A 288358-nucleotide genomic window follows, 5' to 3' on the forward strand; every position below is an offset into this window, starting at 1 on the left:
TGTAGCTCGGAAGTGCCGTCCACACGGAAAGAGACACTTGCTCCCGTGTCTCAGTGGGGTTCAGTAACGCTAGCTGATCCCCTGCTGTGTGGATGGCAGTCTCTCCTGCTGTCTCTGCATTCCAAAGACAGTAGGCCTCTGCCTACACCCTCCTATTTCCTGGGCTTCAACACAGCCAGTTGTAGCTCGGAAGTGCCGTCCACACGGAAAGAGACACTTGCTCCCGTGTCTCAGTGGGGTTCAGTAACGTCAGCTGATCCCCTGCTGTGTGGATGGCAGTCTCTCCTGCTGTCTCCGCATTCCAAAGACAGTAGGCCTCTGCCTACACCCTCCTATTTCCTGGGCTTCAACACAGCCAGTTGTAGCTCGGAAGTGCCGTCCACACGGAAAGAGATACTTGCTCCCGTGTCTCAGTGGGGTTCAGTAACGTCAGCTGTTCCCCTGCTGTGTGGATGGCAGTCTCTCCTGCTGTCTCCGCATTCCAAAGACAGTAGGCCTCTGCCTACACCCTCCTATTTCCTGGGCTTCAACACAGCCAGTTGTAGCTCGGAAGTGCCGTCCACACGGAAAGAGATACTTGCTCCCGTGTCTCAGTGGGGTTCAGTAACGTCAGCTGATCCCCTGCTGTGTGGATGGCAGTCTCTCCTGCTGTCTCCTCATTCCAAAGACAGTAGGCCTCTGCCTACACCCTCCTATTTCCTGGGCTTCAACACAGCCAGTTGTAGCTCGGAAGTGCCGTCCACACGGAAAGAGATACTTGCTTCCGTGTCTCAGTGGGGTTCAGTAACGTCAGCTGATCCCCTGCTGTGTGGATGGCAGTCTCTCCTGCTGTCTCCATATTCCAAAGACAGTAGGCCTCTGCCTACACCCTCCTATTTCCTGGGCTTCAACACAGCCAGTTGTAGCTCGGAAGTGCCGTCCACACGGAAAGAGATACTTGCTCCCGTGTCGCAGTGGGGTTCAGTAACGTCAGCTGATCCCCTGCTGTGTGGATGGCAGTCTCTCCTGCTGTCTCCACATTCCAAAGACAGTAGGCCTCTGCCTACACCCTCCTATTTCCTGGGCTTCAACACAGCCAGTTGTAGCTCGGAAGTGCCGTCCACACGGAAAGAGATACTTGCTCCCGTGTCTCAGTGGGGTTCAGTAACGTCAGCTGATCCCCTGCTGTGTAGATGGTAGTCTCTCCTGCTGTCTCCACATTCCAAAGACAGTAGGCCTCTGCCTACACCCTCCTATTTCCTGGGCTTCAACACAGCCAGTTGTAGCTCGGAAGTGCCGTCCACACGGAAAGAGATACTTGCTCCCGTGTCTCAGTGGGGTTCAGTAACGTCAGCTGATCCCCTGCTGTGTGGATGGCAGTCTCTCCTGCTGTCACCACATTCCAAATACAGTAGGCCTCTGCCTACACCCTCCTATTTCCTGGGCTTCAACACAGCCAGTTGTAGCTCGGAAGTGCCGTCCACACGGAAAGAGACACTTGCTCCGGTGTCTCAGTGGGGTTCAGTAACGTCAGCTGATCCCCTGCTGTGTGGATGGCAAAGTCTCCTGCTGCCTACACAGTCGTACCACTACTGATTTTTAACCGTGCTCCAATTAGGCCTGTGGCTCCACTGTCTCTCGTATTTCCCCTGTCCTCCAACCCTGCCAGTTACAGCTCCGAAGTGGCGTCTGCACAATCCACACTTGTTCCTGTGTTACAGGTGTTCAGTCCGGTCAGTTAATCCCCTGATGTGTGTCCGGCAATGTCGCCTGCTCTGTCCACATTCCCATTATGGGAATGTGGACAGAGCAGGCGACATTGCCGGACACACATCAGGGGATTAACTGACCGGACTGAACACCTGTTACACAGGAAGAAGTGTGGATTGTGCAGATGCCACTTCGGAGCTGTAACTGGCGGGGTTGGAGGACAGGGGAAATACGAGTATCACTGATATTTGTATTTCCCCTGTCCTCCAACCCCGCCAGTTACAGCTCCGAAGTGGCGTCTGCACAATCCACACTTGTTCCTGTGTTACAGGTGTTCAGTCCGGTCAGTTAATCCCCTGATGTGTGTCCCTAGTTATGGGAATGTGGACAGAGCAGGCGACATTGCCGGACACACATCAGGGGATTAACTGACCGGACTGAACACCTGGAACACAGGAACAAGTGTGGATTGTGCAGACGCCACTTCGGAGCTGTAACTGGCGGGGTTGGAGGACAGGGGAAATACGAAAATCAGTGAAGCCACAGGCCTAAGTGGAGCTTGGTTAAAATTAGTAGAAGTCTACAACCGATCTTAAAATTTCTTCAATGCAGCCTCAGCCTGCTCCGTGCTTGTCCCTGGGCTTCAACACAGCCAGTTGTTGCTCGGAAGTGCCGTCTTCACAGAGTAAAACACTAGCTCCTGTGTTTGTGGGGTTCAGTAACATCAGCTGTTCCCCTGCTGTTTTGATGGCAATCTGTCCTGCTGCCACCCAATTGACAGCACATCAGGCCTCAGCCTGCTAAGTGCTTGTCCCTGGGCTCCAACATCGCCAGTTGCTGCTCATAACTGACTTTGGCACGGGTACTCCCTCCTGCCCAGCTTGGTTCCAGCCCTGCCTGCTGTTTCCGGGAAGTGTCAATGTCAGTTTGCCACCCCAAGTTGCCATGTCGTGTTGCGGTTGGGTTAGCCGAGGCTAGGGTGCCAGCAGTTTAGGTGCTTCCTATGTGGACTGCGGGTTCTGGTAAGAAAGGCTTGTTCCGTAGTGCCAGTAGGACAAGCACCCCCTGTAGGACTGTGTGATTCGGTAACTGCGGCCAGCTTGCGGCATGCCAACATTGCTTTTCAGGGGTAACTTCTGCTACCCCTCCGGGTTCCAGCACCGTCAGCTGGTTCTCGTCAGAGCCTTTGGCCTAGGTGCCTCCATCTCGGTATCCGAGTTCCGGCAACGTCTGCTGGTCCTTGGTAGTGCTTTGTAGCACAGGTACCTCCTGCTTAGTAACCGGGTTCCAGCACCGTCAGCTGGTCCTCGGTTGTGCCATTGGCTCTTATTCCTTCTGCTGCCCCTCCGGGTGCCAGCACTGTCAGCTGGTCCTCGCTATTTCCATTTGCTCTTGCAGCTTCTGCTACCCCTCCGGGTTCCAGCACCGTCAGCTGGTTCTCGTCAGAGCCTTTGGCCTAGGTGCCTCCATCTCGGTATCCGAGTTCCGGCAATGTCTGCTGGTCCTTGGTAGTGCTTTGTAGCACAGGTACCTCCTGCTTAGTAACCGGGTTCCAGCACCGTCAGCTGGTCCTCGGTAGTGCCATTGGCTCTTGTTCCTTCTGCTGCCCCTCCGGGTGCCAGTACCGTCAGCTGGTTCAAGAGGACAAAGAACAGGAAGACAACCCCCAAGATGCAGAACAACAAGAGAGAGAAGACAAAGAAGCATAAAAAAACAAAGCAGAAGAACATTAAGCATAAGACTAATACTCTGAGCAAATGATATTATCTTATTTATAAGCAGAAGAAGACTAAGCAGTGTATGGGGGTGAGTCCGTTCCTCCTCGTGGTGCCCCTGGAAAAGGCCTGCTGCTGCAGGCCAAACTGAACGCGGACAAATCCTGTTGTAAATCTTTTGTGACAGGCAGAACGGAAGGTGTAAACTTCTAACTTTTCTAGATAACAACTACAGGAATGCCTGACACAAACAAGAATATGATGAAGAAGAATAGGAAGAAGATGAAGAAGTTGAATATGTAGAATAATAATTGTTGAATAAGAAGAATATGAAGAATGTAAGAAAAGGAAGAAGAAGAATGTAAAAAAAGGAAGTAGAAGAATTTAAAAAAAGGAAGAAGAAGAATGTAAAAAAAGGAATAAGAAGAAGAATGTGAAAAAAGGAAGTAGAAGAATGTAAAAAAAGGAAGAAGAAGAATGTAAAAAAAGGAATAAGAAGAAGAAGAAGAAGGTAAAAAAAGGAAGAAGAATAAGAAAGAAGAAGAAAGAAGAAAGAAGAAGAAGACATACATGTCTGGCAAAATATAAATGAGGCTAACATAGTCAATATCTTTGTAACTCCTAACGTCTTTAAAAAAAAAGTTTAATTCCTGCTATTCCATTTGATTGGGCTAAACCTCTATGGCTTTAATGTCTCCTCCACCTCCCACAATACATTCTACATTATTCTTAGTTGTTTTTCTTCATGTAGAATTAACCTACAAGGAAAGAAAGGGTTTTTTTTAATTCCGATATTTTGGCCCCATTGACTTGCATTGGTTCCCGGTATCGGAATCGGCGATACCGATACTTTTTTTTAAGATCGGCCGATCCATTCCGATCCGATATTTTCAAGTATCGGCTGGTATCGCTCAACTCTACTCACCACACATCTTGATTAGTTCCTTGGGTGGTCTAGTTTCCAAAATGGGGTCACTTGTGGGGGTTTCCTCTGTTTAGGCGCATCAGGGGCTTTGCAAACGTAACATGACGCCCGCAGACCATTCCATCAAGTCGGCATTTCAAAACATCACTACTTCCCTTCCAAGCCCCGACGTGTGCCCAAACAGTGGTTCCCCCCCACCTATGGGGTACCATCGTACTCAGGACAAACTGGACAACAACTTTTGGGGTCCAGTTTATCCTGTTACCCTTGTGGAAATAAAAAATTGTGGGCTAAAAATAATTTTTTGAGGAAAAAAATGATTTTTTATTTTCATGGCTCTGCGTTATAAACTGCTGTGAAGCACTTGGGGGTTCAAAATGCTCACCACACATCTAGATAAGTTCCTTGGGGGGTCTAGTTTCCAGAATGGGGTCACTTGTGGGGGGTTTCTATTGTTTAGGTACATCAGGGGCTCTGCAAATGTAACTTGACGCCCGCAGACCATTCCATCAAGTCAGCATTTCAAAACATCACTACTTCCCTTCCAAGCCCCGACGTGTGCCAAAACAGTGGTTCCCCCCCACATATCGGGTACCAGCATACTCAGGACAAACTGGACAACAACTTTTGGGGTCCAATTTCTCCTGTTACCATTGTGAAAATAAAAATTAGTTGGCTAAAAAAATCATTTTTTGAGGAAAAAAAATATTTTTATTTTCACGACTCTGCGTTGTAAACTTCTGTGAAGCACCTGGAGGTTCAAAGTGCTCACTATGCATCTAGATAAGTTCCTTAGGGGGTCTAGTTTCCAAAATGGGGTCATTTGTGGGGGAACTCCAAAGCTTAGGCACACAGGGGCTCTCCAAACACGACATGGTGTCCGCTAACGATTGGAGCTAATTTTCCATTCAAAAAGTCAAATGGCGCTCCTTCCCTTCTGAGCCCTGCTGTGCACCCAAACAGTGGTTCCCCCCACATATGGGGTACCAGTGTACTACAGAGAAACTGGACAACAACTTTTGTTGTCCAATTTATCCTGTTTCCCTTGGGGAAAAAAAAATTAGCTTGCTAAAATATAATTTTTGAGGAAAAAAAATGATTTTTTTATTTTCTCTGCTTTGTGTTATAATCTTCTGTGAAGCACTTGGGGGTTCAAAGTGCTCACCACACATCTAGATAAGTTCCTTCGGGGGTCTAGTTTTCAAAATGGGGTCACTTGTGGGGGAGCTCCAATGTTTAGGCACACAGGGACTCTCCAAACGCGACATGGCAAACGATAAATATTCCAGCAAATTTTCCATACAAAAAGTCAAATGGTGCTCCTTTCATTCTGAGCCCTGCCGTGCGCCCAAACAGTGGTTTATGACCACATATGAGGTATCGGTGTACTCAGGAGAAATTGCCCAACAAATTTTAAGTTCCATTTTACCCTGTGGCCCACGTGAAAATGAAAAAAACTGAGGCTAAAAGAAAATTTTTGTCAAAAAAAAGTCCTTTTTTTTATTACGGATCAATTTGTGAAGCACCTGGGGGTTCAAAGTGTTCACTATGCATCTAGATAAGTTCCTTTGAGGGTCTAGTTTCCCAAATGGGGTGACTTGTGGGGGAGCTCCAATGTTTAGGCACACAGGGACTCTCCTAACGCGACATGGCAACCGCTAAATATTCCAGCATATTTTCCGTTCAAAAATTCAAATGGTGCTCCTTCCATTCTGAGCTCTGCCATGCGCCCAAACAGTGGTTTATGACCACATATGAGGTATAGGTGTATTCAGGAGAAATTGCCCAACAAATTTTAGGATCCATTTTATCCTGTTACCCATGTGAAAATGAAAAAATTGATGCTAAAAGAAAATTATTGTTGGAAAAATTAAAATGTCCATTTTTTCCTTCCATGTTGCTTTAGTTCCTGTGAAACACCTGAAGGGTTAATAATCTTCTTGAATGTAGTTTTGAGTAGCTTGAGGGGTGCAGTTTTTAGAATGGTGTCACTTTTGGGTATTTTCTGCCATATAGACCCCTCAAGTGACTTCAAATGTGAGGTGGTCCCTAAAAAATGGTTTTGTAAATTTTGTTGTAAAAATGAGAAATCGCTGGTCAACTTTTAGCCCTTATAACGTCCTAACAAAAAAAATTTTGTTTCCAAAATTGTGCTGATGTAAAGTAGACATGTGGTAAATGTTATTTATTAACTATTTTGTATCACCTAACTCTCTGGTTTAACAGAATAAAAATTCAAAATTTGGAAATTGCGAAATTTTCAAGATTTTCGCCAAATTTCCTTTTTTTTCACAAATAAACACAAAAAATATTGACCTATTTTACCACTAACATGAAGTCCAATATGTCACGAAAAAACAATCTCAGAATCGCTAGGATGCGTTGAAGCGTTCTAGAGTTATTATCTCATAAAGGGACACTGGTCAGAAATGCAAAAAATGGCCAGGTCATTAAGGTCAAAATAGGCTGGGTCATGAAGGGGTTAAAGGGAACCTGTCACCATAAAAAATGCTATTACCAACAGATTAACCCCATATCAGCAGGGTTGTAGCATTTTTTTCTGGTGACAGGTTCCCTTTAGGTATTACTGTGAAGTACAGTATTCAGATGTACGGGACATCATGTTCTCCAGACTCCATTTTTGTGCTTGCGACGCCATTTTGTTGTTTACGGGTTAAATTTTGTAACTTAACTAGATGAAAGTTCACGGTTGTTATGAAACCAGACTATCCCATTCCAAACAAGATATAAGATATGAGACCCTGATGAATGTGCTATTGTTCTATTCTCTACGTCACGTAACTAGGGACATGAATGTAGTTTCCAATTTTCTTGCAATACTATTGGTTTATAAAGTGAATGTGTCACGACGATGTTATTGGTAGCTATGTACATTGCATAATTAAGCAAAATACTATAAAAAGAGGTGACAAATTAAATGGGCTTAGTGATCTGTCTTGATGCTCCCATACAGAGACACATCTCCGTGTGGTCATTCCCCGTTGCTAGCAACATCCTGTGAATTAATTTGGAAATCACTTGGTCAACCGTGAAGGGTTATTTTAGCCCTCCCTCAAAAGTTACCTCAACAGTTGACGCCCAATGTGAGACCCCCGAATAGGGACCCCTCTGCCCCCAGAGGACAACAAAACAAAGGACCCTCGGACCGGACACAGGTGCTGGAAAATTGGGACTGATCATCCCCCACGACAACCACGGTAATTTGGCAGTTATACTGTTCAGACTGACCGTTGGTGTGGTTTTCCTGTGCTTGTTGCTGCAAAGAGGATCTGAGGTTTGTCCTTGATGGTGGGGTGATTCTTGGGTGGAATCATATAGAGCTGCAGTCCCATTGGGGGACCAGTGCTCGAACCGTACCTCATAAGGGACGGACACCCCGGATTGACCAGTGATTGTGACTCTCTTTATAGTCAAAATATCCTGAAATCCTGATCACTGTTAGAGTCAGGCGTGGTGAGATGATCGAAGATTGGGTAGGATACGTAACTCAGGTATATATAGATATATATATAAATATATATATAACCAGAGGTGTCCAGAGGGATAGTCTGAGATGCTCTCCTCCTTTCACTGAGTACCGCGTTGAATTTTGGGCATCCCAGAGGGGGATAGACCCAGTTAGTGGAACAGACTGAAACGGCTGCTCCGGTACTGTGCACAAGTGAAGTAAGGATATTTAGCTCTAAAGGTGAGAATCCGTGGAAGAAAAAGAAGAATTTCGTGGCTTGGCACATTAATTGTGTGACGAAGGTGTTAGGAAGAACAGAGGAAGTGAATTCTGATTGTTTTTGTTATTGCTGTGTTGAAGAAGGAAAAATTGTCTATTATTATGGCAAGGACTGGATGTTTTGTGGTTCAAGAAAGTGACTGTGGTGTGAGAAAGTCATTGATTAAGAAGGAACTGAGATTGAGACTAATGTGTCAGGCAGACAAACAGTTAAAAGTGATGATTTAAAACAAGAGGTCTCCCTGCTAGATGATAAGGTCCCTCCCCAGGAAATCAAGCCTCTCTTCCAGACTGTAAGCTCTGCACCCCTTAACCCCAGGGCACCAATATATCCTGGACTACCAAAACTCAGTGCGCCCCCACCCTATGATCCTGCCTGGTCGATTTGTGCCGTATGCAGAGTTACTAATCCTCAGTGGAGACAGGTCTGTTAAATTTGTGGAGCAAGGAGACCTGGAGTCGCAGCCCCCCACCTTTCCTTTGTTAAACGCTAACAGTACCTATTATCAGCCACCGCCGCCAGCCTACAATGCCAAATATTGCTAGTGGTTATGAGTATCTACCCCCTCCTACTTAAGTCACCCGATCAAGAGAGAAAAAAAAAAGTTTCCAGAAGAAATTAACTCGCTCTGTATCAGCAGCAGTAGCGTAGCTAGCAGCGGGGCAGAGGGGGCGGTCGCCCCGGGCCCCTTAGAAGGGGCCCACCCACACCCAGAGCTTCTGCCACTGTTAACCATGTCAGCGTGTTCAGCTCACTGATGTAGTTAAGCTTCTCTGTATAGTGCAGGGACACTATACCTTTAAGCTTTCTCCAGCAAACTGTAGACATGCCCACACTGCTCTCTGTGTGCCTGCAGGGGAGACATCACCAGCAGCCTTCAGAACAAGACAAGATGCTGTGAGAGTGTAAGAACTGTGCAGTGATGAGGGGCAGGACGCTGCTCCACTCCTAACAAGTCCTGAATGGTTTATTGTTTGTGTTTGTGGTCGTGTATCTGCGGCACAGTTGATTTGTGGCGGCTACTTGAACTTTTATACAGCTCAGAAGATGTCTTTGTCAGTGCAAATCAGCTGCCATAAATCTCCTTGTGCCTCAGAGCCACTGACATGAGTGGTCAGTATCATGCTCTGCCCTAATAGAAGTCACCTCGGCTACAGGACAGCACAGAGAAGAATATGGGACTCTTTATATACATATATATATATATATACACATATATATACATATATATAATATATACACAGGTAAATGTAAAAATCTATAGTAGCAAAAAAATGAAGGCAGAGCATCATGAACAAAATTAAAAAATAGTGTTTTAATAGCTCATCGGGGCTCAGCAATGTTTCGGTTCTACTGAGAACCTTTTTCCAGGAGAACCAAAACTCATTTTTTTTCTTCAATTTTTTTTCATTTTTTTAATTTTTTTTTTCTAAATGGTGATCCAACTTCATTTTTTTGCTGTTATATTGAAGATCGGTAAATGCCTGGAATGTTTGGCAGCTGTATATTTCAAATATCTCTCTACATATACAGTATATATACAGTACACACACACACACCCTGTGACTTGGTCCTGTAGCCGGGGTGAGGGTCCTATCATCTCATATTGTAAATCCAGGGTGGCCAGCATGAAAACCCAATTACGGTATACAACTTTATATTAAAAAAAATAATCCCCACAACGTTGAGGATGAATATATATGATAAAGAGCCAAATAGAAGAAAATATAAACAGCCAGCAGGTGCATATAGCTGATCACCCCTGGATGTATACTCTGGACAAGACCCCCCCAAAGGCAGGAAAGGGAATAACAGAAAAGACGTACCAGGGGTGCATTTTCTTCTTTACATGAGTAATATTTTACCTCCCTCTTCTAACTCCCTCTTTCTTTCTGTCCAGAAAGAGTATTTCTTTTAGGGTCACCTGGACACATTCAGGGAGCTGTACCCATATTCCGGCCTCTATACACACCCAGTATCTGTTTCTATTTTCTTCTATTTAGCTCATTGTAATATATATCAGAGCTGTGCAGGTTGTAGCCACAGAAAGGGACCGACAGAGACCAGAATCAAAGGCGTGGGAGCTACAGTGGGAGCCATTATACAGTGTTAGAGCTAATTCGTGGGTCATTGTACAATGGATGAGCTAATGCGAGAGCCAATATACAGCGTGAGAGCTAATGCAGGGGTCATTATAGAGTACTAGATGGTGGCCCGATTCTATTGCATCGGGTATTCTAGAATATATATGCAGTTTATTTTTGAAGATTTAATAATAATGCAATAATGCACCCCCCAATCCTGGTATGCATCGTTCTCTCACCCCCAATCCTGATATGTATGGTTCTCTCACCCCCAATCCTGATATGCATGCTACCCCTCAACCCCCCAATCCTGGAATGCATGGTCCTCTCACCCCCCAATCCTGGTATGCATGGTCCTCTCACCCCCCCCCCAATCCTGGTATGCATGGTCCCCTGACCCCCCAATTCTGGAATGCATGGTCCTCTCACCTCTCTTTCCTGGTATGCATGATCCTCTTACCCCCCTTTCGGGGTATGCATGGTCCTCTCACACCCCAATCCTGGTATGTATGCTCACCATCACCCCTCTTTCCTGGTATGTATGCAAGGGCCATTATACAGTATAGGAACTAATGCAGGGGTCATTATACAGTAAGGGAGCTAATGCAGGGGTCATTATACAGTGTTAGAGCTAATTTGGGGGCCATTACACAGCCGATGAGCTAATGTAGGGGTCATTATACAGTACAGTTTAAAGGCTACTGTGTGGACCATCATACAGTATGGGGGCCTATATACAGTGTGGGAGTTACTGTGGGGTCTGTAATAAACTGGGAGTTATATACAGTATGTGAGCTATTGTGAGGGCACAAAAGAGACATTCTGCTATGGTGGCATTATTATGTGAGGCAGTTAGAGGAGCTCTGCTTTAGTACCACACAGCAGGTACAATAGTAGAGACACATACAGCAGCAGGGGCTCAGTTTTGGGGTATCAGGTGCAGTAATAGGGACACATACAGCAGCAGGGGCTCAGTATTGGGGTATCAGGTGCAGTAATAGGGACACATACAGCAGCAGGGGCTCAGTATTGGGGTATCAGGTGCAGTAATAGGGACAAATGCGCAGCAGCGGCTCAGCATTGGAGTATCAGGTGCAGTAATAGGGACACATGCGGCAGCAGCGGCTCAGTATTGGGGTATCAGGTGCAGTAATAGGGACAAATGCGCAGCAGCGGCTCAGTATTGGAGTATCAGGTGCAGTAATAGGGACACATACAGCAGCAGGGGCTCAGCATTGGGGTATCAGGTACAGTAATAGGGACACATACGGCAGCAGGGGCTCAGTATTGGGGTATCAGGTGCCGTAATAGGGACACATACAGCAGCAGGGGCTCAGCATTGGGGTATCAGGTACAGTAATAGGGACACATACGGCAGCAGGGGCTCAGTATTGGGGTATCAGGTGCAGTAATAGGGACACATACGGCAGCAGCGGCTCAGTATTGGAGTATCAGGTGCAGTAATAGGGGCACATACGGCAGCAGGGGCTCAGCATTGGGGTATCAGGTACAGTAATAGGGACACATACGGCAGCAGGGGCTCAGCATTGGGGTATCAGGTACAGTAATAGGGACACATACGGCAGCAGGGGCTCAGCATTGGGGTATCAGGTACAGTAATAGGGACACATACGGCAGCAGGGGCTCAGTATTGGGGTATCAGGTGCAGTAATAGGGACACATACGGCAGCAGGGGCTCAGCATTGGGGTATCAGGTGCAGTAATAGGGACACATACGGCAGCAGGGGCTCAGTATTGGGGTATCAGGTGCAGTAATAGGGACAAATGCGCAGCAGCGGCTCAGTATTGGAGTATCAGGTGCAGTAATAGGGACACATACGGCAGCAGGGGCTCAGTATTGGGGTATCAGGTGCCGTAATAGGGACACATACAGCAGCAGGGGCTCAGCATTGGGGTATCAGGTACAGTAATAGGGACACATACGGCAGCAGGGGCTCAGTATTGGGGTATCAGGTGCAGTAATAGGGACACATACGGCAGCAGCGGCTCAGCATTGGAGTATCAGGTGCAGTAATAGGGGCACATACGGCAGCAGGGGCTCAGCATTGGGGTATCAGGTACAGTAATAGGGACACATACGGCAGCAGGGGCTCAGCATTGGGGTATCAGGTACAGTAATAGGGACACATACGGCAGCAGGGGCTCAGTATTGGGGTATCAGGTGCAGTAATAGGGGCACATACGGCAGCAGGGGATCAGCATTGGGGTATCAGGTACAGTAATAGGGACACATACAGCAGCAGAGGCTCAGTATTGGGTGAGAAGTTTGTGCGCGTTGGAGATAGATGGGTTCTGGGCTGTAAATGCGAGAAGTCAGATGTGTCTTTGTTGTAATCTCTGCAGATGAGTCCTGGCTGGAGAAGTCGTCATGTTGGTCTGAGTAAGGTGCAAAAGTGAACGATTATCAGAAAGAACGACTCCTGTAAGTTATCATCTGTAACTGTATAGTAAACTCTTGTATATTCTGCAGGACTGGCATCTACCACTATGAGGTCACCATATGGCGGTAATATCAGTATTGCTTTTTGTATAGAGATTTGTTTCAGTTACAGCGCGGTCATCTGCTGAGCTTCCCCTATACTCATGACTAGAGTGTGCCAACCTGAGTTGTAATCAGGGTTACCGGTTAGGCCTCTTTCACACATCCGTTTTTTGTTGTCAGTTAAAATCCGCCAAAATGGCGGAAAGCGGATCCGTTAGGAACCGCAGTCCGGGAAGGAGAGAGAGAGAGAGTGAGAGAGAGAGAGAATTTTTTTTCCACCGCCAGAAAGGATTTCAGGGTTAAATTCCTGGCTGACTTCCTTTCTCCGGGCATGCGCACTGTAAAATGCAGATCCTCCAGCAAAAAAAACGTTGCAGGGTCCGTCCAGGCATCCCGGCGGGCGGAGACATTTTGGCGGATCCGCAAAAAAACGGATCCAACGGATGGCCATCCGTCAAGATCCGCCGGTAATGCAACTCAATGGAGGAAAAAAAGGATCCGGCAAAAAAATGGCGGATCCGTTTTTTTCAAAAACTGGCGGATTTTGACTGATGGTCAAAAACGGAAGTGTGAAAGAGGCCTTAGGGGCCCACTCAGATTTTTCGCCCCCCCTAAGCTGAACCCCTAGCTACGCCTCTGATCAGCAGGGAAAGAAAAAAAAAAAAAGAAAACTAGCAGCTGCAGCTGCTCCAGTTCTCCCTCCAATCTCAGCCCCCCCACATCCCCCACTGCCCCCACTGCAAGCACACAGCTGGTTCCTTATCAGTGGCACACAGCAAATTCAGCTCCCTACTCCAATATCTCTCCCAATCCTATGACTGGGAACCCTGCTCCCCAGCCCCTCCGTGTTAATTTTTGTCTGCAATGCTGGCGCTTTGGCTGACTCGGTCACTTTCAGAGAGATTGTCATACCCCCGCTGTTTTAATCAGAGTAGATGGCAGACCCAATTAACATACTCTTACAAAACCCATCCCTGTTGGACCTTTCCCCGAGGTTACTGCTCAGTTCGTAATCTCTCCCACATGTCCAGTAAATTTACTAGGGGCAGATTTATTATCACAGTTCTGCTCCAGAATACAATTCCAAGATGATGGTCAGATGGTTTTTATGTTATAAAATCCCTATGTAGATGAAGACAGTGAGGAAATCTGTATTTTGCATGCCCTTCCCACAGTTATGATGGCCCTGATTGGCCCAGATCCACCCCCAATATTGCCTGAGGATCAACGACTCACCCCATATCTCTCAGAGATACCATTTAAACTCTGGTCAAAAGGGCCAAATGATATAGGGAAAATGCCTGTAAAACCAGTAAAAGTGTTTCTCAAACCTGGTGCCCCTTTTCCCAAAGTCCATCAATACCCTTTGAAATATGATCAGGAGCGGGGCCTCCAGGGACAAATACAAACGTTACTTGATAACGATGCTCTGGTACCCTGTGTTTCTCCATGTAATACGCCCTTGTTTCCCGTTAAGAAAAAGACCCCACCTGGCCAACCCCCTGTGTACTGGCTGGAACAAGATCTATGGGCAGTGAATGCAGCTACTATTCTGGAAACTCCAGTGGTGCCTTATCCACATACTCTTTTGTCCCAAATACCCCAGGATGCTGCTTGGTTTACAGTTATCGACTTTGCCAATGCCTTCTTTAGCATTCCGTTACACCCAGATTGCCAGTTTCTGTTTGCATTCACTTATCAGGGAAGACAGTTAACATGGACGGTTATGCCACAAGGGGCCCAAAACAGTCCCAACCAGTTTGCAAAAAACATGAGTGAGTGTCTTTTGCCTTGGCAGTTAAATCACCCCCAGGTCTCACTGTTTCAGTATGTGGATGATTTTTTTTTTGTTGTGTGCACAGACGGAGCAGGAAGCCATTGCTGCCACTCAGCCTCCTCAAGCATCTGGCAGCACTGAACTGTCGGGTTTCGGCCTCAAAACTTCTGTTCTGCCTTGGTCAAGTGATATTCTTGGGTCACTGTCTCCTTCAGGGTGTCAGACACCTCGCAGAAGAAAGAAAAATAGCTGTCAGCTCCCTTCCTTTCCCAAAAGATGAAGCTGAACTCCAACGTTTTCTTGGACTATGTATTTATTGTTGTCAGTGGATACCGGATGCATCACGCATAATGCAACCCCTTTACAATGCCTTAAAAGACGGTATAATGAATTATAAGGAAAGATGGCAGTGATGAGGATTCCCTCCCACATGATTGTTCCTAACTTCTGACTGAAGAAACACCTACTCCACCAAATGTCAGTGAGAATCCACTTACATATCCTGATCTGGTGTTATAGACGGATGGTTCAAGATATGCTGACGAGTTTGGTAGATTCCACACGGGATGTGCTGTTACCACAGAGGACACTGTAGTGCACGCAGCTGCGCTCCCGCCCTCACAGTCAGCACAAGACGCAGAACTCCAGGCTCTGTCTACTGCATGTACTTTGGCCAAGAACAGACGGGCTAATATATACACGGGCTCCCGGTATGCATTTGGTATTGCTCACGATTTTGGGGCTCTATGGGCCAATCGAGGGTTTATTACTACTGCCGGAACCCCAGTGAAAAATGCTGAAGCTGTTAAAACCCTCATGGACTCGATCAAATTACCTACTCAGGTGGCCATTATCAAAGTTAAGGCGCACGGTCCTAGGAGCAGTCCACAGACTGTTGGCAACGCATTTGCGGATATGCAAGCAAAAGCAGCTGCTCTTTTACCCGTTGATCCAACCATACCAACTATGGTGACCACACGATCTCAGCGTAAACAGTTACAAGAAGCACTGACCCTACAAGAACCTGATGATCTACAACAGACTGAAGTTTTCTGTTGGACCCCGCGAGACCGCTTAATGACGATGCAGAGAATGTCTCCAAAGGAAGAGGTGAAGCAATGGAAGACTGATGGGGCACGTATGGATAATGGTCTCTGGAAAAAGGACCAACTCGTGTGTCTCCCTAAGCGGATGTACCCTGCTATTGCCACATGGGCACATGGACCTACACATCGAGGAAAGAATCAGGCCCTCGCCCTGGTGCAAAAATTCTACTGGGCCCCGGGAATTTCCACAGTTTTGACAGCGCTCAACCGTGCCTGTAATATCTATCAGACTACAATCCCGGTCAACTTCAACGTGTACCTCCGAAGCATCTTGCTAAGCCCGACTATCCTTTCCAAAGGCTCCAGGTGGACCATATCACGTTACCTAAGTCGGGAAGGTATGAATACTGTGTGGTTGTTGTTGACATGTTCTCCAGTTGGCCGGAAGCATTCCCTGTTAACAACATGACTGAAAAAACCACAGCGAAGAAACTGCTGATGGAAGTCATATGCAGATATGGGGTTCCAGAAGTTGTTGAAAGTGACCAAGGCCCGGCCTTTTCTTCTCATGTGTACCAAGAAGTTCTGACAATGCTTGGATCCACCGTAGCCCTCCATACTCCGTACCACCCACAATCCAGTGGGGAAGTTGAGAGGCTGAACGGCACACTGAAGGGACAATTGACCAAAATGATGCAGGAGACTATGGCTCCATGGCCAGAGCTCCTACCCATTGTACTATACCACATTCGTACTACCCCTATTGCAAAACATGGCCAGTCCCCATATGAGATATTGTTTGGGGCTAGGCCACCAGTTGCAAATTTCCAGCCTCAGCAGTTATCAGAAGAAACTGACCGTGCTGTTCAATATGTTATTCAGCTTAATAAAACTCTTGCTAACACCCATGCTCTAGTTTCTTCTTCTCTTCCAGATTCAGCAGAAACCGACACCTGTCATAACCTGAAGCCTGGTGATTTGGTAGTCGTGAAAAGGCATGTCAGGAAGCATGGACTAGAACCCTTGTATGACGGTCCCTATCAAGTCCTCCTCATCACCCAACAAGCCAATAGCAAATAAAGGGGGCATAATGTTTTGGTTTTTCGTATTTCCATATTATTATTTTTGGTAAAAGTTAAAGTTAGAAGATATTCAAAGGCTCAGAGATCAATAGGATAGAGACAATGATCGTAATAAGGACAGTTGGTGGTCAAACACCTTCTCCTTTCTCAATCCAGTCAATTGGTTTAAGGGAATTGGGGGCTGGATAGCTGGGATCTTACAAAGCTTGTTACACATTGCTGCCTGTATCCTTGTTGCATATGTGATACTAAAACTTCTTCTTTGGTGTATTTCTGTATGTATTAGGAAATTCTGCACTAGGACAGCCAATGATGATACCAAAGACGTCGCCGCCCCTGCTCTTCTCTGCACCGATCTCAAAAGGTTACTTGATGAAGATGTTGAAGCCAAGCGCATGGCTACCTTTAAAAGATCTCCATCACCGTCATCAAAAATTATTATTCGTAAATTGCAGCATACAGGGGGATGGGTGCGCCGCAACAGACATGACTGATAACACGGCATCAGCCATGTGAAGACCAGTACCCCTCGAGCTTATGGCTTGGGATAGCACCTCTGATACTGCATATTAGTTAACAAAATTTATCTAGGGGGGATTGTGAAGTACAGTATTTCAGATGTGCGGGACATCTTGTTCTCCAGACTCCATTTTTGTGCTTGTGACGCCATTTTGTTGTTTACAAGTTAAATTTTGTAACTTAACTAGGATGAAAGTTCACGGTTGTTATGAAACCAGACTGTCCCAGTCCGAACAAGATATAAGATAAGAGACCCTGATGAATGTGCTATTGTTCTATTCTCTACGTCACCTAACTAGGGACATGAATGTAGTTTCCAATTTTCTTGCAATACTATTGGTTTATAAAGTGAATGTGTCACGACGATGTTATCGGTAGCTATGTACTTTGTATAATTAAGCAAAATACTATAAAAAGAGGTGACAAAATAAAGGGGCTTAGTGATCTGTCTTGATCCTCCCATACAGAGACACATCTTCGTGTGGTCATTCCCCATTGCTAGCAACATCCTGTGAATTAATTTGGAAGTCACTTGGTCAACCGTGAAGGGTTAATTTAGCCCTCCCTCAAAAGCTACCTCAACATTACTACCATTCTATGGTCAAATACTACTGCCATATAGTAGCCAAATGACACTGATATACACTGAAATACAGCACTCAAATACTGTTAAATAATAATAATGCTATACAGTGCTTTAATACTACTGATATGCAGTGATAATATTACTGCATAAAGTGACAAAATAATATTAATTCTGTATGCTAACCAAATAATACTAACATAAATAATACTGTCATACAGTGCTTAAAGAGATTGTCCAAATTGATAAGTCTGCAGTCATTTTGTGTGAACATACGATAGGTAGGATAAGGTAGTGAAAAAGAAAAAAGGACATAATTTAAAAAAATGAGATGGTAACACATACAAACAGAAAAGAAAAATACACTGTGCAGAGGTTATATTAAGAATCACTCCATTTATAGGGGTTTATACATATAGAGCCTGTAAACTAGCAAGTACCTAATATTGATGATAGAAATGTATGCTGCAGTCCTAATCACACTAACAATGCAATATACATCGTAATAAACATTCGAGACAGGTGTGTGTTGCAGACCAGATGGCTTGGATAGTAGAAATAAGGCTGTAATAGCATGATTCCAAACCATCTGTTAGCAGACAGACCGGGGCAGTCGGTTCTTAGTCTTTCACGATCCTCCATGTTACTATTTAGGGCACAATATGATTAGGTAGTGACTGTAGTTAGATAGTGATGTTAAAATAAGGTAAGTGTCAATGTTTGGGACTAGCCCATAGCGGGGGGAGGCTTAGTGTTAGAGCAAGTGACTGCTTCCTGTAGATAGTTAGATAGGGACAAGTAGCAGTAGGAAGTGTCTTTGAGCAGTGCTGCCATTGGGTGAACTACTAAGAAGGAGACTATAGAACAAGGGAGTAGCGTGACCTTGTTCTGACCTAGGAAGAGACAGAGTGGCCTTCCATAGCAAAGGGGTCCTTGACTAGGACAATGTGTCACGAGAAATCCTGAGCTTGCTAAATACCAAAGGTATCGGACAATTTGTGGGTCTAGTTGGGGTCTCGAGTGTTAGTTCCAGTAGTAGAAAAAATAGTATGCGGAACCACTGAGGTAGAGAGACTGATCAGGACTGTGGTGACAAGCTAAACTGTGCCAAAGTGGGGCGAAACAGTGTGCTTCACCAGCCCTGGAGTAGACTACAGAGGAAGGAAACCATGTGTGTCAGGAAGCTTTACACTGTGAAGGACACGTCCATAAGACTTTGTATCCAGTACCCCTAGTACATAACCCAAACCAAGTTACTGTTCAGAACGGGAGTCTTCTTTATTGAACTCTGAAACTTATGGTCCTGGCCAGCCAACACCACCGGCTGCAGGCGGCCTACATGGTCGCAAGGCCTTCATAGCATCAACACCAACACCCAGCCAGGACAAACTCTTTCATGTAGAGTGCCGGGGCGTCACAGGAGAAGATGAGATCCTCGTCCGCAGCTACTGCCACGCGTCGCAATACGTAGCACATGAGTCACCATGTCCCCCGCAAACAAATCACTGAGACACGTCCGCATTTGACCCAGAGACCTGGATAAAAATCATAATCTTACGGAGGCCGTCAGTGTACAGTCCGTGCACACTCTGTGATTGACATCGCAAAAGATACGGGAACATTTCTAATTTATTTATCCAAATGTGAAAATCACTAATGAAACACTGATGGTAAAAACTGATTCATGGACCAAACACTGATGGAACTCGGACCCAAAACATTGATGATACTCGGATGGTAAAAACTGATTCATGGACTAAACACAGGTGGAACTCGGACCCAAAACATTGATGATACTCGGATCTTTTTTTTTTTTTTGCGTATGTGAAAAATCATCAACCTCTTAGTGAGGCCTCCTATTGCTCTGATTTCTGATTTGAAGAAATACTGATTGACTGCAGCGGTCACGTAGCCGCCAGGAGACGCAGCACTGGAACGGTGAGGTATTAAAAGTGTTTTTTTCTTTTATAATAGGCACAGAAGTGATCGAGAAGGATTTCTATCAGATCCCAACTTTACCTGTTTGCAGGAGGGGGAAATTAGATGTTTCTCAGCTGCAGTTAAGGGTCCTCAGGGGGTCACAGCCCTGCGTCAGTATTCACTCTGAACTATGAGAACTCTACAGATTTTACATTTATGTCTATAACACAGATCGTCATAAAAATGAACTTTGGTAAAGTCGGACACACTGTAAAGTTTTACATTTTTGCCTCACTGCATTCTGTCAGCTGCATTTTTAGTATCTGAGTATTTGTTTGTGGCTTTGATTCTTACAGAAAAAGTTGTCGATTTAAAAAAAGTATATTTTGTGGTGCAAATGAGTTAGATTTTTTTAAATTATTGTGCCATTATTGTCTTATCTTTTATATCTTCTGCCATTTCATGCAGGGAGCATTACGAGTACATCTATACCTAGTATGTGTGATTTTCTTACTGCTCGCTATAAAGACACTAGATGGCGGCACAACTACTTACATGTCCGTAATTCTGTGCCAGCGTTCAAAATCCAAGCATGGGGCAATGCTATGTTGTAATCACAAACACTGTCCAAACTCATGAACAGATAAGTGTACCCACCACACCCAGCCTGTTTTTTTGGATGGCATCACGAGCCCTAATGTCTTAACCCTTTATACTCTGCCTGTTGCTGTGATTCACTATTAACCCACAATTCAGTCCCAAACGGAGGGGAGTACGGTAATGGGAGAGGGCATCGTAGAAATAGGAGTCCTTCCTGGTGGGTACCCAGAGAGGGCTCTAAAATAAAAATAAGGTGCCTCCTTTCAACAACACGATGTTCATGGTCGTTGCAGGCAGTGCATAAAACTTTAAAGTTTCTCAACTTGACTTAGTAGTCACTTTTGTTCCTGCTCCCTGCTGCTGAATCTCCACCTGCCTAGCCTGATTGATAGCTCTTCAGTGTCCCTCCTGCCTGCTGAATCTCTACCTACCAACCCAGATTGACAGTTCTGAATCCTCAGTGTACCTCCACGCTGTTGCTGAATCTCCACCTGCCTAGCCTGACTGATTACTCCTCAGTGTCCTTCCTCCCTGCTGAATCTCTACCTGTCAAGCCAGATTGACAGTTCTGAATCCTCAGTGTACCTCCTCCCTGTTACTGAATCTCCACCTGCCTAGCCTGATTGATAGCTCTTCAGTGTCCCTCCTCCCTGCTGAATCTCTACCTGTCAAGCCAGATTGACAGTTCTGAATCCTCAGTGTACCTCCTCCCTGTTGCTTAATCTCCACCTGCTTAGCCTGATTTACAATTCCTCAGTATCCCTCCTTCCTCTTCAATCTGTACCTGACTAGCCAGAATGGCAGTTTCTCATTGTATCTCCTCATTGCTGTAAAATCTTCACCAACCCATCCTCATTGACAGTTCTTCAGTATACCTCCTCCCTTGCTGCTGAATCTCCACCAGCCCAGTCTGATTGACAGCTTCTCAGAATCCCTCCTCCCCTGCTGCTGTTGGTGAGATTTCACACTGCTCAGTAGAAGCTGCAGCTATCAGTCAGGCCACAAGATATTTTCAGTATTTTCAGTCAGCAGGCATCTCTCCCAAACAGACCTTTTTTTTGACAACTTTACCTAAATTAGACTCGCCCCAACAGTTGCAACTTTGCAATCCTTTGTCCCTCTCACTCCAGATTCTCCTTGCAGTGGGCCTCACTTACTCTCTATTTTTTTTTGCAGGTCTCTGGCTCTTGACCCCCGTAGCGTCTTCCTTTTCATTCTTGGGCTACAGCTCTCCTTGTACGGAGTTTCACTCATGAGCTTCTTCAAGAGTTTCACCAGTATCTCCTGATGACTATACCTCCCTGTGTCCTCAGGAGTTGTCTTCTCCTCAATCACCCACATGATTCTGTATGTCTGCCCGGACACACAAAATCAGTCCTCTATTCTCCACTGGCTATGGATGGCTATGAGGGCAGGACTCTACTAGACCCTGAATGGAGGGTCTCATCCAGAATCTGTCCCTGGATTTATGCTATGTTATCTGAGAGACCCTTCTCTGGGTCCATGCTTGGTTTGGAGATCTTTTTTGCCAAGGTGCTGTGTGTTGTAATCTAGACGTGTCCTCATTGGGAACAGGTTTTACTGGCGATGATAAACAAGGCGTGGATGGCCATCACTCTCATCATGCCCTGTACTAATTTATGGTATTATATGCACTGTGATGGCAGATTAATTGTAATATCGTAATTATAAGCAGCAGGAGATGATTTTAGTCATTTATTGAGCTTTGCATCTTGAACGGTTGCTGTGGCACAACATAACTGAGACGAACACTTACGCGGGCACTGCGCACAGAGCTGGAGGTATTTTTTTTACTATTCTTTGTTGTACATATTTATTATATTTAGAGACTACTTTGACGAAAGAAAAGGACCTGGGCAACAAGAAAAGTAAGGACCCCTTCCTGCATAGTCCACATAATACTGAGATATAATGCCAAGGCAATACTATCGATACCCAATATACTGCAAAAATAGTATGCATCACATGAATATATCTGCTGGAAAGGGGTTGTCCACCATTAGATCACCAGTAACAGATTCTTGGAGGGTTGGATATCCAGCACCCACACAAATCCTTAAGTCATACGTTCATATCTTTGGTGGGATTGGCCATCAGTGATGTATGGGAATCCAAATTTTGGCCAACATCTGCAACAATGCAAACAAGGATCAAGCACACTGGATTCCAATATATTCTGATCCTTTGCTTTTCCAGAAGAAACATGCTGCCAGAGATGTCTGGTATTTGTGGTGATTATGGGTCTTCTGGAGATTTAACTACATGTGGTGTAATCAGCAGAGGATATTCTTCAACAACTGCCCCGTGAGCACATCCTTATTGGGCAGTTTGTATTTTTGATGATTCATTTTATTACTGGAAAACCACAGTGCTGTCAAACAATCCAAAAGATTAATAAACTTTAGGATTTTGTCTTTCTCAAAAGATTAATAAACTTTAGGATTTTGTCTTTCTCAAAAGATTAATAAACTTTAGGATTTTGTCTTTCTTATGAGACTATTTCTGTATGCAGAATTATTAGTTTGAGTGTGAGTTTTGGGTGACACTATTGAGGGAACATTTTCTGGCTAATTCTTTTGCAGGGTGCTGTATGGCTGGCATGATTGAGAGAGTAATGTATGGATTCTGCTTCGAATGGGGTATAAGTGTCTGACACTACTGGGGAGCATTGGTGACTGTCTGCCACTAATAGGGGGCACTGCATGGCTGACACTAGAAAGGGGACATTTTTCGCCTCATTCTGTTGCACTGTATGGTTGGCATCACTGAAGGGGCACTGTGTGGCTAAGACTTTTAAGAGGACGGCATTGGATGGCTTCTGGAGAGCATTGTGTGGTCACCTGCACCACTACCTCCCTGCATGTCTGGGGAAGCAGCTGACTCCCATTCTCCTTATGAATTGTGATTTATTATTATTATTATACATTTTTATAGCGCCATTTATTCCATGGCGCTTTACATGTGACAGGGTCAAATATAGACAAATAGAATAAACATGAGCAATACAAGACACACACAAGTACATAAGGAGAGGGGACCCTGCCCGCGAGGGCTCTCAGTCTACAGGGATGGGTGAGGATATACTAGGTGAGGGTAGAGCTGGTCGACCGGCGGTTCAGCAGACTGAGGATCACTGCAGGTTATAGGCTTGTCGGAAGAGGTGGGTCTTCAGGTTCCTTTTGAAGGTTTCCTTGGTAGGTGAAAGCCTGATGTATGGCTGACATATCTCATAAATGAATAATAAACGATTGCTGCTTTCAATTTTATTGTCGGGAGCAGTAAATTCTAACAATGTGGCCAACACATTAATAAAGACATCTCACTTTCATTAAGTTTTGTTTGGCAAATGTACAAACCATTATAATACATTTGGCCTGACAAGTCTTCTATAAGGTCTAAAAACAGCAGACAGAAGGCATTATTAAATCCCCGGACGCTGTGCATGTGCCCAGCGTCGGACTGGAACACCTTGGGCCCACCAGAGAAAATCATTCTTGGGGCCCACTATGTAGCTGCATAGAGTTAAATACCAGACCACCAATTGTGCGGTAAAACACACTAATATCCGGGTATAATATAAGGTTGTACATGTCTTAATTATGTAGCAGGAGTTGGGGTAGCCCCCTCATAGAATATAAAGCAGCCCCCTCACATAGTATAATGCAGCCATCTCATAGAATATAATACTGCCCCCCTCATAGGGTATAATGATAGGGTATAATGCACCCCCTCATAGGGTATAATGCACCCCCTCATAGGGTATAATACTGCCCCCCTCATAGGGTATAATGATAGGGTATAATGCTGCCCCCTCATAGGGTATAATGCACCCCCTCATAGGGTATAATACTGCCCCCCTCATAGGGTATAATACTGCCTCCTCATAGGGTATAATACTGCCCCCCTCATAGGGAATAATGCACCCCCTCATAGGGTATAATGCTGCCCCCTCATAGGGAATAATGCATAGAGATAGATAGAGATATATAGATAGATAGCTATAGAGAGAGATATAGAGATAGATATAGAGAGAAATAGATATAGATATAGAGATAGATAGAGATAGATATATAGATATAGATATAAAGATAGATATAGAGATAGAGCGATAGATAGCGAGAGAAATAGATATAGAGATAGATAACGGATAGATAAATAGATAGATAGGTATAGAGATAGATATAGATATTAGATAGAGATATATATAGATAAAGATAGATAGATATAGATGGTAGCTAGATAGATAATAAATATAGAGATAATAGATATAGAGATAGATAGAGTAAGATAGATAGATAGATAGATATAGAGATAGATGTAGAGATAGAAAGATAGATATAAAGATAGAGCGATAGATAGAGATAGATAGATATAGAAATAGATAGATATAGATAATAGATAGAGATAGAAAGATAGATAGATATAGATAATAGATAGAGATAGAAAGATAGATAGATATAAGAGAGATAGAGAGAGATATATAGAGATAGATAGATAGATAGATAGAGACAGATAGAGAGAGCGAGAGAGATATAAAAAACAAAACAAAACACAATACTCACCTCTCCTCCTCGCTCCCACGCTGATCCCGGCTTCAGTGTCAGGAGCTGCCCCCTCTGCCAGACACACAGCGGGTGCGCGATGTAGTGACGTCATCGCGCACTGGCTATGAGCCAGGAGCAGAGAGGATTGAGGGCGGCGCCGGCCCTGATGCAGAGCGGCTTACTGGGCTGGGGGCGGGGCCTCTGGGGGTGGAGACCTGCTTCGCAGTGAATATTCATTTCTCTTTAGCAGCGGGGACAGGGGCTCCTGCCTCCTGACACCCGCTGCTGCTCCGCTGGCAGGGGCCCCCATAGCAGCTGCATGGTGTGCGACACACCACTGGCTGGGGGCCCCTGGAGCAGCGGGGGCCCTAGGCAACTGCTGGCCCTGTATGCCAGCAGGTGCCAGAGCCCACCAGATGCCAGGGCCCACCGGAGAATCCACCGGTTCTCCGGTGGGCCAGTCCAACGCTGCATGTGCCTCTGCCATTGCGGATTGTCTGTGATTCACTATGTACGCTGTTTCTATTTCAAGTGAGCAAATGACAATGTCTCTCCGTGTGTTATTAGTCCTCGCATTCGCCATCATCTACTTGGCCGCATTGTGTAAGTGTAAAACATTTATTGCTCCAGTCGTATACGTAAAAGGTCACTGACGTCTTGATAAACTTTGCATAAATCAATTGTGCAATCTTATTAAAAAAAAAAAAAATCGGCTTCTTTCTACACTTATGAGCAACTTCTCCCTTTATCTCCTGAAGTCATCATTCACTCTGAAGTACTGCTCGGTCTTTATCAAACCAGGATGGACTGACAACACATTTAGGGGATTAGATTAAAGCTGTCTAGGAAGGAGGAGCACAGATGCACACACATATTCTGCTGATTCTAGTGTTTTATCTCAGCTGGATTCACAGCTACACTGCTCAGTCCTGCTGCATGATATCCCCCATTCTACCTTTGCTTCTGAATCTGTACTACATAGAAACATGGGAGAAGGACTCTCATGTCTGTATGTGTTGTGCATGGAAGACATCATAGCAGCTAGACCCTCCACCCAACAGCTCAAAGAGAACTGATAGTGAGAAATACAGGCTCTAAGTCATATAATGGCCAGAAATTGTGTGCATTACATGGGGAAGAGTAAGAATGACCTGGGGAAATCACAGGCATTCTTACTTATCTCAGTAAGTTACTAGAACATGCATCTTGTCAACAGCCATAGGGCTCAAAGGGACATCTGAGATGATATCCTCCCTCTCTTTCTCATTTGGGTCTTCATTATCTCTGGAGGGGTTTATTCGTTATCTTCCTATGTGACCCTTCCCCTATTATCTATTAAAATATATAGATTTATATGCAAAATTAAGTCATTGCTACCTTGTAATATTTCTCTGTTCTCATTTTCAAGCTGATGCCAATTGCAACGTGGAACCCGTGGATAGGAAAGACTGCGGGTATATCGGCGTAACGAGCCTGGAGTGTCTTCGGAGAGGATGCTGCTTTGACTCAAGCAAGAGGAGTTTTCTGGTGTTATCATCCCTTGTAGATGACAACAACTTCTGACCCATAGACCAATGTAAGGGGCGTACTGGGATCTAGCTTATGCCTTGCATTTCCTTGCATCCTTACTTAATACAATGGGTACGTTTTACCTTTTATGTCATGTGATATTGTTTTATTACGCATTAACATGTCAAACAGTGTGCTCATGTCTATGTACTGTGTAAGTTCTACATGTCTTTATGGGTTAGGAATAGAGAAAGGGAGATATAGTGATAGAGTAAGATTCAGCATTAGTGATAAGCGAGTACACAGTATTCTGGCGTGTTCGGAGATCTAGTTTGTGTCGACGCAGCTGCGTTATTTGTGGCTGCTAGACAGGCTGAAGACATGTGGGGATTCCCTAACAAACAGACATTCCTCACATGTGTTCAGGCTGTCTAGCAGCCGCAAATCATGCAGCTGCGTCGACACAAAACTAAAACTCCGAGCACGCCAAACTACTCGGAGGACACCCGAGCATACTCGGGAAAACTCGAGCAACGAGTATACTCGCTCATCACTATTTAGCATTAATAAGGGGTTATTTAGGACTTAGGACAGCAGGGGACACTGTAGAGTTAGAGATTAGATCCAGATAGGACAAGAACTGGGTTTCAGCCAGAATAGTGCTAGTTGAGAAAGGTGGTGGAGCCAGTGTTGTGACAGGAAGAGATTGTCCTGACGTAGTTAGTTGTAGAGTGGAGACAGAACAGACAGGTTGTGCTAGAAACAAGTCTGTGAGGAAAAGCTCATAAGTCCAGGTGAGACACGAGGAGGAGAGGATGAAAGCGGCATGAGAGAGAGCGGCTAGGCTTATTAATAAATCCCTGAACGTCCAAGACCTATGGTCTGAGAAGGATTGGTAGTGGCATTCTTTAGTTTCGCCCAGGATGGGGAAAGCAGACGGGGAGCATCAGGAAGAAGCTAGCATGGCTACTCTAGGAGCTGAGGTAAAGGTACGAGAATGAGAAATGACAGGAAGGACCAGGGACAGATCAGGGAAAGGAATGTCCTTGAAGTATGAAGATAATGGTGCCGTGTCTGCGATAAAACTGGACGAGCTCTGGAAAGTTGTTTTATTAAAAATGAACTTGGACCCAGACCTTCATTGTGTGGCGCTGAAGGACTCTGGAATTTGAAGAGGACTTGAATTCACAAGTGAGTCACTGGCAATGCACACACATTACCCAGACTGGACATGATGTTTATGTAGTGGAGTGCCAGGGTGTGAGAACACAGAAGCCCCTTGCCATGACTAGCACCCTGGCCCCCGTTACACCAACATCAACGGCAGAATCAATGACAACAACAAAATTTGCAACCCATGATCCAAAACCAACAACAGAATCAAGGACAGCAACAAAAACTGTAACCAATGGAACAAAAGCAACAACGACAGAATCAACGACAAAAGAATCTATGACGCATACATCAGCAAAAACGGAAAATAGTAAATGCTATCATTGGTTTAAAAAAAACAAGAGATTTAAAGAAATACTCCTGAAAAATCCACAAATTTCAGCTTTTGTCTGGAGTCTTGGTGTCATGAAACCCTCAAAGTTTAACGCACCCTGTTGCTATCAATTTTAAGATACCTTTCAATATCTAGAATATAGAAGCTAACAACTTCATCAAGAAAAACTCCCTGAGAGGAGTGAGTACAGGAAAGAGCTCCCTCTACTGGTTAGTCTTCTTCTTGGCACAAAGCCGGCAGTGGACAGGTAGATGAGATCAGTAGATGTGGCACATTTCAAGTGAGCAACAGGTAGAATATGGAGGTACAATTAAATAATGAAAGTACATAGCCAACTGATAAAATATGATGTAACAGGAGTCATTCTTTATAGGAGGAAAGGGTTCTTTATAGTAAGAGCAGTAAAGCTTTATACTGCTCTCCCTACGAGACTGTAATGGCAGACACAATGTGATATATACATATTATTTCACCTTTTTTAGTGAAATAATGATATCTCCCACTGCTATCATTCAGAGGAACATTGGACCCCTCAAATGTTTTCATCGTCATCGTAGATTTTTCGACCACAAAGCCCCCAATGAGCATAAGTCAAGAGATCACCGTGTCGGACGGCTGTGGACCTCTCCAGAGCTGGAGTCACCCCGGTTATATCTGTCTAATGTCTATAATGTCTGTAGTGCTATTGTCTGGATAACATTGTGACTTGGAAGCCTCGCTCCTTACTCCTTCTTATTTAAGTCTTGGGGCCTGAATACCGTCTGGATGTTATTATCTATGCCTCCGAGTGTTCTATATAGAAGGTGGTAATAATAATCATAATAATAATGTTATGTCTATGTCCAATTATAATAAAAATATAATAAATATATGAGTGACGAATGTTCCTGTGACCAAGTGATGGTGTTTCCCCCTAGTGGTGGCAATAAGAATTTCAACCTTGATCAGATTTAGAGGCGCTCAGAGGGGGCAGTTTGCCAATACTGGGAACCTCTCCTCCCTAAGTCGCATTTTACAGTCTCTTTGCTTCTCTGCACATTCAACTTTGACATGGTCTGTGGTCACAAATCAGCTGAGAGGAGGTCAGGAAAAAAAAAGAAAAAAAGTTACAAACTCCCTATCATGGTGGGCCGACTGATGGATTCTCAGTTAACTCATTATGAGACTTGCATTTATCACTGACAATACTTTGTGTCCCGCTGTCCTAGGCAGTAAGCCTAAATACACCCCCATTATGAGACCACTTGCAACCAGTTGGTCAGTGTTAAAGGGGTTGTCCGGGCTTTTCACATAATCTCAGTACATATCTGGGCTGCAGAATTATGACAATAAGTAATTTACTTTCTGTCACTAGTTTGCACGGTTTTCTAGATATTCTGAACAGAACGTCCAAGAGGGGGTGTGTTATTGCATTGAAATGAGAATTAGTCGTAACCTCCTACTCTACTCCAAACATGCCCTCTATAGCAACAACCCCACCCACCATAGCTACAGGCCCTCCCCGTCCACATGAAGCAGCCCTCATCACACAGTAACGAATTCTTCCCCTCCAGCAGCCTCAGTGCCGAGAGCAGAGAGCTGCTCCTCCCCCAGACACACACTGAACAGTGATCTATGGAAAGTGAAACTAGTGAGGAGGGAAAATCATCCTGTATTCTGGGCCACTCCATGATTACAATACAAAACTCATTAGAGACACAGTGCTCACACATACACTGCACCAAATCTGCTGCTGTGTGAAGACATCAGTGACACAGAGCTGTCTCATTCACACAGCAGAGGCTTTGTCACACAACAGATTACATCAGTGACTGCCATCCCCTGTGCAGATTAGAAGCTGCAGACCCCCATCACTGGCCATCACACAGTCTGTTCTCACTGCTGCCAGCAGCCTGGGACAGTGAGGGAAGGAATTACTGATAATGAGTTTTGTATTGTAATCATGGAGTGGCCCAGAATACAGGACGATTTTCCCTCCTCACTAGTTTCATTTTCCATAGATAACTGTTCAGTGTGTGTCTGGGGGAGGAGCAGCTGGGTGGTTCTGCTCTCTGCACTGAGGCTGCTGGAGGGGAAGAATTCACTACTGTGTGATGAGGTCTGCTTCATGTGGACGGGGAGGGCCTGTAGCTATGGAGGGAGGGGTTGTTGCTATAGAGGGCATGTTTGGAGTAGAGTAGGAGGTTACGACTAGTTCTCATTTCAATGCCATAACACACCCCCCTTGGATGTTCTGTTCAGAATATCTAGAAAACCGTGCAAACTAGTGATAGAAAGTAAATTACTTATTGTCATAATTCTGCAGCCCAGATATGTACTGAGATTATGTGAAAAGCCCGGACAACCCCTTTAATATAATAATGTAAAATATCAACTATATTAGAATTGATCGTCAATTGTTATCAGTTCTTTGGAAAACGCAGGAAACTTTTCTCATCAGTGGCAGAAATTCTTGAGACGTACTGTAAATTTGCACTGGATTTCATACCGGCAAATCCAGGTACTTGACCATGTTCATTACATACAGTAACATAACCAAGGCTAGAGAATATATTTAGGCTACGTTCACACGTAGCGGAACTCTCTCAGAAATTACCGCGAGAATTCCAAAATCCATTCCGCGGGAAAATCGCATTTTAAATTCCCGCGATTTTCCCGCGGAAAAATTAGCATTTTGCAAGCGTTATTAGCTTGCAGAATTGCTAGCGTTTTCCAAGCGATCTGTAGCATCGCTTGGAGAACTGATTGACAGGTTGGTCACATTCGTCAAACATAGTGTTTGACGTGTGTGACCAACTTTTTACTATTGAGGCTGCCCATGCAGCATCAATAGTAAAAGATAGGATGTAAAAAATAATTAAAAAAATATATATTGTTATTCTTACCTTCCGGCGTCCCGCGCAGCCTTCCCGCCTCTCTCCACGCTCCCGGTCCCAATAATCCTTTGCGAGAATTACCGCGATGACGTCCGTTCTTGCGGGATCGCGATGTCTCACGGTCACTCGCGATGACGTCGCGCGAATGACCGCGAGACGTCATGATCCCGGACCGTCTCCTCTCCTCTCCTCCGGACCGTGGGTACCATCCGCAAATGTTCTGCTTACTTTTCTCATGGTGTGCACAGCCACAAGCGGAAAGTAAGCAGAACAATGCATTCCTATGGGTGCGGGATCGCCGCGATTCCGCTAAATTAATGAGCATGCTGCGTTTTTTACCGCAAAGCGATTCCGCCATGGTAAAAACCACAGCATTAGCACAGCATTGCGGAATCCCATAGAAATGCATGGGATGCTTATTTTTCGCATTTTCGCGGCAAAATCGCGCAGTTAAAACCACCGCGAAAACGCGAAAAACCCGCCACGTGTGAACATAGCCTTAGTAATTGATCCAACCTTATTGTATATGTAATGCTAGTGGACTTGGACAACGGGCCTAGGAGGGGCTTAGCTAAGTGACTAATCAGGTATCCGCTAGAGCCGCTAAGGCAGTACCCAGGGTCTGCAGCAACTGACTGGAAGGTCAGAGGCACGGTATGAGGTACAGTAGGGCAAAACAGAGGTGTTGACACGAGGTTTTCATGACAGAGAGGAGCCAAGAGAACATGCCATCTGATTTCTCCTACTTTGAATAGAAGCACTTTTCCTTCATATTAAACAATGCAGGTTTCTTCTAGCAGTGCAGGCGTTAATCTGCTTAGTTGAGAGATCCTGCATTAAGGCTCTCAGCTGCTTATTGCTAGCAGGCATTGCCAGAGTTAGCTTCATGCTGCATGGTTCAGGAGTTGGTGGTGTGTTGTTTGAGGAGGCGTTTGGTGGATTTGTCTGAGACTATTTTAGGTTTTGGGTGTGTGCTAATCCTTTCCTCCTACTTTAGTTTCTCCCCATTCTCCACTCTCCGGTGTTTCCACTGTTGTTTGTGTGAGTATATTTGTATGATTTGTATTTATCCCTGTACGTATTCCCTTTTTAGTCTGGTTGGTGTACTGCCATACTCTACTACTCCCAGCTTCCTGGAGGAAGGAGGGAAGAGACTGAGGGCAGATTCAGGAGTTCAGCGATGTAAGTGGCCCCGGCGTCTTCACCATTAGAAGTAATCCAGGGAACAATGATAGCTACTGCACCCTTAGCATTAGGGACAGAGAAGGGACCCCTCTCCCCAGGATACCGAACAACAGAGTCATGAATAGTGTAGTCGGCAAGTCCGAGGGGGCAGGCAGGAAAGAATCAGTAAATAGAGTTGATGCCAGCAGTGAAGAGATCAGGCAGGACAAATAAACTAGTCTGTTTGGTATCAGGAAGTGGAATACTGAGTAAAGACTCTGCCGAAAACCCCAAAAAGGCCATTTGCATCACCTGCCAGGCCAGCATCAGCAGGGGTAGCAAAACTACCAGCCTGACCACCATCAGCATGATCAGGCACATGGCAACAAAGCATCCAACTTTGTGGGCCGAACCCCTGGGTCCAGGAACAGTGTCTACAGGTGACACCACTGCTTCTTCTGCTGTTCTGTATGCAAGCCAATCCCCTGTACATGGTGCATGCGAAGATGCCTCCTCCCTGCACCTGTCGTTGCACACACTCAACTAGCACCATCAGTAAGCACGTCCATGTTCTTTTCCCAGCACAGCATTCAGTTGTCCATAACCCAGTCCTTGGAACGCAAGTGCAAATACGCAGCCAACACCCCACTAAATTCACACATTTTGCGACTGCTTGCACTCGAAATGCTGCCTACTAGGTTCGTGGAGACAGAAGTTTTCCGCAATCTGATGGCGGCGGCTGTCCCTCGGAACTCGGTCCCCATCCACCACTAATTCTCCCTGTGTGCCGTCCCAGCATTACAGAAGCACGTGTCCCACAACATTAACCGTGCCCTCAACAATGCAGTTACTGAGAAAGTCCACCTTACCATGGACACATGGACAAGTGCTTGTGGGCAGGGACGGTACATCTCGCTGATGGCATACTGGGTTAACATAATGGAAGCCGGGACCCAGTCAGACCTTGGGTTGGAACACGTCCTCTCGATGCCGAGGATTGCGGGTTGTAGGTCAATCAGGGTTGCCCTCACAGTCTACAGCTTCTGCACCTCATCCTCCTTCTCTTCAGCCTCATCTCTAAAATGACCACATCAGTCACAAGCTGGAAACGCTGCAGTACTGCCTCAGCCAAGCAGCAACAGGCTGTACTGAAGCTAATATGCTTAGGTGACAAACTGCACAATGCTGAAGAGTTGAGGACAGCTGTGAAAGAGCAGGCAGATCTGTGGCTGACACCGCTGAACCTACAGCCAGGCATAGTCGTGTATGACAATGACCAGAACCTGGTGGTGGCTCTTAGGTGAGTCGAGCTCACACACGTACCATGCCAGGCCCATGTGCTTAACCTTGTGGTTCAGTGGTTTCTCAAAACCAACTGGAGCTGCCGGATCTGCTTGTCAAAATATGGCGCCTGTGTGCCCATTTTAGAAAGTCAGCGTCAGCTTCCGCCGCCCTTGCCGTGCTTCTGCAACGTTTTCATCTTTCGGCTCACCGACTGGTGCGTGATGTCCCCACACATTGGAACTCTACACTGCAGATGTTGGGAATGATTTGTGAACAGAAGAGGGCAGTTGTTGACTACCAGCATCAATAAGGGCGTCGGTATTCAGTTCAGACTCCACACATAAGACCTCAGGAGTGGACATGGATGTCAGACATATGTACCATCCTACAAAACTTTGAGGACCTCACCAAGATGCTGAGCGGAGATGACGCATAATTAGCGTCACCATCCCATTTCTCTGTGTTTTGAAATGCTCTCTGCTCACAAGAGGATGCATTGCAGGTGGAGCATGATGAGATGGAGCAAGGAGCCACCATACAGGGTGATTACACACAGCCCAACCTCATCTCATCCCAACATGAGGAAGAGGAGGAGGCGCAAGAACAGGAGGTAGTTTCATGCACTATAGACGGTGCTACAAGCACAGCTGTCATACCGTCTGTTCAGCGTGGATGGCCTGAGGACAGGGAGGAGGAGAAGGAGAGCATGGTCAGTCGTCCTCTTGGTGAGGACACGGAAGTGTTGCCTGCTAGCAGTCTGGCACGCATGTCTGAGTTTATCCTACGCTGTCTTTCCCGTGACCCTCGCGTTCTCAAAATTTTGGATGACAGTCATTAATGGTTGGTGACACTTTTAGACTCATGCTACAAGGAGAACTTTCTATCTCTTATTCCTGAGGCGGACAGGTCCACTAAAATGGGGCAGTACCAGAAGGCCCTTGTCGCAAAATTATTAATAAAATTCCAATCTGAAAACGCTGGTAGCAGAGGTCACAGTTCGTTGTATAACCAAGGAGTACAGGCAAGAGACACAATTTCAATCCAGCAGAGGCAGGGGAACACTGTCAAAGGTCTGGCAGAGATTTCTCAGACCCTCCCATCGCACAGGCCCTAAGGCGTGGGGTACTCTCACAAGGAGTGCAAAGTTTTGGAAGATGCTTAGGGAGTACCTTGCTGACCGTACCAAAGTCCTCCATGATTCCTCTGCGCCTTATAATAATTGGGTATCCAAGCTGGACACTTGGCATGAACTGGCTGTCTACGCCTTGGAGGTCCTGGCCTGCCCTGCCGCTAGCATTTTGTCAGAGATGGTTTTTAGTGCCGCTGGTGGAATTTTAACTGGTAAGCGCATCCGCCTGTCAACTGAAAATGCTGACAGGCTGACTCTTATAAAAATGAACAAGGGCTGGATTGGGCCAGACTTCTCAACACCACCAAATGATAGCAGGATAGCATAAACTCAAATCCAATGTCTTTTTTTGGGAGGTCTATTCCCATGCACCTCTTCACACCCACACATGGGTATACGCTTCCTGATTCTGGCTATTTTCTGTTGTCCTCTGTCCTCCTCTTTCACCTCATTCTCATCCTCCACCACCATACCACCAGTGTGGCGTAAGACTCTGACAACATTGTTCACAGTAGTGAAATGCGCGAGTTTCCCATAGACTTACATTGGGCTCGTTGTTCGGGTTGAGCACCCGAGCATTCCAATATGCTCGACCCGAGCAACAAGCACCCGAGTGTTTTAGTGCTCGCCCATCACTAGTAATCTCCCCTCTGCAACCTGTGTAGATACAACACTTCAGATGTGCCTTCTTCCCACTTACAAGTCTGTGGCTCTAACAGGCAGCGTGCCACCTACTCACATGCCCTCTGCAACTGACCCTGAATGGAGGGAAATCATTAAATAACTTCTGTCCTTCCCAGTCTCACCCAGAATCTGTCACCAGATTTATGCTATGTTATCTGAGAGACCCTTCTCTGGGTCCATGCTTGGTTTGGAGATCTTTTTTGCCAAGCTGCTGTGTGTTGTAATCTAGACGTGTCCTCATTGGGAACAGGTTTTACTGGCGATGATAAACAAGGCGTGGATGGCCATCACTCTCATCATGCCCTGTACTAATTTATGGTATTATATGCACTGTGATGGCAGATTAATTGTAATATCGTAATTATAAGCAGCAGGAGATGATTTTAGTCATTTATTGAGCTTTGCATCTTGAACGGTTGCTGTGGCACAACATAACTGAGACGAACACTTACGCGGGCACTGCGCACAGAGCTGGAGGTATTTTTTTTACTATTCTTTGTTGTACATATTTATTATATTTAGAGACTACTTTGACGAAAGAAAAGGACCTGGGCAACAAGAAAAGTAAGGACCCCTTCCTGCATAGTCCACATAATACTGAGATATAATGCCAAGGCAATACTATCGATACCCAATATACTGCGAAAATAGTATGCATCACATGAATATATCTGCTGGAAAGGGGATGTCCACCATTAGATCACCAGTAACAGATTCTTGGAGGTCGGACATCCATCACCCACACAAATCCTTAAGTCATACGTTCATATCTTTGGTGGGATTGGCCATCAGTGATGTACGGGAACCCAAATTTTGGCCAACATCTGCAACAATGCAAACAAGGATCAAGCACAATGGATTCCAATATATTCTGATCCATTGCAATTCCATAAGAAGCATGCTGCCAGAGATGTCTGGTATATGTGGTGGTTTTGGTGTGAACAGGTTGCGGGATTCAGTAACGGATAGGAGACAGAGCAAGAATTAACGTAATTCTTTACTTGAACAGGGGTATACTTCATGCAGGGAGGAGATAAGGTAAACAGGAGGCAAAACAGTAGGTATGCGAGATGGGGTAAAGAATATAATGGGGATAGCACAGTTCTCAAGGGTTAACTTATCAGTCCAACGGCTTCCTAACTGGAGAGTCCACGGAGTGAATGGTGGCGCCAACATGGTCAGCGCATGTTGTATGCGATGTAGTCCTGAAGGCGTTCTTGAGCCGAATTCCGACGGCCGCGAATTGTCCTCGACGTCTTTAACGGGTTCCTTGGTCCAGGGTTTGCTGAGTGAGATAGGTTACAGTCCACAACATTAACAGAACCTAACATGGTCCGACAAATGTAGACCGGGGAGTACGAGCACAGTTCATGGTGTCACCCGGTCCTTCTCAGGCGATATGCATGCGTCACTCCCGGGCCCGGAGCGTCTGGCACCTTACGTTGCAGTAGCCAGCGGGCACATGGCACGATACTGGTCACAGTCTCTGTGAGTTGCCGCAGGGAAGCTGGAGCGCTATCCTGGTGCTCAATAGACGGAGCACTCACCTTCCCCTTCTGTGCGCTGCTTGTTCCTGCCAAGTCTGTCTGCTTCCACACGCACTGTGCCTTATTTAGCTTAGCCATGCCCCCTGCTGTACAGTGCAAAGGTCCGTCTGGGTTTCTAAGCTTTCCCCCGGACAATAGAGGAGACACAAACTCCTGCACTTATTAGAACTGCTTCACCATTCTATTGAACAGTGCAGGTTTCCTTGCTGTCATGGCAAGGGTTAATCAGTTCAGTTGATCCCCTGGAGCTCTCCATCCTAAATTGTTTCAACTTTTCAGTGTTGGTCACTCTCCTCTGGTATATATGCTGGACCCTGACACTTGGGAGTTGCCAGTGATAGTTCTACTTCCTGGTTTGGTGGTGAAGGAGAAAGTTACATTTTTCTAATTGGCGGTTGGAGAGTTTTTCTGGAGATTGCTAGTGTGGAGTTGGTTTGTGTGGTTTTCCTTATTCCTATACCATCTCTGTTTCCCACTCTGTTGTTTTGTGAAAGTATTTGTGTGGGAGGGGGCCAGATTGGGGGGTGGACCACTGCTCACCCTGTCCTGATGACACAGACACCAGGCGATGCAAGGATGAGGCGGAGACAGATTTCATTTCACTAGTAACAGTTCCAGATTTATTCGTCGTCCTCCTGACAACCACAACCACGCACCGCAGTCCCTCTTTACAGTTCTCTGCCTCCAGGCCCGGGTACCTACACCTTTGTTACTTCGAAGTAACGTCCCTTGCGGATCTTTCGCTGGGGCTGTCCTAGACCAATCTACTGCCAGCGCTTCACCTGCCCGAGGTCGTCGTCCAATCGGTACCCCCGGGGCCTCGTCTGTCCTGCGGTCGTCGGGTCAGGGTCACCTCCTGACTGTCTCTTTGCTGTGCGTCCCCTGGTCGAGCTCTTCTCTCTTCACCGTCTTCTAGCGAGCTCCTCCTGGGACTAGTCTGCCTGGAATCCCACCCTGTTCTATTTATCCCCTCTCTCACCGGGAATTCCCCTCCTTGATTCCTATCTCCCCGCCCCCCATGACTAAGCATTTCTCAAGCTGTAAGCTGCAGCTAAGCCCTAAGCTACTCCCCCCTGCCATCTTGTGGTCATTTCTCGGTACTGCACTCTCCTGTCTACCTTTCCTAGCTGTCACCCTTCTATCCTGTCAATCTCCATCTCTTGTGCACAAACCATCCCCTCCTTCAACCAGTCACGTCTGTCCGTCAAGTCACCTTCCCCACACTTGTATGATTGTAGTTTTCTTTTATCACTGTCTGTTAACCATGTCTTCCTGGTTAGCGCTTTCCTATACACTTCAGCCCATCACCTCCTTGGGTGGTTGAGGGATCAAATAAGGGTTAAGATAGGAGCATAGATAGGTACAAAAACCCAGCGTCTATACCTTCAGGAGTAATCCAGGGGACAGGGATAGAGTAGGGTGCCACTAGTTTGAGGGATCGGATAGGTGCCCACAGTCCCTTGACACTAAGTGTTACACACCAGTGCAGGTATATATCACCAGAATAACCATCTGTACATGAATTCATCAGCAGAACCACCAACAATATATGAATACATAACCTGAACTACCATCAGTACATAAATACATCACCAGAACCACGGTCAGTACAGTAATACATCACTAAAACCACCATCAGTAAATGAGTACATAACCAGAACCTCCATCAATATGTGAATACATCACCCGAACCACAAGTAGTACATTAATACATCACCAAAACTACCATCAGTATATTAATACATCACCAGAACCACCATCAGTACACTGTCTCCTCACACTTACCCACCGTCAGCTTCCCACATGCTGCTGACATCACCCTGACCCGGAAGTACTTACGTTAAGGGCTTCAATTGTACTCACCCCTGAAAGACGCAAGTATAATTGAAAGTTGGGAGCAAACATATTACACCTTCTCAGTAGTGATGTGTCGGTCGCGAACGATCCGACTCCCCGCGGTGAACGATGGGAGCCGGCACCCCAGTGAGAGCCGGCACCCCAGTGAGAGCCACTAAAATCCTTGAATGGCTCCCACTGGGCCTAAAATCCCGGTGTTCGGCAGACGTAACTCCGCCCACTGGAACAAAACGCAGCCCACTAAGCAATATAATTGGCTCCTAACGAGTGGGCGGGGATTATGGGGTAGGTGGGCGGAGTTTAGAACGCCATAACACATATACAATAGGGATCCATTTAGGATCCAAAAGGAGTCAAAAGAGAGTCGGGTCTTGTAGGTGAGCGGAGCCGTGAGAGCTGGATCACCAAAAAGAGCCGGACTGCCCATCACTACTTCTCAGAGCTGATCACACCCCCCCCTCATTATACAAATATACATCACCTGATCTGTTGTATCCAATCAGCATTCATGTTTATACAGCTCGCAGGCAGGAAATATCGATAAAATTATATGGTCAAAATACTAACTTAGGCTGGTTTCACATTAGCGCATTTTCAGCGCGCGCACGGCCGGGGGTAGCTCCGCCCCCGATCCGGCTCTCTGCCCGGCGTGCCCGCCCCTTCCTTGTAGCGCCGCCTCCTAGCGGACAGCGGCGCCTGCGATCGGCGCACCCTATCTTTAGCATAGGGTGCGCCGATCGTGCGCAGGCCGTGCGCTAGTTGCGCTTTGACCTGCGCTGCGCACTTTTGACGGTGCGCCGTGCGCTCCAAAATCAACCTTTTCGGATTTTGGCGCGCACGGCGCACCGTCAAAAGTGCGCAGCGCAGGTCAAAGCGCAACTAGCGCACGGCCTGCACACGATCGGCGCACCCTATGCTAAAGATAGGGTGCGCCGATCGCAGGCGCCGCTGTCCGCTAGGAGGCGGCGCTACAAGGAAGGGGCGGGCACGCCGGGCAGAGAGCCGGCTCGGGGGCGGAGCTACCCCCGGCCGTGCGCGCGCTGAAAATGCGCTAATGTGAAACCAGCCTTACCTAATAATTCTGCACACCGCTTGGGAACATTGGGTGACTGCCTGGCACTAATAGAGGGCACTGTATGGCTGACACTAGCAATGGGACTTTTTTTGGCTAATTCAATTGCACTGTATGGTTGGCATCACTGAAGGGGCACTGTGTGGCTAAGACTTCTAAGTGGGACGGCATTGGATGGCTGCTGGAGAGCATTGTGTGGCCACCTGCACTACTACCTCCCTGCACGTCTGGAGAAGCAGCTGACTCCCATTCTCCTTATAAATTGGGAGTCCCAGAAGTGGAAAATATCTGACATATCTCATAAACCAATAATAAACGATTGCTGCTTTCAATTTTATTATCGGCAGCAGTAAATCCTGACAATGTGGCCAACGCCTTAATAAAGACATCTCAGTTTCAAGGAAGGTACAGTATATTTTCACCTTGTTTGGCAAAGGTGCAAACCGTAATAAATACATTTTGTTCAATTATTCCTCTAAAAGGTCTAAAAACAGAATACAAAAGCCATTATTAAATCCCCGGACACTGTGTATGTGCCTCTGCCATTGCGGATTGTCTGTGATTCACTATGTACGCTGTTTCTATTTCAGGTGAGCAAATGACAATGTCTCTCCGTGTGTTATTAGTCCTCGCATTCACCATCATCTCCTTGGCCGCATTGTGTAAGTGTAAAACATTTATTGCTCCAGTCGTATACGTAAAAGGTCACTGACGTCTTGACAAACTTTGCATAAATCAATTGTGCAATCTTATTAAAAAAATCAACTTCTTTCTACGCTTATGAGCATCTTTTCCTCCCTTTATCTCCTGAAGTCATCATTCACTCTGAAATACTGCTCAGTCTTGATCAAAGCAAGATGGACTGACAACACATTGAGGGATCAGATTATAGCTGTCTAGGAAGGAGGAGCACAGATGCACGCACACGCATATTCTGCTGCTTCTAGTATTTTATCTCAGCCGGATTCACAGCTACAGTGCTCAGTCCTGCTGCATGATATCCCCCATTCTGCCTTTGCTTATGAATATGTACTACATAGAAACATGGGAGAAGGAATCCCAAAAGCAATTGTTACCATCCGCCTTTCGTGTCTCCCCTTTTCCTTATAGATTGTAAGCAGGGCCCTCATTCCTCTTGGTATCTGTTTTGATCTATGTGTTTATTGCTATGCGGTAATGTCTATTGTCTGTACAAGTCCCTTCTATAATGTAAGGTGCTGCGGAATATGTTGGCACTATAGAAATAAAATTATCAATTAATTATTATTATGTGCAGTGCATGGAAGACATCATAGCAGCTAGACCCTCCACCCAACAGCTCAAAGAGAACTGATGGTGAGAAATACAGGCTCTAAATCATATAATGGCCAGAAATTAGGGGCATTACATGGGGAAGAGTAAGAATGACCTGGGGAAATCACAGGCATTCTTACTTATCTCGGTAAGTTTCTAGAACATGCATATTGTCAACAGCCATAGGGCTCAAATGGACATCTGAGATGATATCCTCCCTCGCTTTCTCACTTGGGTCTTCATTTTCTCTGGGGGGTTTATTCATTATCTTCCTATGTGACCCTTCCCCTATTTACTAATAAAAATATATAGATTTAAATGCAAAATGAAGTCATTGCTACCTTGTAATATTTCTGTGTGCTCATTTTCAAGCTGATGCCCAATGCATGGTGGCACCCAACTATAGGACAGACTGCGGGTTTCGGGGCATAAGCAGACAGCAGTGTTTTCAGAGAAGATGCTGCTTTGACTCAAGCATCAGGGAAGTCATCTGGTGTTATCATTCCTTGAAGACGACAACAACTTCAACTCTAACATCAACAGAAGAACCAACGACAACAACAGAAATTGTACTGCATGATACAAACACAACATCAACAGCAGAATCACCGACAACAAAATTTGCAACCCATGATCCAAAAATAACAACAGCAAGAGAATCAACAACAATATTTGCGACACATGATCCAAAAGTAACAACAGCAAGAACAACGAAAACTGTAACCAATGGAACAAAAGCAACAACAACAGAATCAACGACAAAAGAATTTCTGACGCATACATCAGCAAAAAAGGAAAAAGGTAAATGCCATCATCGGTTTAAAAAAACAAGCGTTTTAAAGAGATGCTCCGGAAAAATCCCCAAATTCCAGCTTTTCTCTGGAGTCTTGGTGTCATAAAACCCTCAAAGTTTCATGCACCCTGTTGCTACCAATTTTAAGATACCTTCCAATATCTAGAATATAGCAGCTAACGCTGGCATCAAGAAAAACTCCGTGGACAGGCAGGATCAGTAGATGTGGCACATGGATGGCAGTAGACAGGCAGATGGGATCAGTAGATGTGGAGCATGGATGGCAGTAGACAGGCAGATGGGATCAGTAGATGTGGAGCATGGATGGCAGTAGACAGGCAGATGGGATCAGTAGATGTGGCACATGGCTGGCAGTGAACAGGCAAATGGGATCAGAAGATGTGGCACATGGCTGGCAGAGGACAGGGAGAACGGAACAGTAGATGTGGAACATGGCTGGCAGTGGACAGGCAGATGGGATCAGTAGATGTGGCACATGGATGGCAGTGGACAGGCAGAAGGGATCAGTAGATGTGGCACATGGCTGGCAGAGGACAGGCAGATAGGATCAGTAGATGTGCAGCAAGGATGGCAGTAGACAGGCAGATGGGATCAGTAGATGTGGAGCATGGATGGCAGTGGACAGGCAGATGGGATCAGTAGATGTGGCACATGGCTGGCAGTGGACAAGCAGATGGGATCAGTAGATGTGGCACATGGCTGGCAGTGGACAAGCAGATGGGATCAGTAGATGTGGTACATGGCTGGCAGTGGAAAGGCAGATGGGATCAGTAGATGTGGTGCATGGCTGGCAGTGGACAAGCAGATGGGATCAGTAGATGTGGTACATGGCTGGCAGTGGACAGGCAGATGGGATCAGTAGATGTGGCACATGGCTGGCAGTGGACAAGCAGATGGGATCAGTAGATGTGGTACATGGCTGGCAGTGGACAGGCAGATGGGATCAGTAGATGTGGCACATGGCTGGCAGTGGACAAGCAGATGGGATCAGTAGATGTGGCACATGGCTGGCAGTGGACAAGCAGATGGGATCAGTAGATGTGGTACATGGCTGGCAGTGGACAGGCAGATGGGATCAGTAGATGTGGCACATGGCTGGCAGTGGACAAGCAGATGGGATCAGTAGATGTGGCACATGGCTGGCAGTGGACAAGCAGATGGGATCAGTAGATGTGGTACATGGCTGGCAGTGGACAGGCAGATGGGATCAGTAGATGTGGCACATGGCTGGCAGTGGACAGGGAGAAGGGATTAGTAGATGTGGCGCATGGCTGACAGAGGACAGGTAGCTGGGATCAGTAGATGTGGCGCATGACTGGCAGTGGACAGGCAGATGGGATCAGTAGATGTGGCACATGGCTGGCAGAGGACAGGGAGAACGGATCAGTAGATGTGGAACATGGCAGGCAGTGGACAGGCAGATGGGATCAGTAGATGTGGCACATGGATGGCAGTAGACAGGCAGATGGGATCAGTAGATGTGGCACATGGCAGGCAGTGGACAGGTAAATGAGATCAGTAGATGTGGCACATGGATGGCAGTGGACAGACAGATGGGATCAGTAGATGTGGCACATGGCTGGCAGAGGACAGGCAGATGGGATCAGTAGATGTGGAGCAAGGATGGCAGTAGACAGGCAGATGGGATCAGTAGATGTGGAGCATGAATGGCAGTGGACAAGCAGATGGGATCAGTAGATGTGGCACATGGCTGGCAGTGGAAAGGCAGATGGGATCAGTAGATGTGGCGCATGGCTGGCAGTGGACAAGGAGAAAGGATCAGTAGATGTGGCGTATGGCTGACAGTGGACAGGTAGCTGGGATCAGTAGATGTGGCGAATGGCTGGCAGTGGACAGGGAGAAGGGATCAGTAGATGTGGAGCATGGCTGGCAGTGGACAGGCAGATGGGATCAGTAGATGTGACACATGGCTGGCAGTGAACAGGGAGAACGTATCAGTAGATATGGCACATGGCTGAAAGTGGACAGGCAGATGGGATCAGTAGATGTTGAGCATGGCTGGCAGTGGACAGGGAGAGGGGATCAGTAGATATGGCACATGGCTGAAAGTGGACAGGCAGATGGGATCAGTAGATGTTGAGCATGGCTGGTAGTAGACAGGCAGAAGGGATCAGTAGATGTGGAGCATGGATGGCAGTGGACAGGCAGATGAGATCAGTAGATGTGGCACATGGCTGGTAGTGGACAGGCAGATGGGATCAGTAGATGTGGCGCATGGCTGGCAGTGGACAAGGAGAAAGGATCAGTAGATGTGGCGTATGGCTGACAGTGGACAGGTAGCTGGGATCAGTAGATGTGGCGAATGGCTGGCAGTGGACAGGGAGAAGGGATCAGTAGATGTGGAGCATGGCTGGCAGTGGACAGGCAGATGGGATCAGTAGATGTGACACATGGCTGGCAGTGAACAGGGAGAACGTATCAGTAGATATGGCACATGGCTGAAAGTGGACAGGCAGATGGGATCAGTAGATGTTGAGCATGGCTGGCAGTGGACAGGGAGAGGGGATCAGTAGATATGGCACATGGCTGAAAGTGGACAGGCAGATGGGATCAGTAGATGTTGAGCATGGCTGGTAGTAGACAGGCAGAAGGGATCAGTAGATGTGGAGCATGGATGGCAGTGGACAGGCAGATGAGATCAGTAGATGTGGCACATGGCTGGCAGTGGACAGGCAGATGGGATAAGTAGATGTGGCACATGGCTGGCAGTGGACAGGCAGATGAGATCAGTAGATGTGGCACATGGCTGATAGTGGACAGGCAGATAAGATCAGTAGATGTGACACATGGCTGATAGTGGACAGGCGGATGGGATCAGTAGATGTGGACAATGGACATGGCTGATAGTGGACAGGCAGATGGGATCAGTAGATGTGGACATGGCTGATAATGGACAGGCAGATGGGATCAGTAGATGTGGACATGGCTGATAGTGGACCGGCGGATGGGATCAGTAGATGTGGACATGGCTGGCAGTGGACAGGCAGATGGGATAAGTAGATGTGGAGCATGGCTGGCAGTGGACAGGCAGATGGGATCAGCAGATGTGGCACATGGCTGGTAGAGGACAGGCAGATGGGATCAGTAGATGTGGCACATGGCTGACAGTGGACAGGCAGATGGGATCAGTAGATGTGGCACATGGCTGGCAGTGGACAGGCAGATGGGATCATCAGATTTGTCCACATTTCAAATGAGCAACAGGTCAAATGTGGAGGTACAATTATATAATGACAGTACATAGCCAATTGACGAAATATATTGTAAAAGAAGTTATTCTTTTTAGGAGGGAAGGGTTCAGTCCACTGCCAGCCATGTGCCACATCTACTCATCCCATCTGCCTGTCCGCTGCCAGTCCTGTGCCACATCTACTGATCCCATCTACCTGTCCACTGCCAGCCATGTGCCATATCTACTGATCCCATCTGCCTGTCCACTATCAGCCATGTGCCACATCTACTGATCCCATCTGCCTGTCCACAGCCAGCCATGTGCCATATCTACTGATCCCATCTGCCTGTCCACTGCCAGCCATGTGCCACATCTACTGATCCCATCTGCCTGTCCACTACCAGCCATGTGCCACATGTAGATGTGGCACATGGCTGGCAGTGGACAGGCAGATGGGATCAGCAGATTTGTCCACATTTCAAATGAGCAACAGGTCAAACATGGAGGTACAATTATATAATTACAGTACATAGCCAATTGACGAAATATATTGTAAAAGAAGTTATTCTTTTTAGGAGGGAAGGGTTCTTTATAGTAAGAGCAGTAAATCTTTAGACTGCTCTCCCTATGAGACAGTAATGGCAGATACAGTGAGATATATATACATATTATTTCACCTTTTTTAGGTGGGGGACAGGTTGTATTTTTGCAGCTATGACTATTACATATGTCACTGAGCTGAAATTGTTAGTTCATTATTTTCCTTCACTTAATGTCTTATCTGAGATCAGATTTTAGGTTACGTCTGACGATAGTATCTCCCACTGCTATCATTCATAGGAACGTCGAACCCCTCAAATGTTTTCATCGTAGATTTTTCGACCACAAAGCCCCCAATGAACATAAGTCAAGAGACCAACGTGTCGGACAGCTGTGGACCTCTCCGGAGCTGGAGTCACCCCGGTTATATCGGTCTAATGTCTATAATGTCTGTAGTGCTATTGTCTGGTTAATATTGTGACTTGGAAGCCTCGCTCCTTTATCTTTCTTATCTCTCGAGTGTTACATCATTCTATATAGAAGGTGGTAATAATAATAATGTTATGTCTATGTCCAATAATAATAAAAATATAATAAATATATGAGTAACGAATGTTCCTGTGACCAAGTGATGGTGTTTACCCCTCGTGGTGGCAATAAGAATTTCAGCCTTGATCAGATTTAGAGGTGCTCAGAGAGGGCAGTTTGCCAATGCTGGGAACCTCTCCTCCCTAAGGGTATGTGCACACACTGCGGTTTTTGCTGCGGTTCCGCTGCGGTTTTGGCCCTGCGGAACCGCAGCAGTTCCGCAGACATGGTACTTTACCATGTAACCCTATGGGTTTTCAAAACCGCAGTGCTCACGCTGCTGTGTTTTCCGCGTGGTTTTGCTGCGGGTTTTTTTCCGCAGCATGTCAATTATTTCTGCGGATTCTGCTGCGGTTTCACACCTTTAACATAGTAGAGGTGTGAAACCGCAGGGCAAAACCGCAGGAAAACCGCAGGTCACTTTACCTGCGGTTTTACCTGCGTTTCCGCGCGGAAAAAAACGCAGCGGAATCCGCAGCGTGTGCACATACCCTAAGTCGCATTTTACAGTCTCTTTGCTTCTCTGCACATTTAACTTTGATGTGGTCTTTGGTCATAAATCAGCTGAGAGGAAGTCAGGAAAAAAATGAAAAAAGTTACAAACTCCCCATCATGGTGGGGACTGATGGATTCTCTGTTAACTCATTATGAGACTTGCATTTATTACTGACAAAACTTTGTGTCCTGCTGCCCTAGGCAGTAAGCCTAAATACACCCCCATTATAAGACCATTTGCAACCAGTTGGTCAGTGTTATTATAATAATGTAAAATATCAACTCTATTAGAAATGATCATCAATTGTTATCAGTTCTTTGGAAAACGCAAGAAACTTTTCTCATCGGTGGCAGAAATTCTTGGGTTGTACTGTAAAATCGCATCGGATTTCATACCGGCAAATCCAGGTACTTGACCATGTTTATTACATACAGTAACATGACCAAGGCTAGAGGATAGAGTTAGTAGTTAATCAAACCTTATTGTATATGGAACGCTGGTGGACGTAAAGCATGGGCTGGGCTTACCCAGGAGGGATGTAGCTAAGTGACTAATCAGGTATCCGCTAGAGCCTCTGATGGTGAGGATAGACTTGGCCACCGGTAGTCACCAGGTACCACTCTAAGGCAATCCCCGGGTCTGCAGCAACTGACTGGAAGGTCAGAGGCATGGTATGAGGTACAGAAGGGCAAAACAGAGGTGTTGTGATGGGGTTTTTGTGACAGAGAGGACCCAGTAGACCACGCCGTCTGATTTCTCTTACTCTGAATAGAAGCACTTTTCCTTCATCTTAAACGATGCAGGTTTCTTCTAGCAGTGCAGGGGTTAATCTGCTTAGTTGAGAGATCCTGCATTAAGGCTCTCAGCTGTTTACTTTTAGCAGGCATTGCCAGAGTTAGCTTCATGCTGCATGGTTCAGGAGTTGGTGGTGTGTTATTTGAGTAGGCGTTTGGTGGATTTATCTGAAACTGTTGCTAGGTTTTGGGTGTGTGCTATTCCTCTCCTTCTACTTTGATTTTTCTCCATCCTCCACTCCCCAGTGTTTTCCTGTGTTGTTTGTGTGACTACAGTATATTTGTATGATTGGTATTTTCCTTTATTCCTGTATGTATTCCCTTGTTAGTCTGGTTGGTGTAGTGCCATACTCTACTACTCTCCACTTCCTGGAGGGAAGAGACTGAGGGCAGATTTAGGAGTTCAGCAAGGTACGTGGCCCCGGCGTCTTCACCATTAGAAGTAATCCAGATAACAGGGAAACCTACGGCGCCCATAGCATTAGGGATAGGGAACGAGCCCCTGACCCCGGGATGCCCAACAATAGAGTCGTGACTTGCGTAGCAAGGATGTCGGGGCAGGCAGCAAAGGATCAGCAAACGTAGCCGATGTCAGGAGTGGAAAGATCAGACAGGACGAATAAACTAGTCTGTTCGGTAACAGGAAGTGGAATACTGAGGAAAGCATGAACGCAACCCAACAGGGTAGGAATTGAAGAATGATGGCGAGTGGTAAGAGGAGCTGCCTGAAAAAGCCCTGCTAGCACGAGATAGGCCGGGGAGGGTAATCTCTGCAGGACCCAGCAGGGTTAAATTCCAGCAGAGACCGGGCACACCTCTAAAGCTAACTGAATGGCATACGCAGTAGTGCTGCAAAAAGCAGACCCATCATAGTGACTTGACACTGGGAGAAGTCGCACGGTAAGTAGAGGGGCGTTAAAAAGGCATGCGAGTTACCGCCATGACAGTATAATTATGTTTTACATCCTTGAAGCCTAACACAGATATGTCATATATGCAGTATGTGGATAGCACATGCTACGTTAATCTCTAGCCGGCAGACTGGCAGCAGCATTCTATGGAATGAGGAATTTTGCATTTGCGTTTTAGCTGGCCGACATTCATATCTGAACCTATTTTGCTAGTCATCAGCCAAAATCCGCCCGGTCACTCACATAAGTTCTCTTATTGCAAGATCACAATTCCTGGTCACAGTACAATACTGAAGTGGCAAGTGCCTAGTCTATCATGGCAGTCTGCCATTTTCTACTCTCAGTTTCTGCAAAATCTTGACTTTTCTGAGACTGCACTGTGATAGTGGTGCTGCATGTTTCCTCCATCCTTCTCTCTTTTTGCAGTCTGAGAAGAAACCCTTTTGTCTTCACCAGAAAATATGATGAATTTTATGGAGAGACCATCTCGGGGCAGAGGTGGGGGCTGAAAAAAAAAAAATCCAACAACAGCCTGGTGCCGCCACTGAATTCTGCCGCCCTAGGCAGTAGACTCCAGTGCCTAGTAGCAAATACTGTATGTTGCAAGGTACACAAAGCCTCGTTACTGACAAATCTTTTTTTTTCCAAACAATTGGATGTCTTGCAATATACCTTTCAGAAGATGTGAAATAGGATGCGAGGGGCAGGGCGGCAAGGCTACAAAAAAATATTCCTAAAGTTCTGGGTGGACATCAGTCGTTTGTAAGAGAAACTACCTACAAATGGAAAACATTAGGACTAAAAAAAGAGCCTTGTAACAGCAAAAACTCTACTGAAGATTCTACACAATGCAAAACCTGTGTTCATGTATTCACTATCTCAAAAATACTGAATAAGGATGGTGTTTATGGAAGACATATTTAAAGGGTTTGTCCAGGCTTGGGATAAAAGTCTGAAGGGATTTTGTGTGACTACAGACTTGTGAATCCTTACACCACGCACACTGCATGTTGTGCGGATTCTCCACCGCCGACGCTGAGAATGGACGTTCATGTAACTGCATCTATGTGATTTGCATACTTCTGGCCACATTCTGATTAGTTGTGTTCAGCCTCACTCAATTCACTTTCATTGAGCGTCTAGTTGGCACATGACCGCATACATGCAAATTGCATACTTGCATTCACGTGACCATCTCTTTCCGGCATCAACTTCTGAGATTCCTCACAATGCACACGCTGTAAGGAAAAAAAAAGTCAACAGTCATGTAGTGAGAGACTGCAAACTTTGGTTTCAAGCATGGGCAATCCCTTTAAGAGAGCCAAAAATACTGAGGTGTCTCATGTGGAACTAATTGTACCGCAATGCTTCAAAGGAAAGTGTGCTATGAACAGATGAGACCTCAACTCAATTGCAAAGAAGGAACATTATGATTTAACTAGATGGTGGCCAGATTCTAACGCATCGGGTATTTTAGAATGTGGCCAGCGGGGGTTATACTCACCTTCCGACAGCCCCCGATCTCCTCTCCACGCTCCCAGCATCTTCTGGTCCTAGTAATGCTTAGCGCGAAGGACCTGAGATGATGTCACTCTCGCGAGAGCGCGATATCATCAGTGGTCTTTCACGCAAAGCATTACTGGGACCTGAAGATGCCGGGCTCGTTGTGAGAGAAGGGAAAGAGTCCCGGGGCCGTCGGAAGGTGAGTATATCACTATTTTTTATTTTATTTCTATTTTTTACAGGTTTATGGTACTCAGGGCCTGGAGGAGAGTCTCCTGTCCTCTGGACCCTGGGTACCATCCACACATTGAGCGCTGCACCGGTCATCTCCCGGCTGCGTCGCCGCTGACCTCCGTGCGGCAGGAGATGATCTGCGGCAACCGTCAGGAGATCAGCGGCTAGCGCCGCAGATCTTCCAACGGTAGCGGTGGCGTGGTCGTTCGAATTCCACGCCAATTCGCGGCCGGAATGCGCCTGTCGCTGATTGGTCGCAGCCAGCCGGGCGCGGCCAATCAGCGACGCGGCATTTCCGCCACAGACAGACAGAATTAGACGATTATATAGTAGATGCTTTGCAGGGTTATACTCTGGTTGGCTGTAAGAATATTTTTTCATTTTGGGTTAAGGGGCCCACATTGCTTTAAGGATTGCAAGACCCTCTAAATTTTATAGGCTGTAGTGACCATTTGTGTTAAAATGGTTCTCAATCAGGGATTGAGGAAGGGTGCAGTCTCTCTCAGGCAAAACTAACAGGTCAAGAAAATTCTTATCCTCTCTTGCTGACAACTTTATCTTCCAAAAGGTAGGGGAGAAAACAAGGGGATCTGCTACCTTGGATCTAATCCTTATAAACAGGGAGGAAATGGTTGAGGAGGTAAAAGTGGCTGGGACCCTAGGAGGTAGCGACCATGCTATTATAGAATTTTGGATAACTAGAGGAGGAAGACCTGTGAAGACTCAGACGTCAAGGTTAGATTTCAGAAAGGCAGATTTTAAGGGATTCAGAAAGAGAATTGGAGGGATCCAATGGCTGGATATCCTTAAAGACAAAAATGTCCAGGAAGGATGGGAAATCTTGAAAAATGAAATTCTCAAAGCACAATTGTTAACAATTCCGAAAAGAGGGAATAATAGGAAGCATTTAAGGAAGCCAGGATGGATGAACACAGAACTTAAGCACATGCTAAAAAGGAAGAAAAAAATGTTTATAAAATGGAAAGCGGGAGGCATATCTAAAGAAGAATATAATGCTGTCTGCAGAACCTGCAGGGCACAAATCAGATTATCTAAAGCTGACAATGAATTGAGGCTTGCAAGAGATGTCAAAAGCAATAATAAAGGATTTTGGGGATATGTCAAAAGTAAAAGAAAAGTCAAAGATGCTATAGGATTTTTACAGGATGAAAATGATGAAATGGTAAGACAGGATGTTGAAAGGCCGAACTTTTAAATTCCTATTTTGCATCTGTTTTCTCTCAGAAAGGAAATGTAACATCAACTGTTCTTCACTGTCCTATTAAGGGAATAGAAGAATCCAGGATATCTATAAACAGAAAGATAGTGAGGAAACACTTAGCTAACCTAAATGAATTCAAGTCTCCAGGTCCAGATGAATTACACCCCAGAGTACTGAAGGAGATAGCAGAAGAAATTTTTGAACCCCTCTCCATAATCTTTGAAAATTCTTGGAGAACAGGAGAAGTCCCAGAAGACTGGAGAAGAGCAAATGTTGTTCCTATCTTCCAAAAGGGGAAGAAAGTGGACCCAGGCAACTATAGACCGGTGAGTCTGACTTCTATACCAGGAAAGATCTTTGAACAAATTATTAAACAACATGTATGTCAGTACCTGGATAAGAATGAAGTGATTAAACAGAGTCAGCATGGGTTTGTAACTAATAAGTCATGTCAGACTAACTTAATTTCCTTCTATGACGGAATCACTGATTGGGTGGATCAAGGAAATGCTGTAGATATAGTATATCTTGACTTCAGCAAAGCATTTGACAAAGTATCTCATACAATCCTTATTGAAAAAATGACTAACTATGGAATGGACAAGGCAACAATTAGGTGGATTCATAACTGGCTTAGTGATCAGACCCAAAAAGTGGTCGTAAATGGCTGCACATCCAGTTGGAAGAATGTCTCAAGTGGGGTACCACAGGGCTCTGTCCTGGGCCCTGTATTGTTCAACATCTTTATCAACGATTTAGATGAAGGAATTGAGGGTAAACTGATTAAATTTGCTGATGACACAAAGCTAGAAGGGATCGCTAATACTAGAGAAGAGAGAGAGGATTCAAAAAGATATAAATAAACTGGAGAAGTGGGCAGCAACTAACAGAATGGTTTTTAACAGGGAAAAATGCAAAGTACTACATCTGGGCAATAAAAATGAAAAAAGCATATACAGAATGGGAGGAATAGGCCTAAGCAACAGCACATGTGAAAAAGATTTGGGCATACTAATAGATCACAGACTGAATATGAGTCAACAGTGTGATGCAGCAGCAAAAAAGGCAAATGCAATTCTAGGATGTATTAACAGAAGCATACAGTCTAGATCACGTGAAGTCATTATTTCCCTCTACTCCTCTTTGGTCAGACCTCATCTGGAATATTGTGTCCAGTTTTGGACACCACAATTTAAAAAAGACATCAGCAAACTGGAGCAAGTTCAGAAAAGAGCAACCAGAATGGTGACCGGTCTGCAAACCCTGTCTTATGAGGAAAGGTTGCAGGATTTGGGATTGTTTAGTTTGCAAAAGAGAAGACTGAGAGGAGACTTAATAGCTGTCTACAAATATCTAAAGGGCTGTCACATTGTAGAAGGATCAACTTTATTCTCATTTGCGCAAGAAATGACTAGAAGCAATGGGATGAAACTGAATGAGAGGAGACACAGATTAGATATTAGAAAAAACTTTTTGACAGTTAGAGTGATCAATGAGTGGAACAGGCTGCCACGAGAGGTGGTGAGTTCTCCTTCAATGGAAGTCTTCAAACAGAGGCCGGACAGACATCTGTCTGGGATGATTTAGTGAATCCTGCATTGAGCAGGGGGTTGGACCAGATGGCCCAGGAGGTCCCTTCCAACTCTACTATTCTATGATTCTATGATTCTATGATATGCAGGTTTAGTTCAAAAACATTAATCACGGGGAGGCAGTACGCTTGAGAGTTACACAGTAGTACATAAGGCAAAAACTTAAGGGTTTCAACAGTCTCACAAGAGGCAACAAGATGATTCGACCAGACATTAACGAATTAAACTTGCAACAGTGCTTGCCTCTACCTTTCACTGGGTCATCTCTCTCTGGCAACGTTGAAGTGCAGCAGCTATTGTTTGTAAATTTGAATTCCTTTGTGGTCCACTTATCATAGTTACTTACTTCATTTTAAAAAGGCACCAGTTTACGGGCCTAAGAAATAAGTTTTTCTGCTCCCTACTACAGGTGGGTTGCTCTGATGCCTCAGTGTGAAGAGGCAAGCCACACCTGAACAGGCTATGACATTGATACCTGACCATGAGTAACTATGAGATGTAGGCCAGAAGAGTATGAAAGGTACAAGAAAAGCATTTGTCAAATGGGGGAAGAATAACAGCTCAGAAGAGAAAAGGAGATTTTTTTCTTATTTGTTGCTTTGTTTAAGACTATAACCACCAAGTTTGTTACATCTTGTAATAATGTGTAACTCCCAAGCTTGTAGCTTATTGCCTCTTGTAATACAGTGTAACCGCTGAGCTGATTGCCAAATGTAATAATGTGTAACCGCCTATCTCCTTACTTCTTGTAATGCTGTGTAAACACCAAGCTCATTACTTCTTGTAATACTGTGTAACCACCAAGCTTGTTTCCTCTTGGAATACTGTGTAAAAAAAACAAGCTCATTGACTCGTAACATTGTGCAACCACCAAGCTCATTTCCTCTTTGTGTGGAAAACTGTTATTGAACTGTCTCCTGCGTAGACTTGCATACTTTCAACCATCGTCAAGCGTGCAATTGCTCACCTTCCAACCCTCAATCATGTCTTATACTGTGCATCACTTATAAGTAGTGTTGAGCATTCCGATACCGCAAGTATCGGGTATCGGCCGATACTTGCTGTATCGGAATTCCGATACCGACTTCCGATATTTTTTCAATATCGGAATTCGGCATCGGAATCGGAAGTTCAGTTGATTGACAGCCTGACGTCATCATGATGCGCGGTGTGTGCGCATCATGATGCGCCGTCATTTCGGGCCTTCCGGGGGTCTCTGCCGGCCTGCCGGGGGGCTGTGCCGGCCTGCCGGGGGGCTGTGTGGACTGCCCGGGGTCTGTACCGGCCTGCCGGGGGGCTGTGCCGGCCTGCCGGTGGTCTGTGCACCCTGTGGGGGTCTGTACCGGCCTGCCGGGGGGCTGTGCCGGCCTGCCGGTGGTCTGTGCACCCTGTGGGGGTCTGTACCGGCCTGCCGGGGGGCTGTGCCGGCCTGCCGGTGGTCTGTGCACCCTGTGGGGGTCTGTACCGGCCTGCCGGGGGGCTGTGCCGGCCTGCCGGGGGGCTGTGCTGATGTCCGGGGGTCTGTGCAAGCATCGTCCGATGGGACTACAAGTCCCATCTAGCCATGCCTGCTACCATGACAGTGATTGACACATTAGCCAATGATGGGACAGTAGTAGTCCCATCATCCGGCTAATGTGTTAAATGTTAAAAAAAAAAATACTACATACATACTACATGCTACATACATACTACATATATACTACATACATGCTACATACATGCTACATACATGCTGCATGCTACATACATACTACATACATACTACATACATACTACATGCATGCTACATGCATGCTACATACATACATGCATGCTACATACATACTACATGCATGCTACATACATACTACATGCATGCTACATACATACTACATGCTACATACATACCACATACATACTACATACATACTACATACTACATATATACTACATGCATGCTACATACATACTACATGCTACATACATACCACATACATGCTACATACATACTACATATATACTACATACATACTACATACATACTACATGCATACTACATGCATACTACATACATACTACATGCATGCTACATACATACTACATGCATGCTACATACATACTACATGCATGCTACATACATACTACATGCTACATACATACTACATACATACTACATACTACATATATACTACATGCATGCTACATACATACTACATGCTACATACATACTACATGCTACATACATACCACATACATGCTACATACATACTACATATATACTACATACATACTACATACATACTACATGCATACTACATGCATGCTACATACATACTACATGCTACATACATACCACATACATACTACATACATACTACATACATACTACATGCTACATACATACTACATATATACTACATGCATGCTACATACATACTACATATATACTACATGCATGCTACATACATACTGCATGCTACATGCATGCTACATACATACTACATACATACTACATGCTACATACATACCACATATATACTACATACATACAATACATTCATACAATACATACATAGACATACAGTACATATAACATAGAGTAACATACTTACCAATACTTGTCACATTGTTCCCCGAAGCCATTGTCTTTTCCGGAATAAATATTAACATAACAAACCACAAAAATACTCACCCACGATCCGAAGCAGTCCACCAGTGTGTCCCACGACGATCTTGGGTAGAGAACTGCAGCATCAGATGATGCTGCCGTTCTCTACGGGCTGCAGGAATCCAATGACGGAAGGTAGGTATCCTTCCGCACTGTATTCCTCCGCCACTTAAAAAAAAAAAAGTCCCTAGTCTCACTTTATGCCATTGCTGTGTGGGAATTTCCCACACAGCAATGGCATAAAGTGAGACTAGGGACTTTTTTTTTTTTTAAGTGGCGGAGGAATACAGTGCGGAAGGATACCTACCTTCCGTCATTGGAGTCCTGCAGCCCGTAGAGAACGGCAGCATCAGCTGATGCTGCAGTTCTCTACCCAAGATCGTCGTGGGACACACTCGTGGACTGCTTCGGATCGTGGGTGAGTATTTTTGTGGTTTGTTATGTTAATATTTATTCCGGAAAAGACAATGGCTTCGGGGAACAATGTGACAAGTATTGGTAAGTATGTTACTCTATGTTATATGTACTGTATGTCTATGTATGTATTGTATGAATGTATTGTATGTATGTAGTATATATGTGGTATGTATGTAGCATGTAGTATGTATGTAGTATGTATGTAGCATGCATGTAGCATGCAGTATGTATGTAGCATGCATGTAGTATATATGTAGTATGTATGTAGCATGCATGTAGTATATATGTATGAATGTATGTAGCATGTAGTATGTATGTAGTATGTATGTGGTATGTATGTAGCATGTAGTATGTATGTAGTATGTATGTAGCATGCATGTAGTATGTATGTAGTATGTATGTAGTATATATGTAGTATGTATGTAGCATGTAGTATGTATGTAGCATGCATGTAGTATATATGTAGTATATATGTAGCATGTAGCATGTATGTAGTATGTATGTGGTATGTATGTAGCATGTAGTATGTATGTAGCATGCATGTAGTATATATGTAGTATGTATGTAGCATGTAGTATGTATGTAGTATGTATGTAGTATATATGTAGTATGTATGTAGCATGTAGTATGTATGTAGCATGCATGTAGTATATATGTAGTATATATGTAGCATGTAGCATGTATGTAGTATGTATGTGGTATGTATGTAGCATGTAGTATGTATGTAGCATGCATGTAGTATATACGTAGTATGTATGTAGCATGTAGTATGTATGTAGCATGCATGTAGTATATATGTAGTATGTATGTAGCATGTAGTATGTATGTAGCATGCATGTAGTATATATGTAGTATGTATGTAGCATGTAGTATGTATGTAGCATGCATGTAGTATATATGTAGTATATATGTAGCATGTAGCATGTATGTAGTATGTATGTGGTATGTATGTAGCATGTAGTATGTATGTAGCATGCATGTAGTATATACGTAGTATGTATGTAGCATGTAGTATGTATGTAGCATGCATGTAGTATATATGTAGTATGTATGTAGCATGTAGTATGTATGTAGCATGCATGTAGTATATATGTAGTATGTATGTAGCATGTAGTATGTATGTAGCATGCATGTAGTATATATGTAGTATGTAGCATGTAGTATGTATGTAGCATGCATGTAGTATATATGTAGTATGTAGCATGTAGTATGTTTGTAGCATGCATGTAGCATGTACTATGTATGTAGCATGCATGTAGTATATATGTGTTATGTATGTAGCATGTAGCATGCATGTAGCATGCATGTAGTATGTATGTAGTATGTATGTAGTATATATGTGGTATGTATGTAGCATGTAGTATGTATGTAGCATGTAGTATGTATGTAGCATGTAGTATGTATGTAGCATGTAGTATATATGTAGTATGTATGTAGTATATATGTAGTATGTATGTTGCATGTAGTATTTATGTAGTATGAATGTAGCATGTATGTAGCATGTATGTAGTATGTAGTATGAATGTAGCATGTATGTAGTATGCATGTTGTATGTATGTAGCATGTAATTTTTTTTTTATTTTTTTTTACATTCAACACATTAGCCGGATGATAGGACTATTACTGTCCCATCATTGGCTAATGTGTCAATCACTGTCATGGTAGCAGGCATCGCCCGATGGGACTTGTAGTCCCATCGGACGATGCCTGCACAGACCCCCGAAGCCTGCACAGACCACCGGCAGGCCGGCACAGCCCCCCGGAGCCTGCACAGACCACCGGCAGGCCGGCACAGCCCCCCGGCAGGCCGGCACAGCCCCCCGGAGCCTGCACAGCCCCCCGGCAGGCCGGCACAGCCCCCCGGCAGGCCGGCACAGACCACCGGAGCCTGCACAGACCCCCTGGCAGGCCGGCACAGCCCCCCGAAAGGCCCGTACAGACCCCAGAGAGGCTGTACAAGGGCAGGAAAGGGTTTTTCTTATTCCGATACCGGAAGTCCCATAGACTTGAATGGGACTTCCGGTATCGGAATCGGCGATACCGATACTTTTTTTAAAGATCGGCCGATACCATCCGATACGATACTTTGAAGTATCGGACGGTATCGCTCAACTCTACTTATAAGTCATAGCCACTTCCATGATATACCTAAGTGAGGGGTTATGTCACTCTGAGTGAGGAGGTAAGAAGAATTGGAATGTTTTAGAAGACCACACATAAAAGTGTCACAGGGTTACATGTAAAATGTTAGCGGGAAAATTGTGGGATGTTAGAAGATCATATTCAAGATGTTGGAATGTAAGAAGATCACAAGGATGTGTTGTAGAGACACTTAGAAGATGACATAATTCTCCTAATTTCTCTTCCATGCACTTTGCAGACAGATTACTGTATTTGCTATGAATGTTTATACATGTAATAGAAGAGAACAAGTGAGACAAATAGACAGTATAAATACCAATCATTTTGAACACACAGACAGACATCCAAGAAAAACATCAAGTATTAGAGACTGGCTCAAACTATAACAAGGAAGACTCAATGGGAGTGCAGAAATTTCCTGTAAAAGGGGTGAAAATGAGTATTCCACCTTATTATAAAAATGAAAGTGACCTCCTGGTCTGAAGGCCCAGCATTTCCTGTGCTGGAATGGTTCAGAGTTAGCACTGCTCCTTTTACCACTTTGTTGTCCATCTTGGATGCAGCAGGACAAGAACAAGAATCTCAGCAGAGGAAGCAGAGTGAGCTATATAGAGTTACCTAATAGGGTGATTATTTATGGCAAATGTATAGTCACTTTTCAGTTCCTGGGTGGAGGATCTCTTTAATGACTGTCAGCACCTGAACCGCACTGTTTTATTATGTAGTGACCAGGACTGAGATATCCTTTACTGATTACTATTGACCAGGTTGCAGTGGAAATACCACTTGATTAGCTAAAGTGCCTTAATTCTATGCAAATGTCACTATTATGCTGTAATATACAGCACTCTATGATATAATATGCTATATACCCTCTTTCAAAAGGAAGAACACTGACATTTAGTTTTGGAGGTTGCCATCCCATAAGTAGATGTCACTCATATAATGAGCCTCGCCACATGACATAGAAGAGCTTTCTCCAAAAGGAAAAGACCTCCATCATAAAGCTGCTGTTTATAAGTTCTTACAGACTAGGATGCTAGTTGGCTGGATGACAAACCTTTGGTGTAGGTACTGCGATGGGGGCACATCTCACCCCTTCATATGCATAGCTCTACCTTGCATATTGGAAGTTTGCAGCTGTCTATTCCTGTGAACTATTAAAAAAAAATGTGTCATGTTGGTGTTGATATATGAAGAATGTGTTAATTGTACAGATTGGCACCTTTGTAAAATTGCGTGAATTTGTAAAGGTACTTACGGTAATACAAATTGTTTTGATGTTTACTTAAGACATACAGTTAGTGAGAAGGAAATAAACTTTTGATTACTAAGGAGGGAAGGTAAAATACATACACATAGATTCAGAAAGTCTACTCTTGGAAACATTTTGTGTTGTGAACTCATTTTCTGGTCTGCCTCTGGTGTCTTGTGAGGGAGCTGGTTGTGCTGACAGAGGAGTTGTGAGTTCTCTTTCCGGGCTCCCTCTGGTGGTGGCAGGAGGTAATGAAGCTGATCTAATTAACAGAGACCAGCCACCTGATAATGAGGAAGAGGAGTGGACATCTAGATTCTCAGACTGGATTTAAGACAGCCGACTCCCTATTCCCATGCTGGTGATTTTTTCCTGCCTCCTGAGGTCTTAGTCTCCAGCTCAGTTCCTGCCTCCTCAAGCTAGGTTGTATTTGCTAATGTTCACATTTGATTTGGTTTGGTCTATTCAGTTTTTTTGTGTGGTAAGCCAGCCCCGGCTGGGGCTGTGCTGAATTTCCACTCTTATGTCACTGTATTTGCCAGTTTGCTTTTTGTCCCTTATTAGATTGGCCTCTTTTTGCTCTGTTCTCAGAATATGCCAGAGTGCTGATATAGTGGGAGAGGTCTAGTGACTTCAGGGTTTTTTTTGCTATCAGAAGTGTTGGACATTTTTGCAGGGTTTTTTGGCGTGATTGCAGACAGTATCTTTCCTTTCCTGTCCTTTCTAGTTAGTGTGGGCCCCATCATTTGCTCAGCCTATTTTCCTACCTGTGTTCGTGTTTTCATCTTGTCTCACCGTCAATACATGTGTGGGGGCTGTCTATTCCTTTGGGGTCTGCTCTGGGGCAGTTTTAGATTTCCCCTTTTCTTGCTTTAGGCTTATTTGGTCCTCCGGCTGTGACGAGGTGTCTAGAATCATCGTAGGTATGCTCCACGGCTGCTGTTAGTTGTGTGGTTAGGATCAGGGATCTGCAATCCTCGTAGTTACCAACCTCTCTGGTTTTCTGTGACTTAGCTTGGTCTTGTTTTCCTCCTTGATGATCCATTCATAACAGAATTACCAGCCATACCGCAGATTCTAGAGTACTCAAAAGCAGGAAAAAATTGTTTAAAAAAAAGTGTCAGAATTTTTTTTTTTATATGTATTTTTTCCTCTTTTTCTCTGGGGCCGTAGGAGGATTTTTTCTCCAATGGAGATTAAGCAATTGTCTGATCGTGTGGAGCAGCGTGCTGCTGAAGTGCGAGGAAATCACTCAGTCACATGCTGTTGAACCAAAGATCCCTACTCCTGATGTGTTTTCTGGGGATCGGTCTAAATTTTTGAATTTTAAGAATAATTGTAAATTATTTCTGGCCTTGAAGCCTAACTCATAGGGGAGCTCTGTGCAGCAGGTTAAAATTGTCATCTCCTTGCTGCACGGCGATCCCCAGGATTGGGCTTTTTCTCTGACACCTGAAAATCCTATTCTGACTTATGTGGATGCATTTTTTCAAGCCTTGGGGTTGTTGTATGATGAACCTAATGCTAATGATCAAGCTGAGAAAACCCTGTTGGCATTGAACCAGGGTCAGGATTCTGCAGAGGTATACTGTCAGAAATTCCGAAAGTGGGTGGTCCTTACTACATGGAATGATGGTGCCTTAGCAGCTCTCTTTCGGAAGGGTTTATCAGAAACTGTAAAAGATGTTATGGTGGGATTTCCTGTTCCCTCTGGTCTTGACGATTCTATGTCATTAGCCTTTCAAGTTGATCGGCGTTTACGTGAATGTAAAACTACACGAGAGGCGTTGCCACCTTTTGAACAAACGTCTGAACCTATGCAATGTGATAGAGTTTTGTCTAGGGCGCAGCATCAGGAGTTTAGAAGGCGTAATAAGCTGTGTTTTTTCTGTGGAGATGCCTCTCATACTATTTCTGTCTGCCCTAAGCGAGAGAAACGATTTGCACACACATTTGCTGTGGGCAGTGTACAACCTAACTTTCTTTTGGCAATTACTCTGATCTGCTCCTTATCCATATTTTCCGCTAACGCTTTTGTGGATTCAGGAGCAGCGTTGAATCTGATGGATTTGGATTTTGCTAAACGTTGTGGTTTTTCTATGCCACCTCTGAGGACGCCTATTCCTTTGAGGGGTATTGATGCTACTCCTTTGGCGGAGAATAAACCTCAGTTTTGGACCCAGGTGATAATGCGAGTTGCCCCAGTCCACCAAGAAAATTGTAAATTTTTGGTGCTGCACAATTTGCATGATACTATTGTTCTGGGTTTTCCCTGGTTGCAAACTCATAATCCAGTTTTGGATTGGAAATCTGTGTCTGTGGTGAGTTGGGGTTGTCAGTGTGTTCTCAGGGACACTCCTGTTTTCTCCACCTCTCCTCAGTCTCATGATATTCCTGATTATTTGGCCGATTTTTCTGATGTATTTAGTGAGAGTAAGTCTGCGTCTTTGCCTCCTCATAGGAGTTATGACTATGCAATTGAGTTGATGCCTGGGTGTAAATTTCCCAAGGGTCAGCTTTTCAACTTATCAGTACCCGAACATGATGCTATGCGATCCTATATTAAGGAGTCATTGGAGAAGGGTCATATTAGACCATCCTCTTCACCCTTAGGTGCTGGGGGTTTTTTTGTGGCCAAGAAAGATGGTTCATTTAGACCTTGTATTGACTATCGTTCTCTTAACAAGATGACGGTTAAATTTCAGTACCCGTTACTAGAGTTGAGCGACTTTTGGTTTTTTAGGGTCGAGTTTCGTTTCGTGAAACCCGACTTTTCCAAAAGTTGGGTCGAGCAAGATCGGCCGACTATAGGGAAAAGTCGGGGTCGTCCCGAAACACGAAACCCAATGTAAGTCAATGGGGAATAAAAGTCGGCAGTGAGAGGAGGACAGGAAACACACCTACAGTGCCCATTTGAATGCCAAAAGCATCAATTCTTCTTACTTAAGCTTGTCAACCTTAATTAACTTCATAATACAAGTTACGCACTGAAATTGGGGGTTATTTGGCTAAAGTTGTGGGGGGGTAGGGCTGGCTCCAGGTTTTCATGTGCCCTGGGCGAAAGAGCGCCCCTTTAACACATACCACAACTCATCATGCTCCGATACGGCAGAGAAATAGCGGTATAGTACAATGAAAAATACTTCACTTTTTACATCTCATGACAAGGCCCATCTGTTTTTCCATACAGAATCATTGGTCCCATATAGAGTTGAGCGAAACGGGTCGAAAAAATTCAAAAGTCGCCGACTTTTGGCAAAGTCGGGTTTCATGAAACGAAACCCGACCCTAGGATGAGGTCGGCCACGAGGTCGGCGACTTACGCGCCAAAGTCGCGTTTCAAAAGTTTGTTTTGCGCTCTTTTTCAGCCAATCAGGATCCACTGACACTGTGGGCAACGTGATGACCTAGGCACGGGTCACCACCATCTTTCAGAAGGGCATGCAAGTGATTGGCTTGCTTTGGTGGGCGTCACAGGGGGTATAAAAGGGTGTGCACGCCGACCGCCATCTTACTTCTGCCGATCTTAGTATAGGGAGAGGTTGCTGCTGATTCTGTAGGGAGAGCGTTAGGCAGGGAAGAAGACAAAAAAACTGCTTCTGCTGCTAGCGATTTGGCCTGCACAACACACAAGTCACTATGTGTGCAGTGCAAGGGGAGGCTATATAGTGGTGTATCAGTGGTGTTGGTTGTTGGGCTGCCTTTTAAGGCTTCCTGACACGCTGGCATTGCTGTTTACCCACTGCTCCGCAAACTGCTTTTTTAAAAGCAATCCAATCTCCCTTATCCTCTAGTCACTTTTGTCACAGCTGTGCCATCGAGCGTGTCACATAGCGCTCAGATATCAGTGGGCCTCACACAATCCACAAGTGTCCAGTGTCCAAAAGTGTGCGCAGAGATTCAAAATCTCCATTATCCTCTCGTCACTTTGTTCACAGGCAGCTGTGCCATCGAGCGTGTCACATAGCGCTCAGATATCAGTGGGCCTCACACAATCCACAAGTGTCCAGTGTCCAAAAGTGTGCGCAGAGATTCAAAATCTCCATTATCCTCTCGTCACTTTGGTCACAGGCAGCTGTGCCATCGAGCGTGTCACATAGCGCTCAGATATCAGTGGGCCTCACACAATCCACAAGTGTCCAGTGTCCAAAAGTGTGCGCAGAGATTCAAAATCTCCATTATCCTCTCGTCACTTTGGTCACAGGCAGCTGTGCCATCGAGCGTGTCACATAGCGCTCAGATATCAGTGGGGCTCACACAATCCACAAGTGTCCAGTGTCCAAAAGTTTGCGCAGAGATTCAAAATCTCCATTATCCTGTCATCACTTTGGTCACAGGCAGCTGTGCCATCGAGCGTGTCACATAGCGCTCAGATATCAGTGGGCCTCACACAATCCAAAAGTGTCCACTGTCCACAAGTGTGTGCAGAAATTCTAAATCTCCCCTGTCCTATAGACACCTTGTACCTTGTTTTACATTACTATATAGTTTGTTGGATTTTGTCTACATTTCTACCAAAAATGAGGAAGGCTGGTGGAAGAGGCCGTGGAATTGGGCGGGGGTTGGCAGCTGGTAATGATGGTGTTGGTGGTGGATCTGATGGTAGTGGCAAGAGCAAAATAGGACCGAATGCAGGAGGTGCTGACCCTGCGTCATCGTCTGTCTACATAAGGCCTCGAACGCTTAGTTTTCTAGGAGTTGGCAAACCGCTTTTAAAGGCAGAGCATCAGGAAAAAGTTTTGTCTTACATTGCTGACTCAGCCTCCAGCTCTATTGCCTCCTCTTCTTCAGTTGTAAAAAGTAAAAGCACTGAGTCGTCATTGGAGGCTCATGTTCATGAACCACACCTTTCCTTGTGTCCTTCACCCCAACCAAGATTGAAGGATGACGCAGGCCATACTACTGATTACTCCATGGAGCTGTTTTCACATACCATGCCTGGATTATCAAGTCAAATGGTGAATTACCCAGGCCAAGATGAATCTGACATGGAGTGCACTGATGCACAGCTGCTGATGGATGATTCTGCTGGTGCATTCACTCAGAGCACTACATTGTCCTCGCAGTGTACAGAGCCAGATTTTGACCCTGATGAGACTCAGGTGCCCCTTCCCACACACTATACCACCACACACGGTGACACAGAGAAAGGTGCACATGACATAGAAGAGGAGGTGATGGATGACCCAGTTGTTGACCCAGATTGGCATCCATTGGGGGAAGAGGGTGCTGCTTCCAATAGCTCAGATGAGGAGCATCCACAGCAGACATCGACATCGCAACAGCTGTTATCTGGCAGGCCCGGAGCACTCCAAAGACAGGTTCCAAACATCAAAAGAGTTGCTGGACAGCTTGTCCAGAGGGTCAAAAGATCACAGCGTGCTAGGCCGCAAAATGTCTGCCAAAGTAGGAAGAGTGCAGTGTGGCACTTTTTTGAACAAAATCCTCATGATCAGGCCAAGGTTATCTGTAAGAAGTGCGCAAAGACCTTTAGCCGAGGGAAAAATCTGAAAAATTTGAATACCAGTTGCATGCTTAGACATTTAACCAGCATGCACTTGCAAGCGTGGACACAACACCAAACCTCAAGTGCCACATGAGCAACTGATCACAACGAAGGTAGTCAGCAACGCTACATTGTTTCCCCCACTGTAAGCCCACCGGTTAGCACAGCAGCAAATGTTGAGGTGTCGTTGCAAGACCACAGCAGTCAGGGAATCCCACTGTTATATCAACGAAAGACTGATTCTAGGCCATCAGAAAGAACACCAACTACATCACCATCATCAACCCTCTCTCAGTCCGCCCTGTCCACCGCTACTTCCACCATATGCAGCTCTCAAGTCCAGCTCACCCTCCCAGACACTATGAGTAGGTCAAGAAAGTACTCAGTCTCTCATCCGCGTACACTGGGTTTGAACGCCCACATTGCCAAACTAATCTCGTTTGAGATGATGCCCTTTCGGTTGGTGGAAAGCACAGCTTTCCGCGAACTCATGGCCTATGCAGTACCACGCTATGACCTACCCAGTCGCCACTTCTTCTCTCGCAAAGCCATCCCAGCCCTCCACCATCATGTGAAAGACCGCATTGTCCATGCACTCAAGCAGTCAGTGAGCGGAAAGGTGCACCTCACAACTGATGCATGGTCCAGTCGGCATGGCCAGGGCCGTTACGTGTCCATCACTGCGCACTGGGTTAATGTAGTGGATGCAGGGTCCACAGGGGACAGCGGTGGTGGGACAGTGCTGCCTAGCCCACGGTATAGGAAACAGTTGGCTGTAGGCGTTCGACCCTCCTCCTCCTCCTCCAGAAGCGAAAGCTCGTCCACAGAGCGCAGTCGTACGAGCACTCCATCTGCAGCTGCCACTGTTGCACACGATGTGTCCCCCTATCGAGCAGCTAGTGGAAAGCGTCAGCAGGCTGTGTTGCAGATGATGTGTTTGGGCGACAGACACACCTCTGAGGTGCTGGCCGAGTACTTGAAGCGACAAACTGAGTCATGGCTGGGCAGTGTACATCTTGAGGCAGGCAAGGTAGTTAGTGATAACGGGCGTAATTTTGTGGCAGCCATAGCCCTTTCAAAACTCAGCCACATACCTTGCTTGGCTCACACCTTGAACCTGGTGGTGCAGTGCTTCCTCAAAAATTATCCGGAGTTAACAGCCCTGCTCCAGAAGGTGCGAAGACTGTGCGCGCACATCCGCCGGTCGCCTGTACACTCCGTTCGTATGCAGAAGCTGCAGCGATTGCTCCACCTTCCCAACCACCGCCTCATTATCGACATTGCAACAAGGTGGAACTCCACCCTGCACATGGTGGAGCGGCTGTGCGAGCAGAGGCAGGCCATAATGCATTTGTGGGAGGATACACGGCCAGGCACTTTGAGAGCAGACATGGAGTTGACAGGCGTGCAGTGGTCGAAGCTGAAAGACCTTTGTAAAGTCCTTCAGTGTTTTGAGGAATGCACACGGCTGGTAAGCGCAGACGACGCCATCCTAAGCATGAGCATCCCACTTATGCGTCTGCTCATGCAAACTTTGACGCACCTTAAGGAGCAGGCGTCTGCAGCCAATGTTGATGAGGAGGAAGAGGAGGAGGGAATCCTTGATGACATTCAGCCATTGTCTGCTCAGGGACCTCTCCTGGACGAGGTGGAGGAAGAAGAGGAGGAGGAGGAGGATGATGGGGATGATTACTTAGGGGAGGAGGATGCATCTCGTGGGGCAAGTGAAAATGTTGGCGTGGCAAGGTCTGGTACAGGGTTTGTGCATGACTGGAGGGATGTGGATTTGCCAGAAAGTGCTCCTCCAACCAGCACTCGCAGTGCATCATTGACACCGGGAACATTGGCCCACATGTCAGATTATGCCTTGCGGATCCTAAAAAGGGACCCCCGCATTGCCACAATGATGAACGATGACGACTACTGGTTGGCCAGCATCCTGGATCCACGCTATAAAGGCAAATTACAAAACATCATGCCACAGGAGAACCTTGACCTAATATTGGCTAATAAACAAGCAACTCTGGTAAATCGGTTGCTTGAGGCATTCCCAGCACACAGCAGCGGTGATGGTTCTCACACGAGCCGTACGGGCCGGGGGCAGCTTGGCAGAGGTGTTCGTGGTGCACACAGCAGAAGTGGCGTTGGAGACAGGGGTTTCATGACAATGTTGTGGACTGATTTTTCAAATACCGCTCACACAACTGGTAATACTGCATCGATGGAAAGTGACAGGAGACAGCAGTTGTCAACTATGGTTACAAACTACTTTTCCTCCCATATCGATGTTCTCCCACACAGGTCATTCCCCTTTGACTATTGGGCCGCTAAACTGGACACCTGGCCTGAATTGGCCCAATATGCCTTACAGGAGCTCGCTTGCCCAGCTGCAAGTGTGCTATCGGAAAGAGTCTTCAGTGCAGCTGGATCAATCCTGACAGAAAAAAGGACCCGTCTGTCAACCCAAAATGTGGATGATCTAACCTTCATTAAAATGAACCACGCATGGGTTTCCAAGGATTTTGTCCCACCTTCCCCTGATGACACATAGGGTGACAGAAAAATGGCTTGCTTTGGTCCACCTCTTCCTGGTACTTCACCTATTTCGCCTTTTGCATCAGCTGAATGTCCAACATCAACATATGCCACTTTCTAAAACTCCCTAACTGTGCTGCCTCCCCCCCCATGGCCGGGGTCACCACCTAGCGCACGACACCGTGCGAGTGCCGTTGCCCTGGACAGGTGGGTAGGCTGACTCTTGGGCATGGGCACTGGCACAGGGTCCCTCATAGTGCAATCAAGTGTCTCTGACGGTGGTGGTGCACACCCGCCGTCAGACACACCGCTGTACTATGAGTGGCCCAGTGCCAGTACCGACGCCCACGAGTGGGCCCCCCTTGCTTGGGCAGGGCCCCAGCATTTGCAATCTTTACCTCTCCCTGCTCCTCCGCTGTGTAATCTGGGCTGTCAAATCCATACTGTGCCTGACACCGTCTGAGCCTGCCTCCTGAGACATATATTTTGAATGTGTACGCTATCCATACATGTTATCCGGGGATACGGTACCCTTTCTAACCTTTGTGCAATCACGTGCAATCCATACTGGGCCTAACACCGTCTGAGCCTGCCTCCTGAGACATATATTTTGAATGTGTACGCTATCCATACATGTTATCCGGGGATACGGTACCCTTTCTAACCTTTGTGCAATCACGTGCAATCCATACTGTGCCTGACACCGTCTGAGCCTGCCTCCTGAGACATATATTTTGAATGTGTACGCTATCCATACATGTTATCCGGGGATACGGTACCCTTTCTAACCTTTGTGCAATCACGTGCAATCCATACTGGGCCTAACACCGTCTGAGCCTGCCTCCTGAGACATATATTTTGAATGTGTACGCTATCCATACATGTTATCTGGGGATACGGTACCCTTTCTAACCTTTGTGCAATCACGTGCAATCCATACTGGGCCTAACACTGTCTGAGCCTGCCTCCTGAGACATATATTTTGAATGTGTACGCTATCCATACATGTTATCCGGGGATACGGTACCCTTTTTAACCTTTGTGCAATCACGTGCAATCCATACTGGGCCTAACACCGTCTGAGCCTGCCTCCTGAGACATATATTTTGAATGTGTACGCTATCCATACATGTTATCCGGGGATACGGTACCCTTTCTAACCTTTGTGCAATCACGTGCAATCCATACTGGGCGTGAGAACGGCTGGCGAGCTGTTAAGCAAGCTACAGCACCTGTCCAGACAAGTACAGGGATTCCCTAGCGAGGAGACTTATTTGATTGTTTTCAATGTTGGGACAGCAATTTTTGGGGAGCACTATACTCTGGAGAATGATAGATGGGGCCCACCATACACTGGAACATTCCAAAGGTGGACATCAGACACTGGAGCAGCATTTACAGGGCCCATTATACACTAGAGCATTAGAAATGGGGCCCATTATGTTTGGAGCATTATTTGGGCCCATAAGACAGTGGAGCTTCATCCATGGGGACCAACATATACTGTAGCATTATGTGGAGCTCATCATATACTGTTTCAAACATTATATGGGACCAATGATTCTGTATGGAGAAATAGATGGGCCTCGTCATGAGATGTAAAAAGTGAGGTATTTTTCATTGTACTATACCGCTATTTATCTGCCGTATCGGAGCATGATGAGTTGTGGTATGTGTTAAAGGGGTGCTCTTTCGCCCAGGGCACATGAAAACCTGCAGCCAGCCCTCCCCCCCCACAACTTTAGCCAAATAACCCCCATTTTTCAGTGCGTAACTTATATTATGAAGTTAATTAAGGTTGACAAGCTTAAGTAAGAAGAATTGATGCTTTTGGCATTCAAATGGGCACTGTAGGTGTGTTTCCTGTCCTCCTCTCACTGCCGACTTTTATTCCCCATTGACTTACATTGGGTTTCGTGTTTCGGGACGACCCCGACTTTTCGCTATAATCGGACGATCTTGCTCGACCCGACTTTTGGAAAAGTCGGGTTTCACGAAACGAAACGCGACCCTAAAAAAACAAAAGTCGCTCAACTCTAGTCCCATATAATGTTTGAAACAGTATATGATGAGCTCCACATAATGCTACAGTATATGTTGGTCCCCATGGATGAAGCTCCACTCTCTTATGGGCCCAAATAATGCTCCAAACATAATGGGCCCCATTTCTAATGCTCTAGTGTATAATGGGCCCTTTAAATGCTGCTCCAGTGTCTGATGTCCACCTTTGGAATGTTCCAGTGTATGGTGGGCCCCATCTATCATTCTCCAGAGTATAGTGCTCCCCAAAAATTGCTGTCCCAACATTGAAAACAATGAAATAAGTCTCCTCGCTAGGGAATCCCTGTACTAGTCTGGACTCCTCGTCGTCCCCATCTTCCATCTCACTGCACAGTATTTCAACCTTGCAAGTGTTGTGATCCTGAGCAAGCAGGGGGGGCCCACTCGTTGGCGACGGCACTGGCACAGGGCCCCTGATAGTACGGTGGTGTGTCTGATGGCGGGTGGGCCGAACCTGCACTTTCATCTGCAGCTTCCTCTTTGTCACCGTGTAAGATGGAACTGTATATGGGAAGGGTAACCTGAGTTTCATCAGGGTCAGATTCAGGCAGTGTAGCGTGCGAGGGGAATATAGTGGTCTGGGTCAATGTACCAGCAGATTCATCGAGCAGTGGCTGGGCATCAGTGCACTTGTGTCGCCCCCAGGAGTACGGTCGCCACAGTGGCATTACCTTCCTCCTAGGGAGTGTGATGTCATGCTTGGGAGCAACGAAGGATCTCTCTAGCAGGTTAACTGATTGGGCGGCGTTATTCCCACGAGTCATGACCCTCCAAACAGCGTTCATGAAGGCAAAGTGTTTGTTTTGCGTGGGCAGTATGGTTGCAAAGCTGAACCTTAAAGGAATGTCCAGAAGGGCACCACCAGGAGTGGAGCCTACGGTTTAATTCGACTCCACCTGGGAAACCTCAACCATGCCAGCTACAGAAAAGATGCACACATTGCAAGCTTAATTCCGTTAACGAACGAGACTCCGTCATGCGCCGCGGTCCGAGTCCGGCTTACTAGAGGGACACGTGAGGCTCTGGCACATGAGATTGGCCAATAACTGGTGTGTCATGCCCTTACATGTCCGTGGCTGCATGTGCGCTATACTGAAAAGGCCAGCGTTTGTCGCTTACAGGTGCAGATAACCCGCTGAACAACGTTAGTGATGGGGATCTGTGATTACAATTATTACCCGCGACTGATGATTTCCCAGTATGTGCAGGTCAACTGCAGTTCCGGAATTAGGCCTAACCGTCATTCCTGAAAAAATGAAAAACTTACGTGTGCAAACCACAGGTGCTGTAGCTTGCTTAACAGCTCGCCAGCCGTTCTCAGGCCCAGTATGGATTACACGTGATTGCACAAAGGTGAGAAAGGGTACCGTATCCCCGGATAACATGTATGGATAGCGTACACATTCAAAATATATGTCTATACATCAGGAGGCAGGCTCAGACGGTGTCAGGCACAGTATGGATTTGACGGCCCAGACTACGCAGCGGAGGAGCAGGGAGAGGTAAAGATTGCAAATGCTGGGGCCCTGCCCAAGCAAGGGGGGCCCACTCGTGGGCATTGGTACTGGCACTGGGCCCCTCATAGTACGGCGGTGTGTCTGACGGCGGGTGTGCACCACCACCGTCAGAGACACTTGATTGCACTATGAGGGTCCCTGTGCCAGTGCCCATGCCCAAGAGTCAGCCTACCCACCTGTCCAGGGCAACGGCACTCGCACGGTGTCGTGCGCTAGGTGGTGACCCCGGCCATGGGGGGGGGAGGCAGCACAGTTAGGGAGTTTTAGAAAGTGGCATATGTTGATGTTGGACATTCAGCTGATGCAAAAGGCGAAATAGGTCAAGTCCCAGGAAGAGGTGGACCAAAGCAAGCCATTTTTCTGTCACCCTATGTGTCATCAGGGGAAGGTGGGACAACATCCTTGGAAACCCATGCGTGGTTCATTTTAATGAAGGTTAGATCATCCACATTTTGGGTTGACAGACGGGTCCTTTTTTCTGTCAGGATTGATCCAGCTGCACTGAAGACTCTTTCCGATAGCACACTTGCAGCTGGGCAAGCGAGCTCCTGTAAGGCATATTGGGCCAATTCAGGCCAGGTGTCCAGTTTAGCGGCCCAATAGTCAAAGGGGAATGACCTGTGTGGGAGAACATCGATATGGGAGGAAAAGTAGTTTGTAACCATAGTTGACAACTGCTGTCTCCTGTCACTTTCCATCGATGCAGTATTACCAGTTGTGTGAGCGGTATTTGAAAAATCAGTCCACAACATTGTCATGAAACCCCTGTCTCCAACGCCACTTCTGCTGTGTGCACCACGAACACCTCTGCCAAGCTGCCCCCGGCCCGTACGGCTCGTGTGAGAACCATCACCGCTGCTGTGTGCTGGGAATGCCTCAAGCAACCGATTTACCAGAGTTGCTTGTTTATTAGCCAATATTAGGTCAAGGTTCTCCTGTGGCATGATGTTTTGTAATTTGCCTTTATAGCGTGGATCCAGGATGCTGGCCAACCAGTAGTCGTCATCGTTCATCACTTTGGCAATGCGGGGGTCCCTTTTTAGGATCTGCAAGGCATAATCTGACATGTGGGCCAATGTTCCCGGTGTCAATGATGCACTGCGAGTGCTGGTTGGAGGAGCACTTTCTGGCAAATCCACATCCCTCCAGTCACGCACAAACCCTGTACCAGACCTTGCCACGCCAACATTTTCACTTGCCCCACGAGATGCATCCTCCTCCCCTAAGTAATCATCCCCATCATCCTCCTCCTCCTCCTCTTCTTCCTCCACCTCGTCCAGGAGAGGTCCCTGAGCAGACAATGGCTGAATGTCATCAAGGATTCCCTCCTCGTCAACATTGGCTGCAGACGCCTGCTCCTTAAGGTGCGTCAAAGTTTGTATGAGCAGACGCATAAGTGGGATGCTCATGCTTAGGATGGCGTCGTCTGCGCTTACCAGCCGTGTGCATTCCTCAAAACACTGAAGGACTTTACAGAGGTCTTTCAGCTTCGACCACTGCACACCTGTCAACTCCATGTCTGCTCTCAAAGTGCCTGGCCGTGTATCCTCCCACAAATGCATTATGGCCTGCCTCTGCTCGCACAGCCGCTCAACCATGTGCAGGGTGGAGTTCCACCTTGTTGCAATGTCGATAATGAGGCGGTGGTTGGGAAGGTGGAGCAATCGCTGCAGCTTCTGCATACGAATGGAGTGTACAAGCGACCGGCGGATGTGCGCGCACAGTCTTCGCACCTTCTGGAGCAGGGCTGTTAACTCCGGATAATTTTTGAGGAAGCACTGCACCACCAGGTTCAAGGTGTGAGCCAAGCAAGGTATGTGGCTGAGTTTTGAAAGGGCTATGGCTGCCACAAAATTACGGCCGTTATCACTAACTACCTTGCCTGCCTCAAGATGTACACTGCCCAGCCATGACTCAGTTTGTCGCTGAAAGTACTCGGCCAGCACCTCGGCGGTGTGTCTGTCGCCCAAACACATCATCTGCAACACAGCCTGCTGACGCTTTCCACTAGCTGCTCGATAGGAGGACACCTCGTGTGCAACAGTGGCAGCTGCAGATGGAGTGCTCGTACGACTGCGCTCTGTGGACGAGCTTTCGCTTCTGGAGGAGGAGGAGGGTCGAACGCCTACAGCCAACTGTTTCCTATACCGTGGGCAAGGCAGCACTGTCCCACCAACGCTGTTCCCTGTGGACCCTGCATCCACCACATTAACCCAGTGCGCAGTGATGGACACGTAACGGCCCTGGCCATGCCGACTGGACCATGTATCAGTTGTGAGGTGCACCTTTCCACTCACTGACTGCTTGAGTGCATGGACAATGCGGTCTTTCACATGATGGTGGAGGGCTGGGATGGCTTTGCGAGAGAAGAAGTGGCGACTGGGTAGGTCATAGCGTGGTACTGCATAGGCCATGAGTTTGCGGAAAGCTGCGCTTTCCACCAACCGATAGGGCATCATCTCAAACGAGATTAGTTTGGCAATGTGGGCGTTCAAACCCAGTGTACGCGGATGAGAGACTGAGTACTTTCTTGACCTACTCATAGTGTCTGGGAGGGTGAGCTGGACTTGAGAGCTGCATATGGTGGAAGTAGCGGTGGACAGGGCAGACTGAGAGAGGGTTGATGATGGTGATGGAGTTGGTGTTCTTTCTGATGGCCTAGATTCAGTATTTCGTTGATATAACAGTGGGATTCCCTGACTGCTGTGGCCTTGCAACGACACCTCAACATTTGCTGCTGTGCTGACCGGTGGGCTTACAGTGGGGGAAACAATGTAGCATTGCTGACTACCTTCTTTGTGATCAGTTGCACATGTGGTACTTGAGGTTTGGTGTTGTGTCCACGCTTGCAAGTGCATGGTGGTTAAATGTCTAAGCATGCAACTGGTATTCAAATTTTTCAGATTTTTCCCTCGGCTAAAGGTCTTTGCGCACTTCTTACAGATAACCTTGGCCTGATCATGAGGATTTTGTTCAAAAAAGTGCCACACTGCACTCTTCCTACTTTGGCAGACATTTTGCGGCCTAGCACGCTGTGATCTTTTGACCCTCTGGACAAGCTGTCCAGCAACTCTTTTGATTTTTGGAACCTGTCTTTGGAGTGCTCCGTGCCTGTCAGATAACAGCTGTTGCGATGTCGATGTCTGCTGTGGATGCTCCTCATCTGAGCTATTGGAAGCAGCACCCTCTTCCCCCAATGGATGCCAATCTGGGTCAACAACTGGGTCATCCATCACCTCCTCTTCAATGTCATGTGCACCTTCCTCTGTGTCACCGTGTATGGTGGTATAGTGTGCAGGAAGGGGCACCTGAGTCTCATCAGGGTCAGAATCTGGCTCTGTACACTGCGAGGACAATGTAGTGCTCTGAGTGAATGTACCAGCAGAATCATCTATCAGTGGCTGTGCATCAGTGCACTCCATGTCAGATTCATCTTGGCCTGGGTAATTCACCATTTCACTGGGTAATCCGGGCATGGTATGTGAAAACAGCTCCATGGAGTAATCAGTAGTATGGCCTGCGTCATCCTTCAATCTTGGTTGGGGTGAAGGACACAAGGAAAGGTGTGGTTCATGAACATGAGCCTCCAATGACGACTCAGTGCTTTTACTTTTTACAACTTCAGAAAAGGAGGCGATAGAGCTGGAGGCTGAGTCAGCAATGTAAGCCAAAACTTTTTCCTGCAGCTCTGGCTTTAAAAGCGGTTTGCCAACTCCTAGAAAAGTAAGCCTTCGAGGCCTTGTGGAGCCAGAAGATGACGCAGGCTCAACACCTCCTGCATTCGGTCCTATTTTGCTTTTGCCACTACCATCAGATCCACCACCAACACCATCATTACCAGCTGCCAACCCCCGCCCAATTCCACGGCCTCTTCCACCAGCCTGCCTCATTTTTGGTAAAAATGTAGACAAAATCCAACAAACTATATAGTAATGTAAAACAAGGTACAAGGTGTCTATAGGACAGGGGAGATTTTGAATTTCTGCACACACTTGTGGACACTGGACACTTATGGATTGTGTGAGGCCCACTGAATATCAGAGCGCTATGTCACAGGCTCGATGGCACAGGTGTGAAAAAAGTGACTACAGGATAAGGGAGATTTTGAATTTCTGCACACACTTGTGGACACTGGACACTTATGGATTGTGTGAGGCCCACTGAATATCACAGCGCTATGTCACAGGCTCGATGGCACAGGTGTGAAAAAAGTGACTACAGGATAAGGGAGATTTTGAATTTCTGCACACACTTGTGGACACTGGACACTTATGGATTGTGTGAGGCCCACTGAATATCACAGCGCTATGTCACAGGCTCGATGGCACAGGTGTGAAAAAAGTGACTACAGGATAAGGGAGATTTTGAATTTCTGCACACACTTGTGGACACTGGACACTTATGGATTGTGTGAGGCCCACTGAATATCAGAGCGCTATGTCACAGGCTCGATGGCACAGGTGTGAAAAAAGTGACTACAGGATAAGGGAGATTTTGAATTTCTGCACACACTTGTGGACACTGGACACTTATGGATTGTGTGAGGCCCACTGAATATCACAGCGCTATGTCACAGGCTCGATGGCACAGGAGTGAAAAAAGTGACTACAGGATCACGGAGATTTTGAATTTCTGCACAAACTAGTGGACACTGGACACTTTTGGATTGTGTGAGGCCAACTGAATATCACAGCACTATGTCAGAGGCAGAAATTGGCTAGTGTATCACAAACTACAAGGTGTATATAGAATTGGGCAGAATAGGAATCTCCCTAGAGTGTAGGTCTGTAAGAATGGAACAAGTCCTCCACTTATCCTTCCACAATGACACACAGATAGCTTCACTGTGGCCGCGATAACAGACGTTACACGGTACTGAGAGGAGCGTGCACGTACACGGCTGTCCGGTGTACGTAAAATTGTCAAGCTCCATGTTTTTTAAGTATACGGACTGACACACGCTGTCTCTCTATAGTTTTGAATGTGATCAAACAGCAAATATATTTAACTGTTTGAAAGCTAGACAAAACTTGAAGGTGCAGGTCTGTAAGAACGGAACATGTCCTTGACTTATTCTCACAGAGTGACACACAGATAGCTTCACTGTGGCTGTGATAACAGCCGTTACACGGTACTGTGTGAGGAGTGTGCACCGCTGTATGGTGTGAAAAAATGCACGCTCAGTACCTCAGCAGGACAAAAAAAAAAATTGGGATTGCTTTTAAAAAAGCAGTTTGCAGAGCAGTGGGTAAACAGCAATGCAGCCGTCAGGAAGCCTTAGAAGGCAGCCTAACAACCAACACCGCTGATCCACCAAAATATAGCCTCCCCTTGCACTGCACACACAGTGACTGGCGTGTTGTACAGGCAAAATCGCTAGCAGCAGAAGCAGTTTTTTTTTCTTCTTCCCTGCCTAACGCTCTCCCTACAGAATCAGCAGCAGCACCTCTCCCTATGTTAAGATCGGCAGAAGTAAGATGGCGGTCGGCGTGCACGCCCTTTTACACCCCCTGTGACGCCCACCAAAGCAAGCCAATCACTTGCATGCCCTTCTGAAAGATGGTGGTGACCCCTGCCTATGTCATCACGTTGCCCACAGTGTCCGTGGATCCTGATTGGCTGAAAAAGAGCGCAAAACAAACTTTTGAAACGCGACTTTGGCGGGTAAGTCGCCGACCTCGTGGCCGACCTCATCCTGGGGTCGGGTTTCGTTTCATGAAACCCGACTTTGCCAAAAGTCGGCGACTTTTGAAATTTTTCGACCCATTTCGCTCAATTCTACCCGTTACCCCTGATGTCTGATTTATTCTCCAGAATTAAAAGTGCCTGCTGGTTTACTAAGCTTGACCTCAGGGGGGCGTATAATCTTATTCGCATCAAGCACGGGGATGAATGGAAGACGGCATTTAATACTCCGGAGGGACATTTTGAGTACCTGGTGATGCCTTTTGGGTTCACTAATGCCCCTTCTGTCTTCCAATCCTTTATGAATGATATTTTCCGGGACTTTGTGGATAAGTTTTTGATCATCTATCTGGATGATATTTTGATATTTTCCAGTGATTTGAATTCTCATGTGGAACATGTCCGGACTGTGTTCCGGATTTTGAGGGAGAATTCCCTGTTTGTTAAGGGATCGAATTGCCTCTTTGGTGTACAGAGGATTTCATTTTTGGGATTTGTTTTGTCTCCATTGACTATTGAAATGGACCTGGCCAAGGTACAGGCCATTTATGATTGGGTTCAACCCACTTCTTTGAAGGCTCTCCAGAAGTTTTTGGGTTTTGCTAATTTCTATTGTAAATTTATAGGTAATTTTTCTGGTATTGTCAAACCACTGACTGATCTGACCAAGAAGGGCGCTGATGTGCTGAGTTGGTCTCCAGAGGCTGTCTTGGCATTTCAGGAGCTTAAGCGGAGATTCACTTCTGCTCCGGTTTTACGGCAACCTGATGTCTCACTTCCATTTCAGGTGGAGGTAGATGCTTCTGAGATTGGTGCAGGAGCTGTTTTATCCCAAAAAGATCCTGTGGCTTCTAAAATGAATCCCTGTGCCTTCTTTCTCGAAAGTTCTCCCCATCTGAACGCAACTATGACGTGGGGAATCGGGAATTGTTGGCCATGAAATGGGCATTTGAAGAGTGGAGACATTGGTTGGAGGGAGCTAGACATCAAGTTGTGGTGCTCACCGACCACAAGAATTTGATTTATCTGGAGTTGGCCAAACGCTTGAATCCTAGACAGGCTAGGTGGGCCTTGTTTTTCACGCGTTTTAATTTTGTGGTCTCTTTTCTTCCGGGCACTAAGAATGTAAAGGCAGACGCCCTTTCTAGGAGTTTCCTTGGGGATTCTCTTATTGTGACCAAGCCTACTACCATCCTAGGTGAGGGGGTAGTTCTTTCTGCCATTTTGCCCGATTTGAGACGCGCCCTGGAGGAATTTCAGCAGGATAAACCTGATTGTTGTCCTATGGGAAAATTGTATGTTCCTGACCAGTGGAGGATGAGAGTGATGACTGAAGTTCATTGCTCCGCATTGGCTGGTCATCCAGGTATTTTTGGTACCAGAGATTTGGTGAGTCGGTCTTTTTGGTGGCCTGCCTTATCTCGTGATGTCAGGAATTTTGTGCAGTCCTGTGGGACTTGTTCTCGGTCTAAACCCTGTTCTCGTTCTAGTGGGTTGTTGATGCCCCTGCCTGTGCCCAAGAGGCCATGGACCCATATCTCAATGGATTTTATATCTGATCTTCCTGTCTCTCAGAGAATGACTGTTATCTGGGTGATTTGTGATAGATTTTCTAAGATGGTCCATCTTGTACCACTCCCAAAGTTGCCATCTTCCTCAGAGTTGGTGCCCTTGTTTTTACAACAGGTGGTTCGGTTGCATGGGATTCCTGAGAACATTGTGCTGGACATAGGAGTCCAGTTTGTTTCCAGATTCTGGAAAGCCTTTTGTTCCAATCTGGGAATTCAGTTATCTTTCTCCTCTGCGTTTCATCCTCACACCAATGGGAAGACTATGAGAACAAACCAGACTTTGGAGTCCTATTTGAGATGTTTTATATCTGCTGATCAGGATGACTGGGTCTTATTTTTGCCCTTGGCCGAATTCGCGCTAAACAACAGAGCTAGTTCTGTCACTTTGATGTCGCCCGTTTTCTGTAACTTTGGGTTTCATCCTCGATTTTCTTCAAGGCAAGTGTAATTTTCAGCCTGCCCTGGTGTGGACACTGTGGTAGAGAGAATGCAGATTTGGGACCAAGTGGTGGATAAGTTGTCACTCTCTCAGGAAAAGGCCCAGCGGTTTTCCAACCGGCATAGGACCATTGGTCCCCGGTTTAAAGTGGGTGATATGGTTTGGTTGTCGTCCAAGAATATCTCTATGAATGTTGCGTCTCCAAAGTTCAAGCCAAGATTTATTGGACCTTATAAGATTTTGGAGATTCTTAATCCTGTTTCTTTTCGATTGGCTCTTCCAGTTACGTTTAAGATCCATAACGTATTTCACAAATCTCTGTTGAAGAGGTTTGTTGAGCCAGTAGTTCCTGTGGCGGTGCCTCCTGACCCTGTATTGGTTGAAGGCAATGTGGAATATGAGGTAGAGAAAATATTGGATTCTCGTTTGGCTAGACGGAGACTCCAGTATTTGGTCAAATGGAAGGGTTATGGCCAGGAGGATAATTCTTGGGTCTCTACCTCTGACATTCATGCCAATAGATTGGTTCGTGCTTTTCATCGGGCCCATCCTGATCGGCCTGGTGGTGTGGATGAGGGTTCGGTGACCCCTCCTCATGGGGGGGTACTGTTGAGAATTTATTTTCTGGTCTGCCTCTGGTTTCTGAGTTGTGAGCTCTCTTTCTGGGCTCCCTCTGGTGGTGGCAGGAGGTAATGAAACTGATCTAATTAACAGAGACCTGCCACCTGATAATGAGGAAGAGGAGTGGACATCTGGAGTCTCAGACTGGATTTAAGACAGCTGACTCCCTATTCCCATGCTGGTGATTTTTTCCTGCCTCCTCAGGTCTTAGTTTTCAGCTCAGTTCCTGCTTCCTCAAGCTAAGTTGTCTTTGCTAATGTTCACATTTGATTTGGTTTGGTCTATTCAGTTTTTTGTGTGGTCAGCCAGCCCCGGCTGGGGCTGTGCTGAATTTCCACTCTTATGTCACTGTATTTGCCAGTTTGCTTTTTGTCCCTTATTAGATTGGCCTCTTTTTGCTCTGTTCTCAGAATATGCCAGAGTGCTGATATAGTGGGAGAGGTCTAGTGACTTCAGGGTTTTTTTTGCTATCAGAAGTGTTGGACATTTTTGCAGGGTTTTTTGGCGTAATTGCAGACAGTATCTTTCCTTTCCTGTCCTTTCTAGTTAGTGTGGGCCCCATCGTTTGCTTAGCCTATTTTCCTACCTGTATTCGTGTTTTCATCTTGTCTCACCATCAATACATGTGTGGGGGCTGTCTATTCCTTTGGGGTCTGCTCTGGGGCAGTTTTAGATTTCCCCTTTTCTTGCTTTAGGCTTATTTAGTCCTCCGGCTGTGATGAGGCGTCTAGAATCATCATAGGTACGCTCCACGGCTGCTGTTAATTGTGTGGTTAGGATCAGGGATCTGCAATCTGCATAGTTACCAACCTCTCTGGTTTTCTGTGACTTAGCTTGGTCTTGTTTTCCTCCTCGGTGACCCATTCATAACAATTTTGTTTAGAAATATCACTAGAGATCATCCATTCAGGGTATTGTTGGCAGTTTCCTTGGTTAGATATAAAATGTTCTAAGCTTACAGACTTTAAAGGGAACCTGTCCCATGATTCACATGTTCCAAACCACAGGAAGGGTGAATCAGAGAAAAGCTCCCTCACTACAAACATCTATGTTTTGCTCTGAAATGCTTCGGATTTTCTTGGAAAAACATAGTTGAAAGCAGGCTTAGGTATGGGGCATATATATTGGACTTGTCATCTCATCTCCCACACTCTTTCAGATAATTTTTTCTCTGAAACATCACTGCTTTTCAGGGTAAAACCTAAATGTTTGTAATGCAGATCATCTGACAGAATCACAATGTGGTCAATTTAATAAAGTCATTGAATGTTCAACGTAAATATAATAAAGCTTGGACTGTAAGGGCCTCTTGTCAAAAAGTTACATATGGGTAAGGGAATGCATTAATGTCTCAAATGCCATCAGACCTGTCTTACAATATGGCTCCTATTGCAAATATTAAGAAGGATTTTGCAAAAAAACAAAATAAACTGTCCAAATTTAACCCTAAATAATAGGATCCGTAAGATGATACAAGATATTCCTAATATGTGACAAGCACCTAACTTATATAAAGGCCTAGCATATTAGAGAAATTAAAATGCCAAAAAATGTAGCCCCCTATATAGTAATTTTTAAGATATGTGTGGCCAGTGTCCGATCCAGCCTAAATTTTTGGGCAATCTATCAACTTCCAAAAAGCAAAAGAGTGGGCAACTAAGATCGACTGATTAGGATCATTATCCATTTGTAGAAGTCATCTTCTTTTCAACTTCAGCTTTTTCTCAGATTCTCAAGGATCACAGCCAGGGAGTTCGTAACTGCTAACTGCTGCCCTCTATCTTACGGACAATTACACGATTGACTGATGATTAAAGGAGGATGCCACAGGATGTTTCCACTAATAGGCCGATTACCAGAAAGCTAACAATGAGCATATGGTATATAAACCACCGATTCCAACACAAAGAATATGTGTATATACCCCCCGGTACCTTCATTACTAACTCCTCAATAACGGTTTACAGAGCAAAAGGAACAGAACTATTAAATTTTGTATATAATCCAGAACGATAGGCAGTGTTTATAAAAAAATATACAAACAATTTTTAAAAAGGGGATAAAACAATACAGTATATACTAATTGTATTGTATTTTATTACATAAAATAAAACAGTATTAACAAAAGAACTTACTAACAAACTTCAGTTTGGCGAAGGAGAGCACTTCGACTAGAGACGTTCAGTTAACGTGATTCATGCATACACTGATGTGTATCTCTCTACAGGGACACAGATCGTAAGGTGCCTTTCATCAGCACCTGAGTTACACCTACACACCCCCTGTGATAACCTCATGTGGGCCGGTTTGTGGGATGTCCTCAGTAGTGTTGAGCATTCCGATACCGCAAGTATCGGGTATCGGCCGATACTTGCTGTATCGGAATTCCGATACAGACTTCCGATATTTTTTCAATATCGGAAGTTCAAAGTTGATTGACAGCCTGACGTCATCATGATGCGCGGTGTGTGCGCATCATGATGCGCCGTCATTTCGGGCCTTCCGGGGGTCTCTGCCGGCCTGCCGGGGGGCTGTGTGGACTGCCCGGGGTCTGTACCGGCCTGCCGGGGGGCTGTGCCGGCCTGCCGGGGGGCTGTGTGGACTGCCCGGGGTCTGTACCGGCCTGCCGGGGGGCTGTGCCGGCCTGCCGGTGGTCTGTGCACCCTGTGGGGGTCTGTACCGGCCTGCCGGTGGTCTGTGCACCCTGTGGGGGTCTGTACCGGCCTGCCGGGGGGCTGTGCCGGCCTGCCGGTGGTCTGTGCACCCTGTGGGGGTCTGTACCGGCCTGCCGGGGGGCTGTGCCGGCCTGCCGGGGGGCTGTGCTGATGTCCGGGGGTCTGTGCAAGCATCGTCCGATGGGACTATAAGTCCCATCTGGCGATGCCTGCTACCATGACAGTGATTGACACATTAGCCAATGATGGGACAGTAGTAGTCCCATCATCCGGCTAATGTGTTAAATGTTAAAAAAAAAAAAAAAATACTACATACATACTACATACATACTACATGCATGCTACATACATACTACATGCTACATACATACTACATACATACCACATATATACTACATACATACTACATGCATGCTACATACATACTACATACATACTACATATATACTACATGCATGCTACATACATACTGCATGCTACATACATACTACATACATACCACATATATACTACATACATACTACATGCATGCTACATACATACTACATACATACTACATGCATGCTACATACATAACATATATACTACATGCATGCTACATACATACTACATGCTACATACTACATACATGCTACATACATACTACATACATACTACATGCATGCTACATACATACTACATGCTACATACATACTACATATATACTACATGCATGCTACATACATACTACATGCTACATATATACTACATGCTACATACATACTACATACATACTACATGCATGCTACATACATAACATATATACTACATGAATGCTACATACATGCTACATACTACATACATGCTACATACATACTACATACATACTACATGCATGCTACATACATACTACATGCTACATACATACTACATATATACTACATGCATGCTACATACATACTACATGCTACATATATACTACATGCTACATATATACTACATGCTACATACATACTACATACATACTACATGCATGCTACATACATAACATATATACTACATGCATGCTACATACATGCTACATACTACATACATGCTACATACATACTACATACATACTACATGCATGCTACATACATACTACATGCTACATACATACTACATATATACTACATGCATGCTACATACATACTACATGCTACATATATACTACATGCTACATACATACTACATGCATGCTACATACATACTACATACATACTACATGCATGCTACATACATACTACATGCTACATACATACCACATACATACTACATATATACTACATGCATGCTACATACATACTGCATGCTACATGCATGCTACATACATACTACATACATACAACATGCTACATACATACCACATATATACTACATACATACTACATACAATACATTCATACAATACATACATAGACATACAGTACATATAACATAGAGTAACATACTTACCAATACTTGTCACATTGTTCCCCGAAGCCATTGTCTTTTAAAGGAATAAATATTAACATAACAAACCACAAAAATACTCACCCACGATCCGAAGCAGTCCACGAGTGTGTCCCACGACGATCTTGGGTAGAGAACTGCAGCATCAGCTGATGCCGCCGTTCTCTACGGGCTGCAGGAATCCAATGACGGAAGGTAGGTATCCTTCCGCACTGTATTCCTCCGCCACTTAAAAAAAAAAAGTCCCTAGTCTCACTTTATGCCATTGCTGTGTGGGAATTTCCCACGCAGCAATGGCATAAAGTGAGACTAGGGACTTTTTTTTTTTTTAAGTGGCGGAGGAATACAGTGCGGAAGGATACCTACCTTCCGTCATTGGATTCCTGCAGCCCGTAGAGAACGGCGGCATCAGCTGATGCTGCAGTTCTCTACCCAAGATCGTCGTGGGACACACTCGTGGACTGCTTCGGATCGTGGGTGAGTATTTTTGTGGTTTGTTATGTTAATATTTATTCCTTTAAAAGACAATGGCTTCGGGGAACAATGTGACAAGTATTGGTAAGTATGTTACTCTATGTTATATGTACTGTATGTCTATGTATGTATTGTATGAATGTATTGTATGTAGTATGTATGTAGTATATATGTGGTATGTATGTAGCATGTAGTATGTATGTAGTATGTATGTAGCATGCATGTAGCATGCAGTATGTATGTAGCATGCATGTAGTATATATGTAGTATGTATGTGGTATGTATGTAGCATGTAGTATGTATGTAGCATGCATGTAGTATGTATGTAGTATGTATGTAGCATGCATGTAGTATGTATGTAGCATGTAGTATATATGTAGCATGTAGTATGTATGTAGCATGCATGTAGTATATATGTAGTATGTATGTAGCATGCATGTAGTATGTATGTAGTATGTATGTAGCATGCGTGTAGTATGTATGTAGCATGTAGTATATATGTAGCATGTAGTATGTATGTAGCATGCATGTAGTATATATGTAGTATGTATGTAGCATGTAGCATGCATGTAGTATGTATGTAGTATATATGTAGTATGTATGTAGTATGCATGTAGTATATATGTAGCATGCATGTAGTATATATGTAGCATATATGTAGTATGTATGTAGCATGTAGTATATATGTAGTATGCATGTTGCATACATGTAGTATATATGTAGTATGCATGTTGCATGCATGTAGTATATATGTAGTATGTATGTTGCATGTAGTATATATGTAGTATGAATGTAGCATGTATGTAGTATGAATGTAGCATGTATGTAGCATGTAATTTTTTTTTTTTTTTTTTTTTTTACATTCAACACATTAGCCGGATGATGGGACTACTACTGTCCCATCATTGGCTAATGTGTCAATCACTGTCATGGTAGCAGGCATCGCCCGATGGGACTTGCACAGACCCCCGAAGCCTGCACAGCCCCCCGGCAGGCCGGCACAGCCCCCCGGCAGGCCGGCACAGCCCACCGGAGCCTGCATAGACCACCGGCAGGCCGGCACAGCCCACCGGAGCCTGCACAGACCACCGGCAGGCCGGCACAGCCCCCCGGCAGGCCGGCACAGCCCACCGGAGCCTGCACAGCCCCCCCGGCAGGCCGGCACGGCCCCCCGGCAGGCCGGCACAGACCACCGGAGCCTGCACAGACCCCCTGGCAGGCCAGCACAGCCCCCCGAAAGGCCCGTACAGACCCCAGAGAGGCTGTACAAGGCAAAAACAGGGTTTTTCTTATTCTGATACCTGAAGTCCCATAGACTTGAATGGGACTTCCGGTATCGGAATCGGCGATACCGATACTTTTTTTTAAGATCGGCCGATCCATTCCGATCCGATACTTTGAAGTATCGGACGGTATCGCTCAACTCTAGTCCTCAGCCCTTCAGGATTTTATGAAATTCTCAATATTACCGATATTTTCTTTTCTTTTCAATGTTCTTTTTATTAAATTTTTAAAGCATAACATCAAATGTAATAGAACAGTATTACATTTTCTAGTTTCAGCGCTTAACATATATACATACATATAGTTGGCTAGTCAAAACCATTGTAGTGAACGTCATTTACTTATGACTGGCATTATGCAGCCAAATTGAAGAAAGTGTTTTGACAACTGAAGAATTCAAAATACCATAATGCATAGTATCGAACTAAGAGTCCCAGGTTCAATCCAACACTTGGCCTTTTCAATATAGCTATCTGGGACAACAGCGAACCAATTAAGAGATAGTTAGAGTAAGAGAAGAGAAATAGGACAGACAAAGAGTGAGAAGGGATGGAGGGGGGGAATGAGTCTTCACTGTGTGGCGTCCTGCATAGAATCCGAGTGGATGTTTGATCTGAAAAGAATCCAAGGTTTCCAGGAGTCCTGGAACAGCGTTAAAGAGAGATTCACGTGTGCCACCAACTCAACTATGTGATACAGTTGATCTATCTTATAGAGCAATTGCTGGCGTGTGGGGTTATTCTCAGTTTTCCAATACGTGGGTATTAAAAGTTTGGCTGCCGCTATTATGTTGAGGACTAATATGGATAATTTCTTGTTACCCGGCCACACCGGAAAATTCAATAGTGATGTTTCAGGCGCTAGGGTTACTGTCTTTCCAGTTACCTCTTGAATGACATTTTTAGTGAGTGCCCAGAAGCATTTTATAACTGGACAGGACCACCATAAATGGAGGTAGTCGCCATCTCCAGTACCACATCTCCAGCATTTCGTGTGGTGATTCACCCGCCTGGCCTGGTATTGTGTTTGCGAGATGCACCATCTGGACACTATCTTATAGGAGTTTTCTTGGGTTTTAATGCATTTAGTCGGACCGTGGGAATGTTTATATATATGAAGTACCTGTTCTTGCGAAAATGTGTAGCCTAGGTCATTTTCCCACTTTGCTATATAGGCACGCTTAAGGCAATGTTTCACAAGAAGTAGCTCATGGTATATAACGGATAGTATTTTTGTGGGTTTGTTTGATTTGGAGCATAGAGTCTCGAAGGATGTGGGTTTGCGCGTTAGGTCTGCGTAATAGTGTATTATTTCCAATGTCTTTTTTATTGTGGAATATTGTATAAAATTGATATTTGCTAGTCCGGGCAATTTGCACAGTTCTTGGAGTGGTGGGAGCATTCCGTCTGTTAGCAGCTGGTCTATTGTAATTTTCAGTCCCGGCAGAGCTTCTTCAGTCGATGTGACAAGGGAATGAGCTCAAATGTCTGATAGCGTTAATATTGGTGATGAGGGGGGCATCAGAATGTTGTATGCTTTTGCCCACACCTTTAGTAAAGAGCGTGTAAGTAAATTTGGAGAGGGAGGAAGGGGGGTCCCTCCAGAATAGGTCAATAAGAGCTGTCTGATGGGTTGGGGTGAGAGCTCCTTTTCTATTGCCACCCATTGCTTGTCTTGTGATCCTTGGATCAAGTGTACTGAACGTGTTAGCACCGAGGCATAATAGTACTTTCTTATGTCAGGGGCACCCATTCCCCCCCTTGCCCTAGTCAGGGTCAGCGTGTGAAAAGCTATTCGTGGTTTCATCTTGTTCCACATATATTTGAAAAAAAGGGAGTTAACTCTAGCCAAATAGGAATCTGGTACCTGGATAGGTAGCATTTGGAACATATAGGTGAATTTTGGTAATATCAGACTCTTTAGAAGATTTTTTCTCCCTGTCCATGATAGGAACGAATCTCTCCATGCTCCAATTGTAGTTACTGCGTGTTCTATCAATGGATCATAATTGTACTTTATCAATTCTTTTTCTGTTCTACCTATTTTAACTCCTAAATACCTGATATAATTTTTGGGCCAGGTGAACGGATATTCCTTTTTCAGTTTGCCAAGGGTGTGGGCTGGGACGTTTAGGTCTAATGCCTCCGATTTAGACACATTCACCTTAAAGTTTGAGACACTGCCGTATTCATCTAGTAGTCTTGAGGACTGGAAAGCTCCTATGTGGTTTCGTCATTATGATGAGTAAATCATCGGCGAAGGCCGCAGTCTTGTAATTTTGCTTCCCAATTTTTACCCTTTCTATTTCTGGACATTGCTGTATTGCATGTAGGAGAGGCTCCATCGTCAACACAAAAAGCAGTGGTGACACCGGGCATCCCTGGCGTGTGCCATTTCCTATGGTGAACGTGTCTGTGAGCGAGCCATTAATGTCAATGCGGGCCTTCGGGTTTTTGTATAATTTCATTATGGTTAGAACTAACTGGCGTGGGAATCCGAATCCCAATAACGTTTCCTCTAAATAAGTCCAGTCCACCCTGTCGAAGGCCTTTTCCGCATCTGTGCCTAGTAAGACCAGAGGGAGTTTACTCCTTTTCGCGTGTTGCATAAGATGTATAATCTTGTATGCATTATCTCTCCCTTCTCTCCCCCCCCACAAAACCTGTTTGATTTAAAGATATTACAGTCAGCAAGATCTTTGCTAGTCTGCATGCCAGCATTTTTGCAAATAGCTTCACGTCGACATTAAGTAGTGATATTGGTCTGTAGCTACTACATTGTTCCTGATCTTTGCCTTCTTTGTATATTAAGGATATTTTAGCTTCCAAAGCTCTGTCCATTATAGAATTACACATTCCCAACAGGTGTGAGCTGAGGATTAGGGAGAAGGTCTTATAGTAAGTTATTGGTAGGCCATCTGGTCTGGGTGTTTTCCCCTTTGGGCTCTTCGACAGGGCAGACCGGAGCTCGTCCATCCGAAACGGCTTAATTAGTTGAGTTTGCTGTGTTTCAGTTAATTGAGGTAATTTCAGTCGGGCTAGAAATCTCCCTATTGTCCTTTTTCTTTTTTGTTGTTCTACATTTGATTCTGTCGAGCGGATGTTATATAGTTGCTTGTAATATTCTAGGAACTCTGACTCTATTTGCGCGTAATTTTGCGTGCTTAGTCCTCCTGATTTTTTGATTGAATGTATATATGTGCGGTTTTGGCGCTTTCTTATGCGTGAGAGCATAAATTTACAAGCTTTGTCCCCATGTACAAACATTCTATTTCGCCATGAGGCGTACCATTTTGCTGATTTTTTGTTTAGAAAATCTTTGATTTGTTGTTTCTTTTTGGTTAGCTCATTTAACCATTTTGTGTCTGGTTGTTTCTTATGTAGGGTCTCTAATTCGAATATCTCTCCATATAATGTGTTTATTTCATGTTGCCGCTTTTTATTTAGGTACAAAGTGATTGAGATTAGTTCTCCTCTTATTACTGATTTATGCGCTTCCCACAAAATAGGGGCTGAAACCTCTTCTATGTCATTTTGTGTAAAATATTGTTCATGTGTTTTGGATATGCGGGTAAGAATTTCTGGGTCAGTCAGAATTGACTCATTTAGTCGCCATGTTCTTGTAAGGGAAAAAGGCTTGGGTAGTGTCATTTTAAGTTTAACTATAGAGTGGTCAGAGTGAATATTTGGGAGTATTTTTGAGGTCAGGGCGTTGGGGAGTAATCTTCTCGGGATTAGTATATAGTCCAGTCTATGATAGGTCTTGTGGGGGTGGGAGTAGTAAGTGAAGTCCTTGTCACCGGGTTGTAAATACCTCCAAATATCTATAATCTGCAGTGACCTAATTTTTGTTTTAATCCTAGTCAGATCTCTTAGAGATATTGAGCTTTTCTTTTTTGTAGAGTCTATTTGAGGATCTAGTGCTACATTTAGGTCTCCCCCTATGACCAGTGTACCTTCCCTATATTCTTCTATTTTCCCAAAGGTTGCTAGAAGCCACTTCAAATGTTTCTTATTCGGGGCATAAAGGCTATAGATTGTGTACATATTCCCCGCTAAAAGTCCCTTGACAAATACATATCTCCCGTTTGAATCTGTTTTTATATCATGTATTTGAAACGGAATTCCTTTCGCTATCGCTATTGAAGTACCTCTAGAGCCCGTTTGTGTTGTTGTGGCATGGTACCATGTGTTGTAATGCGACCTTTCAAAGTTAGGAAGTTTCTCTGAAATAAAGTGTGCTTCCTGGACCATCAAGATATCTATGTTTTGCCTTTTAAGCATGTCTAATGTATGTCGTCTAGTGATTGGTGAGTTTAGGCCATTTGCGTTGAGGGAGGCAAAAGTAAATACCTTATTATGTATAGCCATAGGGTTGAGAGGTTTGACGGGTGAATCTACTCTTAAACGGTAGTGGTTTTCGACGCAGGCGTTTCTTGGTGCTGGTTCTTGGGTGTAGGGTGGGGAGGAGAGAGAGATAGGGTGGGTAGGAAGAAAGAAGAAGACGAAATATGATGAGATTCATATAAAACACATCAAACAAAAGATTGCAGTTAACAGTTCTACTGAACTTGGTCATAGTTCTTGTAGGCTTTTGAGGGAAATTTTTTTCTAAGATTCAGAGCCCAATGGGGCAAACCTAGCTTAGGCCTCTTTCACACATCAGGTTTTCGCCGTCAGGCGCGATCCGGCGCTTTTGACAGAAACCGGATCCGGCGAAATGCAATGCCGGATCTGGTTCCCCCCCATTGACTTGCATTTGCGCCGGATCGCGCCGGATGGCCATGCGTTTCATCCGGTTTTCGCCGGATCCGGCAATGGGTCGCGATCCGGTGTCTGGAAAAAACGGCTACTGTAACGTTTTTTGTCTCCGGCGTAAAAGCCGGACACGCTGGATCCGGCGCGTCCGGCTTTTTCACACAATGAAAGCCTATGAGCGCCGCAATGCGCCGGATCCGGCGAAAGCCGGATCCGGTTTTTTTGGTCTGAGCATGCTCAGTAGCTCTGCCCACAAGACATATATAAAAGCATGACAGTGGGACCCACAGCCACACCCAACATGCCACCCAAGAAAGCAACCAAGTGCAGCAGGAGAAGGCAGGAGACCACTGCAGCACCATCTGCACCACCACCACCCCAAATGGAGCAGCAAATGGAACATGCTGAGGAGGGGAGGCCAGCAGCAGATGAGAGACGGTAATTATCAAATCCCCCATTCCTCCAAACTAGGGCTATTGAATATCAAGATATTCATTGGCCCTTTGTTTCTCTTTATTCAACAGCCGCCCAATAGATGCAGCAGCAGCAGCAATGGCAGCAGCTGGAACACCACCCACAGGCATGGAGTGTGTCCACCAGGAAGACAGCACATCATCTTCTGGGAGCCCTCCCTCGCATCGTCAGCGTTTGACGGTAAGTTTTTATTTCCAAAATCCATCATCTCTGTAATATATGTCTATTCATGGCCTTTTATTTCAAAACAGGATTCACAAGATGAAAAGGAGCTCCCAGAAGAAGAAGGAAGGGGTGGACAGACACCTGGAGTGGGCTCACAATTGGTAAGTTTTTTGCATCAAACGCAGAAACACAACATCACACTACACACAACACATAGAAAACAATGTTCTGCAGACCACACACAGCAAACAAATGCCTACATCCAAAGACATAACATTTTTTGTTTTCTTCTCTAGTCTTCCCAATCTGGTGCTCGGCCAAGAGGTCCTCGCAGTGCCTCCCAGGGTCGTCGGCGACAGCAACGCGGCGGTCACCAGCGTGTAAGTATAAATATTTTTGCTTTGTTTTTTTGCACTTTTTATTTCATTTCTTTTGTGGAGGCTAATTATGTTATTTTTGTCTTTTTCTTTAACAGCCTTCACAGCGTGCTCCCGACTCTGACGGTGAGGATGGAGGACTCGATGTGGACCACCTCATCGATCTCGTCAGAGAAAGGGAGCCGCTCTGGAATATGGCTGACCGCCGCCACGCTGTCCTTATCGTTACCCGACGACTCTGGGAGGAAATCTGTTCGCTCCTTGTGGGCCGCTGGGAGGACCTCGATGTTCGGGCCCAGATTAAAGAGCGTAAGTATATACAGTACCGGTTGCTTGATGTAAACCAGTGTTTCCCGAACTCCAGTCCTCGTGGTCCCCACGGATCATGTGTTCAGGATTTCTATTTACTATGGAAATCCTGAAAACATGACCCCTGGGGACCATGAGGACTGGAGTTTGGGAAACACTGATGTTGTATACTAACCACTTTGTCCTTTCTCGTTTCAGGGAACAGAATTGTGAATCGGTGGCGGTCTGTGAGGGATCGTTTCAAGAAGGAGTTCAATAAAGAGATGCGGGCCCCGAGTGGATCTGGAGGACGCAGGAGCAAGTACAAGTACGCAGAAGCCCTGTCGTTCCTCCGGGAAACAATGGTCACTAGAAGGTAAATATTACACACCACATGTGAAAAAAAATGTTAGATGTAAATTTTTTTTTTCAGCCAGGGCCATACCATGTCAGTATTTTAATTGTTTTTTTTTCTCTTTATTCCACAGCACGGTGAGCAGCACTCGGGAGCCTGCACGATTGGACCCTTCTGAGGCGATCCCTGAGGAGACCGGCACCGAGGGACACTTCGACCGCCCCGGTACATCTGCACCTTCCCAGCCTTCCCACACATTCGACCCATCTGTCCCATCCACCAGCACAGGAGCATCGTGGCCGCCTACATTACATGAAGCTGCTGGTGAGGAGATCGCTTTCCCTTTACCCCACCCTTCTGCCCCTGCCACCTCTAGTACACCTGCGGGTACTGGGCGGCAGCGGCAGAGGGGTCAGGAAAAGACTTATGCGCCAGAGTTCTTGCATCTGAATGCATCTTTCCAGAACTGTCTAAAAGTCTTGTCAGAGCAAATCTCCGCAGGCTATCAGCAGATCAACTCCAGCATTCTGGAGGTGAAGACACTTCTGCAAACCATGCATTCAGAAGCAAGATCTTCGCCAAACCACACCTTTTTCAGGTCTGTTGTGGAGCGCATGGAAACGCTCTCTCCTGCCCAGCAGATGCATGTAATGCATTCATGCCACGCTGCTCTCCAGCAAGTTACCTCCCAACCTCCTCCTCCCACCACAGTAGTTCCTCCACCTGCACCCCCTCCAGCCACTTTCCATCCTCCCCCTCCTATTACATCTACACCCCCTCCAGCCACTTTCCATCCTCCCCCTCCTATTACATCTACACCCCCTCCAGCCACTTTCCATCCTCCCCCTCCTATTACATACCATCCACCTCCCCAGCACCATCCACCTCCCCAGCACCAGCAACCTCCCCAGCACCAGCAACCTCCCCAGCACCAGCAACCTCCCCAGCACCAGCAACCTCCCCAGTACCAGCAACCTCCCCAGTACCAGCAACCTCCCCAGTACCAGCAACCTCCCCAGTACCAGCAACCTCCCCAGTACCAGCAACCTCCCCAGTACCAGACATCTCCCCACTTCCAGCAACCTGCCCCGTACCAGACATCTCCCCACTTCCAGCAACCTGCCCCGTACCAGACATCTCCCCACTTCCAGCAACCTGCCCCGTACCAGACATCTCCCCACTTCCAGCAACCTGCCCCGTACCAAACTCCTTCCCCATACAACTTGCCATCAACATCATCTGCTCCTACAGTCCCTGCCCAACCCTCCACTCCACCACCCACCACCTCTTCTGCTTCCCACATGTCCACCCATTCTGTAGTTTTTTCCACACCTTCACCTCTAACTGTTCCTTCCCCACCACGATCCCAGTCCTCTCTCCACACTCCCAGTGTCGAAGTGTCCCGCAGCCCCTCCAGCAGTATTTCCACCACACACTACACAGATTTATAATGTGTGTATTTAAATAAAAATGACCAGTTTTATGGTTTCAGTTTTATGGTTTCAAAGCTTTATTAAACAAGTTTATTAAAATTTTAAAAAAGTTTACTAAAAAAAACATTTTTCAATAAAAGTTAAATTATTTTACACTGGTTGTCTGTCATTTCTTTCTGCGGCGAAAAAGGTTAAATACAGGGTATTTAAAAGGTGAAATGGTATTCAAAACTAGGTATATAACTGTGGGTAAATTTTAGCTTTTTGCCACAGTTGTGTTCCTGGTTGTGTTTGAAGCAAAGTATTTCACCTAAAAAGTTGTGTTTATTGTTGGTGATTTCCTAACAATGTACACAACTTTTGTTAAAAGGTGAAATACTTTGCATAAAACACAACCAGGTACACACCTGTGGCCTAAAGCTAAAAATAGAGACCATGACAAGATAGCCAACTTTGGTTGGCAAAGGTATATACTGTTGGTACAGAAGGTACACAAGTTTGGTTAGGGCACAAATCTTTCACACTCTGTCATCCTGCCAGTGTACTCTGCCTTGAGGTGACATAAAGTATATTGCAAAATTGTCCCTCATTACTGAAACCGTCACAGAACTTCTAGTGGTAATGTCATGGTAATCTTGCAAGGTGGTTTCTTCAGAGGTGTCCTCAATGGAAATGGGTTCCTTGCAGATAACAAAATTGTGGAGTACCACGCAAGCTTTGATCACCTCGTCCACAGTTTCTGTCTTGAGGTTGATCGCAGTCAATAGGACCCGCCATTTGGCTGTCAGAATACCAAAGGTACATTCAACCATTCTTCTTGCTCTTGTGAGGCGGTAATTAAAAATGCGTTTTGGTCTTGTCAATCCTCTGCTAGAGTACGGTTTCAAAAGGTGTTCTGACAGCTGGAAGGCTTCATCCCCTACACAGACAAATGGCATAGGTGGACCAGATGTTTGCGGCAGCGGTCTAGGTGGTGGGAACTGGAAGGTGTTTCCATACAGTTTACGCCCCATGGCAGACAGTTTGAAAACTTGAGAGTCATTGGAGCGGCCATAGGCCCCAATATCAACCGCAATAAATTTGTATTCCGCGTCAGCGATGGCCATGAGGACAATTGAAAAATATTTCTTGTAATTGAAATATTCCGATCCCGATCCAGCTGGCTTTACAATGCGGATATGTTTCCCGTCCACAGCGCCCAAGCAGTTGGGAAACTGACATATCTGTTGAAACTTGTCAGCAATTTCAATCCACCTCTCTGTTGTGGGCTCTGGTAAAAACTCTTCAGCTAAGGAGTCCCACAGTGCACGGCATGTGTACTTCACAATTCCAGATATGGTGGAAATCCCGAGTCTGTATTGGAAATGCAGTGACGAAAGGGATTCTCCAGTTGCAAGAAATCTGTGGGGAATTAAAAAACAATAAATTAGTTTTAAATCACCATACCAAAACTGACCTATAACACTTGGAGATACAAACTACCACCAACAAGATTGCAGTGAAAGTGTCCTCTGATGCGAGCACATCCAATAAATGTGGCTTACCTTAAAGTCACCATCAGACGCTCTGCGGGTGAAACAGAGAAGCGGCAATAGGTGTCCGCTTTTCTTATGAGGTGTGCAATGCGCTCCACCAAGTAATCAAAATTCTCCATTTTCATCCTAACATATCCAAAAAATTTATCCGGGTTTCGTCGAAGGTCCATGCAGAGTGTAGAATAGACCCCACGCGTCATTCTCTTGGCTGTGATGGGGTGGATCCACAAACGTCGTCTACGATGCCTGATGCGCTGCTGTCTCGCTCTCTCCTTCTCCAGAACAATCACCCTCAAACGATTCGCCTCCGCTATAAAATCCGCCAAATTCTTCAAAATATTTCCAATGACAACATCCATCTTCCCCAGTAACTTGCTCTTCTCTCCAACCTGCACTTTCTCCTCTACAACCTGTCAAAGAAGGGCTGTAGGAACATGCTATATATAGTTTTCCAGTAGCCAATCCCGTTCGGAAGGCCACAAGGGTCAATTTTAAAAACCGGATCCGGCGTAATCCGTCGAAAAACGGATAGAAAAACGGATGAACCGGATGAGACGGATCCGGTTTTGTCTGTCAAGAAAAAGACGGATCCGGCAGAAAACCGGATCCGTCACATCCGGTTTTACGAAACATTTGCCGGATCCGGCGTTCCGGCACGACGCCGGATCGCGCCTGACGCCGAAAACCTGATGTGTGAAAGTAGCCTTAGCATAAAAGTGATGTTGTAACAGCCGCCACCGCCATCAAGCAAAGGCAACGGTCACAAGACCAGAAATACCCGTCATGGAATATTTTTATCAAAGGGGAAATCCACAACAAAACAGCTGGCAACGGGGGACCGATTATTCAAGTCGCCCCTTCATCCCCTTTTGAGATTGGGGACTTTGCAGTTTTCTTCTTTTGTTTCTGGAGTTTTGGAGTCCCCGCCAATTGCCATGGTGCTGGGTTTGGCAGGTGTCGGTAGTTTGAGGTGGAATGAAACGTCTCTAGGTCCGGATACTGCTCCAGGGAGATGTCCAGGGTCTTGCAGATTTCTTTAATGTCTGGGGATGGTCTGGCTTGGAATTTTTTGTCTCCTGCTGATATATAAATTCCAAATGGGAAAAGCCAGCGATAGTGGTAGCCTTTTTGAGTTAGGGCTTCTGTGAATGGTTTTAGGAATTTGCGTTTTTTAAGTGTTGTGGCTGACAAATCTTGAAAAAGTCTTATCTGCGAGCCTTCATATAAAATTTCCTGCGATTCGCGGGCTCTGCGAAGAATCAGGTCCTTCACACGATAGTCAAGGAAACGGCACAGCACATCTCTTGGAGGCTCTCCTTGTTTGGGTCTGGGACGCAAAGACCTGTGTACTCTTACAAGTTCAATATCTTTGGCGTCGTCTTCTAGAAGCCGATCAGAGAAGATCTCGATTGAAGCTTTGGTTAGCGCCTCCGCAGCCACGGATTCCGGGAGCCCCTTTATGCGAATGTTGTTCCTTCGCTCGTGGTTCTCGTGATCTTCTAGCGTAGTTTGGACCATATGAATCTGGCTTTCATGTTCACTAAGACAATCATACAGGACGTTGGTATGCTGTATCAGGGTAGTCTGATAGTTTTCAACCACTTCGAGCCTGTGGCCTTGTTGTGAAATGTCTTGCTTTATTTCCGCCAGTTCCCTTCCAATAGGTTCCAAAGCTTTTGAGAGGATCCTTTTAATAAATGTGCGGGTCACCAGGGAGTCTTTCATGGTTCCCCCTCTATCTGAGTCGCTCTCCAGATCTGTCTCTGAATCGTCTTCCATTTGAGAGTCTGTTTGCCATGAAGGTTTAATAGGGACTGGAAAAGAAGCCTGCTTCTTCAGAAATTTGTCTACGTCCGCTTGTGTTAGAGATTTTGTAGCTCTAGTAGTGTTTTTCAAAGGTTTTACTGTGGTTTTTCCCATAGTTATTTCCATTGAATTCTGGGAGTTACTTTATGCTGTTAATATGTTATTTTCCCTCCGCCAACAATCTTCAGGGTTAGAGAAGCATGTCAAGTGGTTTTTTTTTTTTATATATATATATATAGCTTTTTCAAATGGGTGTTAGGCACATAGTTTCCTCTAATGGTCACCAGGTGTTGCTCTCTTCTCTCCCTCTGAATTCAGCTTTTATCCGAGGAATAGAAAGTGCAATTCCCCTATATAACGCTGTTTTCTCTTGGTCCCTCTGAATGCTGCCAAAAAAGACCACAGTGGGTCTGGCGTCCTGCTCAAGTTCCACCTCCTGGCCCCAGTTTTGGTGTTAAGGATGTCAGTATTATAGTTGCCTCCAGCACCGACCTCCACCCGCAGAGCCGCACTCCACATAGAGAATAATGGAGCCTCCGGCACCGACCTCCACCCGCAGAGCCCCACTCCACATACATGGCTGCTCTCAGTGCTCTGTGCTGTGCGCACAGGACCTGTGATGAGGTCACAGGAGGGGAGGAGACAGGGGTCACATGATCGGGGGCCTTGACACCTTACCTCCTGTGATCTCATCACAAGCCTTTGCACGCTACTTGTAGATGCTGCTGGTAGCAGAGCACATAATGCCGCCCCCACGGTCACTCAGTTTTAGGTGGGGAGAAGATGGAGTGCCATTGCAGCAGCCAGCAGGAATGTGGTGGGGGCCCCCTTAGAAGCTCTTGTGGTGGGGGCCCCGGGGCTGAAGCCCCGCCTGCCCTGCCTATAATCCAGCCCTGCGCGGTGGCGGATTATAATGGGGCAATTTACTGGCCTGGGCTGTGGGCCCCTTAACCCCACTGGGCCCGGGGCAACTGCCCAAATTGACCTCATTATAATCCGCCACTGCTTGCATCTGATTCAGCAAAGTCAAGGGTCTCTCTTCCAAGCTGACAGCAGGGGAGAGGGGCAAAGGATCAGAATTCCCCCTCCAGCCAGAGGACTGACTTGCAGGGTCTAATATCTCAGGAGTCTCTCTCCGTGTGCAGCAGGTGGGAGGGGGATGAGGAGGGAGCCAGACACCAGAGATGGATCTCAGCAACTATTATCACTTCAGGCTCTTATGTGGCTAGACAGAGTGTGTAATGAGGTGGGGGAGGGAGTCACTGACAGGGGAATTTATCTAATAGCTCCTCCTCAACAGTGGTACCTTCACAGCAACCCTTGCAGCTTGTAATCCACCATTCCCCTCAGCCTCTCAAGATGGCGCCTGTCTCTTCCAGCCATGCTCCACTGCTTGTTTATGAAGCACCTGGGGGGTGATTAGAGCCAAGCCTCCCGCTTCAGTTACGACTCTCAGATGTGCCAGAGAGGTTTATCTCAGCTCTGGGAGCCAAACCGCAGCTGTAGTATCTCTCAAAATTCTGAATTTAGCAGGTAATGTGGAGGAGCTCCAAGCCCACACGTCCTGTCTCCTCAGCAGCTAGGCCACTCCCCAATATTAGCGATATTTTCAATCCTGATGATAGCCAAAGTTTGAGATCACCGTCATATTTTTATAGGGATTTTACCTATACCTAGAGTCAAAACATAACATAGCCGTTGCCAGCGATCTCGCCACTATTGGTTTGAGGCTAATAGGCAGGTGTCACAATCATGAAAAAGTATGCATCTTCTTCCCTGATTAGTCCTGAAATTGAAGATGTATGTCCCATCAAAATCGGATCTATACAAACTCCGATATTTCTATCTTGACCCAGGATCTGGGTGGGCTAGCAAAGTTGTTTTGATGAAAGGAACTTCCTTTGGAGGGAACCTACTGCCCCTCCTCTAATCAAACATCAAACCAACACCAGACTTCATGTCCCCTTCCAGACTTTATCTTGACCTCCACTGTTTCTGTTAGCTGCCATTTTTCAATTCAATTTTGAAGAAAGAGCAACTTGAAAACACTTTGCCATCTTCTTATAGCTATCTTTTGCTTTTGGGGCCTCCACCATGGTCATTATCAGAGTGCTAGGCAGCTGCTTAGAAGAACCCATGGCTGCTGTTTTTGGCACAAGGTTAGAAAAGGCTGGGTCTTTATAAAGCTGGGAAATTTTCATCACCTGGCTTTTTCTAGCGATGATAGTGAACAAGTCAAAACCCTAACAGGCTAATTAAGGTATGAAACCTTGGTCAAAGTTATCGGAGCACACAGATCTTGCTTAACTGTTCACAATAAGGGGAAGAAGGAGGGGAATTTCCAGCACGTCTATCCAGTTTAAATAAAATATCTTTTTATTGGAACATTTTAAAAACTAATTGTAAAGTTAGACTCTCTGCCTGACATGTTTCTGGCACACCTCGGTGCAATTAGTCATCCTATGACTAGTGGGGTCGCCCTGCAATTGGAGCTTTTTGCATCAGAGTCCGACCTCATTTGAATTGGTGATGTCAGTTCTTGACTACATCATATGATGGGGAATCATCACCATAAACCTCTTTCATCTCATCGAACGTCTCCTTTGGTGTGCGGCCTTTCAAGTAAAGGAACTTGACTGCTCTGTATTCCACTGGGTCCATTATCAAACCTCACACCACTACAGCACCAGTAAAATCAAGACCATTATCAATTCTGAAATGCAAACTGGCATGTAACCTATAGAGACTCATATCATTACACATGGGCAGAATCATCATCCTGTGATAAATAGAAGTGGGTCAGGGGAAATCTTTAATGAACGCCCCTCGTATCTATAAAATTATGAAAGTTCCTCTGGAGCGCCCCACCAGGGGCTAGCGGGGTACTCGGTACCGGGCCCGTTGATCTCAATGGGAGTTGTCATGGAAGCTGTGACCCGGTCCGTGGCCCTGGAGCTCCATGGCAAAAGGGGGATGAATGAACAATGAAACAAAGTTTATGAATAGTTCATGATGCCACCTGTGGTGTTCGGCAAGTGAGGTGTTAGGCCGATGCTGCATGCAGATCCTCTGGGACTGGTGGTGGGTTGCAGCCAAGATGGTGAAGCTCCCCACAGGTGGAGCTGTAGTCCCAGGGCAGTGTAGATGTAGCAATGGAGGAGAGGCACAGGCGGTGTAGAGGCTGGTGCCCAGATGTAGTAGTGCGGGGTGTAGTGGTGCGGGAATAAGTGGAGGACACCAGGGCATGTAGTTCCAAAGCTTTACTCACAGTCTGCAGTTCACACAGATGCCTGCCTCCGTGCTGTGTCCTCTGGGTCCTGGGCTCAGTCAACCCCCAGGCAAGATAGGATGCTCCCTTCCAACACTCCACCAACATGTACCTTTCTGAACGTCTCCTCTATAGCGCCTATAAGTGAAGTACTCCTAGTACTGAGTTACACTGGAGTGCCTCCTAACAGATGTTCCCAAGAACTCTACTTGTACGGCAGACAGCTGTAGCCTACTTCGGGAACTCCTTACTCCTGAGTTCCGGCTCACTATCCAAGTTGCTGTTGCATCCCAAGTCTTAGATGGGAGTAGTGCATTTACAGCCCACTACTCCACCGGTGTCTGCTGCAGAACCATTAGTGTCCATACAACCTCGGGGACCGGGCCCCAGCCTTGCGCTTAGAACTTCTAGGCAGGGTTCTTCCTCTAACCCACGTCCTCTGTGTTCCCTTTTACTCCTACGTTCCGTACTTGTCTTTCTTTCTTATGGAAGCTCAGGCTTCAGTTCAATGTCTTTCTCCTTCTTTCCTTTCCCGTGCCAGCAGACCCAGGCCACTGAGGCAGCTGCAGCACTCCTTCCTCCATCCCTCTCTTAGGGATCTTCTCTCCTCACTCCACTCTGAGTGACTCTCTCCGACTGACTGAACTAACTGAAATTCTAAACCTTCCCACTCTTTTATGTATTCTAAACTCCACCCACCTCCCAGCACATTTAGTGTTCCAAGCAGGGAGCCACCAAAGGTGCTCTGCTACTCTCTAAGCAAGTAGCCGCAATGTGACTTTGCTACATTACTTTGTAGTGAGGGGTGCAGGTGTTGGAGCATGGTTAGGAGTTCCCACCTTACCTGAATGGTGGGGCACCACACCTCAGGAGGAGGTGCAGTACCTCTGTGGCGACTGAAGCCTCAGGGGCACCACACCTCCAGTGAAGTTACCATCAGATGAATCCTTCATTGTCTGGTATTTTCAATACCCTCATTGAGGCCCTCAGGTGTTGAAGGGAACCTGTCACCAGGTTTGGCCGATACGAGTTACAGCCATCACCTTTCAGGGCTGATATACGTCATTCTATAATGCTGTGTATAATTCCCCGATCCATCCGGTAAGAGAAGAAAAATTACTTTTATTACACTCACCTGCGGGGCGGTCCGGACCAATGGGCGTCGAAGTTCTTGGTCCGGTGCCTCCTTTCTTCTTGCGATGCTGCCCTCCTGCTTGCTTCATGTGGATGATGCGTCCCTGCATCATCCACACAGTCTTCCCGGCATCGTGCTCCTGCACAGGCGCACTTCTCTGCCCTGTTGAGTGCAGAGCAAAGTACTACAGTGCGCAGGCGATGGGAAAGGTAAGAGAGGCCCGGTGCCTGTGCACTGCAGATAAGTACGCCTGCACTGGAGCGCAATGCCGTGTAGCCTGGGTGGATGATGCAGGGACGTGTCATCCACATGAAGCAAGCAGGAGATTGGCATCGCAAAAAGATGGGAGGCGCCTGACCAAGAAGAGCGACACCCATTGGACAGGACCGCCCCGCAGGTGAGTATAATAAGTTATTTTTCTTCTCTTACAGGTCGGATTGGGGGCAGATGTACAGCATTTTAGAATGCTGTAGATAAGCCCTGAAAGGTGGTGGCCGGGTGCGTAATTATAGCAGTCGCAGAGGCCCATCCGTCCACCAATAGTGATGGAGAAGGATGTCACCATACCATGTGACCCGCAGCAGGGAGGTGTCACCACAGGTCCTTGCTGAAGATAGATTGAATGAATGCAGGCACCAGGTCACGTCATCCAGAGAGGCGTGTCAACCAATCCTTCAACCTTGAGTTTGTGCAGCAAGCTGTTGCTGCGTCCTCCTTCTGCTGGCCAAGGGTAAGGCGAGGTCCCTCAAATTTGCACGTGTCCTGTGTGACTGCTGCGTCCACCTGCTGCTGGCGGTCCGACTCCCACAGATCTGCACCTGTCCTGTGAGACCTTTTATTAGGAGCTGCTCAGTGCCGGGTTGAGTAGTGGCAGAAGCTTCTACATCAGAGGTCTCTCTCTATATGGCTCTATAGTGCACAGTGAAGTGCACAGGTGTTACGATTCAGTAACCGAGGAGGATAGCCGGGGCATAGGCTAGGCCAGGGGTGGACCTACTGCCCGTGCAGCCAGTTCATTTAACGGGGGCCCCGGGGGAGAGGGGGCCCCTCAAGCCTCCAGCACCGCATGGCTAATTCATGGCGTCAATCGTCCCGATTCCCGCGGGACAGTCCTGTTTTTGATACCCCCCTCCTGCGTCCCGCCCAGGAAGCTATTTTTCCCGCATTGCACTGAGCCGCCACGCCACACAGCCAGCAATGGTGTGCCTGGGCTATTTGTTCTGTCACTATGTGCAGAGGACCTGTGAGAGGGGGGAAGTCAGGGGTCGTGTCTACCTCTGTGTCTCTCTGCATTCTGCAGGACTCTGCTGTGCTGCTTGAGGTTAAGTTTCTGTGTGGGGTCAGGAGGGTTTTACAATGTGGATGTAGCAGAGCCATGCATGTTTGAGGTGTACGGAGCGGAGCCGCGTGTGTACGAGGTGTACGGAGCAGAGCCGCGTGTGTATGAGTTGTACAGAGTGGAGCTGCGCGTGTACGAGGTGTACGGAGCAGAGCTGTGTGTGTACGCGGTGTACGGAGTGGAGCTGTGTGTGTACGAGGTGTACAGAGCCGTGTGTGTACGATGTGTACGGAGCAGAGCTGTGTGTGTGTATGAGGTGTACGGAGCGGAGCCGTGTGTGTATGAGGTGTACGGAGCAGAGCCGCGCGTGCACGAGGTGTACGGAGCAGAGCCGTCTGTACGAGGTGTATGGAGCGGAACCGCGGGTGTACGAGGTGTATGGAGTGGAGCCCCGTGTGTATGAGGTGTACAGAGCGGAGCTGTGCGTGTAAAAGGTGTACGGAGCCACGTGTGTATGAGGTGTACGGAGTGGAGCTGCGTGTGTACAAGGTGTACAGAGCGGAGCTGCATGTGTACGAGGTGTACAGAGCGAAGCAGCACATGTATGGGGTGTACTAAGCGGAGCCGCGTGTGTAAGAGGTGTACGGAGCGGAGCCGCGTGTGTACGAGGTGTACGGAGCAGAGTCAAGTGTGTACTTTGTGTACGGAGCGGAGCCGCGTGTGTATGGGGTATGCGGAGCCGTGTGTGTACGGAGTGGAGCCATATGTGTACTGGATGTACAGAGCGGAGCCAAGTGTGTATGAGGCATACAAAGTGGGCTTTTCCCACGGACACAGGAGTACACGGCAGAGCCCCGAGGAGCACTTTAAAACTCGCACATGACGTTCCACCGGAAGTGATGTGCCAGAAGCTGACCGGAAATGAGGTAATGTCATAAGGAGATTGTGACGGAACCAGGAATGCTTCAGATCGATCACCATGTCCTCCTCGGACAGCGCGGACAGCAGGATCGCTTTGGAATCAGGGATGCCGGCCATGTGAGCGGATCATGATATGTCCTGCATCGGGAGGCTCAGGTGGGCATTACAATGGGAGCCAGGCTGCTATAGTATCTTTATAGAATCTTTCTTTCTTTCTCTCTCTCTCTGTTTCTTTCTCATTCTCTCTTCTGTCTTTCCCTCTCTTTTTCTTTCTCTCTCTCTCTGTTCTTTCTTTCTCTATCTAATCTTTCTTTTTTTTCTCTCTCTCTGTTCTTTCTTTCTCTCTCTGGTCTCTTCCCCTCTTTCTTTCTTTCTTTCTTTCTTTCACTCTTTCCTCTATTTCTTTCTCTCTGTTCTTTCTTTCTTTCCTTCTTTCTTTCTCTCTATCTCTCTGTTCTTTCTTTCTTTCCCCTCTTTCATTTTTTTCTCTTTCTTTCTCTCTCTGTTCTTTCTTCCCCTCTTTCTTTATCTCTATCGCTCTGTTCTTTCTTTCCCCTCTTTCTTTCTTTTTCTCTCTGCTCTCTTTCTTTCTCTTTGTGGCGCCCCTGAGGCTCAGTCGCCACAGAGGTACTGCACCTTCTCCTAAGGTGTGGTGCCCCACCATCCAGGTAAGTTGGAGGCTCCTGACCATGCTCCAACACTTGCACCCCACACAATAGAGTAGTTCAGCAAAACCACATTGCGGCTCCTTGCTTAGAGAGAAGCAGAGCACCTTTGGTGGTTCCCTGCTTGGAACACTAGACGTGCTGGGAGGTGGGTGGAGTTTAGAATACATATAAAAGAGCGGGACGGTTCCAGGATTGAGGTTCAGTTGTGTTCAGAGGTTGAATAGGAGAGAGGAAGCCACTCGGAAGGAGTGGGGATCCCTGGAAGAGGGATGGAGGAAGGAGTGCTGCAGCTGCCTCAGTGATCTGAGCCAGCTGGCACGGGAAAGGAAAGAAGGAGAAGGACATTGAACCGAAGCCTGAGCTTCCATAGAAGGGAAAAGACAAGTACGGAACGTAGGAGTAAAAGGGAACACAGAGGACGTGGGTTAGAGGAAGAACCCTGCCTAGAAGTTCTAAGCGCAAGGCCGGGGCCCGGTCCCCGAGGTTGTATGGACACTAATGGTTCTGCAGCAGACGCCGGTGGAGTAGTGGGCTGTAAATGCACTACTCCCATCTACGACTTGAGGGCACAACAGCAACATGGATAGAGAGCCGGGACTCAGGAGTATAGAGTCCCCGAAGCAGGCTACAGCTGTCTGCCGTGCAAGTAGAGTTCTTGGGAACATCTGTCAGGAGGAACTCCAGTATAACACAGTACTAGGAGATCTTCACACTTAAAGACACTATAGAGGAGACGTTCAGGAAAGGCACATAAGTGGGCGGAGTGTGGAAGGGAGCATTCCATCTTGCCTGGAGGTTGACTGAGTCCCTGACCCAGAGGACACAGCACAGAAGCGGGCACTACAGACTGTGAGTAAAGCTTTGGAACTACATGCCCTGGTGTCCTCCATTCCTTCCTGCGTCCGTCCGCCTGGCACTGCTACATCCCTTGCGCCAAACACTACACCATCTAAGTGTCTCCACATCTACACTGCCCTGGGACAACAGCCCTGCCTGTGGAGGGCTATAACATCATTGCTGCACCACACCATCTGTCCCGGAGGATCTGTCTGCAGCGTCGGCTTAACACATCCCTTGCCGAACACCACAGGTGGCGTCACAAACTATTCATTTAACTACATTCCACCATTCAACATCTTTCTATTACTTGGGCGCCCAGGGCCAGGGTCCGGGTCACTGCCGCTGTGACTAGAGTTGAGCGATACCGTCCGATACTTCAAAATATCGGATCGGAATGGATCGGCCGATCTTTAAAAAAAGTATCGGTATCGCCGATGCCGATACCGGAAGTCCCATTCAAGTCTATGAGACTTCCGGTATCGGAATTGGAAAAACCCTTTCCTGCCCTTGTACAGCCTCTCGGGGGTCTGTACGGGCCTTCTGGGGGTCTCTTCCGGCCTGCCGGGGGGCTGTGCGGACTGCCCGGGGTCTGTACCGGCCTGCCGGGGGGCTGTGCCGGCCTGCCGGGGGGCTGCGCTGATGTCCGGGGTCTGTGCAGGCATCGTCCGATGGGACTACAAGTCCCATCGGGCGATGCCTGCTACCATGACAGTGATTGACACATTAGCCAATGATGGGACAGTAGTAGTCCCATCATCCGGCTAATGTGTTAAATGTAAAAAAAAAAAAAAAAATACTACATACATACATACTACATGCATGCTACATACATACTACATGCTACATACATGGTACATATATACTACATGCATGCTACATACATACTACATACATACTACATATATACTACATGCATGCTACATACATACTACATGCTACATATATACTACATGCATGCTACATACATACTACATACATACTACATGCATGCTACATACATACTACATGCTACATACATACTACATATATGCATCATACATACTACATGCTACATACATACTACATACATACTACATATATGCATCATACATACATGCTACATACATACTACATATATACTACATGCATGCTACATACATACTGCATGCCTGCTACATACATACTACATGCTACATACATACTACATGCTACATACATACTACATACATACTACATACATACTACATGCATGCTACATACATACTGCATGCATGCTACATACATACTACATACATACATGCTACATATATACTACATGCATGCTACATACATACTACATACATACTACATACATACTACATATATACTACATGCATGCTACATACATACTACATACATACTACATGCATGCTACATACATACTACATGCTACATATATACTACATACATACATACTACATGCATGCTACATACATACTACATGCTACATACATACTACATACATGCTACATACTACATACATGCTACATACATACTACATGCATGCTACATACAATACATTCATACAATACATACATAGACATACAGTACATATAACATAGAGTAACATACTTCCCAATACTTGTCACATTGTTCCCCGAAGCCATTGTCTTTTACGGAATAAATATTAACATAACAAACCACAAAAATACTCACCCATGATCCGAAGCAGTCCACGAGTGTGTCCCACGACGATCTTGGGTAGAGAACTGCAGCATCAGCTGATGCTGCCGCTCTCTACGGGCTGCAGGAATCCAATGACGGAAGGTAGGTATCCTTCCGCACTGTATTCCTCCGCCACTTAAAAAAAAAAAGTCCCTAGTCTCACTTTATGGTAAAAGCTGTGTGGGAAATTCCCACACAGCTTTTACCATAAAGTGAGATTAGGGACTTTTTTTTTTTTAAGTGGCGGAGGAATACAGTGCGGAAGGATACCTACCTTCCGTCATTGGATTCCTGCAGCCCGTAGAGAGCGGCAGCATCAGCTGATGCTGCAGTTCTCTACCCAAGATCGTCGTGGGACACACTCGTGGACTGCTTCGGATCATGGGTGAGTATTTTTGTGGTTTGTTATGTTAATATTTATTCCGTAAAAGACAATGGCTTCGGGGAACAATGTGACAAGTATTGGTAAGTATGTTACTCTATGTTATATGTACTGTATGTCTATGTATGTATTGTATGAATGTATTGTATGTAGCATGCATGTAGTATGTATGTAGTATGTATGTAGCATGTATGTAGCATGTATGTAGCATGTAGTATGTATGTAGCATGCATGTAGTATATATGTAGTATGTATGTAGTATGTATGTAGCATGTAGTATGTATGTAGCATGCATGTAGTATGTATGTAGTATGTATGTAGCATGTAGTATGTATGTAGCATGCATGTAGTATGTATGTAGCATGTAGTATGTATGTAGCATGCATGTAGTATGTATGTAGCATGCATGTAGTATATATGTAGTATGTATGTAGCATGTAGTATGTATGTAGCATGCATGTAGTATGTATGTAGTATGTATGTAGCATGTAGTATGCATGTAGCATGTAGTATGTATGTAGCATGCATGTAGTATATATGTGGTATGTATGTAGCATGTAGTATGTATGTGGCATGCATGTAGCATGTAGTATGTATGTAGCATGCATGTAGTATGTATGTAATATGTATGTAGCATGTAGTATGTATGTAGCATGCATGTAGTATGTATGTAGTATGTATGTAGCATGTAGTATGCATGTAGCATGTAGTATGTATGTAGCATGCATGTAGTATATATGTGGTATGTATGTAGCATGTAGTATGTATGTGGCATGCATGTAGCATGTAGTATGTATGTAGCATGCATGTAGTATGTATGTAGTATGTATGTAGCATGTAGTATGTATGTAGCATGCATGTAGCATGTAGTATGTATGTAGCATGCATGTAGTATATATGTAGTATGTATGTAGCATGTAGTATGTATGTAGCATGCATGTAGTATGTATGTAGCATGTAGTATGTATGTAGCATGCATGTAGTATATATGTAGTATGTATGTAGCATGTAGTATGTATGTAGCATGTAGTATGTATGTAGCATGTATGTAGCATGCATATAGTATGTATGTAGCATGCATGTAGTATGTATGTAGTATGTATGTAGCATGCATGTAGCATGTAGTATGTATGTAGCATGCATGTAGTATATATGTGGTATGTATGTAGCATGCATGTAGTATGTATGTAGCATGCATGTAGTATATATGTGGTATGTATGTAGCATGCATGTAGTATGTATGTAGCATGCATGTAGTATATATGTGGTATGTATGTAGCATGCATGTAGTATGTATGTAGTATTTTTTTTTTTTTTTAACATTTAACACATTAGCCGGATGATGGGACTACTACTGTCCCATCATTGGCTAATGTGTCAATCACTGTCATGGTAGCAGGCATCGCCCGATGGGACTTGTAGTCCCATCGGACGATGCCTGCACAGAGCCCCGGACATCAGCACAGCCCCCCGGCAGGCCAGTACAGACCCCCACAGGGTGCACAGCCCCCCGGCAGGCCGGCACAGCCCCCCGGTAGGCCGGTACAGACCCCCACAGGGTGCACAGACCACCGGCAGGCCGGTACAGACCCCGGGCAGTCCACACAGCCCCCCGGCAGGCCGGCACAGCCCCCCGGCAGGCCGCTACAGACCCCCCGGAAGGCCCGAAATGACGGCGCATCATGATGCGCACACACCGCGCATCATGATGACGTCATTTCAGCTGTCAATCAACTTTGAACTTCCGATTCCGATGCCCGATATTGAAAAAATATCGGATGTCGGTATCGGAATTCCGATACAGCAAGTATCGGCCGATACCCGATACTTGCGGTATCGGAATGCTCAACTCTAGCTGTGACACATCTCACTGATACCGAGCCGGTACCGAGTACCCCACAGCCCTGGGGGGGCGACCCAAATTGGCGTCACGAACAGGATGACGAGACCCGATGCCATCGGGTTCTGTGCGCCTGAGATTTGTTGGACTTAAACCTTTTGAGAATGTGCAGAAGACCCAATTTAATAGACTGTGAAATGAACATTAAAAATGGCCGTTGGCGTGGAGAAGAAGGGCTTGACGAGATGGGAGGTCCTAGGAAAAGACCACGCACAGTCTTGGACCTCCCCTGCCTGAATTACTATGTGACAGCAACATGGACCACCACCCGAGGGGTTCGTATACTGGCTTGGTATGGAGGCGCTGGAAGAAGACTCCGCCCCAAGAAGGAGGGGCAGAAGCCAATGGCGGGAAAGGGGCCGAGAGATGAGGGAGAAGAACGCCAGAACGCCATCTTGGAAGAAGAGGGAAGGAGGCCTGTGGAGCGCGGGGAAGCGGATCTCCCTGGCACCATGGCTGAAGGCTCCAACCCCGTAGCGGAGATGAATCGTCAGCAGCTGGAGGACAAAATGGCCCGGCTGACCCAATGTTTGCGGCTGAGGCAGGAGGCCTTTTGGAGGCTGAACTGGCAGCGCACCCAGGAGGGGCCTACATTTGCGGTGATCGCCGCCGCTGCACCGGAGCATCCCCAGGCAGATTCAGTGAAGCATGCTGCCGTCGCATCGCCGGCAGCATCCGAAGCCCCTTTGCTTCTGCCACATGAAGAATTATATGAGGCCCCGGGAGCTGAGGCAGAGGAAAAGAAGCTCCCGCCTGGACCTGACGCTGCCGCGCAGGTCCCACTGGAGGCCCCCGCGGACCCAGAGCCACCACCCGCTGCCACCGGCCTGTTTCCACCGGCACCGGAGCAGAGATCACACCGCCAGGAGGCCCCAGGTGAGTCCGATGCCCCTACACCTGGGAAGGCCCTGGGGTGTACCGCTATCAAAGCGGCTGGCCAGGTCGTACTAGATCTGGTCTGGGACCGGGATACCAGTCCCCGGGGGGGGACAACGGAACACCTGAAGGTGGCACCGCAGTACCAAACCAGCCTGGATTGGTCTCGGGAGGAGGAGGAGGATGATGAGAACTGGACTAGTTGTCAAGCTACCATCCGTCAACTGGCAGCTGAGCACCGGGAGAGGGAGCGGCGCCGGCAAGCGGTACTAGGCCCAGATTTGAACCAGAAGAAGCGGGTCCGAGCTGGTCATTATGGTCCCAGAGATGCAGCAGGTTGGGGCCACGTCCTGAATGTGAATTACGAGAGGGGGTTCGGCTTTATCCATGACCCTCTCCGACATCTCCGATCTGTTTTTCAACCGGAGAGACGTGGAACCTCACTTAAGGAAAGTACACCCTGCCAGGAACCTGAGCCTGGGAGACCATGTGAGTTTCACCAGACACGAAGGTCTGAGAGGCTCGTATGCCATGAACATTAGGCGAGTCCCGGAGGATCTCATCCAGACCTGCAGGCAGAAACCACCTACTGCCCCCATGTGCCAAGATGTGCCAAAGGTACAGAAAGCCACAGGTTTCACCCCACTGGAAGAAGAGTACCTGAAGACTGCCCGTACGTTCCTTACATCTGGTAGCAGTTCCCAGTCAGCGGCTTCCAGAACCCCAGGAGGGGACCAGCACTAGTAACCTACAATATAACTCTCATTACCCAGGAGGGTTTATTTGCACCGTAGTGCCTTTTGTTCTATTTTTGACCATCATGGTTTAGTTTTGTTTTTCCAGAGTTGCCCTGTTTTGTTGGCAGCCTTTACATTTGAACTGAGCGATCATGAACTTGGAGTGATCCAAAAACTTTTGTTTGTAAATAGTTGCACCTCTTTAGGTACCCTCTCTTGGTTTTACATAGGATACTTTGCAAAGATAATGTCTACCTCATTTGGAGCATGACTCCAATCAAAGGGCACTGCAAGAGATCCCGGCTGGGAGCGGTGTCCAGCACTTACAAGAATTACTGAAAAGTTTTAATATGAAGTATTTGATGATGTGTCTTATGAGAGTAAATGGCTTTTATATAGAATTAGGAATGTTTTGATACAGAGATGAGAGATTTGAATAAAGAATTGAAAATGTATATGATGAACCAGGCATCACGGTTGTCACTCAGAGTTGAAAGAAAGTAGAAAATGTGCACTAAAGAGAGAAAAGAAATGTGTTGATGAAGAATACTGAAGTGATAGTGAGTAGCAGACAATAGCACTTTGAATTAAGTATTGTATGGAAAAATTGCACTTTTGACTTAGGATTTTAGTTAGTTAATTAATAACTGTTTGTAACGTTCAAGAATGCGTGTCTCTCACATTGGGAAGTTTAGTATAAGAAATGTTTATTCAGCATTACAAAAATTTGTATGTTCCTGTGTTGTCAACTTTGTTTACCTTGCAGCCCACGGATGTGCTGTGTTTAACGGGGGGTATGTGGCGCCCCTGAGGCTCAGTCGCCACAGAACTGTACCTTCTCCTAAGGTGTGGTGCCCCACCATTCAGGTAAGTTGGAGGCTCCTGACCACGCTCCAACACTTGCACCCCACACAATAGAGTAGTTCAGCAAAACCACATTGCGGCTCCTTGCTTTGGTGGTTCCCTGCTTGGAACACTAGACGTGCTGGGAGGTGGGTGGAGTTTAGAATACATATAAAAGAGTGGGACGGTTCCAGGATTGAGGTTCAGTTGAGTTCAGAGGTTGAATAGGAGAGAGGAAGCCACTCGGAAGGAGTGGGGATCCCTGGAAGAGGGATGGAGGAAGGAGTGCTGCAGCTGCCTCAGTGATCTGAGCCAGCTGGCACGGGAAAGGAAAGAAGGAGAAGGACTTTGAACCGAAGCCTGAGCTTCCATAGAAGGGAAAAGACAAGTACGGAACGTAGGAGTAAAAGGGAACACAGAGGACGTGGGTTAGAGGAAGAACCCTGCCTAGAAATTCTAAGCGCAAGGCCGGGGCCCGGTCCCCGAGGTTGTATGGACACTAATGGTTCTGCAGCAGACACCGGTGGAGTAGTGGGCTGTAAATGCACTACTCCCATCTAAGACTTGAGGGCACAACAGCAACACGTATAGAGAGCCAGGACTCAGGAGTAGAGAGTCCCCGAAGCAGGCTACAGCTGTCTGCCGTGCAAGTAGAGTTCTTGGGAACATCTGTCAGGAGGAACTCCAGTGTAACACAGAACTAGGAGATCTTCACACTTAAAGGCGCTATAGAGGAGACGTTCAGGAAAGGCACGTAAGTTGGCGGAGTGTGGAAGGGAGCAATCCATCTTGCCTGGAGGTTGACTGAGTCCCTGACCCGGAGGATACAGCATAGAAGCGGGCACTGCAGACTGTGAGTAAAGCTTTGGCACTACATGCCCTGGTGTCCTCCATTCCTTCCTGCGTCCGTCTGGCTCTGCTACATCCCCTGCGCCAAACACTACACCATCTAAGTGTCTCCACATCTACACTGCCCTGGGACAACAGTAAAGTGCACAGGTCTCTCATGATATGGCTCTATAGTGCACAGTAAAGTGCTCAGGTCTCTCATGATATGGCTCTATAGTGCACAGTAATGTGCAGAGGTCTCTCATGATATGGCTCTATAGTGCACAGTGAAGTGCACAGGTCTCTCTCTATATGGCTTTATACGAGGTGTGTACGAGGTGTAGGGAGCAGAGCCGTGTGTGTACGGAGTGGAGCCACGTGTGTACGAGGTGCGCGAAGCCGCGTGTGTACGAGGTGTACGGAGAGGAGATGTGCGTGTATTTTGGCATGGGGGGGGCCTCATTATTTGAAAGTTCGCACCGGGGCCCATAACTTTGTAGTTACGCCACTAGCGGTGGCCATAACTCATATTGGCCAAAACTGCTGACAGGCTCCCTTTATAGTTGATTTGAGGGCCTCAATGAATGTAAAAGGGGAGGAAAAAAACACAGTGCAACAATAAAAATTGGCTGCAACAAAAGGGTTTACAGAGGGCCACTAGAGGGTGAGGAAAGAGGCATCATTTCACTTTTTTTTTTACTCTGGGAGGAAACTGGTGAATGATGCAAAATCAATGAAATATAAAGTTGATTCTTAGGAATTACAATGACCCAGAAAGTACACAGAAGACGAAGAGGAAGGTTACAAAGAAAAAATAAGTAGCTCCCTAAGCAAACACTTCTCTTCAAAAATACAAATATCTCCAAAGTATATAAATGTTGGTCGCTCTCGGATAGTAAGTCTCTATTATAAACTCCCTGTAAAGTGACTACAATGTCGCTGTGCGTGATCTCAGCCTTCACCCTCATCATTGTCTCCACGCAGATTCTGCATGCTGAAGCTGGTCCGGTCATTAGTAAGTATGATGTGGTTTGTAATTTCTAATTACTCTTTCTAACTGGTCTTCAGATGAATTTGGGAATTTAAGGTTCTAGACTAAGTACTTCCTAGTAATGCTCTAAATAGGCTGCCAATCAACCAATAAACCATGTGGAGAGTGGCCCACTCAGCTGCTTAACGAGGTAGTCACAGGAAGGCTTCTCGTTTAACTTTTCAACTAGTTTATGAAAAACAGGCTTCATAGACCAGTCCAAAAAAAAGAACTAGACATATTCAGCCTTCTTGAAATAAAAAAACAGCACTCACTATAGTCCTTATAACTGCGGGGTTCGCCCGCACAGGAAACAGGATTCAGCTCTGTTTACCAAGAGCCCAGCTCTGAAGGTCAGCTTCCCTCCACAGTACACAGAGCAACCATTAAGTCCAAAGGCTTTACTTTTACCTCCTGGTTTCTTCCCTAGGGTGGAGTTATGGTGAACAACTGTCCCTTCCAACTCTTCAACTGTTTATAATAGACCTAGCCCTGTCATGGCTGATTTAACCCCTCTCAGCACATAACATACTGGAGAAAAACTTCCAGGTTTATATCACTGAAGCTAATAACCTCAGTGAAACATTTCCCCTCGCCAAAAAGCAACTAGTCTCCTACGCATTCTTACCATTCTTTCCCCTCATCCATCACATTGATGCATGGTCTGACACTAACCTGAACTTTCGGCCCAGCAGGTAGTACTTCAAAGGGTCAAACGCCCATTTATGGCCAAGCATTCTTTTTCCACAATTTTTCTCAAGGGAGGAAAGTTTCCCCCTTATTTCTGAATCATCCTTATGTACCAAGAACTCCTTCATGAAGTCTGTTGTGACCAAAACGGATGTTTACACAGGGCTAAAGCTATTTCTACTTAGGAAGTCCACTTGGCCATCGATGTCTTTGTGCCTTTAACGAAATTTGGGATGAACTGCCGATGGTATCCCACAATTCCTAGAAACACCCTAACCTGTTTCTTGTAGACTGCTTGATGCCAATTTTGGGTTGCCTCCACCTTGTTCTCCTGTGGCTTAATTTCGCCCCTACCCACGATATAGCCTAGGTAGTTGGCCTCCTCCTTCGCCATGGTACACCTCTTTGGTTTATGGTAAACCCTGCCTTCCTCCTTGTATTCAGTACCACCTCGACCTTCTGCAGATGACTTTTCCAATACGGGCTGAAGATTACAATAAAATCATAGAATGTTAGAGTTGGAAGGGACGTCAAGGGTCATCGTGTCCAACCCCCTGCTCAATGCAGGATTTTCTAAACCATCTCAGACAAATGTCTGTCCAGCCTCTGCTTGAAGACTTCCATTGAAGGAGAACTCACCATCTCTTGTGGTAGCCTGTTCCACTCATTGATCACCCTAACTGTAAAAAAGTTTTTTTCTAATATCTAATCTGCATCTTCTCCCTTTCAGTTTCATTCCATTACTTCTCGTGTTTCCATGTGATCCCAATGATGATCCTTCTCCAATGTGACAGCCCTTTAGATATTTGTAGACAGCTGTTAAGTCTCCTCTTAGCCTTCTTTTTTGCAGGCTAAACATTCCCAAATCCTTTAACCGTTCCTCGTAGGACATACTTTGCAGTCCGCTCCCCATCCTGGTCGATCTTCTCGGAACTTGCTCCAGTTTTTCAATGTCTTTTTTAAAATGTGGTGCCCAGAACTGGACACAGTATTCCAGATGAGGCCTGACCAAGGAAGAGAAGAGGGGGATAATTACTTCACGTGATATAGAGTCTATACTTCTCTCAATACATCCTACAACTGTGCTTGCCTTTTTTTGCATCTGCATCACACTGTTGACTCATGTGCAGTCTGTGATCTATTAGTATACTCAAGTGTTTTTCACACGTGCTGTTGCTTAGTTCTATTCCATATGGATGTAATTTTCTTTTTTTATTGCCCAGATATAGAATCTTGCATTCATCCCTGTTAAATACCATTCTATTAGTCACTGCCCAATGTTCAAGCTTATCTAGATCCTTCAGAAACCTTTCTCTGTCTTGTCTAGTGTTAGCTATCGCTCCTAGCTTTGCGAAGTCTGTAAATTTGATTAGTTTACCTTCAGTTCCCTTATCTAGATCATTTATAAAAATGTTGATCAACACTAGGGCGAGGACAGAGCCGTGTGGTACCCCACATGAAACACTGTTCCAATTGGATGTGCAACTATTTATTACCGCTCTTTGAGTACGATCACTGAGCGAGTTATGATTCCACCTAACCGTAACCTTGTCATTCTCATACTTGATCATTTTTTCAATAAGGATAGTATGTGATACTTTATCAAATGCTTTGCTGAAGTTGAGATATATTATATCTACCGCATTTCCCTGATCCACCCAGTCAGTGATTCCATCGTAGAAGGAAATTAGATTAGTCTGGCATGACTTATTTACTACAAACCCATGTTGGCTCTGGTTGATTACTGTACTCTTATCCAAGTACTTACATACATGCTGTTTAACAATTTCTTCAAATACCTTTCCTGGGAAAGAAGTAAGGCTCACTGGCGTATAATTTCCAGGCTTTGTCTTCTTTCCTTTTTTGAAGATAGGGACAACATTTGCCCTTCTCCAATCTTCTGGGACTTCTCCTGTTTTCCAGGATTTTTCAAAGATTCTGGCTAGTGGTTCTGCAATTTCCTCTGCTAACTCTTTCAGTACCCTAGGATGTAACTCATCTGGACCAGGAAATGTAAATTCATTTAAATTAGCTAAGTGTTCCCTCACCATCTCTCTGTTTATGGATAGAGTGGATTCTTTTATTCCTTCGATGGCACCGTGAAGATCAGTTGATGTTGCATTTGCCTTCTTAGAGAACACAGATGCAAAATAGGAATTTAAAAGTTTTTTCCCTCTTCACCCTTTTCATCCTGTAAAAGTCATACAGCATTTTTGACTTTTCTTTGGCTTTTGACATACCCCCAAAATTCTTTTTTTGCTGCTGTTGGTCTCCCTTTCTAGCCTTACTTCATTACTGGCTTTAGCTCTTCTAACTCTTGACCTGCATTCCCTGCAAACAGCATTATATTCCTTTGATATGCCCCCTCTTTCCATTTGATATTCAGTTCTTTTTTCCTTTTTATCAAGTGACTAAGTTCTGTGTTCATCCACCTTGGTCTCTTAAAATGCTTCCAATTCTTCCTTCTTTTAGGGATTGTTACCGACTGTGCGGTGAGAATTTCATTTAGCAAAATCTCCCATCCTTCTTGAACATTTGTGTCCTTTAGAACATCCAGCCATTGGATCTTTCCTACCCTTTTTTTGAGTCCATTAAAATCTGCCTTTCTGAAGTCCAACCTTAAAGTCTGAGTCCCTGCTGGTCTTCCTCCTCTTGTAATGCAAAATTCGAGGATAGCATGATCGCTGCCTCCTAAATTCCCAACCACCTTTACTTTTCAATAATTTCCTCCCTGTTGGTAAGAATTAGGTCCAAAATTGCAGACCCTTTTGTTCTATGTATTACCTTTTGAAAGATAAAGTTGTCAGCAAGAGAGGATAAGAATTTTCTGTACCCAGTACTCTTGCCTATAAGAGATTCCCAACAAAAATCTGAATAGTTAAACAATAATAATAATAATCTTTATTTATAAAGCGCCAACATATTCTGCAGCGCTTTACAGTTTAACAGTTTCAAACACAACAATGTTAACAATAATACAATAATTAAAGCAAAATAAGCCTCCCCTGCTCGTGAGAGCTTACAATTTACAATGAGGTGGGGGAGATACAAAGTACAGGTGTGTATTTACAATGGTATATTTACAATGATGGTCCAGCCATCTTGAGGGAGTGAGGGATAGATGGAGATAGTGAATGGGCTACACGCACAGTTACACATTAAATGACTTTGATTAGTGAACTTGATAGGCTGCTCTGAACAAATGTGTTTTGAGGGAGCGCCTAAAACTGTGCAAGTTGTGGCTGGTCCTAATTTCTTGGGGTAGAGCATTCCAGTAGCGTTTCTGCTACCTGAACATCCTCAACATTGGCTCAAGGGCTTCCCTCATCTCTCTGTCATACTATGGCTTGAGCAGGTTGACATGGTACACCTGATACGGTTTTCTTCTCCCTGGCTGGTGGACCTTCAGTTAATTTTTCGACCACCTTAGTTTTTGACCACTTCGTATGGCCATTGCCACTTAGCCAGAAATGTACTTTCCATCATGGGAAACTCGATCTCCAGGGCTAAACTGCGTTAGCTTTTCCGACCGATTGTAGACCCTTGACTGAGCCTCTTGTGCCTGGAAGAGGTTCTGTCTCACAATCGGCATTACCTCTGCATATATGTCTTATGCTCGATGATGCTTTGGTGGGGTGTAACTTCAGGTTCCCAGGTCTCCTTTGAAACATCTAGGATACACCGAGGGTTCCGGCCACACAACAGTTCAAATGGAGAGAACCCCATAGAGGCCTATGGAACGTCCCTGATGGAAAACAGCAAATACGGGAGTATGTAGTCAAAGTGATAATGATGATGACAACTGTAAAGCGCTATGGAATTAATAGTGCTAATAAAGTCAAAATAAATAAATAAATCTTCATGTTCAAGATCTTTGCTTGCCGTTATAGAATGTAACAGTCTTGTCATTATTTATTTGTAAAATCTTGTGCTGACCTAATATGGAACATTTCTCATTTTTTTAAAGCTGGAGATCAGTGCTCTGTGCTGCCACAGGAGAGGAAAGACTGCGGGTTTAGCGGCATCACAGAGCAGGAATGCAACAGGAGAGGATGCTGCTTCAATTCTCGGATCCGTGGCGTCCCTTGGTGCTACAAGCCTGTGGTCTTAGAAACAGTCCCTGAGCCTCAGACCACGGTAACAGTCCCAGAAGTAGTCCCAGAGCCTCAGACCACGGTAACAGTCCCAGAAGTAGTCCCAGAGCCTCAGATCCCAGAAGTAGTCCCACACCCTCAGGTCCCAGAAGTAGTTCCACAGCCTCAGAACCCAGAAGTCATCCCTGTGCATCAGGTCCCAGAAGTAGTCCCACACCCTCAGGTCCCAGAAGTAGCTCCAGAGACTCATGTTCCAGATGTAGTCCCAGAGCCTCAGATCCCAGAGGTAGTCCCAGAGCTTCAGGTCTCAGAAGTAGTTCCACAATCTCAGATTCCAGAAGTCATCCCAGTGCATCAGGTCCCAGAAGCAGTCCCACACCCTCAGGTCCCAGAAGTAGCCCCAGAGCCTCATGTTCCAGATGTAGTCACAGAGCCTCAGATCCCAGAAGTAGTCTCAGAGACCCAGCTCCCAGAAGTAGTCCCAGAGCCCGAGCTCCCCGAAGTAGTTCCAAACCCTCAGGTCCCAGCAGTAGTCCCAGAGCCTCAGGTCCCAGAAGTAGTCCCAGAGCCTCAGGTCCCAGAAGTAGTCCAAGATCCTCAGATCCCAGAAGTTCTCCCTGAGCCTGAAGCCCCAGAGCCTTTGGGCACACAACAAGGGGATTCAATCATACAAAGCCAAACCAAGAAAACGATGAGACCGGTAAGCCGTTATGTTCTACAGACATTAATGAAAGGCACCTAACATTGATAAGGGGTAAAGAAAATTTTCTCAAGAAAGGGAGTAACAGTGGCATGCAAAAGTTTGGACACCAATAATCTCTAAAAGGTGTATAGCACCCAGTATGCTACCACATATTGGCAGAACAGGACAACAAATTTTAGCACCAGGGAGGGTGCTGGTGCTAAAATTTGTTGTCCTATTCTGCCAGTATGTATACACGTGGTCAAAATTGTTGGTACCCCTCGTTTAATGACAGAAAAACCCACAATAAACACAGAATAACTTGAATTTGACAAAAGTAATAATAAATTAAAAATCTATGAAAATGAACAAATGAAAGTCAGACATTGCTTGAATAAAAAACAGTAGAGTATACAAGACGACCCAGGAATCTCACAGAACTGGAGGAAATTTCCAAGGAAGAATGGATGAAAATCTCTCAACTTTTGCATTGGCCCATTTTCCTTTTTTCCTTTTTTTGAAAAAACAAAACAAAACATATATATATATATTGCCTAAAATACAAATTAAATGTGTCATTTTGAACTTTAGGCCTTATATAGATCATTTCATCTTCAACTTACTAAACTGTTCGCAATAACAGTAATTTTGACCAGGGGTGCCCAAACTTTTACATGCCACTGTGTATGTGGATAATTAATCAGTTGTATTGGTCATAATTGCTTCTCCGTAGTGTTAGTGAGATAGGATGGGAAATAGTAGGCTCTATGAAAAATTATGGTGACACCATATTGACTGTTACATCAGGATTTGGAGGTGATAGGGAATTTCCTTTTTTTTTTTAATTACTTCAACTTGTTTCTTATAGAATTTCTGAAATCGTCCAGTGATGAATGGTCAGAGGAATCAACAAAATCGGACAGCCACGAATGGTCAGAGGAATCAGCTAAATCGTCCAGTCATGAATGGTCAGAAGAATTGGATAAACCAGCCAGCCACAAATGGTCTGAGGAATCAGCTAAATCAGCCAGCCACGAATGGTCTGAGGAATCAGCTAAATCAGCCAGCCACGAATGGTCAGAGGAATTGGCTAAACCAGCCAGCCACGAATGGTCAGAGGAATTGGCTAAACCAGCCAGCCATGAATGGTCAGAGGAATCAGTTAAATCAGCCAGTCATGAATCATCAGAAGAACCATGATGACCAACCCTTCTAAGATTCATCTTACTTTTTGCCCTTCTATAATGATGTTTCAGTATCTTAGTAATAAAAAACATCTTCAGCTTCTTGAGCAGTTGGTGCTTAGTTTCGTGTTCTGTTATATAACAATAGTGTGCAAATTGAGGGCTGCTACTGCTCACCTAAATTGAGTAGCAAAACAGATGTGAGTCTGGGTAGCTCTAATTGAGTCTCATACACAAGAGCACTATCCATGCTCGGACTGGCCCATAGGGGAACAGGGGAATCTCCCGGTGGGCCCCTGTGCAGTCAGGGGCCCCAACCCCACTAAATGGGCAGTACTTGGCATAATTCACATGATTTACAATGTACAGAAAAAAGCAACATCTCATCGCTCATTAACCAAACTATCTAGTTTATTATTATATAGAGATATAGGTAAATCTGTGAACGAGGGTAGTGTAATATTTGCATGCAGGTGAAAAGTGAGCCCCCCAAAGTCAATGTTACTGGTGAGCCCTTCTCATCCCAGTCCGACACTGGCACTATCTCTAAAACTTTTCCACAAAAATCACACCTTACAGGCACTCACGCCACAAGACATCCACACCAATGTACCCTCTGTAAGGGTATGGACATGCTGACCATGTTTCCATGTTGAAGAAACAAGTTTTTTGTTGTGTAATATGTATAATGTCATGTGAATTGTGTAATGCGTTGAATATGTTAATGAGGATGATAATGTGCGTAATTGACCATATAGATAGTGAGAGGGGCTAATAAAGTGACTGCTGCCTGAAAGGAAGACAGATAGGGTCTAGAGTGCTTAATGAGAGGACTAAGAAAGTCCAAAGTGTACAGTGCCACATACGGGGGTGATCCTAAATGAGAGGAGACCGAAGAGGAGGGCTAGCGAGATCCTGACCATAGGTGACAGAGAGACAGAGTGGCCTACTGGAGATGGCTCCTAGGAGAAAACGCTTAGCCACGAGACCTGGGCCTCGTAATGCTGGAAATAATAAGCCAAAACAGGACTGAGGGACTAGGACTAGTGTAGGATCCCAAGCCGTAGTTCCAGGGCACCACTAGGGGAAGAAATTGGACGTGTAACCTCAGAAAAAGTAAAGTTGACTCAGGACTGTAATGTTAAAGCTGGGTTTTGGTGCAGTAGGTAAAAAAAGAGGACGTAGAGAGCCTGGGAGTAAACTACTAAGGAAGGATACTAAAACTAGAAAGAGACACACTGGACACGGAACGCCAAACAATGTATTGAGGTATATGGCAAAATTGGTGATGTGCAACAAAGTGCCCGTACCAACAATTGAAATACTAAAAATAAAACCAATTAAAAATATCATAAATATAAATACAACTAAATACAATATAATGAAAGGATCACGATAAACGCATACAAATTATGGTCATAAATACATAAGATGCACAATTGCTAGAATATGTGAATATAAAAAATACACCGCTCAAAAAAAATAAAGGGAACACTCAAATAACACGTCCTAGAACTGAATGAATGAAAAATTCTCATTGAATACTTTGTTCCATACAAAGTAGAATGTGCTGACAACAAAATCACACAAAAATCATCAATGGAAATCAAATTTATTAACCAATGGAGGCCTGGATTTGAAGTCACACGCAAAATTAAAGTGGAATGTAATGTCCTTAAAACAAGTCAAAATGATGCTAGGAATTGTGTGTGGCCTCCACGTGCCTGTATGACCTCCCTACTGTACAATGCCTGGGCACGCTCCTGATGAGGCGGCGGAAGGTCTCCTGAGGGATCAACTCCCAGACCTGGACTAAAGCAGCCGCCAACTCCTGGACAGTCGGTGGTGCAATGTGACGTTGGTGGATGGAGCGAGACATGATGTCCCAGATGTGATCAATCGGATTCAGGTCTGGGGAATGGGTGGGCCAGTCCATAGCTTCAATGCCTTCATCTTGCAGGAACTGCTGACACACTCCAGCCACATGAGGTCTGGCATTGTCCTGCATTAGGAGGAAACCAGGGCCAACCGCACCAGCATATGGTCTCACAAGGGGTCTGAGAATCTCATCTCGGTACCTAATGGCAGTCAGGCTACCTCTGGCAAGCACATGGAGGGCTGTGCGACCTTCCAAAGAAATGCCACCCCACACCAATACTGACCCACTGCCAAACCAGTCATGCTGAAGGATGTTGCAGGCAGCAGATCGCTCTCCACAGCATCTTGAGACTCTGTCACATCTGTCACATGTGCTCAGTGTGAACCTGCTTTCATCTGTGAAGAGCACAGGGCGCCATTGGCGAATTTGCCAATCCTGGTGTTCTGTGGCAAATGTCGTGTCCTGCACAGTGTTGGGCTGTGAGCATAACCCCATCTGTGGACGTCAGGCCCTCAGACTATCCTCATGGAGTCTGTTTCCAACCGTTTGTGCAGATACATGCACATTTGTGACCTGCTGGAGGTCATTTTGCAGGACTCTGGCAGTGCTCCTCCTGTTCCTCCTTACACAAAGGCGGAGGTAGCGGTCCTGCTGCTGGGTTGTTGCCTTCCTACGGCCCCCTCCTCATCTCCTGGTGTACTGGGCTGTTTCCTGGTAGCGCCTCCAGTCTCTGAACACTACGCTGACAGACACAGCAAACCTTCTGGCCACAGCTCGCATTGATGTGCCATCCTGGATGAACTTCACTACCTGAGCCACTTGTGTGGGTTGAAGAGTCCATCTCCTGCTACTACGAGTGTGAAAGCACAACCAACATTCAAAAGTGACCAAAACATCAGCCAGAAAGCATTGGTACTGAGATGTGGTCTGTGGTCCCCACCTGCAGAACCACTCCTTTATTGAGGGTGTCTTGATAATTGATTTTGGACCTGCCATCCCTTGTATATAACCCTTATCAAGCTACTGTTGTGTAAACGGTTTATTTTTGAATGGTGGTCTCCCTCATTGACTTATGAAACATCTGGTCCTGGCAAACCAGCAATATTGGTTTAATGTGACCTGCATGGACGTAGCGTCCTCACAGCAGAAGTCCACACCCCTAGCCAGGACCTACACTTTCATGTGATGTGGCAGGGCACTACAGACGAGTACCTCGCCAATGGCTAAATCTCCACGCCACATTACATCTCCACGCACAGACGGCCCGGTATCGGAAAAAGATGCAACTGTGGGGAGTGAACCTAGCGCCGCCCTCCAATGACGCTTCATTTCAGGGAAGTAAAGGATGCCGTGTCAGCGACCGAAGCTTCGGCCCCCTGATGACGATTTATTAGAGAATCATTCCCAAGTACATGCTCGGGAGACTCAAACAAATCGTCATAGCAAATAAGTAAAATAAAATCACAGGCTGGAAGTTAGAGTAGAAATGGAAGTGTAGGGAATTTGTAAATATAGTACATTAGAAAAGTGGTTAGATCGGTAATTAAAAAAGGTAGACATATATTATAAAATTCGCTATTAGTATCGGATCATCCCTTTAATAAAAAAATACTGTACAAAACTAATATTGCCAAGGATACTGCAATATCACAACCAAATTATATATATGCCGCAATAACTGCATATTACAAGAATATACCGTATAGCAGTGACTGAATAATACAGCTATACTGATCAATAAGAAAAACCATTATAGTGAGACCCATATTACCCCCATATACAGGTGCATCTCACAAAATTAGAATATCATTAAAAAGTGAATTTATTTCCATTCTTCAATACAAAAAGTTAAACACATATATTATTAGGAGTCATTACACACAGAGTAATCTATTTCATGTGTTTATTTCTGTTAATGTTGATAACTATGCCTTAGAGCCAATGAAAACCCAAAAGTCATTATCTCAGTAAGTTACAATGTTTAACAAAAAACACCTGCAAAGGCTTCCTAAGTGTTTAAATAGATCCCTTAGTCTGTTTCAGTAGCTCCACAATCATGGGGAAGACTGCTGAACTGTCAGATGTCCAGAAGGCAGTCACTGACACACTCCACAAGGAGGGGAAGCCACAAAAGATCACTGCTAAAGAAGTTAGCTGTCAACAGGTAACAAGGGTGGTAGTCGCGGGCGAGTCTACTACAGCAGAGTCAGTCCACAACAAGGTCCCTTGCACATAAAACACAGACAGGACAGATGCAGCCCCCCAGGTGAGTTACCTCTTCTGCTCCGTCACTGCAGTCCAGGCAATCAGGATCCTGGCACACAGTTATAATCCAACAGGGAAACTATTTATTTTGGAATAAACGAGGTAGAAAAAGGTCGAAAAAGGGGTTGCAGAAAATCTGGTAAAACCTCCTGCTCTTTCCTTATTACTCTTCAACACCATATCAGTGGCAGCAATAGCGGCAGTCCACAGTGACAGTTCCCAGTCCAGCTTCTGAGTGCTGATAGTCCTCAACGGGGCACCACACAATCCTGTGCCCACTTCACTGCCCGTAGGTCTGGGGCAGCATGCTCTGTCCTCTCCAGGGGTCCGGCCAGCTCCCAACAGGGGAGCACACCCTGCCATGGGAACACTTGCCTGGGCTCTGACTCTGTCCCAGATGGGGATTTACATATGCCCCAGATGGGGGCTCCTTCTGTCTAAAGTAGGGACAAACCTAGGCCCTAGACAGGGGTCCTTTCTGTCCCAGACGGGACACCATCCGGGTACCGCATAAAGTGCACGGGACCAACACTTAGGAGAGAGGGGAAGCAATGGGGTTCTCCGCCACCTCCTTACACTCCTCCCTCCTAAAAACATGGTCATCCTCGACCATCAGGGCCTAAAAAAACTCAACATAGCCCTTTATCAAGCATACAGTCCATAAGAGCATTAAAACCTATTGCATTCCAAAATACGAACGTAGTCTCTTAAAGTGGCTCGATGGCCCTTTAACACTGGTGCTCCTAAGCCACACCCGGCTTGCTCCTTGGGTCTACGGCGCTCAGCTTTCCCCCTCCCTCCTTTGAGTGGACCAGGGGCTTTTGACGATGGTGAGTTGCATATAACATGGGGCAAATCCAGGGGCAACAAAGTCTAGTTCTGCAGCCGCACACATTGCCCACCGCAATCAACCTTCATAGGGTTACAGCCCCGTGGTCCAGGAGGGAAGGTGCAACAAGCGCAACTGAAAACGGGGAGGAGGGGAAAGTCAACTTTGGTCTACTGTGACGGCATAGGCCACCACTGATGCCTCAGTCCTTTGGCACCATACAGGGCTCCCTCTCAGGAACGCGGAACAGTCCCTGGTACTTTTCCTCATGTGCAACCGGCACAACACAAAAATTTTCCTTTAGGAACAGTGCCACATCATTTGATGCCAGACATTTGAGCAGCATAATGGGCTTCATTCGGGCCCTGCACCACTATGTACATGTGGCCCAAAGATTCACTGGAAGAGGATTCCCCGCTGTTCCTTCTGCTTCTCACACTCTTCAGTGATGAGTCCAGGGTCTCCGGAGCTTCCGGCTTCTTTCATCCAGCAGCGGCCAGGTCTGCAAACTTGGAGCCTCCCACTCCCTTTAACCAACTGTAGCCACCAATTTCTTTGAGGGCGCCTCTTCCCTCTGGCTTACTGCACATAACACCACTAGAGTTGAGCGACTTTTGGCTTTTTAGGGTCGAGTTTCGTTTCGTGAAACCCGACTTTTCCAAAAGTCGGGTCGAGCAAGATCGGCCGATTATAGGGAAAAGTCGGGGTCATCCCGAAACACGAAACCCAATGTAAGTCAATGGGGAATAAAAGTCGGCAGTGAGAAGAGGACAGGAAACACAACTACAATGCCCATTTGAATGCCAAAAGCATCAATTCTTCTTACTTAAGCTTGTCAACCTTAATTAACTTCATAATACAAGTTACGCACTGAAAAATGGGGGTTATTTGGCTAAAGTTGTGGGGGGGTAGGGCTGGCTCCAGGTTTTCATGTGCCCTGGGCCAAAGAGCGCCCCTTTAACACATACCACAACTCATCATGCTCCGATACGGCAGAGAAATAGCGGTATAGTACAATGAAAAATACTTCACTTTTTACATCTCATGACGAGGCCCATCTATTTCTCCATACAGAATCATTGGTCCCATATAATGTTTGAAACAGTATATGATGAGCTCCACATAATGCTACAGTATATGTTGGCCCCATGGATGAAGCTCCACTGTCTTATGGGCCCAAATAATGCTCCAAACATAATGGGCCCCATTTCTAATGCTCTAGTGTATAATGGGCCATGTAAATGCTGCTCCAGTGTCTGATGTCCACCTTTGGAATGTTCCAGTGTATGGTGGGCCCCATCTATCATTCTCCAGAGTATAGTGCTCCCCCAAAATTGCTGTCCCAACATTGAAAACAATGAAATAAGTCTCCTCGCTAGGGAATCCCTGTACTAGTCTGGACTCCTCGTCGTCCCCATCTTCCATCTCACTGCACAGTATTTCAACCTTGCAAGTGCTGTGATCCTAAGCAAGCAGGGGGGGCCCACTCGTTGGCGACGGCACTGGCACAGGGCCCCTGATAATACGGTGGTGTGTCTGATGGCGGGTGGGCCGAACCTGCACTTTCATCTGCAGCTTCCTCTTTGTCACCGTGTAAGATGGAACTGTATATGGGAAGGGTAACCTGAGTTTCATCAGGGTCAGATTCAGGCCGTGTAGCGTGCGAGGGGAATGTAGTGGTCTGGGTCAATGTACCAGCAGATTCATCGAGCAGTGGCTGGGCATCAGTGCACTTGTGTCGCCCCCAGGAGTACGGTCGCCACAGTGGCATTACCTTCCTCCTAGGGAGTGTGATGTCATGCTTGGGAGCAACGAAGGATCTCTCTAGCAGGTTAACTGATTGGGCGGCGTTATTCCCACGAGTCATGACCCTCCAAACAGCGTTCATGAAGGCAAAGTGTTTGTTTTACGTGGGCAGTATGGTTGCAAAGCTGAACCTTAAAGGAATGTCCAGAAGGGCACCACCAGGAGTGAAGCCTACGGTAAAATTCGACTCCACCTGGGAAACCTCAACCATGCCAGCTACAGAAAAGATGCACACATTGCAAGCTTAATTCCGTTAACGAACGAGACTCCGTCATGCCCCGCGGTCCGAGTCCGGCTTACTAGAGGGACACGTGAGGCTCTGGCACATGAGATTGGCCAATAACTGGTGTGTCATGCCCTTACATGTCCGTGGCTGCATGTGCGCTACACTGAAAAGGCCAGCGTTTGTCGCTTACAGGTGCAGATAACCCGCTGAACAACGTTAGTGATGGGGATCACTGATTACAATTATTACCCGCGAACAATGATTTCCCAGTAAGTGCAGGTCAACCGCAGTTCCGGAATTAGGCCTAACCGTCATTCCTGAAAAAATGAAAAACTTACGAGTGCAAACCACAGGTGCTGTAGCTTGCTTAACAGCTCGCCAGCCGTTCTCAGGCCCAGTATGGGTTACACGTGATTGCACAAAGGTGAGAAAGGGTACCGTATCCCCGGATAACGTGTATGGATAGCATAGTGTACACATTCAAAATATATGTCTATACATCAGGAGGCAGGCTCAGACAGTGTTAGGCCCAGTATGGCTTGCACGTGATTGCACAAAGGTGAGAAAGGGTACCGTATCCCCGGATAACATGTATGGATAGTGTACACATTCAAAATATATGTCTATACATCAGGAGGCAGGCTCAGACGGTGTTAGGCCCAGTATGGCTTGCACGTGATTGCACAAAGGTGAGAAAGGGTACCGTATCCCTGGATAACATGTATGGATAGCGTACACATTCAAAATATATGTCTATACATCAGGAGGCAGGCTCAGACGGTGTCAGGCACAGTATGGCTTGCACGTGATTGCACAAAGGTGAGAAAGGGTACCGTATCCCCGGATAACATGTATGGACAGCGTACACATTCAAAATATATGTCTATACATCAGGAGGCAGGCTCAGACGGTGTCAGGCACAGTATGGATTTGACGGCCCAGATTACACAGCGGAGGAGCAGGGAGAGGTAAAGATTGCAAATGCTGGGGCCCTGCCCAAGCAAGGGGGGCCCATTCGTGGGTGTCGGTACTGGCACTGGGCCCCTCATAGTACGGCGGTGTGTCTGACGGCGGGTGTGCACCACCACCGTCAGAGACACTTGATTGCACTATGAGGGACCCTGTGCCAGTGCCCGCGCCCAAGAGTCGGCCTACCCACCTGTTCAGGGCAACAACACTCGCACGGTGTCGTGCGCTAGGTGGTGACCACGGCCATGGGGGGGGGGACGCAGCACAGTTAGGGAGTTTTTGAAAGTGGCATATGTTGATGTTGGACATTCAGCTGATGCAAAAGGCGAAATAGGTCAAGTCCCAGGAAGAGGTGGACCAAAGCAAGCCATTTTTATGTCACCCTATGTGTCATCAGGGGAAGGTGGGACAAAATCCTTGGAAACCAATGCATGGTTCATTTTAATGAAGGTTTGATCATCCACATTTTGGGTCGACAGACGGGTCCTTTTTTCTGTCAGGATTGATCCAGCTGCACTGAAGACTAGAGTTGAGCGAAACGGGTCAAAAAATTTCAAAAGTCGCTGACTTTTGGCAAAGTCGGGTTTCATGAAACGAAACCCAACCCTAGGATGAGGTCGGTCACGAGGTCGGCGACTTACCCGCCAAAGTCGCGTTTCAAAAGTTTGTTTTGCGCTCTTTTTCAGCCAATCAGGATCCACGGACACTGTGGGCAACGTGATGACATAGGCAGGGGTCACCACCATCTTTCAGAAGGGCATGCAAGTGATTGGCTTGCTTTGGTGGGCGTCACAGGGGGTATAAAAGGGCGTGCACGCCGTCCGCCATCTTACTTCTGCCGATCTCAGTATAGGGAGAGGTTGCTGCTGATTCTGTAGGGAGAGCGTTAGGCAGGGAAGAAGACAAAAAAACTGCTTCTGCTGCTAGCGATTTGGCCTGCACAACACACCAGTCACTGTGTGTGCAGTGCAAGGGGAGGCTATATAGTGGTGTATCAGTGGTGTTGGTTGTTGGGCTGCCTTCTAAGGCTTCCTGACAGGCTGGCATTGCTGTTTACCCACTGCTCCGCAAACTGCTTTTTTAAAAGCAATCCAATCTCCCTTATCCTCTAGTCACTTTGGTCACAGCTGTGCCATCGAGCCTGTCACATAGCGCTCAGATATTCATTGGGCCTCACACAATCCAAAAGTGTCCAGTGTCCAAAAGTGTGTGCAGAGATTCAAAATCTCTCTTATCCTCTAGTCACTTAGGTCACAGCTGTGCCATCGAGCCTGTCACATAGCGCTCAGATATCAGTGGGCCTCACACAATCCAAAAGTGTCCAGTGTCCAAAAGTGTGTGCAGAGATTCAAAATCTCACTTATCCTCAATCACTTAGGTCACAGCTGTGCCATCGAGCCTGTCACATAGCGCTCAGATATCAGTGGGCCTCACACAATCCAAAAGTGTCCAGTGTCCAAAAGTGTGTGCAGAGATTCAAAATCTCCCTTATCCTCTAGTCACTTAGGTCACAGCTGTGCCATCGAGCCTGTCACATAGTGCTCAGATATCAGTGGGCCTCACACAATCCAAAAGTGTCCAGTGTCCAAAAGTGTGTGCAGAGATTCAAAATCTCCCTTATCCTCTAGTCACTTTTGTCACAGCTGTGCCATCGAGCCTGTCACATAGCGCTCAGATATTCATTGGGCCACACACAATCCAAAAGTGTCCAGTGTCCAAAAGTGTGTGCAGAGATTTAAAATCTCCCTTAGCCTCTAGTCACTTTTGTCACAGCTGTGCCATCGAGCCTGTCACATAGCGCTCAGATATCAGTGGGCCTCACACAATCCAAAAGTGTCCAGTGTCCAAAAGTGTGTGCAGAGATTCAAAATCTCCCTTATCCTCTAGTCACTTTTGTCACAGCTGTGCCATCGAGCCTGTCACATAGCGCTCAGATATTCATTGGGCCTCACACAATCCAAAAGTGTCCAGTGTCCAAAAGTGTGTGCAGAGATTCAAAATCTCCCTTATCCTCTAGTCACTTAGGTCACAGCTGTGCCATCGAGCCTGTCACATAGCGCTCAGATATCAGTGGGCCTCACACAATCCAAAAGTGTCCAGTGTCCAAAAGTGTGTGCAGAGATTCAAAATCTCACTTATCCTCTAGTCACTTAGGTCACAGCTGTGCCATCGAGCCTGTCACATAGCGCTCAGATCTCAGTGGGCCTCACACAATCCAAAAGTGTCCAGTGTCCAAAAGTGTGTGCAGAGATTCAAAATCTCCCTTATCCTCTAGTCACTTTTGTCACAGCTGTGCCATCGAGCCTGTCACATAGCGCTCAGATATTCATTGGGCCTCACACAATCCAAAAGTGTCCAGTGTCCAAAAGTGTGTGCAGAGATTCAAAATCCCCCTTATCCTCTAGTCACTTTTGTCACAGCTGTGCCATCGAGCCTGTCACATAGCGCTCAGATATTCATTGGGCCTCACACAATCCAAAAGTGTCCAGTGTCCAAAAGTATGTGCAGAGATTCAAAATCTCCCTTATCCTCTAGTCACTTTTGTCACAGCTGTGCCATCGAGCCTGTCACATAGCGCTCAGATATTCATTGGGCCTCACACAATCCAAAAGTGTCCAGTGTCCAAAAGTGTGTGCAGAGATTCAAAATCTCCCTTATCCTCTAGTCACTTAGGTCACAGCTGTGCCATCGAGCCTGTCACATAGCGCTCAGATATCAGTGGGCCTCACACAATCCAAAAGTGTCCAGTGTCCACAAGTGTGTGCAGAAATTCAAAATCTCCCCTGTCCTATAGACACCTTGTACCTTGTTTTACATACTATATAGTTTGTTGGATTTTGTCTACATTTCTACCAAAAATGAGGAAGGCTGGTGGAAGAGGCCGTGGAATTGGGCGGGGGTTGGCAGCTGGTAATGATGGTGTTGGTGGTGGATCTGATGGTAGTGGCAAGAGCAAAATAGGACCGAATGCAGGAGGTGTTGAGCCTGCGTCATCGTCTGGCTACATAAGGCCTCGAACGCTTAGTTTTCTAGGAGTTGGCAAACCGCTTTTAAAGCCAGAGCATCAGGAAAAAGTTTTGTCTTACATTGCTGACTCAGCCTCCAGCTCTATCGCCTCCTCTTCTTCAGTTGTAAAAAGTAAAAGCACTGAGTCGTCATTGGAGGCTCATGTTCATGAACCACAGCTTTCCTTGTGTCCTTCACCCCAACCAAGATTGAAGGATGACGCAGGCCATACTACTGATTACTCCATGGAGCTGTTTTCACATACCATGCCTGGATTATCAAGTCAAATGGTGAATTACCCAGGCCAAGATGAATCTGACATGGAGTGCACTGATGCACAGCCACTGATGGATGATTCTGCTGGTACATTCACTCAGAGCACTACATTGTCCTCGCAGTGTACAGAGCCAGATTCTGACCCTGATGAGACTCAGGTGCCCCTTCCCGCACACTATACCACCATACACGGTGACACAGAGGAAGGTGCACATGACATAGAAGAGGAGGTGATGGATGACCCAGTTGTTGACCCAGATTGGCATCCATTGGGGGAAGAGGGTGCTGCTTCCAATAGCTCAGATGAGGAGCATCCACAGCAGACATCGACATCGCAACAGCTGTTATCTGGCAGGCCCGGAGCACTCCAAAGACAGGTTCCAAACATCAAAAGAGTTGCTGGACAGCTTGTCCAGAGGGTCAAAAGATCACAGCGTGCTAGGCCGCAAAATGTCTGCCAAAGTAGGAAGAGTGCAGTGTGGCACTTTTTTGAACAAAATCCTCATGATCAGGCCAAGGTTATCTGTAAGAAGTGCGCAAAGACCTTTAGCCGAGGGAAAAATCTGAAAAATTTGAATACCAGTTGCATGCTTAGACATTTAACCAGCATGCACTTGCAAGCGTGGACACAACACCAAACCTCAAGTGCCACATGTGCAACTGATCACAACGAAGGTAGTCAGCAACGCTACATTGTTTCCCCCACTGTAAGCCCACCGGTTAGCACAGCAGCAAATGTTGAGGTGTCGTTGCAAGGCCAAAGCAGTCAGGGAATCACACTGTTATATCAACGAAAGACTGATTCTAGGCCATCAGAAAGAACACCAACTCCATCACCATCATCAACCCTCTCTCAGTCCGCCCTGTCCACCGCTACTTCCACTATATGCAGCTCTCAAGTCCAGCTCACCCTCCCAGACACTATGAGTAGGTCAAGAAAGTACTCAGTCTCTCATCCGCGTACACTGGGTTTGAACGCCCACATTGCCAAACTAATCTCGTTTGAGATGATGCCCTTTCGGTTGGTGGAAAGCACAGCTTTCCGCGAACTCATGGCCTATGCAGTACCACGCTATGACCTACCCAGTCGCCACTTCTTCTCTCGCAAAGCCATCCCAGCCCTCCACCATCATGTGAAAGACCGCATTGTCCATGCACTCAAGCAGTCAGTGAGTGGAAAGGTGCACCTCACAACTGATGCATGGTCCAGTCGGCATGGCCAGGGCCGTTACGTGTCCATCACTGCGCACTGGGTTAATGTGGTGGATGCAGGGTCCACAGGGGACAGCGGTGGTGGGACAGTGCTGCCTAGCCCACGGTATAGGAAACAGTTGGCTGTAGGCGTTCCACCCTCCTCCTCCTCCACCTCCTCCAGAAGCGAAAGCTCGTCCACAGAGCGCAGTCGTACGAGCACTCCATCTGCAGCTGCCACTGTTGCACACGATGTGTCCCCCTATCGAGCAGCTAGTGGAAAGCGTCAGCAGGCTGTGTTGCAGATGATGTGTTTGGGCGACAGACATACCGCCGAGGTGCTGGCCGAGTACTTTCAGCGACAAACTGAGTCATGGCTGGGCAGTGTACATCTTGAGGCAGGCAAGGTAGTTAGTGATAACGGCCGTAATTTTGTGGCAGCCATAGCCCTTTCAAAACTCAGCCACATACCTTGCTTGGCTCACACCTTGAACCTGGTGGTGCAGTGCTTCCTCAAAAATTATCCGGAGTTAACAGCCCTGCTCCAGAAGGTGCGAAGACTGTGCGCGCACATCCGCCGGTCGCCTGTACACTCCGTTCGTATGCAGAAGCTGCAGCGATTGCTCCACCTTCCCAACCACCGCCTCATTATCGACATTGCAACAAGGTGGAACTCCACCCTGCACATGGTTGAGCGGCTGTGCGAGCAGAGGCAGGCCATAATGCATTTGTGGGAGGATACACGGCCAGGCACTTTGAGAGCAGAAATGGAGTTGACAGGTGTGCAGTGGTCGAAGCTGAAAGACCTCTGTAAAGTCCTTCAGTGTTTTGAGGAATGCACACGGCTGGTAAGCGCAGACGACGCCATCCTAAGCATGAGCATCCCACTTATGCGTCTGCTCATGCAAACTTTGACGCACCTTAAGGAGCAGGCGTCTGCAGCCAATGTTGATGAGGAGGAAGAGGAGGAGGGAATCCTTGATGACATTCAGCCATTGTCTGCTCAGGGACCTCTCCTGGACGAGGTGGAGAAAGAAGAGGAGGAGGAGGAGGATGATGATGGGGATGATTACTTAGGGGAGGAGGATGCATCTCATGGGGCAAGTGAAAATGTTGGCGTGGCAAGGTCTGGTACAGGGTTTGTGCGTGACTGGAGGGATGTGGATTTGCCAGAAAGTGCTCCTCCAACCAGCACTCGCAGTGCATCATTGACACCGGGAACATTGGCCCACATGTCAGATTATGCCTTGCAGATCCTAAAAAGGGACCCCCGCATTGCCAAAATGATGAACGATGACGACTACTGGTTGGCCAGCATCCTGGATCCACGCTATAAAGGCAAATTACAAAACATCATGCCACAGGAGAACCTTGACCTACTATTGGCTAATAAACAAGCAACTCTGGTAAATCGGTTGCTTGAGGCATTCCCAGCACACAGCAGCGGTGATGGTTCTCACACGAGCCGTACGGGCCGGGGGCAGCTTGGCAGAGGTGTTCGTGGTGCACACAGCAGAAGTGGCGTTGGAGACAGGGGTTTCATGACAATGTTGTGGACTGATTTTTCAAGTACCGCTCACACAACTGGTAATACTGCATCGATGGAAAGTGACAGGAGACAGCAGTTGTCAACTATGGTTACAAACTACTTTTCCTCCCATATCGATGTTCTCCCACACAGGTCATTCCCCTTTGACTATTGGGCCGCTAAACTGGACACCTGGCCTGAATTGGCACAATATGCCTTACAGGAGCTCGCTTGCCCAGCTGCAAGTGTGCTATCGGAAAGAGTCTTCAGTGCAGCTGGATCAATCCTGACAGAAAAAAGGACCCGTCTGTCAACCCAAAATGTGGATGAACTAACCTTCATTAAAATGAACCATGCATGGGTTTCCAAGGATTTTGTCCCACCTTCCCCTGATGACACATAGGGTGACAGAAAAATGGCTTGGTTTGGTCCACCTCTTCCTGGGACTTGACCTATTTCGCCTTTTGCATCAGCTGAATGTCCAACATCAACATATGCCACTTTCTAAAACTCCCTAACTGTGCTGCCTCCCCCCCCCCATGCCCGGGGTCACCACCTAGCGCACGACACCGTGCGAGTGCCGTTGCCCTGGACAGGTGGGTAGGCCAACTCTTGGGCGCGGGCACTGGCACAGGGTCCCTCATAGTGCAATCAAGTGTCTCTGACGGTGGTGGTGCACACCCGCCGTCATAAACAACGCCGTACTATGAGGGGCCCAGTGCCAGTACCGACGCCCACGAGTGGGCCCCCCTTGCTTGGGCAGTGCCCCAGCATTTGCAATCTTTACCTCTCCCTGCTCCTCCGCTGTGTAGTCTGGGCCGTCAAATCCATACTGTGCCTGACATCCTGAGCCTGCCTCCTGATGTATAGATATATATTTTGAATGTGTACACTATGCTATCCATACATGTTATCCGGGGATACGGTACCCTTTCTCACCTTTGTGCAATCACGTGCAATCCATACTGGGCCTAACACCGTCTGAGCCTGCCTCCTGATGTATAGACATATATTTTGAATGTGTACACTATGCTATCCATACATGTTATCCAGGGATACGGTACCCTTTCTCACCTTTGTGCAATCACGTGTAATCCATACTGGGCGTGAGAACGGCTGGCGAGCTGTTAAGCAAGCTACAGCACCTGTGGTTTGCACACGTAAGTTTTTCATTTTTTCAGGAATGACGGTTAGGCCTAATTCCAGAACTGCGGTTGACCTGCACTTACTGGGAAATCATCGTTCACGGGTAATAATTGTAATCAGTGATCCCCATCACTAACGTTGTTCAGCGGGTTATCTGCACCTGTAAGCGACAAACGCTGGCCTTTTCAGTGTAGCGCACATGCAGCCACAGACATGTAAGGGCATGACACACCAGTTATTGGCCAATCTCATGTGCCAGAGCCTCACGTGTCCCTCTAGTAAGCCGGACTCAGACCGCGGGGCATGACGGAGTCTCGTTCGTTAACGGAATTAAGCTTGCAATGTGTGCATCTTTTCTGTAGCTGGCATGGTTGAGGATTCCCAGGTGGAGTCGAATTAAACCATAGGCTCCACTCCTGGTGGTGCCCTTCTGGACATTCCTTTAAGGTTCAGCTTTGCAACCATACTGCCCACGTAAAACAAACACTTTGCCTTCATGAACGCTGTTTGGAGGGTCATGACTCGTGGGAATAACGCCGCCCAATCAGTTAACCTGCTAGAGAGATCCTTCGTTGCTCCCAAGCATGACATCACACTCCCTAGGAGGAAGGTAATGCCACTGTGGCGACCGTACTCCTGGGGGCGACACAAGTGCACTGATGCCCAGCCACTGCTCGATGAATCTGCTGGTACATTGACCCAGACCACTACATTCCCCTCGCACGCTACACGGCCTGAATCTGACCCTGATGAAACTCAGGTTACCCTTCCCATATACAGTTCCATCTTACACGGTGACAAAGAGGAAGCTGCAGATGAAAGTGCAGGTTCGGCCCACCCGCCATCAGACACACCACCGTACTATCAGGAGCCCTGTGCCAGTGTCGTCGCCAACGAGTGGGCCCCCCCTGCTTGCTCAGGATCACAGCACTTGCAAGGTTGAAATACTGTGCAGTGAGATGGAAGATGGGAACAACGAGGAGTCCAGACTAGTACAGGGATTCCATAGCGAGGAGACTTATTTCATTGTTTTCAATGTTGGGACAGCAATTTTTGGGGAGCACTATACTCTGGAGAATGATAGATGGGGCCCACCATACACTGGAACATTCCAAAGGTGGACATCAGACACTGGAGCAGCATTTACAGGGCCAATTATACATTAGCGCATTAGAAATGGGGCCCATTATGTTTGGAGCATTATTTGGGCCCATAAGACAGTGGAGCTTCATCCATGGGGACCAACATATACTGTAGCATTATGTGGAGCTCATCATATACTGTTTCAAACATTATATGGGACCAATGATTCTGTATGGAGAAATAGATGGGCCTTGTCATGAGATGTAAATTGTGAAGTATTTTTCATTGTACTATACCGCTATTTCTCTGCCGTATCGGAGCATGATGAGTTGTGGTATGTGTTAAAGGGGCGCTCTTTGGCCCAGGGCACATGAAAACCTGGAGCCAGCCCTACCCCTCCACAACTTTAGCCAAATAACCCCCATTTTTCAGTGCGTAACTTGTATTATGAAGTTAATTAAGGTTGACAAGCTTAAGTAAGAAGAATTGATGCTTTTGGCATTCAAATGGGCACTGTAGGTGTGTTTCCTGTCCTCCTCTCACTGCCGACTTTTATTCCCCATTGACTTACATTGGGTTTCGTGTTTCGGGATGACCCCGACATTTCCCTATAGTCGGCCGATCTTGCTCGACCCGACTTTTGGAAATGTCGGGTTTCACGAAACGAAACTCGACCCTAAAAAAACAAAAGTCGCTCAACTCTACCGCTGGTGCGTTAGTCAAACCGAAGGGCATAACCAAATTTTCAAGTAGACCCTCAGATGTGAGAAATGCAGTTTTCCATTCATCCCCCTCCCGCACACGGATGAGATTGTACGCTCCACTGAGGTCCAACTTAGAGAACCACCTGGCCCTCAACAATTGATTGTACAAATCAGGTATCAGTGGGAGAGGATAAGTGTTTCTTATGGTTATTTTATTCAGTACTCGAAAATCGAGGCATGGGCGTAAACCACCATCCTTTTTTTTTGCAAAAAAGAAGCCCGCTGCCACGGGACAGACAGATGGCCGTATATGCCCTTTACAGAGGCTCTCAGAAATATACTCCTTCATAGCAGACCGCTCAGGGCTGGAGAGATTGTACAGCCGGGCTTTGGGCAATTTGGCACCGGGAACAAGATCCACGGCACAATCGAATGGGCGGTGTGGTGGTAGAACCTCAGCCTCCTTTTCGGAGAACACATCCTCAAAATCCTTCAGGTACTCTGGAAAACCCTCCAGACTGACGGATGACATAGACACAATAGCAAGACAATTTTCGAACAACCAGGTCCCCATTTAACAATATCCCGGGACCCCCAGTCAATAACCGGCTTATGCCGTTGCAACCAGGGAAACCCTAACACCAGGCCAGCAGGGAGATTATCCAAAACAAAGCATGACATGCGCTCCTGGTGTAGGGCCCCCACCCTGAGGGTGAATTCTTTAGAAATGAAATGGAGACCATCCTTAGTGAGAGGTGTAGCGTCAATAGCCACAATATTTAAGGGAGTCCCCAATCTAACTATCCCTAATCTACAGCAAGCCACCAGCTTAGAGTCAATCAGGTTCAGGGATGACCCACAGTCAACAAAAGCCGACGTATGGAAAAAGCCGTTCTCAACACCAAGTTCCACCTTTAGCAGTATCTTTGAAAATGAAGAAAAAGGTACCTGAGAGTCTGGGTGACCTCCACGATTATCACCTAGACTCAGCCGCTTGTTAGTCGGAGGACAGGAGGGGCAGTCTTTTTTCCAATGTCTGGGATCTCCTCAGTAAAAACACAACTTTCCATCACGTCGCCGTTTCCTCTCCTTCTCCTGGGGGTTGGTGGCTCCCACCTCCATAGGTTCAGATGGAAGCAAAACATCAGGGTTAGCAGGGAAAAACGGAAACCCTCCCTGAGTAACACCTCTCTCCCGCAGTCTCCGATCCATACGGATAGCCTGAGTCATAGCCTCCTCCAATGAGCTGGGAGGTGGATGGAGAGCCAGAGCATCCTTCAAGCAATCCGACAGTCCCTTCCTGAACAGACATCTCAGTGCAGAGTCGTCCCAGGACACCTCAGTGGACCATCGACGGAATTCGGAGCTGTACCATTCGGCTGAGTGCTTCCCTTGCCCCAGACCCATAATAGTGTCCTCTGCCACCCTAACACGGTCCGGTTCGTCATAGATAAGTCCTAGGGCCTCAAAGAACCTATCTACCGACATCCGTTCCGGGGCAGTAGGGGGCAACGAGAAAGCCCAGGATTGGGGACCCTCCCTAAGTAAGGAGATAACAATCCCCACCTGCTGAGTCTCATCCCCAGACGATCAGGGTGTAAGAGAAAACCATAATTTACAACTCTCCTTGAATATGTGAAATTTATCCTTTTCGCCAGAAAATGTGTCAGGAAGTTTAACTGAGGGTTCAGGAGAGTGCAAAATAACATCTACAGAGTCACCTGGTGGACAAACAATATGAGAGGTGTTTCCCTGCATGGTCTTAATAGTCTCAGTCAGTTCTTTCTGTAAGTGGGTATGAGACATGACAAGGGACTGATGATTCACAGAAAAGTCCTGCGCCATCTGCGTCAAACTGGACACTTGATCTGCCAAGTTATGCAGCAGATCCATGACCAAAGAAAAAACAGGTGCAAAATCCCGTTGTAGTGAAACCTCCACCAGGGGGAGCTGATGAGGGAAGAGAGGTTACACACTAAGAGCAGCAACCCTGAGCAACAGCACAGGTGCCACAGGTAACGAGAGAGAATAGTCAGATGAACTGAGTCAGAAACTAGCAGGAGCAGACGTACCAGAAGAAGCAGCAGTACACGTAGTCAAAATACCAAGCCCAGAGTCAGAAAGCCAGAACATGAGCACGGTGTCCAAAACGTGAGACGAAATACGTGGTCGGGGTACGAGCCAGGGAGTCAGATGCCAGAGAGGGAACGTAACAGCAGAGACGAATACCAAGAGACGGGGTCAGAAATCAGTCCGGGTCATACACGTGAATATCAGTCAAAGGCAGGAGGATCACCAAGGAACAAGGGTCAGAGGCTCTAAGTTGGAAGCTTGAGCTATCACTAACACTGGTCAGCAGGCTGTGAGAGACTGAAATAGCCCAGCTATCTCCAGAACGAGGCTGAGGAGATTAACCCCTGCATGACCAGTCCAGAGAAAGGACAGCAGAAAATAAACTCCGGACTGGACCATGCCAACAGACATCTTTTGCTCATCGAATTTTCAGGACACTCTTCAGTTCTTTTTGCCTCTATTGAAGCCAATAATCATTCAATGTGCCCTAGACAGTAATGACACCTGCACTGTTTCCTTGCACAGTACTACAATCCCCTATGGCCAGCACAGTAATAATGCCCCCTCTCTAGTTCTCTACATAGTAATAATGACCCCAATGAACTTCTACATTGAAATAGTGCCTTGTCTGTGCACCATTGTGCCTTCACACTGTAGTAACAATTCCAGTATTGTGATTCCAGAAAGTAATTGTGCCCCCTCTATTACTTCCATAATTTAGTGACCCCCTGTGACATTGCAAAGCCCCCCCAGAAAAAATCTGAATTTCACCTTTCATTCTGACAATATATATGGAATGTGTTAAAGGACCAAATATAAAGTATTAAAGAAAACCTGTCACTTGAAATAAATATGTATTTTTTCCTCTGGTGTCAATGCCGCTGTTCTCCTGAATCCAGCGTTGATTTTCTTATTTTCCTGCTCCTCTCCGTTCCCGAAATATGGCTCCCTATTACCAGTATATAAATCTAGTCTTCTTATCCAACTGGGCGTGATCCTCAAGGGATGATTTGATGACCACACCCATTTGTCAACAGACTAGATTTTTACATATAGGAAATAAAGGGCCATAGCTCAGGAACTGAGAGGCACAGGAACAAAAGAAAAACATCTCCAGATTCAGGAGAACAGCGACATTTACACCAGGGGGGGAAATACATATTTATTGCATGTAACATGGGTTACATGTGGTGTGTTAGAGAGAGACATGCAAGATGTTAGATCGCATTGCATTGAAGGTGTTGGAAAACACATGTCAGGCGATCACGAGGAAATGTTGTAGGACACTTAGACGATCCGATAATCCACCTCCTAATTTGTCTTCCATGCACTTTGCAGATAGATTACAATATTTGCTCTGAATGTTTGCACATATAATGGAAGAGAACAAGTAAGAAAAATATAAAGTATAAGTGCCATTTATTTCAGACACCCATATGACACGGCTGAAAATTAAATCGACCCCCTATTGCAAAAAGCTCAAACATTACAAGAACTACTATTCCACTTCTCGTGAAACAGGCTGCCACGAGAGGTGGTGAGTTCTCCTTCAATGGAAGTCTTCAAACAGAGGCTGGACAGATATCTGACTGGGATGATTTAGCGAATCCTGCTTTGAGCAGGGGGTTGGACCAGATGGCCCAGGAGGTCCCTTCCAACTCTACCATTCTATGTTCGAGACATCCAAGGGCGTAACAACTGTGGTCGCCAGCAGAACTTCCAGCTGGATGTGCGTCCTTGGATGCACATACAATAAAGTGTATGGTCACGCGCAGACACATAGGGCTCGTGTGCGACATTACACATTGCCAGCCAAAGTTAGCTGTCATTTTTACAAGAGGATGTGCACTGCGGGGGGAGAGCATCTATATATATGTTTAGGATGGGGGGGCCCAGTCCCAGTCTTGCAACGGGGCCCATCAGACTCTAGTTACACCACTGGAGACATCTCCTTATGTGGTTCTTATTGTTATGCAGATATTACTAGGCACATTGAGTTAATTTTGCATTGATGCTTTAATATGTTTACTGTAATATTATTATGCAAAAAATTAATTCAAGAAAATTTGTGTTGTAAGGTCTCAATCAGTAGGGAATCATATGGGGACCTAATATATTAAAGTAAGATCTTTAGTAAATCACCTTAAAAAAGTCATACACTGACAAACAACATATAATTTACAAAATCTGCAACCATGTAAACACATCAATAGGATATCGCATATATATACCCGGATAGACCCTATATCAATCCTGTGCTGCAACTCTGGCTGTCATTGGAGGTTGGCACCCTAAGGGGGAACGTTGTGGCGCTCCCGCTCCTCGGGGGTTGTCCCTGAAATTCCCTGGTATGCTCTATTGGACAGTGTGTTGCCACAGAAATATATATCACTAGACAGCTGTGGTTAGTGATGTTATAGCTGTTGGGTCTGTGGTCAAATAATTCCTAGAAGATGTGCCATTGATTAGCAGTGAAGACATTAAAGGTGCCAATCAATAGGGGTAAAGATTGTACTGCCTCCATAATCAGTTAATTAACTAAGTTACTGGTGGCATGACAGGATCAGGGGTCGGTGAGGAGCGTCGTAACAGTTTCCCAACAGTAGAGATGAGTGACTGGGCAACAAGGCAAATGGAAGAGAGTCCTTCAGAAGATTCCCCGTCATAGCTAGTTAGCAAGTCAAGTGGGGGTGAGTAGCTTAGTAAAGGCAACTGGGGAACAGATGAAAAGCTTCATCCTGAACTGCGATCAGCGTAGTTTCTCAGGTGGAATCGATCAGAACACCTCATTGAGGCAATACCACCAATGTTGGGAGAAGGTGAGGCTGAGAATCATTCCTTACTGTGAATACTGCGTCAACTAGAAGATGAGGATTTGTCAAGGGTACGGAGGTTGCCACACCACAGAAAGTCATTAAACTGTTGTCTGAGTGTATAGACTAGTGCCATACCACAGATGACTAATGTGCCTGTGTGTGGCGGCCAGATATTTGGTGGACAAAGGGAGTAGGTCTAAAGGATAGACAAAGTGCCAGAGGAGCTACCGGTATATACCTGCCAATGGAGAGGTGAATGTGAGTTGGGCTCTGAGGGGTATATGCTGGAAAAAGAGTGTCATGGAGATGCCATCGAGTACTGGTGGTAGAGCATGTCAGAGTGAGGATGTGCTGCTGAACACATTGGTAGCAGAGTACGCATGAGCGAGGATGTGCTGCTGAGCTCATTGGTAGCAGAGTACGCATGAGCGAGGATGCACTTCTGAAGACATTGGTATAACAACACGAACCGAAAAATTACGATCAATAATCTCAAATCTACTCAAAAATACAGGAGCTCTTTATTGAAAATAGTGAGGGTACATGGAGATGGGAGAAGGAACAACCAGCACATGTACGAGAAACAGGGTGCACCAATTAAGAAAGGGGGTACATATATCAACTACAGTTATAAGCATCATAAATCCCTAATATATTGCACATTTCTAAGGCCTGAAAGAAAGTAAAGAAAGAACACACCATATACATGTGTATATAAGTAACCATTATAAATAAGCAATTGTTATACCTGATCAAATGGCAGGGATTGTGTCACAGTGTGCCCTCCCCAATGCGCGTTTCGCCTGATAGAGCCTTGAGAAGATATGTTGCTGAATACATTGGTAGCAAAGTATGCCAGAGTGAGGATGCACTGCTAAAGACATTGGTAGCAGAGTATTCCAGAGTGAGGATGCACTCCCAAATACAGTGGTAGCGGAGTATGCCAGAGTGAGGATGCACTGCTAAAGACATTGGGAGCAGAGTATGCCAGAGTGAGGATGCACTGCTAAAGACATTGGGAGCAGAGTATTCCAGAGTGAGGATGCACTCCCAAATACAGTGGTAGCAGAGTATGCCAGAGTGAGGATGCACTGCTAAAGACATTGGGAGCAGAGTATTCCAGAGTGAGGATGCACTGCTAAAGACATTGGGAGCAGAGTATTCCAGAGTGAGGATGCACTGCTAAAGACATTGGGAGCAGAGTATTCCAGAGTGAGGATGCACTGCTAAAGACATTGGGAGCAGAGTATTCCAGAGTGAGGATGCACTCCCAAATACAGTGGTAGCAGAGTATGCCAGAGTGAGGATGCACTGCTAAAGACATTGGGAGCAGAGTATTCCAGAGTGAGGATGCACTGCTAAAGACATTGGGAGCAGAGTATTCCAGAGTGAGGATGCACTGCTAAAGACATTGGGAGCAGAGTATTCCAGAGTGAGGATGCACTGCTAAAGACATTGGGAGCAGAGTATTCCAGAGTGAGGATGCACTCCCAAATACAGTGGTAGCAGAGTATGCCAGAGTGAGGATGCACTGCTAAAGACATTGGGAGCAGAGTATTCCAGAGTGAGGATGCACTGCTAAAGACATTGGGAGCAGAGTATTCCAAAGTGAGGATGCACTGCTAAAGACATTGGGAGCAGAGTATTCCAGAGTGAGGATGCACTCCCAAATACAGTGGTAGCAGAGTATGCCAGAGTGAGGATGCACTGCTAAAGACATTGGGAGCAGAGTATTCCAGAGTGAGGATGCACTGCTAAAGACATTGGGAGCAGAGTATTCCAGAGTGAGGATGCACTGCTAAAGACATTGGGAGCAGAGTATTCCAGAGTGAGGATGCACTGCTAAAGACATTGGGAGCAGAGTATTCCAGAGTGAGGATGCACTGCTAAAGACATTGGGAGCAGAGTATTCCAGAGTGAGGATGCACTGCTAAAGACATTGGGAGCAGAGTATTCCAGAGTGAGGATGCACTGCTAAAGACATTGGGAGCAGAGTATTCCAGAGTGAGGATGCACTCCCAAATACAGTGGTAGCAGAGTATGCCAGAGTGAGGATGCACTGCTAAAGACATTGGGAGCAGAGTATTCCAGAGTGAGGATGCACTGCTAAAGACATTGGGAGCAGAGTATTCCAGAGTGAGGATGCACTGCTAAAGACATTGGGAGCAGAGTATTCCAGAGTGAGGATGCACTCCCAAATACAGTGGTAGCAGAGTATGCCAGAGTGAGGATGCACTGCTAAAGACATTGGGAGCAGAGTATTCCAGAGTGAGGATGCACTGCTAAAGACATTGGGAGCAGAGTATTCCAGAGTGAGGATGCACTGCTAAAGACATTGGGAGCAGAGTATTCCAGAGTGAGGATGCACTGCTAAAGACATTGGGAGCAGAGTATTCCAGAGTGAGGATGCACTCCCAAATACTGTGGTAGCAGAGTATGCCAGAGTGAGGATGCACTGCTAAAGACATTGGGAGCAGAGTATTCCAGAGTGAGGATGCACTGCTAAAGACATTGGGAGCAGAGTATTCCAGAGTGAGGATGCACTGCTAAAGACATTGGGAGCAGAGTATTCCAGAGTGAGGATGCACTGCTAAAGACATTGGGAGCAGAGTATTCCAGAGTGAGGATGCACTGCTAAAGACATTGGGAGCAGAGTTTTCCAGAGTGAGGATGCACTCCCAAATACAGTGGTAGCAGAGTATGCCAGAGTGAGGATGCACTGCTAAAGACATTGGGAGCAGAGAATTCCAGAGTGAGGATGCACTGCTAAAGACATTGGGAGCAGAGTATTCCAGAGTGAGGATGCACTGCTAAAGACATTGGGAGCAGAGTATTCCAGAGTGAGGATGCACTGCTAAAGACATTGGGAGCAGAGTATTCCAGAGTGAGGATGCACTGCTAAAGACATTGGGAGCAGAGTATTCCAGAGTGAGGATGCACTGCTAAAGACATTGGGAGCAGAGTATTCCAGAGTGAGGATGCACTGCTAAAGACATTGGGAGCAGAGTATTCCAGAGTGAGGATGCACTGCTAAAGACATTGGGAGCAGAGTATTCCAGAGTGAGGATGCACTCCCAAATACAGTGGTAGCAGAGTATGCCAGAGTGAGGATGCACTGCTAAAGACATTGGGAGCAGAGTATTCCAGAGTGAGGATGCACTGCTAAAGACATTGGGAGCAGAGTATTCCAGAGTGAGGATGCACTGCTAAAGACATTGGGAGCAGAGTATTCCAGAGTGAGGATGCACTGCTAAAGACATTGGGAGCAGAGTATTCCAGAGTGAGGATGCACTGCTAAAGACATTGGGAGCAGAGTATTCCAGAGTGAGGATGCACTGCTAAAGACATTGGGAGCAGAGTATTCCAGAGTGAGGATGCACTGCTAAAGACATTGGGAGCAGAGTATTCCAGAGTGAGGATGCACTCCCAAATACAGTGGTAGCAGAGTATGCCAGAGTGAGGATGCACTGCTAAAGACATTGGGAGCAGAGTATTCCAGAGTGAGGATGCACTGCTAAAGACATTGGGAGCAGAGTATTCCAGAGTGAGGATGCACTGCTAAAGACATTGGGAGCAGAGTATTCCAGAGTGAGGATGCACTCCCAAATACAGTGGTAGCAGAGTATGCCAGAGTGAGGATGCACTCCCAAATACAGTGGTAGCAGAGTATGCCAGAGTGAGGATGCACTGCTAAAGACATTGGGAGCAGAGTATTCCAGAGTGAGGATGCACTGCTAAAGACATTGGGAGCAGAGTATTCCAGAGTGAGGATGCACTGCTAAAGACATTGGGAGCAGAGTATTCCAGAGTGAGGATGCACTGCTAAAGACATTGGGAGCAGAGTATTCCAGAGTGAGGATGCACTGCTAAAGACATTGGGAGCAGAGTATTCCAGAGTGAGGATGCACTCCCAAATACAGTGGTAGCAGAGTATGCCAGAGTGAGGATGCACTGCTAAAGTCATTGGGAGCAGAGTATTCCAGAGTGAGGATGCACTGCTAAAGACATTGGGAGCAGAGTATTCCAGAGTGAGGATGCACTGCTAAAGACATTGGGAGCAGAGTATTCCAGAGTGAGGATGCACTCCCAAATACAGTGGTAGCAGAGTATGCCAGAGTGAGGATGCACTGCTAAAGACATTGGGAGCAGAGTATTCCAGAGTGAGGATGCACTGCTAAAGACATTGGGAGCAGAGTATTCCAGAGTGAGGATGCACTGCTAAAGACATTGGGAGCAGAGTATTCCAGAGTGAGGATGCACTGCTAAAGACATTGGGAGCAGAGTATTCCAGAGTGAGGATGCACTGCTAAAGACATTGGGAGCAGAGTATTCCAGAGTGAGGATGCACTGCTAAAGACATTGGGAGCAGAGTATTCCAGAGTGAGGATGCACTCCCAAATACAGTGGTAGCAGAGTATGCCAGAGTGAGGATGCACTGCTAAAGACATTGGGAGCAGAGTATTCCAGAGTGAGGATGCACTGCTAAAGACATTGGTAGCAGAGTATTCCAGAGTGAGGATGCACTCCCAAATACAGTGGTAGCAGAGTATGCCAGAGTGAGGATGCACTGCTAAAGACATTGGGAGCAGAGTATTCCAGAGTGAGGATGCACTGCTAAAGACATTGGGAGCAGAGTATTCCAGAGTGAGGATGCACTGCTAAAGACATTGGGAGCAGAGTATTCCAGAGTGAGGATGCACTGCTAAAGACATTGGGAGCAGAGTATTCCAGAGTGAGGATGCACTGCTAAAGACATTGGGAGCAGAGTATTCCAGAGTGAGGATGCACTGCTAAAGACATTGGGAGCAGAGTATTCCAGAGTGAGGATGCACTGCTAAAGACATTGGGAGCAGAGTATTCCAGAGTGAGGATGCACTGCTAAAGACATTGGGAGCAGAGTATTCCAGAGTGAGGATGCACTCCCAAATACAGTGGTAGCAGAGTATGCCAGAGTGAGGATGCACTCCCAAATACAGTGGTAGCAGAGTATGCCAGAGTGAGGATGCACTGCTAAAGACATTGGGAGCAGAGTATTCCAGAGTGAGGATGCACTGCTAAAGACATTGGGAGCAGAGTATTCCAGAGTGAGGATGCACTGCTAAAGACATTGGGAGCAGAGTATTCCAGAGTGAGGATGCACTGCTAAAGACATTGGGAGCAGAGTATTCCAGAGTGAGGATGCACTGCTAAAGACATTGGGAGCAGAGTATTCCAGAGTGAGGATGCACTCCCAAATACAGTGGTAGCAGAGTATGCCAGAGTGAGGATGCACTGCTAAAGTCATTGGGAGCAGAGTATTCCAGAGTGAGGATGCACTGCTAAAGACATTGGGAGCAGAGTATTCCAGAGTGAGGATGCACTGCTAAAGACATTGGGAGCAGAGTATTCCAGAGTGAGGATGCACTCCCAAATACAGTGGTAGCAGAGTATGCCAGAGTGAGGATGCACTGCTAAAGACATTGGGAGCAGAGTATTCCAGAGTGAGGATGCACTGCTAAAGACATTGGGAGCAGAGTATTCCAGAGTGAGGATGCACTGCTAAAGACATTGGGAGCAGAGTATTCCAGAGTGAGGATGCACTGCTAAAGACATTGGGAGCAGAGTATTCCAGAGTGAGGATGCACTGCTAAAGACATTGGGAGCAGAGTATTCCAGAGTGAGGATGCACTGCTAAAGACATTGGGAGCAGAGTATTCCAGAGTGAGGATGCACTCCCAAATACAGTGGTAGCAGAGTATGCCAGAGTGAGGATGCACTGCTAAAGACATTGGGAGCAGAGTATTCCAGAGTGAGGATGCACTGCTAAAGACATTGGTAGCAGAGTATTCCAGAGTGAGGATGCACTCCCAAATACAGTGGTAGCAGAGTATGCCAGAGTGAGGATGCACTGCTAAAGACATTGGGAGCAGAGTATTCCAGAGTGAGGATGCACTGCTAAAGACATTGGGAGCAGAGTATTCCAGAGTGAGGATGCACTGCTAAAGACATTGGGAGCAGAGTATTCCAGAGTGAGGATGCACTGCTAAAGACATTGGGAGCAGAGTATTCCAGAGTGAGGATGCACTGCTAAAGACATTGGGAGCAGAGTATTCCAGAGTGAGGATGCACTCCCAAATACAGTGGTAGCAGAGTATTCCAGAGTGAGGATGCACTCCCAAATACAGTGGTAGCAGAGTATGCCAGAGTGAGGATGCACTCCCAAATACAGTGGTAGCAGAGTATGCCAGAGTGAGGATGTGCTGCTGAATACTTTGGTATAACAGTATGCCAGAGTGAGGATGCACTGCTAAGGACACTGGAAGCAGAGTATGCCAGAGTGAGGATACACTGCTGAATACTTTGGTAGAAGAGTATGCCAGAGTGAGGATGTGCTGCTGACGGCATTGGTAGCAGAGTGTCTACACAGCTGTCTGCTCTAATTGTCTACCTATGATCAAGCAAACCTGTTGTCACTGGTAAGATTGCTGAAACCACAAAACGTTGCCTTATGTAAGACTCTGTATTTTTACAAAAATGTATATTCTCCAGAATGCGCTTTTTTTGTAATTATCTCTGGCCACCATTTTGCTGAATCATAGAGTGCTGGCCAAAGGTTTAAAAAAAATAATATTCACCTCACCTCTCGCCTCTCTAGCCACCTCCGCTGCTCAATCTCCCCCGTACGGTCCTTGACACATCTTCTTACTGCTGCGCACGCTGCATTTTCCTACAAGGCCAGGACTTCTGGGATGACCTTATGCATGATCAGGGTCATCCGAAACCTCGTCGCGTCTGGAAGGCCTGTGCTGCACTACCGAGCCTCGGAGTGATCCAGAGACTGTTGAATAGTGATGGAGGCGCTGCTAAAGGAAGTGTCAGAGAGTTGTCCCAGACGCCAACCAAGTGTCATAAGTGTGAATCGATTCTCAACTATCAACCTGTCCTTCATGTAAGACTGCTGAAACCATCAAGCATGTTGCCTCTGCGAGAGTAAAGTCCTTTAACTGAATACAGCATACGCCTCTATCTTTCCAGCCATTCAACACAGAAAAGTGCCTCCATCCTAGTCTATGTAACGGGAGACTCCAACTTACATCTTTTCTTGTAAGGGGTTCTAAACCCCATAAAACAGCAAACCAAAGAAACCGGCACAGAAACCTCTCATTTTCAGTGGTCACAGACTACTCTCCCATCTGTTATTTTTTGCGCCCACGCATACTACTTGGTCTTTTTCTTATCTGTATGTTCCGAAATCTCCAATTATTCTGCTTTATATATTGTATTTTACTTCTTCTCTTCTACTATTCCATATGTGGTACATCTATAAACAGTGTTAGCAAATACAATAATCTGTCTGCAAAGTGCATGCAAGATGAAATTAAGAGCAGGATTATGTGCAAAAATAGCAGCTCCCTTAGTAAACAGCTCTCATCAGAAATCCAAATACCTCCGATGTATATAAATGTTCAGCAGGTCCGGATAATAAGCATCTATTATAAGCTCCCGGTGTACTGACTACAATGTCGCTGTACATGCTCTCAGCCTTCGCTCTCGTCATCCTCTCCGCCCAGTTTCTGCATGCTGGAGCTGGTCCAGTCATTAGTAAGTATGATGTTTTTTATTAGAATTTGGAATCATTATTCTTTACTCTTCAACTGCAGAAGAAACTGGGAATTTAGCTGATATCTTTATGTTTTTTTTTTGAAGATGAAGCTCAGTGCACTTTGACACCACGTGAGAGGACAGACTGTGGCTTTCCGGGTATCAGTAAGCAGGATTGTATCAGAAGAGGATGCTGCTTCGATTCCAGGATCTCTGGGGTCATCTGGTGTTACAACATTCCTGAAGTCGTGGCTCCAGAAATAGCTCCTGAGCCTCAGGTCCCAGAGATACAACCGGAGCCTGAGCCTATGGTAGAGGAAATAGATCCTGAGCCTCAGGTAGAGGAAATAGACCCTGAGCCTCAGGTAGAGGAAATAGACCCTGAGCCTCAGGTAGAAGAAACAGACCCCGAGCCTCTGGTAGAAGAAACAGACCCCGAGCCTCAGGTAGAGGAAATAGACCCCGAGCCTCAGATAGAGGAAATAGATCCTGAGCCTCAGGTAGAGGAAATAGATCCTGAGCCTCAGGTAGAGGAAATAGACCCTGAGCCTCAGGTAGAAGAAACAGACCCCGAGCCTCAGGTAGAAGAAACTGACCCCAAGCCTCAGGTAGAGGAAATAGACCCCGAGCCTCAGGTAGAGGAAATAGATCCTGAGCCTCAGGTAGAGGAAATAGACCCCGAGCCTCAGATAGAGGAAATAGATCCTGAGCCTCAGATAGAGGAAATAGATCCTGAGCCTCAGGTAGAGGAAATAGATCCTGAGCCTCAGGTAGAGGAAATAGACCCTGAGCCTCAGGTAGAAGAAACAGACCCCGAGCCTCAGGTAGAAGAAACTGACCCCGAGCCTCAGGTAGAGGAAATAGACCCCGAGCCTCAGGTAGAGGAAATAGATCCTGAGCCTCAGGTAGAGGAAATAGATCCTGAGCCTCAGGTAGAGGAAATAGATCCTGAGCCACAGGTAGAGGAAATAGACCCTGAGCCTCAGGTAGAAGAAACAGACCCCAAGCCCCAGGTAGAAGAAACAGACCCCAAGCCTCAGGTAGAGGAAATAGACCCCGAGCCTCAGGTAGAAGAAACAGACCCCGAGCCTCAGGTAGAAGAAATAGACCCCGAGCCTCAGGTAGAAGAAACAGACCCTGAGCCTCAGGTAGAAGAAACAGACCCTGAACCTCAGGTAGAAGAAACAGACCCCGAGCCTCAGGTAGAGGAAATAGACCCCGAGCCTCAGGTAGAGGAAACAGACCCTGAGCCTCAGGTAGAAGAAACAGACCCTGAGCCTCAGGTAGAAGAAACAGACCCCGAGCCTCAGGTAGAAGAAACAGACCCTGAGCCTCAGGTAGAAGAAACAGACCCTGAACCTCAGGTAGAAGAAACAGACCCTGAGCCTCAGGTAGAAGAAACAGACCCTGAACCTCAGGTAGAAGAGACAGACCTTGAGCCTCAGGTAGAAGAAACAGACCCTGAATCTCAGGTAGAAGAAACAGACCCTGAGCCTCAGGTAGAAGAAACAGACCCTGAGCCTCAGGTAGAAGAAACAGACCCTGAGCCTCAGGTAGAGGAAACAGACCCTGAGTCTCAGGTCGAAGAAACAGACCCCGAGCCTCAGGTAGAGGAAATAGACCCCGAGCCTCAGGTAGAAGAAACAGACCCTGAGCCTCAGGTAGAAGAAACAGACCCTGAGACTCAGGTAGAGGAAATAGACCCTGAGCCTCAGGTAGAAGAAACAGACACTGAGCCTCAGGTAGAAGAAACAGACCCTGAGCCTCAGGTAGAGGAAACAGACTCTGAGCCTCAGGTAGAGGAAACGGATCCTGAGCCTCAAGTAGAAGAAACAGACCCTGAGCCTCAGGTAGAAGAAACAGACCCTGAGCCTCAGGTAGAAGAAGCAGACCCTGAGCCTCAGGTAGAGGAAATAGTCCCTGAGCCTCAGGTAGAGCAAATAGACCCCGAGCCTCAGATACAGGAAATAGACCCAGAGCCTCAAGTAAAGGAAGAAGACCTCGAGCCACAGATTGAAGAAGTCCCCGAGCCTCAGCTTCCAGTGTTGGTCCCCGAGCCTCAAGTCCAAGAAATAGAGACCCAGGAGAATGTGGAACCAGACCAAGAGTCTCAACAAGTAGAGGAAGAGGAAGGTAAGCTGGGATGCTGTATAGGCATTACTGGATACATCAGACATCTACAATAGGAGAAGTGACTCATAGAGTTGATGAATAGTGATGAGCGAGTATACTCGTTGCTCGGCTTTTCCCGAGCATGCTCGTTTGTCCTCCGAGTATTTTGGCGTGCTTGGAGATTTAGTTGGTGTCCACGCAGATGCATGATTTGCGACTACTAGACAGCCTGAATACATGTGGGGATTCCCTAGCAAACAGGCATTCCTCACATGTATTCAGGCTGTCCAGCAGCTGCAAATCATGCAGCTCTGTGGACACAAACTAAATCTAAGTGCACGCCAAAATACTAGGTGACCACCCGAGTAACGAGTATACTCGCTCATCACTAGTGGTGAATATGGTTGACAATGTTATGGTGGCACTGACTGTGTTGCAAAACCATAATGGGCTGGTCATGATTGTCAATGTTATGGGAGGACTTACTGTGACAATTTTATCAGATCTCTTGATGATAGTTTTACAAGGGCAATGATGTTATAGAGGCACTGATTTGCATGACAATGGCATGGAATAACTGACATCTGGAAATAACTTAAAGGTAATCTGTAACCAGGTTTTTGCTTTGTAACCGGAGAGAAGCATAGTGTAGGGGCAGAGACTCTGATTCAAGTGATGTTTTATGTGCTGCAAGTATAGCACAGCTCAGAATGCTGAGCTCTGTATAACCCACCCACACCACAGATTGGCAGCTTTTTCTGTATAGACTATGCATAGGCAGAAAGCTGCCACTCTGTACTCTAGTGATAATCTCCTGCTGATAAAGCACTGATTTTATTAAAACTACAACATGCAGCCCAGAAACTGACCCATCAGTGGAATTAGGGTCTCTGCCCCTACATTATGCTGCTTTTAAATTAGGTAGCAAAAACCTGATGACAGATTCCCTTTAAAGGCACTGACTATGTCTTGCAATGTTATGAGGATGATGATTGAGTCTGAGGTGACCATGTATGAAAATGTTATTGAGCAGGGCCGCCATCAGGGCATTACTGCCCTGACTGGCATATGGGGCCTAGTGGGCAGAGGGGGCCCGCATTGGGCCCTGTCTCATATGCTCACCGGGCCCCTACCGGCAGGCTAAACCGGGCCCTTAGCGGCGCTGTGGTGCGGCAGTTGAACGCTATTGACATGTGGGCCCGCCGGCCCGCACTTCAATAGTTAACAGCCGACAGCCAATCGGAGGCTGGCAGCTGACATTATAGTTAGTCACCGGTGAGTGAGTGCGTGCTTCAGTTGCATGGAGGGAGCTTCGCCGTAGGAGCGCGGCCAGGTAAGAAGAACTTGCTTTTGTTTTTTGTTTTTTTATTGAAAGCGGCAATCTGGGGGGGGCCCGAGGAAGACTGAGACACAGGGGCAGGAGGCAGACATGGGGGCAGAAGGCAGACATGGGGGCAGACTGAGACACGGGGGCAGAATGTAGACATGGGGCAGAATGCAAGACATGATGGGGGCAGAATGCAAGACATGATGGGGCAGAATGCAAGACATGATGGGGCAGAATGCAGACATGGGGCAGAATGCAGACATGGGGCAGATTGCAAGACATGATGGGGGCAGAATGCAGACATGGGGCAGAATGCAAGACATGGGGGCAGAATACAGACATGGGGCAGATTGCAAGACATTATGGGGGCAGAATGCAGGACATGGGGGCAGAATGCAGACATGGGGGCAGAATGCAGGACATGGGGGCAGAATGCAGGACATGGGGGCAGAATGCAGACATGATGGGGATAGAATGCAGACATGGGGCAGATTGCAAATCATGATGGGGCAGAATGCAGACATGGGGGCAGATAGCAAGACATGATGGGGCAGAAGGCAGACATGGGGGCAGACGTGGCAGAATGCAGACATGGGGCAGAATGAAGACATGGGGCAGAATGCGAGACATGGGGCAGAATGTGACAGTGAGACACAGGAGGGGGCAGAATGTGAGGCACGGGTGCAGAATGTGACAGTAAGACACAGGAGGGGGCAGAATGTGACAGTGAGACACAGGACGGGTTAGGATGTGAGACACGGGGCAGGATGGGAGACACATGGTGCAGGATCATGGGGCAAGATGGATACGATGGAGTCAGATGGGGCAGGATCAGGAGATCATATGGGGGCAGAATGGATACTAATAAGAGCAGGATGAGAGAACATATGGCTGGAGCCAGGAATGAGACACATGGGGGCCAGGATGGGGGATATTATTACCACAGGGGCTAATTAAGGGATATTATTACTGCAGTGATGTATTTATTTTATTTTTTGAGCACACTGTTTTAAATGGGGGATGGTTCTGTTACTGTGCAGAGCGACACTATGACGCCTTTTGTTCTTCATCTGGTGTAGTGAAGAAGTTGGGAAAAAATCAAGTAATGTGTTCTGCAAGCGGAGCTCTAGATAACTGTGTTATTTCCTGCAGAGATGAGTCCTGGCTGGAAGAAGTGGTGGTGGTCTGTGCTGGGTAAAATATGAAAACCAAAGATGAAGGACTTCACCTAGAGACATCACTGGTGAGTCAGTGTGTTACCTGTACACTGACACTATACACTATATACAAAGCTTCTTTGTATAATGTCACTGGTGATCACTGTATTCCCTGTACACTGGCACTATATACAGAGCTCCTGTGTATACTGTCACCGGTGATCACTGTATTACCTGTACACAGACACTGCATACTAAGTACAGATATCCTGTGTATAATGGCACTTAGGTGATAGTATTATGTTTTTTTTATTAATGATCAGTTTTGTAGTATTCAGTCACCATGTGGTGGTAATATGTGGTCTGGGCATGGTGCGGTGGTATTTGTCCCTTGTATGTGCTATTATTCTGTCACTGTGGTGGTAATATGTGGTCTGGACATGGTGTGGCGGTATTTGTTCCTTGTATGTGATATTATTCTGTCACTGTGGTGGTAATATGTGGTCTGGACATGGTGTGGCGGTATTTGTTCCTTGTATGTGGTATTATAGGTCACTATGTGGTGGTAATATGTGGTCTGGTCAGGGTGCAGTGGTATTTGTCCCTTTGGATGAGATATTATTGATCAGCTTAAAAATTGAAAAATAAATAAAAAATATACATAAATTGTATTGGATATTTTAACAAATGTTTAATAGATTAGAGTAGAGTAGGGCCTGGACAAAAGAGTCTACGTTGTCGTGGTGGCAGATTTAAAAAATCTTTTGGCCAAAACAATAGCTGCCGGCTATGTGTGTGATCTGGAGATTGGAACTGTTAATGTGTGATTGATGAGAAGTGGAGTTTTTCCAAGAGAGAGAGGTGGGACTGTGGACAGTTCGAGGGGTGGAGCCTGGGCGGAGTCTCAAGGGGGCCCTGAAAATTTTGCCAGTATGGGTGGGGCCCCGAAATTCCTAGTGGCAGCTCTGTTATTGAGGTAAGGTCTACTATTGTCAAGGAGAGACTTTGCATGATTGGCAGTAACCTGGAGGCAAGGGTTTAAATCTACAGGGGGCAATCCAATCTTGTGATTAAGTTTTACAAGAAGTAATCTGACTTCATTGTTGTGTGTCTTAGATGTTTTCCATCTTTATCTTATATATTTTACTTGTTTCTTTCAGTTTGCATTGAGTGAAGTCCTGAAACATCATTGGAACTATAAAGACCAGCCCTCCCAGGATTCATCTTTCGTAATAACTTTGTTTTCTTAGAAATAAAAAAAAATCTTCTTCTGGACTTACCCTGTGTTTTTTTCTTTCTTCACTAAGTACCTTTGCTAATTTTTCAGTGCCCTTACCGGAGCTTGGCTCATTTTTATACTGACGTTTTGAATGACTTTTTCTGACACTGTTATGACATATCACTGAGCTCTTAGGCTACGTTCCCATGATAAGATTTTGGTGAGTTTTTGATGTTGCAGATTTTCTGCAGCATTTTTGCACTTATTAAGTAGAATAGGTTACTTGCTTATTTTCAAAAATACACACAGTGGAAAAACTCACCAAAAACTCATTGTGGGAACGTAGCCTTTAGAGAGAGCCTTTGTTTAGTTTGCCTTGAGTGAAGTCCTGAATTATCGATGGAACTAAAATGACCAACCCTCCCAGGATTCAACTTCCATAATAACTCTGTTTTCTTAGCAATAAAAATCAAAATTTTCTTCTGGAGTTACCTGTGGTTTTTTTCTTTCTTCATGGAGTCAGTTTGCTGAATTTTTCAATGATCTTAACTGGAGCTTTGCTAATTTTTACACTGAGATTTTGAATGACTTTCTCCGACACTGTTATGACATAGCACTTACGTTGCCGTGATGAGATTTTGGTGAGTTTTTGATGTTGCTAATTTTTCTGCAGCATTTTTACACTTATTAAGTGGAATAGGTTACTTGCTTATTTTAAAAAAAATACACAGAGTGAAAAACTCACCAAAAACTCAACATGGGAACATAGCCTTAGGCCGGGGTCACACATGCATGTGTAATGCGAGGAACTTGCGCGAGTCTGTCTCATCAATACCCGGCACTGCCGCCGGCACTCGGGACCGGAGTGTGCGGCTCCATGTATTTCTATGCAGCCGCACACTCCGGTCTGAGTGCCGGCGGCAGTGCCGGGTATTGATGCGAGAGACTTGTGCAAGTTTCTTGCATCACACTGGCAAGTCTGACCCCGGCCTTAGAGGGACCCTTTGTTGATCAGTAATCTTTGCACCCGAGTTAGGTTTGGTACTAGCAGCCTTTGATGTTGAAACTTGAACCTTGGTTAAATGAGCTACTCAAGTCTCATTCAGACTACCATTTTTTTCGTACAAGTTCTGTTCATGTTTCTCACAGAGAGAAAACGCTCCTAGTATATAGTCTTTGGGACTGTTCTTGCGTCCAATATTTTTTGCGGACCAAGCAAAATGATGACACACTAATGAAATTCTGATCAAAATCACTCATAAGGGGCATGTGCCCACCAGCATAAATGATCTCATCTGTGAGAATCGAGTCAATTATGCAAATCACAATCTGATCAAACTCTGATCGGAGTTTGGTTAGAGTGTGATCATAATGTGATCCATTTCTCTCAGATAAGAAGATAGAGAAGAAAATGCCTCCATCTTCTCCATCATGTCATTCCGTAGAAATCGAACTACACTCAGATGTCATCCGAGTGCAGTCCGTTGGTTTCCATGGACTCATTGACTTGCATGGCCGAGTGTGATCCGAATATAGGACCAAACTCGGGCAAGCTGTGATCTTTTCCTTAGACAGGCTCTGTACGAGGAAAAAAATTTGAAATGTGCACGGCCCCATAGACTAATATTGGTTCAAGTGTGATTTGATGTTTTGTTGGATCGCAGTTGGACTGAAAATATGGTCGTCTGCACATGTTCTAAGAGAAAATCACTGTGTGTGAATTTGCACATGTTCTAAGAGAAAATCACTGTGTGTGAATTGGCCAGTTGCTCTCTAAGGCCTCCTTCACACGTCCTAGTGATTCCTGTACAGGAAAAACCAGTAGTGGTGAGATCCATGGTCCATGTGCCGTCCGTATGTACGTATGTGACCTTCGTGTGACATCTCTGTTTCCGTTTGCTGTCCTTGTCCATGTGACACATCCATGTGCTGTCCGTTTGTCTGTGTCACATGAATTGGCACATGGGGAAAACAGTACAGTTCGCGCTGATCCCAGGTGGGGACTGCTGAAGGCAGCTCTCGTCATTGTCGCTTTGTCTCCCTGAGATCAGTGCGACCAGGCAACAATGATGGGGGTTGTATTTAGCCGCCGGCGTATGCGTCCTGTGTAAAGTAAAGAATTGTATAAAAAAGGCTGGGCTCCCACGTAATTTTCACAACCAGCAGAGGGAAAGCCCAAAGCTGGGGGGCTAATGGTAATAATCTGGGAAAAGACAACATCCCAAAAGGTTCCCAGGCTATTAATATCAACCCATAACTGTCTGTTTAGCCTTTACTGGTGAATTTACAGGGGACCCCAGAAAAAAAAATGACGTAGGGTCACCCTATAAATTCAAACCAGCAAAGGCTAAACAGACAGCTGTAAGTTGATATTAATATCCTGGGAAGAGGAGCCAGAGATATTGACCCCCCAGACTACCAACATCAGCCCTCAGCCACCCCAAAAATGGTGCATGAATAAGATGCACCGAACACAGAACTTAGCCTTGTTCTTCCCACTTGTCCTGTGGTGGTGGCAAGTGGAGTAAAATTTGTGGCAAAAAAAGAAAGGATAACCAGCTCACCCAAATAATAGGCGTCCTGAACAATGGATCTCAAGGGACCACTTGTAGAGAAATTCAAAAAGGAAGAAAGGATTCCAGCTTCAACAACACATTTCGAATGCACAGACTGTGTTCTTTATCAGAGCTCTGATAAAGAACACAGTCTGTGCGTTTGAAACTTGTTGCTATGTCTATTTTTTAGCCATGGAATCCTTCTATTTGGAATAAATTTTGCAATTGATGAAGCTGTAATTCCTTTTTCCTTTCTGCATTTCACTATAAGTAAAGTTTGCGGTGTTTATGTCAGCTTTGTATTGTCATCTGACATCAAGCACATGGGTTTGTAATGGAAGAGGTGTCTATAAGACGCCCCCATTACTAACCACATTGTAAGTTTTGAAATAAACACACAGCAAGAATAAAGTGTGTAAGATGGCCGCCGTATGGGTCCACTCCTTGAGGGGAGATATGTATCATCACGGCTGGTAGCTTCTGCAATGTGAGCTCGGAAAGCATGCTCCAGCACATATAGTGCTGAGAGAGTTATTAGGCCATTCCAGGGCCGGGTTTTACGAGCTGTCATGTGGCACCCCTGAGGCTCAGTCGCCGCAGGGGTACTGCACCTTCTCCTAAGGTGTAGTGCCCCACCGCCTAGGTAAGTTGGGAGCTCCTTTCCACACTCCAACACTCGCATCCCACACAACAGGGTAGTTCTGCACAACCACATTGCGGCTCAGTGCTTAGAGAGTAGCAGAGCACCTCTGGTGGTTCCCTGCATGGAACACTGGATGTGCTGGGAGGTGGGTGGAGTTGAGATCCATATAAAAGGTTTAGAATTACAGGTTCAGTCTGGCGGGAGGTCAGGCGAGAGGAGAGAGGACAGTCAGTCAGGAGAGTCTGAGGACGGGTCCGAGAGGGAAGGAGATCCCTAGAAGAGGGAGAGAAGAAGGAGTGCTGCAGCTGCCTCAGTGATCTGAGCCAGCTGGCACAGGAAATAACAAGAGAGAGAAAGAAAGACGTAGAACTGCAACCTAAGCTTCCATAAGAGAGAGAAGGACAAGTACGGAACGAAGGAGTAGAGAGAACAGAGAGGAGTTGTGGGTTGGAAGAGGAACCCTGCCTATAGGTTCTCAGTGCAAGGCCGGGGCCCGGTCCCCGAGGTTGTATGGACACTTATGGTTCTGCAGCAGACACCGGTGGAGTAGGAGGCTGTAAATGCACTACTCCCATCTAAGACTTGGGGCACAACAGCAACTGAATAGAGAGCCAGGACTACGGAGAAGGGAGTCCCCGATAGAGGCTACAGCTGTCTGCCATACGAGTAGAGTTGTTAGGAACATCTGACAGGAGGAACTCCAGAGTACCACGGTATTGGAGAGCTTCACACTAATAGGCGCATTGGCGAAGTCGTTCAGGAAAGGTACATGTTGGCGGAGTGTTGGAGAGGAGAGCCCTGACTTGCCCGGAAGGTTGACTGAGTCTCTGCCCCTGAGGACAAGGCATGGAGGCAGGCACCAGTGGGTACCAAGAACTGTGAGTAAAGCGTTGAAACTGCAAGCCCTGGTGTCCTCCATTCCTTCTTGCGTCCGCCAGCACTGCTACATCCCCTGCGCCGGACACTACACCATCAAAGTGTCCCCACATCTACACTGACCTGGGACAACAGCCCTGCCTGTGGAGGGCTATACCACCATTGCTGCATCACACCATCTGTCCCAGAGGATCTGTCTGCAGCGTCGGCTTGACACCTCCCTTGCCGAACACCACAGGTGGTGTCACGAACTATTCCATTCCACTACACTACAAACCACCATTGATTTGGGCACCCAGGGCCACGGACCGGGTCACCGCTGCTGTGACACATTCCCCCTAATACCGGCCTGGTACCGAGTACCCCACAGCCCTGGGACGGGGCGACCCAACTTGGCGTCACGAACAGGATGACGAGACCCGATGCCATCGGGTTCTGTGTGCCTGAAATTTGTGAGACTTTATACTTTTGAAAATGTGCAGAAGACCTGATTTGATAGACTGTAAAATGGACATTAGAAATGGCCGCTGGCATGGAGAAGAAGGGCGTGAAGAGATGGGAGGTCCTAAGAAAAGACCGTGAAGAGTATCGGACCTTCCCTGCCTGAATTACTATGTGACAGCGACATGGCCCACCCCCCAAGGGGTTCGTATACTGGCTTGGTATGGAGACGCTGGAAGAAGACGCCGCCCCCGGAAAGAGGAGCAGAAGAAGCCAGTGGCGGGAAAGGGGCCGAGGCAGGAAGAAGAACGGCATTTTGGAGAGTGAGGGAAGGAGGCCTGTGGAGCGCGGGGAAACGGATATCCCTGGTGCCATGGCTGAAGGCTCCGACTCGATCTCAGGGATGAATCACCAACAGCTGGACGACGAGATTATCCAGCTAACGCGCCGCCTGCGACGACTGAGGCGAGAAGCGCTATGGACATTAAACTTGCAGCGCGCCCAGGAGGGGCCTACACCTGCGGTACCCGCGACACCGGTACTCGCCGCTGCTGCACCGGACCTTTTCCTGGCAGACCCTGTGGAGCTTGGAGCCGCTACCATGCCATCGGCAGCGTACTCTGTCCCCTCTTTGCCGCTGATTCCGGAGGAGTTGTACACAGCCCAGGGAGCTGAAGCGGAGGAAGAGAAGCTCCTGCTCGGACCTGACGCGGCTGCGCAGGCCCCGCCAGCGACCCCCGTGGAACCAGAGCTACTGTTGACTCCACCGCCATCCCCGGTGTCTCACCGGGCAACATCCATTGCCATCACGCCTGCACCGGAGCAGGGTCCGCACCGCCGGGAACTCCCAGGTATATACCCCGGCCTTCCTAATGGGTTGATGGCGAGGTGGAGGAGGTCCCTGCTGCTAGGGGTACGGTTGGAGCCGGCACGCCCGATCCGACATCTTCAAGGAAGAGGGGGGTCTGGATCGTTTTGGGATGGTGGTCTAGGGATCCCTTCACTGCCAAGTCCTCAGGCAGTTGCTCATCAGCGCCGACAAGCTGCAGAAGCCCTAGGAGCTAGACCTCGTACCAGGACAGCGGAACCACCTATCGAGGAGGAGCAGTTGATGGGCATTGAGATACATCATGGGTTCCATTTTCCACAGCTTCAAGGCCCTTTAGCCAGAAACCAGAATCAGGATGAGGACAATTCCAGAACCCCAGGAGGGGACCACCATTAAAAAATTTTAAATCTCGTTACCCAGGAGGGTTTGTTTGCACCAGTTGTGAATTATTTTTGTTCATCATGTTTTTGTTTTTCTGGTAGCACTTTTGTTGCCTAGTTTTTGCAGTGGCAGCGTTCTTTAAAGTGAACTAGCGATCCTGAACTTGGAGTGATCCAAAAACTCTTACCTGTAAATAGTTGCACCTCTTTAGGTGCCCTCTCTTGGTTTTACATAAAAGGACACTTTGCGAAGATAATGTCAAGTTTTATATAGAGACACTTTGCGAAGATGATGTTTTGCATGGACACTTTTCGAAGATGATGTCTACCTCAAAAGACACTGCAAGAAATCCCGGCTGGGAGTGGTGTCCAGCACTTACAAGAATAACTGTTGAATGTTTTACTGTAAAGTATTTAATAATGTGTTGTATGAGTATTAGTAACTGAGAAATGGCTTTTACAGAGAATTGAGAATGTTTTGATACAGAATTAAGAATAAAGAATTGAAAGTAGACTGGTGACGGACCAGGTACTTGCGGTCAGCGTCTTGCGTCTAGAAGAGACAGTGAAAGTAGAAAAATGATAAAGAAATGTGTACTAGAGAAGGAAAGCTGAATAAAGTGATAGTGAGTCAGATAATGGCACTTCAGGTAGTTAAATAAGAATTGTTTGTAACGTTCAAGAATGAGTACCTCCTATACTAGGAAGTTTAGTATAAGAATTGTTTATGCAGCATTGTAAAAAAAATTTGTATGTTTCTTTGCTGTCAACTTTGTTTACCTTGCAGCCCGCGGACGTGCTGTGTTTAACGGGGGGTATGTGACGCCCCTGAGGCTCAGTCGCCAAAGAGATACTACACCTTCTCCTAAGGTGTAGTGCCCCACCGCCTAGGTAAGTTGGGAGCTCCTTTCCACACTCCAACACTCGCATCCCACACAACAGGGTAATTCTGCACAACCACATTGCGGCTCAGTGCTTAGAGAGTAGCAGAGCACCTCTGGTGGTTCCCTGCATGGAACACTGGATGTGCTGGGAGGTGGGTAGAGTTGAGATCCATATAAAAGGTTGGGAAGGTTTAGAATTACAGGTTCAGTCTGGTGAGAGGTCAGGCGAGAGGAGAGAGGACAATCAGTCAGGAGAGTCTGAGGACAGGTCCGAGAGGGAAGGAGAACCCTAGAAGAGGGAATGAAGAAGGAGTGCTGCAGCTGCCTCAGTGATCTGAGCCAGCTGGCACAGGAAATAACAAGAGAGAAAGACGTAGAACTGCAACCTAAGCTTCCATAAAAGAGAGAAGGACAAGTACGGAACGAAGGAGTAGAGAGAATAGAGAGGAGTTGTGGGTTGGAAGAGGAACCCTGCCTATAGGTTCTCAGCGCAAGGCCGGGGCCCGGTCCCCGAGGTTGTATGGACACTTATGGTTCTGCAGCAGACACCGGTGGAGTAGGAGGCTGTAAATGCACTACTCCCTTCTAAGACTTGGGGCACAACAGCAACTGAATAGAGAGCCAGGACTCCGGAGAAGGGAGTCCCCGATAGAGGCTACAGCTGTCTGCCATACGAGTAGAGTTGTTAGGAACATCTGACAGGAGGAACTCCAGAGTACCACGGTATTGGAGAGCTTCACACTAATAGGTGCATTGGTGAAGTCGTTCAGGAAAGGTACATGTTGGCGGAGTGTTGGAGAGGAGAGCCCTGACTTGCCCGGGAGGTTGACTGAGTCTCTGCCCCGGAGGACACGGCATGGAAGCGGGCACCAGTGGGTACCAAGAACTGTGAGTAAAGCGTTGAAACAGCAAGCCCTGGTGTCCTCCATTCCTTCTTGCGTCCGCCAGCACTGCTACATCCCCTGCGCCGGACACTACACCATCAAAGTGTCCCCACATCTACACTGCCCTGGGACAACAGCCCTGCCTGTGTAGGGCTATACCACCATTGCTGCATCACACCATCTGTCCCAGAGGATCTGTCTGCAGCGTCGGCTTAACACCTCCCTTGCCGAACACCACGGGTGGCGTCACGAACTATTCCATTCCACTACACTACAAACCACCATTGATTTGGGCGCCCAGGGCCACGGACCGGATCACCGCTGCTGTGACACATTCCCCCTAACACCGGCCCGGTACCGAGTACCCCACAGCCCTGGGACAGGGCGACCCAGTCATAAGTAGTGTTGAGCGATACCTTCCAATATCGGGAAATATCGGATCGGATTGGATCGGACCGATACCCCAAAAATGTCGGATATCGCCGATTCCGATACCGGAAACCAATGCAAGTCAATGGGACACAAATATCGGAATGAAAAATAAACCTTACCTTCCTTGTAGGTTAATTCTACATGAAGGAAAACAGCTAAGAAAAATGTAGAATGTATTGGGGGAGGTGGAGGAGACATTAAAGGCATAGAGGTTTAGCCCAATCAAATGGAATAGCAGGAATTAATTTTTAAGAAAAAATTTTTTAATTCTTCGGGGTGGTCTTCAGGGTCGTCGTCTCTAGGGTCGTCGTTTTCGGGGTCGTCGTCTTCTTCGGGGTGGTTTTCAGGGTCTTCGTCTTTAGGGTCGTCGTCAGGGAGATCCAGAGTGATTACCAAAAACCATTTAAAAAAGCTTGAACTTGGAAATGTAGCAGAAGGTACAAGAAGGCTGAGGAACTGCTGAGAACCAGCTGACGGTACTGGAACCTGGATGGGTAGCCGAAGGTACAAGAGCCAATGGAACTACCGAGGACCAGCTGATGGTACTGGAACCCGGTTACTAAGCAGGAGGTACCTGTACCAGAAAGCACTACCAAGGACCAGCAGACGTTGGTGGAACTCGGATACCGAGAAGGAGACACCTAAGCCAAAGACTCTGCCTGGAACCAGCTGACGTTACTGGAACCCAGGGGGACATATTCAAGATTGACTTCCAAAGAACCAGCTAATGGTACTGGAACTCAGATAGGCAGCAGAAGGTACACATGAAAAAAAAATTTGCAAGGCCGCAAGCTGGCCAGAGTTACCGAAACCCACAGTCCTACATGGGGAGCTTGTCCTATTGGCACTACGGAATCAGCCTTCATTGCCAGATCCCGCAGCCCACATAGGAAGCACCTAAACTGCAGGCACCATAGAGTTGGCTAACCCGACCGCAACATGACAGGACAATGTATTGGAGGCAAAGTGACGTTGTCACTACCCGGAAACAGCTGGCATGCTGGAACCAGGCTGGGCAGGAGGGAGTACCCGTGCCAAAGACACTTGTGAGCAGCAACTGGCGGTGTTGGAGCCCATGGATTACAGTAGAAACAGAGTGGAGGCAGAGGTCTAATTGGAGCAAGTTTAATATCTGTAGTAGTGTGAATGTGGACAGAGCAGGCGAAATTGACGAACACACAGCAGGGGATCAGCTGATGTTACTGAACCCCAATAATACGGGAGCAAGTGTTGACTGTGCAGATGGCACTTCTGAGCAGCAACTGGCGGTGTTGGAGCCCAGGGATTTCAGTTCAGGTGGTAGAAACATGAACACAACAGGAGACCTGGATACTGTTGCCAACCAATTATTTAATCTGGAAGAGGACTGGCAAATTCCTGCGAGTTCCAGGCCTTGTTAATTTTCAGAAAAGTAAGCCGGTCAACGTTATCGGAGGATAGTCGCATGCGACGGTCTGTTAGTACACCACCTGCGGCACTAAAGACGCGTTCCGATAATACACTAGCAGCAGGGCAAGCCAGCAGCACCTCCAATGCATACTGGCTAAGCTCTGGCCATGTATCCAGCTTAGAGACCCAAAATTTGAAGGGGGAAGAGTCGTGTGGAAGAACACTGAGAGGGCAAGACATGTAGTCTGTCACCATCTGACGGAAACGTTGCCTCCAGCTGACTGGAGCCGTCTGTGATGGTGTAGACATTTGTGGCGGGGACACAAAACTTTGCCACATTTGGGCCATACTGGTCTTGCCTTGTGCTGAGGCGCTGCTTCTGCTCCCTCTTTGTGCAGAGCTTCCTCCACTGCCTCGACGCACTGAGCTGCTTTGTAAAGCACTAGCAGCACTGCTCTCGGGTGGAATGGAGAACATGATGGAATGCACCAGTGTGTCTTAGTACTCCCGCATTTTACGCTCTCGGTTCAACGGTGTTATGAGCCTTTGTAAGTTGTACCGGTAGCGAGGATCTAGGAGGGTGTACACCCAATAATCAGCCGTGTTGAGAATGTGGGCGATGCTGTGGTCGTTTCTCAGGCACTGCAGCATGAAATCAACCATGTGCTGCAGACTGCCAACTGGCCAAGAAACGCTGTCCCCTGCTTGAGGTGTCATCTCTGCCTGCTCTGCATCACCCCACCCTTGCTCTACATACTGACTACTAGAGCATTGTGTACCTCCCTCCTCTGGAGAGATGTCTTCCTCCTCCATTGACTCCTCCTCATCCTCCACGCAATGTGTCCCCTGCCTAGGCCTTTGTGAGGAACCACGTTGCGCAGACTGTCCAGAAGCAGATGTCATTTGTGACTCCTCATCCTCCACCTCTCCCAAAACCTCCTCCCTTAGTGCTTGCAGTGTTTTTTGAAGCAGGCAGATAAGGGGGACAGTCATGCTGACTAGTGCATCATCTGCACTCGCCATCCACGTGGAATCATCGAAGGCACGCAAAACGTGGCAGATGTCCTTCATAGAGGCCCACTCAGTGGTGGTGAAGTGTGAACGGCGCGCAGTGCGACTTGTTTGCGCCTGATGCAGCTGGTACTCCATTACTGCTGCCTGCTGCTCATACAACCTCTCCAACATATGTAACGTTGAATTCCACCTGGTGGATAGGTCACATATGATGCGATGTTCCGGAAGGCGGAATCGGCGCTGCAGAGCTGCAATGCGCGATCTTGCCATGCTGGAACGCCGCAAGTGAGCGCACTCTATGCGGACCTTGTGCAGCAGTGCATCAAGATCCGGATAGTCCTTCAAAAAACTCTGCACAACCAAGTTGAGCACATGTGCCAGACATGGGATGCGAGTGAGGTTGCCTAGGCCCAGAGCTGCCACCAGATTTCGGCCATTGTCACACACTACCATGCCTGGCTGGAGATTCACTGGCACAAACCACATGTTGCTCTCCTGCTTGATGGCATTCCAGAGCTCCTGCGCTGTGTGGCTTCGATTCCCCAAAGAAATTAATTTCAATACGGCCTGTTGACGTTTGGCCACGGCTGTGCTCATATCGGTCGTAACAGGTAAGCGTTCACGGGTCCATGTGGAGGTAGACTGTGACGGCTCCAGCAGTGCTGATTCAGAGGAACTGGAGTATGAGGAGTCAATGTGTACAGACTGGATTCCTGCAATCCTTGGAGTTGGCAGAACACATACAGCACCACTCTCAAGATTTGTACCCGGCTCCACAACATTTACCCAATGGGCAGTGAGGGAAAGATATCGTCCCTGTCCATGGTTACTGGTCCATGCATCGGTGGTCAGGTGGACCTTGCTGCTGACGGCATTTAGTAGCGCATGTTTAATTTTTCCCTCCACATGCTTTTGCAGGGCAGGGACGGCTTGCCTGCTGAAATAAAAGTGGCTGGGCACATTGTATTGTGGGACTGCCAATGCCATGAAGTTACGGAAGGTGTCAGTCTCCACCAGCCTGAATGACAGCATTTCAAGGGACAGTAGTTTTGCAATGCCAGCATTCAGAGCCAGTGCTCGGGGGTGGTTTGCCGAGTATGGGCGCCTTTTCTCCCATGCCTGTGCTACCGATGGCTGTAGACTGGCCTGGGAGTGTGAGGATGACAGGGAACGTGGTGCTGTGGGTGGAATGACACTGTGTCTCTGTACAACAGTGCCAGTGAGGAAGCCGAACCAGCTGTGTGTGAGCTGGAGGAAGAGGCTACAACACGAGCTGAAGAGGTGGTAGGTGGTGCTGTAGGTTGGCCTAGGTCTTCAGTATGTCTTTGTAACTCCACCAAGTGCTTGATCCGCACATGTTTCCACATATTTGTGGTATTGAGGTTGCTGACACTTTTCCCTCTTTTCACTTTCTGATTACACAGCTTGCATTTGACAAAGCAAATGTCATCTGCAACTGTGTCAAAAAAGGACCAGGCACTGCAAGTCTTGGGAGCACCCGTTTTGGGTTTTGGAAGAGGCATGCTCCTAATGTGTGCCGAAGTGGAGGCTACAGGCAACCGAGTCTGCCCCCTCCCTCTCCCTCCTTTTTTGGCCATTTGGGGAATCTCTTCCTCAGAGCTGCTCCCACCACCTTCCTGTACCTCACGCCATGATGGGTCAAGGACCTCATCATCTACACTCCCCTTTTCAAATGACTGCTTCTCCTGGGTAGTCTCGCCAGCACAGTACGCACCAGAAAGTGGCACCTGAGTCTCATCATCAGATGCGTACTGAGGTGTGCTGACCATAGGCACTGGCCCACCCACCTCTTCAGAATCAGAGAGACAAAGCTGTTGCGCATCACTGCATAATACCTCTTCTTCAAATTCTCGAATGCTGCTTGGCTGGCCCCCTCTTTCCAAGCCAAGAGATTCATAAAACAGAAGTAGAGATGGCTCCTGTCCAGGGCTCTCTGACTGCCTGGGCAATTTGGCAGGTGGTGAAGAGACAGATGGGTGCTCTTCAGTGCTCTGGACCTGAGAGGATCTGGAACTAATTGAAGTCGATGCGTTAGCTGCCATCCATCCGACAACGGCTTCAATTTGTTCGTCCCGCAGCAGTGGGGTACGGTGAGCTCCTACAAAGCTGCGCATAAAGGACTGTTCCTTGGTAAAACTGGGGGATGCTGAGTCACTGGTGCACGCAGCAGGCACAGAATCCCCACGTCCTCTCCCTGCAGAAACTCCCCGCCCATGACCAAGTGCCTTGCTCCCTGCCTTCTTCATCTTGGTAGACTGATAAAGATAGGCAGAAAAGTACAAAGGGCTTAGTGTGCTTATTCCTGAATAGCTGCTAACAGGTATAAGAAACACTAATTTTATAAAGTGTGGACTAGACTTTAATATGAGCTAATGTGGCCTACACAACTGTCAAGTGGAGGGTTTGGTGAACTTTATTAACTTTTTTTTTTTCACAAAAAGACAGTGGATGTGCCCAAAGATGTTGAAGCGATAGTATCACAAACTTTTTGTAGCTATTACAATGCAGGAAGGTAACCTACAATGCAATAGATGAGGCTAATGAGAAAAAACTTTGTCCAGCTCCACGATGTAGTGAAAAATATTCTTTATTCACTCAATAGAAATGAGGTTTAAAAGCCAGCATGAGTTACAAGGCATGCGATCGATCTACGCGTTTCGAGTGGCTAGGCACTCTTAATCATGAGGCTCCAAAAAATAGGCTAATACTAATCTGGCTGGGGCTGCAAGGCACAAGCCAGCAGAAAGGCTCCTCTATCTACTCCTATATAGTGTTTGCAAATATTCTAGCTGGATACGGATGGAACCACACTAATAGGAGAAATCTGGAAGAATGAGCAGCACTAATGCAAAAAAGGACAATGTATGAGGCAGTGACGCACGCTGATCGGATTACAACCGGAGGTGGTGCAGAACACACTACAGCGTGAGCTGCACTCACACACAGAGACCTCACAGACAGCCGTGAACAGCGCTGCAAGGCAAAAGAAAGCTTCTCATACTGCGGTTGCTAAAGTAGCCTGGGTAAAGCCCAATAAAGCAAATCGCTAGCTCAAACTGTCCCTCAGAGTCTTCAACAGCAGCCTGTCTCTAAGTAAATTCACAGCAGAGTGAACTCAAAATGGCGGAGGCGGCTTTTATAGTGCATCATGACATCATTTCAGCAGCCAATCACAGCCATGCCATTAGTTAACATGCCTACATGCCTAACAGGATGTGCCCTCACTTCTTAGGATTCCTCATTGGCTGAATCAAATCAAACTGGCTCATAGCATTATGGAAACTTCCGATTCCGGTATTCAATATTGTAAAAGTATCGGAACTCAGCATCGGAACTCCGATACAGCGAATATCGGCCGTATACCCGATATTGCAATATCGGAATGTTCAACACTAGTCATAAGAGATGGGTGGAAATGACCGCTCACATAGTCCTACCCCAGGGGCGTGGTTTGGCAGATAAAATGGAGAACGAGTGTCTTTTTCAGTGTTAGGATCTGGAGATGTGTGGATCTCTTATGTGTTAGTCTGTGCTAAGGCCTAAAGAACCAGACACTATCCTGAGTGGGCAGACCCGCTATATTGTATGGACTTTTTACTTTGTGTTTACTTGCTATGCCTACCTCAACCGCAGCTGAGTAAGTACAAATCTCTACAAGTGTTTTATTTGAAATAAAACAAAACACCCTGTTTTACACATTTATTTAAAAATAAACAACAAAGTTATACTCACCTTTATGCCTAACCCATTGAAGCCCTTATCCCCTGTAAAAAAAAATAAAAATAAAAAAACAACCATATCCTTCACCTGTCTGACATAGAGATAATCCATACTGTTCCACACCTTACTTCATCTCTGTGACATCTGGCTTGCAAACTGAATGGGGGGATCATGCAACTGTCTAGACTGAAGGCCAGAAGACAATGGGCTGCTGCGATGTCACTGAAGCTGGTTCCCATGGGCAGTTCACTGTGAGCCAAGATGGTGAACTGCGGTGACCTCAATTGCGGTGACCTCAATGGTGCTAGTAGTGGTCTCATTGAGGTCACTGCAGTAACTGCTGTCACAAGTGTGTCACATCCTCCTGGGAGACCTGGGATTAGGGGATAATTATATATTGTGAGTCCAGGTCTTCATTTTAGCCTGTGCGTTTTGTTCCTCAAATTAAATAGACTTCACTTCCTTTGGTGCTGAAGAGGTTAACGACTCTTTGTATGCTGGTTAGAGGCATGCAGCTCCATCTCACAGCTGCTCCTGACCTCCTCATTTTCTTTCTATATAAAACCTGGCCAGACCTTCTCCTCCCTGCCTGTGAAAGTTTACTTCCTGGCTTGCTGGAGTTGGTGTGCTGAAGTTGGAGTTTGTAGTTGCTGCTGGAGATTGGTGTTTGTTGCTTTTGGGTGTAAGCTTTTTCCATTATCCTATTCCCATTTGTTTTGTACATTCCTATCCTTCCCTTTATTCCTCTCTACCCTTGGTGAGGGTTCTTGTATGTAAGTTGATTTTTGTTATCCCTGTTCGTCTTACGTGTTTATACACCAACATATCTGTCCCAGGGCTCCTGCGTGAGGGGACAGCTTAGAACATTATCAGGAGCATAGTAAGATAAGAGACTCAAGCCTCACTACCTTTAAGAGTCTCCCCGGGACAGGGTTAGTTAGGATCCCAGTTCCAGGGACAATTTGAGGCCCCCCTTCCTTACCAAAGACTGTCATAGCATGACAGCTGCCAGTGGTAACACAGCCTCAGTGACTGGAAGTAACCTCTATGACGTCACCTCTTGTCACTGAAGCCGCGATCGCAGCACCTCATTGTCTCCTGGCTTTCAGTTCAGATTGTAAACCAGAGGTCGCAGGGATGGATTGCGGCATGCGACAGTGTGGATTATTTTCACGTGGAGAGGTAAGGGATATGGTTGCTTATTATTATTATTTTTACAGGAAACAAGGGCTTCAATGGATTAGGCGTAAAGGTGAGTATAACTTTGTTTTTTATTTTTAAGTAAATGTGTAAAAGAGGGTGTGTTGTTTTATTTCAAGTAAAGGATTTTATTCTTGCTGTGGGTTTATTTCAAAACTTACTACGGGGTTAGTAATGGAGGCGTGTTATAGACGCATCTCCATTACTAACCAATTGGCTTGATGTCAGCTGACAATACATAGCTGACATCAACCCTATAAACATTACCTCACTTGACACTGCCACAGGGTAAGTGGGAAGAGCTAGGCTAAGTGCCAGATTTGATGCATCTTACGGATGTGCCATTTCTGGGGCAGCTGAGGACTGATGTTGGCAGTCAAGGGGGGGGCAAATCTCTGTCCCTTTCGCAGGCTATTATTATCAACATACAGCTGTCGTCAGAGGGAAGCATGAAGTGCTCTAAAATTTCCTGGTTGATGGCTGCGCTGACTTTGCTCTTGATAGAACAAGGTGGACCTACACCAGCAGATGTTCACACTAGACCTCAAGCAGCTTGGATTGTGGCCTCTCCACTCTTTCTGCAGACTCTGGGACCTTGATTTCTAAGGTCTAGTGTGAAGTATCCACAATCAATGATGGTTTCTGGAGCCATGTCATCTGCTGGTGTAGGTCCACTGTGTTTTATCAAGGCCAAAGTCAGTACAGCTGTCTACCAGGAAATTTTGGAGCACCTGATGCTTCCCTCTGCCAACAAGCTTATTAGGCTGGAGTCACACACAACCATTAAAAAGTCTGTCCGATTTTTACGGTACGAAATCTCACAAAGGTTTCTTGTCCAGAGATCCGTCTGTCATCTCATTTTCCGGTGATGAACCGATTTTACTCGCATCTAAGCTTCAAATTGACATCCAATGCCAATGCCTGATGCTCTTTCCTGTTGACCAGGAGAAGTCTTGCGATTTAATCACAAGTCACACGTGTGGTCCGTTTTCAATGCGATTTTTAATCGCATCCATAGACTTGCATTGGCGACTCCGATCCGAAAATCGGTGACAATCACAGCATACTGCGATTGTCTCCGTCCGAGGAATGGATCCGATCAAAAAACGGATGATGGGAGCAGCACCATAGAATAACATTGGGACGAATGCAATGCGATTTTTTATCGCATTGCATTCGTCCGATGTAGTCGCTAGTGTGACTCCGGCTTTAGAGATGGAAACGTCATTCTCCAGCAGGTAACCTGTCCACACTGCAAAAAGTACCAATACCTGGTGTACACACAACAGTATCACTGGGCTTGATTGGCAGCAAACTCTCCTGACCTTAACCCCATAGAGAATCTATGGAGTATTGTCAAGAGGAAGATGAGACACCAGACCCAACAATGCAGATGAGCTGAAGGCTGCTATCAAAGCAACCTGGGCTTCCATAACCCCTCAGCAGTTCCACAGGCTGATCGCCTCCATGACACGCCGCATTGATGCAGTAATTGATGCAAAAGGAGCCGCGACCAAGTATTGAGTGCATTTACTGATCATACATTTCAGAAGGACAACACTTTGGATTTTAAAATCATTTTTCCAGCTGGTGTTATAAAGTATTCTAATTTACTGAGATAATGACTTTTGGGTTTTCATTGGCTGTAAGCCATAATCATCAACATTAGCAGAAATAAACACGTGAAATAGATCACTCTGTGTGTAATGACTCTATTTAATATGTGAGTTTTATTTTTTGAATTGAAGAACTGAAATTAATTAACTTTTTGATGATATTCTACTTTTGTGAGATGCACCTGTAGATAACTGAAACAAGATGTGTGGGTCACATTCGATGACTTCCTGTTCAAGTCACCTGACCACTGCAGCCAATCATAGACTGCAGTAGTTAGGTGATCAAAGAACAGGTTGTTGCTTCCAGTGCTGACCAGATGACCAATGTGGGGTTAGGGTGGATATGTCTCATTTTATTGTCTAAAAATTATACAAGCTAATTACATTTTCTTTCTTTTGTAGAAGATGGACAACCACTTTAAAGGTGAGATGGCTGTAGAAAGCTTCCATGTTCCTGTAGATCTTCATAACTTCAAGTTACTTCGAAGGAGGGGTGATGATTTGTGTCAACTCTGGAAATGCAGGGAGTTTGGAAATTAGAGATGAGATTGCAGAATCCCAGTCCAGTTGGCCACATTGATAGACCACGACCTCCGAACCAGGGAACCACAAACCTTCTACCACCTACAGTATCTCCTGTACTTCTTCTGATTAGTAGGTCATTTGATGTCAGAGCCGCCAGTGATGTCATAGGTAGTAGCACATTTGTTGTGCCTCTTTTGGGTGGCCATGGACTACCGATGTGGTTGCTGGATTACTATTTCGATATGTGGATCCATGATGTTGAGTTGGTGTTAAGCACACTTGTTGAGGTGGATCCTCTAAGCCTTAACACACTGACCCCGGGTGTTGATGAAACGAGTAGGTCGGCATGTGGGCAGCAAGGAATTGGCACACAGGAATCTCAGGAGTAGCAGGACGAATGAAGTGGCATCCAGCTGGGATGAATATAAGCACAGGCAATGAAGCAACCCAAAAAATGGAACACTAGAGTGTCAATCCCAAGACTATGTCAATGATCCATTCTGGGCACCCTACAAAACCTAAAGGGGAGCACAGTAGGGGCCAGCGGACCGAGGAGAAGGAAACAGAGCCCGGGATACGTTCTGGGATGAAAATAGGACATCTGAAATGTATTTTAAGAGGAGATGGCTATACAAACCTTATATGCCCACATAGACTTCCATGACTACAATAGAAGGGTGGCCATTAGTAATGAGTGAGTGTGCTCGGATATCGGGTTGTCTAACAACCGCAAATCATGCAGCCGAAGGGACTCGAACATATTATTCGAGCCTCGGTGATACTCGGATAACAACTGAGCATGCTTTGATATCCCGTTATCCGAGCACTCTCGCTCGTCATCACTAGTGGCCATGTGGGCCACCTCTGGATCCCAAAGATGACCTGTTTAAACACTTTCCGAGCAGATGATTAGTCATCTATTTCTTCTCCTTAGGAGTCACAAAAGACTGTGTACACAAGTTCCAGTTGGTCAAGCTGCCATATTTAAGTAGGCTTTGTCTTACTGTCCCACGGATTAACCACTTGGACGCACCCAAGAAAGTCAACAAGGGTAATATCCTTTATTGAAATGCCCCACATCCTAATGGTTAAGTCATATACAGTGCATTGTCCCAAAAGAACGGTGAGCAATTACAGTCAAATACCAGTTGTATCTAGAGCAGTGCAAATCTATGACGGCGTGCACGGAGCAATTAACCCTACACTCCCCCAATTAAATAGTGCAAAAACACTTCACACACATAGAAACGAGCTATATGATCCACTTCCACAACAAACATAGATGCACATTTCTGCACTCTGGTTGCTTGCATTGATTATTGCGTCGTTAATAAAAATAAAAAAAAATGGAATTCTAGTTCCGAGTTAATAATAAACAAGAAATATATATATATATTTTTTAATTTTTGAACTTTTTTTTTTTTTACAAGTTTTGAAATTTAGTCATTATGACTAAATGTAACTCCAATAAAATATAGGTATAAAAATCCTTCCTTTCCTGAAAAATCCTTCCTTTTCTGTATAAATGTAATATAGATTTATTCGTGGGTTTCTTTGTTTTTTTGTAGTGTGCACAATAAAAAAATAAGTTTATCTTTTATATCTTTACACTATTTTTGCAGAATTTAATGGAACTTAGTCTTTGTATACAATCGTAAATTACCTAAACCCAACTTCTGCCCTCAACGTCTTGTGCTAAAAACTGATTCAACCAATCAGATGCCAGGGAAACTTTTGGAACTTCTCCTTATTATTAGTATTTTTGAGGAATTTTTACAAATCTTCATTATTAAAAAAATAAATCCCACTCTCTCTTTTGACAGCTGTACATGTATTAGATGTAGCAGAGTCAGAAATGTCATGTGGGGTCTACAGATTTGGGCTTTTTACCTTTCCACTGTGTATTTCTTTTTCCACACTTTCTCAGCGGCAAGGTCTTTCAGTCTCCGTCCTCACGGCATGCAGTCTCATACAAACTGTGGAAAAAACTGCAGCTGCATTCCTCATTCGCCTCCATGTATTTATCACATTTTTCTGTACTTTTACCATAGATTTTTTTTGCTATCATGGAATGATGGTGATGAAAATTTGTATCATTCACTTTAAATCTGTTAGTCATGCTCTACCTCTAACGTTCAGTTGTCTATGGGCTACTTTGTGGGGAAAACCTGTGCTAAAGACTCCAATATACAGCACACACATGCATGAAGGATTCCTGCTTCTCCTGTCTCTTTGTAACACATGTTCAGAAGCTCCATGGAGGACATTATATAGCAGTGTAGCTGTGAATCCAGCTGTGAGCAGAGTAGCTGCGAATCCAGCTGTGAGCAGAGTAGCTGTGAATTCAGCTGTGAGCAGAGTAGCTGTGAATTCAGCTGTGAGCAGAGTAGCTGTGAATCCAACAGTTACTAAAAAGCAGCAGCACAGTTTTGTATATGTGCGTGCCTTTCTCTGTCACTCTGCTTCTCCTCCCTCCTGCCTTCCACCTTCCCTCTCCATAGACTTTAACAGGCAGCTCTAATCTGTTCCCTCATGCAGCTGGCAATCTTTTGATTTGACCATGCCAGATTTTAGAAGTTTTTCAGAGTGATTGATGAGTTCAGAAGACATGAGGAGGAGAAGAAGTGTCTCATAAGTGGAGAAAGAAGCAGATTTTTCTTATATGGGGTTTTACAATTTGTGTTCTATTCGACTGTGGTACAGATTTTTGCAAAGATTGTCGAAATGACATGTTTTCACTCTGTTTTTGGGTAAAAGGAGAGTTATCCTTTTAATAGGTTGTTCAGGATTGAAAAACATGGCTGCTTCCTTCGAGAAATAGCTCCACACTTGCCCGATGGCCATGTGTGGTATTGCAACGCAGCTGTGTTGAAATGGGCAGGGAGGGAAGGAGAAGATGCACTGCCACACAAAACATTTACAACCTCAATGTGTACAATAAATGCTAAAAGCCATGGGTGGTAGAAGCTGCAGTACTGCATGTATTACCCATAATTTCATTTATAGTCACTGGCTTTTTCTGCTGATTTATCTTCTCTTTTGACACGTAAAGTTACTGAAAGAAAAAAAAAACTGTCTCCCTTCCCCTGTAGGGTACTAGGTCCCAGCCCTTGCCTTTAATTTAAATGAGCATTGTGCAATGCTACATTTCCCCTGCAGGGGGCACTGCAGAGCACAGAAATTTGCTTTGGCAAAAGATTCTATAATCACTTGATTAAAAAGTCCTGCAGTCATCACTGCAAGTATAAATTTCCTCCAGACACTTTGATTTGTGATCTGCTTCATGTACAATGCTGCAAATGATTAGTTCATGAAAATTGACTTTTTTCTCTAAATTTAAAGAACCCGTCGCATTTTTCACCCTGTTTCCATTGTACAAACACCTGCAATAATTTGCTAAATAAAGGCTTTCTTTTATTTTGCTGGAATGTTCAAATCCATCTATTTTTTTTTTTTATTCCAGTCACTCCCAAAGCTGCTTCCAAAGTTCCATTTAAAGTCAAATAATATTAATCAGGTCATTTTTCTTTTGCTTTAGAAAGCCACATATGTTTGTAATCATTACATTTCCTATTGGCCAATGTTTATTATATAACTAATGTCCTATATTTAGGTAATAAATACATTTAACCCATGGGGGTAACAATTTTGATTGTATATGAAAAAAAGAAGTACAAGAGGGGAGTTTGTGATTTGGAGACATCTCATACTCTGTCTCACTTGCACCCTCTGGTGTCTGTTTTGGGCATAACAGATGGAAAGATATTTATGGTTTTGCATTGGACTGCTTGCAAAGCCACTTGTGGTACCCTAACAAATTTTCCTATACTATATTTCTCTTCCAAATTATGTAAAGATATCAATCTTAACTCCTCCAAAGACCTAAAAATTTCCCCAAAAAGCCTTTTATTATGCTCTGTTGTCTCTCTAGACCCCAAAGCATAATACAAAGAGGGGAACAAAGGGGTTAAAAAATCATCAAATCACTTTGAGTATATTGTGGATTTTTTTTTTCAATCAAATCTTGAAAATTTGAGATTTGCAAGAATTTAAAATTTGGGGGAAATTTGGAACAAATTTAATCATTTCAGTCATTTCTAGCATAAGGTGCCCTAGTTATTACCAACAATCACAGCAATCACAACTGATCAGACAGAGCTGGCCGATCCTGTATCATTTTTAGCATATGATACTCTCCACCACTGGTGGACATCTCAGGAGTGTCAGTGTACATATTGGCCCCGGGCCGGGCCCCTGGATACAGAGCGCCGCGGTATTGAACAGGCCATGCTTCCTGATAGAGCAGAATGTTACACCCTCCTATATAAAGAAGATAGAGAGGAGTAAACACCGGGCTGATCTCATTCTGGCAGCAAAATGTTTGACTTGGATCAGAACAGATCCATGATATCAAGTCAAAACCTGGAGCCGGCATTTCATATTAACCCATTCAGTCTAACCAGGTTCGGTGTTGTCTTAAGGGTGTATTTCCATGTTGCGAATTTATGGCGGGTCACCTCTACATGACCACCTCTCTGTTCCCAATGGAATGAGATGAAGTTTCGTTCTTCAGATCGGTGGAGGGGATCTACCTTTAAGATATATTTTAAGGTAATCCATTCTGAAATATACTTTATTTCTAAGGTTTTGACTTCTCAGCTGTTGTGTAAATCTCCTGGATGTCATACAATGCAAGACAAGTCTCACGGACTGCCTGGGAGACTTTTCGAGTAAGACCTCCTATAACATCCTTCTTAGTAGGTGAAAGTTCAACTTAATTATATAATGAACACATGTAATGGGTTTTTTTAAGGAACTAAATATTCATTGCCTATCCTTAGGGTGGGTCATCAATATCAAATCTGTGGGGGTCCGACACCCCGAAACCCACCGATCAGCTACTGCCAGCTCCTGTATCTGTGTACTGAGCCTGAACACCACTGCGCCGTACTCTGTGTAGTGGCTGTTCTTGGTACTGCAGCTCAGAGCGTATTGAAATTAATGTGATCTGAGGTGCAGTACCTGAAGATGGCCACTAGACGGAGTGCAGAGTTGATAGTTGCTTATCGATGGGTTGTCACGTGTCAGACCCCAAGATCTGGTACTGATGACCTATTGTAAGGAAGGATAGTCAATCAATATCAAAGTTCTGGACATCCCCTTTAATAGAATTACAAATCTACCCTTGGTATATATCACATGATTCCATAAAGGTATATTAATTGGCAAGGGCTTTCCCTGATTTGCTTTCTCTTCCTTTATAATGAAGAAAAATGCTAATAAACCAATTCAGGCCAATTTTCTTAAAGGAACATGACAGTAAAGTGGTTTAACCTTTGGCCATCAATGGGAATTCTCAATAAAGAACGTTGTTATTCTAGCAATTTAAAACTAAATTTACATAAATCGCACATAGAATATATTGATTAACCCTATAAATCATGCAGTGTATACCAGGTCTTTTCTAAACTAACCTAAAGGTCAAGAAAATTGAAATGTCTCCGCATCCGCCCCGCAGGCAGTCGGTGGAACTGCAATTGCTCCTTTACTTTCAGGGGGTGGTGTGAAGGCCTCTTTCACACATCAGTTTTTTGCCATCAGTCACAATCCGTCGTTTTTTGAAAAAAAACGGATCCAGCGCTGGATCCATTTTTTTTCTCATAGACTTGTATTAGCGACGGATTCTGACGGATGGCCATACGTTTCATCCGTCGTCCGATGGATCCGTCGGAAAATCTTTGTCCGTCGGGCGGAGACGACAGACAAGGTTTCATGGTCAATATTGACTTTTCTCATTAAGCTTTTCCTTCCTGATTTCTCTCTAACATTAGTACATTGTCTATTCTGGATCTCATTCAGTTATTGCTCACTCTCATTTTTTTTTTTTTTAAAGAAGTTTGCTTATTTTCAAGGTGGTTAAAATAACAAACCACTCCCGGCGTGCGGTAATACAGGGCAAGGCGACCCCGTGCAAAATACAGAAGTCGACCACATATGATCGGCCCTGTCACGTAAAGTATAACTAAAAGTTCTACAACTTTCTAACATTCTTTGTTTCAGTTCTTTGCTATTTTTTTTTAATCTCTGGTTGGTGTCAGAGAATGTGAGCGGTATTTCTTAAATCTGGAGGATGAATATTTCTACAAGTTTGGGTGCTGGGGTCTTGGGGTCTGGGTGCAAAGATATGGACCGTGGGTGTCGTGGAGTCTTGGTGTTAGGATCAGGGTGTCATTGTCTGAGTTCTGAAGTCATGATGTGGGGGACCTGGTGGTATGGTCAGGGTTCGGGAATCATGGTGTTGGGAACTGGGTGGTATGATCTTGGTTCTATAGTCATGGTTTTGGAGACTCGTGGTATGGTCTTGCTTCTGCAGTCCTGGTGTTGAGGACTTGGTGGTATGGTCTATGTTCTGGATTCATGGTGTTTTGGACTGGGTGGTATGCTCTGGGTTCTGGAATCATGGTGTCGGTGACTGGGTAGATCAGTATCGGTACTGGAGTCCAGGTGTTGGGGGCTGGGTGATATGATCTTGCTTCTGGAGTCTTGATGTTCAGGACTGGGTGATATGGTCAGAGTTCTGGAGACTTTGCATTGAGGTTTTTCACGATATGATCTGAGTTGTGGAGAGATGTTGGTGTTTGGGTCTGAATTCTGGAATCTCGTGGTCTTATTGTCTGGGTTCTAGAGTTTTGGTGTTGGGGTAGGGTTGTTACAGTTTTAATTATAGAGTCTTGTTGCTCTCATTAGGGCAGTGGTGGACATTTCATTGGTGCAACCAAAAAGGTGCCCGAAAGGAAAAGAGACCCATTTCCACAACTAAAGCAGGCACAATTGTGCATTATGATGCGTATTGGACTGTAAAGGGTCCATATACTGTTCTTGCACAAGGGCCCTATAGTGTCCGTGTCTGCCAGTGGGTCAGGGTGCTACAGTTTGGATCATGGCGTCCTGATGTAGTGATCAAGATGTCACGGTGTAGGTTCTGGATTTTTGGTGTTGGAGAGGGCTGTTGGAGTCTTGTTGCTAACATCTGGTTTCTGACATTTTGGTGTTGAGGTCAGGGTGTTTTGGTTAGGATTATAGAGTCTTGTTAGAGTTAGGCTGGTTTCACATTAGAGCTTTTTAAGCGCACGCATGGCCGGGGGTAGCTCCGCCCCCGAGCCGGCTCTCTGCCCGGCGTGCCCGCCCCTTGCTTGTAGCGCCGCCTCCTAGCGGACAGCGGCGCCTGCGATCGGCGCACCTATAGGTGAACGCAGGAAGATGAACGTAGGTTTTTCCGCGCTTGCACATTGTAAAGGCCTCCGGCGCTTGCGCAGTATGCTTTGCCCAACTGTGAGCAAAGCATATAATCGGTACTGCGCATGCGCCGGTAATTTTCAGCATGCATCCGGCGTCCAGGAAGAGTGTCCTGCATGTGAAGACTTCCGGGGCATAGACCGCACTGAAAAATACCGGCACATGCGCAGTACCAATTACATGCTTTGCCCACCTTTGGGCAAAGCATACTGCGCAAGCGCCGGAGACCTTTACTATGCGCAAGCGCAGAAAAACGACCGCATCTGTGATATTCACAGATGAATTTACGTTCAGCAAGCCGAGGAGGGGGGGGGAAGGCGAATAAGCCATGCCCATCGGACTGGACCGTGGCCGTTTACATACATCTCAACCAAGATAAAAAAGGTATTTGTGCATCAAAGGTGCGGGCTCAGGGGGAATCAAAAATCCTAAGAGAATCCTTATGTGATACACAATTGAATGATATCTTTACATGATATCACTAAAAATGGGTGACAGATTCCCTTTACAGGGATCGTCCCATATTGGCATTTATGGCATATGCACAGGAATCCAGATCTGCACACATTCACCTCTTACATTCATTCACTGCTTGGATGTTGTGGCTGGCGGCCTCTTCCCCCAGGGCTGGCTCCAGCTTTATGTGGGCCCTTAGGTGACAGATACCCAGATGGCCCCTCTTGGTCGATTTTTCCTCCTCACTATAACTTTTTTATATTTCGGGTGATAGAGTTGTAATTTTCCTCATTACCATTTTGGTGTCCATACGACTTTCTGATCTGTTTTTATACAATTTTCAAGGAGGAGAAATGATCAAAAACATTGATTCTGTAATTTACATTTTTTTTCTCTCAACGTTTAGTTGACCTTCCCGGCTGCCATAACAATGCAATTGGCACCCCGCAATCATGTTGCATGGTGGAAGGGGGAACAATGGCGTCAGGACTCTTCCACCCAATTTCAACCTCTTTTGTGCTGCAGTCAGGATTGGCAGTGGCATCTAAGCGGTTGAACTGATCCGATCCGAGCTCCTATACCTGCAGTTAGACTCAGGGTCCGGCTGTATAAAACGGTTCATGAGCCCAGTCCATAAATGCGGTGTGCGCTTCCACTGTACATGTATAGTGGATGTCACCAATTGAAACCTGGGCCCTCTAACACTATGGGTGGCTGCCCTGACCTCACCAGATGGGCTGAAGGACCTGCCTTCTCCATGTAGATATGTATCCCAGATATAGAACCTATATCTACCCTGTATATCCTGTAGATATGCCATTAACATGCCTGGGAGGAGGAGCTGTTAATTTTGATGTAGAGGGCACATCCTGGAAATCTCATCCTGGAGTTACAAATTTTTACCCATAGTTACTTGTGGGTGTATATATTGCATGTAGGTAGCATTTACAATTCCAGAGCTGCATTTATAATTCTGCTGTTTTTTAAATTCACTCATTCTCTGTTGGTTCAGATTCTGCACCAAACTTGATCTGCTGATATGTTTTCTGGTACATGTCATCTGTATATCAGGTATTGTAGAGTAGCTGACTCCACCAGCAGAATAGTGAGTCCAGCTCTGGAGTGATACAGGATGTAACTCAGGATCAGTACAGGGTCAGTAATGTAATGTGTGTACACAGTGACTGCACCAGCAGAATAGTGAGTGCAGCTCTGGCGTAAAACACAGGATGTAACTCGGGATCAGTAATGTAATGTATGTACACAGTGACTGCACCAGCAGAATAGTGAGTGCAGCTCTGGGGTATAATACAGGATTTAACTCAGGATCAGTAATGTAATGTATGCACACAGTGACTGCACCAGCAGAATAGTGAGTGCAGCTCTGGGGTATAATACAGGATTTAACTCAGGATCAGTAATGTAATGTATGCACACAGTGACTGCACCAGCAGAATAGTGAGTGCAGCTCTGGAGTATAATACAGGATGTAACTCAGGATCAGTAATATAATGTATGTACACAGTGACTGCACCAGCAGAATAGTGGGTGTTGCTCTGGAGTATAATACAGGATGTAGCTCAGGATCAGGAATGTAATGTATGCACACAGTGACTGCACCAGCAGAATAGTGAGTGCAGCTCTGGGGTATAATACAGGATGTAACTCAGGATCAGTAATGTAATGTATGCACACAGTGACTGCACCAGCAGAATAGTGGGTGTTGCTCTGGAGTATAATACAGGAAGTAACTCAGGATCAGTAATGTAGTGTATGCACACAGTGACTGCACCAGCAGAATAGTGAGTGCAGCTCTGGAGTATAATACAGGATGTAACTCAGGATCAGTAATGTAATGTATGCACACAGTGACTGCACCAGCAGAATAGTGGGTGTTGCTCTGGAGTATAGTACAGGATGTAGCTCAGGATCAGGAATGTAATGTATGCACACAGTGACTGCACCATCAGAATAGTGAGTGCAGCTCTGGGGTATAATACAGGATGTAACTCAGGATCAGTAATGTAATGTATGCACACAGTGACTCCACCAGCAGAATAGTGGGTGTTGCTCTGGAGTATAATACAGGATGTAACTCAGGATCAGTAATGTAATGTATGCACACAGTGACTGCACCAGCACAATAGTGAGTGCAGCTCTGGAGTATAATACAGGATGTAACTCAGGATCAGTAATGTAATGTATGCACACAGTGACTGCACCAGCAGAATAGTGAGTGCAGCTCTGGAGTATAATACAGGATGTAACTCAGGATCAGTAATGTAATGTATGCACACAGTGACTGCACCAGCAGAATAGTGAGTGCAGCTCTGGGGTATAATACAGGATGTAACTCAGGATCAGTAATGTAATGTATGTACACAGTGACTGCACCAGCAGAATAGTGAGTGCAGCTCTGGAGGATAATACAGGATGTAACTCAGGATCAGTAATGTAATGTATGTACACAGTGACTGCACCAGCAGAATAGTGAGTGCAGCTCTGGGGTATAATACAGGATGTAACTCAGGATCAGTAATGTAATGTATGCACACAGTGACTGCACCAGCAGAATAGTGAGTGCAGCTCTGGAGTATAATACAGGATGTAACTCAGGATCAGGAATGTAATGTATGGACACAGTGACTGCACCAGCAGAATAGTGAGTGCAGCTCTGGGGTATAATACAGGATGTAACTCAGGATCAGTAATGTAATGTATGCACACAGTGACTGCACCAGCAGAATAGTGAGTGCAGCTCTGGAGTATAATACAGGATGTAACTCAGGATCAGTAATGTAATGTATGGACACAGTGACTGCACCAGCAGAATAGTGAGTGCAGCTCTGGAGTATAATACAGGATGTAACTCAGGATCTTTCTCTTTAAGCATGTGACTCTGGCCATGATAATAATTTATATTCACTGATGAGATGAAATGAAAACAATGATGGGATTTATATAGGTTTTAAATATAAATTTATTTATCTATACAAAATATAATTATGTTCTCTGCTGATCCACGTTACAAACACAACAGGATCACCAGAAATCTTTTGGTCAAGGAAAAGGAAAAATCTCTTCTAGTTCATTCTAGGTCGGTGCTGCAATCAATTAATTAAATAACAATAAAATAATAAAAATTAAAAGAAAAATCTACCATGAGATTATCAGATGCTGCTGTGGGGGTCAGGACAACAATCTAAGGGACGTCCGCCATTAATGTCCTCAGTAGCCGCAGTATAGTGATCATGTATCCATGTACATGTGCTGCAATATGGTGACCACCTTTTATGTAGAATCGGAATGGCAATATTCAAAATGGAAAAATGCTGAAACATCGTCCTAAACATGAGATTAGTTTGAAGCTCAATATGTCCTGATAGATGAAACACATGCTCCCCCCATGGGACCCCAATGCTGGTGCTTTATAAACATGCAGGTAGCGTCCTAGATACATTCATATAGGGAACAGTTCTGCGTTGCAGGCTTCAAACAATACTTTAGCTAAAAATCTCAATGTAGTTGACATTATTGTTGAGGTAGTTTGTGCGTACAGTGGAGAGCATAAAATACCACCATGCTTGGGTGGGTCAACAACAATAGAATGGGGGCCCCACAAAGAGTCTAGGGAGTGGTATTGAGAGGGGGGAGTCTACATTCTGTAAACTATTATTTAATTCTACAAAACATCTGTCTGACATTTGTGATCAATAGGTAACTTAAAAAACTATTTTCCATCTTTATATTTTAGAAAAATCTGATTACTAATAACAGTGGTTTCTGGATACACCGCCTACATCCATTGGGTTATGCGGCAGTCCTTACCTGGGCGAGTCTGAACTAAGACAAAGAAGGGACAGGGAAGCTTAGCTGTATCCACGCCATGTTCTTTGCTTACATACTACTGATTTATTAATCAGATTTTTGGAAAAACATAGATACAGCCCAGATAGTATAATTTTATTCTACATAACATCTGCCTGGAGTTTGTGGGCAAGAGCTACATTTTGAGAATGTTTTTTTTTCTTTTTTTTATCTGTGATTATCTGTAGAAAAATCTGATTACTAATCCCAATGTGGAATGGCATGTTGGAAACGTTTGCTATGGCCTGACACCTTTTTACATGGGGCTGCTTAGTTCACCTTCTCTAGGTGAGTCTGAACTAAGGCAGAAAATGAGCGCCGAGTCTTAATAGTATCTACGCCATGATCTACTCTTACATCCTACTGCCTTATTAATCAGATTTTTGCAAAAAATATAGAGAATAATTAACCCCTGGCCTGGGATAACAATGAATACGATCAATCACTATAGACAAGGGCAGACTGTTGTTGATAGAATTAAGATGTCTTTTTTGCTCTGAGTCCAAGTGTAAATCTGTATATCTAAAAAAAAACAAAAAAAAAAAACATAGAAGTGGTCTTCAATTTCCTTTGCATGGTCCAAAAAAAAAAATCATAACAAAGTATCAGACATAGTGACGTCATGAAGCACATGGGCAGTGTATCACTAAGGTATGGCATCACTCTATGATCGGCAGGCGGACAGCCTACTGGAACCCCCACTGGTCCTGATTAGAAAGGGGCAGTAGTGCTAATTTTACCCCGGTTCTCCTTTACTGCTTCTTTCTGCACATTGGCACTCTGCTACCTGCCCGTCTCGGGTAATGAAGCATGGCCCAATTCAAGTCGGTGGCCACTATACTTCTCCTCCTCGTGGCCCCGTAACATTGATTTGTCATGCCTCAAAGACAAGTCCACTAAAGACAAGTAAAATTACAAACCTGGATGTGGATGATTTTGGTAAGAGTTTTTGTGAGCGATTTTGTAAGTACCTTACAATCAAATGAGTCCCTCGAACTCATCTCCTGACTACATTCAGACCTCAACCAAGTGTATGGCGGGGCCATATAATAAAAGTTAAGTTTAGATATACGTCTGTCCTTCAAGAATACTTCTTAGACCAGTTCTGGAAAAGCAGAACTAAATCTTAAAGGATTCCCATTCCTATTCAGGGGCATCAAGCTGAAGCAAGACTCTATAGGTTATTATTGGGGCTCCCCATCTTTCAGTGAGCTTTTTTTTTCACCAGAAAACGACCATGATGTTGCCCTCAGGTCAACATCTCCCTACCCCACAGGGGCAGAAATCACTTCCCACAACTTCCAGGATGTCCCTGCTAAGAGGGTGTTAGCATCTATGGCATGTTTTATTACCACCCCCACCCCAACGGCTATTTTTTTAATAGATGCAACTGTACGCACCAGGTCAATCCTGTTTGCGTTATCTCAGATATTCCCTTGGTGACCGATTCTGGGATTGTCAAAGTCATCCGGAGCATTTGGAAGATCTATAATATCCAAGAAGCAGATGTTTTAAGAATTAAAAAAAAAAGTAAAAAAATTTCCAAGTGTCAAGTTAGCAAAATTACCCCATTACACAGTCATTAGCTGCAAGGACATTCTACGTCAATAATAGACCAAGGTTTATGGGATGAAGATGTCTGTCCGCCCTTAACCTTGAAGGAACACTGAGAAGTTGACTCTTGACCTTCTAGATTTCCATTCTGCTTCTTCCTAGTTAAATCTAGAAAGTTAATAATTAACCAATGGCCTGAAGGAAAAATAAAATACCTCCAAAGTTTTTGAGAAGATCACCCAACGAGTCAACTAACCCAACGAGGATGCAGCAAAGTTGGGTCTGGTGGCATCTCCCGAGTCCTTGTAAGACCAGTACAATAATGATCTTCGGTGGAAGTCTTCCATGTATCCATCTAACTAACCTTTCTTCTTAACCCAAACTTTTACCTCTCTGCCCGGATTTTGTATCGTAGTACGAAATAGGCTATGAGGCGCAGAGTGATGAAGAAGACTCCCAGGATGATAAAGTCTAAGTACAGCTTTGCATTTTCAACATCCAGTTCTTTCAGTATGGCTTCCGACTTCTGGAAGTGGCAAGTTTCATCCTTGTCGCAGTGAAGGTCTTCTCTGTCCAGACCGTAAATAGATAAAATGACTCCCTCGAAGCCGTATCTGTTTAAAAAAGATATTGTGTAAATCTAGTGTGAGTGAAAAATAAAAGCGAAAAAAAATAAAATTGCTATTGAGGTGGAGAACGTAAAGAGTACCCGTTGTTTTAATTTCCATTTCATAAATCAATAGTACAAGTAAAGATAAGCAACTTTGTAATATGTCTTATCGGAGAAATCTGCTTCTTTCTCCTCCTGAACTGATCATTTGCTCTCAAACCAGGGGTAAAATTTGCAAAATCTGTATTCAGTGAAGACAGATTTTCCCATTACTGAAATTGGAGATGATAGATGGTATTGTTAAAATTCCATGGTGGAGGGAGGAGCTAGAGGAACACACAGACATTCTATGGAGGGGGGAGGAGCTAGAAGAACACACAGACATTCTATGGAGGGGGAGGAGCTAGAGGAACACAGACATTTTATGGAGGGGAGGAGCTAGACGAACACACAGACATTCTATGGAGGGGGAGGAGCTAGAGGAACACACAGACATTCTATGGAGGGGGAGGAGATAGAGGAACACACAGACATTTTATGGAGGGGAGGAGCTAGAGGAACACACAGACATTCTATGGAGGGGAGGAGCTAGAGGAACACACAGACATTCTATGGAGGGGGAGGAGCTAGAGGAACACAGACATTCTATGGAGGGGAGGAGCTAGAGGAACACAGACATTCTGTAGAGGGGGAGAAGATAGTGGAGCACACAGAGATTCTACAGAGGGGGAGGAGCAAGTGGAACACACCAACATTCAAGTTCTTCACACTCCTCCATAGAACTTTATAAGCACCAACTGTCATCTCCTATCTCAGTAATAGGAAAATCTGTGTTCAATGAAGACAGATTTTACATGAAAACTGAGAATTTTGAGAATAAAAAAATCAGTTTAGGAGGATAAAGAAGCAGATTTTAGTAATAAGACATATTACATGTTTCTTGTTTTCAAGTGTACTTTTGAATTATGGAAGAAAAAAAATTCAACTTACATTTAGTCATTAAAAGAAGAGGAAAGGGTGTCTGCTAACAAAGTTTACTCTTATTGTGCATGATCCGACTGTCAGATTAGTTGGATCAGTCACCCTGCATATTGATGGTTTTATAACAGCAACAGATTTTTTTTTTACACTAATGAGCACAGCTGAAAAAAAATGCTAAGAATAATAAATGCCGCACACTACCTCACCCCGGTAAAGAAATGGCGGGCATCCTAGAACAACAGCACTACCTGAATAGCAAATGTTAATACAAAGCGAACAAACATCATCTCGGTGGGAATTGTCATGTTTATGTCTCTGATCATCATTAATATTTTTTTTTATATTTCCAAATAGATTAACAAAGCGACGGCTCCTTAGTTGGCATCGATCACCGATGATGCGGGCAGCAGGCTGGCGTTGCGCCATTGGTTGCTGTATGGTTGTAAAATAGCACCTCCCGGTGGACACAATGAAAAATGAAAATTACTAGGATAGTTTTCAGGGGCAAATAGCATTAATGGAGGTTGTTCACGATTGGAAAAATATGTCTCCCAGAAACAGCATCACCCCTGGATGTTTGAGTTGTTTCAGCTCAGCTCCATTCACTTCAATGGGGCTGATTTGCAGCACCAGATACAACCCATTTTCAGAGGGGAGTGCTGTTTCTCAAAGAAAGCAGACATTTTCCATTCCTGGACAACCCCTTTAAGTGGGGTCGTAGACTCATTCATTGTCCTAGTGGACCTTTCACGTCTATCAGGCACCGCTTATCCCTACTGAACCAAGGCTTCATATAAATAAGGAAATTCACAAGGCACAATAATGCCGCCATACCTGACATAGGACATGTAGGACATCCACTGCAGGTAGCCGGGAATAGTGTCAAAGCTGACAAAGAATCCCGAAAACAGCAAAACGGGGATCGCTGTCACCGGACCCACAAAAGTCGCCACCTGCAGAAGAAAGAGGGATATTAGTCTTAAGGCGACCATTGACGTTGACGTGCAATGTCCTAAAATCCCTCTAGAGTTACGGATGTAGCAGAGCTGAGCGCTTCATTTGTCAGAATTCACATTCTGATGCGTCATCTATTCTCTATATAGGACGGAAGGTGAAGAGATAAAGCCGCCCCAAAAGCATACATGACAAACTCAGCTCTGCTACATGGGTATGAATCCATGCACTATATACGGTATACTGACAAGCTTCATTTTCTCACTAGGTGGCAGAGTGTTCATGCCTGACAATGCACAGAGGGCGAGTCTTATATAGGACGCCCCCTAGGGGTGGCGACAGGTGGTAGATATTTTAACATTGATGTATGCAAGCGGAGGGAACGATCCGAACCCTATAACCTACATACCTGTAACGAGGTCGATGCTGCCCCTATCAGAAGTCCTAAGGACTGAGCCACCAGGGATGTCATGGTTCCCAGAGCCGAGAACAAGACGAATCTTAGGGCGTCCGACGGCTGTGATGTCATCCAGTACACGATGCTGCAGTACGCCACCGGGAACATAATCTAGAAATAAAAAGAATACATGGATGGGACGATTACCCCCTTCAGCTCCGGGGGGGGTACATACATGTCTGTTTTGGTGGCGGTCCAAACAGCCCACTCCTACTAACAGGATTGGTTCGGGAAGTCCCACATTTGTCTGACTCTTTCCAAAAAATTGAGACAGTCCTGGCAATCTGAGACTGTGGGCAAGTATATAGTTTTCCCCAAAACGCATATCATTCCCTATCAATAGGATAACTCATAACCAGGGATGTAACTATAGTATGTGCAAAGGTTGCAGTCGCACCAGAGCCCAAAAGATCCCACAGGAAAAGACCCATGATAATTGGGGTCAACGTTGGAGATTTTTATTGGGGCCCATAAGCTTCAAGTTATGCCACTGCTGATAACGTGTTGGTCGACCATTAGGAACACCTACAGTCCCAAAAACAGGGCTTTGCACCCTCGGTGCGCATGCTCGACCTCCGCTCCATTCACTGTCAATGGCAGTTGAGGTTGAGCATACGCAGCTCCAATCAAGACAGGAGTCAGCAAATCCGAGTTTTCAGAGCCCCATTATTGGGATTGGGGGTCACACCCCGAGCGATTAGCAGGTTATCCACTATTCCATGGTTGGGGGATAACTTGCAATTTTGTCAAAATCCCGATTTAAAAGAACAGAACAAATGAGAATGATTCCCAGAGAATGAACATCTCGGTGTGGTCTCTTTCTTATTAAAGATCCTCTTCATCTGTTTTTTTTGTGCGATCTGTTTCCAGGAAAGCTGGGTGACAACCAATATGGCCTCCAGGACAGCTCCCCCTACATCAGGTATTCTATGGCATGTATACAGCCCCCCCTCCCTGTATCTACACAGCTTTTCCATTTGAACGTACAGTATATAAAGCTGGATGCCAATCACCCAACTTTATTTTTAAAAAAACAGATAAATGTAAAATGTTTTTTTATGTTACCTGGAAGGGGACGTCGGCCATGGTTTTGGCGAGGTAGTACGCCTTAAGACTGTACCAGTAGTTGAGATGTTCCCTAAGAAACACCCCCATCTCTAGAGGAACTGTGCAGAAGCAGAAGGAGGAAAGTTATTATTACATCCACTGCAATCAAAGGATGGGCGCCGCTTTCCTGAAATACTCTGTGCTGCGGGGTAACCCGAGATCACTCCCTCTTTGTTCTCTCAGTTGCCTTCTTCCCCTGCTCACAGCACGACACTTCCCCTGTCCTCACTAACATCACGAGTCGACAGGTCACTGCTTCCCGAAAGCTCAGCACACTCTTCTCCTGAAATACTCTGTGCTGCTGGGGGACTCTGCTCATTCCACCGAGTTAGTCTCAGCCTGTCTGCATGTCATGATACTCTGTGCTGCTGGGGTTACTCTGCTTCTTCCACTATATCACCATTCCCCTCCTCTCTGATGCCATCATACGATTGGAAAGGTCACTACCTCCTACTAACTCAGCACACTCGTCTCCTGAAATACTCTGTGCTGCAGGAATCACTATTACTTCCCCTATGGGATCTTGCACTTGCCTCCATTTTCCCTGCTCACATCATGACGCTGTCCTCTCTAATGCCATCACCTAATGGGATAGGTCGCTGCCTCCTACAAAATCAGATCACTCTTCCTAAAATACTCTGTGCTGCAGGAAACTCTACTACTTCCACTCTGGGACTCTCATTCCCTGACTTTGTTCTTCCCTCCATTTCCTTCCTCATATCATGACTCTGCTCCTGTCCCCTGTCCTCAGAAGCCTCATCACAGGTCACTGCCTCCCACAAGGTCAGTGCACTCTTCTTCTGCTGCTGTAACCATTTCTCCACCATCACCCGGATTCTCATAGTGAAATGAAGGGTAATAGTTTCCATACTGTATAAACACATTATACTCACACGTGAGGACGGTCGGCATGAGAGCCGCGAACATTAAGAAGAGCATGGAGAAGAAGAGGAAGCCGGAGTTGCTCAGGACCTTCTTAGCCTCGTTACCGATCCCGAGGTAGAGTAACCCTATAAGGAGCCCAATGCCAATGTGCGACATGATACGTAAGTGGGTCAGCACCTGGGGAGTGGAGGAAAGTCATCAGCCCCAAGGAAACGCCAGCTAAGGCCCAGGTCACACACGACCCCCCAAAATGATACACAATGCACACTGGTTGTAGAGATTCTGACACCAGCTTGGGATGTGATTGGAGGAGACAATGTCAACGTCCCCTTAAGTTCTCATCCAATCCTGTGGATAGGGGATGACTTGCAATTTCGGGAAAAAACTTTAAACATCTTCTCTGCATGCCAGTCATAAACTGGCCTTGTCACCAGTTGTGTATTGTATGGCACTATTATGTAGGCACCATGTGGCAGTATTATATGACATAGGCACTATAAGGAACTGATATGTACTCATTTTAAGGCACTATATGGCAGTAGTATATAGGCAATGTATGGCACTGATATATAATCATTGTGTGGAACTATTATGTAGGCACTATAGAGCAGTATTATATGATATAGGCACTATATAACACTGATATGTATTTATTGTGTGGCATTATTATATGACACAGGCACTATATGGCCCTGATGTGTACTTATTGTGTGGCACTGTTATGTAGACACTATGTGGCACTATTTTATGATATAGGCACTGATATGTACTCATTGTGTGGTACTATTATGTAGGAACTATATGGCAGTCTTATATGATGTGGGCCTTGTATAACACTGATATGTAATCATGTGGAACTAATAAGGCAGACACTGTATGGCAGCATTATGCAGGCAATGTATGGCATTATCATGTTCTTACTGCATGACACTTTGATGTAGAAACAGCAGGGCAATACAATGTGGGCCGTGAATTGCAGCATTATGTGTTGTTGTTATTATTTCAGAGGCCATGTACCACAGTGTTATGTGGCCGCCATATGGTACTCATGTTCTTTGTATGGGTCTATTACGTAGGCATTATATGTGAGTATCATGTGGTCTATGTCATACATGTGTACACGGTATGGCAATATAATATAGGAACTGTATGGGGGTACAATGTGGGCAATGTCAGACATGTATACGGTATGGTAATATGATATAGGCACTGTATGGTGGTAGAGTGTGGACACTGGATGACATGTGTACACGGTATGGCAATATGATTGCACTGTATGGGGGTACGATGTGGGCTCTGTATTACATGTGCACACGGTATAGCAATATGATATAGGGACTGTATGGGGGTACAATGTGGGCACTGTATGACTTGTGTACATGGTATGGCAATATGATATAGGCACTGTATGGGGGTACAATGTGGGCACTGTATGACTTGTGTACATGGTATGGCAATATGATATAGGCACTGTATGGGGGTACTATGTGGGCTCTGTATGACATGTGCACACGGTATGGCAATATGATGGAGGCACTGTATGAGGGTCCAATGTGGGCACTGTATGACATGTGTACATGGTATGGCAATATGAAATAGGCACTTTATGGGGGTACAATGTGGGCTCTGTATGACATGTGCACACGGTATGGCAATATGATGGAGGCACTGTATGAGGGTACAATGTGGGCACTGTATGACATGTGTACATGGTATGGCAATATGAAATAGGCACTTTATGGGGGTACAATGTGGGCTCTGTATGACATGTGTACACGGTATGGCAATATGAAGGAGGCACTGTATGAGGGTACAATGTGGGCACTGTATGACATGTGCACACGGTATGGCAATATGATATAGGCACTGTATGGGGGTACTATGTGGGCACTGTATGACTTGTGTACATGGTATGGCAATATGATATAGGCACTGTATGGGGGTACTATGTGGGCTCTGTATGACATGTGCACACGGTATGGCAATATGATGGAGGCACTGTATGAGGGTACAATGTGGGCACTGTATGACATGTGTACACGGTATGGCAATATGACATAGGCACTATTTGGGGGTACAATGTGGGCAATGTCAGACATGTGTACATGGTATGGTAATATGATATAGGCACTGTATGGCAATATGATGGAGGCACTGTATGAGGCTACAATGTGGGCACTGTATGACATGTGTACACGGTATGGCAATATGACATACGCAGTGTATGGGGGTACAATGTGGGCACTGCATGACATGTGTACACGGTATGGCAATATGACATAGGCACTGTTTGGGGGTACAATGTGGGCTCTGTATGACATGTGTACATGGTATGGCAATATGACATAGGCACTATTTGGGGGTACAATGTGTGCAATGTCAGACATGTGTACATGGTATGGTAATATGATATAGGCACTGTATGGCGTATGATGGAGGCACTATATGGGGGTACAATGTGTGCAATGTCAGACATGTGTACATGGTATGGTAATATGATATAGGCACTGTATGGCGTATGATGGAGGCACTATATGGGGGTACAATGTGGGCTCTGTATGACATGTGTACACGGTATGGCAATATGATGGAGGCACTGTATGGGGGTACAATTTGGGCATTGTATGGCACTCATATGTGTCCAATGTACGGCATTATACCGTAGACACTATTACATAACAACAGTACGATCTAGTTTGCGTTGAGACTGTTATGTGTTCGATGTATGGCATTTGGCGGTGGGTGTACGGTGACATTTTTGGCACAGTATTAATTTTGGGCAGTATTGAACCAATAATAATAATCTTTAACCAAAATGATTTACATGGCTTTCCATTAACAAAAATGAGCAGCGGCTTCTTCACCAATGTTATTAGGGCCAACCTTTCTCATAGGATGCAGAGAGTGATGATGGGGGTTATTAAGTGGCCCCGATTCCCAGGGCCCTTATATATTCTTATACAGTCGCTCACATAAAGGGCAGGATTTTTGTCATTCCTCCAAATATTTCCTGCAAAGGTCAATTTCCAATTGATTGTCGCCCTTCCGACAATTATAACAACCCTACATTTTGTGTTCTCATCATGCAGATCACAGAAAATTATACCTGTCGTCATGGAAACTGAGGTAGACGAGTATTATTTCTAAAAGTCAACACAATGGGGGAGTTTTATAAAAACCCATCAGTGTTGCCCATAGCAACCAATCACAACACAGCTTTCATTTCATATAATGCTCTTGAAAAATGAAAGCTGCGCAGTGATTGGTTGTTATGGACAACACGGATCGTGGGTAAATCTGTCTCATAGACCGTTCATTTTAACCCCTTCCGCATCTGCGGAAGTCGCTGTGTAATACTGTACACCCAGTGGCCTCTGCCACTGACAGCAGCGATCGGAGCTGCCTCTGGTCGCTGCAGATTAATTACTTAGACGCAGCAGAGGGAGAAAAGTATGCAGTGAAGTTTCTGATCCATTATAGCATATACGGTCCAATATCTGGACGGACGCCGTGACTTACTGAGTCCCTCACGATGCTCAGACATGTCCGCTTAAACAGGATACAGAACTGGGTAAGGCAGCTGGCGGAGAAGCTGTGACAGCCCTCGGTGGGCGACGCGTCCTGCAACAAGAAGCACCGAGGTTATCGGGGATTTTCTATCATTCTGTAGGAAAACGTCTGCAGACTTATGATATACAGATGATCCTGCTCACACAGCTGCAGTGCTGTCACCATGTGTCAGGGCTTCCTCCGGCCAGTGATATGAACGTCTTGCCCGGGACGGCAGGTGGCGCAGGGCACACGGCCGCCGAGATGGTCAGATTGCCGGGCAGTGCAGCCGTTATAGGGATTTTTCCTCTTAACTGGATTATTTGTCCCTGACTATATTAATACATTAACCACTGTGTGACCCTGGTGGGTTTGATTACCCTCCTGACCATCGTTATAGTACCACATACCCGACTCTACTACATCACCGCTACAAAATCCTGGATTCTCTGACTGCCCTCCTGACCGCCATCACAGTACAGCATACCCGACTCTACTACATCACCGTTACAAAATCCTGGATTCTCTGACTGCCCTCCTGACCGCCATCACAGTACAGCATACCCGACTCTACTACATCACCGTTACAAAATCCTGGATTCTCTGACTACCCTCCTGACCACCATCACAGTACAGCATACCCGACTCTACTACATCACCGTTACAAAATCCTGGATTCTCTGACTACCCTCCTGACCACCATCACAGTACAGCATACCCGACTCTACTACATCACCATTACAAAATCCTGGATTCTCTGACTGCCCACCTGACCACCATCACAGTACAGCATACCCGACTCTACTACATCACCGCTACAAAATCCTGGATTCTCTGACTGCCCTCCTGACCACCATCACAGTACAGCATACCCGACTCTACTACATCACCGCCACAAAATCCTGGATTCTCTGACTGCCCTCCTGACCACCATCACAGTACAGCATACCCGACTCTACTACATCACCGCTACAAAATCCTGGATTCTCTGACTGCCCTCCTGACCACCATCACAGTACAGCATACCCGACTCTACTACATCACCGTTACAAAATCCAGGATTCTCTGACTGCCCTCCTGACCACCATCACAGAACAGCATACCCGACTCTACTACATCACCGCTACAAAATCCAGGATTCTCTGACTGCCCTCCTGACCACCATCACAGTACAGCATACCCGACTCTACTACATCACCGTTACAAAATCCTGGATTCTCTGACTACCCTCCTGACCACCATCACAGTACAGCATACCCGACTCTACTACATCACCGTTACAAAATCCTGGATTCTCTGACTACCCTCCTGACCACCATCACAGTACAGCATACCCGACTCTACTACATCACCATTACAAAATCCTGGATTCTCTGACTGCCCTCCTGACCACCATCACAGTACAGCATACCCGACTCTACTACATCACCGCTACAAAATCCTGGATTCTCTGACTGCCCTCCTGACCACCATCACAGTACAGCATACCCGACTCTACTACATCACCGCCACAAAATCCTGGATTCTCTGACTGCCCTCCTGACCACCATCACAGTACAGCATACCCGACTCTACTACATCACCGCCACAAAATCCTGGATTCTCTGACTGCCCTCCTGACCACCATCACAGTACAGCATACCCGACTCTACTACATCACCGTTACAAAATCCTGGATTCTCTGACTGCCCTCCTGACCACCATCACAGAACAGCATACCTGACTCTACTACATCACCGCTACAAAATCCAGGATTCTCTGACTGCCCTCCTGACCACCATCACAGTACAGCATACCCAACTCTACTACATCACCGTAACAAAATCCTGGATTCTTTGACTACCCTCCTGACCACCATCACAGTACAGCATACCCGACTCTACTACATCACCGCTACAAAATCCTGGCTTCTCTGACTGCCCTCCTGACCACCATCACAGTACAGCATACCCAACTCTACTACATCACCGCTACAAAATCCTGGATTCTCTGACTACCCTCCTGACCGCCATCACAGTACAGCATACCCGACTCTACTACATCACCGCTACAAAATCCTGGATTCTCTGACTGCCCTCCTGACCACCATCACAGTAGAATATATCTGACTGCTCCATCAGCATTACTGAACCCTCGCTATATGACAACCCTCCTCACCATTGCTATATAATCACATACTTCAATACTTGATTTTTTTTTTAATACAGCACCATTACCGCAAACCCTGTTCTGACAATCCCCCTGACCACCATTATGGGCTGACAATCCCCCTGACCACCATTATGGGCTGACAATCCCCCTGACCACCATTATAGTACCACATACTACTTACCTGACTCTGCTCCATCACCGGTACTAAGCCGTTTATTGCCTGACTACCCTCCTGACTCTCCCAACAGTACTGCATATCTTACTCTGCTACGTTGCCTGACTACTCTCTTAACCACCATTACATTACCGCATACTCGGCTCGACTACATGGAGATTAAAGAATCCACGCTTGCCTGACTACCCTCCAGGCCACCATTATAATACCACATACCCGACTCTGCTATGTCACAGTTACTAAACCCTGGATTGTTGGACTACCCTCCTGACTCCCACAACATTAATGCATACTTGACTCTGCTATGTCACCATTACCAAATCCTGGATTGCCTGATTAACCTCTTAACCACCATTACAGACCCGCAAACCCGGCTCGGCTACATCACCATAAGGCTATGTGCACACCCTGCGGATTCTGCTGCGGATCTTGCCTCTGCGGATCCGCAGACAGGGTGCAGTACCATGTAAGTCTATGGGATTTACAATCCGCAGTGCACATGCTGCGGTTTTTTCACTGCGGAATAGCTGCGGTTTTAAATCCGCAGAAGGAATTGACATGACAATTCTTTCTACAGATTCCGCTGCAGTTTGACATCTATTCCATTGACCAGGTGTCAAACCGCAGGGGAAAACCGCAGGCCAATCCGCAGGAAAACCACAGACTACTTTACCTGCGGTTTTACCTGCAAATCTGCACAGAAAAATCCGGTGGTGAATCCGCAGCATGTGCACGCAGCCTTACAGTATCTCCTGCCTACCCTCCTGGCCATCGTTATAGTACTGCATACCCGACTAGACTACATCACCGTTCCTGAACCTAAACCCTGGATTGTCAGACTACCCTCGTAACCATCATTACAGTACAGCGTACCTGACTCTGCTACATCACTGATAGTGATTCAACTGAGAGAGGGTTGACGGCCGACGAGGGAAGAGATCAATCAGGTATGGGACTTTTCTCTCTATGTGTAACTAATACCCCAATATTTTAACATAAATGTGATACCCGCAGCGCATCAGTCCATTGGACTCTGTTCACAGCACATGTACACTGTGCGCTGAATGAATATGTTGGGAGGATTTCCAGATACCAGTATAGGGGGCTGTGAGGTATCCCAGTGCATAGGTATATGGATATATGGCCTAGAGGCTCCCACTGTTATAGACCATGAACGGAGGCGTGCGTGAGCTGCCCGCACGGACTAGTCCTCAGCTGCCGGCACGGACTAGCCCCCTCATCACTAATGATTACCTCCTCAGATGGTTTGTGCCACAGGAACAAGTTGGGTTCCGTCTCCCCGCAATGATCCCTTTTCTGCTCGGCCCCGCACACCTCCTGAACGGCTCTCACAAGTCGAGGATTCTGGTCGCCATACTCTCCGGAGGCCACTTCCATGACTGCAGGGCAGGCAAGAAGAAGAAGACATGATTCATGTGGCCATCATGGTAGAATGTGATCAGACAGGGGATAAAACTCCGCTCACATTTCTTTTTATTAGTCCAATAAAAAATGAAGCAACACTGCGATTAGTTTTGATTAAAAATCCACAACCGGATGGTGTATACAGCCCCTATGCAGACCTATGTGTCTCCATGGTAACAGACTACAAAGAATTCCTGTGTGGTCTAAAGCTGCAGTCATATTGTCATCTGTTTCTCATCCCCAATTTCTTACTAAACTTCCCAATGTATCTGAGCAATAAGTAAGGATCAGATGGAAAGGAGTAAAACTAAAGAAGCGGAACACACAGGTTGTGAACACATCAGTCCACGGGGAAGTTGTATGCGCAAAATTAAAGGTGAATTATAATAAAGGCTATTGGCAAAATTCCTTCATTTGTTATTTTATGAGCTGAGGCAACACAAGAAATAGTATAAATGGTTTATACAACTGCAAAGGTCTCTGGTCAGCCAAGATAGTAACACTAGTCCAGCAGGATTTTACTACTTTCCGGTTAAACGCCATGTGACCACTAGAGGGCAATAGCGGATAATTTGGAAAATCTTTCATCTACTTTTCTTTTCTTTAAATATTAATATAAATATATATATATATATATCTCAAAATAAAAAAACAATAAAAAAAATGTAGAAAAACGTAGAGTTTTTATTTCTATTTCTTCAGGTAGGACCCAATTGTACATTAGATATAATGCAAGATTGGTCTTCTACTATATATATATATACACACTGCTCAAAAAAAATAAAGGGAACACTTAAACAACAGAATATAACTCCAAGTAAATCAAACTTCTGTGAAATCAAACTGTCCACTTAGGAAGCAACACTGATTGACAATCATTTTCACGTGCTGTTGTGCAAATGGAATAGACAACAGGTGGAAATTATTGGCAATTATCAAGACACCCTCAATAAAGGAGTGGTTCTGCAGGTGGGGACCACAGACCACATCTCAGCACCAATGCTTTCTGGCTGAGGTTTTGGTCACTTTTGAATGTTGGTTGTGCTTTCAGACTTGTGGTAGCATGAGACGGACTCTACAACCCACACAAGTGGCTCAGGTAGTGCAGCTCATCCAGGATGGCACATCAATGCGAGCTGTGGCAAGAAGGTTTGCTGTGTCTGTCAGCGTAGTGTCTAGAGGCTGGAGGCGCTACCAGGAGATGTGGAGGGGGCCGTAGGAGGGTAACAACCCAGCAGCAGGACCGCTACCTCCGCCTTTGTGCAAGGAGGAACAGGAGGAGCACTGCCAGAGCCCTGCAAAATGACCTCCAGCAGGCCACAAATGTGCATGAGTCTGCACAAACGGTTAGAAACCGACTCCATGAGGATGGTCTGAGGGCTCGACGTCCACAGATGGGGGTTGTGCTCATAGCCCAACACTGTGCAGGACGCATGGCATTTGCCACAGAACACCAGGATTGGCAAATTCGCCACTGGCGTCCTGTGCTCTTCACAGATGAAAGCAGGTACACACTGAGCACATGTGACAGATGTGACAGAGTCTGGAGACGCCGTGGAGAGCCATCTGCTGCCTGCAACATCCTTCAGCATGACTGGTTTGGCAGTGGGTCAGTAATGGTGTGGGGTGGCATTTCTTTCGAGGGCCGCACAGCCCTCCATTTGCTCGCCAGAGGTAGCCTGACTGCCATTAGGTACCGAGATGAGATCCTCAGACCCCTTGTCAGACCACATGCTGGTGCGGTTGGCCCTGGGTTCCTCCTAATGCAGGACAATGCCAGACCTCATGTAGCTGGAGTGTGTCAGCAGTTCCTGCAAGATGAAGGCATTGAAGCTATGGACTGGCCCGCCCGTTCCCCAGACCTGAATCCGATTGTGTACATCTGGGACATCATGTCTCGCTCCATCCACCAAAGTCATGTTGCACCACAGACTGTCCAGGAGTTGGCGGATGTTTTAGTCCAGGTCTGGGAGGAGATCCCTCAGGAGACCATCCGCAGACCATCCGCCGCCTCATCAGGAGCATGCCCAGGCGTTGTACAGTAGGGAGGTCATACAGGCACGTGGAGGCCACACACAATACTGAGCATCTTTTCCTTGTCATGAGACATTTCCACTGAAGTTGGATCAGCCTGTAATTTGATTTTCCACTTTGATTTTGAGTACCATTCCAAATCCAGACCTCAATGGGATATTCATCTTGATTTACATTGATAATTGTTATGTTTTATTGTTCTGAACACATTCCACTATGCAATGAATAAAAATTTGCAACTGGAATATTTCATTCAGAGATATCTAGGATGTGGGATTTTAGTGTTCCCTTTATTTTTTGAGCTATATATATATATATATATATATATATATATATATAATATGTCTGTAACCCTTTTCACATGAACAGCACCCTGAAATTAAGGATGCCTTAAAAATAAACGGTAATAATCATTTATAAATAATAATATAAATAATAGTAATAGCAACAGTATTTTTATAATAATAAAAATAAAATTTATAAATGACGATGATAAATAAAATAAATAATAACACGAATAGTAATTATAGTATTTTTTTTATAATTAATAATACCAATAATAAAACAATAATCATTGTATAAATGATAGTAATAATACATTTATAAATAATGCAAATAATAAAATGATTCATAAATTATGATAATAATAACCACAATAATACTGATAATAAAATAATAATCATTGTATAAATGCTAATAGGAATTGATTTGTAAATAATAATACATATAATAATAATATTTGTATAATAATAATAATGTTAAAATAATAACATTTATAATATTTTTTATAATAATATAATTGTATAAATAATAACGTATGACTAATGAAAATAGTAATAATAATTTATAGATAATAACACCAATAATAACAGTCTTTTTTATAAATAATACTGCCAATAATACAATAGTAATAAATACAGCATATTAATTATAATAATTTATTAAAATACTAATTGTTTTTATAAATAATAGTAATAAGCATAATGAAAATAAAATAATAATAATTATACAAACAATGTTCCAGACCCCACCCCCATCCCAAAATAATATGCAGTTAATATTACTGATGTCCTGTAGCAGAGAGGTAAGGAAAACCCTACAGACTACCAGGGCAGTACCTAACACCCTCCTTTTTTTTTTTTCTTTTTTTCTGGAGTAACCCTTTAATTTTTTCCCTGCATCCGCTGTGCCTGATGAAAAAATGACACTTCCTAGAATGCAAATTAGCAGAAAATAAATTTTTAAAAAATAAGCATTTCTATGCTGGGAGTGGTAGTTCTACAATAACTGGAGGGCCGTGGGTTGGACTTGTAGTTTTGTTGCATAAGGTCCATTATTTTATTACAGAGAAGCAGATTTTACTCACTGAAGTCGGCCGGGTTGTGATAGGTCGGGCAGTTTAATCCTAGAACTCGCAAGTACGGAACGAGATTTGCCACTTTCCCACGGTAGATACATTGTCCCTGGCTTAGTACATAAAGCTGTGGATGAAAAGGAGAGAGAAACGTGTAATGTTATCCGTTCTGCAGATTTACCGGGAATTTAATGCCAGAAACTAATCATCAGTCGTAACCGTTCTGTAAATTATTTGGGTTTGGGGGGTTGGGGGAGGGGCGGGAGAAAAAAAAGACCATCGATAAAACTTCACTCTGGCCTATCCCACTTTGTTACAAGGGTCTCCAGATAATGAGCTGACTGCAGGGTGTCAGCATCAGCTGCAATCTATAGAGGATCAAGTGTTTCATTTCCCCACAGCACCCCCACAGGTGAAATGAAGTATTACATAATTCCAATTAAAGTGAATTAGCTGTCCTAATACATAGAGATGTCAGGTTCGCCATCAACAAATGCTCCTTGTATTGGTTCCCTGCTTAGTTTAACAGACAAAGATACAAAATCAAGGAACCCTGTTTTTAAGGGTAAAGGGGGGCTTTTACTGTACAGCTATGTCACTTGACAAGGGATGTATGAACCATAAAGGGAGATATTATGGCTCCTCAGTGGCTGGTCGATAGGAAGAACCCAGCTCTGATTGGCTAAATCCATTTCCTCATGGGAGGTATAAATTCCTACTTCACATATTAATTTTTTTTTCAGTGATTTCAGGTGATTAACTCACCTGATCAAAAAGCTCGAACAGTTTGGCACTGGGCTGGTGAATGGTACAGATTATATTCCGGCCGCCTTGCGCCAATGATTTCATTAAGGAGACAACCTGGAAACAAGAAGAACTGTCCAGTCCACTAGAAAAAGGGAAAGATAAAAAAAATCATAATATATATATATATAAATCCAATAAATGCACAAAGCAGGTGACATAAAGGTAATATACTACATTACATAATAAGCCGTATCTGTGTAAACCAGGCTTACACAGTATTGCGGTATTATTTAACCACAGTACTGTTACCTAATCCGTAAATCACAGTGTCCACAATCAGTGATGGTTTGGGGAGCCATGTCATCTGCTGGTGTAGGTCCACTGTGTTTTATCAAGACCAAAGTCAGCGCAGCCGTCTACCAGGACGTTTTAGAGCTCTTCATGCTTCCCTCTGCCGACAAGCTTTTTGGAGATGGAAATGTCATTCTCCAGCAGGACTTGGCCCCTGTCCACACTGCCAAAAGTACCAATACCTGGTGTACACACAACAGTATCACTGGGCTCGATTGGCAGCAAACTCGCCTGACCTTAACCCCATAGAGAATCTATGGAGTATTGTCAAGAGGAAGATGAGAGACACCAGACCCAACAATGCAGACGAGCTGAAGGCTGCTATCAAAGCAACCTGGGCTTCCATAACCCCTCAGCACTGCCACAGGCTGATCGCCTCCATGCCACGCCGCATTGATGCAGTAATTGATGCACAAGGAGCCCCGACCAAGTACTGAGTGCATTTACTGAACATACATTTCTGTACACCAACATTTCGGATTTTACAATCATTTTTCCAGCTGGTATTATAAAGTATTCTAATTTCCTGAAATAATGACTTTTGGGTTGTCATTGGCTGTAAGCCATAATCATCAACATTACCAGAAATAAACACGTGACATAGATCACTCTGTGTGTAATGACTCTATAGAATATAGGAGATTCACTTTTTGTATTGAAGAACTGAAATAAATTCACTTTTTGATGATATTCTAATATTGTGAGACGCACCTGTATACTGTATATATATTTTTTACCGAGGCTTCCAGAGACCTTTATCCGGCCCTGAATCCACAAATGTAGAACACGCTCCAGAGCCGACTAAGCAATAAAAGCCCATAATACAACCCGCAGCACGCCGAGCCGCCTCTGACCCACTTTCATGATTACTGCTTTAATTAAAAGTTAATGGATTAAAAGATTACAAGTTTTCTCTGTTCTCAGGCAAACACGGCCAAGTCTCCTCGACGGAGTAAGAAGTCGATGTGAAATGTAAAAAAAAAATCACAATCGAATTATAAATGAAAAACGCAAAATCGGATAAATGTAGTCATTGGGACTCAGGACTTCTCCGTTTGCATCGGTGTGTGATTTCCTCCCCACAGGATGACTTGGCTGCAACCATTTTCTGCTGCTTTCTTTTAAAAACAGCGCCACCCTTGACGATAGGCTCTGAGTGGTATTGCAGCTCAGCTCCATTGACTTAAATGGGACTGAATTACAATACCAGATGCAACCCGTGGTCAGAGGTGGTCATTCCTTAAAGAAAGCAGTCAGTTTTTATAATTCTGGACAGCCCCTTTAAGTCGACCACTTTCCAAGTATACGTAAGTGTAGTTTTTCACTAAATTTGATATAGGCACCTACCTGGTGGGTTCATCAAAGAACATGACTGGGGGATTGTTCACCAGTTCTAGAGCAATCGCCAAACGTTTCCTTTGCCCCCCAGAGAGGCATCCAGTCCTGGTGTCTGCACACGGCAACAATCCCAGTGCCGTCAGGATCTCCCTTACCTGAAATAAAACTTTTACACTGATTCATTCACATCTAGCATATCTTTATCTATCGCTCCTCTGTTTTTCTGACACAAAGCTGCAAGTCTACAGCAAAAAAATGAATTGCAAATTCTTAATACCTCCAACCACCAATAGAGGGAGCCTACTGCACACTGTGTAGACATTATAGAGCCTCTGAGCTCCCTCTAGTGGTGGCTGAAAGCAACATTTTGTCATACACCATTGTTGCAAAGGATTTTTTTCAGGAAAACAAAACTGATAGGAAATATTTAAAGAAATGGGGTGTTAGATCTAAATGCTACATTGTGTTAAATTCACTTTAAATTAAATTAAATTTAAATGTTTATAAAATGGAAAGAGGGAGGCATATCTAAAGAAGAATATAATGCTGTCTGCAGAACCTGCAGGGCAAAAATCAGATTAACTAAAGCTGACAATGAATTGAGGCTTGCAAGAGATGTCTAAAGCAATAATAAAGGATTATGGGGATATGTCAAAAGTAAAAGAAAAGTCAAAGATGCTATAGGATTTTTACAGGATGAAAATGATGAAATGGTAAGACAGGATGTTGAGAAGGCCGAACTTTTAAATTCCTATTTTGCATCTGTTTTCTCTCAGAAAGGAAATGTAACACCAACTGTTCTTCACTGTCCTATTAAAGGAATAGAAGAATCCAGGATATCTATAAACAGAAAGATAGTGAGGAAACAGTTAGCTAACCTAAATGAATTCAAGTCTCCAGGTCCAGATGAATTACACCCCAGAGTACTAAAGGAGATAGCAGAAGAAATTTTTGAACCCCTCTCCATAATCTTTGAAAATTCTTGGAGAACAGGAGAAGTGCCAGAAGACTGGAGAAGAGCAAATGTTGTTCCTATCTTCAAAAAGGGGAAGAAGGTGGACCCAGGCAACTATAGGCCGGTGAGTCTGACTTCTATACCAGGAAAGATCTTTGAACAAATTATTAAACAACATGTATGTCAGTACCTGGATAAGAATGAAGTGATTAAACATAGTCAGCATGGGTTTGTAACTAATAAGTCATGTCAGACTAATTTAATTTCCTTCTATGATGGAATCACTGATTGGGTGGATCAAGGATATGCTGTAGATATAGTATATCTTGACTTCAGCAAAGCATTTGACAAAGTATCTCATACAATCCTTATTGAAAAAATGACTAAGTATGGAATGGACAAGGCAACTGTTAGGTGGATTCATAACTGGCTTAGTGATCGGACCCAAAGAGTGGTCGTAAATGGCTGCACATCCAGTTGGAAGAATGTCTCAAGTGGGGTACCACAGGGCTCTGTCCTGGGTCCTGTATTGTTCAACATCTTTATCAACGACTTAGATGAAGGAATTGAGGGTAAACTGATTAAATTTGCTGATGACACAAAGCTAGGAGGGATAGCTAATACTAGAGAAGAGAGAGAGAGGATTCAAAAAGATGTAAATAAACTGGAGAAGTGGGCAGCAACTAACAGAATGGTTTTTAACAGGGAAAAATGCAAAGTACTACATCTGGGCAATAAAAATGAAAAAAGCATATACAGAATGGGAGTAATAGGGCTAAGCAACAGCACATGTGAAAAAGACTTGGGTATACTAATAGATCACAGACTGAATATGAGTCAACAGTGTGATGCAGCAGCAAAAAAGGCAAATGCAATTCTAGGATGTATTAACAGAAGCATACAGTCTAGATCACATGAAGTCATTATTTCCCTCTACTCCTCTTTGGTCAGACCTCATCTGGAATATTGTGTCCAGTTTTGGGCACCACATTTTAAAAAAGACATCAACAAACTGGAGCAAGTTCAGAAAAGAGCAACCAGAATGGTGACCGGTCTGCAAACCCTGTCTTATGAGGAAAGGTTGCAGGATTTGGGATTGTTTAGTTTGCAAAAGAGAAGACTGAGAGGAGACTTAATAGCTGTCTACAAATATCTCAAGGGCTGTCACATTGTAGAAGGATCAACTTTATTCTCATTTGCACAAGGAAAGACTAGAAGCAATGGGATGAAACTGAATGGGAGGAGACACAGATTAGATATTAGAAAAAACTTTTTGACAGTTAGAGTGATCAATGAGTGGAACAAGCTGCCACGAGAAGTGGTGAGTTCTCCTTCAATGGAAGTCTTCAAACAGAGGCTGGACAGACATCTGACTGGGATGATTTAGCGAATCCTGCTTTGAGCAGGGGGTTGGACCAGATGGCCCAGGAGGTCCCTTCCAACTCTACGATTCTATGATTCTATGAAAGGGATGTTAAAGAAAATCAAAACAAACAAACTTGCCATGTTGATCAGTTTTTCCGTCTTGCAAGTTTTTAGAATATGGCAATTCTTACATTATAATTATGAACAAGGAAGTTCAGTTCCCTACGTTCCAGTAGCTCTCATAGTACTCTTGTATTGTCATTATAGCTGCAAACCAGAAAGATCAGGATGATCGGTTCTATACGTCTCAATAGATGGTGCAGTATTGTAATCCAGGTTATTTTACTAATGAACCAGGAAGATTAGGATGATCTGGTCTATAAGTCTCAATATTGTTTAGTAAAAGCAGATAGGCCATAAAATGGGAATCCCTACCCCTGAAGTGATGGCGCAGCACTAGGATGTGATACCACTTTATAATCGGTAAGATCCCAGAGTTTGGACCCTACAAATCAAAAAGTGATGACATATCCCGGTTATATACCATCATTTAACAATATGCTTATAATCCTTTAACAGAGAAACCAATAGAAAACTAGGAGGAGGAGGAACCATTAGCAATTGTCAGTTTACTCCTCTTTGAAAGAGGCGCACCTCTCCGCGCCCTTTTCCCCCACCATCCTGAATAAAGTAATCTCCCAGAGTCACCGGATACTCAAAAGAATTGGGGAGGTTTGACAGGACATAAGATTCACCCCACAAATTACCTACACAGTATGACGTCCCCACGGTCCCCCTACACAGTACAATGCCCCCAAAGTCCCCCTACACAGTATGGTGCCACTGCTGTTCCTCATACAATATGATACTCCCAAAGTCCTCCACATACAGTATGATAAACCTACAGTCCCCGTGCACAGTATGGTGTCTCCACAGTACCCCACACAATTTGATGCCCCCAAAATGCTCCATGCACAATATGATGTCCACATAGTCCCCCCTACACAGTATGCCCTCACAGTCCCAAACACAGATTGATGCCGCAACATTCCCAGACAAAGTATGATGCTCCCCAAGTCCCACACACAAAATATGATGACCACAGTCTCACCTACCCAGTATGATGCCCTCACAGACTGACTCACACACTGTGATACCCTCACAGTACCTCCTACACAGTATGATGCCCTCACAGTCTGACCCACAGTGTGATGTCCCCACAGTACCTCCTACACAGTATGATAGTCCCACACAAACAGTATGATGCTCCATAGTCCTCCACACTCAATCGGATGACCCCACAGTCTCTCCTACACTGTATGATGCCCTCACAGACTGACTCACACACTGTGATACCCTCACAGTACCTCCAACACAGTATGATGCCCTCACAGTCTGACCCACAGTGTGATGTCCCCACAGTACCTCCTACACAGTATGATAGTCCCACACAAACAGTATGATGCTCCATAGTCCTCCACACTCAATCTGATGACCCCACAGTCTCTCCTACACTGTATGATGCCCTCACAATCTGATCCACAGTGTGATGCCCCCACAGTACCTCCTACAGAGTATGATATCCCCACAGTCCCACACAGTCTGATTTCCCCATAGTCCCCCACACACAATTTTATACCTTCACATTCCTTCCTACACAGTATGTTGACCCCATAGTCCCCCTTCCCCACACACGGTATGATGCCCCGACACAGGCGTCACACTTGCCAGTCACATCCCTGCTTTCTGCTCCTGTTACTGAGCTGGTCTCTGCTGCTATTGAAAGTAATGCCAGAAGGTCTATCATGATTTGCTGACTCTTCCTGGCGTCCATAGGTCTCCCCCTTTATTCCAGGAGTCTCCCTCAGGCATTTTAGAAGTATGGTCAAGTATGAGCTAGTGGGATATGATAAGAATACAATATATACTGTAACTTACCATTTCCCTCCGTCCCTCGTCTTTCTCTTGTAGCTTCAGGTGAGCAGAGACCTACAATAAAATTCATACATGAGTAATATAAGGACTGTCTATATTGACATCACCCTCACAGTAACACCATTCAATATAATATGGAGGATATAAAATAAGAGTATAACAGTCATAATATGATACTATAATGCTCAAAAGCATAAGAATTAAAAAAAATGACATGCCCCTTTGGCTCACGTCTGGTTCTATAGAAGTTGTCTTTTTTGGGATATGGGGGCGCAACAGTCCCCATAGCAGCACCCCTCAAAATAAGTAAGGTACATGAAGAAAAGTAGTTCTTCAAGATAGATATCATCTTTGGTCAACAAATGGTAATAGGATTAGCCCACAAGATGGTTCTGGAGTTTTTGGAACTTTCTATGGCTGCTAAATATAAGGTGACCCTCAGCACAGGAGCGGCATAAGATGGAGTGATTGTATATGTAGGATGTGCCGCTAAACTTACCATCATAGCCTCCTGTACAGTTAGATGGGGCAGCAACATGTCATCCTGCATGATGTAACAGGACACTTTCCTGAAGGTCCTCAAGTCACGTGGCTGCCCATTGATGAGAATCTCTCCCTTCATGCCAGTCTCTCTGGAAAACAGCAGAAAAAAAAATCATACCAACGATGTCCCTGCTGGGACTTGAAACTGTAATACCAGGCACAGCCTCGTAGACCCCTAAAAAAAAAGGCTAGCCAGAAAATGTTTACTTTCTCTACAGCGCCCCCAGAGGTGAAATGAAGAATGGCATAGCTTCCATTGAAACCCAGTAGTTGTCTGTATAGTGCGTGAGCACGCTTAGACCTCCACAGATGAAGGCCCCAAATACGTGACCCCCATTTATTATGCAGCCTCCCCTGTACCTTCTGTATTATATTAGGTAAAATTACATTATTCATGATCTGTTTCGGATTACTGACCTGTATCCTGCTAGTATGTTCATCAGCGTAGACTTTCCAGCCCCCGATGGACCCATTATTGCTACAAGTTCTCCACAACCAAATTTCCCAGAGATTCCTTTCAGCAAAGTTTTATAACCTGAGGACCAAAAAAATTAAAAACCATCAAAAATGTCCTGATGAAGCAGGCAACAGGCGAAACTTGGGTAACGTCTACCATATCCATGCTATGACATAAGACTGCTGCAAAACTTTTTTCCTTTTTTTTTCCTCTTGTTTGTATCCTTTAACATTTTTTGTTGCCAAATTCTTGAATTTTGAGCAAAATAAAAAAACACTTTAAGTTTAACCTTTTTTGCAACTTTTTCGAGTAAACAATCACACGTTCCATTAATGTGTCGTACACAACTCAAATTTGGGGAAAAAAATTATTTCGTACAAACAATAATTCTTTGGGGGCGGGACAAAAGTACAATTCGGCAAAAATGTAGCAACGTTTTAAAAAACTCCCTTTTCTTCTGCGATTTTGCTTTGAATGTGTGACTGTATTATAATATGATTAAAACATAAAATAAATGAAAAATAAAAAAAATCCTTTTTCTGGAAGGATTTAACGAAAATAACAGAGTATACGGTTGTGTTTTCCGGCAGTGATCAGCTCTGATCTATTAAGGAACCTAGAACACCAGGCTTTATTCTCTCTGCAGCTCCCCCAAAGGGAAGACGAAGTATTGCATCGTGTTCATTGAAATCAGTGGGCTATCCAGGTAATGCACAGATGTGGTGGGTCCTCCAGAGCGAAAAACAGTCTTGGTGCAAATGTATGACTTTAAGTATTAGATGTAGGTTCCGAATTAGGGACTGTCTTCAATTAAAGGGGTTGTCTGGTTTAGGAAACCTGTTTTAATACATTATATTAGGAAAGTGAGGTAACAAGGGGATCGTCGATTTTTTGCCTATAGCAGAGAGCAGATTCTCTCTGGAGGACCCATCTTGTCATCTATTACATAGACAGCCCATTGATGTGAATGGACACTGTGTAGTGCTTCACTTGCCCTATGGGGGCACTGCAGGGAAATGTAACACTTGCTTCCCCATGGATTACAACTGATCGCTGGTGGTCTCAGCAGAAACTCACTTTGTGATCAGCGGGGAACCTCCTAAAAATTAAAGATTGCCCAAACCCCTTTAATTTTCAACCAATCCTTAAAGGCACCTTCTCTTTCATATAAGTCACTGTGGTGTAACAGTTGACTCCTTTCTCACATTAATTAATAATTAATCAGGCCACATAGAAATCTGGGATACAGGGAACGGCTCCCGTCTGAGCGGCTACACTATATCCATTGTCCACATCACAGAAAGAGGCAAATATCTGTCCTAATAAACCCCCCGTACAGGATTTCCGCGGCGTCGCCGGCTTATGATCCGCCATTGTACGCTCATTATCCGTTTGACCTCAAGACAAAATAATGAGATAATTTCACGTCTTCTCTCAGGCAATAAATGGTTTCCATTCATCTCCGGTGGGATCTGAGACAGGACATCAGTGTCCGGGCGATCGCCGCGGCGCTCTTCCCAAAGTTCCACAAGGGAATATTACTGCCAGTTGTATTTACCAGAAAATGTAAGAAATCCTTACTATAATCTATTAATATTATTGTCCCATATTAACTAGAACTGTCCATACTATAGGGTGTAGGGAGGACAAGTATGGGGGTCTCAACTCAGGACCCGCTCAATTCCCCCACTGTAGATATAACGGCTCCTGCTCTTCTGGATTTCTACAAGATTTTGGAGGAGTCTGTGGGAATATTCACCTTTTCATCCAGGAGATCATTTGTGGGGTCAGGCCCTGATGTTGGGGGGAGGTCGGGGGTCACAATCTCTGGTCTAGTTGTTGGATGGGACTGAGGTCCGGGCTCTGTGCGGCCCCTCATGTTCTCCCCCCATGTCTGTATGGACCTTGTGCACTGGGCACAGTCATGGGGAACAGGAAAGGGTCTTCCCCAAACTGTTCCCACAAAGCTGAAGATACAATTGTCCACAAAGTCTTAAGACACCAGAACTAAGAGACCGCGGCCGCCCCCTGATAACAGCCCATAGCATTATCCTCCTCCCCATTTGTACAGGGGGCACAATGCAGTCAGGGGGTAACGTCCACCCGGAATCACCAAACCCAGACTCCTCCATCAGAGAAGTGTGACCCGTCACTGCACAGAACACGTCTCCTCCAGAGTCCAGTGGTGGCGTCTTTACACCACTCCATCCGACACTCGGCATTGTGCTTGGTGGTGTACGGCTGCATGCAGCTGCTCGGCCATGAAGCTCCCGGCGGGGGCGCAGTGCTTGTGCTGATACCAGAGGAGGTCTGGACTCTGCCGTTATGGAGTCAGTAGAGCGTTGGTGACTTTTCTGCTCTCCGCTCCAAAGCACACGGCCCCCCGCTCTGTAACATTACGGGGTCTCCACTTCGTGGCTGAGTTGCTGCCATTTCTTCCACTTCTCAGTAATATCACTCACAGGTGATGGGGGAAGATTCAGGAGGAAAAAAAGTCATGAACGGACTTGTTACCCCGGTGGGTCCTATTCCAGGACGGCGCTGGTATCAGGGATCTCTACACCACCGGACGATCTGTCACATGGTAGTAAAGCCAGATGGCACGGCGGAGGGCCAGAGGTTATACACTGGGGGTGAGGGGCTGCAGGCTATACATCCGGGGCGAGGGACCAAAGGTTATACACCGGGGAGTGGGGGACAAGAGGTTAGACACCCTCACCCTGCACCTCACCCACTGCACCTCACTCCCTGCACCTCACACCCTGCACCTCGCACTCTACACCCTGCACCTCGCACCCTGCACCTCACACCCTGCACCTCACACCCTGCACCTCGCACCCTGCACCTCGCACTCTACACCCCGCACCTCGCACTCTACACCCCGCACCTCGCACTCTACACCCCGCACCTCGCACTCTACACCCCGCACCTCGCACTCTACACCCCAGCAGCCTAATCCTCCTTATGTTTCTATTTTCCATTGTACATTAAGTGATCAATAGACACAGCAGACCTCGGCTATTACTACAGGGTCGTGTCCAGTATTGATTGGAGAGGACAATGTAGGTCACCGATCTATCACGGCCCATCCATTAGACCCGGCCCATGGACCCCGAGAACTGGATACAGCAAGCAAGTTATATGAGGACGAGCAGCAATTACACAACACAGATCAGGTCATATCTGAGCTTCTATCAGGAGAAGGAAAGTGTCACATTGTACTGAGGAATGATAGATAGATAGATAGATAGATAGATAGATAGATAGATAATAGATAGATAATAGACATATAGATAATAGATAGATAGATAATAGATAGATAGATAGATAGATAATAGATAGAAGATAGATAGATAGATAGATAGATAATAGACAGATAGATAATAGATAGATAGATAATAGATAGATAGATAGATAGATAGATAGATAAAAGATAGATAGATAGATAGATAGATAAAAAAAATAGATAGACAATAAATAGTTAATAAATAGATAATAGATAGATAGATAAAATATAATAGATAGATAGATAGATAGATAATAGATAGATTTCATGACCACACAGAACATTTTGCAGGGTGTCTACACTAACAATCCTGTAAGTGCCAGGAGAGAAGTGAGGCATTGTGGGTATAGAGGGACGAGGGCCCGAGGCATGTTCAGATCCTCCTGACACTTTATAATGAGCTCCTTCTTTTTCTGTTCTTTCACTGTAAAATGTCACTCTCTAACATGTACTGAGAATCTGTTTCCTGTATGAATGATTAATATCAGCCTCAAAGCCGAGCTGTTATTCAATACGAAAATGAAAGATAGAAAAAAAAGAAAACTTTCCTGCAATTTACATTTAAAAACTGTTGTGGACTAGAACTTAAAAGCGAACTCCACCCCGAAATGATAACATTTTTGGAGCTATCTTAGGTCTCCTTTTCGGTTGGATGGTTCCCCACTGATCAGATGTCCTTTTTCTAGGATCTCCAATGATCAGCTGTAAGTGCTCCTTTTTCCTGCAGCACCTCCAGTGGAAAAATGAGGTATTACACCTGACCTCAATGTTTGTAATTACGTCTATATAATGTCTGGGCTTGCCGGTCCTTAGTAGACTCATTTTACTCCCATTAGTAGATGAGGGTCTTGAATAGTGAATCCCCTCTAATAACTGAGAACTGAAGGATAGGCTATGTGGCCGGAACACACAGGTGATGCCCGCTTGCTCTGCATGATCCCTGCTTCTCACAATCAGCAGACTAATGACCTTCCCTAAAGAGTTTTCCATCTTTCTAATATAGGTTAGGAATAAATTCCTCCACATTTATAAGCTTTCTGCTTGCTGTCAGTGAATGCGTTTACCTGCAGAGATGGATGACACTTGTCCTGAAAGTCTAGTACGCACAATCTGCTGCAGCAAAACCAAGTCAGGACACATTTTTTTTGCCCCTATATTTATATAATTAAAAATGTTCCCGTTCATTGACAGCAAGCACAGATTAATGAAAATGTTCAGAAATTGAAGTGCAGAGTGTATTACAAAACTGAGGAATTTTTCAACATATGATGAATGACATTTATTTAGCTAAATGTAGAAAACCCCATAATTTATTGAATGGCAGCATTTGCTTCACATTGGCCTCTACTTCCAAAGTTTTCCAGTCATCACTAATAGGGGAAGCTCATATTGACTTTAGCACCATTAGTATGAATCCATTTGTAGTGAGCTCCCTCTAGGGGTGGCTGTATAGATCTGTATCTGGTGAGCTCCCTCTAGTGGTGGCTGTATAGATCTGTATGTAGTGAGCTCCCTCTAGTGGTGACTGTATAAATCTGTATGTAGTGAGCTCCCTCTAGTGGTGGCTGTATAAATCTGTATGTAGTGAGCTCCCTCTAGTGGTGGCTGTATAGATCTGTATGTAGTGAGCTCCCTCTAATGGTGGCTGTATAAATCTGTATGTAGTGCGTTCCCTCTAGTGGTGGCTGTATAAATCTGTATGTAGTGAGCTCCCTCTAGTGGTGACTGTATAAATCTGTATGTAGTGAGCTCGCTCTAGTGGTGGCTGTATAGATCTGTATGTAGTGAGCTCGCTCTAGTGGTGACTGTATAAATCTGTATGTAGTGAGCTCCCTCTAGTGGTGGCTGTATAAATCTGTATGTAGTGTGCTCCCTCTAGTGGTGGCTGTATAGATCTGTATGTGGTGAGCTCCCTCTAGTGGTGGCTGTATAGATCTGTATGTAGTGAGCTCCCTCTAGTGGTGACTGTATAAATCTGTATGTAGTGAGCTCCCTCTAGTGGTGGCTGTATAGATCTGTATGTAGTGCGTTCCCTCTAGTGGTGGCTGTATAAATCTGTATGTAGTGAGCTCCCTCTAGTGGTGACTGTATAAATCTGTACGTAGTGAGCTCCCTCTAGTGGTGGCTGTATAAATCTGTATGTAGTGAGCTCCCTCTAGTGGTGGCTGTATAAATCTGTATGTAGTGAGCTCCCTCTAGTGGTGGCTGTATAGATCTGTATGTAGTGAGCTCCCTCTAGTGGTGGCTGTATAAATCTGTATGTAGTGCGTTCCCTCTAGTGGTGGCTGTATAAATCTGTATGTAGTGAGCTCCCTCTAGTGGTGACTGTATAAATCTGTATGTAGTGAGCTCCATCTAGTAGTGGCTGTATAAATCTGTATGTAGTGAGCTCCCTCTAGTGGTGGCTGTAGAGATCTGTATGTAGTGAGCTCCCTCTAGTGGTGGCTGTATAAATCTGAATGTAGTGAGTTCCCTCTAGTGGTGGCTGTATAAATCTGTATGTAGTGAGCTCCCTCTAGGCAAGGACAAGGCAGACCAAGCCAGGAAGCACAATAATCAGGCACCTCCCACAGGAAGAGGCAGCCTGATATAGCACATGATCACTAGGACTTCCGGGTCATGTCCTCCACTACCATAGAGAGGACAAGCCTGGAGACAGAGCAGAGGAGAGCGCGCGTGTGCACTGAAACATAGCGCAACCACGGAGCTAGGAGTCAAAGGTGCGCGTGCGCACCCAACGGGACCCTCGGAGAGGCCGCGGCACCGGAAGTGGTGAAGACGAACCCGGGGTCCCGCCCCCAGTTGGGAGCGGTGTGACAGGTGGCGTGACAGCGTCCTCTAGTGGTGGCTGTATAATCTGTATATAGTGAGCTCCCCCTAGTGGTGGCTGTATAATCTGTATGTAGTGAGCTCCCCCTAGTGGTGGCTGTGTAGATCTGTATATAGTGAGCTCCCCCTAGTGGTGACTATATAATCTGTATATAGTGAGCTCCCCCTAGTGGTGTCTGTATAATCTGTATGTAGTGAGCTCCCTCTAGTGGTGGTTATATAAATCTGCATGTAGTGAGCTCCCTCTAGTGGTGACTGCAGATAACAAGTGTTGTATCCCTCTACAGCTGTGACTATTGCACATCTGTGAGAGATCTTAGTGAGTAATATTTGGACCCTTCCTTGATTCCTAAAGTAGAAAATAAAAGAATGAAAATGTTTTCACATGGGAGAGAAATGTAAAAAAAATGGTTTTATATTTAAGTGGGTCAGTGGTAAACGGGTTCAGTGAGAAAAATGTTGAATATTTTATTCCGTCTTTGTTTAATATGAATGAGACATTAGTTTGTGATTAGCGGCAGTGAGAAGCCTTAGGCTATGTGCCCACGTAGCGATTCTGAAGCAGAATAAACCTGAGCGGAATCGCACACCCTGCTCCTGGGAAAACGCATGCGGTTTTTGACGCGCTTTTGTAAGTGTTTGTCAAGCATTTTTGCATGCATTTTCCTAAGCGTTTTTGCCCATATAATTGATGGTATGTGGAATCGCGTGCGATTCCGCAAAAGTAATGAACATGCTGAGTTTTTAATGGCTAAGCGTTTCCGCAGCGGTTAAAATCGCACCATTGGCACAACATGTGCATTTTTCATTAAAAACCATTGGATGCTTTTCTTATGTGTTTCTGCAGCAGAGTCGCTTGTCTAAAAGCGCTGCAGAAACGCTTAAAAAACGCTATGTGGGCACACAGCCTAAAAGGAACGGTAAAATGGGCAGAAGCCGCTTAAAGCTGTTTTCAAGTTAAATGTAATTAATCATTGGAAGTCGAAAACTTTTGCAACTTTCCAATCCACTTTTTGCGTCATCTAAAGGGCACTGCTTGCTGTCAGTGAACTGGAATATTCTTGAATACATTCATAAGCCATAAATTATCTTAGATGATGATCTATTAATCAGCGCCGCTGTCTGGCTAGGGTAAAAGGCACTTGCCAAAGCGGGTAGGGGGCACCAACATGCCACTTTGCCCCCATTAGAGTATTTTAGGGTGAGGGCAGAAAACCGATCCTTTGCACTGGGTTACAAAGAGCCCAGCAAAGGGGCGATTAAACGTAAAAAAAAACCCACAAAAATTCAAAGCTGATTAGTAAATTGAACCATATACAATCTATTATTCTCTGTTATCAGCCATCAAAGGAATGACTGACAGAAGCTTGGAGAACTATTACTTTGCCCAACCTATCTATGATGCAGGGTGCATTGTATAGTGCTGCATGCTGCGATCCCCCCGCCGAACACGTCCTGATACGGTAGGATTTAAACCGGTCTTTCTAGTTTCAGGAACAACAGATGATGACTCCATGAATTCTGTCGGCTTTACAGAAAAACTTGAAGCCGGTCAAATTTTTTAACTATTTGAGATCACAAAAAAAGGTTCCATCTGGTCCAGCGTCTGTATTGTGAAGTCTGGGGTCTGTACTAACGGAAATTCAGGGTCTATATTAGTTCACAGGCTCTGGAGTGTCTGCAGTTATTTAGAGGTTCTAATCTGGGGTCTGTATATATTTGGGGAACCTGGTCTGCGGTCCGTACTTGTTTATGGGGATTGGCCTTGGATTGGTATTTGTTTGAGCAACTAGTCTTGGTTCTGTATTTGTGTAATGTGTTTCACCTGGGCTTAGTATTTGTTTAGGGGTCTGGTCTCGGGTCTGTGTATATTTAAGGGATCTGATCTGTGGTCTGTATCTGTTTATGGTGATTGGCCTGGGATCTGTATTTGTTTGGACATCTGATCTGGGTTCTGTATTTATGTAATGTGTTTCACCTGGGCTTGGTATTTGTTTAGGGGTCTGGTCTCGGGTCTGTGTATATTTAGAGGATCTGGTCAGTGATCTGTACTTGATTATGAGGATTGACCTGGGATCTGTATTTGTTTGGGCTTTTAGTCTTGGTTCTGTATTTGTGTAATATGTTTCATCTGGGCTTGGTATTTGTTTAGGGGTCTGGTCTCGGGTCTGTGTATATTTAGAGGATCTGGTCAGTGATCTGTACTTGATTATGAGGATTGGCCTGGGATCTTTATTTGTTTGGACATCTGATCTGGGTTCTGTATTTATGTAATGTGTTTCACCTGGGCTTGGTATTTGTTTAGGGGTCTGGTCTCGGGTCTGTGTATATTTAAGGGATCTGATCTGTGGTCTGTATCTGTTTATGGTGATTGGCCTGGGATCTGTATTTGTTTGGGCTTTTAGTCTTGGTTCTGTATTTGTGTAATATGTTTCATCTGGGCTTGGTATTTGTTTAGGGGTCTGCTCTCAGGTCTGTATATATTTAGAGGATCTGGTCAGTGATCTGTACTTGATTATGAGGATTGGCCTGGGATCTGTATTTGTTTGGGCTTTTAGTCTTGGTTCTGTATTTGTGTACGGTGCTTAATCTGGGCTTGGTATTTGTTTAGGGATCTGGTCTGAGGTTGGAATTTGTTTAGGAGGTCTGATCTGTGTTCTGTATTTTTTTAGGTGTCCAGCCTAGGGTCTGTATTTAGAGGGTTTGGTCGGGGGTCTGCATTTCTTCAGTGCTTCAGCCTGGAGTCTGTATTAAGAGGGTCAAATTGAGGGTCTGTAATTGTTTAGGCACCTTGGCCTGATAACTGAAGGTGTTTACAGGGTCTAGTCGGTGGCTGCATTTGCCTAGTGGTCTAAAATAGAGTCTTAACCTTTTAGTAACTTTTTGTTAAGGTTTATCGTCTGGGATCTGTATTAATTTGGGGTTTCTGGTCTGGGGTCCATATTTGTTTGATCTAGGGGTCTGTACTCATTATAGATGTGATGAAGGGTGTTATGTGCACTATTTGGGACTGGATTATCATAGCCTGAAAACATGCCATATACTGTATATATGGAACATAAGACAAAAGTTAGTATTCTGCTCCCCTGAGGTCACATCCCAAACATTGCAGAGTACAATCTTAGCAGAGAGCTCTCCCCTGACTGTAGGAAGAGACAACATAGATGTGACTTCTATAGGACCCCGGAAGAGTGAGGGCCCCCGATATGATTAGCCTTAGTGACAACTTGTACAACTCTCACTTCTGCACTGCCGTTACATTGTTACTTCAATCAAACTTACTATCATAGTTTTCTAATACAGTTTGTGTGTCGATTTGTCATCATTTCCAATATCTCTGCTTGCTGCCAGTGAATGGTCACACTCTCGTTTACCTCCAAATTCTGTTCCAGTATATTGGCCAGTGATTGTCTCTTTCTGCTTATCCTGGCACATTTTCATCCTGAGCCCGATGCAGTGATGACATCATGGTACGAGCTGGAAAGCGTCGAGCAGGCAGGTGGCAGTGTGCGGCCACAGAAAGACTGCAATATTTTACTCTATTTTTAATATGAGACAAGACGGCCAACACAGCCTTCCCAAAAACTGCAAAATCTGACGTTCTCTGTTCACACCAATATGGAGAAAATCCTTAAAAGTTTGCACCTCTCCAGTCCTCATTGGGGGGTCACCTTGTTGTTACTATAGTTAGGGACCATCCTGATTGGGGACACCTTGCTTTTACTAGTTAGGGACAGAGTTAGGGACAGTCCTGATTGGGGACACCTTGTCGTTGCTAGAGTTAGAGACCGTCCTGATTGGTGTCACCTTGTCATTACTAGAGTTAGGGACCGTCCTGCTTGGGGTCACCTTGTTATTACTAGAGTTAGGGACCATCCTGTTTGGGGTCACCTTGTCAGTACTAGAGTTAGGGACCGTGCTGATTGGTGTCACCTTGTCATTACTAGAGTTAGGGACCGTCCTGCTTGGGGTCACCTTGTTATTACTAGAGTTAGGGACCGTCCTGCTTGGGGTCACCTTGTCATTACTAGAGTTAGGGACCGTCCTGCTTGGGGTCACCTTGTCATTACTAGAGTTAGGGACCGTCCTGCTTGGGGTCACCTTGTCATTACTAGAGTTAGGGACCGTCCTGCTTGGGGTCACCTTGTCATTACTAGAGTTAGGGACCGTCCTGATTGGGGACACCTTGTCATTACTAGAGTTAGTGACCGTCCTGCTTGGGGTCACCTTGTCATTACTAGAGTTAGGGACCGTCCTGCTTGGGGTCACCTTGTCATTACTAGAGTTAGGGACCGTCCTGCTTGGGGTCACCTTGTCATTACTAGAGTTAGGGACCGTCCTGCTTGGGGTCACCTTGTCATTACTAGAGTTAGTGACCGTCCTGCTTGGGGTCACCTTGTCATTACTAGAGTTAGGGACCGTCCTGCTTGGGGTCACCTTGTCATTACTAGAGTTAGGGACCGTCCTGATTGGGGACACTTTGTCATTACTAGAGTTAGTGACCGTCCTGTTTGGGGTCACCTTGTCATTACTAGAGTTAGGGACCGTCCTGCTTGGGGTCACCTTGTCATTACTAGCGTTAGAGACCGTCCTGATTGGGGACACCTTGTCATTACTAGAGTTAGGGACCGTCCTGCTTGGGGTCACCTTGTCATTACTAGAGTTAGGGACCGTCCTGTTTGGGGTCACCTTGTCATTACTAGAGTTAGGGACCGTCCTGATTGGGGACACTTTGTCATTACTAGAGTTAGTGACCGTCCTGTTTGGGGTCACCTTGTCATTACTAGAGTTAGGGACCGTCCTGCTTGGGGTCACCTTGTCATTACTATAGTTAGAGACCGTCCTGATTGGGGACACCTTGTCATTACTAGAGTTAGGGACCGTCCTGCTTGGGGTCACCTTGTCATTACTAGAGTTAGGGACCATCCTGTTTGGGGTCACCTTGTCATTACTAGAGTTAGGGACCGTCCTGCTTGGGGTCACCTTGTCATTACTAGAGTTAGGGACCGTCCTGATTGGGGTCACCTTGTCATTACTAGAGTTAGGGACCGTCCTGATTGGGGACACTTTGTCATTACTAGAGTTAGTGACCGTCCTGTTTGGGGTCACCTTGTCATTACTAGAGTTAGGGACCGTCCTGCTTGGGGTCACCTTGTCATTACTAGAGTTAGGGACCGTCCTGCTTGGAGTCACCTTGTCATTACTAGAGTGAGGGACCGTCCTGCTTGGAGTCACCTTGTCATTACTAGAGTTAGGGACCGTCCTGCTTGGGGTCACCTTGTTATTACTAGAGTTAGGGACCATCCTGTTTGGGGTCACCATGTCATTACTAGAGTTAGGGACCGTGCTGATTGGAGTCACCTTGTCATTACTAGAGTTAGGGACCGTCCTGCTTGGGGTCACCTTGTTATTACTAGAGTTAGGGACCATCCTGTTTGGGGTCACCTTGTCATTACTAGAGTTAGGGACCGTGCTGATTGGAGTCACCTTGTCATTACTAGAGTTAGTTACCGTCCTGCTTGGGGTCACCTTGTTATTACTAGAGTTAGGGACCATCCTGTTTGGGGTCACCTTGTCATTACTAGAGTTAGGGACCGTCCTGCTTGGGGTCACCTTGTCATTACTAGAGTTAGGGACCATCCTGTTTGGGGTCACCTTGTCATTACTAGAGTTAGGGACCGTCCTGATTGGGGACACTTTGTCATTACTAGAGTTAGTGACCGTCCTGTTTGGGGTCACCTTGTCATTACTAGAGTTAGGGACCGTCCTGTTTGGGGTCACCTTGTCATTACTAGAGTTAGGGACCGTCCTGCTTGGGGTCACCTTGTTATTACTAGAGTTAGGGACCGTCCTGTTTGGGGTCACCTTGTCATTACTAGAGTTAGGGACCGTCCTGTTTGGGGTCACCTTGTCATTACTAGAGTTAGGGACCGTCCTGCTTGGGGTCACCTTGTCATTACTAGAGTTAGGGACCGTCCTGCTTGGGGTCACCTTGTCATTACTAGAGTTAGGGACCATCCTGTTTGGGTCACCTTTTCATTACTAGAGTTAGTGACCGTCCTGTTTGGGGTCACCTTGTCATTACTAGAGTTAGGGACCGTGCTGATTGGAGTCACCTTGTCATTACTAGAGTTAGGGACCGTCCTGCTTGGGGTCACCTTGTTATTACTAGAGTTAGGGACCGTCCTGTTTGGGGTCACCTTGTCATTACTAGAGTTAGGGACCGTCCTGCTTGGGGTCACCTTGTCATTACTAGAGTTAGGGACCATCCTGTTTGGGTCACCTTGTCATTACTAGAGTTAGGGACCGTCCTGTTTGGGGTCACCTTGTCATTACTAGAGTTAGGGACCGTCCTGTTTGGGGTCACCTTGTCATTACTAGAGTTAGGGACCGTCCTGCTTGGGGTCACCTTGTTATTACTAGAGTTAGGGACCGTCCTGTTTGGGGTCACCTTGTCATTACTAGAGTTAGGGACCGTCCTGCTTGGGGTCACCTTGTTATTACTAGAGTTAGGGACCGTCCTGCTTGGGGACACCTTGTTATTACTAGAGTTAGGGACCGTCCTGCTTGGGGTCACCTTGTTATTACTAGAGTTAGGGACCGTCCTGCTTGGGGACACCTTGTTATTACTAGAGTTAGGGACTGTCTTCATTTGGGTCACCTTGTCATTACTAGAGTTAGGGACCGTCCTGATTGGTGTCACCTTGTTATTACTAGAGTTAGGGACCGTCCTGCTTGGGGTCACCTTGTTATTACTAGAGTTAGGGACCGTCCTGCTTGGTGTCACCTTGTTATTACTAGAGTTAGGGACCGTCCTGTTTGGGGTCACCTTGTCATTACTAGAGTTAGGGACTGTCTTCATTTGGGTCACCTTGTTATTACTAGAGTTAGGGACCATGCTGATTGGTGTCACCTTGTCATTACTAGAGTTAGGGACCGTCCTGCTTGGGGTCACCTTGTTATTACTAGAGTTAGGGACCGTCCTGTTTGGGGTCACCTTGTCATTACTAGAGTTAGGGACCGTCCTGTTTGGGGTCACCATGTCATTACTAGAGTTAGGGACCGTCCTGTTTGGGGTCACCTTGTCATTACTAGAGTTAGGGACCGTCCTGTTTGGGGTCACCTTGTCATTACTAGAGTTAGGGACCGTCCTGTTTGGGGTCACCTTGTCATTACTAGAGTTAGGGACTGTCTTCATTTGGGTCACCTTGTCATTACTAGAGTTAGGGACCATGCTGATTGGTGTCACCTTGTCATTACTAGAGTTAGGGACCGTCCTGTTTGGGGTCATCATGTCATTACTAGAGTTAGGGACTGTCTTCATTTGGGTCACCTTGTCATGGTGGCAGCTAAGCCCTTATGTTACTTATACAGTATGCACTATTACTATTTACTTACTGCAGGAGATTTGGTCATTTTTTCCCTAGGTTTTTGTGGCTCAGCTCTGCTACATCTCTTGTTGTGCTGCAGGCAGGCATGTGAAGGCAGCAGCATTACATCGGGTGTGTATACTTATGCACTGAGCCAGAGCGCTGCACAATCCTGCTTCCCTCTTAGCAACAAGGCAGGCGTCAGCCAATCAGCGGCCGGTGTATTCAGCCTGGATCCGATGCGGGGTTACTGTAGTGCAATGTCCAAGAGTAACCGGGGAGAGATGCCGGTGATGGGCGCTGCACCTCCACTGCAATGCACCTGCCGGGCGGCCGCCTCCATTGTCTGCTGGGGATTAGGTGATAAACTAGGGCACATCCGAATGGCGATGATACAGATGATACGACGCACACGGCTGATAATATCTGCAGATTTCCCCTACAAATAGCATTAACCAGCCGGCTGCTGCAATGGGATTGTCAGCAGAGTCCGGGGTTACTATAGGGCAAAAAGTCCTGAGCCTGAAATACAGCCTGCAGCTCCACGTACCGCAACCATCAGAGTGAGGAAACCGAACGCTGCCACAATGACAGGATAAAATCAGAATAATGTGAATTATAATGGAATAATATGGAAATAATACGAGCGGACGGCTGTGTGCAAGCGATGCGCTGCCCCTATATCAGTCTCTGGGGCCATACTGCACCCCCACATCATTAATTATGTATATACAGGGGGCTGTCACACTGCGGAGCTGAAATCCCCCAGGAACATGGGTTTTATGGTAAAATACTCCGTGTCGCTCGAAGGCTCCTATACAGAAGACACTATTACTGATCATAATACAGGAAAATACTACTAGTACCACTAATACTACACCGCAACCATTAGTGATAGTCTATACCACGGCCAGCACAAGTGATAAGGAAAATATAGGAAAACGTACTGCTAGTAATAATGACAATATCAGCAATAATGGTGTAAGAAATGACTAGTGGTAATAAATGATAAAACACTAGAACAGCCGCGCTCTCTTCTGCTGCTGAATCTATACTCACCTACTCTAATTGAAAGTTCGCTAATGTACCTCCTCCCTGCTGCTGAATCTCTGCTCACCTACCTTGATTGACAGCATGTCAGTGAACCTCCTTCCTGCTGCTGAATCGCTACACACCTAATCTGATTGACAGCTCCTCAATGTCCCTCCTCCCTGCTGCTGTTCTTTGCCCTCCTAGTTTAATATACAGATCCTCAGTGTCTCTCTTCCCTGCGCTTCTCTGCCCACCTAGTTTAATATACAAGCTCCTCAGTGTCCCTGCTGCTGCTCTTTGCCCATCTAGTCTAATTGACAGCTACTCAGTGTCCCTCCTTCCTGCTGCTGTTCTTTGCCCTCCTAGTTTAATATACAGATCCTCAGTGTCTCTCTTCCCTGCACTTCTCTGCCCACCTAGTTTAATATACAAGCTCCTCAGTGTCCCTGCTGCTGCTCTTTGCCCATCTAGTCTAATTGACAGCTACTCAATGTCCCTCCTTCCTGCTGCTGTTCTTTGCCCACCTAGTTTAATATACAGCGCCTCAGTGTCTCTCTTCCCTGCGCTTCTCTGCCCACCTAGTTTAATATACAAGCTCCTCAGTGTCCATCCTCCCTGCTGTTCTTTGCCCACCTAGTCTAACATACAGCTCCTCAGTGTCATTCTGTAGCTGCACTCACAAAATGCTCAATTTATTACTATGCAGTCATTATGACATGGATTTTTAAAGTAAGTACATCAGTCTCATCTGGTCTAACAGACCTATATAATCGTGTATGCAGCTGAATTGTGAAATCAGCTGACGGATCTGTCTTAATGATGTAGTTCACAAAGCGATTTTTCCCCTGTAAAGTCTGCTGTGTATTTGATTTATAAGCTTATTGAATACATTGTGACATTTTACTCATAAAAGGAGGAAAAAAAAGCAAAAGAGTGTACTACTAATGAAAAAAATACCACAATACTAATGACAGCAGTCATAATAATTAGCATTAACGTTTTTTCTCCGCGCTCATACATGTCTGTGCTACACAGCCAAGAACCGCGTGGTTCACAGGATCCTCGGGGGCGTGTCTTTAGGCTGCTTTGTACACGTGACGTGAGCCACGCCTTTTTGGCAAAGAGCATAAAAATTAGCACAAAATAAAAAGGTCCATATCTCTGGAACCGTATAGCGGATTTTAAAAAAGAAAAAAGTTCAATACTCAGGTGAAAAGCGGGGTTAAAGAAGAGCAAAAAAAGGAGCACTTTACACCTAATAACAGGTCTACAGCACTTTGCTTAACTTTGGATCCCCTTCTCTGTAGTTTGTTGGTTGTCCCATCGGTTGGATCACCAGCCCTCCTACATTTATTGCCTAGTCAATTTATTTAGCAGAACCCCCCCTTATTATAATTAAGTTTTAATAATTTTTGGTGTAACTGTATGGCGGAATTTTTTATGGACCTATTTAGGAACCATACGGTATTATTTTTCCACTGCATACCTCTGTTGCTCACCACTCTCTGTGCTACATGGGAATCATATAGCAGCATTAGAATCTCTTCATCATGGTGGAAACATAAAACACTAATTATATTAGAAAGTTGCAGAACTTTTCATTCTCCGATGATTTATAGGGGTCAGGATCATCCTGATTGCCGTCAATACATCTCAGACGTGGCTGCTCCTCCGGGGTGACATTGCGCCACCTCTGCAGTCCTCACCCTTCGCCCAGGCATTTTTTTGGCAGGTAAAATTCTAACTAGTACTTTTGGAGAAAAAAAAGGAAAGAAAATGTTTCGAGGACGAAATAATCATTGTCCCCTGAGGTCATTTATGAAACGCACCGTCAGGATGTCAGCACAGACCATGTGGCGGCACTTCACAATGTGAAACCAATTACACAGAACTCAGAGATTTCTTTCCCATTATTCGTATAAGCACCAACACAGACAGTAGCATTGTACAAAGAATTATTGCATAGCCTATGTAAGGTCAGGGCTATCAGGGTCACAATGCTCTAGTCTTATGCTTTAGGTCCCCATAGTGTTAGAGTTAGAAACCGGCACAGTAATGGGGCAAAGTATTTAGCTGAGCAGTGGCACAGTATTAGAAGGGAATTGGGGAACGGTATTGGGGATGGTAGCAGGCACAGGATTGGGGTAGTGGCAGGCACAGTATTGGGGGTAATGGCAGGTACAGTATTGGGGGTAGTGGCAAGCACAGGATTGGGGGTAGTGGCAGGCAATGGATTGGGGGTAGTGGCAGGTACAGTATTAGGGGTAGTGGCAGGCACATTATTGGGGGTAGTGGCAGGCACAGTATTGGGAGTAGTGGCAGGTACAGTATTTGGGGTAGTGCCAGGCACAGTATTTGGGGTAGTGGCAGGCACAGTATTTGGGGTAGTGGCAGGCACAGTATTTGGGGTAGTGGCAGGAACAGTATTGGGGTAGTGGCAGGCACATTATTGGGGTAGTGGCAGGAACAGTATTGGGGTAGTGGCAGGCACAGTATTGGGGTAGTGGCAGGCACAGTATTTGGGGTAGTGGCAGGCACAGTATTTGGGGTAGTGACAGGCACAGGATTGGGGGTAGTGACAGGAACAGTATTGGGGTAGTGACAGGCACAGTATTGGGGTAGTGGCAGGAACAGTATTGGGGTAGTGGCAGGCACAGTATTGGGGTAGTGGCAGGCACAGTATTTGGGGTAGTGGCAGGCACAGTATTTGGGGTAGTGGCAGGCAAAGGATTGGGGGTAGTGGCAGGCAAAGGATTGGGGGTAGTGGCAGGCACAGTATTGGGGGGTAGTGGCAGGCACAGTATTGGGGTAGTGGCAGGTACAGTATTGGGGTAGTGGCAGACACAGTATTGGGAGTAGTGGCAGGCACAGTATTGGGGGTAGTGGCAGGCACAGTATTTGGGGTAATGACAGGCACAGTATTGGGGGTAGTGGCAGGCACAGTATTTGGGGTATTGGCAGGCACAGTATTGGGGTTAGTGGCAGGTACAGTATTGGGGGTAGTGGCAGGCAATGGATTGGGGGTAGTGGCAGGCACAATATTGGGGGTTAGTGGCAGGCACAGTATTGGGGGTAGTGGCAGGTACAGTATTGGGGTAGTGACAGGCACAGGATTGGGGGTAGTGACAGGCACAGTATTGGGGGTAGTGACAGGCACAGTATTGGGGGTAGTGGCAGGCACAGTATTTGGGGTAGTAGCAGGCACTGTATTTGGGGTAGTGGCAGGCACAGTATTTGGGGTAGTAGCAGGTACAGTATTGGGGATGGTTTCAGGCACTTTTTTTTTGGGGGGGGGACATCAATGCAGAGAGAACAATACTGTGGAACCCTCAGACAGCATCATGGCATGATATTGGGATCAGCAGGCACAGCATTGGGGGTAGCATTAGAGGGTATAATCAGACACTATATGGGGGGGGAGTGGTGCAGCAGGTACAGTATTGGGGGCACTGGAAGAAAAACAACAAACTAAGCAAGAAATCAGAGCAGACCACCACAAACAATACTGTATATGGGGTCTGTGCCGTGCGTAGTACAGGACCACCACTGTGATTCCTGTCTGTACTTCCGATGCTCAGGCTGCTGTAGAGTCTTATTTGCACTGTAATAAGATCCTCAAGGAGCTGAAGAGTCGCTGGAGGTTTCGCTAATTGCTCGGATGGATCTGTGATGTGTAGAACGGGATGAGCTCCAGAGTCAGCGCCGGAAACCGCCAGGTGGTATCAATTCAATCAATGGGTCTGATTGTATTAAAAGCTGGTCCAGACCTATGGACGTATCTGAGCGAAGCAAGACCAAGAGGAAACAGCTCATTATAACCCTAAATACCGCCACACACTGTGCCCAGGTAATATGGGTGCAGTGATACTACCATCATACACTGCTAAACTACCACTATATAATGCCCAAACAATTCCGCCATACAAACCTAAAATTATATCATCATACAGTACCAAATAAAACCGCTATAGAATGCCCGAATATTACTCACATATGGAGCTCAAATTTATAGCGCCATACAGTACACGAATAATGCCATTCAGTACTTAAAAATCAATGGGTAAAAATATTCACACTCTGTGTAGCTCACAGCCCCAGTGACTAGAAGCGAGTGGCTGCAGGGAGAATATAACTTCATTTTCTCCCTGCGTCTGCACGTCCAATGTTTCAAAATGTATTTACCTGCAGATTCCCACTATAGCTCCGGGTGATTACTGTTTTTTTTTTTTTTTTACTAAAACTTTCTCTTTTTTCCCCAGAATTATGTGGCTAAACTATTGTGCCACATGGTGCATAAAAATATTTCCGCAACACTTCTGAGATATCATTATTCAGTACCGCAATGATACTACTAAACAATGCCCAGATGCATATGGAGACCAAATTTACAATGCCTTAATAAAACCACCATACAGTGCTCAAATATTGCCACGCAGTGTTTAGGTGGCGATGCATGAAAATTAATTTTACTCTATTCTAAAAGAAATCATTGCACATTTCCCAAATAATTCCACTATGAAATAACCAAATACTGCTGTCATACAGTCCAATTCATATAAATAATACCGCCATATAATTCTAAAATAACACCATCATATAGTACCCACATAATGCCACTGTCACAATCAAATATTACTGAATACATTGCCTATATTATCCAGGGTCTAAATAAAAAGCTCCATATTGTGCCATTATTACATGTTTTATTTGCACTGTGCAAAAAATTATTCACAAACAACTTCACAATAAAGTGTGAAAATAATACTGCCACACAGTGCCCTGAAGATTCTGTATTCAATTCCATAATATTATAATACAATACCCACATAACCGACATACCACATCCAAATGGACAGTGCCTAAATAATACCCACATTCAGACCCTAAATGGTGCCAAGTGGTGCTTAAATAATACCGTAATTGTTCTAGCCAGTGTCCAAACAAATGTTGTGCCATACATTTCTAAAATAAAATAATTTTATACTGTCCAAATATTACAGTACCCATAAAGTACCCATTGAAAACTGCCATATAGTGTCCATAAAATATCCAAAATATTATTTTACAGTACTCAAACATTACAGCCCAAATTGACAATGCTTAAACAAATCCCGCATACGGTGCACACATAGAGTCATTCGGTACTTGCAATACTTAAATAATTCCGCTATACAGTGTCCATACAGTTCTAAAATAATACTGTTATACACTACCCAGAAATTACTGTTATAAAGTTCATAAATCTTATCACATAAAGCACCAAATATACCACCATATTGTACCCAAAAAATTACTGCCTTATAGTGTCCATGTAATTCCAAATAGCTGTACCATACAGCGTTCAAATAATTATACCATACAGTAATCAAATAATACCGACATGTAGACCTTAAAAAAAAGTTCTATCATGCAGTAAACAAGTAGTTCTGCCATATAGTGTCTATATAATACTACCGTAAAATTGGAAATAAAGCAATATGGATAAGTTTTATGCACATTGTATGACGGTTTCGGGTAATTATAGGAGCGGTGGTATATTTGGTGCTGTATGTGATACTATTTGGGCACTGTATACACTAACATTTGGTAAGTGTATGATGATATTAGTGTAAAACTGTATGGCAGAATTATGTAGACACTGTATAGCGGAATTATTTCATTGCATTTAAATGGCACTATATCATGGATTTATTTAAAATCTGCCGATTTGGGCACAGTATGTCAGTAATATTTGGGCACTGAAAAACAATATTGGTTTGGAATCGTAAAGACACTATGTACGGCATTTTTCTTTGAGGACTATATGGGCGCACTAATATTTGGGTTTTATGTACGATTTATTTATACGGCTGCATTTTTTTTGCACCACCTAACGGTTTTATTAGAGGAACCGAATCTTGTATCGTTCGGCTTATCATCATTCGTAGGGCTACTGCCCATTTATCCCTCCAGATCACAGAAGTCAATCACATCCTGCTTTATATTTTCGAAATTCTACCAGGACAAAATAAAAAAAAATTAGAGCTGCATTCTGATTGGTTCCATTGAAGTCAATGGAGCTGAGTTGCAATACCACAAACTGCCTGCGGGAAAAGGTGGCGCTGTTTTTTTTTGTTTTTTTTTAAGAAAGCATCATTGTTTTCTGCGCATCCCCTTTAATATAAGCGCACAACCGTGCGATCCGATATATTATAATGCACTGGTATGAATGAGCTCGGCCATAAACCCGCACACTAGCGCTGTTTTTTTTTTCAGAATTATAAGGATTAGAAGGTTTAATTGCCTTCTAAAACACAGGAGGCAAACCTCCCCCAGGTCATGTCTTGTAATCTTACCCGATCCTGCTGGGATGGAGACTTATTAAGCTGAAGCTTAGATCTGTAAGCACAGTCCAGGCTTTACAACGATATAGATGTAGCAGAGCTGAGTTTGTCATTCAGGCTACATGGTCTGTAGGATTACATTTAAATGCTGCCTCACCTTGGTAATGCAATCTGCATAGTCGCTATGTAAAATCCCTCTTTGTAATATAGCTTCCTTTATTTTTTCCTATTTGGAAACCGTCAGTAAGTTGCTGTTGACGGATCTAATTGTGGCTTTTTTTCTTTTTTTTGCTTATTATTATTTTTCAAATTTTTTTTCTAGCAATCCAACGTCCAAATATCATGTAAAGGTATGAGATGGAAGCAACTTAGAACCCCTTTTCACGCAAAGCACTGAATTATTTGTATAAGATCCGTCAACAACAGCATGCTGACGGTTTCCTTTTGACAGCATACTTATTTTGTGCGCTGCACAAGACAAAAATGGGCTGTAAATAAGAGAAAACGGCATAGAATGCAGCAACAAATCTGTATGAAGCCGTCAGGACGTGCTGAGACTTGTAGTCCCGCACTCTACAGCGAATGTTTCCAACTTTTTCTTTAATGTTACAGAATGTTCTTTTCCACTTGATTTATAGTCTGTAGCTGCCAGTTACGGGCACTGGAACACGACCATGGACGGGGAGCAAACAAGGAAAGTTGTAACTGATTCAATGACAGCAAGCAGAGATCTTCAAAATGGCAAGAAACTAGAAGGATGAGAATTATTTAGCCATTGCATGGTGACATAACTGGGCACCGAATGGCGGTATATTGTGGGAAGTATATGGCAGTATTATATGTTTGTAATGGTAGTATTATGTGGACACAGTATGGAGATATTATTTAAGCATTCTATGGCAGTATTATATGAAGGTAATATTGTGTCACCTGTATATGGCAGTATTATTTGGATACTGTGTGTCAGTATAATTTCAGCATTGTATGGCCATATATTGTGGGAAATATATAGTAGTATTATATGGCCGTATTACATGGTAGTATTATATGAACACAGTGTGGAGATATTATTTAAGCTTTGTGTGGCAGTATGGTGTGATAGTAATATTATGTGAGCAATATATGGCAGTATTACTTGGATTCTGTATAGCAGTATTATTCCAGCATTGTATGGTAGTATTGTGTGGGAAATATATGGCCATATTATATGAGCCCTCTATGGTTATATTATTTGGATACTATATGAAGGTAACAGGCATCGTATGGTAGAATTGTGTAGGTAAACATAGAGCAGTATGATATGAACTCTATGTAGTAGTACTATTTAGACACTGTATGGAGGTGATATTCAGGCATTGGTGTGGTAGTATTGTATGGCTGTATTATGAGAACCCTTTATGATAGTATTATACGGATACTATATGGCGGTATTATTAAGGCATACTGCTGGAAACCCCTTTAAGAGGACAACAATGAAAATGTTCCCTGTTGATTTTGCATTGCCCCCTGTCAAGTAGGAGGAGGTCAGGAAGAAGGATGCTGTGCACTGAATACTGCTGGGGACAAACTGAGCTTTACATTTACATTAACAGTAAATCACCCGGTAATATGTAGTAGGATACAATAGTATATTACTTGCGAATTGTGCAGTGTTATGTGGGAAATATATGGCAGTATTAGTAATACTTTGAAACTTTAACTAGACATTTGGGCATCTATGCAGACACTATGTGCAGAATTACGGTACACACACCCCGTGTAGGAGTTTTATGTAAACATTGTTTGAAAATATTGAGTGGGAAATATATGGAAGTATTACGTGGGTTTTATAAGGCGGTATTATTTGGATACCGTATTGAGGTAATATTTAGATATTGTATGAAATTATTGTGTGGGAAATATATGGCAACATTACGTGAGCCCTTTATGGTACTATTACTGAGATACTATATGGCAGCATTATTTAGATACTGTATGGCAGTATTGTGTGGGAGATACAGTATATGACAATATTATGTGACCTCTTAATGGTACTATTATTTGGGTACTGTATGGCCGTATTATTTATGTATTATGTGGGAAATATATGGCACTGTGTGTGAGCTCTCTTGATACTATTGTTGGTATATTGTATGGCAGTATTATTTAGGCATTGTATAACAGTATTGTACGGGGAATATATCGTTGTGCTATTTGAGACCTTCATGGTACTATTATTTGGATACTGTATAGTGATATTATTTCAGAATTGTGGGAAATATATGGTGTTATTTTGTGAGCTTTCTATGGTACTATCATTGGTATACTCTATGGTGGTATTATATAGGTATTGTATGGTTGTATTATGTGGGAAATATATCGCTGCCCTCAATGGTACTACTATTTGGATACTGTATGGCGGTATTATTTAGATATTAAATGAGAACTGTATGGCATTTTAGGTATTGTGCGAGAGATGTATGGCATTACTACATGAGCTTTCTATATACTATCATTTTGACACTATCATATGGCGGTATTATTTGGGTATAGTATGGCTGTATTGTGTGGGAAATGCTTGGTAGTATTATTTGAGCCCTCTGTGGTAGAATCAGTTGGATATCGCATGGAAATGTTATTCAGGCATCATATAGCCATTTTATTTGTCTTCAAGTCAATGTCTTTCTTCAGCCTCTTGTCAGAGAACATAAAGGCGCCGTCTCCCCCCCCCCCGTGATATCTCGTGGATTTTCCTCTTTCTCGTTTTAATATTTTCTTTATGGTCAAATTATAGAAACTTTTTCTTTTCTACTTACAAAAACCTAAATCAGATTATGAAGCACTTACAAAATGGGAACAAGATAATCCTCGAAAATAAAGCGCCAGACACTTAATGCTCAGCGGAAAACCTCCCGATTACAGATTTGTAGAAAACTCACATTTCATCCGGTGGGTTTTCGTTTTGTAAAGGGGTCGAGATTAAAGGGTTAAAGGGGTTTTCCACTTTCCCATTTTTTGATCGGAGGGTTTACCAAAAATAAACTAAGCACAGGGCGATCCTTTGCTGGGATCATCAGCGATCGGCTGCAATTTGTAAGGAAATCTGACTGCAAGCGTTCAGTTTTCCTGCAGCGCCTCCGCAGGGAATAGTAGGTATTGCACTGTTCTCATTGAAATCAGTGGATTCTCTGTGTATTACAGGACAGGACAGGTCCTCCAGAGTGAGAGTCGCTCTTATTTATGTGATCTCTAAGAGATGACGATTCTAAAAGGGCAGTTTCTTCTATTACTATCCTATTACAGGTTCCTAGCAGTACTCATTCCACAAAGACATGAGACCGAGCTTCACCCCACAGGTCTTAGGCTGCGTTCACACGTTGTGGTTTGCGTTTTTGCAGCATTTTTTAATGAGCGTTTTTGCTGCAAAAACGCAAAAAAAAAAAGCACGCATTCCTATGGGATTCCGCAATGCTGTGCTAATGCTGCGGAATCGCATCGCAGAAAAAAACGCAGCATGCTCATTAATTTTGTGGAATCGCGGCGATTCCGCCCACATAGGAATGCATTGTTCTGCTTAATTTCCACATGAGGCTATGTCCACCATGCGAAAAGTAAGCAGAACATTTGCGGATGGTACCCACGGTCTGGAGGAGAGGAGACTGTACTCCGGGCTCTGGGTGCCATATCCCTGTAAAAAATAGAATAAAAAATCGGGTTATATTCAGCTTCCGGCGTCCCGCGCAGCCTTATCGATGCTCCCGCCAACTCCCGTTCCCAGTAACGCCTTGCGGCAAGGATCTGTGATGACATAGCGGTCTCGCGAGACCGCTACAGTATCGCGAGACCGCTACGTCATCAAAGGTCTCGCAAGGCATCGCTGGGAACAGGAGCATTGCAATGACCTGGAACGCTGCGCGGGACATCGGAAGGTGAGAAAAACATGATTGTTTATTTTTTTTATTATTTTTAACATTCTATCTTTTTACTACTGATGGTGCATAGGCGGCCTCAATAGTAAATGGTTGGTCACACTTGTCAAACACTATGTTTGACGAGTGTGACCAACCTGTCAATCAGTTTTCCAAACGATGCTACAGATCACTTGGAAAACGCTAGCATTCTGCAAGCTAATTACGCTTGCAAATCGCTAGTTTTTCAACGGGAAAATCGCGGGAATTTAAAATGCTATTTTCCCGTGGAATGGAATTCCGGAATTCCCACGGTAACTTCCTTCCGCGGGAATTCCATAACATGTGCACATAGCCTCATAGTAGGTACATAAGATGCCAAAATACTACCTATGCCTAAAAGGTTTCTTTTTTGCTGCTTTTTTTCTGCAGCCAAAACTGGATCTCTTGGTAAAAAGTAGATTTTACTGTTTTTTTGTTGTGCTTTTCAGGATAACCAAAGTTTAGCTTTGGTTACACCATGCATGCAGGGGTAATACAAGGTGTTAGGCCACCAATCCAAGACGTATGTGACACCATAAACATTTTTGGAAAAAAGGGCAATTTAACCAAGTTATGTAGTGGAAAAGGTTTTTTATATTTGAAAAAATGGTAACTATTCTGAACTAAAAAGTTCATAAAAATATATACAATTACAAATGTAAAAACAGCGGGGGGAGGTGAATTGGTCATGCTTAGTCTACCTAAGACATTGGCACTACATTGAGTTGGTCAAGAATTGCTTTTTCTCACACATTGGTAGGACACTAAGTTGGTTGGGCATTGTTTACTTTTACACATTGGTAAGACACTGAGTTAGTTGTTGCTTACTTCCACACATTGCAGGGCACTGAGTTGGTCGGGCATTGATTATTTTCACATATTCTTAGTGCACTGAGTATTGTTTAGTTGTACACATTGGTAGGGCACTGAGTTGGCCAGGCATTGTTTACTTTTACACATTGGTAGGGCACTGAGTTGGCCAGGCATTGTTTACTTTTACACATTCGTAGGGCATTGAGTTGGTCGGACATTGTTTACTTTTACAAATTGGTAGGACACTGAGTTGGTCGGGCATTGTTTACTTTTACACATTGGTAGGGCATTGCGTTAGTGTCACAGGGCAGTAGTGGGAAAACAGGTGACGAGGAACCTGGGCCCCTGAACTGCCCCTCAGGCTAAGGGGGTGCCCTGACTTTCCTTAACTTGGGGGTACACTTGATGGTAGTGGGGCCTAAGTCCCTGACCTGTCCCTATCACTTGTTTAGCCCTGAGCTAAACCCCCAACCCCCTCCCCAGGAGGTGAGACAGGGAAAAAGTGAACAGCACCAAAAACCAAAGGAAAGATAAAACAGACACCTCAGGGTTAAATCAATTAAAAAACAAAACTTAGGTTTATCTGCTGCAATGCACCGTACAGCAGAGTAATGCTCCTGAACTCAGCTTTTAGCAAAACCACCACTGCTCCTGATAAGCTGGACCACCACTGCACCAGGTAACTGCAGTCTTCACCATGGTTGGTAACAAAAGGAAGTGTATCACCAACAGCTAGCTGGTGTACCAGGTGACCTTATATAGGAAGGTGGGAGTGGTCACCAGCACCTGACTGACTAAACATGTAGTAACACCAGCTGCCACCGGGGGGAAAAACCCACCAGCAGACTAGCTAAACATGCAGTAACACCAGCGGCCACCGGGGGGCAAAAACTGATATTAACCCCCCCGATGGCCTGAAAAGAAAAAAGTTTACATCAAAGCAGCCCAAACTGACACAGATCCAAAAATGGTTTGTGACAGTTGACCGGGCATTGTTTACTTTTACACACTAGTAGGGCATTGAATTGGTCGGGCATAGTTTACTTTTACACATTGGTAGGGCATTGAGTTGGTCTGGCATTGTTTACTTTTACACATTGGCAGGGCACTGAGTTGGTTGGGCATAGTTTACTTTCACACATTGGTAGGACATTGAGTTGGCCGGGCATTGTTTACTTTCACACATTGTTAGGACATTGAGTTGGCCGGGCATTGTTTACTTTCACACATTGTTAGGACATTGAGTTGGCCGGGCATTGTTTACTTTCACACATTGGTAGGGCACTGAGTTGGTCGGGCATTGTTTTCTTTCACACATTGGTAGGACACTGAATTGGTTGGGCATTGTTTACATTTACACATTGGTAGGGCATTCAGTTGATCAGGCATTGTTTACTTTTATACATATCATTAGTTTAAAGGGAACCTGTCAACAGAAAAATTTGCTATTAACCTTCAGATGCAGATATAGGGTTAATAGTGTTTTTCCCTTTAATTAAACTGTACTAATACTAACATTCAGGCTCAGGTGAGGTCATCAAGACATTATGGTTTAAACTTGGGAAAATCAGAAAAATACATGGGTTTCACATCCTGCTTTTCTTCACTAAAAATGCTGCAATAATTTGTTGCTGCTTTTTTGCACTCATTGCTATTTATGAAAATATGCTACAAAAACGCTGAAAGAATTGACACACTTCAGTTTTCCAATTCAGTCAAGAAAAAAAACACAAGCAAGTGCACGAGATCTCTGAACTCTCATAGCTTTTGCTGGTATTGTAAAAAGCAGCTTTTAATTAGCATAAAAACAGCAGTAAAAAAAACTGCAGCAATAACGCAACATGTGAATACAGCCATAAGTTTTTTTGTCCCAGTTCACCTCTATTTTCAAGATCTCTGCTTGCTGCTTCCACAGCTGGTTAAATATATCAGTGCCCTTGGCGTCAGATAAACAGGAGTAGGACATACGTTCAGCCTGTGGATAGAAGCAACTATTTTTACATTCACTGACAGCAAGCAGACATCTTAAGAATTGATCATGGGCCATGGCGTAATGAAGTGATTTACCCGATAAATTTGAAGTAAAAAAGTTTCATTATCTAATATATAAAGCTCAAGTGTATGTGTGTGTATGTCCGGGATAGGCATCCGCACCGTCGCAGCTACAGCCACAAAATTTGGCACAGTCACACGTCTGGACCCCGAGAGCGTCCTAAGCTATGTTGTGAGGCGAAATTTTAACCCCACACGTTCCAATTCACCAAACAATAATGCCCCTATCTACATAATGGGGGAAAAATGTGTGTGTATCAAGCCCCGCCCCTCATTATTATGTCATAATGGTTGACTATGGGATGGAGGATATGTATGACGGGTATATGGGCACGGGACTATGGGATGGAGGATGTGTGATGGGTATATGGGCACGGGACTATGGGATGGAGGATATGTATGACGGGTATATGGGCACGGGACTATGGGATGGAGGATATGTATGATGGGTATATGGGCACGGGACTATGGGATGGAGGATGTGTGATGGGTATATGGGCACGGGACTATGGGATGGAGGATGTGTGATGGGTATATGGGCACGGGACTATGGGATGGAGGATATGTGTGATGGGTATATGGGCACGGGACTATGGGATGGAGGATGTGTGATGGGTATATGGGCACGGGACTATGGGATGGCGGATGTGTGATGGGTATATGGGCACGGGACTATGGGATGGAGGATATGTGTGATGGGTATATGGGCACGGGACTATGGGATGGAGGATGTGTGATGGGTATATGGGCACGGGACTATGGGATGGAGGATATGTGTGATGGGTATATGGGCACGGGACTATGGGATGGAGGATGTGTGATGGGTATATGGGCACGGGACTATGGGATGGCGGATGTGTGATGGGTATATGGGCACGGGACTATGGGATGGAGGATATGTGTGATGGGTATATGGGCACGGGACTATGGGATGGAGGATGTGTGATGGGTATATGGGCACGGGACTATGGGATGGAGGATGTGTGATGGGTATATGGGCACGGGACTATGGGATGGAGGATGTGTGATGGGTATATGGGCACGGGACTATGGGATGGAGGATATGTATGATGGGTATATGGGCACGGGACTATGGGATGGAGGATGTGTGATGGGTATATGGGCACGGGACTATGGGATGGAGGATATGTGTGATGGGTATATGGGCATGGGACTATGGGATGGAGGATGTGTGATGGGTATATGGGCACGGGACTATGGGATGGAGGATATGTGTGATGGGTATATGGGCACGGGACTATGGGATGGAGGATATGTGTGATGGGTATATGGGCACGGGACTATGGGATGGAGGATGTGTGATGGGTATATGGGCACAGGACTATGGGATGGAGGATATGTATGATGGGTATAAGGGCACGGGCCTATGGGATCGTGGATATGTATGACGGGTATATGGGCATGGGACTATGGGATGGAGGATATGTATGATGGGTATATGGGCATGGGACTATGGGATGGAGGATATGTATGACAGGTATATGGGCACGGGCCTATGGGATCGTGGATATGTATGACGGGTATATGGGCATGGGCCTATGAAATGGTGGATATGTATGATGGGTATATGGGCACGGGACTATGGGATGGAGGATATGTATGATGGGTATAAGGGCACGGGACTATGGGATGGAGGATGTGTGATGGGTATATGGGCACGGGACTATGGGATAGAGGATATGTATGATGGGTATAAGGGCACGGGCCTATGGGACCGTGGATATGTATGATGGGTATATGGGCATGGGACTATGGGATGGAGGATGTGTGATGGGTATATGGGCATGGGACTATGGGATGGAGGATATGTATGATGGGTATAAGGGCACGGGCCTATGGGATCGTGGATATGTATGACGGGTATATGGGCATGGGACTATGGGATGGAGGATATGTATGATGGGTATATGGGCACGGGACTATGGGATGGAGGATATGTGTGATGGGTATATTGGCACGGGACTATGGGATGGAGGATATGTGTGATGGGTATAAGGGCACGGGACTATGGGATGGAGGATGTGTGATGGGTATATGGGCATGGGACTATGGGATGGAGGATATGTATGATGGGTATAAGGGCACGGGCCTATGGGATCATGGATATGTATGATGGGTATATGGGCACGGGCCTATGGGATCGTGGATATGTATGATGGGTATATGGGCATGGGACTATGGGATGGAGGATGTGTGATGGGTATATGGGCACTCGACTATGGGATGGAGGATATGTATGATGGGTCTATGAGCACTCGACTATGGGATGGAGGATATGTATGATGGGTATATGGCCACTGGACTATGGGATGGAGGATATGTATGATGGGTATATGGCCACGGGACTATGGGATGGAGGATGTGTGATGTGTATATGGGCACTCGACTATGGGATGGAGGATATGTATGATGGGTATATGAGCACTCGACTATGGGATGGAGGATATGTATGATGGGTATATGGCCACGGGACTATGGGATGGAGGATATGTATGATGGGTATATGGCCACGGGACTATGGGATGGAGGATGTGTGATGGGTATATGGGCACTCGACTATGGGATGGAGAATATGTATGATGGGTATATGGCCACGGGACTATGGGATGGAGGATATGTATGATGGGTATATGGCCACGGGACTATGGGATGGAGGATGTGTGATGGGTATATGGGCACTCGACTATGGGATGGAGGATATGTATGATGGGTATATGGGCACGGGACTATGGGATGGAGGATGTGTGATGGGTATATGGGCACTCGACTATGGGATGGAGGATATGTATGATGGGTATATGAGCACTCGACTATGGGATGGAGGATATGTATGATGGGTATATGGCCACGGGACTATGGGATGGAGGATATGTATGATGGGTATATGGCCACGGGACTATGGGATGGAGGATGTGTGATGGGTATATGGGCACTCGACTATGGGATGGAGGATGTGTGATGGGTATATGGGCACTCGACTATGGGATGGAGGATATGTATGATGGGTATATGGGCACGGGACTATGGGATGGAGGATATGTATGATGGGTATATGGGCACTGGACTATGGGATGGAGGATGTGTGATGGGTATATGGGCACTCGACTATGGGATGGAGGATATGTATGATGGGTATATGAGCACTTGACTATGGGATGGAGGATATGTATGATGGGTATATGGCCACGGGACTATGGGATGGAGAATATGTATGATGGGTATATGGCCACGGGACTATGGGATGGAGGATGTGTGATGGGTATATGGGCACTCGACTATGGGATGGAGGATATGTATGATGGGTATATGGGCACGGGACTATGGGATGGAGGATAATTTTAATTTGCTATAACTAACCGCAGTTAGTTACTATGCCCGGGCAGCGCCGGGCTCTTCAGCTAGTTATCAATATATCTGCTTGCTGTCAGTGAATGAAACCTGTCTCATTTACATGCAATTACCCTTAATACAGCTGAGGGTTTGTGACAGTTGTATCCAATCTAAGCAAAATACCTGTGATCTGCACTGACACATTGTAGCAAAGTATCCGGGTTTATGCTGGAATTATTCTCAGATCACCTCAGACTGGATACAATTGTATCAAACTATCTTTAAATGTTTTCAGCCTATGGATATATTAGAGAATGTCCTTCTTCAGAGGCAGCAAGCAGATATATTGAAAATAGTAGTAAGGAATTGAAATCTCAAAGAATAATAGAAAGTTATAGCCTTGGGAACAATGATGGGCACGGCACCCGCTCCTCCTGCACATGGGGCAATGACGCCTTGGATATCCAGATGAGTAAGCTAGAAGGCAGCACAAACTGAGCTCGCTACTTATTATCTGATCTGATTCATCGCTCGTATTAAAAGTCAGCGGGCTATAATCATAGGTGAGAACACTGCACTTAGCGAGGTGGGAACACGGGTCGGCACGCAGCCCACTGAATAACCCGCAGTGCCAACCTGTAATTTACCTTATTAAGGATGATGGACAGCAGGTAACAGAGCCATTTATAGGGGAGCGCGGAGCATTTCGGGGTCTGAGAGCAGCACATCGCTCCTTTGGTATCTGGAGGATTAATATGTGAAATCCAATATTAAAGGGGATGTCTCATCCGGATAAATTGGAGGAAAAATGCAAAAAAAATCCTCAAGATCAGAGGGATTTTTTCATTCTATTGTGTATGGCTCGTTGCCTGCTTTACCGCTGCAGTCAATCATCACTGGCCGGTTTCCTAAGAAGGGAGGGCGCGTGCATGTTTTTCGTTTTAGAGCTTGGAATCGCTGCTCCAAGGCTCCAGCTTCAGTATCCCTGGCTGCACTCCTCTGATTTTGTGCACAGTTTGGTCAGGCGGCTCAGGAGTGTCACTGGTCTGAACTGTCAGTCATCAGGAGCGCACTGCTCCCGGGCAAGCAGGAGGAAGAGGAGCGTTGCACTCCTGAAGAAAGAACATAAGAAGACCTTTTTAAAGATTGACTTTTCTATTCTAAGAGACTATGAAGGTGGATGGCGGGATCGCAGGATAAAACTATAAATACCCGGAGTGGCCACCATAAGATCGCCTGAATTCTGACCTATAGGTGGCTCTATTACAAAGGGGGGTCCAAGAATGTAGCTCTTAAAGGGAATCTGTCAGTAGGTTTTTGTTATGTAATCTGAGAACGGTATGATGTTGGGCAGAGACCCTGATTCCAGGGATATGGCATTTATTAGGCTGTGTTTTGCTGTTTCCAAAAAAATCAGTGTTTTATCAGCAGGAGATTATCACTACAGGACTAGGCGCCTTGTGCCTCCTGGTCCAGCCCTGCAGTGATTGACAGCTTCTTGTCAATATACAGTGGACACGGAAAGGTGACAATCAATGGTGTAGGCAGGGTTCTACAGGGATCAGCATTCAGAGCTCTGCTAGATCTGCAGCACAGTAAACTGTGATTCTATAACAACTGCTGCACACAGGAAACTAAGTGACACAGGGCTGGAATCAGGTTCTCTGACCCTACATCATACTGCTGTTAGATTTCATAGCAAAGAAACCTGCTAATCTCAGCGTCAGGACGCTGCTCTCTGAAGGACACGTAACGCGTTGCGCTATCACTAGACACGAGGACATTTTTCACTTTTAACGAGACGTCGCCGTCCGCGATTTCTCCTCCGGTATCGATCATTACCTTTCTTTTTCCACCACGGCCCTTCAGGGATAGAGAAGGAGAGATCTTTGAATTCGATATTCACAGCCGGCCTACGGGGTAACGAGGAGAAGCGCTGAGCTTCCGTCAGGCTGTTGTCCACTTTCTTTAAATGTCCATTAAGCAGGGGGGTGTCTTGACTCCCAGCGCAGCCGGAGACCACTTCATCCAGCGACACGCAGACTGACTTTGGGTCTGACATTGCAGCGGCGGGGATGCTAGAATTCTGCGGATACAAAAAAAGACGAAAACCAGTGTAAGTACATAAAATATAACACTCATGAGACTTAAAGGGCCAGCGTCACCAGACTTGTTCATCCCACTTTGTCTTTAGATTTAAAGGGGTTGTCTGGATTCAAGCAAGAACAGCATCAAACACCCTATTATCATATTCTGGGGGGGAGTTCTTTATTTCTCACCTTCTTTAATTCAAGGTAGAAATGATAAAGCGCGTCTTCTTCTCGTCCATAAATAACCCAGACAGTGTAATACCTCTTCTCTCCTGTGGGGGTGCTGCAGGGAAACTAAACCTACCATGATTTCCCACTTTTTTTCCAGCTGATCGCTCATTTTTGGAGCGTTTTATAAACAGTTGTACCCATTTACAAACAACCAAAAAAAAAAACACCTAAGCACTCCGGACATTTAATTAGGCTCAGGCTCCTTAAAGGGATATTCCAGTTCCATCAAATAAAGCGCTATCATTACATACTGAAAACTTTGGTAATTTTCCCATACAACTTGCGTATAAGGACTCGTTCCAAGATCTCTGCTTGCTGTCCTCGAAGAGTTAAATGTTCTAAAAGTTTTTGTAACTTTTTTTTTTTACATGTATTTTTACATTTTTTTGCTGATTGGAACAAAAAAGTCCTAATATTCACATTTTATATGTTAAATGTATTGATTTTTACTTTTTTTTCATTGATTGGCACCTGTAAGTCTTAATTTTTGGCTTTTATATGTTGCCGCCTTATTTTTGACGTAAGAAAGCGAAGGTACTAATTGATAGAAATTTGTGACTTTCAGGCACAGCTCCTTCTTAAAAGATGAGTATTGGGAATATTAGTATGGAATGTGGGAAAATGAGGCTTTTAGGTAAATTGCGCCATTTTTTCTGATCCCGGAGTCGCTCTTGCGTCTTTCTTCCCGCAGCAGATGGCGGAGCTACTTGTGATGCCAGATTACACAACGTGCCGGGGCTCGGTGGTATCGGATACCAATCGACAGTACAAAAAGTTCAAATCTTTCTCGTCTGGATCCCAATGATCAAATATCTCCCCGAGGGCACAAAAGACAAAACCCTCAACGATCGGGTTACCCTGCTGGAAAATAGAGCGCGCCGAGGGCAGGAGATCTGCATCCCGATTCCAGGCTAAATCAAGGCCGCCCATTGAACAGTGCCGCGACCGAGACAAGGGATGAATGTGCCCGCGCCAGTTATGGAGGCGGCTCATTCTAGAAAACATCCAGAACACTGCGCCCATGAGATACACAAGGAGAAAAGGGAGGTGTAAAGGGGCAGTAAATGTGCCGCCATATCGGCTGTCAGAAATCACGATCGTATGACATAATGACCGGCGGCTCCAATATGGCGCCACTTTCTGTTGTCGCTTTCGCAAAAATTGCAACAAAAAAAGAAACAATGCGATGTAAAGGAAATCTAGATAGTGAATGTGCGCCCCATGATGTGTGCGGACGGCGGCGGCTCGGGGGGGGTTCACATCAGGTTGTGCCGGGAAGAAGCCGGGATTGTGTGAGGATCCGGCGCTCAGCCGCTCCGACTAATCTGCTTTTGTGATTCTGTCACCGAATGAAAACTGTTCAATGGCCGCTGGCAAAACAGAGAGCGGGCGCCGCGCCAAGTGCCAGCGACATAGTCAGCCCTCCGAGGCTGCGCCCGCAGACAGGAGGCCAGAGAGGTACCAGCACCATGTTGGGGTAGTAGTGCTCTATAGGGTATAATATGGACATGTTGGGGGTAGTAGTGCTCTATAGGGTGTAACATGGACATGTTGGGGGTAGTAGCGCTCTATAGGGTGTAATATGGACATATTGGGGGTAGTAGTGCTCTATAAGGTGTAACATGGACATGTTGGGGGTAGTAGTGCTCTATAGGGTGTAACATGGACATGTTGGGGGTAGTAGTGCTCTATAGGGTGTAACATGGACATGTTGGGGGTAGTAGTGCTCTATAGAGTGTAATATGGACATATTGGGGGTAGTAGTGTTCTATAGGGTGTAATATGGACATATTGGGAGTAGTAGTGCTCTATAGGGTGTAATATGGACATATTGGGGGTAGTAGTGCTCTATAGGGTGTAATATGGACATATTGGGGGTAGTAGTGCTCTATAGACTGTAATATGGACATGTTGGGGTAGTAGTGCTCTATAGGGTGTAATATGGACATGTTGGGGGTAGTAGTGCTCTATAGAGTGTAATATGGACATGTTGGGGGTAGTAGTACTCTATAGAGTGTAATATGGACATGTTGGGGGTAGTAGTGCTCTATAGGGTGTAATATGGACACGTTGGGGTAGTAGTGTTCTATAGGGTGTAATATGGACATGTTGGGGGTAGTAGCACTCTATAGGGTGTAATATGGACATGTTGGGGTAGTAGTGCTCTATAGGGTGTAATATGGACATGTTGGGGGTAGTAGTGCTCTATAGGGTGTAATATGGACATGTTGGGGGTAGTAGTGCTCTATAGGGTGTAACATGGACATGTTGGGGGTAGTAGCGCTCTATAGGGTGTAATATGGACATGTTGGGGGTAGTAGTGCTCTATAGGGTGTAATATGGACATGTTGGGGGTAGTAGTGCTCTATAGAGTGTAATATGGACATGTTGGGGGTAGTAGTGCTCTATAGAGTGTAATATGGACATGTTGGGGGTAGTAATGCTCTATAGAGTGTAATATGGACATGTTGGGGGTAGTAGTGCTCTATAGGGTGTAATATGGACATGGGGTAGTAGTGCTCTATAGGGTGTAATATGGACATGTTGGGGTAGTAGTGCTCTATAGGGTGTAATATGGACATGTTGGGGTAGTAGTGCTCTATGGGGTGTAATATGGACATTTTGGGGGTAGTAGTGCTCTATGGGGTGTAATATGGACATGTTGGGGTAGTAGTTCTCTGTAGGGTGTAACCTGGACATGTTGGGGGTAGTAGTGGGTGATGCAGTTGAGCACATGGTGTTAAGGAGGAGCCCGGCAGACCCCACAGACCCCACAGTAGATCAGTGGGACCCGCTTCGCTTTGTCATTATTCCGGCCGCGCTCTGCGGAGGTGACGGATCCGGCAGGTTTGTGGTTCGGTCTCGGAGAACAGTCACTGTAATGAAGCCGGAAACAGACGACGTAAAAGCATAAACAGAATGGGAGGAATAGGGCTAAGCAACAGCACATGTGAAAAAGACTTGGGTATACTAATAGATCACAGACTGAATATGAGTCAACAGTGTGATGCAGCAGCAAAAAAGGCAAATGCAATTCTAGGATGTATTAACAGAAGCATACAGTCTAGATCACGTGAAGTCATTATTTCCCTCTACTCCTCTTTGGTCAGACCTCATCTGGAATATTGTGTCCAGTTTTGGGCGCCACATTTTAAAAAAGACATCAACAAACTGGAGCAAGTTCAGAAAAGAGCGACCAGAATGGTGACTGGTCTGCAAACCCTGTCTTATGAGGAAAGGTTGCAGGATTTGGGAATGTTTAGCCTGCAAAAGAGAAGACTGAGAGGAGACTTAATAGCTGTCTACAAATATCTCAAGGGCTGTCACATTGTAGAAGGATCAACTTTATTCTCATTTGCACAAGGAAAGACTAGAAGCAATGGGATGAAACTGAATGGGAGGAGACACAGATTAGATATTAGAAAAAACTTTTTGACAGAGTGATCAATGAGTGGAACAGGCTGCCACGAGAAGTGGTGAGTTCTCCTTCAATGGAAGTCTTCAAACAGAGGCTGGACAGACATCGGACTGGGATGATTTAGTGAATCCTGCATTGAGCAGGGGGTTGGACCAGATGGCCCAGGAGGTCCCTTCCAACTCTACGATTCTATGACGTCAGAGCGACGAGAAGCCGAGACTTCTGCTTAGTCTCATTATTTGCTGCTTCATTAAGAAACTTTAACTGCTGAGAAAATGTTCCAGAAGAAGGAGAACAGCGGCCGAGGAGCAGACAAGTGTCATGGGATATTTATGAGAACACAGCCTGTTTTGTTCCAAAAAAAATAACACTTTGCTTTTATATTCCCACTGACAGCGTGCGAGGAGGGCGGGACGAGCTGTGTTTTTATGGACATTAATTTGGGGTTCATGTAACGAGTTATTTAACTTTGTTGGGTAAAAACAGCACGAACCAAAAGAGCGAAAAGTGTTTTCCATCTTGGACAATCTATATTTGTCTATATATTATCTATCTATCTATTATCTATCATCTATCTATACATTATCTATTACATATCTGTTGATCTCAGCTATCATCTACTATCCATCTTATTCCACTATTCCATTCTATGAGACATTCCATGTACAGCACAGATCATCCCCATGTATCAGTACAGTGTCACCCATTCATGGTCCCATTTTCTTTCCTTTCCCCCATTGCTCCTTCCTCCCTATGTCTGTGCCCACTGTGCTGCCCTCCCCCTCCCCCGGTCTCTGCCCTGTCCGGGGCCAGCTCTGCTCTCATGTCATCAGCTTGGCCTCTCTCTCTTCCAGGAGGCTGCCTGGAGCTGGCCCTGCGCCTGCGCACTGCATCCTGAGCTCAGAGGTAACTGTCGGTCAGCAGCAGCCGCTCAGCTCCGCAGGTGCCCACAGGCTGCAGCCAGCCAGGAAGCGTCTCACATTCCCACGAAGGGTTAATCCTCCAGGACTTGTGCATCCCATCTCCAATTGCCCATTATAAAGACCAGATCGCCATTAACCCCTTGGCAACCAGGTCCCATCTGCAGCATTTTAAAGAGAAAGTCCTGAAAATCCATTGATGGATGGAAAGGGACTGTCAGCTGGGCACTGCAGGGTTAACGCTGGATGGCCGCCACACTGGAGGCATCAACCATCGCTTCCATTCATTACTGTCACAGCACCTATAATATAGGAGGAAGCCAGGGACTACAAGTCCCAGCAGGCAATCGGTGATTCTATGCATGGTGTAGAACTACAAGTCCCAGACAAAAACCGTTAATTGCTGAAGGAAAACCACACAATGGACCCAAGTGTCAGATGACAAAAACAAGCGGTGGTCCCTCCCCCTGCTATAGAAGGACTGCAAGTCCCAGCAACCAGTGATTCTAGGCATGCTGTAGAACTACAAGTCGCAGAAGCAAAGCCGCTAAATACTGAAGTCCTGCACACTAAATACAAGCATCAGATGACGGCAGCAAGCAGCGGTTCTCCCCCTGCCACAGAAGGACTACAAGTCCCAGCAAGCGGGCAGTGTCTCTATAGATCACGGAGAACTACAAGTCTCAGGATTTCCTACCCCAGTGCAGCTGTGACCTTGGGGCGTTGTTTCAGATGGCTGGGATGATGAATAGATGTAATGCCAGGCAGAGCCGAGGTCGGGGTGGGGGAGCTGTGCACAGTCCAGGGGTCTCTGCCCGGGACGGGAGGCAGCAGAGCTCCGACAATCCCAACTCTGCTACATCCACACAAGAGACGGCACACAGCCCCGGACACAGGTGTGAGTGGAGATGTAGATCTGTACTGACTGTGGTATATGGCCCCCGGAGAGTCTGTGGCAGCACCGGCACTCACCATGGTGGAGGGCGCGCTGAAGGCAGCAGTCAGGCAGGCCATCCCCTGCCCCGGCCGGGCTCGGTGCGCTGTCTACAGCTGCTGGTGCTGAACTGACGGCTCTGGCTCCCGCCCGGCAGCGCCCTCTCGCGGACTCCCTCGCAGTCCTCGGCCGCTGATTGGCAGGTGCCGGCAGATGGACAGGAGCCTCTGGGTGCAGCTAAACGTGCTCTTGTTGTCTTCCCAGTCTCCTTCATGTGTCATTATCTCCACAATGTTTTCTCAATGAGCTGTCAGCTCCTGGTGCTGCAGACGGAAGAGGAGCCCTGTGGTACAGCGGGGGAACTACAAGTCCCAGGAGACAACTAATGATACAATGTATACAGGGGAACTACAAGTCCCAGGAAACAACCAATGATACAATGTATACAGGGGAACTACAAGTCCCAGGAGACAACCAATGATACAATGTATACAGGGGAACTACAAGTCCCAGGAGACAACCAATGATACAATGTATACAGGGGAACTGCAAGTCCCAGGAGACAACCAATGATACAATGTATACAGGGGAACTACAAGTCCCAGGAGACAACCAATGATACAATGTATACAGGGGAACTACAAGTCCCAGGAGACAACCAATGATACAATGTATACAGGGGAACTGCAAGTCCCAGGAGACAACCAATGATACAATGTATACAGGGGAACTACAAGTCCCAGGAGACAACCAATGATACAATGTATACAGGGGAACTACAAGTCCCAGGAGACAACTAATGATACAATGTATACAGGGGAACTACAAGTCCCAGGAGACAACCAATGATACAATGTATACAGGGGAACTACAAGTCCCAGGAGACAACTAATGATACAATGTATACAGAGGAACTACAAGTCCCAGGAGACAACCAATGATACAATGTATACAGGGGAACTACAAGTCCCAGGAGACAACCAATGATACAATGTATACAGGGGAACTACAAGTCCCAGGAGACAACTAATGATACAATGTATACAGGGGAACTACAAGTTCCAGGAGACTACTAATGATACAATGTATACAGGGGAACTACAAGTCCCAGGAGACAACCAATGATACAATGTATACAGGGGAACTACAAGTCCCAGGAGACAACTAATGATACAATGTATACAGGGGAACTACAAGTCCCAGGAGACAACCAATGATACAATGTATACAGGGGAACTACAAGTCCCAGGAGACAACCAATGATACAATGTATACAGGGGAACTACAAGTCCCTGGAGACAACTAATGATACAATGTATACAGGGGAACTACAAGTTCCAGGAGACTACTAATGATACAATGTATACAGGGGAACTACAAGTTCCAGGAGACTACTAATGATACAATGTATACAGGGGAACTACAAGTCCCAGGAGACAACCAATGATACAATGTATACAGGGGAACTACAAGTCCCAGGAGACTACTGATGATACAATGTATACAGGGGAACTACAAGTCCCAGGAGACAACTAATGATACAATGTATACAGGGGAACTACAAGTTCCAGGAGACTACTAATGATACAATGTATACAGGGGAACTACAAGTCCCAGGAGACAACTAATGATACAATGTATACAGGGGAACTACAAATCCCAGGAGACAACCAATGATACAATGTATACAGGGGAACTACAAGTCCCAGGAGACAACTAATGATACAATGTATACAGGGGAACTACAAGTTCCAGGATACTACTAATGATACAATGTATACAGGGGAACTACAAGTTACAGGAGACTACTAATGATACAATGTATACAGGGGAACTACAAGTCCCAGGAGACAACCAATGATACAATGTATACAGGGGAACTACAAGTCCCAGGAGACTACTAATGATACAATGTATACAGGGGAACTACAAGTCCCAGGAGACAACTAATTATACAATGTATACAGAGGAACTACAAGTCCCAGGAGACAACTAATGATACAATGTATACAGGGGAACTACAAGTCCCAGGAGACAACCAATGATACAATGTATACAGGGGAACTACAAGTCCCAGGAGACAACCAATGATACAATGTATACAGGGGAACTACAAGTCCCAGGAGACAACTAATGATACAATGTATACAGGGGAACTACAAGTCCCAGGAGACAACCAATGATACAATGTATACAGAGGAAATGCAAGTCCCAGGAGACAACTAATGATACTATGTATACAGGGGAACTACAAGTCCCAGGAGACTACTAATGATACAAAGTATACAGGGGAGCTACAAGTCCCAGGAGACAACCAATGATACAATGTATACAGGGGAACTACAAGTCCCAGGAGACTACTAATTATACAATGTATACAGGGGAACTACAAGTCCCAGGAGACAACTAATTATACAATGTATACAGAGGAACTACAAGTCCCAGGAGACAACTAATGATACAATGTATACAGGGAAACTGCAAGTCCCAGAAGACAACTAATGATACAATGTATACAGGGAAACTGCAAGTCCCAGAAGACAACTAATGATACAATGTATACAGAGGAACTACAAGTCCCAGGAGACAATTAATGATACAATGTATACAGAGGAACTACAAGTCCCAGGAGACAATTAATGATACAATGTATACAGAGGAACTACAAGTCCCAGGAGACAACCAATGATACAATGTATACAGAGGAACTACAAGTCCCAGGAGACAATTAATGATACAATGTATACAGAGGAACTACAAGTCCCAGGAGACAACCAATGATACAATGTATACAGGGGAACTACAAGTCCCAGGAGACAACTAATGATACAATGTATACAGGGGAACTACAAGTCCCAGGAGACAACTAATGATACAATGTATACAGAGGAACTACAAGTCCCAGGAGACAACCAATGATACAATGTATACAGAGGAACTACAAGTTCCAGGAGACAATTAATGATACAATGTATACAGGGGAACTACAAGTCGCAGGAGACAACCAATGATACAATGTATACAGAGGAACTACAAGTTCCAGGAGACAATTAATGATACAATGTATACAGGGGAACTACAAGTCGCAGGAGACAACCAATGATACAATGTATACAGGGGAACTACAAGTCCCAGGAGACAACTAATGATACAATGTATACAGGGGAACTACAAATCCCAGGAGACAACCAATGATACAATGTATACAGGGGAACTACAAGTCACAGGAGACAACTAATGATACAATGTATACAGGGGAACTACAAGTTCCAGGAGACTACTAATGATACAATGTATACAGGGGAACTACAAGTTACAGGAGACTACTAATGATACAATGTATACAGGGGAACTACAAGTCCCAGGAGACAACCAATGATACAATGTATACAGGGGAACTACAAGTCCCAGGAGACTACTAATGATACAATGTATACAGGGGAACTACAAGTCCCAGGAGACAACTAATTATACAATGTATACAGAGGAACTACAAGTCCCAGGAGACAACTAATGATACAATGTATACAGGGGAACTACAAGTCCCAGGAGACAACCAATGATACAATGTATACAGAGGAAATGCAAGTCCCAGGAGACAACTAATGATACTATGTATACAGGGGAACTACAAGTCCCAGGAGACAACCAATGATACAATGTATACAGAGGAACTACAAGTTCCAGGAGACAATTAATGATACAATGTATACAGGGGAACTACAAGTCGCAGGAGACAACCAATGATACAATGTATACAGGGGAACTACAAGTCCCAGGAGACAACTAATGATACAATGTATACAGAGGAACTACAAGTCCCAGGAGACAACTAATGATACAATGTATACAGGGGAACTACAAGTCCCAGGAGACAACCAATGATACAATGTATACAGGGGAACTACAAGTCCCAGAAGACAACTAATGATACAATGTATACAGGGGAACTACAAGTCCCAGGAGACAACCAATGATACAATGTATACAGGGGAACTACAAGTCCCAGGAGACTACTAAAGATACAATGTATACAGGGGAACTACATGTCCCAGGAGACAACCAATGATACAATGTATACAGGGGAACTACAAGTCCCAGGAGACTACTAATTATACAATGTATACAGGGGAACTACAAGTCCCAGGAGACAACCAATGATAAAATGTATACAGGGGAACTACAAGTCCCAGGAGACAACTAATTATACAATGTATACAGAGGAACTGCAAGTCCCAGGAGACAACTAATGATACAATGTATACAGGGGAACTACAAGTCCCAGAAGACAACTAATGATACAATGTATACAGAGGAACTGCAAGCCGCAGGAGACAGGTAATGATACAATGTATACAGGGGAACTACAAGTCCCAGGAGACAACCAATGATACAATGTATACAGGAGAACTACAAGTCCCAGGAGACAACCAATGATACAATGTATACAGGGGAACTACAAGTCCCAGAAGACAACTAATGATACAATGTATACAGGGGAACTACAAGTCCCAGGAGACAACCAATGATACAATGTATACAGGAGAACTACAAGTCCCAGGAGACAACCAATGATACAATGTATACAGGGGAACTACAAGTCCCAGAAGACAACTAATGATACAATGTATACAGGGGAACTACAAGTCCCAGGAGACAACCAATGATACAATGTATACAGGGGAACTACAAGTCCCAGGAGACAACCAATGATACAATGTATACAGGGGAACTACAAGTCCCAGGAGACTACTAATGATACAATGTATACAGGGGAACTACAAGTCCCAGGAGACAACCAATGATACAATGTATACAGGGGAACTACAAGTCCCAGGAGACTACTAATTATACAATGTATACAGGGGAACTACAAGTCCCAGGAGACAACCAATGATAAAATGTATACAGGGGAACTACAAGTCCCAGGATACAACCAATGATACAATGTATACAGGGGAACTACAAGTCCCAGGAGACAACCAATGATACAATGTATACAGGGGAACTACAAGTCCCAGGAGACAACCAATGATACAATGTATACAGGGGAACTACAAGTCCCAGGATACTACTAATGATACAATGTATACAGGGGAACTACAAGTCCCAGGAGACAACCAATGATACAGGGTATGCAGGGGAACTACAAGTCCCAAGAGACAACTAATGATACAATGTATACAGGGGAACTACAAGTCCCAGGAGACTACTAATTATACAATGTATGCTACAATGTATACAGGGGAACTACAAGTCCCAGGAGACAACCAATGATACAATGTATACAGGGGAACTACAAGTCCCAGGAGACTACTAATGATACAATGTATACAGGGGAACTACAAGTCCCAGGAGACAACCAATGATACAATGTATACAGGGGAACTACAAGTCCCAGGAGACTACTAATTATACAATGTATACAGAGGAACTACAAGTCCCAGGAGACTACTAATTATACAATGTATATAGGGGAACTACAAGTCCCAGGAGACAACTAATGATACAATGTATACAGAGGAACTGCAAGTCCCAGGAGACAACCAATGATACAATGTATACAGAGGAACTGCAAGTCGCAGGAGACAGCTAATGATACAATGTATACAGAGGAACTACAAGTCCCAGGAGATAACTAATGATACAATGTATACAGGGGAACTGCAAGTCCCAGGAGACAGCTAATGATACAATGTATGCAGGGGAACTGCAAGTCCCAGGAGACAACCAATGATACAATGTATACAGGGGAACTACAAGTCCCAGGAGACTACTAATTATACAATGTATATAGGGGAACTACAAGTCCCAGTAGACAACTAATGATACAATGTATACAGAGGAACTGCAAGTCCCAGGAGACAACTAATGATACAATGTATACAGAGGAACTGCAAGTCCCAGGAGACAAGTAATGATACAATGTATACAGGGGAACTGCAAGTCCCAGGAGACAACTAATGATACAATGTATACAGGGGAACTACAAGTCCCAGGAGACAACCAATGATACAATGTATACAGGGGAACTACAAGTCCCAGGAGACTACTAATTATACAATGTATATAGTGGATCTACAAGTCCCAGGAGACAACTAATGATACAATGTATACAGAGGAACTGCAAGTCACAGGAGACAACTAATGATACAATGTATACAGGGGAACTGCAAGTCCCAGGAGACAACTAATGATGCAATGTATACAGGGGAACTACAAGTCCCAGGAGACAACCAATGATACAATGTATACAGGGGAACTACAAGTCCCAGGAGACTACTAATTATACAATGTATATAGGGGAACTACAAGTCCCAGGAGACAACTAATGATACAATGTATACAGAGGAACTGCAAGTCCCAGGAGACAACTAATGATACAATGTATACAGGGGAATTGCAAGTCCCAGGAGACAACTAATGATACAATGTATACAGAGGAACTACAAGTCCCAGGAGATAACTAATGATACAATGTATACAGGGGAACTGCAAGTCCCAGGAGACAGCTCATGATACAATGTATGCAGGGGAACTACAAGTCCCAGGAGACAGCTAATGATACAATGTATACAGGGGAACTACAAGTCCCAGGAGAGTACTAATGATACAATGTATACAGGGGAACTACAAGTCCCAGGAGACTAAAAATGATACAATGTATACAGGGGAACTACAAGTCCCAGGAGACAACTAATGATACAATGTATACAGGGGAACTACAAGTCCCAGGAGACAACCAATGATACAATGTATACAGAGGAACTACAAGTCCCAGGAGACAGCTAATGATACAATGTATACAGGGGAACTGCAAGTCCCAGGAGACAGCTAATGATACAATGTATACAGGGGAACTGCAAGTCCCAGGAGACAGCTAATGATACAATGTATACAGGGGAACTGCAAGTCCCAGGAGACAACCAATGATACAATGTATACAGAGGAACTACAAGTCCCAGGAGACAACTAATGATACAATGTATACAGGGGAACTACAAGTCCCAGGAGACTACTAATGATACAATGTATACAGGGGAACTACAAGTCCCAGGAGACAACCAATGATACAATGTATACAGGGGAACTACAAGTCCCAGGAGACTACTAATTATACAATGTATACAGGGGAACTACAAGTCCCAGGAGACAACTAATTATACAATGTATACAGAGGAACTACAAGTCCCAGGAGACAACTAATGATACAATGTATACAGGGGAACTACAAGTCCCAGAAGCCAACTAATGATACAATGTACACAGGGAAACTGCAAGTCCCAAAAGACAACTAATGATACAATGTATACAGGGGAACTACAAGTCCCAGGAGACAACCAATGATACAATGTATACAGAGGAAATGCAAGTCCCAGGAGACAACTAATGATACAATGTATACAGAGGAACTACAAGTCCCAGGAGACAATTAATGATACAATGTATACAGAGGAAATGCAAGTCCCAGAAGACAACTAATGATACAATGTATACAGAGGAACTACAAGTCCCAGGAGACAATTAATGATACAATGTATACAGAGGAACTACAAGTCCCAGAAGACAACCAATGATACAATGTATACAGAGGAACTACAAGTTCCAGGAGACAATTAATGATACAATGTATACAGGGGAACTACAAGTCGCAGGAGACAACCAATGATACAATGTATACAGGGGAACTACAAGTCCCAGGAGACAACTAATGATACAATGTATACAGAGGAACTACAAGTCCCAGGAGACAACTAATGATACAATGTATACAGGGGAACTACAAGTCCCAGGAGACAACCAATGATACAATGTATACAGGGGAACTACAAGTCCCAGAAGACAACTAATGATACAATGTATACAGGGGAACTACAAGTCCCAGGAGACAACCAATGATACAATGTATACAGGGGAACTACAAGTCCCAGGAGACTACTAATGATACAATGTATACAGGGGAACTACAAGTCCCAGGAGACAACCAATGATACAATGTATACAGGGGAACTACAAGTCCCAGGATACCACTAATGATACAATGTATACAGGGGAATTACAAGTCCCAGGAGACAACCAGTGATACAGTGTATGCAGGGGAACTACAAGTCCCAAGAGACAACTAATGATACAATGTATACAGGGGAACTACAAGTCCCAGGAGACTACTAATTATACAATGTATGCTACAATGTATACAGGGGAACTACAAGTCCCAGGAGACAACCAATGATGCAATGTATACAGGGGAACTACAAGTCCCAGGAGACTACTAATGATACAATGTATACAGGGGAACTACAAGTCCCAGGAGACAACCAATGATACAATGTATACAGGGAAACTACAAGTCCCAGGAGACTACTAATTATACAATGTATACAGGGGAATTACAAGTCCCAGGAGACTACTAATTATACAATGTATATAGGGGAACTACAAGTCCCAGGAGACAACTAATGATACAATGTATACAGAGGAACTGCAAGTCCCAGGAGACAACCAATGATACAATGTATACAGAGGAACTGCAAGTCGCAGGAGACAGCTAATGATACAATGTATACAGAGGAACTACAAGTCCCAGGAGATAACTAATGATACAATGTATACAGGGGAACTGCAAGTCCCAGGAGACAGCTAATGGTACAATGTATGCAGGGGAACTGCAAGTCCCAGGAGACAACCAATGATACAATGTATACAGGGGAACTACAAGTCCCAGGAGACTACTAATTATACAATGTATATAGGGGAACTACAAGTCCCAGGAGACAACTAATGATACAATGTATACAGAGGAACTGCAAGTCCCAGGAGACAACTAATGATACAATGTATACAGGGGAACTGCAAGTCCCAGGAGACAACTAATGATACAATGTATACAGGGGAACTACAAGTCCCAGGAGACAACCAATGATACAATGTATACAGGGGAACTACAAGTCCCAGGAGACTACTAATTAAACAATGTATATAGTGGATCTAAAAGTCCCAGGAGACAACTAATGATACAATGTATACAGAGGAACTGCAAGTCCCAGGAGACAACTAATGATACAATGTATACAGGGGAACTGCAAGTCCCAGGAGACAACTAATGATACAATGTATACAGGGGAACTACAAGTCCCAGGAGACAACCAATGATACAATGTATACAGGGGAACTACAAGTCCCAGGAGACTACTAATTATACAATGTATATAGGGGAACTACAAGTCCCAGGAGACAACTAATGATACACTGTATACAGAGGAACTGCAAGTCCCAGGAGACAACTAATGATACAATGTATACAGGGGAACTGCAAGTCCCAGGAGACAACTTATGATACAATGTATACAGAGGAACTACAAGTCCCAGGAGATAACTAATGATACAATGTATACAGGGGAACAGCAAGTCCCAGGAGACAGCTCATGATACAATGTATGCAGGGGAACTACAAGTCCCAGGAGACAGCTAATGATACAATGTATACAGGGGAACTACAAGTCCCAGGAGAGTACTAATGATACAATGTATACAGGGGAACTACAAGTCTCAGGAGACTACAAATGATACAATGTATACAGGGGAACTACAAGTCCCAGGAGACAACTAATGATACAATGTATACAGCGGAACTACAAGCCCCAGGAGACAACCAATGATACAATGTATACAGAGGAACTACAAGTCCCAGGAGACAGCTAATGATACAATGTATACAGGGGAACTGCAAGTCCCAGGAGACAGCTAATGATACAATGTATACAGGGGAACTGCAAGTCCCAGGAGACAACCAATGATACAATGTATACAGAGGAACTACAAGTCCCAGGAGACAACTAATGATACAATGTATACAGGGGAACTACAAGTCCCAGGAGACTACTAATGATACAATGTATACAGGGGAACTACAAGTCCCAGGAGACAACCAATGATACAATGTATACAGGGGAACTACAAGTCCCAGGAGACTACTAATTATACAATGTATACAGGGGAACTACAAGTCCCAGGAGACAACTAATTATACAATGTATACAGAGGAACTACAAGTCCCAGGAGACAACTAATGATACAATGTATACAGGGGAACTACAAGTCCCAGAAGCCAACTAATGATACAATGTATACAGGGGAACTACAAGTCCCAGGAGACAGCTAATGATACAATGTATACAGGGGAACTAAAAGTCCCAGGAGACAACTAATTATACAATGTATACAGGGAAACTGCAAGTCCCAGAAGACAACTAATGATACAATGTATACAGGGGAACTACAAGTCCCAGGAGACAACTAATGATACAATGTATACAGAGGAAATGCAAGTCCCAGGAGACAACTAATGATACAATGTATACAGAGGAACTACAAGTCCCAGGAGACAATTAATGATACAATGTATACAGAGGAACTACAAGTCCCAGAAGACAACCAATGATACAATGTATACAGAGGAACTACAAGTTCCAGGAGACAATTAATGATACAATGTATACAGGGGAACTACAAGCCCCAGGAGACAACCAATGATACAATGTATACAGGGGAACTACAAGTCCCAGAAGACAACTAATGATACAATGTATACAGGGGAACTACAAGTCCCAGGAGACAACTAATGATACAATGTATACAGGGGAACTACAAGCCCCAGGAGACAACCAATGATACAATGTATACAGGGGAACTACAAGTCCCAGAAGACAACTAATGATACAATGTATACAGGGGAACTACAAGTCCCAGGGGACAACCAATGATACAATGTATACAGGGGAACTACAAGTCCCAGGAGACTACTAATGATACAATGTATACAGCGTAACTACAAGTCCCAGGAGACAACCAATGATACAATGTATACAGGGGAACTACAAGTCCCAGGAGACTACTAATTATACAATGTATACAGGGGAACTACAAGTCCCAGGAGACAACCAATGATAAAATGTATACAGGGGAACTACAAGTCCCAGGAGACAACTAATTATACAATGTATACAGGGGAACTACAAGTCCCAGGAGACAACCAATGATACAATGTATACAGGGGAACTACAAGTCCCAGAAGACAACTAATGATACAATGTATACAGGGGAACTACAAGTCCCAGGGGACAACCAATGATACAATGTATACAGGGGAACTACAAGTCCCAGGAGACTACTAATGATACAATGTATACAGGGGAACTACAAGTTCCAGGAGACAACCAATGATACAATGTATACAGGGGAACTACAAGTCCCAGGAGACTACTAATTATACAATGTATACAGGGGAACTACAAGTCCCAGGAGACAACCAATGATAAAATGTATACAGGGGAACTACAAGTCCCAGAAGACAACTAATTATACAATGTATACAGAGGAACTGCAAGTCCCAGGAGACAACTAATGATACAATGTATACAGGGGAACTACAAGTCCCAGAAGACAACTAATGATACAATGTATACAGAGGAACTGCAAGCCGCAGGAGACAGGTAATGATACAATGTATACAGGGGAACTACAAGTACCAGGAGACAACCAATGATACAATGTATACAGGAGAACTACAAGTCCCAGGAGACAACCAATGATACAATGTAAGCAGGGGAACTACAAGTCCCAGAAGACAACTAATGATACAATGTATACAGGGGAACTACAAGTCCCAGGAGGCAACCAATGATACAATGTATACAGGGGAACTACAAGTCCCAGGAGACTACTAATGATACAATGTATACAGGGGAACTACAAGTCCCAGGAGACAACCAATGATACAATGTATACAGGGGAACTACAAGTCCCAGGATACTACTAATGATACAATGTATACAGGGGAACTACAAGTCCCAGGAGACAACCAATGATACAGTGTATGCAGGGGAACTACAAGTCCCAAGAGACAACTAATGATACAATGTATACAGGGGAACTACAAGTCCCAGGAGACTACTAATTATACAATGTATGCTACAATGTATACAGGGGAACTACAAGTCCCAGGAGACAACCAATGATACAATGTATACAGGGGAACTACAAGTCCCAGGAGACTACTAATTATACAATGTATACAGGGGGACTACAAGTCCCAGGAGACAACCAATGATACAATGTATACAGGGGAACTACAAGTCCCAGGAGACTACTAATTATACAATGTTTACAGGGGAACTACAAGTCCCAGGAGACAACTAATGATACAATGTATACAGAGGAACTGCAAGTCCCAGGAGACAACCAATGATACAATGTATACAGAGGAACTGCAAGTCGCAGGAGACAGCTAATGATACAATGTATACAGAGGAACTACAAGTCCCAGGAGATAACTAATGATACAATGTATACAGGGGAACTGCAAGTCCCAGGAGACAGCTAATGATACAATGTATGCAGGGGAACTGCAAGTCCCAGGAGACAACCAATGATACAATGTATACAGGGGAACTACAAGTCCCAGGAGACTACTAATTATACAATGTATATAGGGGAACTACAAGTCCCAGGAGACAACTAATGATACAATGTATACAGAGGAACTGCAAGTCCCAGGAGACAACTAATGATACAATGTATACAGGGGAACTGCAAGTCCCAGGAGACAACCAATGATACAATGTATACAGGGGAACTACAAGTCCCAGGAGACAACCAATGATACAATGTATACAGGGGAACTACAAGTCCCAGGAGACTACTAATTATACAATGTATATAGGGGAACTACAAGTCCCAGGAGACAACTAATGATACAATGTATACAGGGGAACTACAAGTCCCAGGAGACAACTAATGATACAATGTATACAGAGGAACTACAAGTCCCAGGAGATAACTAATGATACAATCTATACAGGGGAACTGCAAGTCCCAGGAGACAGCTCATGATACAATGTATGCAGGGGAACTACAAGTCCCAGGAGACAGCTAATGATACAATGTATACAAGGGAACTACAAGTCCCAGGAGAGTACTAATGATACAATGTATACAGGGGAACTACAAGTCCCAGGAGACTACTAATGATACAATGTATACAGGGGAACTACAAGTCCCAGGAGACAACTAATGATACAATGTATACAGGGGAACTACAAGTCCCAGGAGACAACCAATGATACAATGTATACAGAGGAACTACAAGTCCCAGGAGACAGCTAATGATACAATGTATACAGGGGAACTGCAAGTCCCAGGAGACAGCTAATGATACAATGTATACAGGGGAACTGCAAGTCCCAGGAGACAGCTAATGATACAATGTATACAGGGGAACTGCAAGTCCCAGGAGACAACTAATGATACAATGTATACAGGGGAACTGCAAGTCCCAGGAGACAACTAATGATACAATGTATACAGAGGAACTACAAGTCCCAGGAGATAACTAATGATACAATCTATACAGGGGAACTGCAAGTCCCAGGAGACAGCTCATGATACAATGTATGCAGGGGAACTACAAGTCCCAGGAGACAGCTAATGATACAATGTATACAAGGGAACTACAAGTCCAAGGAGAGTACTAATGATACAATGTATACAGGGGAACTACAAGTCCCAGGAGACTACTAATGATACAATGTATACAGGGGAACTACAAGTCCCAGGAGACAACTAATGATACAATGTATACAGGGGAACTACAAGTCCCAGGAGACAACCAATGATACAATGTATACAGAGGAACTACAAGTCCCAGGAGACAGCTAATGATACAATGTATACAGGGGAACTGCAAGTCCCAGGAGACAGCTAATGATACAATGTATACAAGGGAACTGCAAGTCCCAGGAGACAGCTAATGATACAATGTATACAGGGGAACTGCAAGTCCCAGGAGACAACCAATGATACAATGTATACAGAGGAACTACAAGTCCCAGGAGACAGCTAATGATACAATGTATACAAGGGAACTGCAAGTCCCAGGAGACAGCTAATGATACAATGTATACAGGGGAACTACAAGTCCCAGGAGACTACTAATGATACAATGTATACAGGGGAACTACAAGTCCCAGGAGACAACCAATGATACAATGTATACAGGGGAACTACAAGTCCCAGGAGACAACTAATGATACAATGTATACAGGGGAACTACAAGTCCCAGGAGACAACTAATGATACAATGTATACAGGGGAACTGCAAGTCCCAGGAGACAGCTAATGATACAATGTATACAGGGGAACTGCAAGTCCCAGGAGACAACCAATGATACAGTGTATACAGAGGAACTACAAGTCCCAGGAGACAGCTAATGATACAATGTATACAGGGGAACTGCAAGTCCCAGGAGACAGCTAATGATACAATGTATACAGAGGAACTGCAAGTCCCAGGAGACAACCAATGATACAATGTATACAGAGGAACTGCAAGTCGCAGGAGACAGCTAATGATACAATGTATACAGGGGAACTGCAAGTCCCAGGAGACAGCTAATGATACAATGTATACAGGGGAACTGCAAGTCCCAGGAGACAGCTAATGATACAATGTATGCAGGGGAACTGCAAGTCCCAGGAGACAACCAATGATACAATGTATACAGGGGAACTACAAGTCCCAGGAGACTACTAATTATCCAATGTATATAGGGGAACTACAAGTCCCAGGAGACAACTAATGATACAATGTATACAGAGGAACTGCAAGTACCAGGAGACAACTAATGATACAATGTATACAGAGGAACTGCAAGTCCCAGGAGACAACCAATGATACAATGTATACAGAGGAACTGCAAGTCCCAGGAGACAGCTAATGATACAATGTATACAGAGGAACTACAAGTCCCAGGAGATAACTAATGATACAATGTATACAGGGGAACTGCAAGTCCCAGGAGACAGCTAATGATACAATGTATGCAGGGGAACTGCAAGTCCCAGGAGACAACCAATGATACAATGTATACAGGGGAACTACAAGTCCCAGGAGACTACTAATTATACAATGTATATAGGGGAACTACAAGTCCCAGGAGACAACTAATGATACAATGTATACAGAGGAACTGCAAGTCGCAGAAGACAGCTAATGATACAATGTATACAGAGGAACTGCAAGTCCCAGGAGACAACTAATGATACTATGTATACAGGGGAACTGCAAGTCCCAGGAGACAACTAATGATACAATGTATACAGGGGAACTACAAGTCCCAGGAGACAACCAATTATACAATGTATACAGGGGAACTACAAGTCCCAGGAGACTACTAATTATACAATGTATATAGTGGATCTACAAGTCGCAGGAGACAACTAATGATACAATGTATACAGAGGAACTGCAAGTCCCAGGAGACAACTAATGATACAATGTATACAGGGGAACTGCAAGTCCCAGGAGACAACTAATGATACAATGTATACAGGGGAACTACAAGTCCCAGGAGACAACCAATGATACAATGTATACAGGGGAACTACAAGTCCCAGGAGACTACTAATTATACAATGTATATAGGGGAACTACAAGTCCCAGGAGACAACTAATGATACAATGTATACAGAGGAACTGCAAGTCCCAGGAGACAACTAATGATACAATGTATACAGGGGAACTGCAAGTCCCAGGAGACAACTAATGATACAATGTATACAGAGGAACTACAAGTCCCAGGAGATAACTAATGATACAATGTATACAGGGGAACTGCAAGTCCCAGGAGACAGCTCATGATACAATGTATGCAGGGGAACTACAAGTCCCAGGAGACAGCTAATGATACAATGTATACAGGGGAACTACAAGTCCCAGGAGAGTACTAATGATACAATGTATACAGGGGAACTACAAGTCCCAGGAGACTACAAATGATACAATGTATACAGGGGAACTACAAGTCCCAGGAAACAACTAATGATACAATGTATACAGGGGAACTACAAGTCCCAGGAGACAACCAATGATACAATGTATACAGAGGAACTACAAGTCCCAGGAGACAGCTAATGATACAATGTATACAGGGGAACTGCAAGTCCCAGGAGACAGCTAATGATACAATGTATACAGGGGAACTGCAAGTCCCAGGAGACAGCTAATGATACAATGTATACAGGGGAACTGCAAGTCCCAGGAGACAACCAATGATACAATGTATACAGAGGAACTACAAGTCCCAGGAGACAACTAATGATACAATGTATACAGGGGAACTACAAGTCCCAGGAGACTACTAATGATACAATGTATACAGGGAAACTACAAGTCCCAGGAGACAACCAATGATACAATGTATACAGGGGAAATACAAGTCCCAGGAGACTACTAATTATACAATGTATACAGGGGAACTACAAGTCCCAGGAGACAACTAATTATACAATGTATACAGAGGAACTACAAGTCCCAGGAGACAACTAATGATACAATGTATACAGGGGAACTACAAGTCCCAGAAGCCAACTAATGATACAATGTATACAGGGGAACTGCAAGTCCCAGGAGACAGCTAATGATACAATGTATACAGGGGAACTGCAAGTCCCAGGAGACAACTAATTATACAATGTATATAGAGGAACTACAAGTCCTAGGAGACAACCAATGATACAGTGTATACTGGGGAACTACAAGTTCCAGGAGACAATTAATGATACAATGTATACATAGGAATTACAAGTCCCAGGAGACAACCAATGATACAATGTATACTGGGGAACTACAAGTTCCAGGAGACAACCAATGATACAGTGTATACTGGGGAACTACAAGTCCCAGGAGACAACCAATGATACAATGTATACTGGGGAACTACAAGTCCCAGGAGACAACCAATGATACAATGTATACAGAGGAACTACAATTCCCAGAAGAGAACCAGTGATACAATGTATACAGGGGAACTACAAGTCCCAGTAGTCAACCAATGATACAATGTATACAGGGGAATTACAAGTCCCAGTAGTCAACCAATGATACAACGTATACAGAGGAACTACAAGTCCCAGAAGACAACCAATGATACAATGTATACAGAGGAACTACAAGTTCCAGGAGACAATTAATGATACAATGTATACAGGGGAACTAGAAGTCGCAGGAGACAACCAATGATGCAATGTATACAGGGGAACTACAATTCCCAGGAGACAACAAATGATACAATGTATACAGAGGAACTGCAAGTTCCAGGAGACAACTAATGATACAATGTATACAGGGGAACTACAAGTCCCAGGAGACAACCAATGATACAATGTATACAGGGGAACTACAAGTCCCAGGAGACTACTAATTATACAATGTATACAGGGGAACTACAAGTCCCAGGAGACAACCAATGATAAAATGTATACAGGGGAACTACAAGTCCCAGGAGACAACTAATTATACAATGTATACAGAGGAACTGCAAGTCCCAGGAGACAACTAATGATACAATGTATACAGGGGAACTACAAGTCCCAGAAGACAACTAATGATACAATGTATACAGAGGAACTGCAAGCCGCAGGAGACAGGTAATGATACAATGTATACAGGGGAACTACAAGTCCCAGGAGACAACCAATGATACAATGTATACAGGAGAACTACAAGTCCCAGGAGACAACCAATGATACAATGTATACAGGGGAACTACAAGTCCCAGAAGACAACTAATGATACAATGTATACAGGGGAACTACAAGTCCCAGGAGACAACCAATGATACAATGTATACAGGAGAACTACAAGTCCCAGGAGACAACCAATGATACAATGTATACAGGGGAACTACAAGTCCCAGAAGACAACTAATGATACAATGTATACAGGGGAACTACAAGTCCCAGGAGACAACCAATGATACAATGTATACAGGGGAACTACAAGTCCCAGGAGACAACCAATGATACAATGTATACAGGGGAACTACAAGTCCCAGGAGACTACTAATTATACAATGTATACAGGGGAACTACAAGTCCCAGGAGACAACCAATGATACAATGTATACAGGGGAACTACAAGTCCCAGGAGACTACTAATTATACAATGTATACAGGGGAACTACAAGTCCCAGGAGACAACCAATGATACAATGTATACAGGGGAACTACAAGTCCCAGGAGACAACCAATGATACAATGTATACAGGGGAACTACAAGTCCCAGGAGACAACCAATGATACAATGTATACAGGGGAACTACAAGTCCCAGGAGACAACTAATGATACAATGTATACAGGGGAACTACAAGTCCCAGGAGACAACCAATGATACAATGTATACAGAGGAAATGCAAGTCCCAGGAGACAACTAATGATACTATGTATACAGGGGAACTACAAGTCCCAGGAGACTACTAATGATACAAAGTATACAGGGGAACTACAAGTCCCAGGAGACAACCAATGATACAATGTATACAGGGGAACTACAAGTCCCAGGAGACTACTAATTATACAATGTATACAGGGGAACTACAAGTCCCAGGAGACAACTAATTATACAATGTATACAGAGGAACTACAAGTCCCAGGAGACAACTAATGATACAATGTATACAGGGAAACTGCAAGTCCCAGAAGACAACTAATGATACAATGTATACAGGGAAACTGCAAGTCCCAGAAGACAACTAATGATACAATGTATACAGGGAAACTACAAGTCCCAGGAGACAACCAATGATACAATGTATACAGAGGAACTACAAGTCCCAGGAGACAATTAATGATACAATGTATACAGAGGAACTACAAGTCCGAGGAGACAACCAATGATACAATGTATACAGAGGAACTACAAGTTCCAGGAGACAATTAATGATACAATGTATACAGGGGAACTACAAGTCGCAGGAGACAACCAATGATACAATGTATACAGGGGAACTACAAGTCCCAGGAGACAACTAATGATACAATGTATACAGGGGAACTACAAATCCCAGGAGACAACCAATGATACAATGTATACAGGGGAACTACAAGTCACAGGAGACAACTAATGATACAATGTATACAGGGGAACTACAAGTTCCAGGAGACTACTAATGATACAATGTATACAGGGGAACTACAAGTTACAGGAGACTACTAATGATACAATGTATACAGGGGAACTACAAGTCCCAGGAGACAACCAATGATACAATGTATACAGGGGAACTACAAGTCCCAGGAGACTACTAATGATACAATGTATACAGGGGAACTACAAGTCCCAGGAGACAACCAATGATACAATGTATACAGAGGAAATGCAAGTCCCAGGAGACAACTAATGATACTATGTATACAGGGGAACTACAAGTCCCAGGAGACTACTAATGATACAATGTATACAGGGGAACTACAAGTCCCAGGAGACAACCAATGATACAATGTATACAGGGGAACTACAAGTCCCAGGAGACTACTAATTATACAATGTATACAGGGGAACTACAAGTCCCAGGAGACAACTAATTATACAATGTATACAGAGGAACTACAAGTCCCAGGAGACAACTAATGATACAATGTATACAGGGAAACTGCAAGTCCCAGAAGACAACTAATGATACAATGTATACAGGGAAACTGCAAGTCCCAGAAGACAACTAATGATACAATGTATACAGGGAAACTACAAGTCCCAGGAGACAACCAATGATACAATGTATACAGAGGAACTACAAGTCCCAGGAGACAATTAATGATACAATGTATACAGAGGAACTACAAGTCCCAGGAGACAACCAATGATACAATGTATACAGAGGAGCTACAAGTTCCAGGAGACAATTAATGATACAATGTATACAGGGGAACTACAAGTCACAGGAGACAACCAATGATACAATGTATACAGGGGAACTACAAGTCCCAGGAGACAACTAATGATACAATGTATACAGAGGAACTACAAGTCCCAGGAGTCAACTAATGATACAATGTATACAGGGGAACTACAAGTCCCAGGAGACAACCAATGATACAATGTATACAGGGGAACTACAAGTCCCAGAAGACAACTAATGATACAATGTATACAGGGGAACTACAAGTCCCAGGAGACAACCAATGATACAATGTATACAGGGGAACTACAAGTCCCAGGAGACTACTAATGATACAATGTATACAGGGGAACTACATGTCCCAGGAGACAACCAATGATACAATGTATACAGGGGAACTACAAGTCCCAGGAGACTACTAATTATACAATGTATACAGGGGAACTACAAGTCCCAGGAGACAACCAATGATAAAATGTATACAGGGGATCTACAAGTCCCAGGAGACAACTAATTATACAATGTATACAGAGGAACTGCAAGTCCCAGGAGACAACTAATGATACAATGTATACAGGGGAACTACAAGTCCCAGAAGACAACTAATGATACAATGTATACAGAGGAACTGCAAGCCGCAGGAGACAGGTAATGATACAATGTATACAGGGGAACTACAAGTCCCAGGAGACAACCAATGATACAATGTATACAGGAGAACTACAAGTCCCAGGAGACAACCAATGATACAATGTATACAGGGGAACTACAAGTCCCAGAAGACAACTAATGATACAATGTATACAGGGGAACTACAAGTCCCAGGAGACAACCAATGATACAATGTATACAGGAGAACTACAAGTCCCAGGAGACAACCAATGATACAATGTATACAGGGGAACTACAAGTCCCAGAAGACAACTAATGATACAATGTATACAGGGGAACTACAAGTCCCAGGAGACAACCAATGATACAATGTATACAGGGGAACTACAAGTCCCAGGAGACAACCAATGATACAATGTATACAGGGGAACTACAAGTCCCAGGAGACTACTAATGATACAATGTATACAGGGGAACTACAAGTCCCAGGAGACTACTAATTATACAATGTATACAGGGGAACTACAAGTCCCAGGAGACAACCAATGATAAAATGTATACAGGGGAACTACAAGTCCCAGGAGACAACCAATGATACAATGTATACAGGGGAACTACAAGTCCCAGGAGACAACCAATGATACAATGTATACAGGGGAACTACAAGTCCCAGGAGACAACCAATGATACAATGTATACAGGGGAACTACAAGTCCCAGGATACTACTAATGATACAATGTATACAGGGGAACTACAAGTCCCAGGAGACAACCAATGATACAGGGTATGCAGGGGAACTACAAGTCCCAAGAGACAACTAATGATACAATGTATACAGGGGAACTACAAGTCCCAGGAGACTACTAATTATACAATGTATGCTACAATGTATACAGGGGAACTACAAGTCCCAGGAGACAACCAATGATACAATGTATACAGGGGAACTACAAGTCCCAGGAGACTACTAATGATACAATGTATACAGGGGAACTACAAGTCCCAGGAGACAACCAATGATACAATGTATACAGGGGAACTACAAGTCCCAGGAGACTACTAATTATACAATGTATACAGAGGAACTACAAGTCCCAGGAGACTACTAATTATACAATGTATATAGGGGAACTACAGGTCCCAGGAGACAACTAATGATACAATGTATACAGAGGAACTGCAAGTCCCAGGAGACAACCAATGATACAATGTATACAGAGGAACTGCAAGTCGCAGGAGACAGCTAATGATACAATGTATACAGAGGAACTACAAGTCCCAGGAGATAACTAATGATACAATGTATACAGGGGAACTGCAAGTCCCAGGAGACAGCTAATGATACAATGTATGCAGGGGAACTGCAAGTCCCAGGAGACAACCAATGATACAATGTATACAGGGGAACTACAAGTCCCAGGAGACTACTAATTATACAATGTATATAGGGGAACTACAAGTCCCAGGAGACTACTAATTATAAAATGTATATAGTGGATCTACAAGTCCCAGGAGACAACTAATGATACAATGTATACAGAGGAACTGCAAGTCCCAGGAGACAACTAATGATACAATGTATACAGGGGAACTGCAAGTCCCAGGAGACAACTAATGATGCAATGTATACAGGGGAACTACAAGTCCCAGGAGACAACCAATGATACAATGTATACAGGGGAACTACAAGTCCCAGGAGACTACTAATTATACAATGTATATAGGGGAACTACAAGTCCCAGGAGACAACTAATGATACAATGTATACAGAGGAACTGCAAGTCCCAGGAGACAACTAATGATACAATGTATACAGGGGAATTGCAAGTCCCAGGAGACAACTAATGATACAATGTATACAGAGGAACTACAAGTCCCAGGAGATAACTAATGATACAATGTATACAGGGGAACTGCAAGTCCCAGGAGACAGCTCATGATACAATGTATGCAGGGGAACTACAAGTCCCAGGAGACAGCTAATGATACAATGTATACAGGGGAACTACAAGTCCCAGGAGAGTACTAATGATACAATGTATACAGGGGAACTACAAGTCCCAGGAGACTAAAAATGATACAATGTAGACAGGGGAACTACAAGTCCCAGGAGACAACTAATGATACAATGTATACAGGGGAACTACAAGTCCCAGGAGACAACCAATGATACAATGTATACAGAGGAACTACAAGTCCCAGGAGACAGCTAATGATACAATGTATACAGGGGAACTGCAAGTCCCAGGAGACAGCTAATGATACAATGTATACAGGGGAACTGCAAGTCCCAGGAGACAGCTAATGATACAATGTATACAGGGGAACTGCAAGTCCCAGGAGACAACCAATGATACAATGTATACAGAGGAACTACAAGTCCCAGGAGACAACCAATGATACAATGTATACAGAGGAACTACAAGTTCCAGGAGACAATTAATGATACAATGTATACAGGGGAACTACAAGTCGCAGGAGACAACTAATGATACAATGTATACAGAGGAACTACAAGTCCCAGGAGACAACTAATGATACAATGTATACAGGGGAACTACAAGTCCCAGGAGACAACTAATGATACAATGTATACAGAGGAACTACAAGTCCCAGGAGACAACTAATGATACAATGTATACAGGGGAACTACAAGTCCCAGGAGACAACCAATGATACAATGTATACAGGGGAACTACAAGTCCCAGAAGACAACTAATGATACAATGTATACAGGGGAACTACAAGTCCCAGGAGACAACCAATGATACAATGTATACAGGGGAACTACAAGTCCCAGGAGACTACTAATGATACAATGTATACAGGGGAACTACAAGTCCCAGGAGACAACCAATGATACAATGTATACAGGGGAACTACAAGTCCCAGGATACTACTAATGATACAATGTATACAGGGGAATTACAAGTCCCAGGAGACAACCAGTGATACAGTGTATGCAGGGGAACTACAAGTCCCAAGAGACAACTAATGATACAATGTATACAGGGGAAATACAAGTCCCAGGAGACTACTAATTATACAATGTATGCTACAATGTATACAGGGGAACTACAAGTCCCAGGAGTCAACCAATGATGCAATGTATACAGGGGAACTACAAGTCCCAGGAGACTACTAATGATACAATGTATACAGGGGAACTACAAGTTCCAGGAGACAACTAATTATACAATGTATACAGAGGAACTACAAGTCCCAGGAGACTACTAATTATACAATGTATACAGGGGAATTACAAGTCCCAGGAGACTACTAATTATACAATGTATATAGGGGAACTACAAGTCCCAGGAGACAACTAATGATACAATGTATACAGAGGAACTGCAAGTCCCAGGAGACAACCAATGATACAATGTATACAGAGGAACTGCAAGTCGCAGGAGACAGCTAATGATACAATGTATACAGAGGAACTACAAGTCCCAGCAGATAACTAATGATACAATGTATACAGGGGAACTGCAAGTCCCAGGAGACAGCTAATGATACAATGTATACAGGGGAACTACAAGTCCCAGGAGACTACTAATTATACAATGTATATAGGGGAACTACAAGTCCCAGGAGACAACTAATGATACAATGTATACAGAGGAACTGCAAGTCCCAGGAGACAACTAATGATACAATGTATACAGAGGAACTGCAAGTCCCAGGAGACTACTAATGATACAATGTATGCAGGGGAACTGCAAGTCCCAGGAGACAACCAATGATACAATGTATACAGGGGAACTACAAGTCCCAGGAGACTACTAATTATACAATGTATATAGGGGAACTACAAGTCCCAGGAGACAACTAATGATACAATGTATACAGAGGAACTGCAAGTCCCAGGAGACAACTAATGATACAATGTATACAGAGGAACTGCAAGTCCCAGGAGACAACTAATGATACAATGTATACAGGGGAACTGCAAGTCCCAGGAGACAACTAATGATACAATGTATACAGGGGAACTACAAGTCCCAGGAGACAACCAATGATACAATGTATACAGTGGAACTACAAGTCCCAGGAGACTACTAATTAAACAATGTATATAGTGGATCTACAAGTCCCAGGAGACAACTAATGATACAATGTATACAGAGGAACTGCAAGTCCCAGGAGACAACTAATGATACAATGTATACAGGGGAACTGCAAGTCCCAGGAGACAACTAATGATACAATGTATACAGGGGAACTACAAGTCCCAGGAGACAACCAATGATACAATGTATACAGGGGAACTACAAGTCCCAGGAGACTACTAATTATACAATGTATATAGGGGAACTACAAGTCCCAGGAGACAACTAATGATACACTGTATACAGAGGAACTGCAAGTCCCAGGAGACAACTAATGATACAATGTATACAGGGGAACTGCAAGTCCCAGGAGACAACTTATGATACAATGTATACAGAGGAACTACAAGTCCCAGGAGATAACTAATGATACAATGTATACAGGGGAACAGCAAGTCCCAGGAGACAGCTCATGATACAATGTATGCAGGGGAACTACAAGTCCCAGGAGACAGCTAATGATACAATGTATACAGGGGAACTACAAGTCCCAGGAGAGTACTAATGATACAATGTATACAGGGGAACTACAAGTCTCAGGAGACTACAAATGATACAATGTATACAGGGGAACTACAAGTCCCAGGAGACAACTAATGATACAATGTATACAGGGGAACTACAAGCCCCAGGAGACAACTAATGATACAATGTATACAGAGGAACTACAAGTCCCAGGAGACAGCTAATGATACAATGTATACAGGGGAACTGCAAGTCCCAGGAGACAGCTAATGTTACAATGTATACAGGGGAACTGCAAGTCCCAGGAGACAACCAATGATACAATGTATACAGAGGAACTACAAGTCCCAGGAGACAACTAATGATACAATGTATACAGGGGAACTACAAGTCCCAGGAGACTACTAATGATACAATGTATACAGGGGAACTACAAGTCCCAGGAGACAACCAATGATACAATGTATACAGGGGAACTACAAGTCCCAGGAGACTACTAATTATACAATGTATACAGGGGAACTACAAGTCCCAGGAGACAACTAATTATACAATGTATACAGAGGAACTACAAGTCCCAGGAGACAACTAATGATACAATGTATACAGGGGAACTACAAGTCCCAGAAGCCAACTAATGATACAATGTATACAGGGGAATTACAAGTCCCAGGAGACAGCTAATGATACAATGTATACAGGGGAACTAAAAGTCCCAGGAGACAACTAATTATACAATGTATACAGGGAAACTGCAAGTCCCAGAAGACAACTAATGATACAATGTATACAGGGGAACTACAAGTCCCAGGAGACAACTAATGATACAATGTATACAGAGGAAATGCAAGTCCCAGGAGACAACTAATGATACAATGTATACAGAGGAACTACAAGTCCCAGGAGACAATTAATGATACAATGTATACAGAGGAACTACAAGTCCCAGAAGACAACCAATGATACAATGTATACAGAGGAACTACAAGTTCCAGGAGACAATTAATGATACAATGTATACAGGGGAACTGCAAGTCGCAGGAGACAACCAATGATACAATGTATACAGGGGAACTACAAGTCCCAGGAGACAACTAATGATACAATGTATACAGAGGAACTACAAGTCCCAGGAGACAACTAATGATACAATGTATACAGGGGAACTACAAGTCCCAGGAGACAATCAATGATACAATGTATACAGGGGAACTACAAGTCCCAGAAGACAACTAATGATACAATGTATACAGGGGAACTACAAGTCCCAGGGGACAACCAATGATACAATGTATACAGGGGAACTACAAGTCCCAGGAGACTACTAATGATACAATGTATACAGGGGAACTACAAGTCCCAGGAGACAACCAATGATACAATGTATACAGGGGAACTACAAGTCCCAGGAGACTACTAATTATACAATGTATACAGGGGAACTACAAGTCCCAGGAGACAACCAATGATAAAATGTATACAGGGGAACTACAAGTCCCAGGAGACAACTAATTATACAATGTATACAGGGGAACTACAAGTCCCAGGAGACAACCAATGATACAATGTATACAGGGGAACTACAAGTCCCAGAAGACAACTAATGATACAATGTATACAGGGGAACTAAAAGTCCCAGGGGACAACCAATGATACAATGTATACAGGGGAACTACAATTCCCAGGAGACTACTAATGATACAATGTATACAGGGGAACTACAAGTCCCAGGAGACAACCAATGATACAATGTATACAGGGGAACTACAAGTCCCAGGAGACTACTAATTATACAATGTATACAGGGGAACTACAAGTCCCAGGAGACAACCAATGATAAAATGTATATAGGGGAACTACAAGTCCCAGAAGACAACTAATTATACAATGTATACAGAGGAACTGCAAGTCCCAGGAGACAACTAATGATACAATGTATACAGGGGAACTACAAGTCCCAGAAGACAACTAATGATACAATGTATACAGAGGAACTGCAAGCCGCAGGAGACAGGTAATGATACAATGTATACAGGGGAACTACAAGTCCCAGGAGACAACCAATGATACAATGTATACAGGAGAACTACAAGTCCCAGGAGACAACCAATGATACAATGTATACAGGGGAACTACAAGTCCTAGAAGACAACTAATGATACAATGTATACAGGGGAACTACAAGTCCCAGGAGGCAACCAATGATACAATGTATACAGGGGAACTACAAGTCCCAGGAGACTACTAATGATACAATGTATACAGGGGAACTACAAGTCCCAGGAGACAACCAATGATACAATGTATACAGGGGAACTACAAGTCCCAGGATACTACTAATGATACAATGTATACAGGGGAACTACAAGTCCCAGGAGACAACCAATGATACAGTGTATGCAGGGGAACTACAAGTCCCAAGAGACAACTAATGATACAATGTATACAGGGGAACTACAAGTCCCAGGAGACTACTAATTATACAATGTATGGTACAATGTATACAGGGGAACTACAAGTCCCAGGAGACAACCAATGATACAATGTATACAGGGGAACTACAAGTCCCAGGAGACTACTAATTATACAATGTATACAGGGGAACTACAAGTCCCAGGAGACAACCAATGATACAATGTATACAGGGGAACTACAAGTCCCAGGATACTACTAATTATACAATGTATACAGGGGAACTACAAATCCCAGGAGACAACTAATGATACAATGTATACAGAGGAACTGCAAGTCCCAGGAGACAACCAATGATACAATGTATACAGAGGAACTGCAAGTCGCAGGAGACAGCTAATGATACAATGTATACAGAGGAACTACAAGTCCCAGGAGATAACTAATGATACAATGTATACAGGGGAACTGCAAGTCCCAGGAGACAGCTAATGATACAATGTATGCAGGGGAACTGCAAGTCCCAGGAGACAACCAATGATACAATGTATACAGGGGAACTACAAGTCCCAGGAGACTACTAATTATACAATGTATATAGGGGAACTACAAGTCCCAGGAGACAACTAATGATACAATGTATACAGAGGAACTGCAAGTCCCAGGAGACAACTAATGATACAATGTATACAGGGGAACTGCAAGTCCCAGGAGACAACTAATGATACAATGTATACAGGGGAACTACAAGTCCCAGGAGACAACCAAAGATACAATGTATACAGGGGAACTACAAGTCCCAGGAGACTACTAATTATACAATGTATATAGGGGAACTACAAGTCCCAGGAGACAACTAATGATACAATGTATACAGGGGAACTACAAGTCCCAGGAGACAACTAATGATACAATGTATACAGGGGAACTGCAAGTCCCAGGAGACAACTAATGATACAATGTATACAGAGGAACTACAAGTCCCAGGAGATAACTAATGATACAATCTATACAGGGGAACTGCAAGTCCCAGGAGACAGCTCATGATACAATGTATGCAGGGGAACTACAAGTCCCAGGAGACAGCTAATGATACAATGTATACAAGGGAACTACAAGTCCCAGGAGAGTACTAATGATACAATGTATACAGGGGAACTACAAGTCCCAGGAGACTACTAATGATACAATGTATACAGGGGAACTACAAGTCCCAGGAGACAACTAATGATACAATGTATACAGGGGAACTACAAGTCCCAGGAGACAACCAATGATACAATGTATACAGAGGAACTACAAGTCCCAGGAGACAGCTAATGATACAATGTATACAAGGGAACTGCAAGTCCCAGGAGACAGCTAATGATACAATGTATACAGGGGAACTACAAGTCCCAGGAGACTACTAATGATACAATGTATACAGGGGAACTACAAGTCCCAGGAGACTACTAATGATAAAATGTATACAGGGGAACTGCAAGTCCCAGGAGACAGCTAATGATACAATATATACAGGGGAACTACAAGTCCCAGAAGACTACTAATGATACAATGTATACAGGGGAACTACAAGTTCCAGGAGACAACCAATGATACAATGTATACAGGGAAACTACAAGTCCCAGGAGACTACTAATTATACAATGTATACAGGGGAACTACAAGTCCCAGGAGACTACTAATTATACAATGTATATAGGGGAACTACAAGTCCCAGGAGACAACTAATGATACAATGTATACAGAGGAACTGCAAGTCCCAGGAGACAACCAATGATACAATGTATACAGAGGAACTGCAAGTCGCAGGAGACAGCTAATGATACAATGTATACAGAGGAACTACAAGTCCCAGGAGATAACTAATGATACAATGTATACAGGGGAACTGCAAGTCCCAGGAGACAGCTAATGATACAATGTATGCAGGGGAACTGCAAGTCCCAGGAGACAACCAATGATACAATGTATACAGGGGAACTACAAGTCCCAGGAGACTACTAATTATACAATGTATATAGGGGAACTACAAGTCCCAGGAGACAACTAATGATACAATGTATACAGAGGAACTGCAAGTCCCAGGAGACAACTAATGATACAATGTATACAGAGGAACTGCAAGTCCCAGGAGACAACTAATGATACTATGTATACAGGGGAACTGCAAGTCCCAGGAGACAACTAATGATACAATGTATACAGGGGAACTACAAGTCCCAGGAGACAACCAATGATACAATGTATACAGGGGAACTACAAGTCCCAGGAGACTACTAATTATACAATGTATATAGTGGATCTACAAGTCGCAGGAGACAACTAATGATACAATGTATACAGAGGAACTGCAAATCCCAGGAGACAACTAATGATGCAATGTATACAGGGGAACTGCAAGTCCCAGGAGACAACTAATGATACAATGTATACAGGGGAACTACAAGTCCCAGGAGACAAGCAATGATACAATGTATACAAGGGAACTACAAGTCCCAGGAGACTACTAATTATACAATGTATATAGGGGAACTACAAGTCCCAGGAGACAACTAATGATACAATGTATACAGGGGAACTGCAAGTCCCAGGAGACAGCTAATGATACAATGTATACAGGGGAACTGCAAGTCCCAGGAGACAACCAATGATACAATGTATACAGAGGAACTACAAGTCCCAGGAGACAGCTAATGATACAATGTATACAGGGGAACTGCAAGTCCCAGGAGACAGCTAATGATACAATGTATACAGGGGAACTACAAGTCCCAGGAGACTACTAATGATACAATGTATACAGGGGAACTACAAGTCCCAGGAGACTACTAATGATACAATGTATACAGGGGAACTGCAAGTCCCAGGAGACAGCTAATGATACAATGTATACAGGGGAACTACAAGTCCCAGGAGACTACTAATGATACAATGTATACAGGGGAACTACAAGTTCCAGGAGACAACCAATGATACAATGTATACAGGGAAACTACAAGTCCCAGGAGACTACTAATTATACAATGTATACAGGGGAACTACAAGTCCCAGGAGACTACTAATTATACAATGTATATACGGGAACTACAAGTCCCAGGAGACAACTAATGATACAATGTATACAGAGGAACTGCAAGTCCCAGGAGACAACCAATGATACAATGTATACAGAGGAACTGCAAGTCCCAGGAGACAGCTAATGATACAATGTATACAGAGGAACTACAAGTCCCAGGAGATAACTAATGATACAATGTATACAGGGGAACTGCAAGTCCCAGGAGACAGCTAATGATACAATGTATGCAGGGGAACTGCAAGTCCCAGGAGACAACCAATGATACAATGTATACAGGGGAACTACAAGTCCCAGGAGACTACTAATTATACAATGTATATAGGGGAACTACAAGTCCCAGGAGACAACTAATGATACAATGTATACAGAGGAACTGCAAGTCCCAGGAGACAACTAATGATACAATGTATACAGAGGAACTGCAAGTCCCAGGAGACAACTAATGATACTATGTATACAGGGGAACTGCAAGTCCCAGGAGACAACTAATGATACAATGTATACAGGGGAACTACAAGTCCCAGGAGACAACCAATGATACAATGTATACAGGGGAACTACAAGTCCCAGGAGACTACTAATTATACAATGTATATAGTGGATCTACAAGTCGCAGGAGACAACTAATGATACAATGTATACAGAGGAACTGCAAGTCCCAGGAGACAACTAATGATACAATGTATACAGGGGAACTGCAAGTCCCAGGAGACAACTAATGATACAATGTATACAGGGGAACTACAAGTCCCAGGAGACAACCAATGATACAATGTATACAGGGGAACTACAAGTCCCAGGAGACTACTAATTATACAATGTATATAGGGGAACTACAAGTCCCAGGAGACAACTAATGATACAATGTATACAGAGGAACTGCAAGTCCCAGGAGACAACTAATGATACAATGTATACAGGGGAACTGCAAGTCCCAGGAGACAACTAATGATACAATGTATACAGAGGAACTACAAGTCCCAGGAGATAACTAATGATACAATGTATACAGGGGAACTGCAAGTCCCAGGAGACAGCTCATGATACAATGTATGCAGGGGAACTACAAGTCCCAGGAGACAGCTAATGATACAATGTATACAGGGGAACTACAAGTCCCAGGAGAGTACTAATGATACAATGTATACAGGGGAACTACAAGTCCCAGGAGACTACAAATGATACAATGTATACAGGGGAACTACAAGTCCCAGGAGACAACTAATGATACAATGTATACAGGGGAACTACAAGTCCCAGGAGACAACCAATGATACAATGTATACAGAGGAACTACAAGTCCCAGGAGACAGCTAATGATACAATGTATACAGGGGAACTGCAAGTCCCAGGAGACAGCTAATGATACAATGTATACAGGGGAACTGCAAGTCCCAGGAGACAGCTAATGATACAATGTATACAGGGGAACTGCAAGTCCCAGGAGACAACCAATGATACAATGTATACAGAGGAACTACAAGTCCCAGGAGACAACTAATGATACAATGTATACAGGGGAACTACAAGTCCCAGGAGACTACTAATGATACAATGTATACAGGGAAACTACAAGTCCCAGGAGACAACCAATGATACAATGTATACAGGGGAACTACAAGTCCCAGGAGACTACTAATTATACAATGTATACAGGGGAACTACAAGTCCCAGGAGACAACTAATTATACAATGTATACAGAGGAACTACAAGTCCCAGGAGACAACTAATGATACAATGTATACATAGGAATTACAAGTCCCAGGAGACAACCAATGATACAATGTATACTGGGGAACTACAAGTTCCAGGAGACAACCAATGATACAGTGTATACTGGGGAACTACAAGTCCCAGGAGACAACCAATGATACAATGTATACTGGGGAACTACAAGTCCCAGGAGACAACCAATGATACAATGTATACAGAGGAACTACAATTCCCAGAAGAGAACCAGTGATACAATGTATACAGGGGAACTACAAGTCCCAGTAGTCAACCAATGATACAATGTATACAGGGGAATTACAAGTCCCAGTAGTCAACCAATGATACAACGTATACAGAGGAACTACAAGTCCCAGAAGACAACCAATGATACAATGTATACAGAGGAACTACAAGTTCCAGGAGACAATTAATGATACAATGTATACAGGGGAACTACAAGTCGCAGGAGACAACCAATGATACAATGTATACAGGGGAACTACAATTCCCAGGAGACAACAAATGATACAATGTATACAGAGGAACTGCAAGTTCCAGGAGACAACTAATGATACAATGTATACAGGGGAACTACAAGTCCCAGGAGACAACCAATGATACAATGTATACAGGGGAACTACAAGTCCCAGGAGACTACTAATTATACAATGTATACAGGGGAACTACAAGTTCCAGGAGACAACCAATGATAAAATGTATACAGGGGAACTACAAGTCCCAGGAGACAACTAATTATACAATGTATACAGAGGAACTGCAAGTCCCAGGAGACAACTAATGATACAATGTATACAGGGGAACTACAAGTCCCAGAAGACAACTAATGATACAATGTATACAGAGGAACTGCATGCCGCAGGAGACAGGTAATGATACAATGTATACAGGGGAACTACAAGTCCCAGGAGACAACCAATGATACAATGTATACATGAGAACTACAAGTCCCAGGAGACAACCAATGATACAATGTATACAGGGGAACTACAAGTCCCAGAAGACAACTAATGATACAATGTATACAGGGGAACTACAAGTCCCAGGAGACAACCAATGATACAATGTATACTGGAGAACTACAAGTCCCAGGAGACAACCAATGATACAATGTATACAGGGGAACTACAAGTCCCAGAAGACAACTAATGATACAATGTATACAGGGGAACTACAAGTCCCAGGAGACAACCAATGATACAATGTATACAGGGGAACTACAAGTCCCAGGAGACAACCAATGATACAATGTATACAGGGGAACTACAAGTCCCAGGAGACTACTAATGATACAATGTATACAGGGGAACTACAAGTCCCAGGAGACAACCAATGATATAATGTACACAGGGGAACTACAAGTCCCAGGAGACTACTAATTATACAATGTATACAGGGGAACTACAAGTCCCAGGAGACAACCAATGATACAATGTATACAGGGGAACTACAAGTCCCAGGAGACAACCAATGATACAATGTATACAGGGGAACTACAAGTCCCAGGAGACAACCAATGATACAATGTATACAGAGGAACTACAAGTCCCAGGATACTACTAATGATACAATGTATACAGGGGAACTACAAGTCCCAGGAGACAACCAATGATACAATGTATACAGGGGAACTACAAGTCCCAGGATACTACTAATGATACAATGTATACAGGGGAACTACAAGTCCCAGGAGACAACCAATGATACAGGGTATGCAGGGGAACTACAAGTCCCAAGAGACAACTAATGATACAATGTATACAGGGGAACTACAAGTCCCAGGAGACTACTAATTATACAATGTATGCTACAATGTATACAGGGGAACTACAAGTCCCAGGAGACAACCAATGATACAATGTATACAGGGGAACTACAAGTCCCAGGAGACTACTAATGATACAATGTATACAGGGGAACTACAAGTCCCAGGAGACAACCAATGATACAATGTATACAGGGGAACTACAAGTCCCAGGAGACTACTAATTATACAATGTATACAGAGGAACTACAAGTCCCAGGAGACTACTAATTATACAATGTATATAGGGGAACTACAAGTCCCAGGAGACAACTAATGATACAATGTATACAGAGGAACTGCAAGTCCCAGGAGACAACCAATGATACAATGTATACAGAGGAACTGCAAGTCGCAGGAGACAGCTAATGATACAATGTATACAGAGGAACTACAAGTCCCAGGAGATAACTAATGATACAATGTATGCAGGGGAACTGCAAGTCCCAGGAGACAACCAATGATACAATGTATACAGGGGAACTACAAGTCCCAGGAGACTACTAATTATACAATGTATATAGGGGAACTACAAGTCCCAGGAGACAACTAATGATACAATGTATACAGAGGAACTGCAAGTCCCAGGAGACAACTAATGATACAATGTATACAGAGGAACTGCAAGTCCCAGGAGACAAGTAATGATACAATGTATACAGGGGAACTGCAAGTCCCAGGAGACAACTAATGATACAATGTATACAGGGGAACTACAAGTCCCAGGAGACAACCAATGATACAATGTATACAGGGGAACTACAAGTCCCAGGAGACTACTAATTATACAATGTATATAGTGGATCTACAAGTCCCAGGAGACAACTAATGATACAATGTATACAGAGGAACTGCAAGTCCCAGGAGACAACTAATGATACAATGTATACAGGGGAACTGCAAGTCCCAGGAGACAACTAATGATGCAATGTATACAGGGGAACTACAAGTCCCAGGAGACAACCAATGATACAATGTATACAGGGGAACTACAAGTCACAGGAGACTACTAATTATACAATGTATATAGGGGAACTACAAGTCCCAGGAGACAACTAATGATACAATGTATACAGAGGAACTGCAAGTCCCAGGAGACAACTAATGATACAATGTATACAGGGGAATTGCAAGTCCCAGGAGACAACTAATGATACAATGTATACAGAGGAACTACAAGTCCCAGGAGATAACTAATGATACAATGTATACAGGGGAACTGCAAGTCCCAGGAGACAGCTCATGATACAATGTATGCAGGGGAACTACAAGTCCCAGGAGACAGCTAATGATACAATGTATACAGGGGAACTACAAGTCCCAGGAGAGTACTAATGATACAATGTATACAGGGGAACTACAAGTCCCAGGAGACTAAAAATGATACAATGTATACAGGGGAACTACAAGTCCCAGGAGACAACTAATGATACAATGTATACAGGGGAACTACAAGTCCCAGGAGACAACCAATGATACAATGTATACAGAGGAACTACAAGTCCCAGGAGACAGCTAATGATACAATGTATACAGGGGAACTGCAAGTCCCAGGAGACAGCTAATGATACAATGTATACAGGGGAACTGCAAGTCCCAGGAGACAGCTAATGATACAATGTATACAGGGGAACTGCAAGTCCCAGGAGACAACCAATGATACAATGTATACAGAGGAACTACAAGTCCCAGGAGACAACTAATGATACAATGTATACAGGGGAACTACAATTCCCAGGAGACTACTAATGATACAATGTATACAGGGGAACTACAAGTCCCAGGAGACAACCAATGATACAATGTATACAGGGGAACTACAAGTCCCAGGAGACTACTAATTATACAATGTATACTGGGGAACTACAAGTCCCAGGAGACAACTAATTATACAATGTATACAGAGGAACTACAAGTCCCAGGAGACAACTAATGATACAATGTATACAGGGGAACTACAAGTCCCAGAAGCCAACTAATGATACAATGTACACAGGGAAACTGCAAGTCCCAAAAGACAACTAATGATACAATGTATACAGGGGAACTACAAGTCCCAGGAGACAACCAATGATACAATGTATACAGAGGAAATGCAAGTCCCAGGAGACAACTAATGATACAATGTATACAGAGGAACTACAAGTCCCAGGAGACAATTAATGATACAATGTATACAGAGGAAATGCAAGTCCCAGAAGACAACTAATGATACAATGTATACAGAGGAACTACAAGTCCCAGGAGACAATTAATGATACAATGTATACAGAGGAACTACAAGTTCCAGGAGACAATTAATGATACAATGTATACAGGGGAACTACAAGTCGCAGGAGACAACCAATGATACAATGTATACAGGGGAACTACATGTCCCAGGAGACAACTAATGATACAATGTATACAGAGGAACTACAAGTCCCAGGAGACAACTAATGATACAATGTATACAGGGGAACTACAAGTCCCAGGAGACAACCAATGATACAATGTATACAGGGGAACTACAAGTCCCAGAAGACAACTAATGATACAATGTATACAGGGGAACTACAAGTCCCAGGAGACAACCAATGATACAATGTATACAGGGGAACTACAAGTCCCAGGAGACTACTAATGATACAATGTATACAGGGGAACTACAAGTCCCAGGAGACAACCAATGATACAATGTATACAGGGGAACTACAAGTCCCAGGATACTACTAATGATACAATGTATACAGGGGAATTACAAGTCCCAGGAGACAACCAGTGATACAGTGTATGCAGGGGAACTACAAGTCCCAAGAGACAACTAATGATACAATGTATACAGGGGAACTACAAGTCCCAGGAGACTACTAATTATACAATGTATGCTACAATGTATACAGGGGAACTACAAGTCCCAGGAGACAACCAATGATACAATGTATACAGGGGAACTACAAGTCCCAGGAGACTACTAATGATACAATGTATACAGGGGAACTACAAGTCCCAGGAGACAACCAATGATACAATGTATACAGGGAAACTACAAGTCCCAGGAGACTACTAATTATACAATGTATACAGGGGAATTACAAGTCCCAGGAGACTACTAATTATACAATGTATATAGGGGAACTACAAGTCCCAGGAGACAACTAATGATACAATGTATACAGAGGAACTGCAAGTCCCAGGAGACAACCAATGATACAATGTATACAGAGGAACTGCAAGTCGCAGGAGACAGCTAATGATACAATGTATACAGAGGAACTACAAGTCCCAGGAGATAACTAATGATACAATGTATACAGGGGAACTGCAAGTCCCAGGAGACAGCTAATGATACAATGTATGCAGGGGAACTGCAAGTCCCAGGAGACAACCAATGATACAATGTATACAGGGGAACTACAAGTCCCAGGAGACTACTAATGATACAATGTATACAGGGGAACTGCAAGTCCCAGGAGACAACTAATGATACAATGTATACAGAGGAACTGCAAGTCCCAGGAGACAACTAATGATACAATGTATACAGGGGAACTGCAAGTCCCAGGAGACAACTAATGATACAATGTATACAGAGGAACTGCAAGTCCCAGGAGACAACTAATGATACAATGTATGCAGAGGAACTGCAAGTCCCAGGAGACAACTAATGATACAATGTATACAGGGGAACTGCAAGTCCCAGGAGACAACTAATGATACAATGTATACAGGGGAACTACAAGTCACAGGAGACAACCAATGATACAATGTATACAGGGGAACTACAAGTCCCAGGAGACTACTAATTATACAATGTATATAGTGGATCTACAAGTCCCAGGAGACAACTAATGATACAATGTATACAGAGGAACTGCAAGTCCCAGGAGACAACTAATGATACAATGTATACAGAGGAACTGCAAGTCCCAGGAGACAACTAATGATACAATGTATACAGAGGAACTGCAAGTCCCAGGAGACAACTAATGATACAATGTATACAGGGGAACTGCAAGTCCCAGGAGACAACTAATGATACAATGTATACAGGGGAACTACAAGTCACAGGAGACAACCAATGATACAATGTATACAGGGGAACTACAAGTCCCAGGAGACTACTAATTATACAAAGTATATAGTGGATCTACAAGTCCCAGGAGACTACTAATTATACAATGTATATAGGGGAACTACAAGTCCCAGGAGACAACTAATGATACAATGTATACAGAGGAACTGCAAGTCCCAGGAGACAACTAATGATACAATGTATACAGAGGAACTGCAAGTCCCAGGAGACAACTAATGATACAATGTATACAGGGGAACTGCAAGTCCCAGGAGACAACTAATGATACAATGTATACAGGGGAACTACAAGTCACAGGAGACAACCAATGATACAATGTATACAGGGGAACTACAAGTCCCAGGAGACTACTAATTACACAATGTATATAGTGGATCTACAAGTCCCAGGAGACAACTAATGATACAATGTATACAGAGGAACTGCAAGTCCCAGGAGACAACTAATGATACAATGTATACAGGGGAACTGCAAGTCCCAGGAGACAACTAATGATACAATGTATACAGGGGAACTACAAGTCCCAGGAGACAACCAATGATACAATGTATACAGGGGAACTACAAGTCCCAGGAGACTACTAATTATACAATGTATATAGGGGAACTACAAGTCCCAGGAGACAACTAATGATACACTGCATACAGAGGAACTGCAAGTCCCAGGAGACAACTAATGATACAATGTATACAGGGGAACTGCAAGTCCCAGGAGACAACTAATGATACAATGTATACAGAGGAACTACAAGTCCCAGGAGATAACTAATGATACAATGTATACAGGGGAACTGCAAGTCCCAGGAGACAGCTCATGATACAATGTATGCAGGGGAACTACAAGTCCCAGGAGACAGCTAATGATACAATGTATACAGGGGAACTACAAGTCCCAGGAGAGTACTAATGATACAATGTATACAGGGGAACTACAAGTCTCAGGAGACTACAAATGATACAATGTATACAGCGGAACTACAAGTCCCAGGAGACAACTAATGATACAATGTATACAGGGGAACTACAAGCCCCAGGAGACAACCAATGATACAATGTATACAGAGGAACTACAAGTCCCAGGAGACAGCTAATGATACAATGTATACAGGGGAACTACAAGTCCCAGGAGACAACCAATGATACAATGTATAAAGAGGAACTACAAGTCCCAGGAGACAACTAATGATACAATGTATACAGGGGAACTACAAGTCCCAGGAGACTACTAATGATACAATGTATACAGGGGAACTACAAGACCCAGGAGACAACCAATGATACAATGTATACAGGGGAACTACAAGTCCCAGGAGACAACCAATGATACAATGTATACAGAGGAACTACAAGTCCCAGGAGACAACTAATGATACAATGTATACAGGGGAACTACAAGTCCCAGGAGACTACTAATGATACAATGTATACAGGGGAACTACAAGTCCCAGGAGACAACCAATGATACAATGTATACAGGGGAACTACAAGTCCCAGGAGACTACTAATTATACAATGTATACAGGGGAACTACAAGTCCCAGGAGACAACTAATTATACAATGTATACAGAGGAACTACAAGTCCCAGGAGACAACTAATGATACAATGTATACAGGGGAACTACAAGTCCCAGAAGCCAACTAATGATACAATGTATACAGGGGAACTACAAGTCCCAGGAGACAGCTAATGATACAATGTATACAGGGGAACTAATAGTCCCAGGAGACAACTAATTATACAATGTATACAGGGAAACTGCAAGTCCCAGAAGACAACTAATGATACAATGTATACAGAGGAAATGCAAGTCCCAGGAGACAACTAATGATACAATGTATACAGAGGAACTACAAGTCCCAGGAGACAATTAATGATACAATGTATACAGAGGAACTACAAGTCCCAGAAGACAACCAATGATACAATGTATACAGAGGAACTACAAGTTCCAGGAGACAATTAATGATACAATGTATACAGGGGAACTGCAAGTCGCAGGAGACAACCAATGATACAATGTATACAGGGGAACTACAAGTCCCAGGAGACAACTAATGATACAATGTATACAGAGGAACTACAAGTCCCAGGAGACAACTAATGATACAATGTATACAGGGGAACTACAAGTCCCAGGAGACAACCAATGATACAATGTATACAGGGGAACTACAAGTCCCAGAAGACAACTAATGATACAATGTATACAGGGGAACTACAAGTCCCAGGGGACAACCAATGATACAATGTATACAGGGGAACTACAAGTCCCAGGAGACTAATAATGATACAATGAATACAGGGGAACTACAAGTCCCAGGAGACAACCAATGATACAATGTATACAGGGGAACTACAAGTCCCAGGAGACTACTAATTATACAATGTATACAGGGGAACTACAAGTCCCAGGAGACAACCAATGATAAAATGTATACAGGGGAACTACAAGTCCCAGGAGACAACTAATTATACAATGTATACAGAGGAACTGCAAGTCCCAGGAGACAACTAATGATACAATGTATACAGGGGAACTACAAGTCCCAGAAGACAACTAATGATACAATGTATACAGAGGAACTGCAAGCCGCAGGAGACAGGTAATGATACAATGTATACAGGGGAACTACAAGTCCCAGGAGACAACCAATGATACAATGTATACAGGAGAACTACAAGTCCCAGGAGACAACCAATGATACAATGTATACAGGGGAACTACAAGTCCCAGAAGACAACTAATGATACAATGTATACAGGGGAACTACAAGTCCCAGGAGGCAACCGATGATACAATGTAAACAGGGGAACTACAATTCCCAGGAGTCTACTAATGATACAATGTATACAGGGGAACTACAAGTCCCAGGAGACAACCAATGATACAATGTATACAGGGGAACTACAAGTCCCAGGAGACTACTAATTATACAATGTATACAGGGGAACTACAAGTCCCAGGAGACAATCAATGATACAATGTATACAGGGGAACTACAAGTCCCAGGAGACTACTAATTATACAATGTATACAGGGGAACTACAAGTCCCAGGAGACAACTAATGATACAATGTATACAGAGGAACTGCAAGTCCCAGGAGACAACCAATGATACAATGTATACAGAGGAACTGCAAGTCGCAGGAGACAGCTAATGATACAATGTATACAGAGGAACTACAAGTCCCAGGAGATAACTAATGATACAATGTATACAGGGGAACTGCAAGTCCCAGGAGACAGCTAATGATACAATGTATGCAGGGGAACTGCAAGTCCCAGGAGACAACCAATGATACAATGTATACAGGGGAACTACAAGTCCCAGGAGACTACTAATTATACAATGTATATAGGGGAACTACAAGTCCCAGGAGACAACTAATGATACAATGTATACAGAGGAACTGCAAGTCCCAGGAGACAACTAATGATACAATGTATACAGGGGAACTGCAAGTCCCAGGAGACAACTAATGATACAATGTATACAGGGG

General features: G+C 45.0%; 2 protein-coding genes across 2 annotated transcripts; one reads left to right on the plus strand and one right to left on the minus strand.

Moving 5' to 3' along the window:
- The first annotated feature begins 25302 nt into the window (after positions 1 to 25302).
- LOC141091557 (uncharacterized) lies at positions 25303 to 154778 on the plus strand. Its single transcript, XM_073577222.1, has 14 exons — positions 25303 to 25360; positions 26166 to 26313; positions 31743 to 31831; positions 35310 to 35387; positions 39977 to 40048; positions 41052 to 41480; positions 45527 to 45697; positions 117106 to 117932; positions 147530 to 147823; positions 147910 to 147946; positions 148375 to 148476; positions 148582 to 150609; positions 153068 to 153158; positions 154233 to 154778. The coding sequence occupies exons 1-13, from the start codon at positions 25303 to 25305 to the stop codon at positions 153118 to 153120; spliced, it is 4386 nt and encodes a 1461-aa protein (XP_073433323.1). The 3' UTR covers positions 153121 to 153158; positions 154233 to 154778.
- A 28714-nt stretch (positions 154779 to 183492) lies between these two features.
- Positions 183493 to 246968, minus strand: ABCG1 (ATP binding cassette subfamily G member 1). Its single transcript, XM_073577203.1, has 15 exons — positions 246863 to 246968; positions 241074 to 241317; positions 208207 to 208324; positions 207746 to 207878; positions 207250 to 207300; positions 203001 to 203146; positions 201321 to 201444; positions 200568 to 200682; positions 196997 to 197142; positions 193387 to 193488; positions 189876 to 190044; positions 188941 to 189041; positions 187828 to 187986; positions 187299 to 187417; positions 183493 to 185487 (listed from the first exon to the last, which is right to left on the minus strand). The coding sequence occupies exons 1-15, from the start codon at positions 246902 to 246904 to the stop codon at positions 185259 to 185261; spliced, it is 1998 nt and encodes a 665-aa protein (XP_073433304.1). The 5' UTR covers positions 246905 to 246968; the 3' UTR covers positions 183493 to 185258.
- Between the last annotated feature and the right edge of the window lie 41390 nt (positions 246969 to 288358).

The sequence above is a fragment of the Dendrobates tinctorius genome, unplaced genomic scaffold (genome assembly GCF_039654945.1).
Source record: "Dendrobates tinctorius isolate UK_male_01 unplaced genomic scaffold, ASM3965494v1 ptg000054l, whole genome shotgun sequence".
In the NCBI taxonomy this organism is placed as follows: domain Eukaryota; kingdom Metazoa; phylum Chordata; class Amphibia; order Anura; family Dendrobatidae; genus Dendrobates; species Dendrobates tinctorius.

Excerpts from the sequence above, each read along its gene's own strand:
- LOC141091557 (XM_073577222.1), top strand. The coding sequence starts at position 25,303 with ATGTCTCTCCGTGTGTTATTAGTCCTCGCATTCGCCATCATCTACTTG. Across the intron at positions 35,388-39,976 it reads CACTGCGCACAGAGCTGGAG|GTGAGCAAATGACAATGTCT; the intron begins GTATTTTTTTTA and ends TTTCTATTTCAG. Across the intron at positions 150,610-153,067 it reads ACAAGTAGAGGAAGAGGAAG|AGATGAGTCCTGGCTGGAAG; the intron begins GTAAGCTGGGAT and ends TATTTCCTGCAG.
- ABCG1 (XM_073577203.1), bottom strand. The coding sequence starts at position 246,904 with ATGGCCTGCCTGACTGCTGCCTTCAGCGCGCCCTCCACCATG. Across the intron at positions 241,318-246,862 it reads TCAGCGCGCCCTCCACCATG|AATTCTAGCATCCCCGCCGC; the intron begins GTGAGTGCCGGT and ends TTGTATCCGCAG. Across the intron at positions 187,987-188,940 it reads TGGCCGACGTCCCCTTCCAG|ATTATGTTCCCGGTGGCGTA; the intron begins GTAACATAAAAA and ends TTTTATTTCTAG.